This window comes from Apus apus, chromosome 5 (genome assembly GCF_020740795.1).
Source record: "Apus apus isolate bApuApu2 chromosome 5, bApuApu2.pri.cur, whole genome shotgun sequence".
Lineage (NCBI taxonomy): Eukaryota > Metazoa > Chordata > Aves > Apodiformes > Apodidae > Apus > Apus apus.
This window is the reverse complement of record NC_067286.1, coordinates 22,897,722-23,186,079: the sequence shown is the minus strand read 5'-3', so window position 1 is coordinate 23,186,079 and position 288,358 is coordinate 22,897,722. Positions and strand designations below refer to the sequence as shown.

General features: G+C 44.2%; 3 protein-coding genes across 6 annotated transcripts in view; 1 reads left to right on the top strand and 2 right to left on the bottom strand.

The window, feature by feature from the left end:
* Nucleotides 1-141,005: 141,005 nt before the first annotated feature.
* On the top strand, nt 141,006-181,190 carry ALX4 (ALX homeobox 4). 2 transcript variants are annotated; one of them, XM_051621248.1, is made up of 4 exons: nt 141,006-141,405; nt 168,276-168,586; nt 175,903-176,031; nt 178,183-181,190. In XM_051621248.1, the coding sequence occupies exons 1-4, from the start codon at nt 141,006-141,008 to the stop codon at nt 178,504-178,506; spliced, it is 1,164 nt and encodes a 387-aa protein (XP_051477208.1). In that variant the 3' UTR covers nt 178,507-181,190. The 2 variants fall into 2 exon arrangements, with proteins under 2 accessions (XP_051477208.1, XP_051477209.1); XM_051621249.1 differs by lacking the exon at nt 141,006-141,405 and adding an exon at nt 146,364-146,422.
* Nucleotides 181,191-188,470: 7,280 nt separating this feature from the next.
* On the bottom strand, nt 188,471-267,817 carry EXT2 (exostosin glycosyltransferase 2). Its single transcript, XM_051621067.1, has 14 exons — nt 267,710-267,817; nt 265,247-265,806; nt 265,004-265,093; nt 259,991-260,107; nt 256,634-256,829; nt 253,148-253,287; nt 251,536-251,629; nt 230,882-231,013; nt 219,354-219,543; nt 206,400-206,566; nt 199,243-199,386; nt 198,592-198,720; nt 197,313-197,395; nt 188,471-191,255 (listed from the first exon to the last, which is right to left on the bottom strand). Exons 2-14 carry the CDS (start codon nt 265,780-265,782, stop codon nt 191,117-191,119), a joined length of 2,157 nt encoding a protein of 718 aa, XP_051477027.1. The 5' UTR covers nt 265,783-265,806; nt 267,710-267,817; the 3' UTR covers nt 188,471-191,116.
* Nucleotides 267,818-276,172: 8,355 nt separating this feature from the next.
* ACCS (1-aminocyclopropane-1-carboxylate synthase homolog (inactive)) overlaps nt 276,173-288,358 on the bottom strand; it is a 17,340-nt gene continuing 5,154 nt past the window's right edge. Inside the window, exons 4-15 of one of the 3 annotated variants that reach the window (XM_051621660.1) lie at nt 286,715-286,785; nt 286,099-286,168; nt 284,239-284,305; nt 283,695-283,792; nt 283,027-283,104; nt 281,940-282,040; nt 281,147-281,236; nt 279,452-279,497; nt 279,155-279,296; nt 278,425-278,567; nt 277,889-278,227; nt 276,173-276,757 (exon numbers count right to left, since the gene is read on the bottom strand). In XM_051621660.1, the coding sequence (XP_051477620.1) occupies nt 276,641-276,757; nt 277,889-278,227; nt 278,425-278,567; nt 279,155-279,296; nt 279,452-279,497; nt 281,147-281,236; nt 281,940-282,040; nt 283,027-283,104; nt 283,695-283,792; nt 284,239-284,305; nt 286,099-286,168; nt 286,715-286,785 (1,362 nt within the window). In that variant the 3' untranslated portion in view covers nt 276,173-276,640. The remainder of the gene's footprint in view (nt 276,758-277,888; nt 278,228-278,424; nt 278,568-279,154; nt 279,297-279,451; nt 279,498-281,146; nt 281,237-281,939; nt 282,041-283,026; nt 283,105-283,694; nt 283,793-284,238; nt 284,306-286,098; nt 286,169-286,714; nt 286,786-288,358) is intronic. The other 2 variants (XM_051621661.1, XM_051621662.1) reach the window with 2 other exon arrangements.

Here is a 288,358-nt window from a genome sequence, read left to right as displayed (position 1 = left end):
AGATTTAATTGCACTAAGTCTTCTTTCATTGGATTCCTTGTGTTTGTAAGATCAAAGCCCCTCAGGATGTAACAGGAATCTCTACAACAGCCTGTGGATACTCATTTTTAATAAAGAGTTGCTTTTGAAGTAAAAAACCAAAACAAACAAAAACAAACAAACAAAAAACCCCAAACAAAACCCCCACAAAAACCCAAAACAAACAAGAAAACAAACAAACAAAACCAAAATCCAGGTCCTAGTGGGATACCACGTTTATTCTCTCTCAATTATTTTCAGCCCTGCCAGACAAGTCTCAGAAATACCTTTTGCACATCAAGTTTATCTCATATAAGGCTGTATTTCCCAGCTACTCAAGTAGAGGTGGCATGGAGCAAATGAGGGCTTGCTCCATGAACTTTGAAAGAGACTAGATGGAAGCAGAATTATGCCACCAGCCCAGTAAGTTCAAGAAGTGCTACGTCACTCTGGGAGGGAGACTCTGCAAGGCAGTGCTTGCAGCCCCAGTGGCATCAAAAGTTTCCCTCAAAACCTGCAAGGAAAATTGGTGTCAGGCAGTCATCTGGTGGCCCAGAGCTACTTTCTCAAATAGTTCAAAGCCATACACTCCTGTATGCCCTTAGTTCTTGTTTCTGCCACTCGGTCCTTCCTGAGATGCTGATGGAGGTGCCCCTCGCATGCTGTCAGCACTTCTGCTGCCCTAACACAGTGCTGCAGCCCAGTGAGTGTGGTAAGAGCAGCTCTGCTTGCTTTGACCATCAGCTTCCCACCTGCCAGAGTTTGCTGGGGGAACTAGAGGAGTTCAAGAAACACGTCGTGTTTGGCAAAGTGGCATCATCCGCATCCCCAGCTTGACATTCACCTTCTTGTCTCAGTGCGGAGCTTGGGGTGTCATAGAGAGATGTTGCAGTAGAAAAAGTTGTTGATAAATGGTCTCTCTCTGAAGTCCTAAGCAGGAAGAGTGTGCTTAAGTGAAAACCATAAAGAAAGCCCTTCTTCTACTGCTAAACTGACAGCAAAGCATGCTGAGGGTCAGGCCTTTGGTAGGTGATTCATGGCTCTGGGGTCACACAGGTTAAAGATTCTCATCTGAAGGGGATTAGGTGTTCCCAAGGAAGCACAGTCCTTCAGAGCCTCCAGCATTTCCTTGAAGCTTTTGGAGTCCCAGACCTGCTTAAAACCTACCTCATTATTCCGTCTCATCACATGAAAAGTCCATCACAGCTTTGGCAGAAGGTATGGAGGGTGTGTGGTGTGGGTGACATGAAAGGAAATCCTTTGAAAGGCACCAGTTCCTCCTACCAAATACATCTAGGTGCATGGGAAGCCAGGCCAGCTCCTGGGAGTCTCCTTAGTGACCAGGTAATATGTTCATCTATCTGATAGCCCATCAACAGATCATGTTCCCTGTTTGGTGCCTCCTGTATACCTTGTACTTTGCTGTGCAACTGCATCTTTTACCCTGCTCACTGCAAACCAGTGCAAATGTCTGTTAGGGTGGGGAGAGCTGACTATGAGGCACATTCCATGCAGTGACAGCTCCTCTGGAGAAGACAAACATCTCCTGCCAACACTGCACACAGAACTGGCTGCTTCACTGATGAGACCTGGCTCTCATGAGACTGCCTGGGGACAGGGCTGGAACGGGCTCCCTTGGCTCTTTTTTGACTCCTTCTGAACTCTCTCTTTCTCTCTTCCTCTCTCCTTTTTCACATCAAACACTTCTCCCCCAGCAAGGTGTTTTCTGATGCTTTGCATTAGGTTCACAGTGTAAAACTGGAGTGTATTGGGCCACTACAAGATGCTGAGGTTGTTAAAGCTCTGTGTGTTTGTGCCTGTGTGCATGCACGTGTGTGTGTGTATGTGTGTGTTTAACGCAGGGCTTTACCAAACTATCAAGCACTCTTTAAAGTGCCATAAAATTTAATGCTCAATAGGGAAGCCTAAACAAATGAAGCTGCACTATAAAATGTTTAGTGTTTCTATCGCTTTCACTTTGAATATGAAGACATACTGCAACTCACAAGAGGGATTTCTCTGTCCTTTTCTCTTCCCTATCCTTTTTTCCCCCTGCCTTTTTTATTCTGTATTCCCTATTGCCAGAGAATTTACCATGGATTTTGTACAGCAATATCTCCAAATCCCTGTGGCTGTCTGCCACTGAAGGGAGCTGCCTGTTCTCTGCTCCTTGGCAAACATGTAGTTGAGATTAAAAAAAAAAGAGCACTGCTCTTCCATCTACCCCCAAAAATGCTATATTTTATTATTTCACTGGGTAACGTGGTTGCCAGAAGTGTCTGGTGAAACTCTTATCCTTGGTCTGCTGTGATTTTGTCTGCTTTTGTTGTGAGGTCAAGCAGGGATCTCGAAGTGCGCCTGAAGGTCTCCTGAGGCCCAAGCAACAGGGATGTTTTGTAACTGCCCAGTGAGGAGAGCCAAGCTGCACACTCTTCTTACTGTCAATGAGCTCAACTGTTGTGTCACTTTCACCTTACCTACACATCTCTCAACAGGAAGGCAGGACATGAGCAGGTGAGGTACCCTTCTTGCTGCTGTGAGAGGGCCTCTCAGCTCACCCTCATGGAAAAACATAGTCAAGCACTGGTGACTAAAGTTAGACATTTCCTACTTTCAAATGCAATGGGGATTAGATACCACCTCCAGCACCCCAGCGGAACAGTACCATTCTCAGCCTCATGATCCCCATCTGTACTCATTAAAGTTTGTGACAGATGCAGGCTGAGATTGGCAGGGAAGAGCAGGATTCACTTCTAGCTGGCATAGCTGAGTTTCCACCAACAGGCAGCAGGGGATGAGTAAGAGGCAGTAAAGACTGTAAGCTGTCATCTCCATCTCTTCTGGACTCTGTCGCAACATTGTGTAAATATATCGTTTTATTTCTGACCATACAATGATACCTCTGGAGAAAAAATGTAGCCAGATGCCTTTGTCCAAATAATTTTTCCAAGTGAAAGGCTTCAGATTATCCAGGAAATTGAATGGCTTCTCTTTTTCTAGACAGAAAAATCAAAGCTCAAGGCCTTTCCTATCATTTCAGTTATGCACTTCATCCTCATCAAGGGAACACTGCAAGGTCACAGCCTTTCCTCCTAAATGGAATACAGGGAAGTGGGGGTTAAGTCTTGTGCACAGTCTTATTCTAACACTCCTGTATTTGGACACAAGTGGAAGGAACTTGTCTGTTTTCTACTTTGCCTTCCATCTGCCCCAGGGCCTGAACTCGGCTGCAGGTTTCAGCATGAGAAGAAGCATGAAGTTCCAGTGTTCACATCTGGAATTAAGAGCCAAAAATTGGGCTCGGTGCTGATAACGCTTTATTGACAGGAGATGAAAGTCTTGATTCCAATAACTTTCTGAGCTCCAGTTCCCACTGCTTTACGAGGTGTTACACACTTTGGTACCTTTGAGAGAGAGTTTGCTTCCCCTCCTTCTCTCCCACATCTTTATTGCTTCTGTTCCACAGACTTGAGTCATTAAAGTCTGAAATGCTCCAGCCCAGGAGGGTATGGAAACCTCTTTTTCCTGAGCCCCAGTGAGAAAATGTCAGCAACCAGGTTATCTAAGAGGGATGGGCATGACAGCCCCCGAGGCCAGAGTTCTCCCAGGCTCCCGGCATCAGCAGAGCTCGGTGCTAATGGCTCAGGTCAAACTCTGCTTTGCAAAGAAGGCAGCCACCAACCATCCGTATTCAGTTCATCTTTCTTCCTCTGCCCCCTGCATGGCACCAGCACGGAAGCTCCTGTGCTGCCCAAAGAGGGCTCACAGTGTGGCAGGGTGGGGGTCACAGGGACTTGGACACAAAGCAAAAGTAGAGGAGAGAAAGGTAAATCAAGGAGCACAGGAGGATGGTGCCACTGACATTCCATACTGCCTTGTGTGCCTGCACTGGCAGCACAGCAGGTGAGGCTCAAGTGCTTGTGACCTTAACCTGCATTAAGGATCAAATTGATCTCAGAGGGCTCCAAAGTCAGGGAGACCCCAGCTGCTTCCAGCAATTCTGTCCTATAAAGGTTATCTGCATCCATTGGACTTTGGAAAACCAAGACACAGTTTGTGTTCTTGTTTCTCTCTGAGCTGACCTGAGTTACCATTCTCCTCTCTGCTCTAATCACAGGTTGAGGGGCTTCCTCCTGCTTGTCTTGGGCTACCTGGCCATTCACCTCGCTCTTCTGCTGCCACAGACAAGACCTAATAAGATTCAGCTGCTGCAAGGGACCCCAGTCCCTAAGTCAGTTCTGCATTAACAGCATAGGTTCCATGAAGGGAATGTCAAAGGCTGCAGACCATTGTAATTACAACTGTCAAAATATAACATCGCTCGAATTGGGAAATATTTTATAAAGTCTTTTTTTTTTTTTTTTTTTTTTTTTTGTGCAAAAAATGTGTGCTTGCCTGCAGATGGGCTTCTGTGTTTGTAGGTATTCCTTTCTTCCTTATATTATTTTATTTCCTAACAGATACTAGGTGTCCTTAAAAATCTTGCCTGTGCTTTTCTGGACACTTTCAATTTTCCCTTAAAAAGGAAAATGCCTGAAAAAAAGGAACTCTGGGTCTTTCAGCCAAAAAGAAGGTATTTTGTTTCTGAAAAAAAAAAAATTGCAATAGGAACTTTAGCCAACTACCATAAGTCACTCTTCACTTTTAAGATCCAGTGTCCTCGGTTACTCATCATCACATATTGCTATATAGGTATCATGGGATCCACAGTCATATCCCAGTGTCTCATCTGTAGAGTTGAGTGTGGGCAATGAAAAACTCTCACTGCAGCTCCCATTGTGTAACACAATGACATACACATACAACACAAGAAGTTAAATTTTTTCAATGATAAAGCCAGTTCTCATCAAATTTGTGCATTTTCATGTTCAAAAAGCCCCACATTTTCAAAACAGTGGTCACTGTAGCTCAGTGACAGCACTGCTGAGGCTCCTGCTATGACTGCCGAAAATCCGTTCCCCCTGCAGGAAGCTGCTTCAGTATTTATTACAACACTGGGGTTATCACCAGTGTTAACTAACAGATGTCCCTAAAGGGTTGTAAATCGTGATCCAGTAACCGTATCTCATTCATGTGCTGTCTCTTGCCCACCTATTTTTTCTGACTTTGACTCTGAATTGAGCCAAACTGTCTAGGAAGAAATTGCAATGGTAGCCACAAGGCTCCTCTGGGCTTTCCCCTCCCTGCTGAGCATCTTGTCCTGTGGTGATACCCATCTGTAGCACTTCAGAGTCCAGAACTTCTGAAGCCCAGGAGATAATCAAAGGTGGCAAGAAATTACTAACTTCCTGGCTGGCCACCTGTCCCCAAAAATTTGAGTCCAACAGTGCAAGACTGTCACAAAACCAGACTCTTAGAGGAGGTTTCCCCTTCTTAGAAGACACAAGGTTGCTCTCCAGTAGACACAGTCCTGATTTATTTGGGAAATAGATGCCAGCTCTTTGGATTGCTTTTCCAAATGCTTTCTGAAAGAGTTGGGTGGCTTTAGTTTTACACCAGATATCAAAGAACAGCTCAAAATCTGGAAAGGTCTTGAGTGCTCACTTGAAAAGGTCCCCAGAGAGCCTGACAGTGGAATCCTTTCCCTTCCTTCACAGTTTTTATTTTAAGCTTTATAGAGAGCTTTATCCTCTTTTCTGGACCTGAATTGTCTTCAGTCTGTCAGCCACATGGTGCAGATGTCTGCATCCCCTTCCCTGTCAACATTCTCCCAGTCATTATTCCCCAAACCTGATCTCCTTATCTGAGCCCCCATGTGTTAGAGATCCCTTTGGGACAATGTGATTATTTCCTTCTGCCTGCTGTGTATCCCCTCACAGCTTGTTTGAAAAAAGCCAAGCTTTGACCACAGGCAAATACCAGGCTTAGAAATGGCTTGTCTTGAGAAGTAGCATTACATGGAGTTGCAGTCTTTTTACCAAACAGATCATGTCATGAGCCCCCAAAAGAGAAAAAAGAGATGGTAACTTTTTAAATTCTTCACATCATAGATAGCACATTCATTTATTTACTGTTCAAAATTACTTTTAGTTCAGAATGAGAAAACCAACAGTGAGGAAAACAAAATGAGAATCTGTGTAGGCCAGTAAGGTGTGTGTATGTACCAAGTTAGCATTCCATAGCTTTCCAACAGGTGAGCCAGCTACAGACCCAGCTATGAAAAGTTTTATCTTCCATTGCCTGTAAAGAGAAGCCTGAGGAAACATAGGACAAGGGCCTACACAATCATAGTTGGTCTGAGTTAGTCACCAAACCTTCTATTCCTAGAATGGAAGAGGCTTAGACAAAACCAGCTAGTGACAGATTCAAAATACCAAGAGATACTTCTTCATCCAACCTAGAGTTAAGTCATGGAATTCCTTGTCACAAGATGCTTGGATGTAAATAATAAACTTACTAAAAGGGTAAACTGAGGGGGGGGGGGGGGAAATCCTCTACAGGTGTTAACACAAGGATATGAAATTGCTCTAAGTCTGTAAATATGTGCTTTAAATCTTTCTTGTTAATCCTTTCCTGGGCATCTGGTATGCAGGTATCAGAGGGTAGCAGAGAACCCTGTGTGTCAAAGGACCACACAGTCCTTTGGATATTTTTATGTTGCATTACAGCATATATTGCTCTTTCAGAGGTCCTCCTGCTTTTTCTCCTTTCTAACAGGCAAGCACAACTCAAGATGGACACAAGTTGCAGTTTGTGTACTGGGGAGATTCTTGGGATTATGTGATGCCAAAACTTCTTCCTACTGAAGGCAGGAGGATCATCTCCGCCAAGGCTTGGGCCTCTGCTGTAACCAGAAAGCAATATTCCATCTCATGCTGCTTCTATCTTCCTTTCCATTGTGCCCTCAGTTGTATAATCCTTAAATCTGGACAGGAGTTAGGGAAACTGCACTCACACTTCAGAAAGTAAAATCAACTAGTCAGCCCCAGAACTCCTTTTGGCCTGTCCTGCAGAAGGGCTGGGTTATCCCAGCTGTGTTGACTGGTTGTACCAGAGCTGGTCAGTAACCCATTGCTCAGAGGCACTTGGCATTTCTTCAGGATTTTCCCAGTATTAGTCTCTGTATGCAGTAGTCTGGGTGAAGATATTTTATTAAACATAGAATTTTGGTATCAGCTTGCAAAAAAATAACTCCCTCAAAATACTGACATGAATTTGCTGTTTCTGCCAATAAATGTCTCAGTAAAGGAGATAAAATTAGGCCTAGAACTGGTGAATCTTGGATAATTTTGTGTGGCATACCTTGGTTCTCCAAGATGTCATGAATGTGTCTGAGCCCTTGTGTGAAACATTCCCTTTACCTCTTCTGGCTCCAAGACCCATATACAGGGAACCTATTACACCACTTCTAATGGGCCTGTTGCCTTCCCTTGTCAGTCTGGACTTTCCACTTCCTCATGAGGGAGCAACAGGTACCCCTGTGTCCGCCCTGACAGCCAACAAAAGTTTTTAACCCATTTCTGCCAGGGTTCTTCGAGGTGAAAGCAAGGAACATGAGGCCAAGAGTGCTGCACCTCTACTGCAGCTGGCTGTGATCTCCTGCTCCCCCTTGACAGATGGGAAACACCTTGTTTATTTTGGGACACCAAATTACTGTCAAACATGAAGGGAGGCAATTATTTCCATTGTGGAAAATGTGGCATTAGCAAAGGAGCAGTTCCCTCTGCCTCGGCTTTGTGTTTTGCTTTTCACTAAGGAAGGCTTTTGTTTCCTTTCCCTTTCCCTTTCCCTTTCTCTTTCCCTTTCCCTTTCCCTTTCCCTTTCCCTTTCCCTTTCCCTTTCCCTTTCCCTTTCTCTTTTTCTTTTTCTTTTTTTTTTCTTTTTCTTTTTCTTTTTCTTTTTTCTTTTTCTTTTTCATCTTCTTTTTCATCTTCTTCATCTTCTTCTTCTTTGTCTTCTTTTTCTTCATCTTTTTCTTCTTCACCTTACTTTCTTCTTTTTTATTTTTTCTTCTTTTCTTTTTCTTTTCCTTTTCCTTTTTCTTTTCCTTTTTCCTTTTCCTTCTTTATTTTTTTTTTAATTTTTCTTCTTCTTTTTCCTCTCCAGCCCAGGCTGTAGGCTGGAGGAGGCAAGGCACTTCTTGGTCACAAATACCAAACTGTTAGGCCTGAAGGCAATGAGGACCGTGGTAAAGGTGATACTAGTAAGAGAGCCCAAAGGTGCAGAAGATGTTATGGAGGTGCAGAAGAAGACATCATTGGTGTTTAATGGATGTGTCAGGGGACAAATAGAGCCTGGCAGCCTGGTGGTGGTGTGGGAATGTGAGGGGCAGTATGGATGAGCAACTTCAGAGACAGCATCAGCATCTAGCAGCTCATGACATCATGAGAGCAGGACAGAAGTTTTCTTGCGTAATCTTTTTTTTCCAGGAAAAAATGTTTACCATGTCCCAGACCTTCTGAAGGATTTAATAAAAGCTTAATTAGGAAGAGTTTCTCATGCCTCAGAGGGTCAAAATCAGGTTGGGTGCCCCTTCTTGAGGACAGCCAGCAACAAGACCTTCTCTGAGGCTGTAGGTAATCCAGACTCAAAACCCTTGCTTAGAGTAGGTCTAAGTAGTTCCCATCTTACTTTCAATCTTATTAGAATCACAGAATCATAGAATGGTTTGGGTTGGAAAGAGACCTTAAACACCATCTAGTTCCACCCCCCAGTAGACCAGGTTGCCCAACCTGGCCTTGAAGACTTCCAGGGATGGGTTATCCACAACTTCCCTGGGCAACCTGTTCCAGTGTTTCCATGGCTATTGAAAGGGTGGATGCATTTACATTGTTTTTCACTAAAAAGACTTGAAGAAGCCCTAATCCATGCTGAAGAGAAACAGGAGAAAAATCTTAGAAGAATAGGATGGCAAACAGACTTCTTGCCCATCAGTTTGAGTTATTATCCCAGACTCGTACTTGCTGCCACAATCTCTGCCCAGTGTTGCTTACCTCCTGTGGCTGACCCTCACAGGGCTGGGCTCCAACCAGCCCTGAGGCCCCACGGGGTTCTCCAGGGCAGCACCACACCTCTGGCTTCTGCAGAGCTGCATATGCCAAGTGCCAGCAGAGTGCCAGGTTCTGCTCTGCTAGCTGTTCTTTTTAATTCTTCATAATGCCCTGAGGCTTTTGTTACTTTGCATTATTTGTTTCTGGGGGGAACTGTACTGCACTGCCAAGGTCTGTTCACTTGTTCTGGCTTTTTCTGCAGAGGCCTGAAATGCCTTTTTTCTATTTGTTCTCTGAAATAAAGCTCCTCTGCAAATGGCACGTATCAGCTTTCCACCCTCCCTGTGCCTTAACCACAAATGTCTGCATCCTGACAACTTCTCTCCTGCGAACTTGTTTTTTCTGCTGCAGCTCCAGTGGCTACTTGCACTCCCTGGGTCTGGCTGAACAGCTATGGCAGGGCATGATGGGGAGGAAGGAAAACTCCCAGTACAGAATATCTTCATGGAGCTGCCTTTCAGTTCACCAGGATGGGTATCCCCAGCCACATTGGGACTGGTCCTGGACACTCTGCCCCAATCCCCATGAAATATATCCCACATTAAATTGCCTGTCACATTACTGAAGGGGACACTGATGTATTTGATTAGTAAGGAAGCTCTGAAGGAGCCCATCTGTCTTAGTGTTTGGATGAATATTTATCTTTCATGGGTTTCTTTTGTCCAAAGGAATCATTTACTCTGATGTGAAATAATGCAAGATCTGGTCTCTGGAGATTTCAGCAGGAAACTATCCTCCCTGAGCCTAATTTTAATCTCCTATTGTCATAAATCAGCAATAACCGCATGAAAGTCAGTAAAATTCAACTTGTGAAAACTGATGTGCAAGACTCGGGGCCCCTGATCTCCACCAGCAATGCAGATGGACTCACTCCCTGGATCTGTTCTCCTTCTTTATGCAAATGCTGCTGGTCTTTTAAGGTTTTGGAAAGCTGTTCCTCACATGATTTTACTGACCTGGTAGGAGAAGGAACTATTAGGACACATGGGGAAAAATTATCTTTTTGAGGGAGGCTCAATAGAAATAAGAAATCCTAGTTGAGCAGAAAAGCCTTCTCCCATGCCAATCAAGCTGCTGCACCACATCTCCTACTTGCATCAACTGAAATTATGTGTATGGATCAGGTGCAAAAAGGAAATCTAAAGGCTATTTCTGTGGTGTCACAGCACCCTGTCTCTACAATTTTTGTGCCTGTACGATCTCTAGGAAGCAAGGTTTTGTCTTTTGTTCTGCCTACCCACCAGATATGGTCAGGAAAAATGTTATCATGTTTTCTTCTCTTTCAAAATTGCTAAAATCAGAATTTTCTTTGCTGTTTCAGACAAATGAATTCTGATTAAGAGCGATGTTTAATTGGAACTGCCGAGATAAGAAAATATTTTAAGATTCGGTTAGGTTGAAAATATAAATTTTAGAACAGATAGAATTTCAACAATCTGACTTGCAATATGCCATTTTTTATTCATTCCTCTTCAATAATTTATTTGTCTCAGAAAGTAAGAATAGTTTGCTCAGTTTCATGGTTTGGGGAGATGCTGAGATTTCAGACCACGCAGGAAATGCCTAGTAATGCCATTCTTTCTTGCCATTCTCATGCTTTCACATCCAGGTTTGGCATGAGATCAGGTTTAAAGAGTGAAACATTGCCTGTCTGTCAAAATTTTACACTTCTTCCAGTCATGTCTAGGCACCTTATTGTTTTTGTTAAAGCTTGAGAGATACAGACAGACACAAGTGACCTTTCTGCTTTCATAACTTGTATAAATAAAGGGGCTTGCAAACTGCTTCTGGCAGCCCTGGATTATGGACAGCTAAAATTCCACTTTGTGAGAAATTTTCACTTTTAAAACTGAGATGTTATTCAGAGTGGAAATCTCCATGAATTTCCCTTTGGAATAAAATGCTGAAACATTTTAATTTGTAGCTGTCAATGCAGCATCTTCTGCTGGTGTGGAACTGCTCTGTTTTTATAGCATCCAAACATGAAGCTGCATGTTAAATGTGACACCTGGTACATCCAGGAATATTTCATCTACTCTGTAAGTGACAATGAAATTAGCCAAAGCACTGAACGTAATTTTGAGAACAAAGCAACAGGCAGGGAGCCATGGGAATGGGAATCACTGTGCTGGGGCTCAGCACAGCTGCTCTAAACTGGGCTGGCACCAGAGCAGCAAACTGACAGCAGGAGGGACAAGGATCCCTCAGCCCTGTCCTGATTCCTGCTTCAAGCACCAGCCGTTCATGGTCAAGTCTTGCTCACTGCAGGAGATCTTGTTGCTCACTGAACACTACCATGAGGGTACCAGCCCAGCCTTGCTCTAGTCTGCAAAATTTGAACACAGACTCTCTGCAGCCTTTCTGAATATCAATTCCCTTTGTGTATTTGCTCCTCTGCACAAAAGTGGCAGTCTCAACTACGTTGTCTCAGGATGCTCCAAGGTTTAATGAATCCCATAATACTATCTGAATAAGGGCAAATCCTAATAAGTAGCATAGCTATATTTGTTTTAAAACACTCCTAGATTAAGAAAGTTGCTGTTGATGTGAACATCTGATGAGAACACCTACCGACATCCATTTTAGGGGCTTATAAACTACCTGGTTTAAAACCTTCCCTTTACGTTCACTTCAAATGTCCTGGCAAGCGCAAGAGGAGCAGCTGTATCTCCCAGCATGTCTCATGCTTCCCCCCTGTGTCACTCAGGGGTGTGAAGTGTAAGCCACCCACATCCCCAGTGAGCCCTCAGCCTGTGGCCCTTCTCTGAGGGGACAGCTCTGCAGCTCTCTGCTGGGTGCTGACAGGGCCTCTGTCTCTTCTGCGATGGCTGTCATCAATTTGTTCCTCTCTAATTTCTTTTCCCTCCCCCCTCCCCGATCACAGCACAGACATCAAGAGGCTACGATAGGCATGTTTGAAGAAGACAAATGAACAAAGACATTCCCCTTGCATTTCCCACTGGATAAATTACAGATGAGCCTGAAACAACCCCCCTTTAGATCCAGTGTGTTGTTATGTATCTGCCACTATTGCTTTCCAAGAGGAAGGATGAATATAGCTTTAAATTATTAGCTGCCTTATGTACTACCATGTCTCAAAGCAACAGGGGGTAACAAGGGCAAATAACTACACAGGCAAGGAAGTACATGAGAGCTGAGCATTCAGGACTCTCTAACAACTGTGGTTTCTTTATAAAGAGCAATAAAGATGGTTTTAATGTACAGTATATGATGCAACAGATGCAGGATGCCTCTGGCAAAACTCCTCTGGTCCAAAGCTGACTGAAGACAGTTTGATGATTTGCAGGGAGCTGCAGAACCCAGAAGGGGGATTGTGCATACCTGTCAGCTGGTAATCAAAGCTCAAACTGGCCTTGAAATAGCTTAATTAGTACTGACACCAACATAATTCTGTAAGCTTGGGAACAGTCAGCGATGGTGGAATTTGGTGCCTCTGTCCCATTCTCCCCTACTCCAGTCTCAGCCCTGCTGAATTTCAGGGGCAAGCTCATTCTGGTGTGTGCCTGTGCCTCTGACACCACATGTTGCAGCAGCTGTGTCTCCAGGCTTAGCAGGAGCAAACAGCAGTTCTGGCTCCTGTCTATACCTGTTGCCAAAGATGACCACAGCAGCTTCAGTGTTTCAATGACATTGATAAATGCAAGGCAAGAGCTCACTCAAGGGATAGCAAAACTCATTCTAGGAAGCCCCTAAGATGCACAGGAAAGTAAAGCAAGAGGCTGCAGCCTGTCATCTTGCAGAAATGCAAGGGTGCTTCAACCTCAGAAGGTTCATATCCATTAGGAATAGGTTTAGACTGAGCCTTCAAATCCAAATCGTGACATGGAGCTACTGCCCCTTTCCTTTCTTTAATGAGAATTGCCAACACCTCTTTCCTTTACAAGGACTTCAGAATTCAAACCTGATTTTTTTTTTCGTGTAATGATGACTGTGATGTTTGCCTTCACTCGTTTGATTTAACATCCCACTTGAAGTCCCCTCTGTAGGTTTTCTTGGCATTTTTTTTGCCCTGCCATCTGTGCCAATTTCTCCATATTATTTGGCTACAAAAGCCTTCTCAATCTCCTGTAACTAACTCACTAGAGACAAATTTTGCATGGAAGTCCAGGGACAGGCGAGGCACTGCAGAGGGAAAGCAGGAGTTCCACTGCATGTGGCTCTCAGGGAACCACCAACTGTGGAAGCACCTATCTGGGAATGAAATGAGGCCTTGTCTTGTACACTCTGGCCCAGAACTGGATCCAAAGCTGGATTTCCCCTCAGATTTGCAGCTGTGTCAGTGTGATGCTCAACACTTTAGAGAAAACAGGAATGTTCAGATGTGGGCCCAGCTCCAAAGTCTCTCAAAATTCTGGAAGAAGATGAAACTATCACAACCTCCAGTTTTCAGTACCCAGCATGTCCTTCATACACCTTTTAAGAAAGTTTGATGGCAGCAGAAACTTAGCCCTGAAACCCCTACCAGCATCAGCAAGAAGGGAAAGGGAATATTTTCCGCTTGCTTTGTTAGAACTAGAGAATATCAAGAGTTATGCCTGTGGATAGTTTGGCAGAAGATAGAGGGCCTGTCAATACCATCAGGTGCTGATCACCACACACATTTCAAGCTGACTCAGTGTGACAGAGTGCTGGTCCTGAAAATGGCTGGACATATCTAAGCACGGCTGTGTCAGCACTGGTGGGTCTTTCAAGTGCACTTAGAAGGAGCCTGGTGTGGCTTCAGGACTGGGCTGGGTGAGATTGAGCAGAACCAGTAGCTGAATTTCTGGACTTGATTTCTAGGTACAGTCAACAGGATCCTCATGGGATGAAGTGAAGAAGGGAATTGTGCTCTTTGCAACAGGAGGTCTTCCAAACCCCCTATGATGTGAAGACTGAATTCTAATATATTTTTAGAAATTCCCAAAAAAACCCCCAACAATTCAAAACCAAATGGAAAGCTGCACGTCTTGAACAAAGTCACAACCAGAATTTCTTTTCTTTCTAGAAAGGGAGGAAAATAAGTGGGGTAATCTCAATGTTCATCTGGCCAGGAGCGACCAAACTTCTACAAGCCCCATATGAAAATGGCCATTTGTCAGGAAACACCAAGAGCCCTGGTAGTGCCAAGGGGGAAGTTGTCCAGGAGCAGCTTCCAGACAGGAGATGAAATTGTCCCTAGGGCTCCCATTGTTCCATGAGATGGCAGCTGGCCTGGGCTGGGAGCAACACGGAATCCAGGACAATGCAGTGGGGTTGGTCCTAGCATCCCATGCTGGTTTGCTTCCCCCTGCTTCTGCAATTCGGACTCCCCAGCAGCCCTTCTGTCAGCACAGCACCACTGCCAGTTGCAGGACATAGCCCCACACGTTAATGGCTCCTAGTGTGTGCTGCCTTACATCCACAGTAGCCTGGAAATCTGTACCACACAGGTCTTTCTGCTTGAAACAAAGAATATCCAATCAGTCTGGAAACTACCACCGTCAGATGTCACCCCTGAAACTGCCAAAGGTATGTACAGTCTTGGAGCACCTCACTTCTCTCTTCTAAAACAAATGAAAAAGCATCGTTTACCTAATGCTCCTAAATTCAGCAATGGCCAGGACCAGGTTCTGGACTGATGGTATCAGCCATTCATGATGCATTTACTGGTGCTTTCTGGAGAGTATATTGGTCCACCCCTTGGCCAGATCTCTTCATTCTTTCTACATCCCACCTTGCATGAAAAATAAGTATAAAGACAGCAAACATTTTCCTCACATTGGCTTGCCAGGTCAATGACTTCAGGATGGCTGGAGGAGAGCAAGAGAGAAGGAAGATAGTCTATGCACTGAAGCAGTGCAGTCAGGAATGGAAAGAAGCATGAGGTGTTATATTGAGATCTGATGCAAACAAAGGAACTGCTTGTAAACTCCTGAATTAGACCAATCACACTATATTTATGGCAATGCAAATAAAGAGTTCTATCCATTGCCATCTCTTGCCAGCTGTAAGCTTGCCAGTGCAATTTTTAGACTAGAGGGAGGAAGTTACATATATGCTCACTTCTTTCTCTTCCCTTTCACCTGGTGTCAGGTTTCAGGCAAAAATGCCTTTTGGTAGTGGAGGTTCATTTTCTACATTTATGGGGTGCATGCAAACCAGCTCAACAAACACATTCAAGCTTGATCCAGAAGGACTTGATCACAGGCAGTCCTTAATCCAAAACCCTCTTACATGGACATGGTCCTATTGTCTATGCTTGTCCAGCTTTTGATGGACCATGAAGGGAGCAGTGGTGAGCCAGGCATGTGAACCACTCCTCTCCAGTCCAGAAGGGCAACCTATGCCTCTCCTGACATGACTGAAGCTGATCACACCTTGTAATGCCGTGCTTTGGGCTGCCTGGACAAGCCCAGGCACACTGGACTGTGTGCACCCTGCTGCCTCCAAAGCCAGGCACTTTCAGGTTCCCTTCCTTACTGTTGAGGCATCCCTCACAGGACAGCCTCACTATAACCATGGACTTCAGAAAGAGTATGTCTTTAGAGTTCAGGATGCTGGAGTGCCTCCAGACCAGGGCTAAAATTCCATCAGAACTGAATGAAATTACTAACCTGCACATGCATGATATCAGCTCGTTCCTGAAATGAGAATTCTCCATTTTCTCAAAGATCCTCAACTTCCCAAAACTCCTGGTCTTCCCTCACAAGAGAAACCCTGCCAGGCTCCCACTGTAACTTGGTACTGTTGGCATCTGGTGCCTACCTGCAGGAACATGCTCGGTGTGGTGTCAGGACTGCCCACAACAGGGGCACAGTAGCTGCCCTGTGCAGAATGAGGGCTCCAGTGGGTGTCTGGGGTAACACTGGGGAGTTTTTACTCACTCTGCAGGCATTCCTCAAAGAGGTAAAAATCTAGCTGCTAAATTAAATCAGTTTAATTACTCAAATATTGCCCAATAATCCATATGTGAATGAACCCAAATTTCACAAAGGCAATAAAAGTTTCTGTCTTGTACCTGATTTCTAGCATCCAAATGCTTTCATAATAACACTGATATCCACAGGTGAAGAAATGGGAATTACAGGATATCTGGAAACAAGCAATTTAAGGAGGCAAAATTACAGCAACTGAATTCAGGGTATCTATGTCAACTGTCCCTGCTCTAAAACATCTGTGGCAGAAAACTGCCCTACTTGCCACAGAAATGTCCAGGAATGTCACTTACTACACACCTGAGTGGAACTGAGGAAAGACAAGCCTTTAGGGACAAGAGATGCTGGAGGGATGTCTGGCAGCTGAGGGAGATGTCATTTTCATGCTCTGGTGAAAAGTGGCACAGCCCAGCAGCCGCTGAAGTCAGCCACCAAGGACTTGCAGACTGTTGCATACTTCTATACAATGGCATGCCCAAGGTCTGGCTGGGAATAGCAAGCAGAAGAAAATGGTTCCTCTGCTCAGAGGCACAAATTTTACTGCCTGCATCAATCTGAAGAGGAATCTCCTTTCTAGACAGCTATTGAAACCTACAATGTTATTTAGCCTCCACTGTAGCAAACCAGAGCATTATCTCTTGCTCTTTGGAACCAACAAAAGAAATATTAAACCAGCAGAGTTTCTTATGGCTATTCCATTATTTTTTCCCTCCTTTTTAACCCAGCTTCTTACCTATGAGTAATGCACAAGAGATCTCTTGCTAGAGCTCTGTTTTTGAGGCAGCTGTGAATGAACAGCTCATGGAGGAGACCAGGGCATAGCCCAACCAAGTCCAGGAGATAAAATACCAAGGGTGGATTCCCCTGTCGGGCTTTAGACACTTGCAATGCTGATGTTTAAGCTGGTGCTAGCTGGCTGTCCTCCCTAAGGTGTCCATAACTGGAGAGAAAAGAGATGTTTCTAGGGTTTTATTCTTCTTATCCAGAGACTAAAATCAGTCAAATAGATTGTGCTCAGGAAGTGCTTCTTTTCACCCACTGATTTCAAAGAGTCTCAGATGCCCCCAGTGTGGTTGTCTAAAGTTAGGGCAGAAAATCCAGTTACTACTGGTTCTTCCCTCATCTGTTAGTTGCCATTCTCTCACTCAGAATAAAATATATAGCCTCAAATTATGAAGTGCTTCTCATAGTGGATGTTGGATTGGAGACAAAGTGTACCACAGCAGCAGTTTGCTACCTCTTGGCCAAACATCTCTTATTCTAGTAATATTCAGAGTCACCAGGCTCAGCCCAGAGTTTTATGCAGTGGAGGAGGGTAGAACCTACTCTTCTCCTGGGTAAAACTACCTTCAAACAAAATCCATGTGATACAAGCAGAGGTGCTGTTCCTTTGGTAGCTGACATTGAGACTGGACTGACACCTCCTGGGCGATTTGAAACACCGTTCCACAGGTGCCATGTCAACCATGCATGGCTGTAAAGGGTCACCATGAGATACGAGACAACCCAGCTCACACAACTCAAATCTATTTCCCTAGACTTCCCATGCAGTTTCAGCTCAGCACAAGAAATTGTGGTCCTTCTTTCACAAAGAGCTATTTACAGTGCACAGGAGCACAGCAGGCAAAAGTTTATACTGTGACCTTCTATGAGCATGGTACGATCAGGAACTGGGAACCCTGCCACCTCCCCCTACTGGGCCAAACTTCTCCACTGCACTTCTTTCCCTGCTCCCCCCACCTGACACCCCAGCAAGCAGTGTGGCTGCCAAGGGCTGCAGGTGCCGGGATAGCCCTGTGATGCCCGAGACTGGCCCTTGTAGTCCAGAAAGCCATCTGGTTGGAACTGCACCAGAGGCACTATTAAAACCAGTGAAAAGGGATGGTAGCATGTCCCAGCACTTCCAGTGTACAAGATTTGTCCCCTCTCCTGAAGCATTGCAGTTGGTCCTGCAAACCAACAGATTTTTGTTGTCCAGGATCAATCTTGCCCAGTACCTGAGCCTGAAGCAATTCAAGTGGAAGCAGGTGCCTAATGTTTCCCTTCCACCTTCAGGTAGCCATAGGTCAGAACAGGACAGTCAGACAAAGACAGCAAAAGTCTCAATTTTCATCCAAAGCCAAGTCTGGAGCTGTTCAGGAACATCTTTAGCTTCCAGCAAGAGCCTTTATTACTTTATCTAGACAATTCCTCACCCAAACACACCCACCCAGATACATCCCTTAAGAGGCTGTCTCTAGCCTCCTGAGCATGTGACATCAAATCCAATTCAAGATTGAAGTGTGATGTGCTCAGCTCTCTGCACCTTTTTGGACATGAATATAACAAGATAGGTACTTCTGAGGAGCTCATTTGCTCCAGCTCCCAATTACTCATGCTTATGTCCCCAACTCCTACTTTGCATATTGGCCTCTGCAGCCCTTACAAGATCCCCCTGGTGTGGGAGGCTGTCAATGATTTCTCCAGGTCCCAAACCAGTAAAAACCCTCAAAGCATTGTCATGAGTTTCCTTCTTGCTTGTTTCTAACCTGCAAGCTCAACCCCCCAACTGCTTCTGTAGCCCGAGTATTGAGCAGAGGGGTATTAATGGGTGATTACTATGCAAATACAGTAATAATGGATTTTTTTAATCCTCCAAGGTTGTAGGCTACTTTCTATTTCCCTGATTACTGCACTGTCCCAAAAGGAACAGCTGAGTGTACAAGTCTCACCTGCGGTGAGACTTCTTCCTGCCACCCATGGGTTCTAAGACCAGGTTGCAGCGGAAGTCATCTGCACCTAATAAATACCTAGACCATCTCAGGAATAAAGTAAGGGATTGCATTTTGGGATCATTCCCTCCATAAGGTGTTCCTGCCTTGACTTACCTCCACACAAACCGCGACCCTATACGGGACAGGAGTAGGGCATATCCCTCCTTCCTCTTCCTCTCTTGGATAATAGGAGTTAATCTTGGTGTGTAAATAATAAGGTGTATTCATATATTAGTACATGTATAAGTATTTGGTGTTTCAAAGACCTTATCTCTCCTGAACCCTTCCTCCCCTAAATTGTGTTAAATTCCCTAATAAACCATTTTAATTCGTCAAACTATAAATTTGAGGTCAGTCTAAATTTGTGGGCATGGTAGGAGGTGTGATTCAGTATTCCACCTTACAAGTCAGCTTGTGGAAGCTGCTCCTCGGAGAGAGGCCAGAACCATGTGCAGACCCCTTGGTTCCACTAACAGTTTTTCCAATAAGGAAGGCGAACCGTGTTTTAACATCCTGACAAATCGTGCCAGTTCGTGACAACTGGTTTTTCATTAGAAAATAATTACTTGTGTGCCATAGTCTGCCTTTCACATAGATTTGGTGTGGGATGCATTTGGCATGACCCTTTTTGACTTGGGATGCAGCACTCCTCCGTGGCTGCCCCCGGGAGCAGTGACTGCTCTCTTGTCCCGCACTGGCGTTCAAGGAGCTTCTGTTTCCCCACTTGCTAAGCACCATTCTCTGATGCCAGTGTTTCTACCTCAGTGATTTCTTGTGCTCATTGATCCAGAATTCACTTTCTGTCAATGTGATGAGTGGATTTATGCAGTGACTAAGGGGGCTGGTATCCTGCCCTGCCCTCTGCTCCACATACACCACCCAAATGTTTTGAGGCACATGACACGTGGCTACCCAGCTTCTTCTCTCCTGGCTCGGCACCTCCCCAGTTCATAACACAGCTGGGTCCGGCCCTGGATATTCTCTGAATACTGCTGATCCTGCCAACATTCCTGCTAGTAAATGCATTTGCTAGAATACTTGTGAAAAGCCAGCATGAAAGGATGCAGACAAAGCCAAAGAGAAACCGTTTGTCTTTTCAGAAAGAGGTTGTGTTTTTCCCAGCCCCCGTGTCCATCCTTGCCCACGGGGCTCCTGCTGACCCGAGCAGGCAGGAGCTGCCTGTAGCGGGCACAGCCTGCGAGCAGCGGCCGATGGGGCAGCCCCGAAGGGGAGGGAGGCTGCGCGGGACGGTGCTTGGGCTGCTCGCTCAACCTGGCCCCTGGCAGAGGCTGCCAGCGCCGACCCCAGCCCGAAGGGCAGCGCAGAGCGGGGCGATGCTCCGCTGGCAGCCCGGGGCGGGCGCTCCCCGCCCGGCAGGCACCGGCAGAGGGAGCCGGGGCTCCCGCACGGCACCGCCGCTCCGCCGCCGCGCCCCGCCCCGGGAAGGGCGGGAGGAAACCCTGACCTGTCCGGCGACAGCTTTTTGCACTGACGGTTCTTAGTGTTCCGCGACAGCTGATCAGCCCGACGGAGGAAGGGTGCTGCACCGGCCGTCAGCTGCCTGCTCCTGGTTTTGCTGAATTTTTCACCAAATCATCAGTATTTCCCGTCATTTTTTATTGTGGTCATTACTCCAAATACCACTAACAACAACAAATAAATCATTATTATTATTATTATTAATATTATTATATTATTAATTATATTTATTATATTAATAATAATAATAATAATAATAATAATAATAATAATAATAATAATAATAATAATAATAATAATAATATAAAAACCTGCTCGCTGGTGCTCAATTTTCCCTTCTGGGAGACTCAGACTTTGATAAATGAGAAATGCTGCAGCGATAACACACTGGCAAAACCGACAGCGTGACCAAAACATTGTAATTCAGGTATGCAGACTTGGAAAGGAGAAACCCTTCCTCTCTTTTGAAATCTGTGGAGTGGGAGGAGCCTCGAGACAGCTTTACCTGCGGATGACCCCTTTTGCAACACTGCAGCCGCGCCCGGTGTAACCTGAAGGAGGCAGTGGCCTTTTCACTCTTACTGTGACTTAGCTGTGCTTTGCCAGGGGGACAGTCTCCCCTGGAAACCCATTAGTATAGACGAGCCTTCTGAGGTCAGTGCAGGTATTTCTCTGTCTCATCTGTTTAGCTCCTGTTTCTGTCCTGTGGGTGCCTCCTGGGGCGTTTATCCCACAACACACCTGTTAAGGGAGGGGATTCTATTGAACCCCTTCTTAAAATGGGGACCTGTGACAGGAGACAACAGATGGCTTGAGCAAGATCCACCAGGAAATGTGTAGCAGGGCAAGGAAATAAAACCAGAACAGCAACCTGACCCGCAAGCCATCTTGCCTCTGCAATGTGGGGTAAATCATAGAAAGTTACAGCACAGTTCAGGTTCAAAGAAGGACAGGGTTCATCTAGAAACAAAACCAAGCCATCTCTGAGGGTCAGTGACCATGGGCAATTCTTTCTTTTCTCTGCCCTCCTGCATTATTTGTGCTTTTGTTTTTCTTCTTCTGTTTTATGTTTCTTACCTCAGGAATAGTTGGATCCAGCCGGGTTAGGAAGCAGCATTGCCAGAATATCCTGAGAAAAGAAGTTCATGAGTTATTTCTGGCCCAAGCAAGGGCTGGAAGTAGCTGACATCTCCCAGTGCCCGGAAAGCTTGTTCTCATGAGAACAGAGCTTCACACACCATGCTGAGGAGGGCCAGAGCTCAGGGATTTGAAGAAGCCCCCGGTGGCCAAACAACGGGAACTATGATGTGGTAGCACTGAGATCACCCTATCCGGGGTCACCCTGGAGAAGTTCTCAGCTAACCACGACTCCTGGGCTAGCACAGGTCCTGGACACTGCCACAGCTTTGCAGTTCTTGGGTGCCCACTCCTTCTGCGAGCCTCCCCCTCTCCTCCCGCTCCCCCATTCAGGCATTGATCTTGAGATATTTTTTCCCCCTCTGACAAAGCACATACAGATGGTGTGTTGTCTGCCACAATCAGGGGGGTCAGGTGGGTAATGGAGAATGGCAGAACTTGGCATGTACTTGTTTGGCTTAGTGCAATTTTCCCATAATTGCACTTCCTAGCTTTTCAACATCTGCGAAAGATCAGCTTGTGACACAGCAAAATCAGCCTCTTACTCCTCTGGAGTTTGCATCAGGTTAGGAATCAGGCATCTTTCTTTTGGCTTAAATAATTTTGGAAGGGTGGGGAGAGAACCACCCCATTTTTGTGCATAGTTAGTACTAGCTGGACTTAAAAGCCCAGCAGGAAAAGCACAGGCTGTCAAACATATTTAGCTCAACCCTCTGGTATTGCTTTTTTGGTTCTGATTTTAGAAAGGTACTGATGAATCTGGCACAAGTTTTTTTAACTGGTGCAGGTGTTGAGGTGAAGTCACTGAAGACTGAACAAGGGGATTATCCTGGAACAGAACTAAACCAAAACTTAGGACTCAAAATAGTTCGGAGATTCAAAGAACAGGCAGAGGTTGTGCAGATGGACAGCTTCACTGTGACAGGCAGTTCTTTCTTACCTCTCTTTTAACCTCCATGACTCTCCTTTAGACATACGCAGATGCCAAAAATGCAATAGAGAAACAGTGAGGTATAGAAATAGTTTAGGACTGAAATGACTGACCTCTCTCATCAGCTGGGAGAGGGCAGAACTAGACTGTGGCACATTGAGGCACGAAGGATGACAAAGAGCAGTCCCAGCCTCAAGGAGCCTGCAGTCCCAGTGATTGGAAACAGAAAACAAACCTTGGAGGTTTGTGGGGAAATACCTTCTGCTCAGACAATCTAGGAGACAGCTTGGGATCATGCTCTGCTATTTATCAAGAGTTGCAGGTTTTTTTGTACTAGAACAAGCATCTATTCTTGTATCTTCCCCAGTATATTTTGGATTTCTTCAAGCTGCAGCATTAAATTGAGTTGCTGGAACACATACTACCCTGAAATTAAACTTAGTTCTAAACAAATGGGAGAGCAATTTTTACTTTTCTGGAAAATCTCAACTTTAGTGATCCTCTTGCGTGTTTGCAGCAATAGCTGCTACGCAGCCCAGCAACATTGTATTTTTCCAAGTTTCTGCAGCATTTTGTTCCTTAGTGGACTCTCACTGGCCCCTGAGTACTCTCAGGAGTTCGTTTAAGTTCCCTCTTGTTTTGAAATAGCTAAATCCCCTATTTTGTCAGTGAGGCTTTTCAGGTCAGACAAGTCACCCATTCCCCTCCACTGCTTTAATGAAAAGAATATTGTCCATCTGTAATCAAATTTTAAAGAACATCATCAGCTTAGGCTCAGAATAGTTTTATCATAAAAGGGAGAATAGAAGCCCTAAACAAAGCTATTTTTTCCACTTTTTATTTTGCTGATGTTGGTTTTGCTCTCAACATAGCTGAAACCAGGCTGGCTCCAAATGAGCTTAGTAGTGTTGGGGATCCAAACAAACCAATACCTGTCTGTGGCATAAGAACTGCATTAAATTGCCAGAAGAGGAGCCAGCCAAAGCAAAAGGAATAAAATAAGCTTACAGACAAACTTTGAAAAGAATGAAGGTTTGTGTGTTGTTTGTTTTTTTTTTTTATAATTAGCTTCAGCTCAGAATGAGCTTTATTTATTTCCACATTGGTCTTTTTATTTTTCCATCCATTAGAGGCTGTAGCTAAATACACACCTTTAAGTCATGTCTCACTGCCTGGTCTGATGCTCAGGATGCTCAGATTGAGGTTTTGGGCTCACAGACACACAAACACTCACGAAAACACACAAAAGTGTAGCCTGCTGTGGCTTTTGCCAGTAAAGTAAAAGCTAACTAAAACCTAACTACTATCTCAGCAACAGAGGGTTCTTCTGAATTACATCAAGTAATCGAAGTTAAATCTCTTTCCACTTGAGTTATACTCCAGACCTGCAAAGTGATACTCAAACCACCACTTCATCCAAATATTATTCCCATCCCATGACTAGTGGGAAACCATCTTCACAGAGCTGCCTACATTAATGCTGAGCATCTGGGTATGCCTCGGGAATGATGCTGCAATCCCTCCTAAATCCTCCTCTTGCAGGAGAGTCAGGGAGGGAGTTAACTCTTTGTCTGCAAGGGAGACAAAGTACAGTACAAAACCTGGCACAACACTTTCAGCCTCAGCTGTGCAGGCAGGCACAGTTCAGAGGCAAGTAGCAAAAGGTGAAAGTAGATAGTGCTGAATTCTTCTCCTGTGCCTATTCAGCAGCAATTATTGATTCAACAGCCAGGAACAATCAGTGCTTTTAGGCCCTCTATATAGTGCAATTTACTGAATCCAGGTGGCAGGGGCCTTTAACAGCTTGAACAGCTGAAGTACTAAGTATTGGACAGTGCAGTGAAGTGCTGCTGCAACAGGAGGAGCCAAAAGCACCAGCAAGAAACAAAAAAGGATAGTTAAGTAATTGAGTATTGCAGAGATTAGAAATAAAAGGGTCACTTGACACTTGGTGTGGCACAAACTGTAAAATGATATAATACCAGGAAACAACCAGAACAGTGAAAGAAGAGGGGGTTTATTTAGCAAGATCACTGTGGGACAGGAGGTATCTGCAAGGGACAACATCGTCCTCCCCATGGAGCAGGAGACACTCTCAAAGGCACTGATGTTCAGGGCTATGTGCTGAATCTCAGCCTAAGGAAAGTTAGTGAAAATACTCCTACTGATTTCCAAGAGAAAAAGATCTTAACTCTGAAGTTTAGGAACACAGTGAAAGGACCTTTTCTCAGGATGGGTTCATTTTTTCAAGAGGTGCCAAATAATGAACAAGGGGAACAAGTCATGATGACATGATAGCACTGTAGCCCAGAGACTGATGCAGGAGCAGCTGCTGAGCTGGCCTCAGCATCCTCTGTTGGGATAAAAAAAAAGCTATTTCATCCTCTTTTCCTGTCCTTTGGGTCTTCCTGCCTCAAAAACCAGAAGGCTTCCATACCCACAGGGTCTGATGAAACAGGTAGAAGATGCATCATCTTGTCACTGACAGTAATTAGCATGTTCCTTATAATCCAGAAAGCTCTAAGTACCTGGACTGTTGCATCCTGCCCTCTGGGCTCTCACATGCCCCATAGTGTAGGTTAATATGTTCTGCTGTCTGCTTTTGTGTTACCAAACTAAAATACAGCCCCAGGTTTCAGATAAAAGCAGCAAACAACCAGAATTACTAGAATTAGCTGAGTATTTTTAGACATTTTTTTCCATTAAAAAAGGGTCTCTCTTTCATCTTGAGGATTTTTTGTTTCTTTGTATGTTGTGGATTTTTTTCTTTTTGGTGAAAATGGTGTTGCTTAGGACCTTCTTTTCCTGGAAAGCTAAGGATTGCTTCTAGCAATAACAGACTATTTTTTTGTTGTTTTAATTTGAACACAACTGAGAAATCATGAGGTATGGGCTTGAGGAATATTGTACTTTTTCCTTTTAGGCTGTCAATTATGCACTTTTTGGGCTTTGAAAACTACCTCATCCTTCTGCCTTTCCATAAATAGAAAGAATAGATTTGAGGGAGGTGAAGAAAGGAGGGAAAGAAAAGATGGAATAGAAAATAAGACTACAAAAAAGTGTAAATAAAAGAATGAAAAAAAACCCAAAACTTTTCAAACTTGCTGAACAAGAATGACCTCCACAGTGCTTCTCTTCCTCAGAGTGCTTTTTTTGATGAGTAATGATGTTACTTGCTGCTGGGCCTTCATCAGAGCTCAGTTGTCTCAGAGGGAGGAACCTTGTGAGCCCTTGCTCCTCTGCAGCACCCAACCTTCAATGCATTGAACTGTGTGTCATGGTAATGGAGCAACATCTGGGTGACTTCCCTTCTAGCCCCCGTGCCTTGCTAACATCATCCCTGAGTATGTACACTGGATCCCAACCATTTCAGCCCAACCACTGGTGCCATGCTGGGCTGGGTCCTCCAGAAGAAGCTCCTGCATTTCACAGTGTGGTTATCAGAGAAGCCCCGTTAGCACTGGTGGCTTGGCAAGACATCACAGAGATGGCAGTTGTATTCTGCAGCCTTGCAGCAAAGGAGGAGGGTTGCAATACGGTCTGCTGCTCCAGCTGGGTTTTTGATTTGGGCATAAGTATGTGTGTGTGTCTGCTGAACTTGTTTAGCAGAATGGGTGGGAAAGAGAAGGCATCTTACCCTGGGTCTGAATGTCAGAAAAGTCTTTTGAAGGGCCTGGCTGAAAATCCCAGTTCAAAATAGCCTTTCATTTTGGAGAGAACCCAGTTGAGATCTGTCTCAGTTTAGATCATGTCCATCTCCAGCTAAAACTGAATTCTTGCCCAACAGCCTCACATTCACATGGAAATTAAAAACACTTTGTTTACTTTCACATGCAGCTTGTAAAAATGTTGTCCTCTTGCAGTCAGCTATGAGCTTGGAGGAGGCGAAGAGTATTATGTGGCTGCCACATCCTGCATGCTTTCCTACCTAGCTATTGTAAATTATGTGTGCAGTGGGCCCCGTTACTGTGCAATAACCAGGATTAAATACTTGCTACATACATCTTCATGCATCATCTTCTGCAGCCAAGTTCCACAGGCAGATACGCTTTGCTGTCAACAGCCCTTCTCCACATCCTTGCATAATATATTTTTTATAAGTGGGGAGGGAATCACTTCAAATCATGCAGGAGAGTCTCATCAAGCTGCTCCATCAGAGTGCCAGCACTTGCCCAGGGCAAGGGGAAAGAGGGCTCTTGCTTTTGCCTGGTTGCCCCAAGCCCCCTTCACAGACTGACTTGCTGCTTGTCAGGCGAACCCTTGCGCCAGCCACAAGTCACCTGGAAACAATCTCTCATAAAACCAGCTCTGTAAAAGCTATAGCTACTTACTTTGATAGTTTCCAAATTACTTTTGTCTCTCTGTTTTATTTTATATAGGACCAGCAAATGGTCTCCAGTAATCTACTAGAAGGAGCCAAGAGGCACTTAGGAATATTGTCCTATTCCAGAAGCTCAGCTATCTTCTGCAGTTACCACCCCCCTGTAACTCAACAAGATGAGCAAGAATTTTTTTCTCTCACATTTCTTGAGAGATGGTAAAACTTCCAGCCTTCTCTGATCACTGCTGGGTACCCATGACTTCAGCCTTGAGAAGAGCAAAACCACCAAGGCACTCGTTCTCCTGGGGACAGGCACCTTCCAAAGCAAGTTGACGTTGATGGCACCAGGCAGCCACCCTCTCCCTTATGTCTCCTTTGGGGAGCAAGAGAAATGAGATCTCTTCTACTCACATGTGGTTTTGTACTTCTTTCTTGCTCAGGATTAGTGCCAGGCAAACACAAGGGTCTGCACAAGAGAAGCAAGACCCTAGAAAGGGTTGTGATCCTGTAAGTAGGTGGGCAGCCCGAGAAACCTAAGCTAGCCAGGGCACCCAGAGCTCAGGCTTTAGCTGCTTTCTGCAAAACATAGAAAACATAGAAACCAAAGCAGAAGTCCTGCGTAAGTAGGTTGGGAGAACATTCATGAACAGAGACTATATCTATTGGGAGATGAGACCTGTCAGTCCTTGGAAGAAGAAGACACAGAAGGTGTGCCTGAAATGAGAACAGAACAAAGGGCCATGAAGTAAGCCAGGGACAGCAGCAAAAGCAGGAGTCTGGGTTTGTGCATACACAGACCTGACAGAGGCACATGTATTTCTCAAGACCTCTCTCTTGGCCAGGAATACCCAGAAAACTGGCTATCCTGGCCTTTTTCCATTCATTCCCAGTCTGGGTTTTTGTGATCTATTTCCTTGGCCACTGGAAATTTACTATAAATACCAGGTACTGAGGAGCCGTTGTATATGAATATCTCCTAACCACCCTTTCTAGCTGCCCAAGGCTGCAAATGATGTGAAAATTGCACATCCCAGTCCCAGGCCTTAATAGGGTTTTGGCCACATGTCATTTGTTATTCTTGACTTATGCATACATCCTTGTTACTTATTTTTTTGTAAACATTTGTGTATAATTATTCATTCCAGAGTTTCCAGTGATTTTTCCCTGGCTCACAGATGTGGCAAAGCTTGTTCTCTGCATTCAGGAAAAGAGGGGTTTTTCAACTAGTTCAAAATGGGATCCTCACAGATTTCAATCTGCTGCTTCCATGTCCATTCTTGTGATACTTAGCTACCCATGGAAAGAGACAATTAGCTTTTCAAATATAAACCAGAAATGGTCCCAAGCCACAGATTTCACATCCAGATCCAAATTTGGGGCAGTTCAGATCTGGCCTGACATTTTGGGTTTGGGCCCAGTCTTGACTCTCCTTAGGAAGCAGTTTGACATTTCCAGTTCTGGGAAGCTCTGCTCCTCTCCCTGGGTGTAGAGCCACCCCCAGGGTCCAGCCCTTTGCTGCCGAAAGCTCTCCTGCTGCTCCAGGTTTTTCTGAAGTCCCCGCCTGTCATTACTGCAGCTAATTCAACTGCTACAGTGACTGGCACACGCCTTCCATGATGCTGCTGTAGCTTTTTGGTTCCTGTGAGTGCTAAAACCTACCCTCTGTGCTCCCTGCAGCTGTGTGTTGCCCATGGGGAAACACAGGTGATCAAATGTTAAGAGGTTCTGGGCTGTTCAGGTTAAATACTCATCCGTCTGTCTTCAGCTCAGAACTCTACAACCATCCTTACATGCAGTGATCGCATTATATCCACAGTACAGGACACAGAAGCAGGATCTGAGGGTTCAAAGCTCCTGCCTTTACTAAAATTAAATATATGGCCTTAAGCACATAACCCAACAGTCATGCATCTCCAAGGTGGGAACACTACACCATATACTACTTATTGGCCACCTCTCCAGGGCAGGCAATGTCTCCTGCTCTGTTAGTGCAAATACAGCACTGATTGTCACAGCTACAACAAACTCCTAAGTTCAGTGTAACTAACTTTCAATAGCTGCTGAAAATAACGACCTGCCCTGTAGTTCATATTCTAATTAACTGAAGTGTGTTTCCCTGCATATTGTGCTTCTGACCCACCTTCCCCCTAGGTGCAAGCTGTTACTCAATGCCTGATTTTTGCTTTGTGGAGAGCACTTTGGATGTGAATTTTCTGTCCAGATTTTTATTCTATTCTCCTTTTTTCCTCAAACAGCTTAAAGTCTCTTCTTCAGTCATTTTGTAAGGCAGGTCATCAACAGAGCTGCTTACCTTCTTTCATCAAGAATAAAGTGCTATAAGGAGCTCACATAAGCAGAGCTCACCGTGCTCAAAATCAAGCAATCAAAGCATGAAGTTATGTGCTTCTTTTCATGACTGTTACCCAAGAAACACTTAACAATTACAATATTCTCATCTCCATAACCTCACTGAGAGGTGATTACTGCAACTTCTGAAAGGGGAAAACTGAAGCACAGAGAGCTGAAGTGATCTACTGAAAATTACACCAGACTTTTTCTGACAAAGCTCAGAAAACAGTTGAGAGCTTCTCAGTCCTTTTGGTCTTTATCCATGAGATCGTCCTTCCTATGTATTTAGCCTACTTTTAGCTCTGACATCAACTTTTAGAACATCCTTCTAAGAGAAAAAGCCTGGCAGCAGTGACACTGCAGTGAGCCTGATGGAATGGTGCTGGTTTTGCAACGGGCTCCGAATGGGCTCCTAATGTCTGAAAACATTCATTAAACAAGGCTTACAGATAAAACGCACATATAACACAGTCCTTTATAAAGAGAGGCTTTTATAGGCCAAAAGGCTCATGGGATTACTAAATAATCCAAAAGGAAGTGCTTGCAAGCCTGTTTCTTGGGATACAGAGAACCAGTCTGGAAAAAAAGCCATGGAGACAAAACTCTGGGGATGGATCAACCCTCCCTCAGGTTCTGGTTGTGGATCAAGCTGGTTTTTCCATCCACAGAGTAACATTTTCTTGCGTGAAATATAGCCCCTCTGGATCCAGTGCAGGGAGAGGGGAGGTGCCACCTGTACTCAATTCCAGTTGTTTCATTAGTTCCTCACAGCCCACTTGCAAGCCAAGGTGACACAAATTAGTTAATTTCCATGGTATACTGAGGCTAATTGGAAACAGCTCTCTGGCCCTGTAAAGCATTAAGCTAGACTGCAAGTGATAATTGCTCACCTGCTGCATGGGCCTGTAAGAGGCAGTGCATTAACTAGCACATGGGGTTTTATCACTTCCCTAGGACAGCAGGGGCTGGACTCTTTCCAGCACCCATAGCCCTGAATTCAAGATGCTGGATTAGGCCTATGTTTTATGGGCACTCAGGTAAGGAGAACTGGTGATACGGGGCTAGATTCCAGCTTTCATCATATGCTGTCTTGGGTCAGGGAAGCTTTTTTTTTTTTTCCTCTAGCACTGTTGTCATATCAAGTTTGCATAAGCGGTTTTCTTCTTTCTTGAAGCCTAGAAGAGAAGTTTAGAACTGTGTTGCAGGGTAAAGTTAAAGTTATTTGAAAGTATGAGGAGCCTAACTACTTCTTAAGGGTCTGGACCTCTCTATTGCAAGAGTTTGTGTTGCAGAAGTGTCGAAAAAAATCTCAGTCTGTTTATCATTCCAGAAGTTCTTATTTTGTAGCTGTTTGTATTTCTTCTTTATCTCCTCTTTTTCTCCAGTTTCTCTCCTTACTGGAAAAGCCAGATGCTTCTCAGAGGATATAAGCACTATGTTGTCTGAGTTTAGAAGATGAGATTGTTGAGTTTTGTTTTGGATCTTTGGTAAATTAGAAGTGAGATTTCATTAAGGAAAGTAGTTTTTGAAGTGCTGGCCAATCTCCTTCTGAAGATTGAATGGGAACAGAACTGCTGATTTCCAGAACCTGAAATAATAGTATTTCTGAGGTGAGAAAGATTAGAAATATCTGAGAATTGTGGCAGGACTGAAAATGACAGAATGGAAGAAAATTTTCTGAGATGTCCATCAAGGGAATCCTGGTGCCATTATTATTTGTGTGCAGATGCAAATCACATGAGAAGCAATGGCTATGCTGTATGACCTGTGTACCCTGAAGTTTGACATGAGGCTTAATGTTTTACAGAACCTATTATGAGACTCTGGGAGTTTCTGTCATGTACTGGGACCTGAGACCAAGTCTCCCAGCCATGTTTGTAGATGACCATAGTATGTTAACACTCATTTTGGCTTTACTGAATGGGTGAATGGATGGCTCAGACATTGAATGGAGTTATCATGGTTTAATGGTATCAGCTGAATTGTGGTATCTGAGCTTCCTGAAGAAGTCATCTTAATGCTCTCAGAAATAGAGGCAAGTGGTGTGGCTTTTCAGAATGATCAAGAATCTATACCTTTGCATCAATGAAAATGATGCCAGGGAAAGAACTTAAACATTTACAGGTAATTATGTATGGCAAAAAACATTAGGAAGCCAGGCTTTTTCAATGAGGTTCTTGCCACTTTTCTGATGCCTATCTTGAAACATAAAGACAGAAACAGGCTAACTTCCAGCCTTTTCCACTGGTGCCTTGACACTCTGAGGCTGAGCCAAGATCCTGAAAATGTAGCTATGAGTATGTGGCAGAGGCTTGAGACTGTATTAGACTAGTGTGGGCATAAGGAAAGGGGGGAAAAGTTCTGAGCTGTCCTATAAAAGTGAAATGGAGCATCCTTTTCTCTAGATCTGTCACATTCTGGCAGTCTTACTAATGCTGTGTTCCCATCAGGGGGTCACTGCAGGAATGTGGCCCATGGAGAAACCTGGATACCAGTTTCTAGCAGGTGGGAGCTGAGAAGGTGCTCTTACCTGGGTAGACTGGTACAAAGTGGAAACTGTTTCCTTCTAATGAAGATGTTTAAGCAGTTCCTAATGAAAGCATTGCTGTAAGAAGACAAAAGAATGTATTGTGATCATTCACAAGTAAGAAACATTTTATAACCTATGAACTTCTTGGGAATTACATGTTTTTCAGGTGGTCTGACTGTCAGATGCCTGATTTTTGAAGGATGAAGCTAAGCATGCTCATAATCATCATTTTGGTTTCAGAACCAGCCAGGAAGATAAGTTAAGATTTTCCAAATGTTTCTCCAACAATAAAAGGAAATGTAAAGTTAATCAAATTGTCATGAGAGATCAGAGCCCAACAAGGAGGGACTAAGACTGACATTTGAAGTAGAAGCACTAATAAAACAGACGGCTGCTTGCTGATCCTGTCCGTGCTTGTGTTTAATTTAAACAAGTTAAGGATGAATGGGGTTTGCAGAGGAGGGGCAGGGCTGCTGTCGAAATCGATGTATGTCCCAGCTATTTAAAGAAAGCAGAGAAGTGGTAAATCTCTAGCTGCATGCAAATATCATGCCTTAGCAGAGAGGCTGTGCAAACTTCTCTGTTGGCATGTTTGGAGCAAGAGGCCATCTTGCCTGTTCTACCCTAACCTATGGATGCTTGCTGCCCAGACAGAAGCTGGATAGAGTTAAGTCCTGGTGCCTTTAGATTGATTTACGGCATTGTGCTCAGCCACATTAATTCTAGCACCTAAACACCATCAAGATAATTTCAAAGCAGCAGCAAGGTGAGCTCACCTTATTTCCTAGCTTTCCAGTTACCGGGCTCTGTTCTTACATGCATGTGTGGCTTGAGCAGCCATTTCTATCTGAAGATCTCGTCCATTGTAGGCTTGCTGGACACAAGGATCCTGGGATACTCTTTGGAGGAGGTAGCTGCTACCTGTTGAACAGTTAAGTTGAATATTGTGGCCTGCCTGCTCTGAGTGGTAGAGTCACAACACCTTGTCAGGTGTCTTTCACATTGAGCTGGATTATTATGTGCCAATGTGCTTTTTCTATCCAGTGGTGTTGGAAGGGAGTAGCTCTGTGCATGGCAAAGCTGTGAACTGTGGTTTTGCTCTCTTTGTGGTACTCATCACCACACATTGCTCCTATTCTCTGCTCCCTTACCCTGGGAGACATTTTGTCCATAGAGGGACCATTTTATCCTGAAATTCAAGCATGCATTTCCTACCAGAATGCTTCAACCACCATCAGGTGGCAATGAATTTCAATCAGCACTGCCCTCCAGGCACCAGTTAGACTAGGGTCCTGGAGATGAGAAGCTCCTCTGTTATCCATTACTCATCCCCCAAGCCATCCTACATCATGTTCTGTTCTGGATAAATATGATCAGGAGGCAAAAGCACTCCTCCTGATGCCTTTCATTAGATCCCACCTTGCAAGTGTTGGTTCTGCTGCAGGGCAGTGAGGAGGTCAGGACGGGCAGCCAGGGTGGCCGGCGGTTCAGCCCCAGCCCACAGGCCAAACAGATGAAGTGACTCAACCTGCTGCTTCCCTCCATGCCCTGCAGCACCACAGCTCCCTGGCCACAAAGCCCTCTCTCTGTGGCCTGTCGGGTGACCCTTGCTTGCCTGCCTTTTTGCTCTTATTCTTCCTTCCTTTATCAGATTAACTTTAATTAGTAAAATCAGAATCACATGGACTGAGGAGGAAATGCTCCAAATGCAGCAGATTTCTTTTCAGCTGAGGAAAGAGGGAGGTGTACGTAGGTTCTCAGATGAGGTTTTGTCTAGAAAACTGTGTGGGTGCAACAGACAGGGAGCTGGGAAGAGTGTGGCAAGATAAGAGAAAGCCAATGTGTCCTTTGGAAGGTTTGTGAGCGAAGGAGTTGCACCCACACATGAAGCATGCACAGCTACAAGCACACGCTAACACGTACATGAGGGAGGCTGGAAATGTCCATGCAAGTCCTTGCAGGCAGCATGAGCAAAAGGCTAGAGCAGCTCACAAAACCCCTAGAGTTAGTCTGTGAAAGGATTGCAAAACACCCATGTGCACAGATGCATGGAGCATGAGGAAAAAATGAAAGCAATAAACCATTAGTATTTGTTAGGGTGACAATGTGGCACAGAGTCATCTGTACAGGGAGATGTTTCAGAAAATCGGAACAAGTTTGACAAAGAGCAGGCCAGAGCAGAGGACTCGGATGAAGATGACCTGAGGTCTGCTCCTGGTTTTGCTCTTATCCTGTCTCCCTTGGAGCATTTACCTGAGGGCCAGGGGACAGCAGCATTGTTGTTAGTGCCTCTTTGCACTGTGCCTCTGCCTCATTAATGTGGCCCAGGGGCTGCCATGTAGCATCACGATCTGTCCTCATTCTGTCTGCTCCAGTACCAAATCTGAGGCTTTTTTGTGTCTCTCTCATCTTTCGGCCAGGAACCTTGTTCGCTGTGGGTACTTTCAGTCTGGCATAGCATGAATAGATCTGTGGACTCTGGTTGGTGCAATGATGGATGTGTTTCAATGTGCAATTTTGGGAACCTCTCTGACTAAAGGAATTCTTCACTGCTGTTGGCCAATTGCTGCTTCTGACTGAAACATCTTTATCAATGACCTTGCTGATGGGGCGGACTGTCTTCTCAGCAAGTTTGCTTGATGACACAAAACTGGGAGGATTGGCTGGTTCACCTGAAAGCTGTGCAGCCATTCAATGAGATTTGGACAGGCTGGAGAGCTGGGCAAAGAGGAACATTGAGATTCAACAAGAGCAGAGTCCTGCACCTGGGAAGGAACAACAAAACACACCAGTACAGGTTAGGAGGTGATCTGCTAGAGAGCAGCTCCGTAGACAAGGACCTTGAAGTCCTGGTAGACAAAAAGTTCTCCATGGGACAACAATGTGCCCTTGTGGCCAAGAACGCCAGTGGTAACCTGGGGTGCCTGGAGAGGAGTGTGTCCAGCAGGTTGAGGGAGGTTGTCCTCCCCCTTGGCCCTGGTGAGACCTCACTTGGAGTATTGTGTCCAGTTCTGGGCTTCCCAGTTCAAGAGGGACAGGGATCTGCTTGAGAGAGTCCAATGGAGGGCTACAAGGGTGATGAAGGGACTGGAACACCTGCCTTATGAGGAAAGGCTGAGAGACCTGGGGCTGTTCTGTCTACAGAGGAGAAGACTGAGGGGGGACCTAATTAATATCTATAAATATATGAGGGGTGGGCATCAAGAAGGCAGGGACAACCTGTTTTCATTTGTGCCCTATGATAGGACAAGGGGCAATGGATTCAAACTCGAGCACAGGAAGATCCACCTCAACATGAGGAAGAACTTCTTTACTGTGAGGGTCACAGAGCACTGGAACAGGCTGCCCGGAGAGGTTGTGGAGTCTCCTTCTCTGGAGACTTTCAAGACCTATCTGGATGCCTTTCTGAGTGATCTGCCCTAGTTTGTTTTATTTTGGTGGGGTTTTTTTGTTGTTTGTGTTTGATTGGTTTGGTTTTTTTGGTGCTGCTCAGGCAGGGGGGTTGAACTCAATGATCTTTGAAGGTCCCTACCAACCCCTAGTATTCCATGATATGACACCTTCATAACACCTCCATGTAAGACCAGGTGGCCAGTCCTGGTTTCTGAGCCCACCTTTCCCTGTGTATTTCCTGGCCTAAGTGGCTGCCCTGTAATGAACTATAAAGGGCCTCTGGTTACAAGACACAGCACCATGTCTTTGCTGTCACTGAAGACAGGTGCATCTTCCAGGAAATCTGCATTCCTGAGTGCTGACCATCTGCTCTTGGGCACTGGAGCAACCACCCAGCTGCACCCACACTGGCTTCCAGCAAGTGCAGTGGGGTGGTCAGTGAGTGAGATCTCATTCAAAGAACTTTCTGGAGAGTTGCTGGGACTGGACCTCCTGGCTGCACTTCTCTCTTCCCCAGCTAGGAGTCCTGAATAGGACCCAGTCAGTGAGAGCACATTAGGGTAAGGGAAGGCCTAAGGAGACGAGTACCATTTTACAGCTACGGCCAGAAGACATGTGAAAGTGAAGTGCCCCTGTATCTGTTCAAGATATGTAGAATTTTCTGAGAAGAATCAAAACGGAACAAAGTATCCTCAAGTGATGATACATAATGGCAATCAAAGCTAGTGAGAAAATTAGTCTCCCTGCATCTTTTTCAGTTCATCTTTATGTTTCTGCATAGACACCTGGTATTTCATCTGCCTGCTGTTCACTTGCTGGTAACACTGACCAGCTAATGCACTGGGGAGAAAAAAGAAAAAAAAAAAAAGTGACTTAATCTCCACCTCCTTCTCATTCCTTTCTTAATCTATTTTGCTAATTGCTCGTTGCCCTTTGTTCAGCAGCACAAGCTCTGGGGCACACACTGCTCCCCTCTCACCTGCTCCAAGCTCCTGTCCAGAGTAATTTCTCCTCAGCTGGTCAGCATCCTTCTCATCTCAGGCACTCGTCTGCTAGGCTGCTGCCATGCACAGGGCAGGAAGGAAAATACTAAATGAAACATTTAAAATACTAAATGAACATTTAAAATACTAAATGAAACAAGCTTGGAAGGAAGACAGCTTTGGTGGCATGGACAAGAACAGATGGTAAAAGGTGTGAAGCAAAGTGGAGCCTGATTCAAAATCCAGTAAATGAGAGAGACTGTGAATATATGTTGGCAGCACCTGTTCTTCGCAAGGTTTACATTAATTTGTGAGACCTCTAGTGGCTCTGGCTGGCATCCCCAGTTCAGCACTTGCTTGGTCTCATAGAGAATGAACATGAAGCATCCAAACTCCCCCTGCCTGCAGGGTCTCTTTTGTGTCTTGTATAAGGTCCAGAAGGAGACAGTGACCCATAACACTAAACTAACTTTGCTGCTGATGAATAGTCGTATCTTCTCTCGGCCACATAGCACCCTCAAAAACCTCTTGGCCTCAGGACCACAATCAAGCAACTCACTGTGCACCAGACGAGCTGTCTGGCTGTCCTTAAACTGTAGCACACCTGGGAAGGTCCCCAGGGCTAGAGCTAGAGGCAGGGAGCATAAGCAAGCACACACCACTTCATTTGAGTGGTGTCTGAGGGTACATGCCAGACCAGGAGGGCTCAGCTGATGCATGGTAATGCTAGCATGCATCCCAGCCCTCCACATGGATTCCCCACTACATAAGCCCAGGACCCTTTTTATGCCTTGCTTCTATTAAGGTGGCTTGTGGGCCTCTCACAGGTGCATCTCATACAGGAGTGCAGCAAACAGCCTCTGGCTTCTCCTTGAAATCAGTTCCAGGTATACTGGAGTAGAGCTTCCCTTCAGAGAAAATACATGTTTTCAGGTAGGGTCCAGTCTATGAAAACTCAGAATACTTCCTGCACTGGTGAACAAAAACCTCTACTGCAACTATTCTGCTTTTTGACCTTTCTGTTTCCCTCCAATCTTTGTGCAACATGCTAATATGAATAATCTTGGTTTCTTCTTGTCGTCCCTGTTCACATAAGGTTCAACATTTCTTTTGTGGCTGAGAAATGTCTCAGTGTCTCTCTGTCCATGTTCTTTGAGACCTTTTTTCTTTCCATCTCTGCTGAGACACCCCCCCTTCACACCCTTCTGCCTTCATATTTAAGCTTAGCTTGGCTGTCCAGTGGCTGCACAGGAGATATGCACAGACATCTCAGTGGGAGATGAGAGCTGAGGGGTGCAGCTTGCCCTGTTCATCCCAGCGACAAAGGGGCACTCACACTTTTCTCTGTAGGCTTCCATTGTTAATTGACACTATTACATCATTTTACTAGAAAAAAAAACAAGCACTCCTTTTATCAGTGCCCCACACTACCTTCCACATGTCACCAAATATCAAATGCGCTGGTTTCTTGTAGCCAGATGCCTTAACTTTTCCATTTTTCACCACTGCAATGTTAATGCAAGAATCTGTAAGTGTAAGGGCTAAGTAAAAGGAATGCAGCTTAATATCCAAGCAATTAACACAAGGGTTATTGTGCTGAAGGCATTATTCATTTTTAATTATCTGAAGCTGCTGAAAAATTCCTAGGACTGCCTCCAATACAGTGCGTGAATCAAAGCCCACACACAGGATGGTAGCATGTTGCAAAGGCAAGAAGGAAAGCAGTTGGAGCACTTTCACACACAAGTTTCTCAGTCTTGGCCTGGGACTTCTTGCAGCAGTTGAAAGCCAGCTGCCTGCAGCTGAGACCTGTTTATTGCTGGTGGGTATGCCCCTGAGTGCAGAAAAGATAGTGAGGAGGAAGGAAACAGGAAACATATCTGCGTGTTCAGTCGCATTGATTAATTTGGGCCATGTTTCCTCTGATTAAAAAAAAAAAAGATAATAAGAATAACTTCTGGGTCATGTCTGGGGAGAAAGGAAGAGTAGTAATGGGGTTGGATTTTTCAAATAGAAGTGCCACTCCCAAGTTAAATATACTTAATAGGCATATTTTCAGGGTGTTTCTGTGAACGTGTATATTGATTCACCACACTTGAAAGAACAGTATACATCAGGCATGACAGCTTCCTGCAGAGAACACAATAAATTCTATATATAATTCAATAAACTGTAATTACAAGATTAATTACAAATCTACTTTCTTCTGTCAAGGGCACAGCAAAGATGACAATGTGCAGAAACAAGGAAATAATGTTTGGGCTTTACTTTTCTAAGTTTATTGAATTTTAGTTTTCTGTTTCCTCAGGATTGCTCTCTTCTAGCTGAAGAGAAGAAGACTCCATCTCCTTTGCAGCTGCTTCTTTTAGGTTCTGCCTTTGCACAACAGGTGGGCAGGATTGTGGGCTTGATGTTCAAGGCCAGATTGAGCATCATACCCCCAATATTTGTATGCACTCCCTTGAACTGGAACTAATGAAAGGTCTGCTTGACACTGAGGATATGCTTAAGAAAATCAGCTTCTCTAGCCCTAAACTTTTCTCCTCAGCGCAAGATTCACTGGAGTTTGATCAGGGTCTGATTCCAAGCTGTCTCTTGCACCACAGAATTTTCTATGCAGGAGAACTGTCTTTGCTAACTGAGATATTAACGTATTTTCTGCTTGGAAGATGGGCTCTTTCACATTACAGGGCTGACTTGTCCTAGGAAGGTCTCTGAAACTGGATACCACTAACAGTCCCCTTCCTGTCCCATGATGTGGCAAAGCTGGACTTTGTTCTGATGCTGAGCATCATTTGGGAACTTTTACCCACTGTGTTTTCCAGAGAGAAATACATAAATAAATGCAATGCATTTTGTTTCTTTTAGAAATGAAAGACTTTTCCTCTAGTCCATCTGCAACAAATGCCCATGCTCCTTTGTTCCTTGGAATTAAAACTGCCACATATAATTAACCAGCTCTCTCCAGTGCTCCAAGTTCACAGTCTTGCCATGTTCCCTAACCAGTGCATTCCTTCCTTTTTGCATGCCATTGCTGTCCCTTCTGCCTCCAAGACCATGTCAAGATACCAGAAACTGTGTATAAAAGCCAAACAATTTTCAGTTTGGTAACCTGTCCAAGTCTTGTTGCTAGATTGTGTGGTAAGGTTAAGACACAATTTTTCAATGTGAACAGAAAAGGATGCTGGTTTTGAAGCTACCTGGGAGTGTCAGGGGCTCTGACATTTGTCATGCACATCTTTGCCAGAAAAGAGACAATTTTAAGGTATGTGATTAAAGGAGATTATAGAAAGTGTAACTCTCAACCTCCTTTAAAGCAGTGTTATTTAGGTTTATTGACTTCAGTTATTTTTGAGTCAGTTAGGATTCTGAAGAAGCTAACCAAAAATATACATGCGTTGAGTTTTTCTCTGGGTTAGCCATAATGTCACCGTGTGTATGAGTAAAAAGGATGCACAGAACCCCACTACACAATTGATGAATGTTGTGCATACCATGTGCCAGAGTGTTGGCACCATTTTCTGACACACTGCCAGGGCCTGCTTGCACCCAGCAAGCACAGAACTGGGGTGACTCTGTGCAGGAAACAGCAGGACTGGAGGCTGCTCCAGCAGCCCCAATCCCACGTGTGTCATACTTTCAGAATTTCTTGTGAAATAGAAATAGCACTGGGTTTGGGAAATAGGTGGCACCTTTTACTCCATTTAACACTGGAAATTGACTGGTTAGACTTTATTTCTAAGCAGAAGTTTGAACAGAGTGCTGTTGTTCCAAATGTTCTGCTTATACAACTCCCTTATCCTCAGTTTACATGACAAAGTGTGTCCTAGCAGTGAATTTTTTTAAATGTTATACTTTGAAATGGAACAATTTTTGGACTTCTTTTTCAGCAAAAAGAAGTTATTATGGGAAAAAAAAATGTTGGTATTGGGAGGAAGAGGGAGGAAGGCATTATTTCCTTAAGCATTTTCATAACAGTTAACTAGCCAAAAAAATAAAGGCACTTTTTGTAGGAAAGAAAAAAACCTCTTGACCACTGCAGAGGAAACTGGTAGTGACAATGAGCCACAGTATGTGAACTTAAAACTCCTTGCATTTGAAATGTGGTGGGGTTTTTTTGTTGTTTTGTTTTTGTTTTACTTCCGGCTCTGGTCACCCAAAGGGAAAGGAAAAATGGAGAAGAGCATACAGCTTACAGATGAAACTTCTTGCAACAAAAGGACCCTTTATTAGCTGTACTGATTACTGATATATCTTTTATGATAGTTTCCAAGATATGTCCAGCACTGTGGCTTGGAGGTAAGAAGATCAGATGAACACTGCCAATTCTGGGAGCAAATCTTCAACATCATTGACTGGAACCAAAGAAGCAAAATTGAAAAATACCAAATCTAAAAGGCTAAGCTTTTTTTTTTTCTTCTAACATTGAAACAGAAAATACAGACTATTAAAGATTTTAGCACAGAAAAACATTGCATTCTGGTGTCATCATACTAATAAACTTGAATTCCTCAATCACACTCTATTGCAATACATCTGCGTGTTCTGCATGGAAGAAATACCTCATTGACTTGAGAAAAATGTAGACTAGAAGTCTAGTAGGATCACTATAAAAATAGCATTATCTGTGCATTCCTAGATGGAAATAAAGAGGCCTTGATTTGTTAATATCACTTAAAATTTTAATGAAAGCAACACAAAAACCTGCATCAATGTTTAAGCAGGCACCTGTCCTAAGTAACAGTTCCTCTTTTGAGAGAGTGGTTCCTATCCAAGGCTTTGTAAATCACTATCCACTTTGGATAGTTTGAGGTTTCTGATTTGTGCCCATCCAACACGTGGTTGACTTCTCTCAGCTAAAGTAGCCTAGGCTTTTAAAAAACAGGCCAAGTAATAAAGCATGGATGATTAGAATCTTGTAATCTTCTACAAATTCCTCAGTTACGTCTTCATCAAAGGCACTTTTTCAGTCAAAACTTCAGCTGTAACTCTTTCTCCTGTTTCCTTGTATCAGTTCTGCATTTTTTACTATATAAAAAAATTATTCTCAAGCTTGTGTTGATGACTGTGGATATTCCTGCTCTGCAAGGGAATGAACTGCAGAGGTGCCTGAGCTGCTGTTGGCACATCTTTACATCCATGCAGCGCTGAAGAGATGTTTCCAGAACAAACCTTGAAAGCAGGCCAGCCTTCTTTAGGAGGGCATGTACTTGCTTTTATAATCCCTCTTCTCTCAGGCAGACCACAGCAGCAGCTGTCTGAAACCACTTCTCTTCCTGGGTGAACCTCAGTGTGGGACCACTGGTGTGCTCCGCTGAGTGGTGAGGACAAGCTACCTCAACCCACTTAAGCAGCACGTGAGCAGCTCTTAACTCAAGCCTGCACCTCTGGGGCCAGCAGGCAGTTTTAGCTCCAGTACAACCTACCCACTCCACAGAGCACCAGCTTCCCAGTGACTGAGCAAGAAGATGTATTTCCACCTGGAGAGCTGAATTTCACCTACATTCTTACTTTGCCAGCTGCAAACCAACCCATCATAACTTGCAGTGACCACATGCAAATTGCTGCCACCAAGGGCTGACTTCTTAGCTTATGTTTTTTTCCCCTTCTCTCAACAAAGTCACTCCAGCTGGGACTGTGTCAAAATCACTAGGCTCTTACATCTCTTCAAAGGAGTCCTGAAGACCTTTCATGCTTTCAGAAAGAGAGAGGCTTGAAGGCATAGTATTGCCATGGTTTTTTGAGCAAGGTGGCTTGACCAAAGGTGTCAGTTCTGCAGTGCCTCTGCCTTGCACTGCCGTAAGAGTGAGGTTACAGCCTGCACAGGAGAAACTTCCACTTGTGGTGGCAAGATATCCTTGTAGCTGCCTAGCAGAAGCTCCCCAGACCAGTGACTCCTGGTGCTGCTTCTACACGTACAGGCTGAAAAACCTCTAAACAAGGCTCTAAAGGAACAAGAGATCCCACCACAAATGAGAAAATCTAAGACTAGATTGAAAAACGTCCAAGCTTTTTTTTTTAGTGACGTCTTTCATGGCTTTCCATGTGTAACTGAGAAGTAACTGTTCTTTGAAAGTAAACTCCCGTGGTAAATGACTGGTAGGAACTGTTGTCCTCTGCAACTGAAAAACTAAATAGTGAGGGAATTTTTGGGCCTGGCTTGTATCACCATAAAAAACAGAGCTGGGACCAGTGGTAGATCCACTCCTCTGGCATGGGTAAAAGGAGTCTAATTTGATATGTGAGATTGAGGGATATTTCCTCAAAGGTTCGAAACCAGAGAAGTTCTTGTTAAGCCCTTGGAGATGATCAGCTGCAGAGCAGTGGGAAATTCTGCCTCAGAACCTGCTAAATCTGAGGTTGAAAGTTTCATCTTTTGTTTGTGTTTAATAAAATGAGCAATACTGTTTTCTAGGCTTTGCCAAGCAAATTCTCTTTGCTTTGTTGTATATCCCAGGAAAGCCAAAAAGAGTGAGGGTGAACTTAGGAATACTCCTCTCAGATAACGAGGATACTGTTTGGATGCATGAGTGGCACTGCTGGTATTAGAACAAGAAAAACTAAAGTGAAATCTCATTTTTTCCAGAGTGAACAATTAATGTTAGTCTAATTTAATTATTGCACTAAAGGATAATTTGAATTGCAGCCTAAGTACTGATCACTCTGTTTTTTTCCTCCATGCATAGCATTGCTGTTGTTAAATATTATGTCCCATTTGCACTGTTACATGTAGTAGGTCTCTGCTATTTAATATTGTTATTCTCCTCCATCTCTGCCAGAAGTTTTGTGTTTCAGATACAGCGGAGCCCATCTGAACAAAAGCATTTGTGGTTCCCCATTGCTGCTCTGTTGCCCTGACTTCATTGCCTGTCCCTGCCTAGGACTCCCAGCCTGAAGAGTTGGTAAGCTGAGAAATCAGGCTAAGGACAACTTGAAACTGCAGCCGTGCAAATAGTTGTGGGCATTGTGAATTTAAAGTGGGAGAAATGAAGGGGAAAAAAATGCTAGGAGCAAGGAATATCTGAGTTACAACATCAGTGTCACCCAAGAAAGAGATCATGGGACAAGGAGACATTGTCCCTCAGTCTCATCACCCATGGGACATGAGTCAAGACCAAAGGTTCAGTGGCCCTCTTAATCATTACTCATATCCAAGTATGTTCTACTGAGAATTGAATCAGGAAAGTCCTATGGCCACTGTTAGGCAGGTCATGCAAGGCAAGTGTAGCTCCTTCTGGACCAACTTAAGGACTCTCTTTACCCCAGCCTTAGTAAGTAACAACTGAGCTAGTAATACCTATCCACCTCAATTACATATTTTTAGTCCAAGTTCTCAGTATTGGTAAGGATTGAGACTCAGATTAAATATGTGGAAATGACCCCTCACACTCAAAAATAAGTATTAGTTAATGCTCAGTAGAAACCTGCTCAATGGCATGGCTTTTTCAGCTCCGTTATGGACAGATGACCCCATATTGAAAATTGAATTCACCTAGCTTCAACGAGCATTAAAACAGTCTTTCCTGGTCTAGCCAATATCTGATACCTGAGAATGCCCCAAACTGCAGGTAGAACAAGGGCAAACTTGCAGCAGTACTCTCTGAGGACACTCTTGGGCAAGGACTGCCCAAAGCAGAGGGACTGTCTTTTTCATTTGCTCAGGGACTATTTTATTTTATTTTATTTTATTTTATTTTATTTTATTTTATTTTAAACTTACTGGAGACTGAGCTGCTAAAGTACTGTGAGGCACCTGGACATTGCAATAACCAAGGTGTGATCACAGGAGAGCATCCATGGGCATCAGATTCCTGTGACTGGCTACACCCCCTCTCTTGTCCATCTGCCGTTCCCACCCTGAGTGCATGAGTGTATCATCTTTCCAAATCTCTGCTGAAAGTTTAATGTCAGGAAACACACCTATCTCACCTGAATGTTTGGTGTGCTGTATTTTACAAGGCATTAATCCTTATCACCAATGGCAAAATGAGCTTGGGATTCATAGTATCTGGCAGCCACTTCATCTTGCTGTACTATTTTCTGTGAGCAGGGTCTTGGGCACCTGCTTGTGAGCTGCAAGGCTATGGCTTCTCTCACTGCCACAGGTGCACCTGGGTCCAGCTTCCCCAGTCTGTCGTTCACCACCTCTTACATCTCGTATTGCTCCTTGGCCAGTGGTTCTCCAGCACATGGAAGAGGCCCTTTGGTCCACAAGACATCTGGTTTAAACAGGCTGATTGTAGGCAAGTTTGTGAACATGCATTTAGATGGATGCACAGCCCTAATAACCACTGCAGGGAACGTGTGGTTGGACACGTGGCGGATGCTTTGCCCACCCAGGCGTTCACCACCCTGTGACGGCCACATGCAGCACAGTGCTGCTATTCCTCCTTTTTCCCATCCACCGGGACCTCTGCCAGGTTTTCCACCCTGCCCACAGCCCCTGTGCAGCAGAGGGCATGCAGCAGCCAGACCTAACACAAGGTGACAGTGCAGAGGGGCAGACTCTGCACCGTTCACCCTGCCTAGCCCACACTTGCCTGCCCAACCAAGAGTTACTCATTCTCTGCAGCCTGAAATGGCTTGGGGACTGGCACTGCCTTCTGCCCCAGACGCCCCAGGAACCCCTCACATCCAACAATCCCACTTGCCCCAGGGCATGCACACTGATGCCAGGCAGCATTCTTCCAGCCCCATCCAGGGCACAGGTTGAGAAAAGCCCTCCCCTCTGCTGCCCACCCAGTCCTGGGGACAGGGAACTCCAGGGCTCCACAAGTGTTCGGCACCTGCTGCCTGCCCGGGCTCCCAGCTGCTGCCTGGCCAGGCCTGTTCTCCCCACGGGCTGTGGGAAGCAGCCGCTGAAAGGCGATCTGCCTGACCTGATGTGAAAGGGAATTCACTGGTGTTAGGACACTTGATGACAGGGGGGAGGGAGGATTGAAATGAACTCCTTCCATCTTCCTGATGCAAAATGAGTGAAGACACATTGCTTTAATATCTTCTTTGTAATTCATTTCCTCCAGTAAAGACTGAAGACTTGATGCTTTACATGTCTCTGGGATTATGCCAGCAAACTACTTGCAAACTCACCCTGGACTCACTTATCTGGACTAGACAGGTGTCATTAGTAGTTCTGACCCAGCTCTTTGTATCCTCTCCAAGATGGGCATTAGCCCTGCATGAGTACTGAGAGCTGACCTACTTGTTTAAGAGGTGATTTAGCTGATTAATACAATAGCCTTTGCCTTTTTCATCTTGTCTTTATTTGTATGTGTCCTGATGTCTTGTCTGCCACCAATAAGGAGCCATGGTTGAGTCAGGGGATAAGAAGGGTTCCTGCATAATCGCACAGTAACAAGTCTCAACCGTTCCTCACCTTGGGCAGCACCAAAGCCCAGTTAAAGTTAAAGGTTCACTGCAGATCTCTGCAAGGAGGAAAGAAACTGATTGGGCTGGAGGGGAGTCAGTTCTGTTTGACACATGCCAGCCAGCTCTCACCTCCAGAGGGAAACCCAAAGACCAAGGCTCAGGAATTGCCAAGTCTCCTTTGCACAGCCTCCTTCCCAGACATTTTATGGGGCTGGGATCACAAAGAAGCATGAAAAAACTTGGGGCCAGTGCATATCTTAGAGGAGATGTGTAACATGCCAAGATCTTCTCTTTGCCCACATAGCAAAGAGCCTGCATGCACCATGCCCCTTGCTTCCCAACCCTGTCCGTGCCAGAATAATTCCTACCACAAGCAGAGGGCACAGAAGTCAAGGCTGCTGCGTCTTCCTCACTCTTCATATTGCCACTAAGCTTTGCACATGGATGATCCTAGAATGCCAAGTTTTCTTCCAGACTTTGTTCCTGCTATGTAATTCAGTTGGGCATATTGCCTGTTTAACGTAAATGATGTTTGGAGTTTATTTGTGTTCAGGAGTTTGGAGACCCTTAGGCAAGAGGCTCCTGTAGATGAAAGTCTATTATTAGTGTTTGCAATATTGAATAACACCTGTAAGCATTATGTAGTGTCAGCACATTCATCCCTGCAGGGAAAGAAGACTTGGTTGTTGTATCCCAGAGCCAGTGCCATCTGGTTTGGTACTTACTCAGCACAGAAAGTACAAAGCCTGTAAGTTTTCCATTAGAGGGCTTACTGTTACTAGACTCCATTTAGGAGACAGTCTTAGTAAATTGAATTTATTTGGAAACATACACGGCCTCTGAATCAGCTTGAAGTGTCTTTTAACTGCATATGTCTGTGCTATGTATGTTGATGGAAACATTTAACCCATTTAGCTTGGAGTGTTTTCTCCAAAGCCTGCTGAAATTGCAGATACAAATGCCTCTTCATCAGTGAGGACAGACGGTGCCCAGGGCTGACAGCCAGCCCTTCCCTAAAGAATCTGCTTCTGAAATAAAACTTGAGTTGAGAAAGAAAAGCTTTCTGACATCAAAAAATGAATTGGACCAAATAAGGTCTCCAACTGTCAAGGAACTGAAACCTTTGCAAGGTAGCATTGCCAAATATCACAAATTTTGCATATCCTGAGCAGAAGTAATTACCAGGGAATCCCAACCGGTTCTTACAGGAGTATCATTTTTCTTCTTTTTTATTCTAAGGGTGAGTAGGGTGGGTTATCTTGACTTTAAGACATTATTTTTAAGCCAGTCTTATGAAGACTCTGCACACGGCTCCTTAATGTCACTGCTATGAATGCTAGGATTCAGCTCCATCCCCTACCAGGCAGATGAACATCATTACCTCTGTCTTACCAGTACCTATCAGATCGTCCCAAGGCCTGATGGTATATGGCAAAGCCCAGACCAGAACAGTAATATTCTCATTTTCAGACCTATTTGTCACCTACTAGACTAAGAAATAGCCTTATAGTTAATGTACCAACCATGCTCTTTAATTACAGCCTAGAAATTGCTCCTAAGTAATACAGTTGGGTGGATTTTTCTGTTTTGTTCTTGACAATACTAACAGTTATTTAAGATTGCACTGCAGTGAGAAATGGTTCTGGTTTTAGTTACCTGTCAAGCTCTAACTCAGGCTTTGGAGTTCCTAATTTTTCTCTAGGATCCACTGGTGGATTCATTAGCTGCTCCAGTAGACTTGAATGCTGCCTTCTAGTGTCATCCTTATGCAAGGCTGCTGCAAAAGAAATGGAGGCTGTCAGTTTGGGCAGATCTAAAAACAAAACTGGAAAATGTTCTTGTCAATAACTTTCATTCATAGCCTACTGCAGCCCTTCCCCAAATTCAGCCACAGTATAAGACTGCTAAAATAAATTCATGTTAATGAATTTACACCTATTTGCAAAATCAGTGACATGATTTATCTTTATCTACTTTTGTCTACACTGTGAAAAAGTCTGACTATAAATGGAAATTTTTGTAAGATGATTTGGGATGAGAAATTTTGTTCAGCAGTGGAAAGTAAAAAAATGCTGAGTGTAAGAGAAACTTTCTTAAAGATACTGTATATGAATACTTGTTTGACCATTTATTTGAATTGGCTCAAAGAACCAAGTTTCATTTTTGATAAAAAATAGTTTTCTCTTAATACACAACAACAGCAAAACACACACAAAAAGAGTTGTAATATCATCAGAGTATAATTGGTCTGGACCATAGTTGCAGTAGAAGCCTGTGCACCACTGCACATGATTGACCGAAGAAGCTGGTGCCCTGGCCAGCTGCAAGCTGCACGCAGCATTGTGTGGCAGCAGGAGCTGTGTGCCTGCAGCTGATGGGCAGGCTGAATGCCTGTGTCTAGCACATGGTTTTTTGGCCCACAAAGAAACCATGATGCTGCTGTGCTGGGAGTGCTTGATAGCACCCTGGAAAGGGGAATTGAAGGTGGGTCAGGGCAGGTGTGAGTTGAAACTTCCCTACTTGCCTTCCCCATCTCCCTTCCACTCCGCAGTAAATTTGCCCCTATCCAAGCAAAAAGCAGTTGAAAAACACCATCAGGATGATTTTGCATTGAACAACTTGTTCAGTCCTACCTCAGATGTGCTGTAGCTCATCCCTATTCTCTTCACTGTATCCTGGGTGGTCATATTTACTAAGAGAGGAATTAGGAGATACCAGTAACTGGCACAGGGCAAGTGCCAGACAGGTGAGGTGAGCATCAGGGTCAGTCCATGTTCAAGGAAGGCAAAAGCTCTTTTTCCCACTGCCTCCCATTCATCAGAGAGGATAGAGCTGTTGTGGAAAAAAGACAAGATATCTAATGCATTTACAAAGTGTGATCAGAATGGCAGGGTTTTAGACCCTGCTCTACAATGTCAAGCTGACTTCAAACAACCTTGAAGTTTATGTGTACCTAAGTTGTCAGACAGAGTTAATATTAGATATGTAGAAGCCCAAAGGGTTGTAGAGAGTCTGCACATGTGTGTGTGCATTTACTTGTTTTAAAATGGGACAGAGATAAATTTTACAAGTTTCAAATCTGGAGAAAGCATGGGGTCAACGTTGGGATTCCCTCTGAGCCAGCAGCGCTCCGTACAGCATGACACATTCTGTGAGAGGCACATCCAAAAGCACTGGCCCCATGGGTTCCTCTCACCAGCTGCAGGAGCCACAGGCCAAGAATAGGGATACAACCAAACAGTACCTGCTGAGAACAATACAATCTCACTCTAACTTGCAAAAAACTAAATTCTGCAAAATTAAGGTATATTCAGTTGTTGAGAGAAGCTACTTTATTCCCTCAAGAGATCCTAGAGGGTACCCAAAACTATAGGTAGATCTGCATGGCCTTGGGCATAATTGCAAGGTGATAGCAACACCACTAAAATGTTCCTCAGCAGTTGGTTTCCTTCTCATCTTGATTATGCCAGGGCTAGAGACCCCAGTCAATAGTGTAGCTGTGAAGAAGGCCCTCTCCCTGCACTGCACAATTTTTTTGAATAAGCCTGAAAAGAAGCTCTGTGGGAAGAGGGAAAGAGAACACTATGTATCCTATTCCATCTGAGTATAGCCAGGAGACAGCAGAGGGAAAGAAGAACTTAGGAAGTCATCTAGTCTGTGCTCCTGCCCAAAGGCAATGGGTACCATCTCTTAATTTGATACTCAATGAACGGAAGTGAAATTAACTGAAAGATTTTTTTTCCCCCCGCCAGGACTTGGCAAAAAAAGGTTAAGTTTTACTTCATGTGGTTTAAAACTGACTTAGGCTTCTGCATTGCAAATGATTAATCAAAATTAAAATCGCCAGTCATTTTAATTTTAAAATAATTACATATCAAAAAACAATTTTTCATCCTCAGAAGTCAAATTTAAAAGATCAATCTTTATTAAATTTCATTAAAAGTTTTTTACCAATAAAGTGAAAAGGGTTATTCTGCCTTTTTCTGTATGTTAGATCAAAGCTCAGTCCTTCCCTGTGTCTGTTTACAATTGCCCCTCACTGGGTTTTTGGAAAGATTTTTCTTTTTCTATTATAAACTAGTATCTTGCTTCCCTTGTACAGTGGTGGTTTTCTGTATGGTTAATTTATGCCTTTTATTTATGTTAATTTAATTTCATTTTCGTGTTGTGTGTTTTTTTCTATTTGTATTTAAACTAGTTTAAGGTTTCTGTCCTCTTGAATTCCTTAACTTGTGCCATTTTATTGCCATGATTAAGTAGCTGTCCCTAGGCAGCAGCAATGAAAATGTAAGCTTTCCCATCACATGCACTTATCTACTTCTTGCTGGAATTAAGATCAATTATAGTTGTCAGCACATAACTAAAATCACGAATGTCAATTTCCCCTTTTCACGTTTTTTGCTGTCAGAATAAATTGCATAATCATCACTTAATACCAAGCTCTTGTTTCCCTAATAATACGCTGAAGCCAAAGGTTTACCAAAGGGAGCCCAAGGAGAACACAGGAAACCCGAGAGGGTAAACATGACATGGGAGAGCATGGCCACGATACAGCTGGTCCCACAGCCTGAGTGAGACCATCGCAGGGACCCCAGAGCTCAGCCTGCACCAGCAGCGCCTCCGTGGGCTGCACTGGTGGGCTTTGCTCTGAGGGGAGTGATTGCTTGGAGGATGAACATGCTGAGACCTGGTCTTGAGACTCCTCTCCCCAGAAAAACAGCCACAAGGCAGGGCCAGAACTTTCCCCAGAAGTTCAGAATTAATCAGGTCTTTTCCAGAGAGTGGTCCTGCAGGTACAGGACGAGAGCCAGGAGGGAAATGACTGATGGCAGCTCAGACACATCCAACATCTGTGACTTGAGCGGTTTGTGGGAGACCCTCTTTGAATGCTGCTGCTCACTGCCTTCCCAAACTCTTGGTCTGCCTGCCATCAGATTTGGTCTCCTGCAGGGTTGTGTCATTTTGGATTTGATCAACTTAAAACGTATCTATAAAGGATTGCCCTGTTAGCCCATCCCCTTCATCTGGATCATTTTCTCCCTGCCTAAATTCACTTCTTTAAGCATGTAGCTAGCTCATGCCCAAGGAGGTAAAAGGACAAGCTTACTTCCAAGCTAGGATCTTAGAAATTACATCAATGCACAATGTACTTTATTGCCCTAAGCCCCTTCCCAGTCCCATCTGACATCTAGATGTCAGCCTCCAAGTTACGTACTAGTTGTCTCCACAATCTATCTTTGTGCTGTTATTTAGAAGATTCAGCTTCTCCATGTTTTCTGTTTCAGCAACATTAGATAAAATCTGTAACAAATCTGTGCACTCATGACCTTTAATAGAGGGCAGCTGGTGAAGTGGCTGCACCCTGTACTGTTGCTGTGCCTCCTGCTCAGGTACTAACTTCCCCTCAGAGGAGTTTCTCTCTTTCCTCTGATCCCTCTGGGGGGACCCTCAGAAAAGTCATCTCCAGGTGCTGGGGCCTGTAGTTGGGTGATCTCTGTCTCTGCTCCAGACAAACTGAAATGCAGTCTTCTCTTCTTATCTCCCCTCTTTTAGTTAAACTTCCAAGATTTGCCTCTAAAAAAAATTGAAAAAAAAATTTCAACGAGAAAAGTCAGAATTTCTTTTATGAAAAATCAGTATTTTAGCTTCCAGCTCTTAAGTTGGAGTGTATACTCTAAACTTGACTCATATTTGTCCATTCTTTCTTTCTTTCTTCTAAATCTGTCTGAGCAAATTTTCTGTTTGAAAAACAAAACAAAACAAAACAAAAAACCCATTAAAAAAGCTCAGTTATGTCAATATCAAATTCATTCAGAGTTCAGCACTACAAAGTAAGAGAAATTTCTGACTTCTGACCTGATATATCAATAGTAGGCTTGTGTGCAAACCAGAATAAAAATACCACTGTAGTCAAGACACTTTGGTAAAGTTACTGTTCCCTTTCTATTCCACTCGTTTGAAGGATTATTTTTTTTTAATCAATTTCCCTTTCTCTCTATTAGGTTGTTTTTTTATTGTTCTCAAGCCACTGGCTCAAGAAGCTCTTTGCTCAAGGTGCCTAATTTTAGGAACTATATGCAGGGATTTGTATGCTTGCTCAGAGATACCAGTTGTTTGAAAAACTGGCTCTATAAAGGGACTCTGCTCAACTTCTGAAATCTGGGAAGCTCTTTGAGATCCAGAGTATGGGATCAGGTAGTTGTAGAGCGCAATGAGGTCTCTCTTCAGCCTCTTGTTCTCCAGGCTGAATAGTCCCAGCTCCCTCAGTCTCTCCTCAGAAGACCTGTTCTCCAGACCCCTGATCAGACTAGTTGCCCTTCTCTGCACCCTCTCCAGCACCTCAATGTCCTTCTTACACTGTGGTGCCCAACACTGCACACAGTGCTCGAGGTGCAGCCTCACCAAGGCTGAGTACAGGGGCAGGATCACCTCCCTGGTCCTGCTGGTGACCCTATTTCACACTATACAGACCAGGATGGTGTTGGCCGCCTTGGCCACCTGGGCACACTGCTGGCTCATATTCAGCTGGCTGTTGACTAACACCCCCAGGTCCTTTTCCTCTGGGCAGCTCTCCAGCCACTCCTCCCCAAGCCTGTAGTGCTGCCGTGGGTTGTTGTGGCCCAAGTTATTATATTTATAGAAGTTTTTGTTGTTGTCCTTTACCATGGAGGCCGGATTAATTTCTAGCTGGGCTTGGGACCTTCTAATTCCCTCCCAGCAGAGCCTCACCATGTTTTTGTAGTCATTGAGAGTTGCCTGCCCCTTCCGCCAAAGGCCATAGATTCTCTTTTTCTCCCTGAGCACCAGCCAAAGCTCCCTGTTCAGCTAGGTTGGCCTTCTCTGCCGCTGGCTCATCCTACAGCACATGGGGATGGGCTGTTCCTGCGCCTTCAAGACTTCCTCCTGGAAAAGCATCCACCTGTGCTGGACTCTATACCCTTCAGAACAGATTCCCAAGGGATTCTGGCAGTCAGGCTACTGAACAAGTTAAATTTTGCCCTTTGGAAGTCTAAGGTGGCAGTTTTGCTGTCGCCCCTCCTGGCATCTCTAAGAATAGGGGACTTCAGCAATTTGTGGTTGCTGTGCCCTAGGTGGCCTCCAGCCATCACACCTCCTACCAGCCCTTCCCTGTTCACACAGAGCAGGTCTAGCAGGGCACCTTGCCTGGTTGGTTCACTCACCAGCTATGTCAGGAAGTTATCTTTGACACCTTCCAGGAACCTCTGGGACTGTTCCCTCTCTGCTGTGTTGTAGTTCCAGCAGACATCAGGGAAGTTGAAGTCCCCCACAAGAACAAGGGCAAACAACCACAAGATTTCACCCAAGTGTTTATGGAACAGATCACCCACCTCACTGCCCTCTATAGCAGACTCCCACAGCAATATCAGCCTTGTTGGCCTTGCCCCTAATCCTGATCCAGACACACTCTGCCTTGTCATCATTATAGTCTAGCTCTAGACATTCATAACAATTCCTAAAATACAGGGCCACCCCACTGCCACTCCTTCCTCGTCTGTCTCTCCTGAAGAACTGATAGCCATCAACTGTGGCACTCCAGTCGTGTGAGGTATCCCACCATGTTTCTGTGATAGCCACTAGGTCATAATTTTCCTGCTGCATCGTGGCTTCCAGCTCCCCTTGTTTGTTGCCCATGCTGCCTGTGCTAGTATAGATGCATTTCAGATGGGTTAATGATCTTGACACCTTTTTGTAGGCATGAGCCCTAATTCCCACCTGACCTTTCTCAGGTATTTCCATGGCTTCTAAACCAACAATAACCCTCACCTTTTTGCTTCCCATTGTATCTCTATCCCTTATCTCAACTGAGATGGCAGAGCAAGTGTCTTCTCTATCACACCATCCTACCAACCCCAGCATGCATCCCCTGGGCTTATTTACAGCAAGTCCAGCTTTATCCCCTTCCCAACTTGAATCTAGTTTAAAGCCCTGTCACTAAGTCCCGCTGACTCCTGCCCCAGGATCCTTTTCCCCCTCTGGGACAGGTGCATCCCGTTTGTTGCCAGGCCTGGTGTCTTATATAGTAACCCATGATCAAAGAACCCAAAGCCTTGCCAATGACACCAGTCCTGGAGCCCTGAACTAATCTGTTGGCTCTTCCTGTTAATTCCCTCATCCATCACTGCCATTAGAGGGAAGGAGGAGAACACAACTTGTGCTCCTAATCCCTTAACCAGTTTCCCCAGAGCCCTGAAAATCTCTCTTGATTGCTTTCGATGTTCTTGTCTCCACTTCATCACTACCCACCTGAAAGACCAAAAGTGGGTAGTAGTCTGAAGGCCTCACCAAGGTGGGAAGTTTACTTACAACATCCTTTATCTGAGCCCAAGGGAGGCAGCAGACTTCCCTATGAAGCAGGCCCAGTCTGCATATTGGGCCCTCTGCACCCCTCAGGAGGGAGTCACCCACAACAATGACCTGTCTATTTTTCTTTCTGGACTGAGTTATGATAGTTGGTCTAGGGTGAGTTGGCCTTGATGGCACTTCTGGCCTACATGAGGTATCCTCACTGCTATCAGCTGTTTCCTCCTGCAGGGTCCCATACCTGTTCTGCAAAGGCACTGAAGACAGTGAGGTTCTTAAGGGAACACGCCTGCCCCATCTGTGTCATCAGGCAGAGACCTGTTCCCATTGTTCCTGCTCCTGTAAGTTAGCTTGGGAAGACTGGGAAACTTGCTGAGACAATAAGGAATCTTTTTGTCCACTAATGAGGTTTGCCTCCCAAGCTGTTTTTATGGAGAGCAGGCTTTGAAAACATTAATCTAATTCGCTCTGACTCTCCCTGATACTCCTCAATCTGCTCTACAAGTCCTAAGGGGATGCATCTACAGGTGCTGAGGGAGCTGGTGGAAGTCATTGCTAGGCTACTCTCCATTATCTTTGGTAAATTGTGGGGAACAGGACAATGGGAATGCATGGGTCTGGCTTCTGCCTCCTGCCTGGCAGTAGCAAGGCATCCTGCAGGACCTCAGGAAGTTGTTATGGAAGCTGGTATGTGGAAGGAGGGAAGGAGAAGAGCTAGGATGACATTTTGCAGTGTATGTCCTAGCTTTGGCTGCCAGTTCTCTGCTTTCCCACAGACAGTGCTCTCCCCAAACCATTCTTCTCAATCTCCTAATCCTTCAGCTCAGTCTGAGGGCTGTGGTGTAGCAGTGGCATCAGCAGCAGTCAGACTGAGGAGCCAAAAGTTTCCATCATGCTCTCCAGCAACCTGAGCTGCCACCCTCTCAGCCCCCCATCTGCTCCACAGCCCACCAGACATCCTTGTGATTAATGCGAACAGTCAGAGATAAATGACTTACCGACTCCAGTGTTGGAAGAGCAGATCATTGAACTGTATGAACAGAGGCAGCAAATCAAACAGTGTAACTTTATTTGGCTTGACATATTTCCTATGTCTTCACTTAAATACAGAGCTGCATCCATGTTTTGGGCACGTGCCTACTGGCTGCAGTGCCAAGATAGAGAGGGAACCCAGAAAGGATATGCTCTCTCTCCTGCATTTTCTCAGATGAGAAGCTGCTGAGATGAATAGGGGCCATGTCAGAGCTACATCCCACTGCTCCTCTCTGGGATTTGGCTGGGGGTCAGGAGCAGCAAAAGCCCAGTGTTACTTCTCCCCTTTATAAAAGCAAAGTGGATTTGGGACGAGAGAGGTACAGTGAAGAGTGCAAACAGTAGAAAATGGGTTATTTTTACTCTCCTAATGAACTACTTCCCCAGGCAAGCTTATCTAAGGGTATCATGGGTTACTAAAGACAAACCTCCCTCCCATAATTCTTTTACTTGTGTCACCTACTTGAATAATATAAGTCTTGTTTTTATTTATTTTCTTTTTTAAAAAGAGCTTTTCTTTTTTAATCCAGTCAATTTACAGCCCTGACAAAGCTTACCATAACAATGAGTTTGTCAATAGCCTCCAGATCTTCTCACACTTCCCACCAGAAGCTCTTTAAACATTTGAAGTATATGAAACTGCAATAATTAGCATTTTGCCCCTTCTTTGGTGACACCATGTTCACTGATGCAGTAAGAGCTGTTCAGCAGAGTATCTCTCCAAATAGTGAGGAATAGTTTTCCATCTAAAGGAAGCATAATGTGTGCTATCATCTTCTGCACTGAGAGAGAGATCAAGGCCAGGGGCAGAGCTGTTGTTCTCTGGCTGGAGAGCTTCCCTTTTTAGCAAGAGGGAATCATTAGCCAAAAAATGAAACGACTTCTGGTACTAATTTTTCGTTGTTCCATGTATGCTGTTAAAATCTGTGAAATGCTGGAGAGTTGCTTGTTTCTTTGTCTATCTTATCCTAATCTGAGCTTTCCCAACCAGGGAGCAATATGACATGAATCATAACAGAGAAAATCAGCGCTTTAATTTGCAAAATTACTTGCAAACCAGTTTTAGTATTTGTGACCGACTCTGTTAATTAAAGAAACAACCCAACGTGTATGTTGATCCTGTTTCTGCTCAATACAAAAGAGAAGTGGTTTGTTTTTTCATACAGCCCATTGATTGCACTACAGAGCAGCTCTGTCTCCTGGATCTCAGCTTTAGCCACTGGATAGACAGCCTCTGTGAGGCTGAGGGCAGCCCACAAGCAGTGAATAGCAAGGGTTACAGACACGCCGCCTGGTAGCCACAAGAGCCAAGCTAGCAGGATGGAAGGCCTCCACTGCTGCCAGCTTGTGTGGACAGTTTTATGTGCCGTTTCTCTGCCTCCTGCTTCATAGATGGGACAAACGATGTGTGAGAGGAGCCAAGAACACATTTTATATGAACATCATGTACTGTAGGAGACATGTCTCTGCCATCTTCCAGCCCTGGTTTCTTTTATAAGAAATTAGCCACTCAAGAAAATTCCATCTTCTCTCTTGTCTGTATTTCCTAATTGTGTCAAGATTCGTATGAAGAGCTCATTAACAGATTAAAGAAGCACAACTTCTGCAGCATATATTCAAGGGGGGAGGCAGATGGCTTCAGAGACACATGAGCTGACAGAAGCCCAGTGGAGCTGTGGGGACCCTCCCCATCTGGGACATGGGGCTGGCATGCCTCATTGTGCCCTGGGCCCAGCTGGTGGGTTCCTGTGGCTCTTCACTCCTTTTCCAAACAGGTAGCTTTCTCTTCCTCCTCTGCAGCTGAGACAGGTTATGTCTGGCTCTTTACTTCCTAGGGCATGTGGCCACCCCCAACCTCTCTGGGCTATGCATTTTGGTGGCTGAAAATGCATTCACATAGTCCTCAGCCTTTGCTTCCCTGGGCTACCCCTTGCTCCTGTGCCTTCTCCTTCTATTAGTAAACTTAATGGAAAAAACTTACGGAAAAGGGTTGAGCAGTAGGCTGAGCACATTTTTTTTTCTGAAAGCCACAGCCTTTTCATTCATGAATGGGCTAAACACAAGGGAAAATATGCATTTTTTGTAATTTTAGAGTCACAGTTTTCTGTTTAGGAATGAGTGCTTTTACCAGTGTATACTGGTGTATATGGCTTCATTCAGTATGGACACTAAAAAAACCTGTCCTGTTTTGTCTGAGGAGATACCAGATATTAAATCTTAGCTATTTTTGCCTGAAGTTAAATCAGTTCCAGACTGTATTAATTTGAGCAAGTGCCCTTGGTCCCATTGCCTGGCCATCCAGAGCTATTGTATAACAACTAATTAGTCTGTATGTCCCCTTCAATAAGGGAAGGCTGCTGCAAATGCAGAGCTTGTGGAGGCTGGGTGAGTTGCCTGACTCGGGGGAGCTGCGACACGAGGGGGCATTAAACACAGCCCAGCCTTGTTGTGTTAACCTCTGTGGGGCGGAGGCCTGAGGGAAGCCCCTCCTGGGGTCCGTGCGGCTCCTCAGGAAGGGGAGCGGGGGAAGCGGGAGGGTGAATAGTTCAGAGAGATTATGAACTAAAAGATAAATAAACACTACCCCCCCACACCCCAAGCTTTGAGGACAGTGAAGATTTAGCTGTGCAGGTTTACATGGCAGAAGAGGGAAAGTGGGGCTGGAGTTCCCAAGTGAGGGTGGTCAGGGTTGGCAGCCACCTCGTAGCTCACTGCAAGTGAGGAAGCCAGGAGTTGGAAAGACTGCTGAGCTGCAGGAGGGGAGGAGAGGAACATGTGGCTGGCCAAACCCAACCCAAGGGGTTTTGCTGTCCGTGCCACAGAGGGAACAGCTGCAGCTCTGAGGGTGAACGATCAGGGCCTCGCCTCACACAGGGATAATGCCAAAAACATCATTGCCACCTCAGTGGGAGGAAGCATCCCCTCAAAAGGCAGTGGTGGGGAGGCAGCAGCAAGAAGTCTGCCGCTGGCCCCAGTGGCACAGGATGTGTCCCTCAGAGCCATACATTCAGGCTGATCCCTGTGCCTGGGCTGAGGTACATGTGTAAAAGCATTAGGCTGGAGTGGCAGCACAGAGGGATCCCATGGACAAACCTGCTGATTCAGCTCATAACCCTTGCGGAAGATCTTGTGGCAGTCCTGGCTCCACAGAGGAGAGCCCTTCTCCTCCAACAGGACCATGCCCCATGAGACCTTCAGACTGCCCCTAAAGGCACACCAATGAGAGAAACAGGGCATGCATTATGCCTGTAGGAGGGTTTCCTGGTGTGATGCTAGGCCCAGATTTTGGCTCTGGGAGCAGCATGGCTCAGGAGATGAACAGTAAATTGGCACCCGGAGTTAGTTTGGCTTCCTCAGGGCTGCATTCCCCCATGAGCCTCTCTCCCCACCCTTCAGCACCCTGAGGACTTGGGCCGAAACTGAGGGCCCAGCCCTAGAAATGGCCTCAGGGGCACAGAGTGCTGTATGGAGCTTGCCAGTGGACTATACGACTGCGTGGTGTTGATATGATGTCCCCATGTCTAGTGTGGCAACATGATGAGAAGAAACTGAACTCACCCTCAGTGCCACCATTTATTTTTCCCAGACAAGAAACAAAAAGAAGAGTTCTGACACTGCTGGCACACAGGCTGGCTGATGCTTTGTCCATCATAATGCTTGAAAGGGGGCACCACTTTCTCCAACATATGAGCCTGCTCCACCATGGATGCCCTCCATCAGATGTGATAAATCTGAAATTAAGAAACATCAGGCTGAGGAATTAAGACATTATTTATTGGCAAAAAATTAAGCTCTCATCCCCATCAAGAGCATGGGGTAGAAGGAAGGCGGAGGCTGAGGGAAGAGAAGGGAGGAAGCAAGTACACTGAAAGTGTAGAAAAAGGGAGAGAAGGAAAGGAGGGAGAGAGGGGACAGGTGGCAGGAAAGGGAGAAGGAAGAGGCAGGAAAGGGAGAAGGAAGAGGCAGGAAGAGGCAGGAAGAGGCAGCGGGAGAGGGGGAGACACAGGCGCAAAGGGGCAGATACAGAGGAGGACAAGGAGAGGGATGGAGTGGAAAGAGGAAACAGTATGAATGTGTTTGTCTTCAGAAGAATACATGTTAATTCTTGGAATATGCCAGTCCCTTAAACCACGGCAGCAGGAGGGGAGACATCCAAGGCTGAAAAGCCCCACACACCCCGGGTGACAGAACCGTGGTCGTTCCTCAGCAAGAGACTGAGCAGAGACGGGAAATCTTGCTTTGCTGCGCCTCCTCGGAGGGCTAACATTTCTCTCCCTCTTTCTTCTCTTTCTTGTTTTAAACTTGAGAAAATAAAATAAAAAAAAAAGCAAGTAAAACAAAAGCCCCTTCGCCTTAATTAAATTACTTCGCCGCCCTCTGGGGTTGACACTGGGGATACATGAGGCTTTTGTGTAATATCTGGAGGAATTCTCCCCTGCCCCCCCTCCTCCCTCCCCCTGCCCCATCCCAGGGACAGGCGGGAGGATTTCAAAGGGGAAGGGAAAGGAAGGGGGAGGGGGGTAAGCTAATAGGGATGGGAATTGCTCTGTGATGGCTGGAGGGATAAGAGAAAAAAGGGAAGGAAAGTCGCTGCTGAAATTGAAAGCCGATTCCCCGCTCTGGCTCGAGGCAGTGCTCTGACCCGGGGTAGCTGCCCTTTTGCCAGAGACACAAGCAAAGTTCAGGGCACGGGGAAAGCTGCATAAATATGAAGCCTTTCTAGGGGGGGGCGATCCCGCTGCCGCAGGACGTGCCTGCCCGCTCTGGGCACAGCAGAGCACGCCGAGGCAAGGCGAGCTCCCGGGGGAGGCGGCCGCGGGCCTGCCCTCCCTCCGCAGCCGGCAGCCGTGCGGGGCAGCCCCGGCGCTGCGGGCAGCCGAGCCCGCCGACCTGCGGGCTGCCAGCGGCCCCACAGCCAGCTCCCCCGGGCCGGCCAGAGTAACACCTGCAGGGGAGCCAGCTTCCACAAGCAGGGGGCTTCATCAGAGACGGCGCAGACATTTAAAGCGGAATGGCGCGCAACCCAGTGGAGAGCAGATACAGGAGATGCTGTGGCGATGGCACGGGTGGTTGTTGCTGTCCTGCCAGCAGGATTTCTTTTCACATTGGTGCTGTGAGTGGACTTGTTTGATGCTTGAGAGCTGTGGGTTTCCTCCCCAAAAATTCTCGTTGGCAAGATCCTACATTTTTCCCTCTGAAAAGTGGGTGAAGTGAGCTTTATTTTGCACCCTCAGTTCGGCCCTGGGTCAAGAGAAAGGAAGACACTCTTCACATTGGGCATAGTCTGCTAAAGTAGCTAAGCCCGTGTGATACTCACTTGATGCTTTCTGCCATCTCCCCCGTACATCCCAGCATTACACTGCTGAGGGCCCAGGGTCTTGGCATCAAGCTTGATCAGTGGCTTTCAGAGAGTTGACTGTGCTCTATGGGGTAGGGGCGCGTAACCCGTAAACAAGCGATGCAAACAGGAGTGGAAACTGCATACCAGCACCAGCTCCCTTTTACTTCCTGTTAGGAAGGAATATTTCTGGGAACAAAAAACATCTGGGCTGTCGGCTGAACTGGGCTTCATCTGATGAAGCTTGTAATACTGTCCCATCTGGAGAGCAGCTACAGTGAGCTCTGTGGGGAGATAAGAGACAGAGTCAACCATAAATCCACTCCTTTAAGCATGACAAGTGTGTGCCTCATATTCCAAAGAGAGGAGGGGGAGAAGTAAGTGGAAACATTTTTCTCTGTGCTGAACACACGCAGAGCTAAAAAAAGGCCTGGCCTGCCATAGTGCGATGGGAGGCTGGTAAGCATGGAGAACCCCCAGGGTGCCAACAAGAACAGTCGAAGGCTTTCCCTGCAGTGACAGCTTCATTCCCCAGTGACAGCCAGGCCTGGCAGGAAAGCACAGGACCTAGAGGATGCTGCCACATGTGCAAAGCCCCTGCACAGCTGGAACTGCAGGCAACTGCCATCAGGACAGGAGAAGGACCCAAAACTTCAGGACTTCCACCTAGATGGAGAAATTGACCTCCCACTTCTCAGATTTTCTCTGCTGTTTGTTACTAACCATGATTTATGGCATTAATAACAACAGCCTTGCAGATGTGGGAGGGCCAGGTGAAGAATCAGACTGTGGGCTTGGGGAAATAGTATCACTGTTAGGTTAAAAAAAAAATAAATTAAAATGTTTAATTATTTCCCCAAGTGAGCTATCGAGGTTCAAATGAGCTCTTTCAGTTTGCACCCAATGGACTGGCAGTCCTATTAAAAGGTGCACCTTGCAGGCACACTGTCCTGGCCATGCTCCCGCAGCAGTCTGCCTCCTGCACAGCAGTTCAGCCCCACTCTCAGGCCACCCAGGCAACCCATGTCTGCTGAGAACCTGTGTCAGCCAGCTTGGAGGAAGGTATAAATACACCCTCATGTTTATCTAGGATTTCCCACTTACAGCTTTCAGCTTTCAAAGAACCACCCACTCCAGCAGGCCAAGTAGGCACCATCCTTGCTTCTGTCCTCCTGTTCCTTTTTCCCCTCTTACATCCTATGGTTTTCCAGGCTGTGTTGACTGATTTCAGTATTTGGACACATGGGTATCTTTACAAATTCTTTTGCTGTGTTTAAAGAACCAGGTGGGTTTTTTTTATCCACATCCAGATCTCTTATGGACCAACTGTGGCTGTTCATAAAGAGTAATAATTTGCAGAGCTGCAAAACAGCACATGGCATGGCACAGTGCCTAGCACGGAGCTCCACTGCCCTGCTCCCTGCTCCAAGGAGTTTCCCAACAGAAAACACCAGAGACAGGACTAACTGGGATGATGGAAGCTAAAACATAGGAGAGAAAGGAAGCAGGAGGAGGAATGCTTGGGGCTGGGGCAGGCACTGATGTGCTGCTCCTTCTACAGCCTGTGTCAAGAAAGGGCAGTCCCTGCTTGTCCATGTCTGCTTGGGGCACACTGGGAGCAAGATGGGCTGTCAGCATTTGAAAAAGAAATATCAGAAGGCTTCAAGGGTGTGTTGGGTCAGTGTTTGTTCTCAAATTCTTCAGTTACTCTCAAATCTCAAAAGGATTATTCTCAAAAAGTTAGTCATAGCTGCGGCAGAGATGCAAAAGGTGTTGCAGGGAACTGTATCAGGATGATGCCTTTTGTGCCTTTGTGCACATCATCTCTGTGCCATTTATTAAAGGAAAGACATCTAAGTACGCCTGAGCCTGACAGAATGGAAACCTTTCAGCTTGTACATCTTTCTGAAGAGAAATCCCTGTTTTATTTATGTCACAGTGTACTCTGTCTGGATCTTGCACCTCAAGTTGACAATAACTCAGGCACCACTTATCTTGGGTTTTAGTTGCTAAAATGTAAGTAGGGATTAGCAGAGAATTATATTTGTGCTGGCCCATGGCAATGGTGTGATTTTCATTCAATATTCCCTAAGCTATATATTTTCCTATAGAAAAAAAATAAAGACAGGGAAGGGGAAAATGAGGAAACATACTTTTTCCATCTCAAACGTTGTCTGATCCATACCCCACCTCAGCCCTTCCCTCCTACATATCTCCCCCAGCCTGTGGCAAAAACATCAAAGGTATTTGCTGGAGCTCGTGTATGTGCATGTGTGTGTGTGTAAAAGGGAGAGAGGGAGACATTTTTAGATATAGGTTATTTATTAGAAGTTTAATATTGCTTCATATAGAAATTAAATGGAACAACATTCAGACGTGCCATTAAAATTTACTACTTTTTGCTATTTTAAAACCCACATAATCATTTCAAGTAACACTGATTAAGGTCTAGCAAGAAATTATTTAAAAATAAAACAAAAAACCCCCATGTCAACTCAGGCATCACCACAGTGTCTCCACCTAATAGCTGCTTTATTAACACGAGTCTGGAAGAAGGAATGCCTTATGTTAAATTTATTTGTTTTCCACTTACACACAACTTTTCTGTTGGGTTTCTTTTCTAAAACACTGAATGACCACTCACTTCTTGATGGACTGCATGACTGTATGGCATTTAATGTTTCACTCATATAAGTACATTCATTTCTCCAAAGGTGAGATTTTTATATATATATATTATTTTTTCCCTTTATAAACTTGGCCTCTCTATTTTCTTACTAACTTGCTCTCTCTGGAGTCAATATGCATGAATGCACGTGTTCAAATACATGCACATGAAACACACATTCTGTCTCCCTCTTCCCTTCCTCTTGCTTGTATTTACATGTATGTAACTCTTCCCAGCACTCCTTTATTTTACATGCACACCTATATGTGTTCATATATACAAGTACACATGATGAACTTGTAGCTTCTAAATCTTTTCATTGACTTTAAACCCAGAAAACCAGGATCATTTTGAGAAACTTCTTCAGGTTAGGATTTTTTTGAGGGTTTTTTTTTTGTGGGTTTGGAAATGAATGGATAAGAGGGTGGGAAATCTTTGGGCTACATGGTAAATGTATATTTGCTACAATGATTCATCATGTTATTCGAAATATAACAGATTGCTTGGGAGCAACACTCAGTCTCCTGAAAACATAATATGCTGGGCTGAAGTCCTTTGGTAGGGCCAAGTGAGAAGACCTTGTTTATGTGATTAGTCCTCAAATTCAGGAAAAGGCAAAGAATGTGATGGCTTTGAAAAACACTCTGAAGGCCAACTTTGTCATGTGCATGATTAATATAGAATCATAGAATCATAGGATAATTTAGGTTGATAAAGATCTTAGGATCATCAAGTCCAACAGTCAATGTAACACTGCCAAGTATGTCATGTATGGGTCTTTATGAAGAGCTAATGGTGACCTGAAGATTTTGGGTTTGATAAGGTGGAGACATAACGGCTGCATCTTACAATATATGTGCCATTCAGGAAAATGTTGTCATGTGCTCCTGTCAGATAAACACTGGGGTATTTTCACATGCATTCTGTCAGTCCTAAGGCAAAATGCTCCTGGATTCACTGCCATCATAGTGAGAGAAGAGGAGACTTCCTGGAGGTGTAAGCCATAAAAATGTAGCCTGGAGGAGCCTTTGAAGGATTATCCAGCCCAACTGCCTGTGCCAGAAGACAGCAGGCTATTTCTGTGACATTCCTGACAGACAGTTGTCCAATGTTTTCCATAAAAACTGCAGCAGTCAGCAGGAGTTCTGCAGCCTCCCCAGGCACCCTGTGTCTTTACTTTCCTGATGGAAAGGTTTAATCCCGGTGTCTGACTCAAAACAATCACTGCAGTCCTGCTCTGTGATAGTCATGTTCCTGTGAAACAGAAATTTGGAAGAGTGTTTGAAGACAGGAGGGGACTGAGAAATGAGAGAGTTCATCTTGACTGAAGACAAGGGAGGAGGTAACCCTAATGAGGTCTGTTTTAAAAGTCACCACTGAAAGGAAGACAGCATTTAGGATGGAATAGTGGTCTGCTATCTTGCATGCATAAATTAAACTTCCAGGAGATTAGATTCAGACAGGTAACAAATAAGTCTTTTCCAGATTATTCCTGTGCTTCTACAGCTGGCATACCCTGCTTGAGAGCTAGAAAAAAGGAATGGGCAGAGAGCACATTACTAGTCAGCATTTCATTGCTTCACTTGCTTTTGTTTTCCTTTTTTGTTACTTTGTTTCCAAGTTTACAAGCAAGAAGTTAAATTCTCACGTTATCAGAAGACAATTGCCTTTTCATGTAAGGTTTGCATGGTATTTAACTGAACTGAAGGGTGCACAGTGAGAACGGCTCCTGCTTCTTCAGAGATGGGCAGACAGGCAGTACTGGCTGTTAGAAGCAGCCGTAGCTGCCTGCAGCATCAAGAGGTTTAGGAGTCTTAAGACATTGGGAAGCATTTCCTCACAGGATGCACGAAGCATTCTGATGTCTGGTTCATCCCCTAAGGTATGAACCAACCTGGGTCCCTTTCAACAGGAGTAAGCTGTAAGACAGCCCATGGGCTGATGAACAGGGTAGGTCATCCAGGGCTGCCCTTTAAATGAATAAAGCAAATGTGAAGAAGCTCAGCCAAGCTCACTTACCATCTTGTCCTCCCCTGAGGTCCTCTCTGCCCCACTCTTTGCATTTCCTCAAATACAAATTGTATGGACTCACTCCTGACCTAAGCAGAAATATGTGCTTTATGTAGAATATTGATCCAGTCTGGAGAAAACACATTATTTTGGAAAACTCTGTAAGCCCACAAATGCTGGTGTCTTCTGCAGTTCCCCACTGGACTTCCTTGCCTTGATTTCTACTAGTGACTAACAAAACAGGGGGTGCGGGCTGAGGACAAGGCAGCTGTTCAGGACTGACTCGAATGCTAGTCCAAAGTAGGACTCATCTCAGTCTCCCTTCATTTCTCTGCACCCAGTAGGGCAAAATAACACCATGACAGCTTGTGTGTCATGCTGGATCTTTACAACATGATGCCTCAGCACTACAACTGGAATTCCAGGTAGTCTGGGGGTTAGTTTGTCCTGCTACATGGCATTGTCATGTAACTTACAAGAATGTACAGCTCAAAAATGAGACAATTATTTGTCATTCTGAGTTATTTCCAAACCAAAATGTCTAGAGCACAAGTCTTATGAGGAGTGGCTGAGAAAACTCGGATTGTTTAGCCTGGAGAAAAGGAGGCTGATGGGAGACCTTACCACTCTCCACAACTACCTGAAAGGAGGTTGTAGTGAGGCAGATGTTGGCCTCTTCTCCCAAGTAACAAGTGATAGGACAAGAGGAAATGGCCTCAAGCTGTGCCAGGGAAGGTTTAGATTGGATATTAGGAAAAATTTCTTCACTTAAAGGGTTGTCATGCACTGGAACAGGCTGCCCAGCGAGGTGGTAGAGTCAGCATCCTTGGAGTTATTTAAAAAACTTGTAGATGTGGTGCTGAGGGGCATGGTTTAGTGGTGGGCTTGGCAGTGCGGGGTTAATGGTTGGGCTCAATTATCTTAATGGTCTTTTCCAACCTAAGCAATTCTATTATTCTGATTATGACTCTGCCCAGTTTTTGCATACAACCTCCTCTACAGCCTTGGTTTCTGAGATACAGGTCAGGTGAAGCTCCATGGATGCTGGGATGGGTGACAGCTCTGATGTAGGATTATCTGCTGGGTCAACAGTGTGCCAATACTATTATAAGGCTCTCCTTATGGAGAAGATCACCACATTGCTATAGTAGCAGATCCTCAGATACTTTGGTAGCGCCTTCACCTGTCAGTAAAGAACTGCCTTTCCTCTCACAAACTCTTCCTAGACGTAATTTTTTTAAAATGAAATATAATTTAAAAACGTATATATTTGAAAATGCATATTCAATAAATTTCACATCTTTTTTCTCTTGACACATGGGAATGGTGCATTGATCCATGGATTAAACTTAGTTACCTTGGCAAACAATTGTGCCTGGAGTGCCAAGATAACCACGTCAAAGTGAGAAGAGCATGAATATTAAAAAAAAACAATGTTTGACTGACAAAAGCAATTTTGAAGAGATGTGCAGGGTAAGGGGAAGTAAGGAAGAGAGCCCTGGTTTACACTGAAAGGTCTGTTAGACAACTTAAACATTATAAATGTTGCTTTTGCTTCACCACCCACTGTTTTGCCCAGATGGAATAGCCTGGAGAGGGTATCTAATACATCTAGTGACTGGAGAGCTCTGGGCTGAGTATCTGATGGGAGCAGGTCTGCTGCTGAGAGTCCCCATCACCACCCGGCAGACAAGCCACAGGAGCTGGTGCCATGAGAGGACTGTTTTGCCCCATGAGCCAAATGAAGGGCAGCAGCAGCTCTTTCTTCCTCCTTTATCTTCCTCAGTCTTCCTATCCCCTCCTGCCTTGCTTGTCTCCAGGGCCATGACAGAGACAATGAAGCCAAAGGCAACTAAGTTTGAGATACATTGTGGTCTGAGTGACAACTAGGTTCAACTTGAGGGCAAGGGGATGCATTTGTGAGGACAAGCAAGGACCATTTTGGGGCACAGTCCCCTTTGGGCTGCTTTAGTTAACAGCTGCCTTCCTGGGGAAGAGTTCAGGGAGCATTTTCTGAAGAAACTCATACACACACTCCCTTTAGAAAGCTCCAGTTTTGTCAGAACATTTCAGTCACGGGAAGGGCTCATTTCAATGATTCTCCTGCTCTGAAGACCAGAACTTTCAGGAGAAACGGTGGTCCTTCTATCCTCTTTTGGCATCCCCAGTAGAAAAAGGTAGGGATTCTCCCACAGTTAATGGATATAAAACCAAACTGAAGATCCAAGTGAAACATTTTGACTGACCACATTCATTTTTTGTTTTCGTGTGGATCATGGACATGTAGAGACGTTAGAGAGCTTCCTCAACTCAGGACAGAAGGGCAGACCCTGTCCATGGCCAGTGCCCATCTACCCCTCCCCAGAGGCTCAGGAAACCTTGGCAAAAGAAATCCTTATCTCTGGAGCATTCCCAGTGCCACCTTTTCAGGAGCTTCTACAAAATCATTGTTTCCCTGACACCAACATATGATCCCAAAGCTATTACCAGGCTGGAGGGCCTTATATTATTTTACCTTCAAGAACACTTTGGCCTTGTTGTGAGCTCTTCATGAGTTTTCCCTTGACTTGCTGCATGTATGTACAAGGATTCACCACAGAATCACAGGTCAGGGAAGGAAGAGTGATACTGCCTTCAAGCAGTAGAAGGCCAGTCCCATTGCTCTGTTCAGAGAGTTGAAACTGAAGTTAAATGATGCTTTTGTTTTCCTTAATTTTTACTTTACAGACAGGGTTTTCATGACTGGAATACGGCATAAGTACTTGGCTATTTGTGGGTGTGTATATATACTCTTCCTGGGAGGCTTCTCAGTCAGGGGCAGGGAGTGAATGAGAGCTGGATTAACTGTTTTCCCTCTCTAAGTTGCCACAGCCCCACTGGCCTGAATAAAGCATCCTGCAGCAGTGGATAAAGAGCACCTCTCACACAGCTGTTTCCAAGCACTTGAGATTAATACAACACAAGTGAAAGCCCAGCCCAAAGGTCTGCCAGTCCAGCAGGCATTGACAGGATGTCAATGTATAGACAGCAATATAAGAATGAGGAAACCTGCAGAAATAGTTATAAGTACTAACAGGTATGGTGGAGGACTGATATTCTGTAAGCACCCGAAGAAATTTCTGTATCTCAGTCCCACTGATCTGGTCAACTAACTCAGCATCCTTTGGGATTCCTAATTATCTCCTGCAAGGGAGGCAAGAATTACCCTCCTGGCTAATTTATTAGTGTAGTGCAAAGGCACAACATCATTTAGGCAAAATATTTGACAGAAGGCTACAGACCAAGACACATGTTTCTGTGAGCACAAGTAATTATGGCAGTACATTTTAAGAAGCTAAGAAGGTTTGCATAATAAAGGTGTTGCTGGACTTGGTGCAGTGAGTTCAAGAAAAATACTGATTTCACTTCCTTGTTTTCCACATTTACACATTTCTCAGCATGCCTTTTCATTGTCTAAAATGATGGGCTTATTTTTTTCTCTCCACAGCATAGTGGGTCTTCTCAAGTAATGTTGGAGTAGCATCAAGCCATTTGCAGCTCCACCAATATGAAATCTTGACATCTGCCTTTTGCAAGTGCCTCAGCCAGCAACAAGGAACTTTAAAAAGTTGTCATACCATAACACAAACAAGTTTGTAACAAAGTAGTAACTGTGTGCTCTGATAACCCCTTGATCATACAGAAAGACCTCCTTTCAGGACTGCAATCTTTTGTACACTAAAAGGAGGATTACCGTGGAGCTTGATAATAAACTTGGCTGAATAATCCAGACCTCATTTCAACCCAGAGTTCTTGGATCTCCAAATGACAGCTTGCCAGATTTACATCTGTTTCCTCTATAGGGAATGTGGAGTCCTTTTCTAACCCTTTGGGCTTAGTTTTCCTTCTCTTCTTGGCTTTGTTGCCAGATGATAAAGATTTAATTCATTTATTACCATTACAACCATCTGGTATTGAGCACAGAAGCAAACTGAGCTTTCAGAGTAGCTTCTGTTCCGAGGAGAAAATTAGCATCTTCACCTATCCTATTCTTCTCTCTTGGGCATACAATTACAATAAACAGTGGGGATTATACTTGTCCTCCTCATGCCTTCCATCTAACCTGTACTGTCACATGGACTTGCCAATGCAGAAAGGTAGCTCTTCTTCCCTCCATTCTTCAGTCCAGGGAACTGTGACATGGAAAGTTTCCATTTTAACTTCAGTCTTGACTGTTTGCTTCGTTTGTTTTAAAGTGATATGGGGATAGAGAGCAGTCCTGAGAACCAAAGTTCAGTTGTTGTAAAGCAAGCACAGTGCTGCCATTCCCTTTGGTAGCCCCAACTTCTTCCTCACCTCCTCTACATACAGTCTAGTGCCAATATATTGACTCACAGATGACTCCTGTGCTCATAACAGATATCATGGGCTTTTTTTAATGGGAACAAGAGTATTAACACTGCTAAATAACAACAGCCAGATCTCGTCTGAACTAATGCATACTGCTGCTGTAAAAATTTCTTCTGAAGTGCAGGAAAAGCATAGGTTCTTCTTTACTCCTCCTGGGTGCTGTTAGAAAAAAACAGTGCATCCCAAAATTGGCTGCTTTCCACTGATGTCAGAAATACCCAAAACATTTTCCTTGCCCTCCATTTCAGTGATGTCTGGATGAAAGCTCCTAGATATATGTCATTAAGTTATGCTTATCAAACCACATTCTTCAGTCCAACAGATCTCACTCAACAGTTGTGGAACCTCTCTGTGGAACATTAAACTTTCTCCACTTTCTAGTACAGCTCTCTGGAATAAGAGCATGCAGTATTTTAAGGATTTACTTCTGATTTTCCCTTGTATTTGCTATGCTTAGTATTAGAAGTCTCTTGTAACCAAAGGCAGGACTATCAGAGACCCCAGTGAGATTCCATATTGATCAGTCATAACATATTCCAGGAATTGTGATACCAGTATTTAGCAAAGTGTATAGAAAAAAAAATCTGATGTTGATGTTGATATCTGATGAGTTATCAACACTTCACAAATACAGTGAAGCAGTGTGTGTTTTAAACTTTCAGTTTATGTGCCCATTTCAACCATAGCTGTTGAACTTTTTGTAAGCAGAGTTGATACTGAAGGTTAAAGGTCACAACTAACAATCCAGGCACTTCTCTGACGGGGCTGCAAAAGCAATAAATAGAGTCAAAACATGAGAAAAACCTTTTCAGCTCATAGCTTACCTGCTCCAGGGGTTTGCTAGAGTTGGATTGAGGGGATAAAAGAAAGTGGGAGAGACCCAGGACTGGGGCTTGGAGCTGGAAAAAGAAACAACAGTGAAAAGGTCAACGTTCAGATGATGGTATCACATCCTTCTTTCATCCCTGCAGTTCACACGAAGGCCGGGATCCTTGCTTTGCTTTACTTTGGGGAAAACTCTTGCTTTATTTGTTCATGTTGAACTGCTATCGGAGCTCAATGTCTCAGTGTTGTGTTTTAATAACATCAGTTTCCCTGGACCAGATACATATGAAGTCAGTTAGACTATTCTATAAACAATGGATCCAAGTCACGCAATGCAACATTTCTGATTGCGAGATAACCTTTCCAAGGGCGAAGTTAGTGAGGTGAGGGGTTGGATTCCTCAGCCAAGCACGAAGGGAAACCTTCAGGATTCAGAGCTGCTCCAGTGGGACGAGGTTTGTCTCCTCTTGTTTTGGGGGAATTGCTCCCTGGTTTGTTTTTCTACTCCACAGTCAGCACACTGAGTGACTTCTCCAAGTTCTCGCCGCTTGGAGCATACTTTGTTGATAGTTCATTTAAGGAGATCTGTGCAGGATATTTTCCTTTTAAATCATCAGTTGAGAAGAGAAGTTACACGGAAGTTTTAGTGAGTGCTATATCTCTTCATTTTTATTTTTGAGTTTTAAAAAAGCAACACATGTTGGAAGATGTTTCCAAACCAAAAAAAAAAAGAAGGTTCATTTAGTGTAGTATGAGAAAGGTCAGAAAGGAAGAGTGAAGAGTGCAATCAGCCAGATGGAGATTTTGGAAAAGGCTTCTCTTAATTTCTTGCATTTATAGTTATTTTTAAATGAAGATATTAGTCTCTAATATCTATTTTAAGTCAAGCAAATATTCCAAGATCCAATATGAATTTTTTTGTGAAGCTTGAAAATGTTTTTCTCCCTTCTCTAGTAGCTAACGCAACTCATCAATCATCTGCAGCATTACCTTCACACAGCTGATGAACATGGTTACTTCCACATGCAAAGGGGCCTTCACACTTCTAAACAACACCAGTTTGGCACCTACAAGTACTCTAATTTTATGTCCCAGTACAAAGATCATTTCCATATTTTGCTTGGGAAACATGCTCTGGAGATTTTTTGTGTGCTTGTTACTGTGTGGCCACAATTGAGCTAAGTACAGAGCTGTGCAGGCTTTTCATAGCTGTAGCAAAGTTTATGTACAATGCTACTTAGGTCATCAGGTGCTGATGTGGTTTTGTGTGATTCAAGTCCTGGCATGATGTTGGTGTGAACTTTTTTGAATGTAAATCACAGTGAAAACAAGCCTTCAGTGCAGCCAAGTTAGCAGTTCCCAAAGTGAAAATGGACTTTCTTCTTTAGGTACCAGGAGCAGTCTTGCCATCATGGCATTGGGCATCACGCTTCTTGTGGGCTGATTTACTCTCTCTGAATCAGTTCAGAGGAAACTGGATAAAGGAATTTGCTCCAGCCCATAAAATTTGTGAAAATTTGGGTCTTCAGCTCAGTCCTAAAGCAGAGTGTAGATGCTCAGACCAGAGATTACAGTTGTCATCCATTTTTTTAATCAGGTATAACTTATAAATAATTTAAGTATATATTTAACTCAACCTACATTTCCATAACTCTCATTATTAGTAACAAGTGGTATCCAAGTTCTGTTCAGGGAGAGCATCTAAAGGAGTGGGACACCAAGTGAAGGCCAGACAGCAAACTCAAGGTCTTAGTCTCTCCCATCACCCTCTAAAACAGATCCCTTTTCACTCCTACAGCAAGAAGACTCTGGAATAGATCCCTGCAATAGGTTCAAGATATGGTCTGGAGCAGGATTACAACCATGGAGGTTTCCAGATTCTGTCTAGCCGCCGGCTTCACAAATGACTGGCAGCTCTGGCCTCAGAGCAACCACCTGATTTTGCCAAGTGTGAGGACAGTTGCTAAATTCCTGTAGGAGCACATAAAGGCTACACTGGTTGCAAGTGGTTGCCTGCTATATTTTATCAGCTTCTACATTATGTCATAGAGAAACAAGTTCATAGAGCTCCCCTGGCTGCATTAGATTATCCAGCTGTTCCACACATAGAGGGTCAGAACTAAATGCAGTTCTAGCTGTGCAGGCTGCCCTTGCTAACTGGGCTGCTGTATTTCAGATCAGTGATTATGCTACTAAAGCTAATTACCAGCCCATCCCTCTGTGCATATAGCTGTCTGTCAACTTTTCAATACAAAAAGGGAGCTAACATCCCACATATGTTTGTGAAAGATTTCTTTAATTAAGCACAAATTAATTGACATAATGAGAGTTCATTTAGAGTTTCCAGTGGCTTACACACATACATATAAAGCTGGGGTTTGGAAAAGGCTTGAGCTGAGTAGCCCAGGGATCTGGATTCAATTCTCAGCTTTGCCATAGGCTTCCTGTTTAACCCCAGGCAAACCATGCAAGGCCAGATCTATAAGGTACCAAGGTATTTGATTCCTAAATGTTTATTGATTTCTTCTGTAATCAGGGCCACGATGCCTTTCTGCCTCACTTTATCCACCTGTAAAAAGGTGATAACTGAGCATCTCTTCATTCTCTGTGGCTGGAGCATTTGTTTCAAACAAAGGTTACTCCTGACTGTGCATCTGTACAGCAGTGAGAGAAATTGATCTCATTTTATTTCCTGAGTACTAGAGGGCCAGGAATAAAAATACCACTTAGTGCAGAGACAGTGATGTGCACACCGACACTTAACACACACTCTATTTATTTGCTTATTACTTAATTTTGGGAGTGGATTATTTTTTTTCTGTGCATGCTTGCTGTATGTTCCCCCTAGCTATGATACTGTGCTCCAACTGCCATGTTTAAGAATGGGAAGATCCTTGACCTTCTGTCCTGACCTAATATTAACTGAGCAGATTGCTTTACTTTAACAAGAGGAAAAGTGATTTTTCCCACTTCCCTCTCAGTTTGAGCCTTGTGTAAGAGTCACTGGCTCTCTGTTGAATGCTTCCTCTTTCTGTCTCTCCCTTTTTTTCTCGTCCCTCTTTTTGCTGAGCCAAATAGTTTTTTCCACGTGACCTTATGCTCCATTGTTTTATTGTTCAAAACCAGTATCCAGCATTCCCAGTAAGCATTAATTATTGCCTCAATTATGACACACAATGGTTTTTTGGGTGAAATGAAAGCCACCATCGTCAAGAATTCATGACCAGCCCTCTCAGCAAAGAACAGTAATCTATGGGGTAGACATTTTGGAATGATAGTTCACTCCATAAGTCATTGTATTGATTAAAAGCAAAAGAGGGTTAGCTGTGTTAAAGGCAAAAAATTCTGTAGCCTTTCCAAGTTAATTATTCAGCCACAGAGAAATTTTACCACCCAGGAACTGCGCTCACTTTCTTCTCGAATTCTAAAGGAAGCAGCTTTTCAGTCCCTTTGGTTGGCTGTCTCCTGGGCTGGAGCAGCCAAGATGAACTACAAAAGCTCAACACAAAATGGGTTGCCCAGATGCAACCCAGGAGGACCTTCATTGCTACCTGTTGTTTCCCACTTCTTTGCAAAGGCATTCACCACTTTGCAGTGCTCAGCACCTCCATCTTTGTGTGGGGTTTCCTGGATTGCTTCCCTGTATTGGGAAACACCTCTGTATCCTATTTATATTAATGTGCTGAAGGCCCTGACCAGGCTGACATGCTCACCCCTGTATCATCCCTGACCTTCTCAAGCCTCTAGGCAGAAGAAAAAAGCAGGTGCCACAGCAGGTTCAAACTTTTCTTACATTTTTTATCCCCAAAGGGTTTTAAAGAAGTGGCTGAGCTGTTCAGCAGCAGGGACTTGGTCTGCTGTTCAGTCCTGCTGGATTTCAAGCTTTTCTTGCCAGCGTGCCCTGATGCTGGTTCAAACACATGTCATCACATGCAATATGGACACAATACCCTCATTCCTATGGGCTCCAGGACCCAGCAGAAGAAAGCGCAGGCAGAAGATCAAACATGGAAGGAACAGAAGACAGAGGAGCTGCTGTTGCTGTCTGTGTCTGGACCAGAAAAATGAACACAAGGGAAAGAGACAGGGCAAGGGAATAATTACTTTCATCCCAGTTTTATTCCCACAATTCCCAACCACTTTTTGAAGCCAATTTTCCTTTAATAAAATATACTATTAATGACTCAAGTAGAAGCCTTTTGTGCAAGACAATACCTAACTCTCCAGATGGAATTATTTTGTGTTCTGCACAATATACATATATGTATATTTATATACATGAATTGAGCTGTGAGCATGGCCTTTATTACCCTGTTTTGCAAATTGAGTAAGTTATTTCAAAATATGTTTAACATACTTTATTTCTTTGAAACTGATTCTTTCATAGCTCTCTTCCCCCCCTTCCAGCTCTCCCTACCCCCTAAAGAGAAACACAAGCCAAACAGCAACAAGAACTATTTCCCATCATTTCTGGAAGCCATTCATTTGCTATTTCTGTTCATCAGAGCTTCAGAGTGAAGGAATTTAAAGAGCTACTGATGCCTTTTGCTACTTGGCATATACATCCAATATTGTCTTTCAAGCAGTTTAGACACATCCTTCTTCTCTTTCTTCTTTAACAGCCTGTCAGAGAAATAGGCCTAATTAGTTTATTGTGGGTTTGTGTGTGAAGAAGTTCTTGAGGGAGTGCCAAGTCAAAAAAGTCAAACACAAACTGATTAATTTTCACAATGCACCCCTCTGAGGTGGGGAAGTTCTGACAAATCCACTGGGTGTTCACAGTTATCCTGTGCTCTGTGCACAGAGCCTGGGAGCCATATGGAGAGCAAAGTGCTGGCACTGCAATCCCTTCTTCCCAAAGCTTTCAAGCTGGGTGCTGGGGCTGACACCAAATCCTGGTACCAGCCAGGACCTCAGCCCATCAGACCTGTCTCACCCAAGTGGCTTCCTCTTCTCCACCTATCAAATGGAGACAACTAATGACAGGCCCTCCTTGGGGGCAGCTTTGAGGTACAGCAGAATATGCACAGCTTAGGAGCGTGACACAATAATTTATTATCTCACAGAGAAAATAGCTGGGATTTCATAAGCCATTAGGTTCAGCATCAGTGTTCCCACCACCCTGATAGGGCACCCAGAGTGCTGGCTGACCAGGTAGGCACCAGCCAGGAGGGGCTGGGTTGGCCTCTGGAGTTCCTGGGAGCTACCTCCTCTGCATTGCTCAGTTGCCATCTTCCACAGGCTCTGTTGGCACTGACAATGCTGCCTTCTCCACACAGGGACCCTACAATCCCTCACAAGCCTCACTGGGGTTTATTTGTTTGCTGTTTGGTTTGCTTTGGGGTTTATATATTTCACTGTAGTGCTTTCCCTATTGAATCCTTCAGCTATGTATGATCCCATCTCAACAGTGCTACCTCTGCCAGTAATTTTACCTTTATTATCTCTCTACAGACTTTCTCATAGCTCTTCCTCAGCAATGTGAGTCAAGGTTATGCAGCTGTGTCACATCATGCCCCATGGTGCACAGGCACCATGAATGATGGTGATGAATCCAGAGGGGGTTTGCAGAAGGCAGCTACAGCAGTTACTAGGGAATGTCAAAAGGAAATGACTGGGCAAGCTGGGGTTACAGTCTGGTAGGAGATTGAGCTACATTGGTGGCTTTTAGCTCAACAAAACTTCCAGAGAAAAGTTCATGAGCCACAGTGGTTCCCATTTCCAACCAAAGAGAAATTAGGCTGACCTTTAAGAGTTTGCTTAGCAAGTTGTAATGCTGCCCATTGCATTTGCTTGTTTCTCAGATGCCAGAGAATATCAAGAGGGAGGAAGGTTTATTTCCCCCAATGGTTTTGTGAAATGCCTTGTATTGCCTTTCAGATTAGCAGTTGTTCCCTGAGCCTGAGCTGAGGAACACTATCCTAAATGATCTCCAAAGCCCCATCCAGCACTATTTTGTTTAACTCTAGAAACTCAGAACCTCATCATTTCTATAGCTATTCCACTGCCACCAGACTCTCAGGACTATCTTTTGTCCCCTGTTATGCTCGCCAGATAATTGCAGTAAAACAAAATATTTGTCCAGAAGGGAATTACTGTTCTGGCCACAAGAGGTTATTTGAAGCCACAGCTGTCACGTGAATGAGTGTGATGGCACCACAGTCTTCAAAGACACTTGGATTTTTCTCATTCAAAGCTGTTTCCAGGTTACAAGTTCCAGGAATTTGTGCAGGGTGCAAGACCAGATCTCACTCCATTAAAAAAAAACACCACAAAACCAAAATAAAAAACAAACAACCCACCTCATACTCTGTTCTTATGAACTTGTGTTTCAGTAAAGCTCTTCACCCCTCTGACTTTATCTCTGCTTTAACAATTTTCTCCAACACATCGTTTTGACAGTTTTGTGCTTCAAATAGTGTTGAAACAGACAGTGAAGCAGTATTAAGAAGCCATCACAGCACACCCATTTCAACTAACAGCTTCACTGAGCCAAAGCCTCACGTCTCTTTGGTATGTAATATTTAAATATGTACCAGAAGAAGTGATGAGGAGGTGCGAGGAGGAGCTATTTCTGTCTTTGAGGAACTGACAACTGTAGCCTAGAGGTCACCTATCTGAAGCTGTGGACCCCAGTTTCCATAGGGGTCCCATCAACATACTGGTCCAGCAGTGACCACAGTGATCATGCAGGCCACCACACTAGTTTAGCTCTAAACCTCTATGAACTGGGTCAGGTTTGCAAGAGATGGGTTTTGTGGTAGGGCACTGAGCAGTGGCCATCAACCTTATTTGGATTCAAACAACATTATGAGACTCGAGGGGTTTATCTGAAATACGAAAACAACATAAATATTCATTTGAAGAAAATCCTGCTCAGACAGGGAGCATAGAGCAGACTGATTTGTATCCTGCTAATACCACCCGGCTGCGAATGGGCAGGGGAACTCCAGTGCTGCATGTTCTTCAAACCCATATCAGATCCATGTGGCTAGCTTGACGTCCTTCTGCTGTCAGCAATCTTGCAGCTCCCCAGGGAGCTGTGGGCTTGCACTGAGCAGCAAAGTGGTGACTTACCATTCAGCTTCCAGCAAGAAAACACAGTTCCCATGCAATTCATGTATGCTGACCAAAATGTGTTGCACATGGATGTGAGACAGGCAGGACAGAGATATATAACATTGGACTGATGGAGTGGAAATGAAAATAACTAGACACATGTTAAGCACATTCAAAGTACTGATGCATAATGTGCCCCTGCTTATTGTTACTGGGTAGCTAATTTATTCTTTTTTTTTTAGGAAGATCAATTTGTAGCAGATTCTTCTTCCATGCCCAAACGTAGCTTCATGGGGGAGAAGGGCAGATGTTAAGAAAAACAATACAAATCTACTCCATGGCCAAGACGAAGACCCTAATGATGAGAAGCCAGGTTCTGCATCAGAGGAGAACTTCTGCTGGAGCTTCCATCAAGTGCAGTGCTGGGTCCAATCCCCCTTGTCTGTGCCCCAGCATAAGCAACCCACAGTCCCTTGCCAGTCCCAGCCATCTTCAGAGGAAAAGGACAGGCAGCAGCCACCTTAATTCAATTTCATCTAAGTATGTAATTAGGGCTGTACATCTGGGATCACTTTTTCTCCCCTTCAAAAGTTAAAAAGCTTTATGAACTAGAGGCAGGAAGGAGGGTTTGATCCAGCTTTGGGTGTTGAAAAATTCCTCTCATCTCAGCTCAGCCATACAAGGCTCCAGAGGTTTGCATTCACCATTTGATGGCCCCGGGGGAAGCCAAAAACTTGTGCAGTCATCCCAGGGCAGTCTCATTCAAACCATTCTTCTTTTCCCTGTGCACAGGATCTCTGTTTTACCCCAGTGGGCTCTCCTGGCTTTCTTTTGCCAGGGTGGGACACCACAGCAGTGAGCAGCCTCTCACCTGAGCATTCCACTAGGCTCTGGGGTTTTGCCTTTCCCAAGCATTGGTATTTTGAGACATGTGCTTTATGGGAGACATTCCCTTGCTATGTCTTATACAAAAAGGGACATCTTTTCAATTAATGTGCATCCCTGTTGGCTGTCCATGTATGGCAAGATTCAAAAGAGGGTGGGTATTTTCAGAGATAGAAAGTTAGTCAAAATATAAGTAAATGCATTACAGGAAGGTTGTCCAGCTCCCTGCTTTAGGAGAGGGCTATTTTAGTGTGGCATTCACAGCCAGCTTGTGATTTGGGGAAAACCATTTAGCATTTCTACCTCTTTCTTAAAGTTCACCCAGATAAGTAGTTATCTGGTGCTAGTGAAGTGATTAAAATTTTGGGACAGAGGGAAGAGGAAAAGAGGAAGAACTGGGGAATGCTATGCTGTGGACATACTGCTGATGAAGAAATTCTCCAGGCAATCCAAGACATTTACCACTTTTCTCCTAGACTTTTGTAAAAGTATCTTCTGCCCTTTCCAGTGGGACAACACTGAATCTATTGTTTGTGTGGCCGGGCATCAGCTGAGAGGCTGGAAACTCCTCAGGCAAAACACACATGGTGAAGACACCTGACTATACATTCCAATCTGTGGAAGCAGCAGACACAACTGGTTTCCACTCATCAATATACTTCAGGGCTTAAACATACCATTTACTACCAATAAGTAGGAGAAGGGAAGCCAGAGGTTGTCCTTCGCCTCCTTAGCAGCACAGGGGCTAGTCAGGGTATACCAAGGCTGTGTGTGAGAGCCAGGATGGTGCTTGCTCTTGTGCTGAGACCTAGCCCATTTGCCAGACTCTCACATGGAGGTTGGTGTCACCGCTGTCTCACCACCTCCACCACTGTTGGCTCATCATTGATTCACCATTGGCTCCAGATAAGCTGGAAAACTCAGAACACAATTTTAAAATATTACCAAAAAAAAAGAAATAAAAATCTTTCTAAGCTCTCTTAGGGCCTTGCTTCACTAGATTGGCTGGACCAGTCTCAACCTTTATGGAGGAAAAAAGACTACTTTAACTACAGTTACTGAGCCAAACCTTGAGCTGGTGTGGCATTGTGTTTTCAATGGAGCTGTGCTAATTTGCTGTAGTCTTTTGCCTGACCTTCTTCTGGAGAGCAATTCAATGTGAAAAGAATGAGGATCATAGGGATGTAACCTCAACCTTTCTTTTTATATAAATCATAGAAGAGTGAAGTTGGCAACTGACAATGTTCAGAGAAAGCTGATGGAATTGCACTCAGTGAGAATTATGCCCTTCCATCAAGATAAAGCCAATGCTGCTGTTGTTATATGAAGAAGAAACCTGGGGGAAGGGAAGGAATTTCAACAATGCCAGTAAAAAAACACAAGATGTTTTAATATTTTGGAACAGAAAAAATTGCCACTTTCTTCTTTGAAACAAAGTTTGCTGATCTTTTTTCTAATTCATGATATAGTTTGTATTAGAAAATAGTTTGTTTTGTTTTGTTTTAAATAGAAATCAAAACTCAATAGTAAATATTTCAATTAAACCCAAATGTATTTTTCTGCAAAATTTTCTTTCCTAGAGAGCTTAACCTGGGAAGGGTTACTCAGGTCTGGAGCAGAAACAGATCCTCAGATTTGAACTCTTTCATGAGGCATTTCATCCCCTCCACTGACCTATTAGTCAGAAAGGTTGGATTTCTTGTAGGAAAAGGTGAATGCTGCCTGAAACTTGCTCACTGCTTTCCCAAGCACATAGCCTTCCCAGACACTAAAGATGTCTGCTTTAGTTCTAGTTTGAAACTTGACGACCTCAGTCCCAGAGGAGTTACAAAGAAACTTGTCTGAGCAACTAACACTTACCCACTTAATAAATAAATAAATAAATTCTAATGCACTAAGCAAAGGATTACAAAATCAGATTTAGAGATAGACCCAGAAGAAACTTATTTGCAGATGGGCTTAAACCATGGATAATAATACTGACTCACCACTATGAAGTGCTTTGAGGTCTAGGGATAAAAGGGCTTGTGTTAGTACTAGGTATTATTACATTTTATTGTTAATTTCAAAAGCTGGAAAACTAACAACAAGCAGCAAAAAAAATCTTTCAGTAAAATTCAGGACTTAACCTGATAAAAAATCCCAAATATCATCACTCTGGCACTATGATGGCCTCTCCAGTCCTTCTTACCTTGCTGGCCCTTTTTAAACATCTTCTATGTGGAATGTGTCCAAAAGCTGCAGGCATTTGGACTTGTAAATTCATAGGGATTTTTATAACCTGTTTCCTCTGCTGTAGGTTTTGTCATGTATGACTTGGTTGCTTGTGATGCTGTCAGTGTGACAGCCCCTACACACACTCTCATGCACGCTTGTCCTCCCATACACACTCTTTTCTTAACAGGTAGCACGTACAGCACAAATGGGGGAGAAAAAAGAAGGTCCTGGGAAATCAACATCTGGTTCAAATAATTCCTCCTCTTTAAATTTTACTTAGAGAACTCCCATTGGTACTGAATAGTTGAACTCAGTTATTCACAGCTCAAAAACTTGGTAGCACCATTCCTCTCTCTGGTTTCATGTGGTGGATCATCACACCTGGGCCCCTAAAGCCTGACAGAGGATTTAGGTGGTGGGTACTGCACAGTGAAAGGCAGCTCCCTGTTCTTCTCTGCCTTCTCCTCCCCCAGGCAGGCACAGAATGATGCTGCCCCTCACCTTCTCTCCCTCCTCTCCTTTATTAGGAGACGTTGAACTTACAACAAATACACTTCACAAAAAAGCAGTGTAATTAGCCTTGCTTTTTTTGGCCTGCATGTGTGTGGTAAAATGTCTAGTAATAGTTGGCAAGGCTTCTGCAGGGAATGAGATTCCCATGGTTAGATCTAAAGCCCAAATACTTGGAACAAATTAACACCAGCCAAGAAAGTGAGGTTAATTACTGGAACACTTGGAAGAGGAGGTCTCCCTAGTCTGGAAAAATGCAATACACTATCTGCATGTACGGTATGTGGCCAAGCAGGATCTCTCCCTCTCTCTGCCTCAGTTGCTCTCTTTCCTTCTTTCCTTTTGTCTCCTGACTACAGGCAAACATCGGAGTCACTGGAAGCAGACTTCATCTTCTTCTGACCTGTTCTTCCATCAGTCCAGTGCCACCAATGGCCCTGGAAGCTACTCAAAGCTGAGAAACACAGCCACTGGGGGCTGGCTCTCCTTCTGTCTATGTTTTCTCATTAGTGGTTTTGCGTTGTTGAAAGGCATCTTCATTGGAGGCCCAGTATTCCAGCAACATGCTGCTTTAATCTGGGGTGGGCACTGAGGCTTTCAAAAACACAGCATAGGACCCAACAGTAGAACAGTCATCTTCCCTAATATGCTCTTTGGAAAGAAAATCTGTAAATCCTGTAGGCCCCTAAACATCTGCCTTTGGTAATGTTTTAATGGGGAAAATTTGCCTAGTATCCACATTGCTGTTGACCTTTGATGCGTGAGGAATGTATACATGTGCATGTCTGGGGGGAGGGGGTTGTGTGTGTGCAAAAACCTGTGAAATCACAGTTACAAAACCACGGAGGTGAAGTTACATGTTCCAGTTACCTGTGCACCTTTAGGAGGGCTCCCTCATGTGTTTGCATTATTCATGACACAGCCCTCCATGGCATCAGGACATGTTTGTTTTGTTTTTTTTTTCCACGGGCTGGCTGCCTCACTCTGTGCTCAGGATGGATACTGTTCACTACAGGAACAGCTATTCAAGTTTTTGGGTTTTCTTCATTGTTCAGTTTGTGACCTCAAGCCTTCCTGACTGCTCACTATTCAAACCCTGCTCTGAAAAAAACATCATTTGGTTTTCTCATGGGCTTTTCTATAGCACTCATGACAATAGTATCAAAGTGCCTCATAAAGATTAATTGATCTATTTTTGCTACAGCCCCAGGAGGCAAGTTGGTATTTTCCTCATTCTCCAAACGTTGAACTGAAAGCATCAGCCCTGCCTATAGGGTCGTGTGCGCAGCTTACAGAGCAGCTGAAGCCCCGGTGTCCTCTGCGGCCCCACGGCTGCTTCAAGCAATGTCTGCATGGTCCATCAGGCTACATCTGGCTTCAGCGTGTGCACTGCTTGACCCCTTGGCCATGCTTGCAAGCTTACAAAATTGAATCTAGTCTTGAAGGCGGCCTCAGGGCCTTTGACAGTATAGATACAGCCATATGGTCAACAGTGTGTCTAAGATCCATGATAGGCATTAATTTTGAGTCCTGTCATTGAGATGCCTGGGTCTTGATTTTTCCTCTTGCTTGTCATTAGCCAGCTCTGCAGATGTTCAGAGCAGAGCTCCTGCCAACCTCAGTGCCAGCTGAAACCCCAGGGCCCCAGGCTGGGTCTCCAGAAAGTGAGAAGCTACAATTAGGATCCCTCTGTGAAAAGTTTGCTGTAGGTAGTAGCATAACACTGCATTTGTGAGGGCAAAAGCTCCACTCCTCACTGCACTGCTCAGCTTGGTCAAGTACAGCCCCAGCCCGCCCCCCCCCCCCCACTATTCCTTCAGCTTCACCCACTTCCCACTTGCTGTCACCTGCAACAAATGCAGCAGGAGTCCAGGGGCTGGTAGGCTCCCCCATTTGCTGGAGCACAGCAGGAAACCTGTGGGAAAGAGGACTTGAGCATGTTCTGCACAAAAGGATGGAATTAATACTGCCCAGGAAGACCTAATCCAATTATTCCTGAGTTCTGAGTAATCAACTTGAAAACCTGGGTAATGCTCACTTAACACAGAGGATGCCTGATTTCCTATATTAAAGTAAATTCAGTGGTAGCATAGGCATGCCAGGGTTGTCATACCCTTAACATCTACAGAGTTTGCCATCAAGATGGCAACTTTCTTCTGCATTCCACTCTGCCAGGAGTTGAGCCAACAGAAGTAACAGATCCTTTTCACATGTTTTTTTTCTATGTCTAGTAACTTGGCCAAATGTGGGTAGTTTTTCACAGGGACAGACAAGGCCCATCCCCAACACAAAAGCCACCTCTTCTGCCAAGTGTCCGATTGCACTTCCAAAGCACAGGGGTTCTTAAAAAAAAAAAAAAAAAAAAAAAAGACAACGAGGCAAACAATGTATTTTTCCAGGCTTCTTCTCAGAAACACTATGTCATTTTGGCTGAAATTTATGTTAAAAAAATTCTATTTGAGGCAAACACACTGTAGGTAATATTTAAGCCCAAGTAGTTGAAGCTGTCAAAGTTATAAACAAATAAAAGGAGGACTCTGTAACAGAAAATGTTAGTCAAACTTACTAATAAACAGTTTCCCAGCTCTCTGTGTTGCTGGATGTGTGCATTTGCAACTATTCAATATGGGCTGATACATCAGGCTGACCTTGAAAGCCGCTCTGGGAGACCTGCCCTGAGGAATGGACCCACATTGGCTGCTTACTGTGCCACTTAGAAAAGAATACTGGAAAAGGGACAGGGAGAGGAGGCAAGATACACTGTAGTGAAAACAATCACTCAGTCTATATAGACTGAGTCAGTCTATATAGACTGGAGGGGCTCTCTCCTTCTGCCAAGCCAGCCTCTGGGGCTCTCCAGCTCCTTAGGCTCAGAGGTCAGGCAGAACAAGGAAATGCAGGGGTGAAAGCAAGGAATTCCTCTAGACCAACTCTCACATCTAAACCAGGTTTAACCAACCTATTCCTGATCAATAGCCATCTAGCTTTTTCTTACAATGCTCCAAGAAGGGGATCCCCAGTCCCCCCAGCCTCTCCCAGTGCTTAGCTGGAAGTGCTTAGATAGCTTAACTCAGTTTTGAACAGCTTATTCACTGTCAACTGGACACATTATTTCTATCTCTGCCCAGAGTATCAGGGAGTACAGAAGATCATTGTCCATTTCAGAAGAAGCTTTATATGTCAGAGGACTTTCACATTACCCTCACTTTTCTCTCTCTTCTGGAAGACATACATGGAATTCCTTTACTCTTTTCCAGTGGTTATATTTTCTAATTCTCATTATCCTGGGCCCTCTTCAGTATATATTTTGTGAAATGAAATACCTAAAACTTGAGCCTTCCAAATGGCTGTAAATCAGAAGCCATATCTAAGCAGCCCGTCTGCTTAACAACATATCAGTGTCTCTCAGGTAACGGTGTGTGAAGAAACTGCACTGCTCGGATCCAGGAACGCCCATTCAAACAGAGCCAGAAGCCTAATTTATAGCTCAGTTAATATATCCCAGCATTTAGGAAGATCCAGAGTAAGGTGAGACTTCGTGTCCATAAGCCTTAGGAAGTCTTCCCTGGTACTCTGGCCGCCAAACCCAAGTAAAACAGGATAGTTACCTTGTATAAAACATTCATTTTGCTACATTGCAAAATCTGTTTGGTGGAGGTTTTTCTTTGTTATGCAATGGCATCATGTTTTTGACTCGTGACCCTGGGGGTTTTTAACCAGTTGTGTGCTATACAATCACAGAAACATAGAATTATTTAGGTTGGAAAAGACCTTTAGGATCACTGAGTCCAACCTTTAACTTGACACTGACAAGTCCAGCACTAAACCATGTCCCTGAGCACCACATCTAAGTGTCTGTTCCCTGGGCAGCCTGTTCCAATGCTTGACAACTTTCTCAGTGAAGAAGTTTTTTCTAGCATCCAATCTAAACCTCCCCTGGTGCAACTTGAGACCATTTCCTCTTGTCTTATTTCTCATTACCATGAAGAAGAGGCCAACACCCACCTTGCTACAACCTTCTTTCAGGTAGTTGTAGGGAGCCATAAGGTCTCCCCTCAGCCTCCTTTGTTCCAGACTGAACAAACCGATTTTCCTTAGACTCTTCTTGTACGATTTTTTCTCCAGACCTGTTGACCAACAAGCCCAGGTCCTTTTGCTCTGGGCAGTTTTCCAGCCACTCTTCCCCAGGCCTCTAGCTTAGCATGTGGTTGTTGTGACCCAAGTGCAGGACCTGGCACTTGGCCTTGTTGAAGCTCATAAAATTGGCCTCAGCCCATTGATCCAGTCTGTCCAGGTCCCTGGGAGAGCCTTCCTACCCTCAGGCAGTTCAACACTCCCTCTCAACTTGGTGTCATCTACAAACTTACCAAAGGTTCACTCCATCCCCTCATCTAGATTTTTGAAAAAGGTATTAAAGAGAACTGGCCCCAGCTGAGCCCTGGGGAACACCACTTGTGACTGGCCATCAGCTGGATTTAACTCACAGCTCTTTGAGCCCAGCCTGCCAGTGTTTCACCCAGTAAAGAGTACACTGGTTTAAGCCATAAGGAGCCAGTTTCTTCAAGAGAATGCTGTGGAAAACTATGACAAAGGCTTTAATAAAGTTTAGGTTGACAACATCCACAGCCTTTCCCTCATCCACTCAGTGGGTCAGCTTGCCACAGATGGACATCAGGTTCGTTAGGCAGGACCTGCATTTCATAAACCCGCGCTGACTATGTCTGACTGCTTTGTTGTCCTGTATGGTGGCGCTCAAGATGACCTGCTCCATAACCTTCCCCAGCACTGTGGTCAGACTGACAGGCCCGTAGTTCCCTGGATCCGCCTTCCAGACCTTCTTGCAGATGGGCATCACATTTGGTAACCTCCAGTCAACTGGGACCTCCCTGGTTAGCCTGGAATGCTGACAGACGATGGGAAGTGGCTTGGTGAGCACTTCTGCCAGCTCCCTCTGCTCTTGGGTATATCCAACCCAATAAACTTGTGTGTGCCTAAGTGGTGCAGCAGGTCACTAACCATTTCCCCTTGGATTATTTGGGCTTTATTCTGCTCCCTGACCCTGTCTTCCAGCTCAGGCAAGCCAACCTTGTCATACTTTTTTTGGTTCATGTGGAAGGTTATCTGAAAGCTTTCTTGAAGCAAACGTATACCATAGACACAGATTTTATCTGTACCCACCAGACCAGTTATTGTATTCTATTTTAGGTTTTGTCATGGTTTAATGCTGGGCAGCAATAAAACAAATTAAACAGTAGAAAGAAAATTTACTTAATCCTGGTCCAAATCAGGACAGGTTTTTATCTGAAACCTCCTGTACAAAATTAGGATTCAATATGTTTCTCAAGCATTGGAGTATGAGCCCCTAATTATCAGAAATTTGTGCATACGGAGATCTGGGTACCTGACTTTCCTGTTCTGTGGAAGAGATGTTAAGCAAACTGCCACAGGTCACAAAGTACACACCAGTGTCAGGAAACAGCCAACTAATAAGGAGATGTACTACTTTATATTCCAGTTTAGCCAGCCTCTTAGGTGAAGGAGCAGCTACTTTTGCTCAGCAGAGGACATATACCTTCTTAAATCCAAGCTCACTGGGCTAGAACCTTAAATAATTTCCCTGCCAAGATCTGTCTGTGTGTACTCTCTGTGCTTCTGACTATACTTAAAATACAAATCTATCTTTTTAACATTTGCAAAGAACTTAAGTGCAATCATATATCCAGGGGATGCTCTGTGCCCTCTGTGATATCCAAAATCTCCTGTCTGTACAGACATGCACATACACAGACAACCCTGTTAAAGAAAATAATGCTCCTGAGCCCTGTTGGGTTGACTGCATGCAGGTTTGCAAGCTTCCTCATCAGCAAAGCTCATCTGTGTGTGTGTATATGGAGCAAAGGGAAAGGGAGACAGGTACAACACTGATGTAAATGTGGCTATTGACCAGCTTGTTTTCTACCTTTTTCATACCCCTCTAATGAGCTGCTGAGGAAGGTGTTTGTCACATGACAGAAACCAGCATCAGCATGTGCTCTTCACATTATCATCTCTCTTGTGTTAAGGCTGTGCACCTCTGGAAAGAGAACAGTGGCAGAAATGTGCCCAGATTTGCAATTGCTACCCCTGGAGGCAGCAGCCTGAGGGTCTGGGTACACTTTGGGACTGAAAAAATATTTCCCTCATAGCCTCTGAATGGTAAACTAACAGTCATCAAAGGTGATTTTCAGGGCTTATGTGTGCTCCTGGATTGACCTGCCTCAGGGAAGGTTGAGAAACTCCCTGGCCAAGCCATGAGTGTGATCTTCCATCAGCAAAGCAAGGGCAGGAGTAGGGAATGTAGGGCTACAGAGGGGAGCTTCCCCAGGCATGCAGAAGTCCTTCAGGGGAATGTGCTGTAGGAGTGTAAAGCGCTCTGAAATTCGTATTACTCCATAGCACTCAGTAGAAGGTGGTGTATAAAATAAATACATATTGCAAAATCAGTTTTATTTCCTTAAAAAATCATTTCACTCCATTCTCCAAGGTGTTGCTCAAAGCAAATATAGTTTTATTGCTGACTCTTTAGAGGCGCTGAGGCTATTCTTGCAGGCTGGTGTGAGGCAGCTGTACTTGGCTCCTTTCATCACTTGCATATGGAGGAAATTTTGTTATTAGACTCTCTCAAAGTCCATCTCAATTTCACTGAATCCCAGCTCCCAGCTTTGAGAAACAGACACTTCCAGCACTGGTGACATGAGAGGACTAGGACATGTATCTTTATTTCAGACATATGAAGATCTTGACATCTGTTCTTGAATTGCATATGTGTCTTTCTGCTTAAAAGCACAAAAGCTGTTTATTGATTGAGCTCCTTTGTGTATGATAGGAAATGCCCACTGCATTCCCAGAGACACTGCACTGAATTATTTGGCTTGGGCTCTGGCTCTGTTTGGAATCCGCTGCCCAGATATTCCTCCCTTCATAAGATCTGGCAAACAAAATAAAAAAAACTTAACTCAGCCTTTGGTACACTTGTGAGGGCCTCTTCTTGAGGTAATTTCCCTAAATTGTGACTTCCACAACCCTTCTGTGAACCTGCAAAAACCTTTTCTTCATAATTGCAGAGCAATATGCATAAGTACCAATTTGCTCTTCATCCAAGTCATCAGACATAGCTTTTTAAAGACAGTTAAGTCCCATAATTTCTCTGGTAGGCCAGTTGGCACTGTAATCCTCTGAAGATGAGGGACTCAAGGTGCAGAAAGATGAAGTCACTTGCCCACAGCCACACAATGCATCAGTCACAGAGCTGCAGACAGAGTCCAAGAAGCCCATGTTCCCAGTCTTAAGTATTAACCATTAGACTGATCTGTACAATATCAGAAAGAGCAGGAAGGACCAAGAGACAACTACATAACACAAGCAATTAATTCTGTTGGAGGGACATGGGGTATGCAGAGGCAGAGGAGAAAAGTCCTAGTCAGCACAGGCTCTGCAATGATTGCAGCCTCACTGTTCATCGGCCGCAGAGTGCATCTCCTGTTCCTGCATCTGCCCTGGATCTCAGTGAGCTTTTCCCTCTTCTCCAGTTCTCCTGTCTCCACTTGTCTTTCCACAACCTCCTTCTTTGTCTTTTCGCAGCTTTAATAAGGGAAATTGTCTTTACCCAGTTACTTCTTTCTGTCACTCAGAATTTTGGGGAAGAGCCCTAAAATGCCTGTGGGTGCTTAGGGCAACACAGCTCATCTGGAAACATCACAGTCCCTGGGAAGCCAAGCTCTTACCAACTGTGGATTTAAATCACAACATGAATCCCCATTGAATTTATCTTGTAGTACAGTAAAAGAAAATTGTACAGTGTCTTTGTCAGCTGCTTTGTACAGAGAGCTTGCATCAGAAATTCACTTCTCTTTAGATTTCTAGTCTAAACAAATCTAGCTAGTGTCATCAGTTTTTCCGCTCTGCAGATAACTCAGGAGGATTTTCAGAAGCTACATATCATTATGTATTTACAAGCTTCTGGAAATTCATGGGCACCCACATGGCAAAGGGAGAAAGCTGTGCTATTTGTCACCAGGAGGACACATTTTACAGGGTTTTGAAGAGAAGTCTCCTAGATCCATTTCCAAGACTCGAAGCCAGACTGCCACTAAGCAAGCAAAAGCTGAGTGCTGGAGACATGGCCAGGAAAAGTGAAAAATTTGCTGCAAATTATAAATCTGAATGACCAGACCTCTACAACCATGAATGAACTCTGAAATTAATCATCAAAATCCTTTCCAGAACAAGTAAGCAGAAGCCTCAAAATGGGTCTGTATTCCATATTTGGAGGGAAAACCAGTATGCTGAATTTACCATCCTTTTTTTCAGAGTTCTGGTATAGAGTATCAAGAAAGTCTGCACAAATGGGACTTTTCACAGTTGTAGGAAAAAAAGCCTCTCTTTACAAGAAACAAACAGATTTTGTCAGAAAAAAAACCAGAACCATTGAATCTAAGTACAAGTAATACTAATTATAGTTATGCCATAGGAGTTAGCAGTGCATAGAACCTATAAACAACACTCATCCTGTAAAACAGGACTATCAATAGCATCCAGAATGGTTAAAGAGTTCGACAAAGAACTGTACTAATATATTTATTTGCCTTATTTGTCCTACTGAGGTGAGTTTTGCAGGCACTGGTGATCCCGTGGAGTCTGCATTCCTCATTCATTGCTTCCAGGGGGGACCACCAGGGCAAAGCAACAAAGTGGGCCAACAATGACAGAGTTAACAGACAGTGGTGTCTCTGGTGGCTCAAGAATGCTTAAGCGAATGAATTCCAAGACTGAATAGTTTTGATAGTGCTGTTTCTAACTGAGATACTGCAAGGACACCATTTATCAATGGCTTTTATTTCCGGGGGGGAGGGGGATATATAAATTGCAACTGGCTATGAACTGTCCATACAGTTTCAGGTGGTCAGAGATCCCACTGCCTGCTGAGTTAAATGGAGTCTTCGATAATAGGAGAGTGAAGTTTGGCCACCTGGCATTCATCAGTCCTCTTGCCATTTCATGAATGGCCATTAGAAAACTCTGTGCATGATCCCTGCATTTTGATTGTTAGAAAAACTAGCTGTTAACCATCAGGAAATTACCTGTTTCCCCAGCACAATTGCTCAGACCCATTACAGGCCCTGTTCTAAGTCCTCTTCTTATTGAACACAGTTTACAAGACATTCACTATAATCCTTTTAAAATTAGATATTTTTTTCTTTTTTTTTTAAGCCATTCAGATTGTTACTCAAAATATTTTTATCTAGTTACAGAGAGAATGAGAAGCCACTATGGTTGGCAATGTTGTATCATACATGGCCACAAGGCTGGCAATTTTGGGTGTAAAATAGGTTTTCATCAGAAGTAGCCAATTTACAAAGAGCATTTCTCACCCGTGGGATGGCTTTTCTGGTGGCAGTTGGGAAGAGACAGAGAAAAGTTCAAGGGAGGATGACCCCATAGCCCTAGCCACAGTAAATCTTCAGTTCCTCTTTGGCCTTCTTTGGACAGAGTGGGATGTGGCCCCTCTTCATATACCTAACACATATGGCTACTGCCCCTGCTTCCAGCCTGCTGGCAGTGTGTCCTGCCCAAGGTGTTAGATGTCAAAGAAATGTTCTTTGGAAAAGTGAAGGGGATGGAACCACAGCCCCACGGTTAAGCAAGGATGTAAATCCACAGTGGGTGGGCACTTTGCCACCAAATTTACTGAAAATGTTTGGCTGTTTTTCTGTTTCTAAGGGAGAGAGCAAAAGGGAGAAGGTAGACAAGGGTTTTGGAAAAAATATTTGTGTGGCCTACTTTCAACTTGGCTGTGCAACAAAAAAGCACATTTTTAAAGCCTTGAAACATTTTTGGTTTAAGGAAATGCTCTCAGTTTCAATTTTTTTTTTCTGCCTAGTTCTCACCATCAGCACCTTAGGATGATTGTGCCAGGCAAGTATTCAGTCCCTGGGTATCCCTGTGCAGAATGACACATACCAGCCACTTCAGGGAAGCTGGAGACTACAGCTGTGTGGTTCCATTATGGAACATACACCACAAACTTCTGTCTTCTGTCTTAAAAAAACATTCATTGATTGGTCTTAGACCCCTTCTCAAACCGTGTCAGGAAAGCAGATTCAGAGATTTCAGGAAGCTGAGACTGAGATATGTGTGGAGGCCAGGATTATGTCTGGGCAATGGGTGTATGGGGAGAGCAATAGAGCAGCCAGAAAACATGGACCCTTCAGGGGTGTCAGAAAGATATGGTTGTAGTCAAAGACATGTAAACACAGAACTTCAGTCCTCATATTTGTTCATAACACAGGAGAAGAGCACGATGCCCATGAGACTCTGGAGCAGAGACACTGATTCACATTTTGAAGGGAACACAGAAAAATCCAGAACTGAAAAGCATCTGTTCAGAGCAGAAGCTGTGTCTGCCACCTTCTTCTATCTAGTCATTGCCTTTCTGAAACTCATTTGCTGTGAATTACTCCAGGAAAAAAATGTTCCAGCAGAAGCCAGGGTGGAAAAAAAATAGCTGAATTTCAAATTATAATTAGAGGATGCTGAAAGCAGCACTTCAACAATCAGATGTATCAAGCACTGGAAAGTCTTTCAGGAGAAGCAGTGGAAAGAATATTGCTTCAATCATAGCGACAAAGCACTAAGAAGTGCACACTAGGCAGAAATTTTGCCTTAGCTGGTGCTGGTTATCAAAAGGCAGGAAACTGGTTCTCAAGCCAGAGAATGCAGGCAGACTGTGGCAGGGAGAACATCATCTCCCAGAGAAAGCCAGGTCTCCTTTTAGACTCAGATACCTCTAGAGGAAGTAAGGACTCATCCCAGTATTCAGGGAGAGCTATGGGTGACGGCAACTTGGCTGTCCCGGTACTTGGCACCCACCAGCTGCTCAGCCCATCCTCTCCCCAGACTGCCTTAAGAACTCTGGCTTCCCACCTTCAGCTGTCCTCTCCTCTCCCCTCCCCTCCTCTCTCCTCTTTTCCCTTTCCCTTCCTTTCCCTTCCTTTCCTTTCCCTTCCCTTCCCTTCCCTCCCCTTCCCTTTCTTTTCATTCCTTGTAAATTTAATCAGGAATTTGTTCTCATCCCTAACTCATTTCATATCAACTTCATTTCCAGCTCTGACAGTTATTTTCAAAAGGAATAATAATAATAATAATAATAATAATAATAATAATAATAATAATAATAATAATAATAATAATAATAATGCACTGGGGTTTGAGGACGAAGGAAGGAGAAAGGAAAATTCTATTAACTTTCCTTGCAGTGTTTCCATATTTCTTAGGTATATGAGCAAGGCCATTTCAGGCACTAGAGAAATTGTTTAGATTTGGACTGTACCTTGCCTGTCAGGTCATGTAACCAGAGTTTTGGATTTTTTGACCTTACCCAGTTGGAAGGATGGTTCCTATGTTCCACTGGCCCTGAGCAATGCTCACAGGAGCCCCCAGCCACAGGGACAATTTCATAGCATTGCTGGGGGTAAACTGCATGGGAAGGTGTTATAGCCTGAGGTTGTCCATAGGTATTTAGGAAAACACAGAAACAAGCAGATATGGACTCAAAAAAAAATATGGAAAATGAATAGATCTTATGGAAAATAAGCTCTTCTGCCTTAGTCTCTAGGGCAAAATTGCAGTCCAAGAGTTTTAGGGTAGGACTTTGGGGTTTTAATATGAAAAAGTGTAGCTATTCTTGCTGTCCCTGTTCAAGGGAAAGAAAGAGGAAGAGACAGTAAGAACAAAAGAACTCTTTAAAATAAAAATACATAGTTCAATTTTTTTTTCATTTGGAAGATCTAGTTTTAAAAAAAATAGAGCCAAAACAAATACAGTAATTTGGAAACAAAGCTATTTTATTCTGATTTGAATCAAAGTTCCAGTTGCAATTCATAACAAAATAAAAAGTATTATTCTTTTAGTCTTTTTATTTTCTGTTTTTTTAATAACAAAAAAAGTGAACTGAAAAAGTGAACTAAAAGTTTTTGATAAATGTTCTTGAAGAAGAATAATAATTTGCATTATCTAGTTGACCAAAGGCATAAACACCTAGTGAATATTTTATGTGATCATCAGTTTAATCATCTCTTCCTTGGCAGAGATGGACTTCCCTGAGTCTGGCCAGGAGGCAGGAGTCAAAGAATAAACTATTTTAATTGCATTTACTTAATTAATCCTGAGCAGTTTTCTGACATGTTTTCTGTTTGTCAACATTTCCAAATTGTTTGCTAACAGAAAATCAAAAATGAAAATGTGATGAAAACGATATAAATCACTCTAATGCAACACACCTCAATGTTTTGGTGACCACTCCCAGAAATTCTGTGCAACTCCTCATTACTACATACTTTGGACAAGCAAGCCTGTTATCACATAATCACAGAACCATTAGAGTCCCTCTAGAGATCATCTAGTCCAACTCCCCTGCTAAAGCAGGATTGTTAGAGCACGTTACTCAGGGCTACATCCAGGTGGGTCTTGATTATCTCCAGAAAGGGGATTCCACAACCTCCCTGGGCAGCCTGTTCCAGGGCTCTGTCACTCTCGTAGTAAATAAGTTTTTCCTCATATTCAGATGGAACTTTCTGTGTTCCTGTTTGTGCCCATTACCCATTGTCCTATTGCTGGGCACTACTGAAAACACTTTGGCTCCAACATCCTTACACCCACCCTTTAGATATTTACAGGCATTAATAAGGTCTCCTCGGAGTCTTCTCCTCTCCAGCCTAAGCAGTTCCATCTCTCTCAGCCTTTCCTTGTCAAAGAGATGCTCGTTCCCTAGTCATCTTTGTTGCTCTCCCCTGGACTCTCTTCAGCAGTTCCCTGTCTCTCTTGAACTGAGGAACCCAGAATAGAACAGAGCAATTTGTGCTTTTTGTATATTTTTTTCTACCTTCCTATCTTTCAGAAAGAAGGCACAGTTGTTCAACCACCGACAATTTCAAAACCATTGGTCTTTCCAGCATCACTCCCTAGGGGAGAAGCGACCAGGAGCACTTCCCTGAGACCTTTCTGTCAGCAGGCAGCAAAATGAGATTCTTCTCAAACAAAATTTTCTTACTTGGTTTTCCAGAGCTACGAGTTATCAATTCAGTAAAACTGATAACGATTCACAAAAAAACATTTGGAGTATCTCACTCATGCAGAAGACACTTATTTTGTGTATTTCTACTTCTGGACTTTAAATCTGTGGATTCTTTTCTCCTGTTCTTTGCTTTTTCTTTTTGTGTTGTAAATGCTCTTGGGGAAACAAGAGATTGCTTTTCTCTCCATGTCTGGGGCTGACTGGAGCTCTGTCTCTGAGCTGAGCTGGATTTAGATGTAATTTGCAAGTTGCTGCAAACATTTCTACCCTCCAGTAGCAGAAGGCTATAAGCAAGCACAGATTTGGGGGGAGCCTATAGACAGTGCATTCCTCAGGAGTGCTACTTGTCATAGCACAAAACATCCTGACAGTGTGACAAGACAGCAAGTGGCACAGCAAGGCAATCTTCCCAACCCTCTCTACATTAGAGGAGTTCTTTTCAGCCCTTTCTGTAGCTTCCTTTCCCCTCTTTCCCTAGTAGTGCCTCTGCTGAATCTTTCCCTGGAACTATGTTGACTCTTCCATTCCTTAAGGCATGTCACAGCATAATTATCCTAGTTACTGGTAGTGTGAAAATTTTCTCATTAAGTCATCACCATCAATCAGCATTTTTTACCCTTCTATCTCTCACTAACTTGCCCCTCTGCTTGGGAGCAACACTATTCTCAGTGTCACTCCCTATCACAGGCCACCAGCACCTTCCTGCTGTGATTTGCAGCTGGGAAAGAAATCTGGCTTCTAGAAGAAGTCCCCTATATTTTGACATGAGAGTTTTTCCGGCAAATCCTGAGCAGACGCCTTTGCTCCTGCTGGTGAATCCTCCAAGCCTAAATAGAGACCAACATATCCAAACGAAGTACTTTCCTTATAAGAATTATTGTGGCAATGTGTAATTTCCAGTGTGTTTGTTTTGTGTGTTTTTTTCTGCTTAAAAATCTGATCCCCCAGCTAGAACTGCCTGAACAGTTGTTTCCCTTCACTTATCCTCCCATGGTAGAAAGCTTCAGAGGCTTTGCCACTACTTTAATGTAGTGTTGGCAATGTGAGGACATGAAAGGAAGAGTAGAGCAAATGCAGAGGCTGGTCCTGCAGGGTGGGAGATGACTTAGCAGTGTAACCCCAGCACCATTTTCAGTATCATTTCTCCCCTTGGACACCTCTGCAGGGCTTTGTCCTTGATGATGCAAAGCACTTTACAAATAATGGTGAATTAACCTTCATAGCCTTGGTCCAAGCTGGACAAGATTTGTCCCCACAGTACATTCGGAAAAACTGAGACATCCAGCAACAAAGTAACCTTGCCAAGCAATCCTGTGGTAAATTAAAGGGGAAAAAAAAAATAGCAAAACCTTTGCTCTCAACCTCATGATCCAGCCACGAGTTATTATCTCCCATTGCTCAAGGAAAACAAAGGCGTTATCCTGGATGACATCTCTGTTCCTCTCCAATGTGTGTTTTACTGTCCTCTTTACCTCCTAAACCTCACTAAAGCCAAAGATTCCCAATGGGTATTTCAAGAAAGCACAGGGCGGGAGGGGAATGAAGCAGGGTGGCATCAAGCTTTATCACCCCCTAACTAGTAATACTTTCCTTTGCATGTTCTGTTTCTCATTCACAATGCTATAAAATTTGCCACGTCCGGGCAAGAACATCCCTCCAGTCAACCAGGCAGTGTTTACGAACTGGAAAAGGCATTCCCGTGCTCCTCACCATAGGGGTGAGGCAGAAACGTTAACAAGTCGCTTGTGGTTTTCTCTTTCCAGGTTGAGTGATCAGACCTCTCTTAACACCGCAGGGGGGAACGTAGCAATTTTGGGACATTTTATACCTCTGAAGATTAGCAATCAGCAAATTGCCTGGAACGTGTTTGATTTCCTCACTCGCCTCCCCTCCGTGATGTCCCACCATGGAGCCTCCTGCTAGGGACATCTTGATGTTTGTGGTCTCACAGATTCCTTGCTCAAGCCAAATGCATTTTCTTGTAGTGCTATTTCTCAGCCTAGTTTGCTTTACATCATAAATATAAAAATGTTTCTTTTACAAAAAAAAATTTAAAAAAGAAGAAAAAAAGAATAAATACACAACCAGCCTATAAACAGAACATAAAAGCTGTTTAATGGAGTTCATAATGAAGCACAGAGGAAACAGACTTGCATTGATTTTGCCTGACATTTCACCTATTAAATTATAAGCTGCTTAAGGAAGAGCCTGATACATTTTTATTTTTTTCCAGCTAAATGAAGTCCTTTAACAAATAACAAAACCACTATTGTCCCTGGCGAGCTGAGGTTGTATGATAGGCAAGTATCAAAAAGAAACAAGACTTGAGTATGAAGACCCCAGGAAAAAGTCCTTCCCTGCTTTAGACACCCCTCGGGCCAGTCTGGAGGCACTTCAGAGGAGATGCTGATGGAAAACCAGGTCAGAGAAAACAATCTTTCAGACCAAATGAGAAAGTGAGACCTCAGGCTGGGTAACTGAGCTTTGTGACTCCTTCCACAGGTCTGGACAAGCTGCTCTGACTCCTGACTAGTTGCTCTTTCCCTCCGCACAACAGGAGCAGCCCTGTTTACCCACCTACTGAGGTTACTGGAAAGATTAATTAATCTCACAGGCACTTTTGAAAGCAGTGTTCTCTCTGAGAATTCATCTGGAACTCCTCATGCAGTAGTTGAGAAAAACTATAAAGCACACCACATAGCTGGAAACTGGGGAGCAAAGGGCTGCCCACGCTGCGGCAGGGAGACGCTTTAACAAGGGACAAGATGAAAAAAATAGCAGCACAGCAGGAAAGTGAAAAAACAATGTGGGATTCATTCCTTTGGGCACAAATGACTTATTTTTTTTTAAACCTAAGCTCAGCCTCAGAAGCCAGCGCTTGCTGCGGCAGAGCCGCTCTCACGCAGGAGGGAGCGGAGTCCCAGGGGAGGCCCAGCCCCGTGCGGGATGCTCTGGGAGGTGGGGAAGGGCTGGAGCCCCGCACAGCCCTGGTACCAGCGCCAGCCCCGAACGTCCTGCCAAGAGAGGGCAAGGGACTGCTGCTGCCTGCAAAGCCACAGCCACAACTGGCAGCCTGGCCATGCAGCACATTCCTTGTCTGAATGTGGGCCCACCGAGCGGCCGTATTAGGAGACGCTTTTTTAAAAGCCAGCTTGGCACTCCGAAGTAAGGGGAAATTTTGGATAGGCCCTCAGTTTCCAGGCAGACACTGAAGACAGACGTTCCCAGGGCAGGCCAGCATGCAGGAGGCTGCCTCCTGACCCATCCCACACCACAGCTCTGGAGTCACTAGGCACAGTTTTTCCCTGTTTTTCTCTTGGATGGCTGTTCACTAAAACTGAAGCTTTGACTTAGCAGCAAGTCAGAGCAGCCAGGGCGAAGCCTTGAACATCAGCAATATTGTCTCAGAGAAAGACAGTTTCTTAAAAATGTGTGCATTTTTCCCAAGTGCGTGTTTTAAAAAAAACCCAAACAAAGACTCTTCAATCATAATTCTGCTAAAAAGAACAACATTCCCACTGCTTTCAGCAGTGCTGTGTCCTCAGTGTGTTAACTTGACTTTGGAGCCACATCTGTAACCCTGAATAGATCTTCAAGTTCAAGGCAATGATTCTGTTCCCCCTGCCTCCTAAAGTGTGTTGCTCATGTGGGTAACACAACAAAGTGCAACTAACTCATCTTGTGAGATTTGTGATGTCTGGGCACTGGAAGCACCACACAAAGCCTGCTTGAAAGGGGTTTCTTCCCAGAGATAGAGGTTTTCCTCCAAACCACACAGAGGAAATCAAGGCATATAATACAGGTGGCAACACCAGTTGAAGTAACTGTAACTTACCTGTGTTGTGATAATTTACACAATTGTAGGAGAGTATCTCCATGATCCAGAAACTGGCTGATGAAGTAATACTACTCTTCATGTTTGCCATGTGCGTGTCCTTATGACTAAATAACCTCAGAGCACTGTAAAGTAGGCAAACTGTATGGAAAAAGAAAGAAAATAATTGTTCCAGAAAGCTTGTTATGTCTCCAGACAACACCAGCCTTCCTTAAGGACGTCTAGAGACCCCAGTGGCCCAGGACTGCAGAGCTTGAGGACTGTGCCCCTGCTCCTTTGCACCTCATGTGCCATGCTGCAGATGGGCAGTGATGTTGGCCCCAGCCTGGGTCCTGCCAGAGGCACTGAGAGGGGATGATGCAGAGCTTGAGGTCCCCAGGGTTTCTTGCAGCAAGCCCACCAGGCAGCGTCCCTGCCAGTGGGAGCGTGGGCTTCACCACCAGGCCCCACATGTGCTGCCACAGCTGCCATGTCCCACAAGCTGGCAAGGGCTCACCAGCCTCAGCAGCCCAGCATGGCATGGCATGGCATGGCATGGCACAGTATGGTGAGGAGCTGAAGCACTCAGCTATGTGACCAGGCCATTGCTTTGTTTGTTTTCACATAACTTCTTGAACTTATTAGGAGGCTGGGGAAAGGAGCCATTGTTTTGCTATGGCTGTGAGGTCCTGGATGCTTTGCTTCCAGGCCTCCTTCCCAGTGATCCCAGCTATGAGGACAGATCAAGGGAAGATTAAGTCAGTGCCTTAGGAAATTTACAGCTGGGGCCTGGAAGAGAAGACTGTCTTCTCAGGAGAAAAAAGAAAAGTGGTAGTACTGCAAATCAGAAAATATATGCATCTGTGTGTGTATATATGTACGCTGGTTTTTGCATTTCTGTGTAGTTTTGTCTGCATCCATTTATTCCTGTATTTTTCTATTTTAAGGTTCAGATAAACAGATGCAATTGCAGAGTTTTCCTCCCACGCACACCCCACTATGTATAAGGAAGGAACAGCACCACCATAATTAAAGATCAAGATTCACCATTTTACAGCCAATTTTAATAAGCGCTTCAAAAATCCACGTACTTATTCAGACTTTCTTTAAAACTGCTTGCCTCAGTGGCTTCTGGGGACGAGCTGCAGTGCAGCCTCCCCTGACTTTGAATAAGCAGACACCCCTCCAGATGAGGTAGCAACAGTGCTGCACCCTTCTCATAGAGGTTTCTGCACAGCTGCAGCTCATACATCCTCTTAGGTCTTGTCCAGGATCTCATTTAGGACTCAGGTGATGCCTGATCCTTTCCAATAGATTGGGGTTTTGGGGGTTTGTTGTTGCTGTTGTTTTAAAAAAAAAGCTGTATTTTAAGAGCTTGTCAAGGTATAAATTGAACCACCAGACCACAAGTGGCCTGTAAGTCCAAGCAAAGGGGGACGTTGCCTTTCACAGCTGGGTCAGGCTAGTACAGATGCTGGGTGGGCACTGGCTTATGCAGAGTGGCAGCTGCTTCCCAGGAACCTGTAGAAATCATCATTGCAGGCTCTCCATGATGATCTGTCTCCCTTTTTCCCTTGCCTGTGGCAGGAAAGACTCAGCTCGTGACTCCTCAGCAGCAAAGTTCAGGTTTGCCCATGCTGAGGTGAGTCTGGGGGCCCCACACCTAACCAGTAAGCCCATGCAGGTCTACAATGCATCTGCCAGACCCTGGGACCTCCCTGTTCCTCAGCACATTTGCAGAGTCCCAGGTAGCAGAGTAAGTCTGTTCTGAAGCACTGTGCCTTGGGGAACAAATTCAGGCATCTCTCCACCCATCAATTTTGAGACTTTTTCTTTGTAGGCCCTTTGAGAGATTAGGGGATCTGTCTGCATAACCAAGGGACCCCTATAGGGGCATCACTTTAAAAGCAACATTTCTGACTCTGTAGCTAAAATTTCAAAATCCTCTAACACATACATGCAGACCAATATTTTATATGACTAGTATTCAGCAGAAAATCATTAAGCAGAGAGTTGTTATTTTAGAGCAATGTAACAGTGCCGCATGCCCTTTATCCATTCCTGGACAGGAAGAATGAGTGTCATATTAAAAAAAAATTGCAAGAATTCAGACAGGTAATGTGAAGCAAAGGTTCACAGAAGGCAGGTCAACCACAAAATACGGTAGTTTGGGGTAACAGGCAAAATCAGACATCAAGCCAAACCATCACATGACCTTTCTTAGAGTGACTGTAATAAACTTCAAATAATATTTTAGGGCGTACAGAAAAAATGAGTGGAATGCAGACAAGAATAAACATCAGAAAGGTGTTTAACCTGAAGCACAGAGGTCTGGCAGGCCCTTCTCATTTTCAGTAAATGAAAATCCCCAAACAAACACAGTGATGGTGCCATCACATAGCTCCCTTTTTATTCCTATGCCCCACAAGAACCCAGGGCTTGCTTTGTGATCACAATGGTTTTACCTTCCCTCTTTGTCTTGTGTCTTATTGGGAATTGTGTTGAAATGAATTTAGCTTTACAGCAGGCATGCAGTACACATCTTGTACCACTTACTGTGACCAATGTACTAAAAACAGAGGCCTTACTCTGTTTTGCTTTGGGGGGAAAGTAAAATCAGTTCTTTTATTCAACTAAAATTATAGTGAATTAATGAATTAAAATCAAATTGATAAGGTAGGACTTAATCTACCAGGTGATAAAAATGGAAATATTAGAGTGGAAGGAAGGGAAAATCCTCATTTTTATGCTATTACATGTTTATTTCACAAGAAGATCAATTCCTGGGCTTTCATTAATATTGGTATTCTTCTTTCCTTAGTGGCCTAAACAACTTCTGTGTCTCCAGAGACATAGCTGCATTTTCCATCCCAGCCATAGCTCCATTCCAGAGGTGCAGGAGAGGCTAGCAATATGTTGTTAGCAATGTGTTAAGTGCATGTGGAAGTTTATAGGTAAACAGGTACTGCTTCTAAAGCATGGTGCTAGACTGTGCCAAGAGACAGGCTTAGAACTTCTATTATTTGCTATTATCTGCTTCCTTGCAATGCAGTATACATATAAATATACTGCAGCATTTCCAAATGCCTTTTGGGGAGCTGGATTGTATTCATGGCTGCTCAGGAGGTGAAGACTGCTTGGATGGTTAAGGTGAGAGACAGTTCAGGATGCTGCCATTCTCTTTAAAGCAGCTGGGCTGAATGCTGGGGCACTGGAAGCACCCAGAGTTGGAGGTATCCCAAAATAGTATCAGACTGCAAAATCCATTTGGAAATAATAGGTGTCTTCTCAAGAATGCCTCTGACCTGACACAGAGCTGAACCCTTAACCACTAAATTGGGTGAGTTAGTCCAGGGCTAAAGGTGAAGCTGAGGCACTTGAGACCCACATGGTTTGGGAAATTATCTAATTAGGACTTTTCAGCAGTGACGTCAAAAGGAGTTCCTGATTCCACAGCTGGTTTGTAACTGACAAGATTTTTGTGAAGGCTCAAGAGGTCTGAAAGGTCAGCTGGTCCCTGAAAGCTCGTCTGTTCTCTTGCCTATTGTGTCCTGTGCCCCCTGCTTCAGGACCCCTAAGATGCCAGCAGCAACTAAAACAAATCACAAAAATAGTTTATTTGTCTTTTTTTTGCCTAGTGCATTGCTAGGAAGAAACATTTCCAGACTATGGCAATTGTCAGTTGTAGGAGAGGAAGTTCAAACATAATCAAAACCACTGGTGCATCCTGAACTCCTCAGGCCGCAGCTGTTGGCTCAATGCAGTTGCTCCTGGCCTCACAGGCACGAACCTGGCTGGTGTCACAGCACTGGCCAGAATCGCCTTTGTGGTGGCCCGGAGATGCCTGCAGCTGGTGGAGAGGCGATTAACCCTGCTGTGGTTTACAGGAACGAGCATGGACAAGTGAATAATGAACGCCCTGTGTTCCGTTTAAGCCGTAGCTTTCATGCCAGGTAGCAGCTGCCTTGGCACTGTCACATTCCATCCTCCTTTGCTGGCCAGACCCAGGCCCCTTGTGTTAACTGGCTTTTCAAAGACTCTCTCCTGCATCTCTCTCACCTAGACCCACACAACCACACAGGAGGGCACAGGTCTCTGTGTCACAGAATGTCATTGTCAGCATGGACTCCACCAATCTCTACTAAACAAAAGACTCCTTTGTAGGTTGCTGTGTCTTGCCCTCTATCTCACATTCCCAAATCCTCATTCCTGAGGTGCTTATTGTTCACTCAACCTGCAAAGACTCCATCAGGAGACTACAAAAAAAGGTGTGTGACAACTCGGCACAGGACTTTAATTTCACAAGCTGTCATTGGAAAGACTTTCTGAGTTGCTATTCGGAGAGCTGAGGGACCATGACCACCTCAGAAGAGGAGAACACCATGTCAGAAAGACCTTAAGCCTAAAATCTTTGGACAGAAGATAAAGATTGGTTTGAGGAATCTCTTTTTCTCTTCCTTGTCTTCTCATTTGGCCTGTTCCCTGTCCTCCCTTTGACTCTCTTTTTTAGTGCCTTTGTTGCATTACAGGCAAATGTTGAGTAAATGTTTCTTTGCACACTCTGAAGAGAAGGACTACTTTGTTCTTTCTCTGTCTTAACAGGCCCTGGGATCTCTGGGTAGCATGCTGTCTGCTGCCCATGACTAACAGAGTTTGGAAGGAACACACCATCTCAAATTACTTTTTCCACAGTGGAAATGACTGGATTGGTAACCCTGCAACATGGAAACAGGCAGCTTGAGTATCCTTCTAAGGCCAGACCCAGTATTCAGTGAAGAGAGTGTTTGTTTTAAGGGTGCAAATTTCTCTCTGAAATTCAGCCAGTTGAGAGAAGAGACATCCAAGGCTGTGGCTTTTGTGTGCAAGGAAATGTGACAGAAAGACTGCAACCTGCCCCAGTCCCTGGCGATGTGCACACAGGCACAGCACAGCATGGATCTGGGACAAAGCATAGCTTCTGAAGGAGCAGAGCTGTGTCTCTGCAGTGTTGTCCCCAGGCCAACATGGCCACGCTACTTCCACTTTCGACACTCATTTGTGCAGAGCCAGCTTCTGCCTCTCCATGTGCAAACACGTGCTCCTGGTACTGTCACCCAAACACCATTCGTGAAGGTGATAATGTCATGGTGGTGACCATCAGCTTGGGGAATAAAAACAAGCCCTGCATTTCTCTAACCCATGCCCAGCACACCTGCCAAGCTGGAGACTGATCTTCCTTGGTCACATGTCTGAAAACTTGGGCCCATCAAAACTTCTCACTGACTTCAGTGGAGGCAAGAGCTGCCTCTAAGATGTCACCTCTTCCTGAGAGTGCCTTCCTGAAAGTCTTTCTAGTTTCTCCTGCTTATGAAGGAGCACTGGTCCTTGTAATGAGGGTGAGATGTATTGAAACTAGATCCCAAAACACAAATGGAAATAGCAAGGCATTGTCTTCTGATGGTAGGTCTGTCTTAGTATCTGGGGACTGGGTCTTGGTTTCACAGAGACTGTCATCATAAACATCAATCTCAAGCCATCAGCTCTGAAGAGGTCTTGAGGAATGGACCCAGATATGAAGGTGCACTGTAAAGATGAGTGTGATCTTACCGTGTTGATTTTCACTTTGGCTGGGAAATTGGCTTCTGGGGACATCAGAGTGGCACCTTTGGCTGACAATTCATTAAGAATAAGCAAATTACCTATCTGCTCAAATGATGCAAGATTAAAATTTCAGGTTTTTAAAGACAAAAGCAGGCAAAAACCAGGAAGGTAGGTAAAGAAAACATTTTCCAAAAGAAGGTACTTGTACTGCAGCCGTGGTAAGTGGCACTAAGCTTCTTATTGGCAGATCTTTCTTGGCTTTTGTACTCCTGGGTCTACTCTGGCTGCTCTGCCTTATGTGATGGTGTTGGGAAGACCCATAAGACCAAGTTATGTAAGATGGCCATGGGCAGAACTGCTTATATTTACCCAGATGAGGAATTTTCTTACATGTTGACTTCCAAGATATTCTGAAAATGTAGTGAATGGGGAGAGGCAGGAAGCTTCTTCTATGATTCTGAGCCCCAAACATTAGTCTTGTTTTTCTCCACCCTTGAGCAGAGTTTCCCAGCTGCCACCAAGTCAAAGTTACAAGTTTATATGTATGGAGGGAGGCTGAAGACAAAGTAGAATCTTGCACCACAGGTGGATTGAACTCAGCTCAGGCCCGGTTTTGAGATGAACATCTTTCATTTCCAGCTGACAGCATTGACCAGACAGCTGTATGGGGCCCATAATGCACCAGATGATGTTACTCCATGTCTGGTACTGGTGGTTGAGCACTGGCTAATAAGTGTGCAGTACAAATCAAGGATATGGGAAAACCTGCAAAAAAGACAACAGGAGTGAACATGGGAAGTAACAGATTGATTGTGTCTTCATGCACAGGAATCTTTCTGTAACTGCTATTAGGGAGGCTGCTGAATCTCCTGCTGGATATTTTTTGTAAAAAGATACTCTTCAGAAGCAAATTCTCAGCAGCAGCTTTTGCAGTCAAGACAAGGGTGGGTTTCTGAGTGTTCTATAGGTTACAAAATCAAGCAAGAAAATAAATTTTACTGAAGAGTATCAGCAGAATGGCTCACTAGTTTTTGGAAAGGAACTCTGCAGATTCCTAGGGTGAAAAGGAGAAACAGTCTTGCAGCCCATCCACCCCCACTCACATGCCTGGTGCACTGTATGCTCCATGTTTCAGATGTTTCCAGCCCCTTGGATAGGGACCCTATTTCCCCAGCCAGAGTGGGGATATGCCTGCCACTGGGGAACTTAGAAGCACGGGAGAAAAGGATGCCCAAGAACAAGCTCCTTCTTTTTTTTGTTTTGTTTTGTTTTGTTTTGTTTTCTTCCAAAAGGAAACAGGTCTGTGACAGTTCAGGCAACAGTTGAAGAGAATTTGCATGGACATGCAATTGTGTGTGTGTACATATATGCCCACATAATCACCCTCACTGCACCAGTCACACTCATCACACACTAGGTACACAGCTCCCAGCCAGATGGAGGAACAGAATTCTACTAAGGTTAGATGATTTGGTGAAAGGTTTTGCTCAGGGAAATCTTACTCCAGCAAGATTCCTACTGTCAGATGATGTCCTTGCTGCATGCCCTATGCTGCATAACCACATTTCTTTTCCTGCATGCTGTATCCCTCTTACCTGGAGAGACCTAATCCAGAAGTCCTCCTCAAAGATCAACAAAGTGATGATTTACTCTTTGTAGCACTAAATCCTAATCATCCTGAGTCAGAGAGCAAATGAAGACTGGAGAAAACTCCCTTATATCTCTCTTTCATTCCCTTTCCTTTCTCTCTTTTTTTGCTTCCTCCAGAATATTACTCCCCCACTTTCAAACCCAAAACCAACCAAGCTGAAGCAAGATGTGTAGAGGCTGCAGAGGCTGATCTGAGTCCACCCTTTTTATATCAATTTCAGTTTCTGCTGAGCGTTCTTCTGACATTTCAAAAGATTCTGATCCTAATGAAAACCACACAAGCTCTTGAAATTAGGTTAACTCCTTTTGTAAAAATCCTGGGGTGGGTGCAGAAATTGGGCATGAGGGGTAGAAAGAAAGGAAAAGAAAAAGAGAAAAGGAAAGTGAAGGAAAAATCCCTTACAAGTGGTGTTGATGCATGTAAGAACCATATTGTCTATCAAGCCACATTCTACCCTGTAAGCAAACACAGCGTAGTTATTGCAAGGCAGAAAGTTACAAAGTCTTACAGGCTGTATTTTTTGTGCTTAAACAACTTGGGTTTGTTGTTTGATTTTGGGGTGGGTTTTTTTCATATCTCTCCTTGTATTCCTTTGTCCATCCATAGATCAGAAGATTGAAAAATCTCTTTTCCTAATGAGAAGGGTTTCTTAGCACAAATTCAGCACTTCTTTTGAATGTTACCCACTTATACCACTAGTTCTTTATGTCTTCTAGCCAGGTGTCTACACAGAGCTCAGCACAAAAGTCTGTAGATTCCCTAGCCAGCTCCTGCTGGAAAGAGGACATGCTGTTCTGCTTAAAACCAAGGAGAGAGGCTGTTTGTCTGGTGTGTCTTGAAGATTAAGGAATACATCCACCAAAACAACAGGTACACACTAAGCCATTGTAATATTTCCTGGTTTATTTATAAATTAAATTTTATCCAATTATCTTCTCTGGTCATAGACCATGTGTAAAATGAATATCCAACACAACAAAGTTGGGGTTGACAATCACTCAGTCACTTGGACCAGCAGCTTCCTTAATGCAAGCAGTGTATTCATCCACCCTATATCCCCAGGAGTTTTAAAATTTCACCCCTGAGTCTTGTCACTCGGTGTCCTGATGGAGTGGTGGGGACATATTCTGGGAACTGGAAGTTTGGTCCTCAAGACTTTTCAGGCTGCCAAGGAACAACTAGATCCAAGCTTCTGTGTTGTTGATCCTAACCAGAGGAGGGATACCAGAATCAAAATCATAAGCCAATCCTTGGCTTTCACTGCCTGTCTATTATGTATGACCACTCCCAAAGAAACATTTTGCTTTTTACATAATCTGTTAAGGATTACATTTTGAGCCCTCATCTGATTTTCCATCCTCTGACTCTCCTTCAAGTTCCCACCTCTCAGGACCCTGTTGGAAAAACTCAAGCTTTGTTGAAGCACAGGTCAGTCTGAAAGCCCCTCCCCCAAAGAAACCTTGGATACATATTACGATTTCAGGCATGGAATGTGCCCAGTAAACCCACTAGTGTCAGTGGATTTGCTTAGAGTACAGGGCCATGGCCTGGCCCTGTTTGAGTCACCTTGTGGTGAAGATAAACATTGACAAAAGAACTGGAAAAGCCTCATCATATTCTTGTTTTCCAACCAACTAGGAGACAACAAAAGATGCTACCAACACAATGATTAGAAACCTGTAGCAGGATTTTGCTTGTATTTCTCAAAATTTCTAGTGAATACCACAGGAAACAACCTCTCATTCCCTGTTATGATGTGCTCCATAGATTGTGAAATCCTCTAGAGTTTCAACATGAGAATGTGGCAATTGCTAGCAGTACAGAGCCCAGACCCTTGGGCCTGAACCATAATGTCAAGAAGGCTGAAACTTGGAGCTGTCCCTAATTGTACGGGAATCATTATATCCATTTTCTTATAGTCAGTGTTATCTGCTCCAATGCCAAGACAAACAGGGAAAGCAAAGTCATAAAGAAGATTCAAAGGTAAATAAAGTTTCCCCAGAAGCAACTTTAGACTCTGGATCTCACCCAGAACCTGAGATGCAGAGACCATGGATGGATGTGTTCTCAAGAGGTTTTTTAGAGCAAAGAAGTTGAAACAAAACATGTCACCTTAAGGATGGAAACTTCAAACCAGGCATTTTCTCTCTTTCCATCTCTCCCTCCTTCTGTCTTCACCAATATCCTGAGGCAGCTGGAAGAACCACCAGGGTGATCTCAGTGGCAAACAACGTCCAACATGTTTTTCCCCGCTTTTGATAATGAGTTGATTTCATCAAAGCTTGGCCCATTTGGAGAGGCTCATGGGGAGTTCAGACCCACAAGGCTTCCTCCTTTGCAATGTGCTTTCAAAAGTTTCCAGGACAATGACATCATGAGAAAAATGCCTGTCTTGTGTTGCCTAGACAAGTTTTGGGAGAGGTGTGCCTCTTCCCACTGCTCTGCTTCACTTCAGGTAGGTGAGTTGGACACAGCAGGCTCAGTTTTTCAGAAAACAACAACAGCAGCAGCTCAGCTGTCCAGACATATAGCTAAAGCCCTTCAAGAAGTGACCTGATTTCCAGACACCTCAGACAGCTCACAGCGTTCTCCCAGGATGCACTTATTTTTACAAACCTGATGATGTAAATGGGAGGTCTTGTATGCTGAGCACTTTTGTTAAGGTGACCTGTAGTTATGTGAGCTCCTCTTTCTCTAGGCAGGGACCTAGAAACAGGAGGTATTGCCACTGCCTGGAGTGGCTCGTGAGCTCCTGGCTCACCTTCCAGTGGTCCCTCCATCTGAATAAGCGGTTACCTCTTTTTTTCCCATATAGGCTGCACAGCTGCTGAGACTACAGCTGACATATAAATATCCAATGTGGAGTTCAACTACTTAGCTTACATACTGGATTTGTGTAGCTGCAACAGTCTGGAGCTTGTCTGGGATGTGAAGGAAGCCTGGGAAGGAGAGTGAGTGGTGGTGGGTAGCCCACACTGAGGTCCACGATGCTGAAGGTTGTCCAATTAGCAATGGTGTTCCTCCGGACTGTAACAGAGGAGCTCAAGGCTTCATTGTGGAATAGACCAAAGTGCACATTCCTCCCCCATGGATCTGTGGCTGAAGCTAGACTTAGCTTTTCTCCTGGTGGAAAGAGTGGAGCTGAGGTGGCTATGCCTTGAAGGGCAGGACTGGCTTCCTATGATGCCAAAGGAAAGGGAGAACTGAGGGGTTAGGCACAAAAAGCTGGTGACAGGATCAATATCACTCTTTCAGTATGTGAAAGCAATGGTTTCTTTGGCTCTCCAAAGCTGTGGCACAGACAAAGGAGGTGGCAGCCAGAGTATGTTGCTGCAGGCAGCTACCAGTCTTGTCTAAAACCAGAGTCCTCCCTGTGCACAAGTCCCCCACAGATTACTAGGATAAGGCATAGTCAGAGGAAAGTAAATTATGACACTTCTAGCTTGATAAAAGCAGATGTCCTGGCAATGGAAATCAGTGCTGTTTATTTATATATATTAAAAGGGATGACTTCTCCTCTCTCGTGTCTGCAGCCACACAGCCTGGACACAGCTCTCAGGACTTGTGCACACAGAGGAGAAAACATGTATGTAGCTCCAGGTTTCTCTGAACTACAAAGCAGTTTGCAGGACTGGAAACCACTGCTGATACCAAGGCTTCTTCCCAGCTGGCATCTCACAGGTGTGCTAATTCTCCTGCCAAGCAATTCCCACAGTCTCTGGCCATGAAGAGGAAGAACTGAAGAGCAAGGCTCTGTACTTTCCCAGTACTCTGTACTGGAAAACACAGACTGCATCCCCTCCTCTCTCCAAGGTCTTGGTCAAGTCGCTTCATATTCCTCAGTTCTCCTACTATAAAGCAAGGATAGTGCTTACTCCATAAAGGGAGAAAGGTGGTCAGCAACAACTACTTCTACAACCCTACTGTGTGTGCTCAGCTGAATCAGATCCAGCAGTAGCTGGGAGCCCAAAATCCAGTAAATAAGACTGTTTCCCTCTGAAAAGGCAGTATTTGCCTCTTTTGCACAACATCTCTTCTCACTCCATCCTCCCTCTCCAGCAAAACCATCCATTTCCCTCAAAACAGTAAGCTGCAGATCTCCTATAGGGTGATCCATACACAAGTCACCTTTTTACCTGACTGCCACTGTTATTTTCAGGAAGCTCTCATATCTAACTGCCTGGTAGGCTCATAAGCCTGCCGTCAGGTCTGTCTGGTCAGGACTGGCTTTCTCCGTGTATATTACTTTTGCAACATTTAATTTCCTATTTTACACGTAGTCATTTGTAGGTATGTTGCAACCCTTTCCTTTTAGTTTTTGGGTTGACTACCTGGATCAGTACTGTATCATCTGCATTTTACCACCTCATGCCTTTTTCTGAAGGATCCCATGGTCCCAAGAGTATTCTGCAGGTAACCTCCTCCTATTGTGAGAGATGACTACTTGAGCCTATTCTTTTTCCCTGTTTCTTTTAACTTGCTACTCATCTATGAGAGGAGCTTCCCCATTACCCCAAGAGTTTATTTTCATTAGTTAGCTTTTGTAAATGTTCTTTTGGAAAATTCAAGTGGTTTAGGTCTGGTAGATGACCTTCCACCATGTGCTTTCTGATTCTTTAAAGAATTTCATTGGGTTCATAAGACTTGCTTTCCCACTTAAAAAGCCATGTAGCTCATAATATTATTCTTATGCATATTAATTACTGTTTATTTTAATGGAACTTCATGAAACCTTTTTGGAACCTTTCCTAAAAGCTTGTGTCATGATTGCCACATTCAGGGACTTATCTAAGTGTTAGGGGTACCCCTCAGATCAGCACCCCGAGTTGAGTTTGTCTTGGACAGCAGGGTGAACACCAGCTCCCCTGCATCATCCTCCTCACTTCTGGCTCCTCTTCTCCTGACATTCCCACTTGAGTGAGTGTCTCCATTTTATGTAGCATAAGAGCTGGGTCTGGTGTGAGAACTGCCCACCACTAAACTTGTGGGTCCTTCTTCGCTGAGAAATGGTAATTTATGGGGTCTGACATCGTAATGTCCACACAACACACTGTTAAAGCATTTGTCCTGTCAACATGGGGATGTACAAAATTCCCTCTCATCATTGTGCTTTCTTCCTTTGCAGCTTCTTTAATTCTCATTAGCATTTCTACAGACACCACCAGAATTTGACAGGCTGATCAATACTGTGTAATACCCCCACTAGTATTAATTCTCCCTAATAGGCCTCTCACCTCACTAGAACTGCAGTAAATAGAGACTCTGTGGTAGGTGTTGATGTGATTACTTTGTTTCCATTATTTGACACTCTGCTTTCTGTAACATATAGGGCCACCCCCCAAAAGCACTATCAGATCTGTCTTCCCAACACCTGGGTGGTAAATTAATGTTGTCATTCATATTTATCCATGAGTAAGTACTCTGAAATGCAGACAACTGAGAGGCCCCAAATGTCAGCCTAGACCATGAGCTCCCTCAGGCATAGATGGCATCTTTACTGTGTATGTAACCAAGATGTGCAACTTTCCAAGCTTCACCATAACACTTGGTGAAGGTATCTGACTGAACCACGATGTTCAAAGATTAAGTCTTGTAGTTTTTTCCGATTCTCCATGTTTCACTCAGCCAGCTTCAACAAAAAGGCTCAAGAACCTCTGGGAGCCTTTTGATGAGCTTCTGCTGCATTTGGGGATAATCACTAAAACATAACCCCAGGTATATTTAACATAGCTTCTGGATTTGAAGATAAAGTTTAAATGTCAGTTCTTTCATCAGAGGCACTCTTAAATCAAATGGAGGTCTCTTAAAGCACAGTGTCTCAGTGATGATCCACAGGTGAATTCTGCCATTCAGGTCAACACTCTGTCAAGAGCAGATACTGACACATGTGGTTCTTCATCTGCCTCCCGCAACGCAGTGCTACACTCTGCTAACTTTCTCCAGACCTGGAAAGACTCTCCTTTGCTTGGAGACAGCCACAGCACAGCATGGCCAGATCGCTTCCAAGTGACTCCTTTATCTTTCACAATTGTTTTTTCCTAACATCTCTTTTCCTCTGGATGAATCTGCTTATACAAAGTCAAAGCTTTGAACATGTTGGATTAGTTAACAGAGAAATTCAACATAGTTAAACTATGCTGTAAGCTGCTTTTCTGCCCTTCTTCTCCATTGTGGAGGGAGAACAAAGGTTCTGCCCCGGAAGGCAGGAGGTGGAGGAGGGGGGACCTGGTGTGGCTGTCTGTGAAGCTGCAGTCCTGCTCTTCCTGCTGGCGCACCAGAAGGGAAAGGAGGAAGGAAGGCAAGAAGGGATGAAGGCAGGCAGACAGGCAGGAGGAAGGAGAGGGAACAAGGAAAATTAGCAATGTCACTGGCTGTAAGGGTGGGTTAGGAGGAATGAATTTGCCTGCAAAATTTCTTCATGAAACCTCAGATTGACTGGAATAAAAAGACAAAATGCAATAACTACTTAGATACTAAGTGAGCACTGCCATTTAACAAACTATTTCCTCTGTTGACCAACACCCCCAGGTCCCTTTCCTCTGGGCAGCTCTTCAGCCACTCTTCCCCAAGCCTGTAGCATTGCCTGGGGTTGTTGTGACCCAAGTGCAGGACTCAACACTTGGCCTCATTGAACCGCATACAATTGACATCAGCCCATCAATCCAGGCTGTCCAGGTCCCAGCAGGAGATGTACAAACAACACCCCAGTATCTGTCTCATCTTCTGGTTCTTTCCTTACTACTCTGCCTTTCCCCCTGCCATCTCAAGAGTCAGAACTCATCTGAAAGGTGAGTCACAAAACTGTCCTGTTCATCTGCATATGAACATCTTAAGCAACATGGCCAACAACATATGAAACACGCACAAGACCAGTGCAGTACTTAAGTCTCATCTCGTCCCTGAGGAAAACACAGGTGCAATTCAAAATGTGCAACCCTTCCACCTTCCAGGACAGAAATTGATCAGTGAGGACTGTTGGAACTGAAAATGATGCTGCTGTCCCCCACCTCCAGACATGGAACAGTAATGTTTCTTCTTAAACCAAAATGGTTACTGAGAACCTCTATACATACAAAAGCTCTTACAAGACCAAGAAAGTGCACAGTCTACAAGCTGGAGTTGCACAGCTTCCAGATGTTTTCCTTCATCTGGCTGCTGCCTCCCCATTGTACACCTGCCTTTCCCCCTACCCTGTAAACAAATTATCTTCCACAAGCCAGGGCATATTTTTCCTCCTGGTTTAACCCATGACCTAAAAGCTTGTGATGGAGCTGTAAAAACTTTTTAATGAAATGATCAGAGGTAAAATGACACAGTAATATTATACCCATCCTACACTATGTGTCTTATCTTAAAAAACAATCACCCACATCATAAGGAAGTTCAAACAGCTGAAAATCCAGCAGATGATAGAAGGTTTGCCCAAAGATGCTGAGCTAAGTCCTGAAGAGACGTCGGCGTGGGTGTGAGGCCTAAGTGCAGCAAAAAGCATGACTCTCAAATGCCAGCAGCTCCTGCCTTTTTCCCTGACATCTTCTCCAAAGACCTACAGAGAAGGAAGGTCACCCCATGTCAGCAGCATGTTGGTTAGGTGCTGGTGCAAAGAGCTGCCCTTTGCCAAATTAGGGAGTTTCAGCACTACTTTACTCATTCTCATCTAGCTTGTGTTCTGCTGCTGCATCTCTGCACATGTTTATCCATACACTGCATGCCTCCCTGTAGTAGCAGATCTGTTCATTTCCTACGTACACCCAGGAAAATAGCTGCTTTAGAATAAGAGCTGCAGAGGTGGACTGGTGACTGCAGGCGATGGTAGGGGTACAGAGACCATGACTGAAACAAGGAGTTTTGCTGCAGGTCAGAAATGTCCATGCTCAGAGTGGAGAGGAATGGACCAGGTTACCAACTTTCAAGTGCTGGCTCTGCCCCTGTGTGGGACTGTGTCACAGGCACCTCTGCAGGGCAGAGAACATGACCCTGGAAACCCATGCAGTGTTTTGAGAACAAAATGTTCCAGTGTGTTTGGCTTGCGGTCCCCTGTGCCACAATCTGACTTTGGGGCTTTCTTTAGTCAGTCGAGGCTGTAAAAAGTACATCTCTGTTCTCCCACTAGAGGGTAAAGAGGTGGCTTCTCCAGATCAAAGGGAGGGAATTTAAGAAATACCAACATTAAGCAATGCCCCCCATTTGAAACCATGCAAGGCTTGAACTCCAAGTGCCCTGTAGATATAATCATCAGCACTTACTTTAAATTATTATTGCTCCTTTTTTTTACTTTTTATTAGGTCTTCTCTACAGGTAAATTTGATTTGGTGAACACTTTGGTGAGATCTTTCCCTGCCATTCGACTGCCTGGTATTATCTACCCCTTTTTAAAAGGGAAATTTAACATTAATAATAAGAATATCCAGATGGCACTAAGGTAATTAACAATAAGGGACAGTGTGCTTCAAGACAGGCCAAATTCCAGCCACTTGAGGTCTGGAGAAAAAAATTAGCCCAGAAATTGTCCATAAATTAATTTTTTCTTGCATTCTTATGAAGCAGTGGGCATTGGCCACCACCCAGTTCATTCATCCAGCTAGTTCATCAGATCTAACCCAAGAATTCCTACAGTCGGAAACCAGGCAAGCAAGTAGGAGCACCTCAGGACCCAGGAAAAAGGCTGAAACCCCAGTTCACTCTGATGCTTATCATTGCCTCCGGGAGGTACTGAGTGTCAGCTTGAGGACTTTCACTGCAGGAGGAATTCAAGATCAGATCTTTGGAATGGTGCAAGAAGGGTAATTAATGTCCTGTGGATTTATTAAGAAACGTTCATAAGGACAAAAGGCACAGAAATCAAAACTGCACCTGAACTGTTTAACCTTCCCCCTTCTACTCTGAGCCTCATAACTCAGCCTTCCTTCCTGCTCTCATTCATCCTCTTTATTACATTTATTGGCTTTGCTTTCCACCCTGTGTATCCTCTCTGGGGAAGATCTGCTGGTCCCTCTTCCCACTCCCTCAGTCCCATGCTCCTCCCAGTCACCTTCCCCGTGCCTCTACTCTCACAGATTGTGCTGAGCACAGACACCCACATGTCTGCCAGCAATAGTATTGCCCTGGATCTGCACCATACGTAGGAAATGCTGATGGAGCTTTTGAAGCCCAGCAGCACGTTGCAGCCCTCTCCACTGCCAGCCATGGAGAAGCAGAGGTGACCCCATGCCACATCCTGACCACTGGTTGCTCCCTGTGATGCCTTTAAATCCTTCTGCAGTGGAGGGGATTTGAATAGAAAGTGATTGATATTTGATCCGTCGAGCTTTGCAGTAATACACTGCATCTTTGTCCTCTAACTTGCTTTGATAGTCATCTTCCTGATCCTGTAATTTCAAAAATAGATAATTAATAATTATTTTGCCAAATGTCCTAGAAGCACATAGCTCAAGCTGGTCAGAATAAGTCTATGAGGGAAGGTGGCTGCTGCAAGAAATGTTGCAATGTTACATTTTGAAGTGGCAGGTACTTCAGAAGAAAGTGCAGGAAGTGACATCAGATCTAATCCTCAGGTCTTCAGATGAAGAAATTGTCCCAGGTCCCAAAGCATAGAGTCTAGTGTCTTGGACACAAAAACATCATTATTAACTATCATGATAATGCACTTCCTTGGTGTGTCTTTAATGCATGACAGGAGAGGAATCACCTAAAACATCAATTACTCTGTTGAAACATTAGGAGTTAAAGCAAGACCCTGGCAATGGTTATTTTTCCTTTAGCTTTGGGTTTTAATCTCAGCTGGCTACTTCAGATTCTTTATCAGATTCTTTTCAAAATTCTGATTTTAGAAGTAAGGAAAAAAAAAAGTAATCTAATTAGAAATTTTCCAAATAAAATTATTAAATGGTTATAACATACTTGGCTGTCTTGAATCAATCTAATGCTGCCATATGTGATGTGTCTCTGCCAGTGACAGTCTTCCTTTTTCCCCAGGGAATGTGGCGTGGAAGGCAGGTGCTCTCTGCAGAGAAATGGCAGTGCCTGTTTTGGCAAGGCAGCACTTCTCCTCTCCAGAAGTACCAAGCATGGCTCCCAGTGGCCCGCTTCAGAGATGGCCCACTTTGGGGTTGTCCTGCTTCAGGGATGGCCTGCCTTGGGGGTGATCCACTCTGGGGATGGCCCACCTTGGCCTCTCCCCGCTGCCTCTGCCAAGGCAGGCTGCAAATCACAGAGAGGTGCATTGCATGCTCCTTCTGATCACTCACTGAGAGAAGAAGGACCTATGTGCTACAGCAAGCTCAAGAATTTCATGGCCTACTTGGGCAATGGCTATCAGTTTCAGGGGCCTTCTCAAGAGGAAAATGCACCAGTTTCATGAAGATTCTGGTGAGAAGACAAATTTCGCAACTCTTCTTTCCAAGAGGCATGAGACCCGTCAGACATGAAAAGCGGAGTCCTATCACTGCTACACTGGAGACACCCTTTGAAGCCACAGTCTGTTCAGGTTGGCAACAACACATAAACTTATGGGACAAAAACTATAGCCTCTATGAGTTGTAGTACCAGACAGACATTAATTTAGCTTCTGCAGAGCAATCCTTTTAAATTCAAGATTTCACCCTCATCTTATTTTCTCAGATGTGTCTTTATTCCCTGTCCCTTAAGTCACATCAAGAGGGAGTCACCTCACCCAACATAAGGGGTCAAAAGCTTGGGACGCCCCTGCACAGTCCCTCTCTAGTTAATGGAGAGAAGCTGTCACCTCTGCAGGAAGAATGGTCACCCCTTCCCTGCATCCCCCTGTCCCCATGGGACACGTTCCTCAGGAGGGGGTAGGTTACTGCTGGGGGTGCTGGTCTCTGCACTGACTGCTCACACCTAACACTGGGCAGGCTCCTGGCTCTGCAGCAAGTATCATCGTAGATAGGTGAGATGGAGATGGAGGATGCAGCTAAGCAAAGACTTTGAGCCCTGAAGTCTGAGAATTATAAACTGGTAGTAGCCCCCACCATTTTTTGTTCCACTTCTCATCCCCAGAAAAAAAAACCCAAACTGATTTTGCCCTTTGCTGCTCCTAATTTTGCTGTATAGACAACAGCCAGAGCTGTCAGCAAGGCAGTGGAAGACTGTCACATTGTGTTGAAGACTCCATCCTGTCTACTTAACCCAGGTCCCTAGGAAGGCCACATGGACATGTGCAAGACCAGGGAAATAACATGGCTTTCACAGATGAAAGTTTGCCTTTTCTGTTGGAAAATACGGGTCCTTTCTGTCATGCTAGGGCACTCAGTTACACCCCCATGGAGGTGTAACTCCATGAAGGACCTTCAGCCCTACCCCACTGTGACCAATGTACAAAAGAAGATGTATTTTCTGCTGTGACAGATAGCAAAAGCAGGACTATTGTTCACCAGCATGAGGAATAAGTCCAATACAGTAAAACATCAGGAAGAGTCTTGTTTAGAGAGGTGAGTCCTAGGTCTGAATAGGTCTGGGCAGACCAGTTAGCTCAGTACTAGCACTCCACAAATGAGAGTATTTTTTTTCATTCAGATGACAAAATTAAATTTAGGAAAAGTGAAAATTGATGACTTGGCATCAAGCTAAAAATTTTTAAGTTTTGAGGGAACAACAGAAAAGCTGCTGTCTTTTGTTTTGTTCCAACTCTAAATGCTTCCTCCAACTCAAAGTGATTGGGAGCTATTTAATTTCTTTTTCTCCCACTTGCACCTTTTAACTTGTGTTTTTTGTTAAATTGCATGACCGTTTTACATTTCTAAAATTATTCATGTGATTGCAAAAGAAAAAAAAAGGTCCTATTTTGATGCTCTGGGATTTTTTCCATCCAGCTGTTTCAGTGGAAACAATTTTGGTCCTTATAGAACTTCCTTTTCTCTGTAATTTACCGTTTGAGGAGATAGTCCAGGTTCACTCCACTAGAAACAATGTATGCCATTTTGTCTGAGACAACAGACAATCTCTGTCTGTCAGACAGTTTCTGTCTGAAATCAGAGACTTTCAGAGGCTGGGTTAGAAAAGCAATGTGCTCTTCTGTCTGACCTGATAGGTCCATGAGATCATTGTGCCAGGAGAGCATCAAAGCAATCAGCAATCCCATCAGAAGTAAGCAGGAGATGCAAAGAAGCCAGCCTGTTGCATCGGTTAAAATAATTGCTGCCTGCAAGGATGGGCACAAGGAAGCTGGGAAGAGAGGGGACAAGACAAAGATCATCTTTAAACAACTACCCAGATCTGTTGGAAATAATTAGGTGGGGGATTTTTTGTTCTCCAGTGGAATAAACCTGCTATGTGTCTCTGCCCCAGCCTTTTCCTGAGCTGAAGCTGAGGGATTTTTCCATGTCTCAGAGGAGTGTGTTAGAAAAGCACTGTTTATGTTAAGGGACTTCCTTAACATTACGAGTCAGGCTGTAGTACCCAGAGACTAGCACAGGCTGAGCAGGATGGTGCAGACGAGCCCTCGTTCCTTTGCGTCATTGGCCCAAGCAGCCACCAGGCTGAAACCTAACCCTGGCTCCTTGCCTTCAGGGGAAAAAATAAGAAGGGTAAAGTAAACAAGGCCCCTGTTTAGCTTTCCTGAGCCTAGATGGGAATTGCATGCAATTATACATCAAAACTTGGAGCTGACTCTGAGCAGGCTCAGCTCTGCTCCGCTGCAGCTGTGACCATGTGGAGAAAACCCATGCCCACAGCTTGCAAGCACTCTGGTTGGCCGCCTCCATCCTGGGCTATGAAGCCAGGAAATTCTTAAGTACAGGCTTAAATCTGCCATTCCTCAGGACAGCACTGATTTGACACCAGCGAGGCTTAAAAGCAAGAATGAGGTTACAGGCTTTCCTGAACACGCTTGCTTTACCAAGCCTGGGTCTCAGCCGTTCATTATTTTATCCTGATGACAGCTGAGGTTTGGGGTTTTTCGCCTCCAGAGCTCCCTCCTGCCTTGCATTCCCAATGCCCCCACTCCTCTCTCTGTCATGGCAGGCTCGGCCGTGCTGTGCACCCTGCACACCTGCCCCTGTGGATTCATCCTGCTCAGTGAGCTCTGGCACATCTCCCACTCCCACAAGCACACTGACTCTGGCTGCTCAGCCACCTCTGCTCCAGCGGGGATGCCTGGGGGTGGCAGACAGTCAGTCACCTGCAGCTGAAGTGCCCCAAGCCCCTGGCTGGGGCTGCATCCTCTCCTCTGCATCTCCCAGCCGCAGGCAGCATCAGGGCAAGGAGGAACAGACAGGAGCACGGGCTCTGCACATTTGGCTATAATTTGAGGAATGGTGAATGTGTACAGAGCTACATGCAGAATTGTTTAGACAGGGTGAAATGCTCAAGGGCTCTTCTATCCTGTGCCTGGATGCTTACTGGAGTGCTAAGAGTCCCACAGCTGCCTGCTGTCCCATGCTTCCTGCACAAGCCCATCCTGCCAGGCGCCCTGCCTGTTTCTGAGCAGCTCACTTCATCCGTGCCACTTACCCAGCCACCAGCCTCTGCCCATCTCAGTAGTGCATACTCCAGCACCACCAGTCCCACATGAAGGAGAAGGCACAGACTGCTGGGGGAGAGAGGCAGCAAAAGGTATGGCAGGGTGCAGGGGCGCTGTCCCCTCCTGTCCCACTGGCACAGAACCAGTGCTTCTGCTGCCTTCTCAGCCCTCCCCACTTGCCAAGCACAGGGCCCTGTGTGCACCCACCTAGGACCCTAAAGCCCTTGCTACCCTAAAGCAGCCTATTTCTAGCTTGTCCTTCATTCTTTGGAAAAAACGACTGATCTCCCACCACCCTGTGAGTTTTAAAATTTCCCCAGCTCTCAACAAATCAACTGCATGCAACCCAGGGCAGTGTGCCAACCAAAAGCACTCCTGTCCTTGTCTTCTATCTCTGACATTATTTTAAGTGAGAATAAAGAAGTTCTTCAAACACAGACATACAGAATCTAGAGACGTCTGTGCTGGATGGATTTTATTTAGATGACAGTAAAAGTTAAGCTTTGGATTTGAAGAAACTGCTGAAGCAATACAGTTTTATTTCACCATACTTTCGCCTCCTTTCCAGTACTGTGTAAGCCAACTAGAAAAAAAACTTCTGACCAGACAGGGTTCCACAAATATCCTTCTCTTCTCTTCTCTTCTCTTCTCTTCTCTTCTCTTCTCTTCTCTTCTCTTCTCTTCTCTTCTCTTCTCTTCTCTTCTCTTCTCTTCTCTTCTCTTCTCTTCTCTTCTCTTCTCTTCTCTTCTCTTCTCTTCTCTTCTCTTCTTCTCTTTTCTCTCTCCTCTCTTCTTTCTCCTCTCTTTTTACAATTCATAATTATGCACTTAATTAATAGTAAATGTGCATAGAAGTTTTCTGGGCAGCCATATGACAGCCACATTAACACCAGATGAGCCCAAAATTGTTTATTGTTATTACAGTGAATAACAAAGTGAATTAAGAATGATGGATTGGACACTTATTGTGACTTGACCAAATATATACATATTTAATAATAAGATGTTTCAAAAGAAAAAAGAGACATGCTGGCAGAAGAGGAATTTAAATATTTTTTGTTGTTTAAAAAAAGAACTAATTAGCTGAACTATGTGGCCAGAATTTGAAAGAAACAAAAGTATTTTCTGTGTTGAATACCACTGCACTAACCCAAGGTGACACCTACAGAAATAACTTGGAAGTGTCACTTGACAATCAATCAATTCCTTATGGTCACAAACCCATTTGCAAAACCCTGGCACCGAAGGTATTAATAAAACTAATAAGGCATTTAAAATCCTGCTGAAAAGCAGGAGCAGAAGCGCCCTGCCCGGTGTCCCCGCGCTGTCTGCAGCAAAGCGTGCCGAGCCCCGGCGGGGGATGCCCCGCACTGAGCTCGCCGGGGTAAAAATAAAGCAGGAACCCTTATTGAAAAGATTATCTTTCCCATCAATAATCCCTCTCTAAGAGTTCTTTATTAGTAAACCCCATGGCAAAACCTGACATATTTACAGCTTGCAGTAAACTTTACGTATCTGCAACAATATTAATAATCAAGAGCCGGTGACCACAGCAAATCATTCCAGCCTTCAAAATGATCAAGTGAAAGCTTAATTGTACTGAAAAGAGAGAGCCATGACAAGTTGGAAATCCTTCCCACACACCCTTTCCAAAAAAAAGAGAACTTTACCAAGATGAAAAAAGTGTGTCGCGGGATTGGAAACATAAGAATACATATTTAAAAAAAAAAAAAAAGCAAGCCCAAGTCTGATATCACAGGCTGAGCTGAGACAGAAACCTGATCTTTTACATGGAATGGGCAACATTTGGGTCTGTTTTATGTGAATTGCTCCAAGCTGTTTTGGTTAGAAATGTATAGATTTGAAGGTAAGGCACACGGTACAGGCAGTGCAGGTCATTCCCACTTTCGGAAGACGTTCCCCACTACTTTTCAGCTGACAAAGGTAGGGTCCAAACTTTTCTCTCCTGAGTGACTTATTTGCTTTAATTCTGAGCTGGATTTGGCAAGTGAGACACTTGCATTTTGCTGCCTGCTTGTGCTTTTCAGCACACACTCGTTCCCTCTCTTCCTCCCTCTTAAGAATTATCTCATTTTAGTCACCAACCTGCAGAAATTTTTATTGTCCTTGTTTCTTCTGCTGTTACCAAAAAAAAAAAAACAAAAAAAAAACAAAAAAAAAAAAAAAACAAACAAACAAAAAAAAAACCCCTCAATAATTCTGCAAACTTGTCTCTGCTGGGGAAAATGTGAAAAATTGTCCTGTTTAGAATGATATTCTGGAGAGAATAAATCTGAAAAGCCTCGACTGGTTTTATTTGCCTTTCATTTTAAACAGAACAAGAGTCAAGTAGGCTTTGTTTCTTATTAGACAACATTCACATTTATGCATTCTTGTTATGATTTCCTCATTTTAAAAAATGGAACAATACCTTCCCATTTTGCCAGTCAAAAATATTACATTGTCTTTATTTTACTTGACATAATAGTTTTTTAATATCTTCATACTGACTGAAAAAAAAAGAAATATTCATGGTTGGGAAAAAGCAACTGGAAATGCCAAGCACAACATCAAATTTTTAATAAGAATTGTAACATCTTCCAGGATGTTTTCTAAAGAGTCTGTTTCTGTTACAAAAAAACATCAAACTTAGCTCCACTTTTATTGTTTTAATTATTTAAAACTATATTTTGACAGCATCATATTTCTGTGTACACATGCATGCTAAAACAAGGGGGAGAAATATTGCAGTTTATTTCTAAATGGCTGAGACGTCCCATTTGTTGATTTAAAAATTACCCCAGAAAAAAATAACAAGAAAGCTATAAAACTCTTTTTAATAAGTTACGTATTTATGCTGTGCTTCCTTGTCACATTTTGCCTAATAATTATATAGCCTTTTAAAATCAAAACAAAATGTCTTGACCATGATGTTGTAATTACGCGCAGCACGTTCGTTCCCGTTCCAGAATGACTCCCTGCTTTATTTTGCTCTGATAATCACACAGCATTGGCTTTGGCTGCACGGGCATTTCTTTTCTTTCTGCAGAGTCTTTATCCTCTACGAGGAGTTTGCATTTGTACAGGAGCATGCAAAAAGCTACAAATCCGTGTCGTCCCATCCCCATGTGCATGGCTACATGGGCAGATCGATAGGCAGCAGGTAGAGCTAAATTTTATTGCAACAAGAAGAAAATACTTCAAGAACCAACTCCATTAATTCCCTGCTTTCTGTACTGTTTTACCACTGAGGCTTGTGTGTTTGGCACACAAACTTCCTCTGATTTTGTCCCTTCAGATTTTTATCTGGTTTAAATGTGTTTGTTTTTTTGCCTCTGAGCATGGGGTCAGATCTTATTTGTTTGTTTGTTTTGCATCATTATTTGCCATAAGCCCCATTTTCACTAAACCCATTTTGCTGCTCTATCATATAGTTTTAAATGTGTGTATGTGTGTTTTGGGGACAGGGGGTGGCTGCTGGTTGACTTGGTTTTGCCCTCCGCTATCTTCATAAAAATAGACAGGAATTTCATAAAAAGAAGGAGGGAACCATTTTGTTTGAAACAAAAATAATGCAAGCTGCAGAGATCTGCTGCCTACTGCCCTCAACAAATTACTGTAAGAGTAAGACTTGAGAAAAAGCATCAGCTATTTTTGCCTTACGATTCTCTTTAATTTATTTTTATTGCCTACTGTTGTGTAGAGATACATCTGTCCACAAACAGATTGCATTACTTGCTTTCCTAATATAGCTCTGCTAATTAAATCAACCTCAAAAAAATAAATATTTTCTTGTCACATCTTCAGCTTAATCACCTCAAACTTGGAATTAAAAAATGTTTTAATTTCAGCACAATGGGAAAACTCATATTTAAAAAAATAAAGTAGCATTCTCTAAACTTACCATGGTTTTCCTGTAGCCTATTAAGCTTTCAAATAATCTTGAATTGCCTATTTGGCAGTTTTTAAAGACAACATCACTACAAATACAGCTCTTTCTGTATACACATGCACATACATATACATTTTCTAAAGGCCAGTTATAAACTGCACCAAGTTGGCAGCTGTCGGGAAGGTTATTTGTGGAGCGAGTGCTTTAGCCTAGGGACGTAGTGAGCTCTTAATAATAAGAGAGGGGGGCAAAAAATCATGTTTTCTTTAAATTGAGACTCAAACAGAATTTTTTTAATGAATATCTAGAGCTAGCAGAGAAACTCTCAGGCTTCGGTTTGCTCCTACTCTAACAAAATTTCCTTTGTGGTTTTCACTGCAAGATCAAAAGAAGCCAATTAACTTTTCTATAAGGTAAACAAATGAGGAACCAGAAATATCCCTGTGAATGATCTGGCTGGCAGGGTCCAGCCTTTTGTTGTTTTCCCTTTTTTTTATGGTGCCACATCCCCCTTGCCGGGAAGGGAGGTGCGGGTGCACCCACGCTGGGGTCCACAGGGAGCAAAGGGAGGCTGGGGGCTGGGGGCCTGGGGAGGGCAGCCCAGCTCCACCCCACCAGCAGCAGCCCAGTGGGGTGGTTGTGCCCCCACTTCACCATCATGCCCTGGGGACAAGCAGCCAAGGCTGGCTGACAGTGCCAGCATGGAGCAGCCCAGAGCAGGGTAACCTGCAGATCATCCTCGCCCACCCCAGCTTTTAGCTGCAAGACAATTCCTCATGCTCCAAGGGGAACAACATAAACTGAGACCACCATATAATGGGGCAATGGGAGTATTTCTTTGCCCTCACAAGCTGCTGTCTCTCCTTTATCTGCTGACTTTGACAGGAGCTGCTGAAGCCTGGGGAGCCCCGTGCATACATAGGAGCCCAGGCAGGCTGAGGGCTGGGGCAAAGTTTGGCCATGCTGCACTTTCTGGTGTGAGACAAGAGGGCACATGCTGGGGGTGCTCCGGGGAAATCTGGGGTAGGTGAGAAGCAGCAAGTTCTCAGGCAAACCCAGGAATGAAGAGGCAAGGGCGAGGGAAGGAGAAACAGAAAGCACAAGAAAACTTTCAGCCAAACCCTCTTCCATTTTGTTTGCAAGTTATTTAAAAAGAAAAAACACAACAACAAAGCAACAAACACAAAAATAGGCAGATCTGTGCCCATACCTTGCAGGTAGCCAGAAAACCTGCTCTTTTTAAACTTTCTTGCAGGATATTTACTTTGCTTCCTCGTGCTGCCTCACTTGCTCAGTTAGCCAAGGAACAGATGCACTGCTTTCCCCAGGCAAGGGAAAAAGGCCCTCGGGAGCACATCTCTTGTAGGGAGCATCACGCCAATCCCCCAAACCATGCCCAGCTCTGGGGAGCAGCCATTGCTCCCCACCATCTCACAGGCAGGAGAGTCCAGCAGCTCCCTGAACCTCAGCAAAGTCACTCTGGTTTTAGGGAACACCAGCTGTACTAACAAATGCAAATAGAGGAATAAAATCACCTCCTTCAGGAAAAAAAGAAGGCTTTCTGGAGGCTAGCAGTCGTGTTTAACTGAAGTGGCCATTGTATCTTTGAAAAAAAACCCCACTGAAACAGTGTCCCACGGGTAGGACAGAAGGCTGCTCCTTTTAGACATGACCACAGAAAAGTGGGTACTTCAGGAAGGCAGTGACGTATTCTGATACCAACGCTTTGCTCCTGAGGTAGCTATGTCAGGGTTAGCTGAAGTACCTGATCCTCACCACCCTGTGATGTGGAACCCAGACATGCTGATTTGGAAAAAATGAGGTTATGCCTCCAGCTCTCCCAACCCCAACAATATTCCTGCATGGGAGAGCAGCTCCCACATCAGGCATCAAAATATTGTGGTGCAGAAGCCCCCAGAATTTTCAGAGGGCACAATTTGTTGCCCTGAGCCATGGGTTCAGAGAGCCTGGTTTTGCGAGGGCAAGCAGGTCTTGGGCATCCCTGAAGTGTGATACTCATCAGCATTTACTGCCTTCAGTGCCAGAGCCAGAGGTAGGAGCAAACTCAGTGGTAGTGACACCAAAGCCCTTAGCTCTTGAGTCAGGTGCTACAGTGGATAGTCCTATGGAAACACCACAGATAGACAGGCTGAGAGATGCCAGGATGCAGATGCAAGTCACCTATTTTATCAATGTGTAAATATCTCAAAATACTTCCAAATCTCTGAATGCCACAGAAATGCAGCCAGCTCTGGGATAGAGAGCAGCAGACAGCAAACCAGAGCATTACGGAGTAACAGCAGAAAGGAAGGCTTTGGCAGCTCCCACTCCGCAGGAAGGCATCTGTGGTGCTTGGTGTCCCTGCAAAACCATCTCATGTCTCCCAGCATCACCAGGAAACTGCAGCATGATCCCCAACTGTGTGCCTCCCTTCAGTGGTGTGAGCCCCTGGTCCTCTTCCGAGCTTCATCCTGGGAGCAGTGAGGAGCAAGGACCTTCATGGCTTGCATTTCAGTGGCACAGCCTCGCTGAACACATGCAGAGGGGAAGGTGGTTTTGGAAGGGGCCTCCTCTTGCTGCCATGGGCTTGCTCCTGCACACAGAGCTCAGGAGCACAGAGAGGGCTAGGCCCAGCAAAGTATTTCTGCCTCTGGAGAACATGTACGGGTGACCAGAGGAGAGGGGTCCACAGGGAAAAGCAACCCATCATCCTTTTGCACCGAGTGCTTTGGAAAGAGGGGGAAGTGGAGTGATGACTGAATAGAGCGAATAGATTGCTATTTTTACCCTCAAACAGGTTTCATTATTAGCTTCTTTTCTTTTTTTTTCCCCTCCTGTTCCAAGGGGCAGCTAATGGTTTCTTGGCTTTTTTAGAACAGGCTTTCTTGATTGTGTCACCAGTAAGTGAAATTAAGAGTCTCTCTCCCCACACTCCCAACCCCCACATCTTCCTGCCAGATCCCTTTGGTAGGGAAGGAGAGTTAGCGATATTCACAGATCCCAGTCATTAGGCCTTTCCTGCATAATTTCTAAAATGCACTAAGAGAAAGGGGGAGGGGGTAAAGAAAAACCCCTTTATTGTGCTGAACTCATAAATTCACAGTGGGATGATTTACAGCAGCAGAGCGTAGCACCTAAGTCAAGTCAATGCAAGAGGTTAATATGAAAGGTTAAGGAACTCAGTTCTGGCTGATTTATGGTTGGTCTGTCGGCTTTTATCCTGACCACAGCTCTGCAACTGTAGCTTGGGACTCTACAAAGCATTAGAGGGGGTGGCAGTGTTAAAAAAATAATGTGTATTTAGACATTATCCCTGCCTATAAAATAAAGACTCCAAAATGCTTATAGGAGCAAGGAGCTTTCATATCACCACGTGCCACTGTGAAAGCAAAGTGCCTCCACTGTTTTATTTGCAGGCTCTCAGACCAGAGGGGACTGCTGTGATCATCTTGTTTGCTTCCTGTATTACACAGGCAATAGCTTTTCCCCAGAAGCTGGGTTAAAGCAGCTGCCCAAGGTTTTCTTGAAATCTCTGTGAGACTGGAAGCCCCTCTGCCCCTTGGACAGGCAGAGATGCCTTTGGTGGCAATGAAACATAACCTCGGTCCGAGGATTAATTTGTTTGATTCCAGCTTCCAGCTAGTGCATCTCACAATGCAATTTTCACTTGCAGGATGGAAAAGCCCTGTGTATGCAACGTTTTTGTTTGCAAGTGTGCACAGCCAGTGATCTCCCAAGATTTTCTCTCTTAGAAGATGACTGAATCATGCTCTACACAGTTTCCCACTATGAGACTTCTTTGCTTGCCTTTCCAAAAATCCTTTTGACTTCCTCCTGTACTTGCACAGCTGGAGAAGAGCAAAACTGGGTGCAACATTTGAGTAGCAGCCTTACCAGATATCTGCTCTTAGAAATATGCAGTGTTACTACTGGTATCATACTGGTGGTATTTCCATTAAAATCCATTTAAAAAATTGCTTTTACTTAAAAAGTTCTATCTTAATTCCACAAGCTGCATGTTTTTAATCTGGCAGTATTCAGACAGGCATCATCAAGAAACACAAGTAGAAAAATGTAATGTACGTTGACATTACCAAGCAGGCTGTATTCCTGTTTTAAAAAGAGAAGCAGTTTTTCTTATAGGACCCATTCACATGAAGCCATATATTGGCAAAAGACTTTTGTCCATGCTGTTTACCATAACCGTTGCACTACTTAATCCATGACCAATATCAGACTACTCTGTCTATAGCTCCCTGAATCTTCTCTTTCAGTCTCAGACTTCATATTGTTTGTTCTTAGAGTCTTGTGGATTTGCCCTAGATTTACCTCTGTGTAACTGAGAGCCCAGTCTGGGCAACTGGGAACAGTTTTGTCTAACAGTACGTGCTGGAGAAGGGACATAGCAAGGATACTTTCACAGTAATATTTTGCAGCAATGCTTCAAACCCACAAGAAATTCCTGTGCCTGTAAGTCTATTACTCTGTTAGAGAAAATTTGGTTTGTTCTTTGATTTTTTTTTTATAAGAGCATCTGTCTGTCAAAGGTCTGGGGAGCTGGGCTGTGTTAAGGCTGCAGCCCAGTACCAGCCACAAAGTTTTCCCACTCTGGAGGGAAGAAGGACTGGGACCCAGAGGCAAACCTCAGGTACTTGGTCTTCCTTTCTCTTCCATGCAGGGTGGGGGGCCAACTCAGCTGTCCCCACAAGGGCATAATGTCCTCACAGTGCCTGCCAGAGCCCCTGTCTATCCTGGTCTTCGCCTGTGCCATGCAGAAACCCTTCTGCCATGATTGCCATTTCCAAGATGCTTTTCCAGCCTCTGCCCAGCATGGTACAGAAAGGATGGTCATGTACCAGTTGGGCAGCAGCACAGAGAGGACACTGTTTGCAAACTCTCCCTGTGACAAGGATACCCTCCAGCTCTGAAGTAGCCTTTGGGTTTACATGCTTTGGCTAAACAAATCATAAAGCTTTTAACCCCACTTGAAACCCAAATCTCCTGAGGATTTCTAATCAGAGAGGAAGGTACTCTTATGTGTTCAGGAAAAACATTGTTTCTTAGCTGTGTTACTAAGCTTCTTGTGCTTTCGCTTCATTTTCTTTTTGGTCAATTATGGTTGAATGAGCTCAAATTTGAATATCTGTGTGTTTACACTTCTAGCCACCACTCCTGCTGCTTCTGGAGAATAGAGGATATTGGTTTATGGCCCATATGAGGCAAACAGAGAGAGGAGGAAAGAGGAAAGAAAGTTAACTTTAACTTTAAGCTATTCTTTACCCAATTTTTGAAGAAAATCTCATGGGCATATTCTTGCTCTTGGCTCTTAAATGATTTGCATAATACTTGAAGGACTTAAGATGTGCAAATACCTTTAGGAGCTGTTGTGCAAAAGTGAAGTACAGAGTCACTTTGCCAAATTAGTCTAATCTGGGAAGGTAGGTATTTGCATAAAAACTGCAAGTTTTGCACATGACTGGTAAGATGCCTAAATGTTCTATCCATAGTATTCAATTAAAAAATGTCAACTCTCACTCTCCTTTTGCCTTCCCTATCATCTGTTGACATCAACGGTTAAAGGTGCTGGCAGAATAACTAAATCAGAGATTAAAAAGTAACACAAACAGAAAGCCTAGTCCTGCTGCCAAGGAGCTAAACAGCAAAACTTTCATTGACTTTTAGCTCAGGCCAGATAGGGCCCATTTAAGATAAGTCACTATCAAGGTTGTATGAGCCAATACAATGCAGTCTCAGGAGGCTAGGGAGAACATTTCCCTTTAGAAACATGTCCACCCAAATGTTTAAAATGCTGGAGTTTTGTATGACTAAGCAAAATACACATTTCCCAAAACTGAACTTCCCTAGCAGACCTGGACGTATGTTTCCTGGACAGCTCCAAAAATATAACATATTTGTCTCTTTAGCAGGTAGAAAAACAGACACTAAAGTCCATGTGCCTGTACCGGTTGCAGATACATGCATGTGTACTTTTACTGGAAAGATGGGCTGGAGAAATTAGTTTTCTGAACACTCGTCAGACACGTTGCATGTTCTTGCAACCTTCGGTTCAGATGTCTCTTTAGAGGTCACTGGTTTAGTACCACAAGCAACCATGCTGTAGGGAGGCCATACTGCTGAATGTAGTCCTTTGTACTCCTACCAGAGGAGTCTCTCAAGTGTTTAAAAAGTCAGTATCAAGACTTTGTATTAGCCCCTGATTCTGTAAGGAGACAACATAAGAGGTGTATCCTCAGCAGATCTGAATAGGAGTATCTCTACATGCAGCTTTACTGGAGGTTGTGGGTTTTTTTCTGCAGTGTATTCATTCCATTCCCAGATAAGTCCAGTTTGCTGTGTCCATATTTGCAACTCAAAGAGCAGGGACACCATCTTGCAGCCCCAGTCAAAACCACACCATTTTTCTTTTGCTGCTGTAGCTATTTAGGGATTTCAAAGGAGGACAGTCTAAAAGGATCAGCTTAGCAAACTCAGGCCAGCTTCTGTTAACAAATCAAGAGAGTGCCTGGCAGCCTGGCATGTGCAGGTATGAAATGGAGATAGGGGCCAAGAGTCCAAGAGTACACAATCAAATCCTCCTCATTGCTCTGGCAGTAGGTTTCCTTGGCAGTTTCCAAAGCCAGGGCACCAGCTCAGCCTGCTGGGCTTGCACCCAGGGTAACACAGGAATGGTGTACCTGGGGAGGGGTATCTGGACATGAGGCAATATCTTGAGTTTCGTTTCATCCTCAACCATGGAACTAACAATGCTCTTGTTTTCATGGTATCTGGGAGGTCTCTGTTCATCCATGCAGTTCAGTGATCTCATCTTCACCACTTGTCCCAAGGTAAAATAAATTTATGGTTTTAAGGCAACCGAGGGTTTTTAAAACAAATCTCTTTTTGTCCCTCAAGAAACCTAAAAAAATCATATTTCAGGTTTCTGTTTTGTTTAAATGGCTTCACACAACTCAACTGGCCTCCCAGAAATATTACCCATGAGCTGCTTCAAGTACAAGCTGGAAGAGTGCTAGTGCAGTTGAAGTAAATCACAGCAGACATCCAGAGTGAACTTTTATTTCTATTCTCCATCTAAAAAGAATATCAACCTAGTAAAATTTAAAAATTAAATTAAAAAAAAAAAAAAACAAGCACAACCAACCACACCAGAATAAACTAGCTATCAGTCCACTGGATCGATTTAAGTTTTTCAGTGAATGTATTTCCTTTATGCTGCTTGAGACCTTGAAGAGAAACTACTTGCAACATTTTACAGTGCCACGTGCACTTAAAAAAAGGAGTCAGATGGGCACATCCCTGGACTCTCTCCTCTTCTTGAGCTTAGCTGGGAATATTGCTGATTCTGACTATTGGAAAGTAATCAACCCAAACCCAGGCAGCTCTCCTAAACAGCTTTATCCATCTTAAACATGATTTGATTTCTCCTTTTCTGAATTGAGATAAATACTGAGAAGTCAAAGGCCTTGCATAAATCACCATGATGTCATTGGGGCCATTCCAATTTCTACAAGGTAAAAAATCACCCTGGGTACTCAGTGCATAAGCCTGCCATAGAGAATTCTGCTGGGAAGAAAGATGGGAAAATACAGAACAGGTAAAAAGACCTATCTTAAACCATCTGGAAACAACAGGTTCATGTTTCAGACCCAGGAGGTCCCACACAGGTGTGTCTCTTAAAATGGGTCCAAAAGTCCCAAATACTATTCAGACAGCAGCTGCTCTCCAGTCAATAGCAAAGACATGTTTGATTAATACTGTTTTTCCAGTATATTTAAAAGCCTCATCCTATGGGGTTGTAGGTTGCCCAGCTAAATTTCTATTGAAGAGTGAAATGAAAGCAAAGGACCAGCTTCTAGGTATAAAACTAGTGTTAGCCTCATTGCAAACATTCATCAGCACTGAGGTAAATAGAGCAAACAGCTCTATTACTTCTTGAAGTAAGAAAAAGCCTGACTTTCTAGCCCTCTTCTGGCTGCAAATACATTTTCGATAGTAATTGGCATGGAGCTAAGAGCTGTTGCCATTCTTGGGAGCAGAAAGCTCTCTGGTGTGCAACTTACCATCACCATGAGCCTATTGCTTCCAGTAAAGTAGCGATGAGTTCACATGCACCTTATGCACACCTCCTGTGACACCCGTGTGATTAGGATTAATTCAAATGGAAATAATTACATTAGCACAAAAAGGAAGATGAGAAACCATGGCTGACCCTTATGGGCAGTGACACCTTCACTCTTATCAGTGTGCTCAAGACCAATCTTGATGCTTGTTTCACACCACTGAAAAAAGCTGAGGCCCAGGAGAAGGCACCAAGGGAATGAGCAACATATTTTGGCCGGCTGTGTTTGATTTTTTTTCCTTTGGTTGCTTGGCAAGTCATGATGCAATGGAAATTCTACTCAGATGGCATGGAAATTTTGCAGAATCATGCACAGCGCAAAGCCCCTCTTAGGAAAAACAAGCCTTGTCCCTAGCAAGGTGCTGTGAACACATTCAAAAATTCACCATTTATGTCAAAATTTAAGAATTAATATGAGCAGATAGATCCCTCCAGTACTGAAAATAATTGACCATAATACCTAGTTTATTAGATATGACTTTTCCAATGAACCTAATGTCATAAGCCAAGAATCACAGGAGGGGTTAATTTTGTCCATAGATACGTTAGTATGTATGTGTACTCAAGCAAGGCTGGCTTGACCACAGGAAGGGACTGAAATCACCTCTGTACCACCATAGCAGAACTGGTTGGTGATAATTCACTGCCCTTCCACCCAGGGCAGTGAATCTTTCTGACCTTCCTGAAGAGTGGGGTGAAGTGAATACTATACATAGGTACTCAGAGACCAGAGAAACCACATGGAGAGAAACCACATGGAAAGAAACCACATGGTAAGCCTTGAAGAACCAGTGGAGAATGGACTGAGTGTGTGCAGACACTGGTGGTTCAGGGAAACATCAGCAGAGCTACAAAAGTTAGTCTTTGAATCTGCTAGAGTGATCTGGGAAGAGGAGAAAATCTGGAAAATCCGTATGTAGTCACAACTGGATTAATACACACAGAGACAGAGACATAACCATACCAGCATGTGCCCAAGCTACTGGACAGGGAATGCAAGGCAAAGTGTGCCTTGCAGAAAGGGCAACCCAAAAGCCTCTGCAACATTAAATCTGGTTACTCCTTAAGCCCACTGGCTTCTTTTGATCTGATGCACAAATATGAGTTTCACATGTTCTTCAGGCTTAGCCCATGCAAGCTTCACACACACACTCACTGTGAGCCTGGGACACATCTCTCAGTAGTTAGCAGCCTGGTTACATAGTGCTGCAGTTCTCAGCACATTTTTGTTAACCACATCTGAATCACGTTGAATTCAAAGATCACTGCTCCTGGGTAAGCAATCAAAAATGTAAATTGCATCTGGGTAAATATTCACCATTGTATGAGGGTTTCAGTAATTCTCATCAAAGTCAAGAGTCATGTCTCAGAGCATGGACACCCGTTAGGAAATGCCCGTGGCTTGCCTGAGTGTACCAACACTTGTCCTCAAGGTTTCATCCTTTTTTGGTGGCAAGTGTGGGCTTACTGCTGGTGCAAGTGAAGGACTGGTAGGTTCACAGAGAAGCAGTTGCTCTGAATGTTTTAAATAGCTCTAATGTGGACTTAAGACCTTATTGGCAGCACCCTTAGTACTCTACCCTGCATTATTTGGCCAAGAAACCTCAGTCTTTAACTTCCAGCCTCATTATTTCAACCTTGAGCCTCCGTCTGTCTCAATCCTTTGGAGCATCCCACACTGAGCCTTGACACAGGTACAGCTCCCTGTGGTGCTGTTCAAACATGCCAAGGAAGGAGGACATAATGAGAACCCACAGAAGGACATCTGTAATTTAAGCCAGGATTTGAACCCAGGCTTTGGCAGATGTCTAGGAGAATTTTGCCCAAGTGTGCTTGTTTTCCTCCTTTCTTTTTCCAAGTGTTTGTTTCCCAGTTTGCACTAAATTTTATTGAAAACATCAGGCTAATAGCAATGGGGAGAGTGGTTGAGTAGCTTTTGCCTCTTTTTCCCTTTTCTTTCTGGAATGCAGCCATCAAAATAAACATTAAATACAAAATGCTGGGGCTTGAGTTATTACTTGTGAGGGTGCTGGGAGGGAAATTTATAGCAACATTACTGTGTTTTGCTAGAAATCTCTTAATGCACCAAAGTGGAGAGGTGTGTGTTTTTTATTAAAATGTTACACTCTATAAATCTGAGCAGCAGGGAGGACACAGGTGGCCCTGGGGCTCAGCTGACCGGACTGTCATTTCTAACTTGGGGAAGGTCTGTCTGACTGTCCTCCTGCCCCATCCCACAGGTTGTCTCCATCCCAGCCTGCTATGGCTGATAAGGCTCTGCATTCGTTTGATCGCTGTTGTTGTTGCTGTTTGGTTTAGTTTACTCTCTCTTCTTTTGTCCCCCCAATCTTTAAGCCACCAAAGATAACAAGTCACACCAAGTCATTGCTTCTGCCTCGATAGTGAGTTTCCTAATGATGTAATTTGGACACTTCTCCTTTTCAAACTTTCCCAGTGATTTTCTCTTGTGTCCTGGCTGCTGTTGTGTCCTGGTGAGATGGTTTCATGGGTGGGTGACCCCTAAAAACTGAGGATGGCTGCTGGGCAAGAATATTGACAATGCAATTTGGAGATTGGATGCACACCGCCAGGGTTTCTGACTCAGTGGCCTGATTTCTGACTGAACTGCTGCAGATTTCACTGGCTCCAGAGAAAGCTGAAGAAGCTCAGGACCTGGCGAAATCCGAGCCACTTGTGTCCCTGTGTACGGCAGTACCCGGGGGGGGTTGGCTAGTGCTCCTGAGCTGCTCACTGGAGAGAGGGACAGACACCCGCAGGACTTCTGGGGTCTTTCCAGCTCCCAGGAGGCAGCAGATTTTGTGGCTTAGTGTGAACTGGGCAATCACTTTTTAGACTGCTTCTCCGCCCTAAAACAAGGGTGCTTCCCTTGGTGTGAGACTTCACAGGAGAATAAGTGGCATCCTCATGCCATGTACATCCAGGCTCAGCGGACTCCATTGCTTGCGAAATTTGTTGCATGCTTTCTGTAAGAAAGAGCAACCCTGGGGCATCCCGTGGAGGGAATCTGTGAACCTTGTGAACTGATTTCCTTCTAATTAGGAACGGCTATGACACAGTCACCCAGGATCGGATTTTTTGTGGGAGCACATTAAACAAATAAATAAATAAATAAGGGCAAGTAAACAAGCAAGGGAGTAACAGAAAAAAATACAGCGCTACAGCCCTGGTGCAGGAGACTGGAAGAGCGGCGTTATGCCCCTGCTAGGAATCACATCTTCTCGGAGATGTCACCACAGCGGCTGCGGGACCCGGCAGTGCCGGAGAGCTGAGCCCGGCTGGGGGATCCGGCGGGGCCGGTGGGTGTCCCCGGCGGGGAGGCAAACAAGCTGCGGAGTGTCCCGAAAGAAGAAGCCGTGAGAAAAAGCCGAGCACGTTATTTGTAAATCTTCCCCTTTCGGTACATTTCTGAAATGAACTTTTCCTCGGCTTGCCTGAACTCTCTCCCCCCGCAAAAAATAAATAACAAAAATCCATGTTCCCCTTCCTGTGCCCCTCCCCGAACGAACCTGCTGAAAAAAAGGAGGTTTACTCCGATGCCTCTGCCCTGGGAATCGGCTCTCCGAGCCGCGGGGTGGGCCCACAGCTCCTGCAGTGGACCTGGGACACGCGTGGGAGCGCGGACCCGGAACTCCTAGGAGCGCTGCGGTCATTGCCGGGAGAGCCTTGGCCGTGGTGGGACAGCAGATACTGCCTCAAAGCACACAGAAAATAAATTTGTGTGTGGTGCACTGACCGCCTAATATGTTACTGTGATTTCTGGATCTAGGACGAGATTAAAATTGGGGGGGGGGGGAAATCATAACGGTCTTAGCAGTGGTTCAGGAGTTGCTTTATTTGAGGAGATCTGTTCTTGTTTGTTTTAGGGATATTTTTGGGGAGCTGCTTGGACATTACACCGGGAAAGGTACATTTTTTTGCAAAAGACCAAGGTTGAAAATACCTGACAGAATGTAAAGCAAAGAGAGGAACAAACAAAATTCAACGCCGGGCGGTACCGGGGACGGGACTGAGCCGGTCTCTCCATCGCGGCTGCCAGAGGGCTCGTCTTGCCTTTCATATTTGTAATTAAAAATATCCACGCTTCCCTGGGAGCGCGTTTCATCCGCTATCGGCAGCAGGCACCAGCTGCTCCTCATCTAGGGATGCTAGAGGTGTGTCGCCGGGCGGGGGCACAGGGGTCCCTGAGGCCCGGGCGGCGGGACCGGCACCCGGCACCAGGCGTGCCTGGCCCGGGGGCGAGCTCCCTTACAGCCCCCTTCGCTCGGCCTCCCCGCCGGCCCCAGCCTGTGCCCCAGCCCCTCGGCACCCCCGCCGCCGCGGGCTGTCCCGTCTCTGCCCTGCTGGTAAAGGTCAGGGGGAGCCGCTCTCGTCGCGCTGACAGGTGCACCAAATGCCACTGGATGCCTTCGGCTCGTAGTCCCCTCCACCCCGGCCTCTTTGTTTCGTGCTCAGGGCAAAGAGGACATTCCCAGGCCGCCGCACTCCACGGGGAAATGCCTCCCCGGCAGCATATCGCGGCCCTGGCCCCCAAAGGTCACCGGCGACGGAGGCTGCCCTTGTCCTGTCCCCGGGAGTAGGGCGCTGGGGCGGTGGGTCCTCCCAGTCCCGAAGGACAGCCCCCGGGACAGCCGGGCTGGTACCCAGAGCGCGGAGCCGCATCCCTCGGGCTCCGGGGCTGCCGGGCCGCCCGCCCCGCCGTCTCCCTCAGCTCCCCGGGCTCTGTTGTGGGCTCTCCCGGGGAGCCCCGGCCAGGAGCCGCGGGGCCAGCCCGCTGTGCCGCCCGGGGAGCCTGAGAGCAGCGCTGCCTTTTCCCTGTGCCGGGGCTTCTAATTTAATCAAAAAATAGCCCCTGACTTCAGAGAGAGGTCTGACAAGGTCACACGCAAACGGAAAGTGTAGAGGAAATTAGTAGCAAGTGGATTTTTCCCCGCAGGAAGGAATTTACAGATAGCCACTGAAAATTTCAGTCCTGGGATGGCATATTAAAGACAGACATCCCCCTAAGATCGTGTTCTGGGCACTTGAAAACGGGACTAAATGCGCGACGGGGCTTTCACCCAGCCCGGTGCCACCGCCTAAGCCCAGGCCAGGGGCAGGGGGAGGTCGCCGGCCTGAGCTTCCCCCTCGACGGCTCGGCCCGGGCCGGGGCACCCGCGCCCGGCAAGACCCGATGCGGACCGCGGAGCGGGGCGCGGGGCGAGGCGCGGGGTGCCGGGGCCGCCCCTGCTCCGCCTGCCCATTGGCTCCCACACACTGGCGTCATCGGGGGCCCCGCAGTGATCTTCGGTTCCATGTTTTTTTCTGAGGAGGCTGGGGAGAGGACGGGATCGAGGGGTTCGGGCCGCTCCGGGGATCCCGGGCTCCGCAGCCCTTCTGCGGCCGCGGCGGCTGCGTGCAGAAGCGGGTGAACAAAAGCCCTCCGTCGCTTCCAGCTTGAAGCTGTAAAGCATAACAAAAAGAAAAAAAGGTGGGGGGGGAAGAAAAAAAAGAATGAAAAAAAAAAAAAAAGAGGGTGTAGGGGAGAAGAGCTTTGCTAGAAAGGCCGAACCGAATCCCTGCGGCCCGGGGCCGTCCGCCGAGGTCGAACGGCTTTGGGTCGCGGGGACTCCCCTTGGGCCGTATGAGCGGAACGGGCTATGGCAGCCCTGGCCCCCTTCTGCTGCCACCTTCTGTACCCCGTAGAAGCTGGCCGAGGGGCCCCTGCCTCGCCCCCTCCTCTCCGAGAGGTCACCGGGGGCCCTCGCTCGTCCCAGAGCCCGGAGCCCGCTGCCTCCGCAGTGCAGCCCGGGCACCGGGCGCCGAGGGCAGCGCGGACCCGGCTTCCCCGGCGCCCCAGGGACCAAGCAGGTGCCCGGTTTTGGTGTAAATATACCAGATAGACACACATGGCTGTGAGTCCTCGCGAAAGAAACCGTCCCCAGAGCAGTAGGTCTGGCTGGGCTGAGGAGCTGGGCTGGAGGAGACGAGGCAGCGGGGCTGGGGGCAGCGGGGCTGGGGGCAGCGGGGCCGGGGGCAGCAGGGGAGAGACAGCGGGGCTGAGGGAGCCTGCGGGAAGCGAAGCCCGGGAGCAGACTTCGATGTCTTGCTGAAGTGGCGGTAAGAGAGAGGGGAGACCTCGGAGGACCCGGGAAGAAGAGCTTTGGCTGCACAAGCACAGAGTAGCAGAGGCCTGCCGGGCCCGACACAGAGCCTCCTCCTTCCTCTGGAAGTAGAGGAGCGGGTCAACTCCGTCTGTCTGCAAGCTCCCTCGTGACACGCATAACGTGTTTTAATAACAATCGACATCGCTTATAAATATATACGTTTATCTCCGAGGAAAGGCGCCAAGCGCAGGAGAACGAAGCCCCCGCCCCGGGCAGCTCAGCCCGGGTGCCCGGCGGGCGGCAGGAGCCAGCACGGGTGCCAGCGGGACTGCTGCTGTGCGAGGTCCGGCCCGAAATAAAGATGCAACACCCGTCCCTCTGGAGGGGAAAAAAAAAAGTAAATTTGGAAGATTAGCACAAATATTTTCCCCTCTCTTCCCCCTAGCAGTGTTGTTATAAATAGGTCACCTTCAGATCTCGGTCCAGTAGAAAAGGAGACCGCAGCTCTGAAGTGACCACACAAACCAACCCGATGGGGAAACAAACTGGAGGCACTTTCCTGCTCGGTGGGGGGAACGGTGTGAAAGAGCCCTTCTCTCTTCAGCTCCTTCCCCCGTGAAATGGCCCACTCCCTGAACCGAGGTATTTACTCTCGCCGGGCACTCCGGAACCGCGCCGTGCCTCGCCCCAGCCTCCCCCGCCGCGACGGCTGCGGCCATCGGCACCAGCCCCAGGCCTGCCACGGGCGGCCGGAGCCCCGGGAGGACGGTGGAGGCTTCAGAGGGCCACGGCGGGTTTCTCCCGACGGTGTGCGGGAAAGCGGAGAAGCCCATTTCTGCCTCCTCTTCCTGGCCCTCTGCTCAGCCCCGCCGCCCTCCCGGCTGCCCGCTCCCCGCAGCCGCGCAACTTGGGCAGGGACCAGCGGCACCTTTGTCTTTTCCCGGGCCATGAAACAAGCAGGAATGTCTAAATCGCATGGATTTTTTTTTTTTTTTTTTTTTCTTGCAGAGATAGAGATGTAGGGTCATCCCGCTAGAGCCTGTCCTTCTCGTAGGGTCCTCGCCTGCTCCTGCCCCGGTGGAAAGGAAACGGCTCCTCGAAAATAAGCCAGGCAGGGCTACCCTGCGCTGCTCTCTTCTCTGGGAGTATCTCCGGGAGACGACACCGGGATGTCCCGGAGCTGGAGACCCGCGCGTCTCGCCCAGCAATGACTTGCTCAGTGGGAGCCGCCGCCCCTAAACTCGGGACCAGTCGGTTCTCACCTGGGCTTCCGCAGCCCTGTAGGGGAAGAGACCCTAGGGACTGAGCCCTTCTAAAACCAACAGCGACTGTACCTGAAAACGGTCGCGATATAGAGCACATATACAAGCGGAATTGTCATTCAGTTACTACCAAGCACAGACCTTTCGGCTGCTTTTTGGCCCGTCCCTTTCGGACGCATTTGGTGCAGAGACAGGGCGGGTTTGGGGTCACTCGTTGGAAAAATGGCGAGATCGTGTTTCAAGTGGTGCGTGTCCCGTTGTGCCTGAGAGCTGCCGATCCCGCAGGCGGGGGTGCTCCCCTCGCCCCGGGGCCGGCAGCCCTCCCTGCGGAGGTGCGGCGGGAGCGGGAGGGCAGAGCCCCACCGCCGCACCCTCCGGGCGGACACCGCAGCCTCGGCAGCGCCGCGGCGTGCAGCCCCATCGCCTCGTTTACCGGGGAGGGTGGCTGCAGGCTCCCTTGTGCTCTTGTGTTCACAAGGCGCCGCTTCCAGATAGCCGGGGCTGGGGAAATCCCCCGTCAAAGCCAACCCAGGCAAACGAAAATCGTCAAGAAAAACGAAAGGTTTTTGCCCTAGACCCCCCGCCAGCTAGACAGGTATTTGTGGACACACTTTCCCTCGGTAACGATTCCCGATTTAACCTCCCGCTTCCAGAGACACAAATTAGCCATTAGCGAGAGAGTTTTATTGCGGTCCTTTCAGCGGGGCTGCGGATTAGCCGTGATTGGGAACTAATGGACTTTTCGTTACAGTTTAATGTAAGGAGGGGTTGGCGGAGCTCTCCGGCCGAGGCAGACCGTGGGCAGCCCTCCTTCCGCTCAGCCAAGCTGCTGTGTCTCTGCGAGCCCCCGCACCGCAGCGCTTCTGGAAAAAAACAAAACACAAAACAAACAAAAAACCCTAAAACAAAGACAACAAACAAACAAAACACCAGCCAAATAATAATTTAATTTTTTTAAGTATATAAAAAAATCTCCTGCCCTTAATTTTTCCCTTTAGTTTTTGTCGTTGTTGTTGCTGTTGTTTGACTGCCGAGCAGAAATACCGAGGCCGAGTAGAACGCCGCAGCATCGAGCACTGCCGTCACATCATGTCTTTCAGCCTGCTTCTTCGTTAGCCAAAATGATTGCTCGGGATGTAACTGGCTGGAAAGCCCGTATTTAACGCTCTCACACACGCAAATACCCTTCTCCGGTAGCGCAGCTGCGGATCCCGGGGATGCGGGAGCAGAGGCCCCCTCAGGCTCCGGGTACCGGCAGCGCCCCGGCACCCCTAGCCGCCCAGAAGTGTTTTTTAGAAAGGCTCTCATGCTGGAGCTGGTTTGCTTTTTATTAAGTCTTGGAGAAGGGAGAGAGAGGGGGCTGTGGTGGTGGTAAGGGAGTTTGGGAGGGGAGAGAGAAACGACTAGGAAAGAATTAAGCAAGGTAATAAAGAGAGTAAGGAAGGCAAATCCGCTGAAAGCTTTCTTGGACCAGAAAGCTGAGCGAGCCCAGCGCTGCTCTGAGGGAGACTCGCAAAACGGTTTGAAATCTAATAAATGAATCCGTCTCTGGCTGTTTTAACGACGGCCTCGCTAGAAATCCCTTCTGCATCTGGGGGGAGAGGGACGGGCGGCGGGGGGTCTGTTCTTGTCAGATCCTAGCTAATGGATACGGAGGTGCTGGTTTTGCTCCTGGAGCAAAGCCGTCGGGGGCAGCCACGGCCACCAGCCGCCCCCCTCCCCGAGCCGTGGCCCCTGGGGGTGCACACCCTCCCCGGCGCCCCGCTCCCCCCGCGCACCCAGATACACACACACAGATGAAAGCCAAGAGTCTCGCTCCTCTGTGGACGCGAGGAAGCCGGGGGGAGAAGGGAGGATACATGGGCCAAGCCCCGGTGGGGGAGAGCCCGCTGGGAGCCCAAAGCTGCCGCCAGTGCCCCCGCTCCTCGCCGGCTTCACCGCGGCCCGAGCTCCTGAAGGGGTTAAGTGCCTTCTTTTCTTCCCTTTTTCTCCTTCCCCCCCTGTGTCTATAGCTCGCTCTTTCTTTCTTTCTTTCTTTCTTTCTTTCTTTCTTTCTTTCTTTCTTTCTTTCTTTCTTTCTTTCTTTCTTTCTTTCTTTCTTTCTTTCTTTCTTTCTTTCTTTCTTTCTTTCTTTCTTTCTTTCTTTCTTTCTTTCTTTCTTTCTTTCTTTCTTTCTTTCTTTCTTTCTTTCTTTCTTTCTTTCTTTCTTTCTTTCTTTTTCTTTCCTTTTGACTGAAGAACTGTGGATCTAGTTTGCGTAATATCTTTATTACCGAAAACTTCAAGGTAAGAGAGCAATAGAAACCAGATGTGGGGATGGGAGGAAGGCAGGGTAAGAGTAAGTGTAAGGGGTAGCAGGAGTTAACCAGGGGAGGAGGGGAATCAGGTTGAATGACGGGAACGGGGGGGTGGGGGGGAAGGAAGGTGAGTATTGATTTATTTTAAGCCCTTTTTGGGTTGCAATTGACCCCTCAAACCAAAAAGGGCTCCTGACAGCCTCTGTCCCTTTGCAAGTTCACCTCTGGCAGTCCCAGAAACATCAGCCAATTTTGTGTGCTGGGCGACGCTGTTAAAATCCCTCCCTGCTGCCCTCTCGCTTTTGATCCAGTTGTTTTACACCTGGAGAGAGCACGGTTTTAGAGGTAAATAAATAATGACCATCATGAACGTGCGGCGAGACGCCGCGGAGGGCCTGCCCGGCGGTGTGCTGGTCTAAGGCGGCACCACCCGTGCCGGGGGTCGCAAAAAGCTCAAGACAGCACTGAAAGAGCTGTCGGCCCCGAAAGGGTTAAAATAGGGGGGGAGGCTTAAAGGCATATAGCTGCTGGGAAAATCCCCATTGCTTTTAAAGTGGGGGTGGGGGGTCCGCGGAGGTGGGGGTCCCCGCAGCTGGGGCCAGTGAGACATGGATAAGGCCGGAGGGAACTGAGCATGTCATGGCCATTAAATCGTCCCCGGTGCTTCCGCCTGTGCGGATCCCATACCCATCCCTTCGTGGCGTTCCTGTCATCTGTTTGAATTCCTGTATTTTAATCATTTAAAGTTTTTGTTTGTTTGTTTTTTAACGAAAAATATGACCTCCACCCCCCTCTGCTTCCACACACCCCCATACACATACACACACCCCCCTTCCTGGGCCCCCTCCCCTCCACTGTCATCATCTACATATTAATTGGGGGAGAGGTCTCTCTTTTTCTTTTTCTTTTTTTTTTTTTTCCCCTGTGTGTGGGGGGGAAAGTCCGGAAAAGAGCCTCTTTAGAGTGTAGATAGTTTGGAGGGAGAGACGGAGGGCAAGTGTGTGTGTGTGTGTGTGTGTGTGTGAGAGAGAGAGAGAGAGAGAGAGGGAGGGAGGGAAAGAAAAAGACCCCTTTTACTGTGCGAAATCTTAAGGGGGTTTGGAGATCTGGTCAGCTTTCAGGAACATCTGAATCCCCTTAGAGCTCCCTGGCCCAGCTGTGAGTGTGTGTGTGCATGCGAGAGGGAGAGAGAAAGAGGTTCCTGGTGCCCCTCCAAGCGCATTAAGGACACTCGGGCCTTTTAATTTTAGGAATGAATGCTGATACTTGTGTTTCTTATTGTGATCCGGCTGCCATGGATTCCTACTACAACGCAGCCTCCCAGGGCACAGAAGGCTCCTCGCCTTTTAGGGCATTTCAAGCAAGTGACAAGTTCAGCCCCACTTTCCTGGCCAGCAAAGGACAAGGCTTTGGTGACAGCAGCACTAAGTGCCGGAGTCGCTACAGCCAGCAGGAATGTCAGTCCCTGGATGGCAGCGTGCAGCCTCCCGGCTCTGCTGGGGCTCCAGCCTCCTTTAACAAATACCCTCCGCAGCAGCAGCAGCCGCCGCACCTCTATATGCAGCGAGGCCCCTGCAAAACCCCCCCGGAGAGCAACCTCAAACTGCAAGAGAACAGCAGCCACAACGGAGCTTTGCAGGTCTCCTGTTACGGTGAGTCCTTGGCGAGCGGCGGGAGAAATGCGGGGGGGAAACAGGAGAGAGACGCCCGGGGCTGAAAAGGGCCTGTCGGGACAGCGAGGGGACGGCTGCCAGGCGGGACAAGTCTTCCCAGGGTCAAGGAGACCTTGCCGGCTTCTGCGCGCCGAGCAGCCCCGTCGGCCGCGGTGGCGGAGCGCAGCGCGCCCGCGGACAGCCTCATCCCGCCGCAGAGCGGGGCTGCGGGCCGCTGTGGGCCCCGAATATCTTTCTTCCCAGCCGGGTCTGGAGCCTGTGTTGTCTGCGGGAAGCCGTGCTCCCGCCCTGTCCCGCTTTGCGGGGATTGTAATCGTAATTTTTGAGCGGGACCGATGCGCTCCCGAAGAGCTTTAGCTGCGGAGCAGTGCAGGGAAAACGGCAGTAAACGGGGACAGAAACAGAAAGAAAGAGTGGGCTGCACAAAATATTCTGTACCGAGACTATCTTCCAGAAGGAGAATTTCTAGGAAATTTCACTGAAATGTCCACTTTCCTCTGTAGCAGTCTCACTTTCCTGTCTCTCCCTTTCTCCCCTAATAGCCACTCCCCTAATTGATTTCTGCTCGGCTGCAGATAACCCACTTGAATCCTATCCGGGGGTCATTAGCGACAATTAAGACACTCCCTTGCCCTGGCGCTCGGCAGGACAGCCTGGAACGGGGTCGGTTCTCACTCCGTTTCTGAGCGTGCGTTTGAAAGGCTTCTTCGGGGAGGTTTCCTCTGCATTTGGGCGATTAGGGAAAAGAATAATAATAATAATAATAAAAACTAGCAAACAGACAAAAAACACAAACCAAACCCCCGAAACTAAAACCAAACCACAAACAAACAACATAAGAAAACCCCATCCCACTCCTCAAAAAAAAAAAAAAATCGCTCCAAAGCAACAACAACAACAAAAAAACAACAACCAAAGAAATAACCCCCTTTTTTTTCGGAGGGAAAGTGGAAATTAAATCTCTCCTTCTCGATTATGTCTGTGGGGCAAAGAGGGGCTGCCCCGGCCTGGGTTCAGCGCGTCGCCACGGACGGGGGGCGGCCGTATCCCCATCCTCGATGCGCCGGTCCACCGTGACCCCGCCGGGCAGGAACAGCGACGGGGCCGTACCGGGGTCTCCAGGCTGCCTCTAAGACGGGCAGCTACTGCGGGACGGGGGCGTGGAGAAGCCGGGAGAGGTTTGGGTCAGGCCGGCAATTCCACCTCTAGGCTCTCACCATCGTTTTGGGTACTCTTTGCCCTCTTTAATTTCCCTTTCCTCCATCTCTAGACTTCAAAAGAGGCAGAGAAGCTTTCCTCCTGCCCACCTCCCAAACCCCGCCGTGCCGAGCCGCGTTCAGGTGCTGTTCCCCACCCCCTGCGTGCAGCCAAGGCGTCCCGAACCTTTCCAGGACCGGGTGTCCCTCTCCGGGAAAGGGCCTTAGCTCCTCGCCAGGCAACCATCCCCAGGAGCCGCAGGCAGAGACCGGCGGCCCTGTGCTCGCCCGCCTGCCCGCCACCGGCTGGACCAAGCAGGGCTCGGTCCCGTACTCCACCTCGGACCGCACTCTGTTCTTGGCCCGGCCCGCACGGCTACGCAGGCCCGTACCCGGGCGGCACAACCTGTCTCCAGCGGGGATGTCCCCGCCGGGCTGCGGAGAGGCAGGAGGGCTCTGGCTGGGGGGCTGCTTTCGCGGTTGTTCTCCCCGAGGCTTAAGCTGTGGTTTTCTCCCTCTCTCCTGCTCCCTCTCTTCCCCTGCCCCTTCCCCGTGGGCGGACAACCCCACGCAGGCGCCAAGGCCCGCTCCGCACCCGCGGAAGCCTGCTGGGGCCAGGCCGGGACCCACGGAAAGGGCACGGTAGCCTTGTCGCCGGAAGAAACTCACTCTTGCCAGGCGAAGTGGGAGCTCTGGAGAGTCCCCGGTGCCTTCCCGGCCGCCCCGCCCTGCCATCCTCTCCCTGCTAACCGGCTCTCTTGTTTTTTTGTAGGTTGCAAAGCCAAAGCAGCCGGCTTAGCCTGTGATGACATATTACAACCCCTGGTAGAGCCACACGAGTCCATCACTCTCATTAACGTTGCTGGAGTCCCCCCTAACCTATTTTCAAGCGTGGCTTCGGGCTTAACTTCAGTGGGAGCCTCTCGCCGAAGAGCGGCTGGGCTGGCCTGGCCTGGCCTGGCCTGGCTCGGCTCGGCTCAGGCCCGCGCTCCTTGCGTGCCCCTTGTGATGTGGCGAGGGGTGATAGGCAGTAATAAGAGACACATGGATCCGCGAAGATAATTAATAGCAATAATAATAACGGCTAATGATTGAGGAGAGAGACTCGCTAATAACAGCCAGATAGGGGTTTCGCAGAGCTACAGCAGCACCCGTAAGCGCCTCTCCGTCTTCTCCCAAATGGCTAAACCCACGCTCTGGGAATGCCCACGCCCGGCTAAAGGTCCGGGAAATTACTGAGCCGCGGTAAATCCCCTCGGCGTGGGTGAGAGCTGGGGAAGAGAGAGCCCTTCTCTTTCTCCGCAGCGGATGCAAACTCCGCCGGCTAACGCGCAGGCGGGATGCAAGACGGGTGGCGAAAACTGCAGGAGGGGGTTGTTTGCTCAGGAAGCCGGGGATCGGGCGGCTGCTCTGCTGCTTCTCGCCGAGACTCCGCTGCCGCTCTGGTGCTGGTTCTGCCTGGCTCCGGTTCTGCCTGGACCATTGTGCAGGCGGGGAGGGAGCGCGGCGACGGCGGGGACTGCTGCCTTCCCCGCGTTCCCGGTTGCCCGGGCCTTAGAAGGATGCTAGGGTGGCGGAATGCCGTGCCTGTAAGTCCCTAATTTACAAAAACACCACCTCCCCCAGAAAAAGAGGAAAAAAAGCCGCCAAGAAGCCTCGATGCGGACAAACCGGCATGCTCGGGCGCAGGCAGCGCTCGGGCGGCTGGCTGCACCCCCCGCGCCCGAAGCTGCTCTGGGGGCCGGCGGGACCGGCTGCCGTGTCCCACCTCCCCCCCCCCCCCCCTCCTCCCTTCCAAACCTTTATTTTTTATTTTATTTATTTTAATCCTTTACTAAACAAATCGCTTCGAGTTATAAAAAGACCGTGCCTGCCATGTATCGCTCTCGGCTTCTATTTCCAGATCTAAGCCCTTCCAACTGCATTGTACGGATAAATATAGGACAGGGAAAGTTGCGGCCGTAAATACACGGAGGACACGAGCAGCAGACACCGAAGCGCTTCCAGCCCTGCTGCTGGCACGGCCGGTGGCACCGGGCGGCCCTGGCTCCGAGCCGGGCTCCCCGCAGAACGGAGGCTGCCAGCCGGTCCTGGGGGAGTCCCGGCAGGACTCCGCGCCGCTCGCCCCCTGCCTGCGCGCTGCCGACGGGCCGGTGTGCGGGCACGGTTTCCCCAACTCTCCTCGCCGTAAATAGGGGTATGGGTTATCCCGCAAACCGACACTGGCAATTAGACCTGAAATCTTAATAAAAGGCCTCAGAACGGGTTATATATCTTGGCTTAGGAGGGGGGAAAGCTTTCGAATTATTTATGTGCTGTAGTCATCTGACTTGCTATGTCTACTGCGTGGAGTTGAGGTAAGTTACATGTCTTGAAACATAGGTACGCATATAGCTTTATACACAAAAAAACACCTATATTGATGTCTAGAAATACGGGGTGGAAAAAAAGTACTTTCGGGAGTGAAGGCGAATGTGATGGAGATGTTTGCTCAGAGGAAACAGAAGAAAGGAAACGCGCCTTCTCTGACAGGAATTTCTAAGAGGAAATTCTTAAAGTGCAGGGTTATGCAAATAATGACCATTTATTTTATTTAGCGAGCAAATAAAAAACGCAGCCTAAAGTAGTGCGTTATTACCAGAAGTGCAGAAAGCAACAGCCGTAGAAACCAGAGGCTCGCTGCGTGCTTTTTTAAATTGACACTTTCAATGCATTTCTCCTCCTCCCTCTAATGTAATGTGCACTGCAGGCAGGGCAGGAACGAGCTCGCTGGCGGTCCTCCCTCCGCCTCCCGTGAGAGATCGCTCGCTGCCAGACGCTCGGGAATTCCCGCGGCGCCCCGCCGAGCCCCCGCCGGTGTTCCAGGCTTTGGGAGTTCGCGGGAAGGACCGGCGGCATCGCCCCCTTTCCCACAGCTCCAGCCGCAGCCCGGGGCGGGGGGGAAGGGGCACCCGGGCGCGTCTGCTCTCCCCGGGACTCTTGCAAGGCTCCTCCACAGCGGGCGATGCCGTGCCTCCCCCCGGGGTCTGGGGCTGATAGGCCCCCCAGGGCCTCCGCCCGTCCCGGTGCGCATCTCCGCGGGAACCGCTCCGCACGGCTCGCGGAAGAGGAGCGGGTGGGGGGCGGTGGCCGCTGCCCCTCGCCCGCCCGCGGGGTGCAGGGGGCTGTGGAGACAGGGGAATCCCGGGCTAAGGTGGTCCTGTCCCCGCTTCCCTTCCCTCTCAGCTTTGCTCTGGGCCCTCGGCTCCTGCCCCAGCTCCTTCCCTCGGATAAAAGCGCCGGCGGGGACGCAGGCGGGATGTGCTCGGCTCCTTCCGCACCCCGGCAGGGAGAGGTGCGGGAGCCGGAGGCTAGGAGAAGCTGCTGCCCTGGTTCCCGGGGAGCAACAGGAGACTATAAACCGGAGAAGTGTGCGGGAGGGAGGCGCGAGCGGGAAGCGGGGGAAGGGAGGCCGGGCCCCGGCGGGCAGCAGCGAGCGGAGGCAGCGAGGGCGGGGAGGTGAGGTGAGGTGGAGGGGAGCCCAGCCGAGCGGCAGGGCCGGCCCCTTCCCGGGGGCTGCAGGGCTGGCTGCCCAGAGAGGCTCGGCCGCCGGCCCCCGGCGTGCTGCTGACGCCGCCCTGGCAATCGCCCTCTCTTTTCCACAATAGGGCCCGCAGATCTGCCATTCAAGGGCTCCGGCACCCTCCCAGGGAGGGGAGGGAGCTCTTGCCAGGAGTTTAGCTAAGCCTGTGTTTGAACAGACACTCGGAGGTGCGGGATCTCCTCCGCGGGAAGCTGCGGGATTTCCTCAGGACGCGAAGGTAGGGCTCACGCTCCTTACCCCGGCTGCGCAGGAAGATTCGTTCGCGGCTCTTTCCAAAGATGTTTTGTGTGTTTCTCAGGACTTGGACTGTAGATCTGGCTGGGAGGCTTTTATAGGATTCCTGAGCCTCGCTCCCCCTGTATTCCTGCCGCTCCCTCCTTGCAGGAAGATTTCTTTTCTCACTAGAGCTGTTTATTTTCGATTTGTCCGCTGCTGATCGGGATTAACTCCGCTTTAGCCCTCCACTCGTGCAGCGCACGCTTGTAACCCCACAGGACATTCCTAGCAACAAGGGTGCGGAGACAGAGAAAGTCTTAAAACTTTTACTGCTCTTAATTGTTTTGAAAGCGACAGAGTGCGAAGCAGACGAGAGAAATACTGATGGGGAGCGAGATTTGGAGATGCTTACGGAGTGCGTCTTTTCCTAAGGGTTTGGTGTAGGAGTGCTATTAACAATATATGCTGATGCCAGATAGCGCAAATGAGCTGTGTGTGTGCGTTATCTGGAGCTGCAGGCTGTTTATTTTGTGCTGCCTTTGGAGTGTACATTCGGTGTGGTTGCATGACTAACTGGCTGGAGTGATTCACTGGCTGCTTTATGGGTGACTGCTCAAAACAAGTTGTGAATCAAAAGAGATTTCTTTGGCTGTGGTTTCAAACCTCCCAAGTTAAATGCACTCAGGGTTTAAGGGGAGCTAATGTGCAGACTTGAGTCCCTCAGATCTTGAAGATTTATTCCTTTTCCAAGCCCTTCGTTCAAACCCAGAATGAATTTCTCTTGTAAGAGGGAGGTGGTGTCTGGGAGGCTCGGAGCTAAGGTCTGTTGCTAAAGGACATCTCCAGCCACAGCCCTGTCCGTTTGGTCGCCCTGGTTCCTGGCTTTTTAGCCAATTTCACTCCTTGGAGTTCTTAAGTCTTGCTCCGGGTGTTTGGTAGCTCTATGTCTCGGGTAGAAAGTGTGATGCATTCTGTGGCAGTAAGAGATTTGCTTCCCATTTTGCTGTGGGAAAAACTGAGGCTCGGAACCTGCGAGTGGCTTGTGCAAGGTCAAGCTGTCGCCACTCAGTGGCATCAGTCAGATCACCTCAGGGCCGTGGCTCTGGCAGAAGGAGGCTCTCAGCAGGCTGAAGAAGGAGCCCACTGCCAGAGATGGAAAACTCATGGTGTAGAAGTCCAGTGTTTGTTGTTGGAGGGGACTGAACTCAGGTTTCCTGAAGGCCAGGTCCTTAGTCGGTGCAAGAATCTGTAGCAACCAGTGTGTTCTCATGTGTTCAGGTCTCTCAGTACATAAAAAGACTCAACCTGTCAACACAAATGAATGGTCTCATCTTTAAAAAGCAACTGATCAGTGTGATCAGTGCAACCAATGTTGGTCAAAACAAGATACGGGTTGGTCACTGCTTTTTGGAAAATACCAAGAGTAATTTGCTTCTGAGGTATTACTCTTTACACATTTGGGAAAAAAAAAAAAAAAAAGTAATCCCATCTGAACTGTTAATCAGCTTGGCAAGTGTACGTTTAGTATCTTCATGTAGATGGATTTTCAAAAGGAAGAGTTCTGGATTAGGAGAAGCCTGAGCAGTAACACAGCTAACATAGGACCCTTGTGACTTGAGAATCATTTACAGAGAGATGGGTGGGAACATTTCATATGAATAAAGCATTAGAGTAATTTACCATAGTTACATGTCTCTCAGCTGCCTCAACTTGTACATGAAAGCTCATAAGTAAAGGAGGAAAGCTGCTTACATATATTAAATAAATTACCTCCACTTTATTTTCTCTGTAAGTTCAGATGAATCAATGCTATGACACATCCTGGTGATTCTGCATGGTCATGTTTTCATTCATACTTGCACATCATCTTCATATTTTGACTGTCACAGAAGTAAGTAGGCATGATGTGAAGAGCAATTGTGATCACCACAGTAATTCTAAGACTATTTTTTAATCAAATAGAGAGGAGTCAATGAAGAATAGGGGAGGGAGATGGAGGGAGCAAGGAACAGTAGAAAGAGAAGACACAGGGGAAGAAGAAGAGATATCTTGGAGGGATGATGAGCTGTGGCAGACTCACTACTATTATGGAAGGTGATTTTATGGACTGTACAAGTATGAATCCACCAGCATTAAATTCTTTATCTCTCCATTGAGAAGAGCTCTGATTCAACATTTAGTAGCTTCTGGTCCCAGCAGGATTTAGCCATAACAAGCCAGTATGTCTGTCCTTATCTGTACTGATTGAAGACCATTGTGTTGCGTTACTCAGCACTTAAATGACAATTTAAATCTGATTTTTTATTATTTTTTTTTGGGGGGGGGCAGGGGGGTGGGGTGTGAAGATGTGGTTTAAGGGTTTATCCTGATGCAGTTAGTCTGCTTGCTGGAAACAGATGGTTGAATGAGTATTATTTCTAAATATATTCTTTATTAGCAAGCACTGCACTCATTAGCTGCTCTGCTAGTGGGCTTTTAGCCAGTGATTTCTCAATATGACTCCTATCTGACTGCTACCATGTTTAGGGAGATGGGCCTTTGTGTGCAAATATTGCTGGATAAAATAAATACCTTGGGTCTCATCAGTTCCTCCCTGTAGTGGAAACTGCCTCCTTAGGACTTCGGATATTGGCTGCCTGCTTCATCCAGGAGTGGTAAAAACCAAAAAAAGCCAAAGCAGGAAACAAGGAACTGTATTAATTCTTTTGATGTAAGAAGGATTAGATAACAAAGATGTTTGCAGACATGTAACCTATTCAGGAGGGGTGGAAAGTGAAAGGAATTTACACCAGCGTCAAATCAAAAGGAAACAAAGTTGTGAACGTTGCAATATCGAGAATTTTCCCAGAAAAGGTGGAAAACAGAGGATGACTCTGTGCTGGGACAGTACACAGAGAAATGAAAAGGTGCAGCTGCAAGACCCTGACTCTGTGAGGTGCTGAGGAATGTATGTGACATCTCCCAGAAGATGTTTCACAAAACAAGGGAAATGTGAAGATGTTTTTCAGCCTGAAACTGAATAGGAGGCCTGAGCCACGGCAAGGTTACTGAAAGAACAGTAAACCATCTCAAAAAGGAAAACAAAGGAAAACCAGGATACCAGCCCACTGGGTATGGAATTGATGTCAGGCTGTTGGGTCTGCCAGGTAGGGGGCTTGGGTCACCTGTAGGACCGAGCATTTTCAGTGTGTGTGCTCTGTAACACAAGCACAGGGAAGCCCACAGCATTAGGTTTTTCCAGCCCCAGCAATGCCACTCAAGAAAGGTCCCCATGGAAGCTTGATGCATGTCTCTTCCCACCACATGGCTGGCTGGAAAGAGGAGCTAGACAGAGCTTTTTCTCTGCTGCACTTGTTCACAGCAAAGAGCCTGAGGTCAAACATGCAGGCAGGGGTACACTCCATAGCCTGGACTGCGGAGCTGGTCTCCAGTTTGGGATGCTGTGAGACCTTTTAGAGCACTGTGTCATTCTTTTCCAGCCTTTCCTGGGATGGTGCATGCCCAGACCTCAACCTGGAGCTAAGTCAGGAGCACAGCTGTGGCAAGGACCCATACCTAAGAGCTGAAAAGCACCGTGTTATAGACATAACTTGGCTTATCAAGATTTGGTCTGAACCTCCATAAGCAGATTGGAGCCAGATATCAGTCTGAGCTAGACAGGAAGCAGCCAAAGGCTAGAAGGCAAGAAGAAGAAGAGACCCACCTAAATTGGCAGAGGACCTGCAGACTTTTTGTGTTTCTCACATCTCCAGTTGCCAGTGAGAACTTCCAAGATAAATAGCCGATGGACCAATTGCTAGACTCTTAGGCAGATTGTGCAGGAGGCCAGAAACACTCCATGAAGCTGTGAGATTTATGGTGGAGCTTAAATATTGCATTTCGGCCCTTGAAGTGAAGTTGGAAAGCTGCTACTGGAAAAGAGGGAAGCTGGCTGCTTTGTATAGGTATAAGGTCCTGTGTTGGAGAGAAGAGTATTTCCCTCCAGTTAATACCACTTCAAGCTACTAGAAAAAGGGTTTATGTAGGATAGAAAGCAATGGGGGATTGGCTGCAACATCAAACATGAGTGCAGCAGCTCAGTTAAGTGTGGCTCTGATGGGGAGGAGAAATATCCACACAGAGAGTTATTGTAAATACATGGCTAGTCAGGACAGAGCCTCATCAAAATCTACTGAAAGGCCCAAACTCAGTTCAGGAAACAGAGGAACCTGAAGCTGCACATGTGAAGCTGGGTGATACAGGTTTTAAGTTAGAGTTGTGGCTGTAGCCAGGCTCTGTGGTGCCCAGGGCTGGATATTAAGTTGGTGTTCAGAGAACCCTGCTTTTCTCTTGTAGCCTTCAATTAGTTTGCTTTTAGGAAGGGTACTTTTGTGGCCAGTTTCACTGGAAATCACCTTGTCCTTGGACTTGGTGGCAAAAAAATGTTCTTGGTTGAGTAACCTATTTGCCTCCATTTGGCACAGGTCCACTTCAGAGGGAGGGCTGCAGGGGAAACTGAGCAGCAAGAGGGGGGTTATCACATGTAAGTTATAGGCATCGCAGATGCTCCTTCAGGTACTGCAGTTGCTAATTGAAACTATACAGAGAAGGAGACGCTGGGACAGTCCAAAATGTAGTCAACCCATAGGTAACAAGGGAAGGCAGGGACTGGGTAAAGTGTCCTTGCTGGGGAGAAATACTTCTGAGAGACTGAACCACGGGGATGCAGGAAAATGCTCAGCATAGACAAGGTAGGAGATGAACTAACACTCGGCATCTACATCACTCTGGTTGGTATTTGGCCAGTAAGCAGAAGGGCTCTCAGCCTGCAGTGTTTTCCTTTAAAAACATGGCTCATGTGAGAGAAGGATATTTGGGCAGTTGGTTTGTGGTGCCTGTCTCTGTGGGCAGGCCCCCAAGCTGTGTCTTTGAGTTTGCAGCCAGCCCCTGGACCTCATCTGTTGTCCTGGTTAGAAAAAAAGGCCAGCAAGAGCTTTGCTGTGTACTATGCTAATCAAACGATGTATGTACCTCACCATTAATAGATAATATCTGGGATGAGCCTTACTAGGTTCATTTTGATTTCTACTGTGGATATCTGGTGGTGGAAATGGCTTTTGTGTTAGGACAAGTCCACAGCAAACCCCGGTGTGGGTCTCCTGCCGCTCGTGTGAGGCAGCCCTCACTCAAGAGACCATCAGAGCAGGTGCTGTGTGGCCAGCCAGCCAACCCCTCCACTAGAGCTGAGGATAAACTGGCGTATGGCAAACTCTTTAACAGGAACTGGTAATGTTTCACAGGCAAGCTGTCATGAACTCAAGGCCACCAATCTGCAACTGATTGCAGGGTGAGGTGACCTGTTGAGAAGAGGCATAATGCAGCCTGGGCAAATGCTCAGCCAGCGCCAAGGGGCAGTGCTTCCTCCAGGAGATGGAAGGGAGGAGGGCACTGCCAGCCTGCCTGCCCTTGCGGGGCACTGATCCTGCTGCTGGAGGCTCAGTAGACCAAGGCTGTGGACTTGCCAGGATTACAAAAGCTCCACATGCTTCCTGTGAGCAGGGAAAGCTTTCTTCAGTGGGTGGAGGAGGGCAGCCGGGCATTTTCAGAGCTGAGACGGTTTCTGCTGCACACAGCTGGAGGTGGCTGTGGGGTGAGAACAACACTGAGATGAGACCAAAGTCACCAAAGGCTAGTTCTGTCAACACCTTGTTCAAAAACCTTTTTTGGGGCAGACACCTCCCTCAGCAGGACTGCATCCTTTTTATTTTTTCCTCTCCTTTCTTTCACAGTTTGCAGGAATGAAAACATTCCTGCTTCATCTAGTAGATGCCGGCTTGCAAGAGCTGAGTTCAAGGAGCTAAAAGCATCCCTGAAAAAGGCTCCAGCATCAAAATGAAGTGTGATTGAAAAAAAAAAAAATTCCGTTTAGCAACTGTGTCTGTTTTGGAGTATAGACTCGATGCAGAGCAGCAAGGCAAAAGGTCTCTGATCATAGTGAGAAGGCTTGGAACTTAGAGATGAAATGTTGTATAGGAGATGAGGAAATAAAACAATGGGTGATGAGTATTCATGAGAGCTCATTACACCCAAAACATTCAAAAAGGAGGTTCTGAGGTTTCATTATCATGTCTAAACCATTGGACATCTTGAGGTCGAAAAATTCTTTGTCAAGCCAACAGACAATTGGTTTTCAGGAAAATGCAAACAGATGATGGAAAATAAATACAGGAAATGTGATGATCTTGTATGGGTTGTATTTCAAAAGCGGGTCCCCAAAGATGAGGAGAAGCCCTACTGAGCAGTGTGTCCTGGGGACTTTACAGCAATTCATTGCTGTTGATGTTGTTGGGCTTTTGCCTGAGATGGAATCTGCCAGACAATATTTATTGGTAGCTATGGATTTCTTTAGAAAATGACCTGAAGCTTACCCAAAAAGGAACCAAGAGGCTGTCATTGCAACCAAGTTTCTACAGGACGAATTTTTCACCATATTTGGGGACCTAGACATGAAGAACTTGCAAGAAGGCAGAGGCTTTGAGGCTAAAATTATTTCAGCAGGTTGGTTAGATGCTAGTAAATGCAATAGGAGGTACCCAGCATCCTATGGAGGCTGGATAGGGGAAGCTTGACTGGTGCTGCAAGGAGGCATTGAGTCAACTGCATGATGCTTGCTCCCATTCACACTGCTTGGTCTCCTAGTGCTGCTCCTCAAAGCTTTGGTATCTGGCTGTCCCATGTCAGTATCTGAGAGAGCTTATTGTGTCTTGCATGGCACCAGCAACCTATGAGGGGGCAAACAAATCACTCCCCCAGGTACTTCACTAACAACAGGACTAGGACTCATCCAGCCCTTTGTTTATTCTGTTGATTTTAATGACTTTCAGGGAAGCCATTAAAGGGAAAGTGCAGCCTGATCCCAGTTCTCCTTTTCAGACATTAGTCAGGAAACATAGCACAATCTTTGCGAGAAGTGAGTAAATTGGGGCCATGTGGTATGCACCGGTCTGGCCTACCTGCAAAATCCAAGTAGGACAGTTCGAGTTTGTCTAGAGAAATACAAATGTGAGTATCACCTCAGGCAACAAGCATGTTCTCTGATGTAGGCTTATGTGTAGACACCTGGCTGATCCCACATCCTATGGAGTTGGAGAGTCAGGATCTCAAAGCAGATGAACCATGGTTTGTAGCAGTGACCACGTACAGGCACTAAAACATGAGAGGCCAGTGGGTCCTGGCCCAGGAGAAGATATGAAGGGAACTGAGAAGGTCCTAAAGGCCAAGAATACTGCTGTGGATGTTGATTCTGACAGAAGTTAGTTCTCCACCTGGGGAAAAAAGGGGAATGGCCTTTTTTAACCCACAGGCTTCATTAAAACTTTGCCGAGAACTTCTCAGGGGGTCAAAAGGGAAGGGAGCAGCAGCTGAAAGCCTGCAGTGGCATCCCAGTGACAGCAGAGTCAGCTTGAGCTGGCTCTATGAAAACGGCCTCACAGAAAAAAGCAATACAAGTATGTACATAGCTGAATTGGTTCCTCCCTGTATGTCTGAGATGAAGCAGGTCCATAGGTCTGGATTCTGCTGGCAGGAGGCAGAGTTTTGCAGGGGTGCCTGGTGGTGGCGCATGAAGCTGTTCCCTCTTGCTCAGTCCTGTGCCAGAAGTACTGACAGCAATGTGAGCACGGGCAAGCAGATGAAACCTGCTAGCAGATGAAGGAACTGAAGACCGCTCGAAGCACAACCCAGAGCAGGCTGGGTATGCCTGGAGCGCTGGTCAGGGATAAGCAGGGGACCCAGCAGCATGGTGGTGGTAGCAGCACAGCACCATGGCTGAGCCCAGCAGGACTGTCCCTGCCTGCTCCTTGCCTCCTTGTGTCCTGCACAAAGGGATGTTGAGCCAGGCCACCCCTTCCCCAGGTTCTGCTCCACAGCTCCCAGCTCTCTTGGCAGAGCTTTCTCCAAGGGCCATGACCCATTAAATAAAGAGATGACACACTGGTTTCCAGACTGTCCTGGGCTGGTAATAATCTACAGAGATTCTTACTGTAGTATCTGAGCATCACAGTCCACCTACTGACAGGAGATGGAGCACCAAAGGTTTTTTTTCTGTTTATGTCACATCGTGTTCTTGACAAAGTTACACACACACACATCCCCCATCCCTCTCAGCTGGAAGATATTTTACAAAAGGGTTCTTTATTTTTTGGTAATTTAGGTTCTTTATGCCAGTATGTACCACAGTTTGAAGCAAACTGGACTGTACAGCAGTCATACTATCCCTGTCTATAAGCCTCAGCCTTGTCAGCTGTAGGAGGTGTCAGTGGGGAAGAATAGTATGATTTTAGCTAGTTTAGGAAGCTGCATCTTTGCTTTGGAAAACAGAGGACATGAGCTGTGGATACTCAGAGAGTCCCTCACTCTGGGCAAGCTTTGGTACTCGCAGGCACAGCACAGGGGCTCTTTGACCCCTTCCTTGAGATGGAGAGCTTTCACAGTTTCACCAAAACTTTGGCTCTAAAATCCTGGCTTGTTGAAAGCTACAGCTTCGTAACTGTGTTCCCTGAAGGAATTTTGTAGTTTGGAGCCCCATAACTTATGTCTGACTGTATTTCTTCTCCTCAGAACCTTCTGAACAAAATTAATTGCAGCAGAAATCACACGTTCCCATACAGGCATGTTTGCCTCTCATGTAGTCTGCAAAATCATGACTCAAATCTATGGTGAGATAGTAAATCCAAGAAGACAGCATGCAGGAAGTCTAGTGTGAGAGGAAAAGGAAGGCAAAAGCAACCTGGTTTGCTAGAAAAGGTAAACTTTCCACACCAAAGCTCTGGTTCTGGCACTGGAGTGGGGGTAGTGTCTTTTTTAGGCAGAGCCCTTCTGAGCTAGGGGCTGTGTCAGCACATGGATGCCCACGGGTAGATCAGAAATCTCCCAAAACAAGGACTCACCCAAGGGAGTGTTTTGGGAGACAAGGCAGGAGGAATGAATGCCCTTTGTGTTGTGTTTGCAAATTGTCTGGGAGCAAGGTATGATTTTTTTGAGGTCTGTCTGGGCCCCAGGATTGTTGCTGGGATGATATTTGTGAGTAATCCCTGGTCGGTAGATTGTGCGTGTGTGTCAACCGGTGCAAGAAGTAGGCAGCAGAAAGGTGATCTGTGCTGGTAAGTGGCAGGTAGGTACATGGTGGACACACAGAATCATCCTGGTTGGAAGGGACCTTGAAGGTCATCATATCCAATCATAACCTAAATCCCCCTACCATAACCTGATTTTACCCATTCAGTGCTTAAATCATGTCACTAAGCACTACATCTACATGTCTTTTAAACACTTTCAAGGATGGTGACTCCACCACCTCCCTGGGCAGCCTGTTCCACTGTCTAACCACTAACCACATGAGATGAGAGTCATCTCTGTTCCCTGGCTGGACGAGCATCACTGGTAAAAGTAGATTTCTGCGGCAAATACTCATTTTCATGAGTTTGTAAAGATGATTTCTGTAAATATTTGCTAATGTTTACTTGACATTTGAAGTCACTCATGTCAATATGATCCCATCCTGCAATGTTAACTGGAAAGAAACACAAAAGTAGGCATGAGCTTAGCTGATGTGGATGCAGTTTTTAATCCAAGCTGATTTTCATAATCGTCATCATCCATGTAATCGTCCTGTTCTGCTGAGAATAAGTGGTGCTCCAGAAGCTTCACTGTTTCCAAGGTTCATTATTTTTTTGTTCTCTGTTAGGAAGTGTTTTACCAGAGTCACTGTTATTTGTGTCTAGTGTTGGACAATTCCTACCAAAATCATGACTCCAGTTGCTTTTAACTTAATCAAAACTTAATGATTTGTCCTAAAAGCTCCCACAGCAGTTGTTTGCTTCTGGCTGTTTTTATAATGCTATTTTTTTTAAGTTCATCTGAATGAGTTAAGCTGTTTCCAAGAATGCAGCTAAAACTAAGTTTTGTTTTCTTCATGTCAGAAAAAAAATGATAATGTAATTTTTCTGAAGTTCTGCTGTATTGTGCTGTGGACCAAGATGTCAGACTTGTAGCAGAGTTGGGCTTTGGGTAGGAAATGTGCTTCATGCCTTTCTTCTGAAAAATTGTCCAAGAACAAGCCATAAGGAGCTGTGATTCTCAGCCATGGTTCTCACTCAGTAGCAACAGCTTTCACTTTCACACCTAAGTAAACTGCAGATTTCCCATGTTCTGGGCACATATCCAGCCAGGTCTGAACTTTCTCTTCTTGCAGTGGCCATTTACCCTAGTAGATGGTCCAGCCTTCCTTGGACCCAGGCAGAGTAGGGGAACACACTGTTCAATGTAACTATAGACACAAGAAAAGCTGTATCTGGGGAGGCAGCAGAAGGCTGGGATAAGAAGCCTGGATGTGGAAGAATGGTCTGAAGGCTGGGGAGTGTGTTGTGTGTCAGACTGAATAGGGGCTTAGGACTGGATGGCAAAGAGACCAAGGTATTGCATTGTTTAGGGCATGTGAGAAGCATAGTGAGGCCAAAAGGATCTTTATCTCCAAGGTGCAAAAATATTAGACAATACTAAGTACATTTTAAAACTCAGGCTTAGGTATCTCAGAGCAGTTGTTCTGTACTTGGTGGGTGTCTGCCTCAGTTTGCCATCTGTACAACATGAGCAATATCAGTGTTCATCCCACCAGGCCCTTGTGGCTCAGGCATTCATGTGTGACCCCTCTGATGTGGCTTGCTGAGTGCTGCAGGAAACCCAGAGGCCACTGGGTGACACCTGAACAGGGTGTTGGAGCCATGCAGTCAGTCCCAGAAACGCTTGGTCCCAGAGTGGCTTTATACAGGGATTCAGTGCTGCAGGTGATGGTGAGAGATCCACATCTTGGACTGATTCAGTGACCACCAAAGACAGTGTTCAGACCTCGATGACTCCAGTGGTCAGGGTGGAGTGGCTGGAGGGCACAGGCAGCGGGGGCAGATGCTGTGGGAGTGTGGCTCAGTGGGCACAGGCAGCCTGGGAGGAGAAGGGAACTACAGAGGTGGAGAAAAAAGTAAAGGTCAAATTCACTCCGCTCGTGGAAACCTACTTATTTCTTTTTCACCCCTGGTGACAATTACACATGTCAGGGTGAAGTACTCCTCAAGTGACATGAAATCCCCCTTCTCAGGCCTTGGAGTGCCTAGCGCTCTGAATTACTTGACAAGAGCAGTTTACCCTTTGAGCAATTCACTACTCCCCCTTTGCAAATAAGAGAACATTTCTGTGGATGTTTTTCTTGTTCAGTACCATCTAATGGATATTTTTTTTTCCTTAATAACTGTCATTTGCACCACATCTTGGTATTCTCAACTCAAAATGAAAAACGTAAGTTGCTAGCTGTGAATACTATTTATTATTCATTTACGAGAGGAATCTTAGGCACTTTCATCCCATTTCCTCTTAGTGGCTCATTATCAATAAACCTTTGCCTTACTGCTTCTGTAAATAATTTTCATCCCTTTGTATGGGCTTGGGCCCATATGCTTGGGCTCTTGCACAAATATCTCATGAGAGTAACTGGCCAAGTCATGTAGTACTGTTTTTACTCCTTGATAAGCCAGCAAAACATCATCAAGAGGAGATTATTGAACTGCACTATTTATCTTTTTTTAATAAAGAAAGCATTGCATTTAAACTGTGAAGCAAGCAAGGTTTCCCAGAATTTCCCCAAGCACAACAGCACCTGTCACTTCTGGTGGGTTCCCACCAGAGCCTGGAGCGGTGCTGATGGTTCCCTGCCTTGGTGGCTGCTTTTCAGTGCAGATGGGAGCAGTAGACCTGGAGCCAGGCGAGGGCAAGGGAGGACCAGCTCCTGCAGAGGCTGGAGGGATCCTACAGAGGCCAAGAGTTCATTTAACTTCAGTTTAACTAGAGCTGAAATATGTTCCTCTAAATTCAGTGCAGCAGAGGTTGACGGAGTCCTTTTTGTAGACATTTTATGACACTCTTTGGGGGTACATACATGAAGACTGGGGCGTTCTGAGCAATTTAAAGAAATACTTGTTTAGATTGTGTAAGGGGCAATTGGAGGTTCCAGGCAGGTCAGTCTTAAATGGATTTTTCTTTCCTTGCCCTTTCTCCCTAGCTATAGCATAGACATGCTGTGGTTCATGGCCAGGCCACGCAGCACAGCAATGCTCCCCAGTACCTCAGAATAGCTCTCCTGGTCAGTGAGACCTTGAGGGGACCATGCACTCCCTGTACTGCATGAGTGGCTCATGGGGACCAAAGACAACAGCCCCTGACTAGCAGGCATGGCCAGTGCCCTCAGACTGTCTGTCAGAACTCCAGGCTTCCCCCTCTCCCTGGGCACCAGTGTCTCCTCACCAGGAAAACCCCATGGGACTGCAGCACTGTCCCCATCTCCTCACCCCACAGCAGGGAGATTTTTTGCAGTGGGTGACCTGAGCAATGGAGCAAAGAGGGGTGTAGAGTTTGGGGGAAATAGCCTGTCCCTGTCAGGTTTGCTGTTAGCGATTTTGTCTTTGTTCCTGGTTGGCAAGTTCCCAGTTTGGTTGTGCTGCTTCTTGCTTCAGTTTGTGACTTTGCTGCCCTCTCTCTCTGCCAGGAAAAGCTGATGCCAGCCTGTCACCCAGCCCCAGTGACTGTGAATTGGTGGTTTTGGTAGCCAGAAACCTAATTTTTTTTTTCTGGAGTACTTCTAAAAGCCTAGCAATTTTAGGAACATTAGCAATTCCCAGACCTGACTGGCCTTGAGTTTTGCAATGTGCAGTCAGAATGGAAATAAGTTTTAGCTGTGCTCCCAAGAACGGGCATGTTTGGGGAAAGCTGAATATTTTTCTTCCATCATCTGGGCCTTTCTTTGCTAATCAGCTTTATAAAACTGAAAAACAGCAGAACTATTTTTCTAAAGAACTTGGCCCAAACTTTGGCCCAGTGTTTAAACTCAACCCTTTCTGTGGCTCAGTGAGGTTCAGCCAACTTTGGGTGTTTCTGGTTTTGCTTCAGCTTTTCCATCACTACTTTCCAAGTGAAAATGGTAGCACCCAGATCCCCCTGAGACACACTGTACTTGAGTACCAATGGGGCTGCTGCAGCATCTCATCCAGACTCTGAGTCCCCAGCTCTTCACAGGGGCACCTGGGGGCCCAAATTGGGAAGCAGGAGAAGCAGCACAGGAGCAGTGCTGGGTGCATTTGTTGGGGCTTGTCTCACTGGCTGTCTGAAGTAAATAATGCTTCACTTGAAGCATAAGGGTAGCACAGGGACACGTGCTGCTGAGCTTTGCTGGCTGAGGGCTGCAGGCTGGCTGCTTCAGCCAGGCAGAGCCTGCTCAGATGCCTCTCCGGACAGTGCCTGCAAGTCTTTTGAAGTTTGTCTGTCACTAATTTGAAACAGAACTCCATAATGCAGAGGCAGCTGAGCTCTTGCTCAGCTTATGACAAAATGGCTCTAATCAGCCTGCTCCTGTCCCTCCGCTCTGCCCGTTATTTCAGTCTGCAGCTCCAGTCCTGATACCAGCAGCACAGAACAGGCAAGTGGAAGTCACCTCTGGGAGGCAGCTGAACTTCAGCAATGCATTGCTGCCTCTGCTGTGAAGAGGCTCCTTTTGCAAAGTAGACAGACAGAAGAATGCAGAGTGAGACAGGCTGATGGACAGACGGACCGACAGGCCGCACAAATGCTGTCCATGCAGGCACAGACACATAGGATGGGGTGAATCACTCTCCATGCTGGCAGCAGGGAACTCAGCTGTGCCACAGCCAGACAGTAGAGCAAGGCTCAACCCCCGTCAGGCAGTTTTGCCTCACCAACCCTGCCCACCAGCAGCAAGGAGGGTCCCCTGCTCTCCTCTGTCTTACTGGCCGTTGTATATCTGTTGTCACATGCAATAGCTGGTGGTGCTCTGCTTGGAGTGCAGTTAACGTGGAAGGCAACACACCTTGAGATTGTGGATGGTTGCATGGGTGCCTTGTGCCTCTCTCTTGCCCTGATGGAGGGGATGCCCTGCCCATCCAGCACCCAGCCCTGGATAGGAATTGCAGGGGAATTGTCTGGAGTGTGTTGTGGGGAAGAGGGAGGTGGTGACTGGTTGCAGGGGAAAGCTCTGGAGAACATGACAATTTGCAGTGAAGACCTCCCTTTTGTCTTGCAGTGCTCAGGCAAGGGGTCTTTTCAGATCCTTACAGTGACCAAAGCCATGGATGAGGTTAAGATGAATACATAAATCTGCATCTCAAAAGGTGGTTTATGCTCTAGACCTAAGCACTGCACCACCCTTACCTATCACTCACATCTGAACCACCCGCAGTGTTTCCACTGGCACTGCCTGCCATCAGCCCCAGAGTTCCCCAGCACTTACCTTTCCCTACTGGAGGTATAGGGACTGACTTTATAGGGCCTCAGAGCAGGGATGGAGTAGAGTCCTGGCTACCTTAAACCCTATCCTCATGTAATGCTGCTGGCCATCATTTCCAAACAAGGGAGGAAATCCTTGTTATAGCTGGATTTTCTCAAGGAAACCCAATCTTTAGAGAGCTGGATGATCCTAAAGTAAGGCAGACAGGCAGATGGGGCAGATGTTGTCCCAGGTGCTGACAGCCAGTTAGTGCCACTCAGCTCAGACAGGAGTGCAACAGAAGCTGCATGATGGGTCAGTACATCAGGGCATGCAAAACCCCAAGCTGCCTATAGTGGTTGTCTGTGGAGAATGGAAGTCTTCAGTAAACAACTGCCTATTCTGCCTTTCATTTACTCAAGGGTCATCATGGAATCATAAAACCTAGAAAGGTTTGGGCTGGAAGGGACCTCAAAGATCATCTAGTCCAACCCCTCTGCAATGCAATACCTCTCACTAGCCTAGGTTGCTCAAAGCCTCATCCAAACTGGCCTTGAACACTTCCAGGGAGGGGGCACCCACCAAGGGTCTGTGGACCCTTTTGAAATTAACTCCCAATAAATCACTGTTGGCCTGTTTATATGAGTCTGTGACCAAGATGATCCCATTCAATACTTTGTCCTATGTTAGTGATAGAGATTTTAGTTTTTAAAAATTATTTATGAGCTCTCATAATTTGTCTTATTCAGCATTGAGCCAGGTCTTCAGAGCATTTAGGTGTTCATATCTGGCTCTGAGGGACTTGAGAAAAGCCAAGACCCTCAGCTGACCACAGCCATGGCAAGACAATGCTGTTTGCTTTGGAAGGAGCAGACTGTTTATCCAAAAGGTATCAAATTCAGGGCTAAAGGAGAACTGGAAGCCCTTTCAAGCCCGGATCTGATCCTTGCATACCTCAGCCATCTTCCTTGGCAGACAAGCACTGGTAATATATCCGTTCAGAGGTAATAGGTGGCTATTAGAATGCAGTAGCTGACCCATCTTGACTGTCACACTTTCAAGCAGGACCTTGCACGTAGCCTGGCATACTGAAAACCTGTAGCAGACTAACCTACGCCTGGGGCTCCCTGTGTGGCATCTTCTGCCACTGAGCTGCACAGAGCTGACTGTCACCTCCCTCCGCTGTCACTTGGAAAGCCATCTTGTGGCAGATCCTGGCAGAGCACATCTCCAAGGCACTGAAGACCTTCAGGTGTTAAGAGAGACACAGATCGCTAAGAAATTCATGGGTTCCTCAGGGAGAGCCACGATCCCTTGCCTCAGAATAATTCGGTAAACATTGATCTCCTTTCACATTTAGTAGTGAAGAAGCCATTACAGCAGTTTCTTTTGCTCCCCATGGAGGCAAAGGCAGTACATTTTCTTGCTCTTTCTCTTTTCCTGTATCACATTATGGGAGCTGCAATTACAGCAGGTTGCTAGAAGCATTTTTGAGCCTTCAGAATTTGCTAGTTGGCTATTTCCTACTGTCAAAAGAACATGCCACATGAAAAAGGACTTGGGGCATCAATTGTGCCTTTTTGCTCTAGCCACGGCTTCTATGTGGAATTTTCAGAACTGATTTGTTTATATAAAAGCCAGGTTTTTTGGTGTCCTTTAAATAACATGAAAGAGGAGCAAGGAGCGCATGTTGCATTTATACAGATGGTGCTGAGCTCTACCCAAGTAGCCACAGGGTGTGTGAATTCAGCTAATCAGGCAATAAAGCAACACGTGCCCTTGAAAACAGATGTTTGTATGGAGGAAAAAAGCTAGTGCAGAAAAAAACCCAAGAGGAACAGCAACTTTCACAAACAAATAGCACACATGTGGAAACACACACACATACGTTCCCCAGGCTTCTGTGACCTTAGCTTCTCAGCAGTACTGGAGTTAAATGTTTATCAAGCTGTCTGTCCCAGTGATTTACTCAAGGGGAACATAACCAGCCAGGCACAAGAGGGTCTAAGTGCAGCCAGACCTGAGGTGGTTTTGACTCCCAAAGAAGCATCTCTGAGGCACAGAGTGGAGACAGAGCCATAAACTTACATTATACACTGGCTGCAAGACCACCAAAGGCCTGTGGACCCACCAGTGCTGTGTGGCACCTTTGCCTTTGTCCCCAGACTGCCCTTCAGGAACAGAAGTTTTTGAGATTTTTCTTCTCCTGGCTTTGGTGTTGCTCGGGCTGTCTGTTCTGCTCAGAAAAACAAGCCTCTTCTTGAAGAGAGGGGCCCTAGGTGTGGTCAGGAGAAGCACAGTAGAAAGAAACACTCCTCTCACCCTTTCATCCTTCTATGAATAGGCTTTTTTATAGGAATTTGCCCTGTCTGTAATTAGTAATGATTGAGTATCTGATCATTGCTAATAAAATCAGTGATGCCAGATTCAGTCACAAAATTCTGGGTCGTCTCTCCATCTTCAAACTCTTCTCTACACCTGCAGGCTGCAAGAGAGCTCACTCCCTGAACAGAAATAAACCTAAAGATTTGGGCTTTTGTATGTCTAAAATCCAGCCCTTCTGTTTCACCCTACATAACCCAAAATGTGGATATTTTTTAAATGATAGCCCCGTGCTGACCTCTAGGCTGCAATGACAGGCAAGGAGGCAGAAGGCTGCAACAGACAACTCAGGAACGAGTATAATGGCTTCAGCATGTGTTAAGACACGACCATAAGGAGCAGATAAGGTTACTGCTGCTGGCCAAGTCCTGGAGGTGTGCTGGTTGGGCTGCAGTGCAAATCTTCCTTGGTAAGAAGTGCAGAATACACTGCCCAAACTCCATCTAGGCAAAATTTTAGCACTGGTATTTAAGCAAGTATTGAGAGAATGACATTACAAGCCAGAACTGGATATTAAAAGCCTTCTTAAGATTCTGCACAAAAGGTTTTGGTGTTGGTTTTGTCTTGGTTTGTTTGTTTTTTAAAAAAGCATCATTTTTATGAAAAGTAAGAGTCAGACCACAGCTGTGCTGGCAGGGAGGTACACGATGAAATGGGCAGTGTAGAAGACCATAGGGATCTGGGGATGGGCAGGGGAGAAAATTCCTTTGCCCACACCTGGGTGGGAAGGCAGAAGGCCCCTATGCCACTTTGTGTGGGAGCAGAGAGGCCATCTGGCACAGCCACTTGCCACCCACGCCACTGGCAGGCAGCATCTGAGTGTGAGCTGCTGTGTAGGTGTTCCAGGCATCCCAGGCTACCCCCAGAGTGGGGCTGGGGTAGCACAGGGCTCCTCACTGAGACCACAGTGGCTCAAATGAGACACTGCCAGAGAGGTGGACTAGCAACACCAAGGCTGCTTTGCCCGGAGCCTGGGGGAACCAGCCCTGTGCTGCCTGAGACCCTGGGTTTTGTCAGCTGTGTAGCCATCTTCCAACCCCTTTAGCTGTGGGGCCATGATCACAGGATCTATGTGAAGGAGTCTTAAAGGAATCTAACAGTGAAGACTCATCGTTTGTCATGTATGTATGTGCTATCATTTCAAGCTGAGCCCAAAGTTGTGTATTTGACACATCCCACACTTCCTTGCCATGTGGATACACCAGGCTGAGGTTGCACTAAATTACATTTCATAGTTAAGCTTGTACATAGAGGTTTTACTTCATCACCCTCCCAGAATCGCACACTTCAGGGGGGAAAAAAAAATAAAAATGCAAGTTGTGAATCCACGTGTTGTGATGGTGTGTTTAAAATGCCTGTTCCCTCTAGCAAGGGTGTCAGCAGAGTGGTGTGCTGCCTGGACATCTCAGGGACTCACTGCATGGCCATGCATACAGCATGGTCTGTATTTCCTACACCACATTGCACCTCCATGGGGTTCCCAGTACAGGCACAGGGAGACTGGAAAGGTATTTCCCTTCCAGGAGAGCTGGGATGCAGACAGCTCTCCTGCCTGAAGAGGCACAGCTTGATGATGGGGGCCCATGTGCCCAGCCGTCCTGGGCTGTCCCTGCTCATTGGCAACTGATACAGGGTGACTCAGGGAAGGTCTTGGAAGTGCTGATGGTCTAGCTGGCAGCCAAGGGAGAGCAGGGTATCAGTGTGGGAAGCTAGAAAATAGCCTCATTCTACTGCTATGAGGGCAAGGATGGAGTAATAAGTAGTGAAGGAGGCACCAAGCAGTCCTGTCAGGCTTGTAAGGGTGCGGTGATACTCACATTACCTCCTTGTCATGGAGAGCTTCACAATATGTAACTCAAGGTCTATCTAGGTTTGATTAGAAACAGACACCCTAAACTTTGGACTGAAACTTTGAGGCCAGCTCCAGTTACAGGAAGTCTGGGCATATCCATATGCAGATGTATGCAATTCGTTTCCCTTCAGCAGTTAGTATGACTGTTTTGTGGTCAGGGAGCCTGTTCCTAGGGAATGAGAGTCACTCCTCTGGATGCTCAGCTGAGGGTGGATGCACATCATCCCCTTCCTACGTGCCATGCGTGTCCATGCTCCCTGCCTCCTGCCCTTCATCCCACTCTCTCTGCCCCTCTCACAGAGACAGCTCATCCCTACCAGGGCCTGCAGGGGCTGGAGGTGAAGGAGCCCGTGGCTGCTGCAGAACAGGAAGGTGAGAGCAGCGTGGCTGAGCTGGCAAGGAGGGCCCTGGGCTGGTGGCAGGTAGGCTTGGGGCACCTGCCGTGTGTGCTGTGGGGATGGCCACATGCTCCTTCTGGGTGATGGCTTGTGTCAGAGGCAACTACCACTGCTGAAAGCCCTGGGCCCAGCTCCTGGCCACAGTTTGAGCTGTGCAGTCAATGAAATTATGTCAGACCTAGAGCCTTCCTGCATGCATGTGTGTTTGTATAGACCCTTCCCCAGCCAGCTGAGCCTCCTCCACATTAAGAAATGACAGACGAGCTCCCAAGGAAAGGCCTCAGGTCTTGCATCTACTGCTCTGGAGTTGCAGGGAGACCTGGGAGTAAGGGAAGCAGCCAGCACAAAGACAGGAGAAAATGTACTGAGCTTCCTGACATAATAAAAAAAGGAAGAAAGGAGGAAAAACTTCCTGGAATACTTCCATTTATTTATTTCTCCATCTCTACTGACTCTCATGGGTGACAGTCAGTTGCTGCAAACTTTCTGGAATGGTTTTATTATCATTACTTTTCAAAATGATAAATATCGTGGCCATAGCACACAACTTACCCAGGCTGTGGGGCAGGCCACTGCCCAAGCACATTTCAGATGGGCCTGTCCACCTGCATCCCCAAGGAGTGGCCAAGCAGCTCAGTCCTTGGACAGTGCAGGTGCAGAGTCAGGCAGGGTGGCAGCCACTGGCCTGGACACCAGCCTCAGCACCCAGGGAGTATACACCTTGACAAAATGTTCCAAAGGATCAAAGCAAAGAGAGCTAAGATTATCAACGTTAGGCTTTGCTGAGCTTTACGTGGAGCTCCACCAAAACCTGCAGGAACAGTATCAGAGAAAGCAAGAAATCTGAAAATGCAGTCAGGTGGTAGTGGCAGGTAGCTCCTGTGTCTCTGGTGCCTTCCCTCAGTCCTGCCCTTGATTCCTCTCTACTAACTGGGCAATTTTTTTCTCAAATCCTTTTGTAGCTCATCCTTCCAAGCTTAAACCTGGGCCTTCCCTGCCCTTGTGCCCAAGGGTGACAGCTACATTTTATCCTCCTGTTCTCATCCAGCTAAATCCAGTGTTTCAGCTGTGAGAGTGAGAAAAGGGTGAGGATATGTATATCTTCTCACAACCTTGTTCACAGGCTTTTGGCTGTGAAGCCGTGACAAAGCTTTTCACAAAGGGCTAAACTGTAAATATACAGTGAATTAAGTAGCAGAATGTTGTAATGAGGGAGTAATGCTGGAAAAAGTGGGGATTTTCAAACACATGAGCTAAGATGCCTGAGCTGCCATTAATGACCACGGATATGACACTACTAAAGGAAATCTCCTGGTGGGGACATAACTAGATGGTGGAGCTCTTTCCCAGAAAGACTGATCCGGGACTGAGAACATTTAAAAATAGGCTAACGTGAAATTTAAAAAAAGGGATCAGCCAGATGGCATGATCTTGACTTGGTAAGGACAGCTCAGATTGGAAGTGTCACTGCACCCTTTCCTTTCTGGACCTTTAGGAGCTGAGTGTAGCAGCTCAAGGTTAAAACCTGCAATAGGGCTACCATGTTTTGTGTCCAAAGATCCCAGCTAGAAATGTGGGCACATGTGACCCTTGGCTGCATGGCACATGCTGGGTGGGCCAATTGCTCACACAAATCCCTCTTTTTCTGATCTGGGGACAGTCCACAGAGCAGTGGCAGCAGGCAAGGAAGAGCCATGGCCACTTATCAGAGGCTCCACATGCCACTGGATCCCCACTAGGATCCTGCTGGCTTGGCAATGGTCTTGCTAATTATAGGGACAGCACTGTTGCTGGAGGCAGGAGGTGGGCAGGACACCCCATCACAGCACCCTTTGCCTGTACCTGAGGGCAAGTACACGTGGTTTCACTTGTAGGTGCTTACCCTCAGAGAGGAATCAGCTCACTGCAGTGGTTGAAACATTCACCTCCTGCTTCACCATCCTGCTGGAGATGTCATGGGCTATTAATTATTAATTGCTCAGGGCAGTCAGGCAGGAGCAGCCTCCCAGGCTGCTGTCAGACTCCTCTCATTCCTCTCTGCCCTGTGCACAGGCTGAGGCTTCCATAGATGTCTTACATCAGCCTTCTCCTTGGCACTAAGCACTGCTCATAGCTTCTTTGCTGAAAGCAGTGCAAGTCCTTGCAGAAAGCTCTGTGGGTGTCAGTCAGGAGCACCCCTGCTGACACACCACTGTTGTCTGGAGACGCATGAGCAGAAAACAGGTCCCACTGAGCACCACATATGGCTGCTGTGTGCCCCTGGTTTTCTACTCCAGTATTCAGCAGGGGAGCATGGATGTGCTGGTGACTGTGGACCATCCTCTGAAGCCTGGGTTTCTGTCCCTCTATCCTTGGAGACCTCTCCTGTGGCAAGGACCAAGGAATTTATGCTCTATGGGGTTCAGTCCCACTGTGGGTGGTGGAAGGGTGAAGGAGGGTCTCACTGGGGTGCATGCATGTGAGCGTGCTGTGTTTGTGGACAGGGAGGAGCTGGCAGAGCTTGCCCCAACCTCCCCTTCCCCAGCTGTGCTGGCATCTGTGGGCTGTGATCAGCCCCCCATGGCATAACAGCTGCCACCTTCCTTGAATACAGCCAGGCCAGACACCTGTGCCACCCCTGAGCTGAGCTCCAGCAGCCCCTAAGGCCAAGGCCAGCAGCTTTCCTGTGCCCACTCAGGGCAGCAGCTTTCCTGTGCCCACTCAGGGCAGCTCCCTGCTTTGCCTCCCTCCTCTGCCCCTGCCCAGGGTGGTGTCAGCTTCTCCACCTGCATTTGGGGACTGCCACCCAACTGCCATGGCTAGAGTGGTGAACCAATTAATGGGTGGAAAGATTTACATCTGTTTCCTTCTCTCTCTCTCCTCCTCCCCAACCTGCTCAAACCTGCCCTCTTCTCCCCTTCCCACCCTCCCACCCAAATAGGTAAGGAGAGCAATTTGGGAGAGGCTGACTTGCAGCCGAGCTCCGACCCTTCGGGAATGGACAGCAGCTACCTCAGCGTGAAGGAGCCTGGGGTGAAAGTTCCCCAGGACAGGGCCAGCACAGACCTCCCCAGCCCCATGGACAAGGCTGACTCAGAGAGCAACAAGGGCAAAAAGCGGAGGAACCGCACCACCTTCACTAGTTACCAGCTGGAGGAGCTGGAGAAGGTCTTCCAGAAGACCCACTACCCAGACGTCTATGCCAGGGAGCAGCTAGCCATGAGGACAGACCTCACCGAGGCTCGTGTACAGGTAATGGGGGATGCCCTGGGGCTGGGCAAGGGGTGGCCAAGCTGCAAACAAGCCCCTGCTCTCTGGGGCATGAAAATGAGCCCTGCAAATTTGTTGTCCCTTGCTGTGCCTGAGGTCACCTGCAGCCCCACCACAGCCTGAAGGCAGCCGAGCCCTGCCCAGTGCCTGTGCTGCAGGCTAGCACAGCTCTCCTGTAGCTCAGGCACAAGGACAGGACAGAGAGGTACACCCAAGTGTGACACTAGCGTCAGCTCCTTTATTTGGGCTGGTGTCCTGAGCTGCAGGGCTCACAGAGAGGCCTCTTGTCCTTCAGCTAGCGGGGCAGCAGGCCAGTAAGCCTCACTGTCACCATAAGCAAAACTATTTCCTTCAGGACGCTTGTCAGGGGACACAGGTTCATTAGGCTGAGTGAGAGCAAGCTTTTACCCACAGCTCTTTCTGTCAAGGTGGGATGTGGAAGCGACCAGGACTTTTAGTACCAGACAGTATGAGGTGATACAGGAGAAGCAGCTGTTGCTGCCTGCTTGGTTAAGCAGGCACTAAGACTGCATGAAGCCTGGTCATCTGGAGCAAAAAAAAAAAAAGGTGCTCCCACCATCTTGAGAGAAGCAGAAGATTCAAACAGCCACACTGCAGTCTCACCACCTCCACCCATACGAGAGCCAGCTCCCCTGAACTAACCCAGGGCTCCAGCAGAGCTGGACGCTCTGAATGGACACTCACCACTCCACACTGAAGGAGTGAATGATTCTCTGAATGCTGCTTTCCCCCCTGAGTCCAGGTTAAACTGCAGACCTGCCAGAGGTCAGAAGCATTTGCAAAAAGAAGCACCATCACTTGGAGTGGACATCCACAGCTCACACCTCGATGGCCAACAGAGGTCACGCTGAAACTCAGGCTCCCCTTCTCCAGTCTAGCTAATCCTGTGACTTTGTTCTGCGGGCATTTATCAGCTCACCACCCCCAGACCTACATTAGCATTGAGAATAGCTGGTGTGTGGAGGCTTCTGATGATCCTCTTATACCAGGAAGACTTCCAGGTCCCAGGCAGCCTGGCTTGCCCTCTGCTCTGACCTCCACAAGCAGTTGTTGCAAACAGTTGAAGCAGTGAGGCCAGCATCCTTGCATAAGTCCGTTTTTCTCTCTGCGTTTCCTTCCAGTTTCAGCCAGCTGCAGGGTTTTTCTTGTCTATTTGCTTAAACTGGTGCACAGGGCTGGTGTGCTCTTCTTCCCCACAGCTGTTTCTCTTCAGGTCAGACATGGCACATTTCAGTAGAAAGCAGCATGATTCCCGTTGGTCCCACACACGGCATGCTGAGCACCAGGGGGTGGACAGAGGACAGCAGCACTACAAACACTAGCTCTGCTCTTCTGCCACTGGACACATCCCTTGACTTCCCAGGGATACACCACAAGTGCTGACACTTGTGTGAGGTCTTCCGGGAGCCCAGGCACAGCTTCAGGTTACCTACTGCACATGAAATTTCTTGTGCTCAGGAATGAGAATGAGGTGCTGCTGGAAGGTGGAGAGCTCCTCCTGCTCACCTCTGAGCCAGGGGGTGCAGCTAGTATATCCCAGCCAGCATGTAGGGGCTGTCTAGCAGAGCCAGGGCAGGCATGGCAGATGAAATCCACAAGTTCATTACATGTGACCCATGATCTCGGGGCTTTTTTCCCTACTTTACCACTGGATAACACCAAGGCCAGATGCACCTCCTCAGGCAGCCAGGAGGAAATCTGGCAGAGGCAGAGTGCAGCCTGTGGGTTTCACCCTGCCCTGGGATGAGTGCCCCAGCAGCCACTGCCATGGGCATCTCAGAACAGCCTCTCTCCTCTTGTGACCACCAGCTTGCACCTCTCCCTTGGGATGGCAATGATAGGGCTCGTGCAGCAGAGTGGCTGAGAGTCTCCTCTAAGTAGCCTGGCTGCTCAAGCACTTACCCTGGGCTGAAAGGGGTGAGCACTTGGCATTTCACTCATTCCCCCAGCCCTGATGGGAAGGTCCCCATCCCTTGGGCTGTGAGCTGGCACCCAGCCACTGCCTGGTGATGAAGGGCTGCTATGCCATCAGTAGAAATGCAGACTCCCTTTCACTGGAGAGTAAGAACCAGCCATCCCATGCAGAACACTGCATGTGTTGGCTGGGCAGACTCAGAGGCACCCGAGGTGCTGGGTGCTTCATGTGGGTTTCCAAGGGGCTGGGGCTGCCAGCTTGTGAGCTGTTCAGCCTTGGCACAGTGGTGGCAACACCACAGCTCAACAGTCCCTCTCCCAAGGAAGGTACAGTCTTCTAAGGGATAGCAAGTGTCCTGGGATAATTTACTGGAGGTCAGCTTCAGCTGCCTGCAAGGCTGAACTAAGCAAAGCAGAGCGGCAGGAAGGCGAGGCACGCAGTGGGTTTGGGGTGTGATGCTCCCTCCCATGGCTGAGCCAGCTTTTGGCTGGAGGTCATCCCCTCTGGCCAGGCTTGGCTCCCTGGGGAGCGCAACCAGCCACCACATTGCAGGCAGGAGCAGATGTGGAGCCCAGACAAGCAAGTGGCAGCTCTGTTTTTTTCCATCCCTTTCCCAAGCTCACGCTTCATTAGTAAAATAGCTGCCAGAGATCTGAGTGCCTGGAGAAGAGCTCGTGCCAGCAGCGGGCATTGGGAGGTCCATGCTGTCTGTAGAGCAGTGGCATCCTGCAGCCTGGCCCCTCTCCTTTCTCTGACTGCCTGGGTTTCCAGCTATCAGTACTGGTGCCCACCAACATCAAAACTAATTCCCCCAGTGACGCAATGCAATGTTTTCCCTGCCTATTCCCTGCGGCCTGGTCCCTTGTTGCCAAGTGCTATTCAGCTACTGCACATCCCTGTTTTCCAGAGCTAGAGCCATGCCTAAGTCCTGCACCGAGGCAGAGGCACCCATCCAGGAAGAGGCTGTTAGAGCTCAAAAACAAACCTGCAGGAGTGGACAGTGGGCAATGTGTTCATGTAGATTCTAAGCATGCACAGCCCATTCCTTCCCCCTTCTCTTCCATGGATGGGGTTGAGGAGCCCCAGAAAGAGCTCCTGCTCTGTACCAGCAACTGCCTGTGCTTCTTGCAGCCCATCCAGGGCTGCAGCAGATGTCTGAGGTGGTGGCAGAAACATGGTAGACACATGACACACTGCTCTTTCTCCTTGCATGCAGACACACACATACACATCCCCAAGCCCATCTCCGGCTGCTCACCTCTCTTGGGCTGTGAGTACCTTTGCCTCCTGGTCTGCCCTGTGGCAGAGGAAAAAGAGATGGGACTAGAAGGAGGGATTGCCACCAGGGAATAGAAGCCCTCTGCCAGTCCCCCTCAGAGCCAGCCTTATGACTGCTGGAACTCCTAATGAAATGTTTTTGGCAGTGACCCTGTGATGCGTCGGGGGGCATGAAAGTGAGAGGGAAATGTCAAACTGCTGTAGCAAAATCACTGCCTTGGAAAAAAAAAAAAAGAGAAAAGCAAAGCAAGAAGTAATATATCTTGATCCCTTTTCCCCCATAAAACCCTGGGAGGCTGGTGGAAGGAGCGGAAAGACTGAGCTAAGCCTGCAGGAAATTAAACATGAAATGAAAACAAGCTCAAGTTATTCAATTCTCTCATCCCAGGCTCCAATTTCCCATTCCAGGCCACTGATAAAATGGTGTCCAGTTTCAGTGCTCAAGGATGAATTCTGGCTCTGTTCTTGCAGGCTGGAAAGCAAAGGGCTGGTGGCCATCTCCAGGAAGAGGGGAGACAGACTGGCCTGTGGCAGAGGGATGGAGTCCTGGAGAGAGACAGGCAGACATACACACAGATGGAGACTGAGCAGAGGGAGGAGAGCACAGAGGCCAGAGGGACAGAGACGGGCAGAACAGATGCTGTGAGGCTGCCAGGAGACTGCATGAGCAGGAGCAGCACATGAGGCTTGAATGTGGTGGGCAGCTCTTGCCCACTGCCAGGCAGTGATGCAGTGAGGGGGCCATGAGCACAGGGCGTGGGGTGGCTGCATCTGGCCCTGTGGCTGCCACCAGCCCAGCACCACAGGTGCAGAGGCCAGCCTCACCCTCCATCGCTGGGCATGGCTGGTAGGAGGGAGGGGAAATCATCTTTTTTGTAAACTTGGAGGAAGGATGAATGCAGCAATGCAGTCCTCAATATCCCTCCATGGCCAGGGGGCCTGGGTGAGGTCCCAGCTCAGCCCATCCACCCGTGTCGTGTGGGGGAGACCTGGGGCTTGGTGGCAGGGGCAGACCAGCAGCACTGGCTGGGCGCCAGAGGAGCAGAAGCGAGACAGCAAGCAGGAGCCTCCTGCTTTCTTTGTCTCAGGCTGTTCCAGGCCTCTCCACCCCACACCCCCCAGCCCCCCCAGCACATCAGCTGTGCATGCATATGGATTTAGGTACCAGCACATGGCTGAATGTTTATGGAGACATGAAACATCTTCTGTTTCTTAGATTTTTATAGGACTGATTTGGTACATCAGGGCCTATCAAAGCATTGTCTGCAGGAGTCAGATACATGACATTCCCCTACACTCCCACTCTAATTCTAACACTGAGATGCAGCCCACAGTGACTGCTAATGCCTGCACCAAGGACTGCTCACTGACCCCAGAGGGCACCCTGCACCGACTGCTGCAGCCTCCAGTCACACCCCAGTCCCCTCACCGCTTCTCTTGACTAAAGGTGGACTGTGGAAAATGGACTTGTTTTTTAGATTTGTTGTTTATAAGCAAGTGCCTTCTAACACTGGGGAAAGCCAGGAAATCCTTAGGATTAGTTGTTTTTTTGCTGACATCTTTGCATTATGCATTGCCCTGCCTGCTCTGTCCTCCCTGGAGCACTGCAGGGGCCTGCAGAAACCTGACTGCAAGTATCAAACAGCCTAAAGGGATTTGAATAAGAAGAGAAAGAAGAACTTTAAAAACTGGTCCACACCTTGTTGCAAGTGTTTTGGAGCAGCGGCTCACTGCCGGCACTTGGAGCATCTCCAGTGGCCCTGGCACCAGCCCTTGGACTGAGGACACTTATCCTTTCAGCCCAGTTGCAATGGTTTGCCACAGCTTCCCAGCCCACCAGCCACACGGGGATTGCAAATTGAGAACTGCCAGTTGGAACAGTTTTGCTCTGCCAATACCAGTCCAAGCAAACGTGCAAATGAGGAGCAGCAAGGAAAAAGCCTGTGCTGGACCCCCGGCTTCACCTCAGCCGGCCCTGGGAAACCTCCCCGTGGCTCCAGCAGGCTGGGGGAAGCTGCCTGTGCCCACCCTGCACTGACGGCTTCCAAGGTTGCGGTGCAGAGCCAGGCGCTGCTGCGGGGCTCGGGAGGTGGCAGCGCCGGTGCGGGCTGGGATGGCGGGCGGGCCGGGATGGCAGGCAGGCCGGCCACTGCTTTCGCCAGCCCGGGGAATGGCCGCATATGCCAGGCATATGTTTGCCCCAGCCGTGCACACAGCCCGTGCTCTGCTCCCTACCTGCTCTCCACCCCCTGTGCACAGCAGGGCCTCCTCCGCCTGAGGAGGAACCAGGTCACCACCGCTAGCTTTGAATCTGCAGATCAAAGCGGCATGATCTGGGCCAGCCCTGGGACTGGCCTGCAGCTGGGCTGGAGCGGCTGTGCCAAGAAGAGGTAGAAGAAAAGCAGACAGATGCCTCGGGCATCAAACCTGCTCCAGTAGGACGCTTCTCGTGTGCAGCATGTGCTCAGCTGGGATAATGCTAGGACCTTTCTGCTGGTGCTTTTTGCACCCTCTGAAAATCCTCATAGGGTTTTTGAACCGGGTGGGGTGTTACTAGCAGGTTGCTGCTTTGGCTGTGGTTAGTCTGGCTGGCTCGTGGATGGCCCATACCAGGGGCACTGCCGTGACAGCGGTGCGGGCGACTGTGTCTCAGACCACCAGCAGCCCCCGTGGGGAGGAGATGCCCAGGTGCTGCACCTTCTGCTCCCCGCACCATGCAGACCACAGCTCCTGGCCAGGCCCTCGCGCCACAGGGCTGGCCACCAACAGAGCTGCGAGAGGCTACGTTGGGCTGCTTGCTTGGTGGGGAGGGGGAAACTGAAGCAGGAGAGCCTGAAATGACGCTTCCAGCATAAGTAAGGTTGTCTCAGACCAAAAACTACAGACCCTCGGGCCTGTCTCTCCCTGTAGCAGCTTCTAGCTGTGCTGATGCAGGCTGCAAATGCCTCCCAAAAGCCGGCCTGCCGCCCTCTCCTGTGCTGACTGCCCGGCTCACCCCACTGTTGTCCTTCAAAGGGTGCCAGGGTCTGGTTTTTCCAAGTGCCTGCAGAGCTGCCCCATGGCTGGGCACAGGCACAGCCAAGCTGCTCGTTAGAGGTGCCCCCCCCTCCATGACACTCCACGTAAAACTCGAAGCAGAACCCAGCAGCTCTTGGACTGCTCCTTTCATGCACTGGCGTGACCTGCACAACTCAGCCCCTGGTGATCGCCTGCATCTCTCAGTGCCTTCAAAGCAGCTCTTGATTGATGTCTTTCCCTGACTCACAAGTTTCAAGAGGCTTTGAAGACACTAGGCCAGGCTCTGATCTCTCTCATGCTGATGCAAATCAGGAGCAATGGTGCTGACAACAGTGCAATAATCCACACTGATGTCAAGCCAGTAAAAATAAGAGCAGAAACAGTGTTTTGGTCTTTCCTCTGCCTTCAAGGGATCTGAGCAGTACAATGAAGAAGAGCTGCAACCATGCAAAGAAAACTCCATGTAAAGCAAAGAACATGTAACTGTAGAGGGCACTTGTCCTTTCCTGCAGCTAAGAAGGGAAGGGATATTCCACATGTTCTTTTTTAACAGTTAAGAAAAATAAGAGTTCAATGAGACATGCAAGCTTTCAGCCAAGGGCACTATCACAGCAGGATTAGGCCTGGGGAAAGCCCTAGCCCAGCAGGTTTCAGCCTGGTAGCAGCACTCTGGGGCTTACTGGCACTTCTCGTCTGAGACTGGCTGATGGCACGAGAGCTGCAGGCAGTGCCTGCGTAGTGCTGATTAGAGCCACAAGGAACAGGGGTTATCCCAGGCCAAACCAGGCCACAGGAGGCAAGAGCTGTGAATGTCTGCAGAGAGGTGGGACATCAAAAGTTCAGCATCACCTTCTGTCTGGGATACTCCTAGTCTGGGAGTGCAGGCTGGTCCCAGTCCCCCTGGGGATGCTAGGCAGGACTGCTGTTCCCAAAGGAACTTGTGAGCAGAGAAGAACCCTATCCTCATGCCACACTCATCCACCCCCCCAGCAAGCTCTGTGTGCCAGTGGGCACTCAGCCACTGCCAGCCCCCTCTGTTCACAGCCCCCTGTCACCCCCTCCCCAGGTGTGGTTTCAGAACCGACGAGCAAAGTGGCGCAAGCGAGAGCGGTTTGGCCAGATGCAGCAGGTCCGGACCCACTTCTCCACTGCCTACGAGCTGCCCCTGCTCACCCGTGCTGAGAACTACGCCCAGGTGAGCACATCCCCTCTGCCCCCCTGGTCTGTCTGTCCCGATGCCTGTTGGACATACCACCTCTGCTCACAGTCCCCTCCAGGAGACACTTTGCTCCTCCAGTTCATCCACTGGCCCTCAGGCAAGGCTGCAGGAGCACTAGGGTTGGAGTTCTATTAGCAGACACTGAAGGGCCAGGAATTATTTAGCTGGGTGTCCTGCCCAGCTCCCTCATTCCCTGGCCCAGTGCAGCCATCTCTAAAGCAGGCACAAATGTGTGACATAGTGCAGCCACCCTTCTGGGCAAGGGTCACCCTGCTCCAGCACATCCTAGTACACTGTCCTTCTCCGTCACATCTGCTGCTCCCCACTGCCTTCCCACTGATTTAGAAAAGGTCCTGAAGGCTATTTAAGGCTTTAAACAAGCAGTTCCTTGGAAAGCTTCCTGTTGCCCTGCCTGGGTTTCCATGCCCCTACTTCAGCAAGCTGGAAAAAAAGTATTTTTCCCTTGGCAAATTCCCACAGCCGTCTCCCAGCAATGGCCACAGTGCACTCGGTGATGCCTGGGGATGCTTCCCAGGGATCTCGTAGGTTTGTGCTCCAAAGAAAGGGTGGGAATAGCCTTGTTGGGGTATTTGGGGTTGCTCCCAGGGACTGTCAAGACCGTTCCTGTCCTGGCCCAGAAGGCAGGTGATACATCTGCCTTTCTCAACCTCTTGTCCTGGGAAACCTGTCACCACAGTAGCTTCCTAAGCAGTGGGCCAGTCCCCATTTCACAATGCTGTCTTCAGAGCTGCCAGGGTGGCTGGGCATTCATTAGCTTGAGGGCTAGGCTGTGCCCTGGCGAAGCACCCCATCCTGCCGGCTCCTCTTCCTGCCACCCGGAATTTGCTGGAGGGTGCAGGAACCCGACTTGTCCTCACAGATCTGCTGGGAGTCCTCACCCCCTGACACCCCTGCTGTCAGCTACCTCCCCAGCCAGCACTGCACCAAAGCTTCCCTGCAGCCAAGCCAAGAGTGCTTGACCTCTGTCCTGCTTGGCGTCTCCCCTGAACTGAACAAGAAGCCCTTATGAAACAGCTGAGAGATGCCAAAGCAGCTTTTCAAGCAGAGGCCACTCTCAGTAGCCTTCTCAGCACTCCCTTCACTTGCTTTTGTAACTTAGACTGCTCCCTCCCTCTGTACTGCCCTCATCTCCCAGCCCGAGAAATCAAAAATACAAAAAGCAATTTGCAGGAGGTATGGGATCAGAGAGGGCCCAAAGGTGAGCGGTGCAGTGGGGTGGCGAGTGCTCTCACACTCCAGCCAGCTGCTCACCTACTCCTGGCTTTCATCCTGCATGCCTGTCCTCCCCACCACATCACACCTTCTCCCCTGGCAAATACTGAGCTCCCTCTCTTCTTCTGCAATATTATTTAAGGAGTGATGCTGCAGGAGCCCAGACAACCACATGAGGTGGCTCTGGCTCTGCAGCAGGGCAGGTGATGCTTCCTGGATGGGCAACAAGCACTGCTGGGGAGAGGGGCAAGGAAACTGCCTGTGCTGGGGGCAGCAAGCTCAGCTCCGCTCTGAGTGGCACGTTTGTCTGGTGCAAAAAGGCTCTTGCCTAGGCAAAGTCGCTCTGAGCTGAGGCAGAACAGATTGGTGGTCTTGCAGCCCCCCTTTCTGCCTGTTGCCTCTATAGTGGGTAGGCCTACAGAAACCGTGGATAACACCAGGTTTCCTGTGCTAAAAGCTCCAGAAAGTCCTCACAGTGAAAACAAAACAAAACAACAACCACCAAAATAACTGGGAGCAGAAGGGAATGGACAAAGTAAGAGGCAAGTGCACAGTCCTGCTCCCCTGCGAGTCTCCTGCACTTGCAGCCCCTGCCAGGCATTTTGGAGGGGACCTGCTGGCTGTGGGGAGGCTGTGGGGAGCTGCTGCTGCTGGCAGGGGCCAGCGCCCCACATCCCGCCACCCTCTGCCCCTGCATGCGGAGCTGACCCGCAGGCCAGGGGCTGGGGCTGGACATGCCAGGGCTGGGCTGGACATGCCAGGGGCTGGGGCTGGACATGCCAGGGCTGGGGCTGGACATGCCAGGGCTGGGCTGGACACGCCGTCTCCCCCTCAGGCCTGCCGCCAGCAGCAACCCGCAGCGGGCAGCCCTATCGCTTCTCTTCCCATCCGCAGATCCAGAACCCTTCCTGGATCGGCAACAACGGTGCCGCCTCCCCCGTGCCCGCCTGCGTCGTCCCCTGCGAGACCGTGCCCTCCTGCATGTCCCCCCACGCGCACCCCCACGCGGCCGGCGGCGTCTCCGAGTTCCTCGGCGTCTCCAGCCCCGGCAGCCACGTGGGGCAGACTCACATGGGCGGCCTCTTCGGCGCCGCCGGCATGAGCCCCGGCCTGAACGGCTACGAGCTGAACAGCGAGCCGGACCGCAAGACCTCCAGCATCGCTGCCCTGCGGATGAAAGCGAAGGAGCACAGCGCCGCGATCTCCTGGGCGACATGACCCGGCTGCAGCCCAGCGCCCGCCAGCGCCGAGAAAGCACACGGGGACAGCCCATAAACCCACCCGCTAGGACTCCCGACAGCAGTTGCCTCCTCGGGGATCTGAACGCAGCACTTTTAGCTACCCTAGGTATATAAAGTACGTATGTCAAAGTAAGTGGAGTGTTTCCAACGTATGTGCGGCAGCTCCTGGCTTCCTGGGATCGGATGAGGAGAGGGAGGCTGTGGAGCAGCACCTCTTCCAGTGAGATCCGGGTTGGGATGCGTCCTCCCTCACCACCACCTCCCCAAGAACCTGGGCATTTTTTCTCCTTGCTCCTTTTTCTGACACCAGATCAGCCTTTCCAAAGAGCAAGAGCCCACTGGCATTTCAGCAGCTTCCCCGGTACCATCACCTCCCACAAACAACTTCCCCTCCTAGTTTGCCAACAGTGTTGCTCAGATCTGTTCTGCCCTGGGCAGGGGACTGAATGGGGACTCTGGCACCAGCAAAGAGACAGCTCTCAGGCTGCTCCCATCCTCTTAGCAGGAGCAACAAGTTCCCACAAATGTACAGGGAACAGGGCTGGGAAGATACGTATGGATAGAAAGACAAAATTATCCCATCTCCTACCATGCTTCCTCTCTATCTTGCAGTCTGAGGTGAAGCACAGAGCCACAGAAGCCTGTAAAGGGAATGCCTCCCTTCCCAACACAGCAAGGTGCCACCGTGCTGGGAGTCTGCCAGCTCATCTGGCTGGAGGTGCATTCAGGCAGATCATAGCTTCCCAGCACAGCTGGCTGCCCCAGGGAATGCCTGAAGTTTGCTTGCCGTGGTCGTGGTCAATGTTGAGCCTCATAGGCACGGTGGGGCAGCAAAATGTGTCCTCCAACTTCCACTGGGTAGGGAATTACTATCCTCAATTTAAAGACAGCTGGTCTCGGGAGGGGGGGAGCACAGTTGCTGCGTAAATCCACAGGTCCCCAGAGAGACTGCTCTAAGGAACTGCTCAAGTGCTAGCACACAGCCATGGTTGTGTGAGGCCCCTGAATGCCACATATCCCTTGTCCTGCAGTGGCAGCCTTTCCCTGCAGCCCTTGACCAGGGCCCTGCTGCAGGCAGCCACTGCAGGTCCCTCTGCGTGGGGAATGGTGCAAGGGAGCAGGCTGGGGAGAGACCCAAGGCTGGACATCACTGTTAAGTAAGATCTCCTTCACAAGACTAAATATTTTCCAAGTTTTTTAATGACCTTGCAGTGCTAAGAATAATTTTGGAACTTCCTTTTCCCCTACTGAATTATCACCAGGGCGGAGAAGCTGAAGGTCAGCTGAGTGCTCAGCCACTATGGCTGTGTGTGGCTATGCAGGCTCAACTTGAGCTGGGGCAGCAGCCTGTGAGAGTTACAAGGGAACTGCAGGATTTTACTCTAATAAAAGTGTGTGTGTGTGTGTGTCACCCTGCCCTCCCTCCTTATGCTCATTGTTAGGGGATCTTGTAGTTCAAGGTTCAGGAATATTTAGTGGTCTTGGAAAAGGCTCCAAATAAGCTACAACCAAATGTCAGGTTTCAGGTTAACAAGGTATGCAAGTATTTCTGTAGTGCCTAGACTGCCATACACTACAAAAATGAAACACCATTGCTAGATCATATGTAAGATATGTTTATTGGAATAAGAGAAGACCACTAGTACTGTCTCTTTCCTCAGAATGCTAAGAGATGCCTGCCTTGGTACTCACAGGGAACCATCATGCATTTAAACACACCATGCGGGACCAGGACCCCTCTCATCACAAGCAGCCAGGACTTAGGTCCCAGCCTAAACATCCAGCTGAGCCATCAGGCATGATGGCTTAGGTGCTAAAGGTGATGCTGATCACTGAACTGGACAGGATCGCATTGACCATTTGGAGGTGTATGACACCCCCATCAGGTGCCCAAGAAGCCAGTGGGGGTCCCAGGCCACCCACACACCAGTGGCATGTGGTGGTTTCTCCAGAAGATTTTGTGCAGGCAGCCGATTGTACTGAGAGCATTTTCCCAGGTAATCTTGTGAAGAGCTGCTGCCTGAACAGCCAAGGAACACTATTGACAAGGCAAATTAGCACCAGGCAGAGCTGAGAAGTGGGTGGTAAGGCGGATGGACACAGGTACTATGTGGCCTGCAGGTACTGAAGGCAGGAGGACTGTAGCCATTCAGGACCTTACCTGCATTCCCTACTGAAGCTAAAGGGTAGCTTTTCCTCATGGACTTCCATGGGGCCAGGATTTCACCTGAGCTGTTTAATAGCCCAGAGGATTAAATGCTGTATCCCTTGTCTTGTTAGAAAGAAAGGAGAGTCTCCTGGCAGCAGTCTTGGCATTTAGAAAGGCTTGGCTCCTGCTTTCTCTCACCTTAAAATCCACGTGCAAAGCACACATTGGACTCATTCAATCTGTTTTAAATGCCACCATGCATACCCAGCCCTGAGCCTGCCTGAAAGCACCATGAGGCCAGGGGGGACGTTGCTCTGCCTTGCAGCTCTGGGTGCTGCAGCCACACCAGCACGGCCCCTCCTGCCCACACCCGCAGGTCACACTGAAGGCTCTCCCCTCTACAGCCTCCGAACGCAGCTATTCAGGCAGTTCTTAAGTTACTTGCATCTGTCCTCACATTTTTAAATTAATTTAAAAGTTTCTTTAAACTAGCTGTTAAATTAACAAGAAAAGCTGATAAATATATATATATACTTTATATATATATATATATATGTGTATCTTAATCTAGCCAACCTGCAGCTACTGCGTCTCTTAAGGGTCACAGGGTCAGTACTGTTCTGGCAATCTCATGTTACCACAATGATGCCTTTTGTTATTATTATTATTATTATTTTAATACCTTTCAGCTCTATTTATGGCTTTCCTTTCTATTTATTTCTTATTTAGTACTTTACTCCTGTCCATACATTGAGATGTGATTCCATGGCTTGGCTTTGCCTGTCAAGCTGCAAGCTTCATCCCCAGTTGCCACTAAAATGTCTCACAAGTGTTGGCTGCCCCAGCACCTGCCATGCTGGTGCCTGTGGTGGCATCCTCTGTGAGTGCAGCACCTGCAGCACGTGGGTCACTGGGCTCTCTCACCCTCTGTCTCTGGCCTCATGGAGCTAGCAAAATGTTCTTCATTCTTCATTCACAGCCCTGGCTGTGGCTGTGCAGCAGGTACCCTTGCAAGGGGGCTGCCTACATCGCCCATAGTTAGAAACACTAAAGAGCTGTTCCACAACTTTGAGACTAGGAGGAGGCAAACAGTGAGAGCAGCATGGGTTCCTGCACTGGCTTACAGGTGGTCAGGTGCCACTTGCTGTTGTGTACATGGAGATACTTCTTGCCTATGAGCAGTAGCTAGTGCTTTGGTAGCAACTGCAAACCAGTGGTGAACCAGACTTGGGGGTTACTGGGCCCAGTGGTGTCCAGACTCTAAAGGCTGTGGTGCCTGAACAAGCTCATGAGGAGAGAAGTAAGGCAGGGGCCAGGTCAGCCCCCAGGTACATCACCCACTACCAGCACTGCCACCTGCCCACACTCCTAGCAGGCTCTCCAGCCAGCAGCCAGACTCCAGCTGCCTCTTCTTGAACATGCTCAGGTCTCACTACCCTAGCACCTCCCTGGGTAGAGCCCATGGGACCAAGAGAGCAAGGTGAATGAGGACCAGGTTCCCTCTCATCTAGAGCTCACAGCAGTGTGTAAGCAAGCACCCCTGCCGGGGCATGTGTCCCTGCCAGAGCACACATCCCTGCCTGAGCATGCCTGGCCCAAGTCATGAGGGTGAGCAGGGTGTATGGAGGCCACGTGCAGGGACAGCATGTCACACGAGGTGGCAGAGCTGCAGCACACGTGGCTTTACCTGCCCCATCAGCTGCAGGGATGCAGCACCAGCTTGGGCCAGGTGTACCCAATGTGTGGCCCAAGAAGGCTGCTGGTGGAGCTTCTCTTGCAGTGGAGGTGTTTTGGGGCAGGGAGGTGTATTTCCGTGTTTCCCGGAGTACACACAGACCAGGCAGCATGTTGTAAAAAACTCTCCAAAGGCAAAAATGTAGTTTCCAGGAAAAGCTTTGAAAACTCATCCAGCAGAGGCAGAACATCACGTTTATGTCGCTGCTCTGACTGACACAGGACTGAGGAAGAAAATAAACCCAAATGGGAGGAGGGAAATCAGATAGAAAGTCATTCAGCCCTTTGCAGCTTCCCAAAAGGAGCTGGGAGGAGGCAATGCACCCCCTTAACTCTTTGCTGGTAACATGGTTCCCCACCCTTCCCCACATAGCTAGGTAGGTAGGTAGAGCTAGGACTTTTATACTACTGATTTTGAAGGACAGTTTTCAATGTATAATAATATATCAGTTTAAGTGTGCAGTGTTTGAAAGAGAGACTGGGAGAAAGAAAGAAAACAAACCTCAATCAATATTATTGGGTTTTTTGTTGTAAAATATTGTAACCTTGTATAAACGCAAACATTTTTTTTTCCTTTAGCTTAACAGCCTGGGGTAGAACACACATAAAAAAAAAAAAAAGTTTTGTAAAAGTTCAGGAAAAAAAAGAATAAAAAAAAAGCATTAAAAATATTGCCATGTGAGGTTTGTGCCATGCAATGTTATTGCCTATGCAGCCATGTATTACCAGTTAATTACAGTGGAATATTAAAAAAGAACAAACAGTCTTGCAGCTTGGTTCTTTTAATTTTTATTTTATTTTTTTTTTTAAGTTATTGCACTTGCAGTTGTTTTTTTTTTTTGGGGGGGGGCAGAGGTAGTAGGGACTGGCATTTCTGGGCACCAGTTTTGATTTTTCCAGCTTTTGAAAGGAGTGGCATTGCTGGGAAGTACCCCGCTTCCCTGCCACCTGGCCGAGGAGGCACAAACGCTGTTGTTGTTTTGGTTTGCAATAAACTCCTTCTTTTCTTTCCTCTCAACTGCAATCTGGCTGGTTTGTTCCTGACTCATGACAGATGAAATGTGATAAGAGGGGCCTCCAAAATCTCACGTTAATTGAAGTTGGCAAAAAATACTAACAGTGCCCTTTTGAACTGCTGACACAGTGCAGAATGGATTAGCTGGGGGTAGATTAACAACAGGTGGCAGCTCACGGGCCCACTGCCTCTCTCCGTACAAAGAGATGGTTACCAGTCAGCAGCCAGGCGCAGGAACACCCTGCCAGCCAGCTCAGAGCTATGAGGCCTCTCTGCCTCTGGGAGCACCACCACTAGCCAGGACAGAGGGCACCATGGCCATACAGAAAAGAGAAGGATGGCCTCCCTTGCTTACGCCCAGGAGATGCTGCTTCTGGGAGAGCTTAAGGCTTGCAGGGCTCCTGCAGGTCTCCCAGCCCTTTCCAAGCAGCCTGTAGCAAGGCAGCAGTGTGAAGGGACTTGGCAACAAGATGCTGAGGGTCCTCATGCTATGGCAGCTCTGCTTTTACACAGCACAGCCATGGTCATGGCAGCATGCCATGAGGTCTCCACACTCTTTGGTTGCCCAGCCCTGCTCTGGCAGAGGCCTCCAAGCCTCACAACCCTATCCTCTGCCACAGCTCTGCCGGGTTCCCCAGAGGCACCTGCTGGCAGCCAGATGCTGCTCACTGGGCTGTGGGGCACACCAAGCCCTCTAGGCTTTGCTTCCCCCCAAATCAAGGGGAGGGCTTGTTTCAGCCCCACAAGTTTCTCGGGCATGTCTTTTGCCACATCCCAATGAGGGGAAAATTGAGTTCTGGGAAGGCCTTTTCATGGAGATCTTGCTCCATTAACAAACTCAGTAGAGTGCCTTTCCTTCAGACTCCACAGGACCACTGACACCAGTAAGAGCCCAAGGCCTTGCACCCACACACTAGGTGAACCAGGAAGTGCCCTTTGCTTCAGGCAGAGCTGAGAAGATGCCCAGTAGCTGTCAACAGCCCACTGAGAACCACAGAGCCCCTCTAGCCTTTCCATCAGTTGGCTGGAAGCATCAGCTCAGTTCAGATGGAGCATGGCTGTTTTCCATCTTGCAAAGAAACAGATAACACAGGTGCTGTTGTAGGCTTATCCATTCCTCTCACTTGCAGGAGAAAAATTCCTTCCCTCCCCAAGCACTCAAAAGCCAGATTCTCCAGATGTTGGCAAAGCTGAGGCTGTTGATTGCCTACAGCCAGTTTCAGCAACATCCTAGTTGTATGGGTTTACATCAGAAATTGCTCCTTGCCTGAATGTTGCCAAAGAGCTAAAAAATCTCTCTATAAACTCTAGATAGTGGCAGGACCCAGATTAGAAATGCACATTCTTTTCCTGAAGCTGCAGTTTCCTATTGGCAGTACCAGAGTTGTTTAAAACACATGGGAAAGTGGCTCTCTAGGAGATGAGGCTACAGCACCCAGGTTAACACGTTCCTTCTCTGCTGGAGAATATGACTTTGATGCAGGGCAAAGTTCAAACAGTTATAATGAAAAACAATTTTTTCTTCCTGTAAACTAAATAGATTTGCCTTTTTTTCTTCCTCTTTTTAAAAGCAGGTTATTAACCTTTCAGCAGATGGATGTACAATAATCTTCTTGTTGGCAAGGCAGGTAACAGCCATGCAAGGTGCATCTACTTACGGCCAGCTGGAGCCCACATGTAAAGGTGTTGCATTTAATCTGAGACAAACAAGTGTTTATTATTTGTGAAAGGATCTTCCACTTTCTCTTGCTTTTCAGTTTGCAACTTACTCAGAGGGCAAAGACAGATGCTCTGAGTTAGCAATCTGCTCCTTCCCTGCAGTCTTGCTGGATTCCTGGATTTCATTTTACGGTCCTTTCTGCTTCGAACCTTTCCCCCTGACTGTTTGTATGAAGTGTGGCAAAGGGGCTGTTGTTCCTGCCAGACTTGGGCTGAAGGCACCCAGCACTAACTGTGCCTCGCACACAGCTGAGGCCTGCCCCTCTCTTCAAAAGAAAGGTTTCACAACACAAGGACCTGTAAGTTTTCAAACGGCCAGACCAGCAGGTGAGAAACATTTTTCTTGAGTGTATGGCTATATGGACATGCAAAAGGGAACACAGTCTTTGGCCTGAAAACCTCAGGTATCTTTCCAAGTTCCTTATGTACTGGAGGAACATAAGATGTTCACAGTGAGCAGGAGGATATTCGTTAGTGGTGCTTGTCAGTCAGCCCCAAGCTTCAGCTTTAGTTTTACAGGTTTTATTGCTGCACAGAATGGCAACCATATCTCATAATCACACATAGAAAACATGTAGGTCTGTATCCCAAGTTCTTCATACCTTTGTTAGTCAAATGGTTGAACTTTCATCTTTTTGCAGTCCCCACCAGCCAAAATTTAAGTTAAAAATCCAATAGATGTGGCTTAGTAATTAAACAGATATTTCTTATTCTTATTACTCTGTAGAAACAGTCACAACATGGATTATGCCTCTTTACAGAGACTTGGTTCTTCCCTTGTCCATCTTCTCTGTTGTCTTCCCCTGCCTACAATTTGGTACTGAGCACTAATTCAAGTTCATAGATCTAATGAAACCATGAGCAAGTTGCACTGATCTCAGTCCACAGTTACTGCAGACTTGTCATGCTTCTCTGGAGCGGGAGCACTTCCTATTTATGCAAGTAAACAGGCATTTAAAATGTCTAAAGGAAATGTGAACAAGAATTACTGGATCCTTTTCCAGACAAATGAAGACAGTAAGCAGGCAACCTTGCAGGGAGAACATTTGAACTGCACTGTTTTCAGTCGGAAAACTCCCTGCGTGCTGCTAGCTCCATGCCACTCCACTTAATTGCCTCAATTGTTGCCGATATCCTTTAATGGGAAACATAACTCGCTTTCAAAGGAACCAGAAGAAGCTGCAGACAGGGGAATCCTGAAGATCAGCAGAGGTGGGACTGCCCTACAGCCATTTCCATCAGGCTGAAATTACACAGAGTGCCCCAGGAATGTCTCTAAATGGCTTCAAGCCAGGGCAAAGCTGAAGCATGCTGACACTGAAAGTCAAGGCTAACAGGCCTCTGCTTTGGTACTGAGCTACCCAAAACTCCAAACAACCAACAGTTCAGACAAACTGTGGCTATTCTGCTAAAACACAGGCTTGGGACACCAGTGTTCAATCCAAGTTTTACCCACACAACTCCTAAGGCCTTGGGTATATCACAGCTTCTTTCCGTTTGCTTATTTGCAGTGACAGGCAAGAGGCTGATTTTACTGAAGCAGGAGGACTGTGAAGCTCAATTTGTTGTGCTCGGATACAGCAAAGACAAACATCAGATAAAGAACTTATGGAGCCCTAGATGCACTCCCAGCAGCATGAGATACAACTGAAGGGCATTTTAGCCTATTTCTGTGTTAAGCAAATACCATTTCTCTCTACATATCAATGTTAGCAAGAAGTCTGAAGTGATCACCTGCTTATGGGATAACTCTCAGATCCTACTGAAAGATGCAAAGAATACTGTGTTAGTTTTCTGCCCTTTTTTGTCAGAAATTACCTTTCAGCCTAAAAAATAAAAAGAAAATACAGTTGGACCATTTGCCAAGTACTTGCTCTGCTCTTCCTGACTCTTCAGAATCAGACTGAAGTTAGGAATTGCTAGCTCATTTTCTAGCATATATTTCATCTAACACAATTTTGCAGAATGCTTTTTTCTTAAGTACATGGAGGAGATTATTCATGACTGCAATAACTACCTGTAGTTTACATTTTAATTTACAAGAGAACAAGCTTAGTAGCAATCCTAGGAAAATTTAAACAAGCAAATCTAAGAATGCCAAAAAAATGCACTCCCTCTTTCTGATCTGTGGTTAGGGCATTTAAAATCCATTTTCTCATCAGCACCATCAGTTTCAGTTTTTCTTTCCCGTGTAGTGCTGCAGTTCTGTTACAACAGCAGTTTTCATGTGAAAGGGATGGACAGAAGACTTATGTAGTACTAATTAAGCACTTTGAGATCTTTCCTGATTAAAAGGTGCTCTACCTGTGAGAAGTACCCAGGGTACCAGACACTTATTAAGGAGAGCAAGCATGCCAAATCTTGAAGGTATTTCTAACACACAAATGCCCACCTAAACCCATTTACATAACTCTCAGTATAGTGATACCAATATCACCTAAATGAGTCAGAAGTGCTGAACATCTCTTAAACCATACCTCACAGTTATTTTGATATCTGTATCTTCAAGGCCTTAGAGTTTAAAAAGCCTGTGAATTGATAACTGACAGGGATAAACTAGTTGCTGCAGTATATTTGAACCAGACCAGCAGGAGAACAATGGGCTACAGGAGGTTCAAGAGCAAGAGCTGGAGATGACAGGAGAGACTAAGTCAGAACATCAGGGCTCGAACTGGCATGTCATGCAATGAGATAGTGGAGCTGTGAGGAAGGAAAGAGTCAACACATTGTAAGGAGAGTTGGTGATGCTAAAAATGTATCCTTAAGAGTCACCATGACTGGCAGGGCCAGCACTGCAGCACATCATACCCTTGCTATGCAGAAGCAGCAAGGTGTGCCCTGCACACACACTGCCCCTTTGCAGCGTGCTCCTAAGGGACCCTGCTGCAGCACTTCTGGAGTCCAAGAGCTGCCAACACACTGAATTCCACCATCTCAATTACTCATCCTAAGCTCTTCTCTCAAATGCACAGTTCTTCAACATTTGCTGTCTCTCTTCTCAAAAAGAGAAAGGATCTGTTCCTTATTTCACCCAGATAAATGCAACTGTCAAATCTTGGCAGAAAATTAGAATAACAACTACTCTCTCCAAAAGGTGACTGGGATGAATGTGTGCACAGCAAACTTCTACTTCAAAGACAACCATCCAACTCCAGTTACAGGAAAGACAAAATACTGACAGATCTTTCTGAAGTACATTGTAGATATTCAAGTTCAACACACATTTATGTAGCAAAACAGACTGTCACTGCAATTCTCCCTTCTAAATGCAGCCATGTTTTCTTGTCCTGCTCCAGAAATTAAATACAACAAACATTCCTTGGATTTGCTTTTTAATATATCTTTCTTTAATAACATATACATACAATGAAAAGTTCACAATTATGTTAAAGATTGGCAACAAAGCCATCCCAAATCAGACATACACTTACATCTTACCTTTACAGATTTAGCATAAAGAACATCACAATTACATAAGTAGAGGGGAAGGGGCCATTTTACACTTATTTTATTTTATTTTATTTTTACAGTCAATTGCCCAATTTTCTTCATGGCACAAAACAGAGTACAACCTAGGTGAGATGGCTCTATAAAAGCTACTGTAAAATGTAAAAGGACAAAACATGACTGATACAGGTCACTGGGCACTGTGTGGAAGGAGAAATCCACTCAGATACTTTGGAATACAGGCACAAGGACCTGTTGCCTTCTACTGACCTGAGACTATAGATCAGTTTATGATCAGTTTAGGCTGGTTAGGCTGCTTTCACCTAAAAATTTTCCACCAGCTATCTGAAGTCCTCTATGTCTTTTAAGACTGTGCAAAAATCCTGGCTTACTAAGAAAAAAACAAGAAGTCACAGCAGCTTCACAACTCTACAAGGAATATGTTGCAAACTCAATTATATTGCTAAGGCTTGCCAAGCTGAGATCAGCTCCCAGAGAACTACCAGAACTGAAGTGACTACTACATTGTCATTACTACCCTTTTAAAAACAACTTTTCAAGGGAAATATGCTGGTATTTCCTGATGCTCAAGCACCAGGATATAAATCAACAGGAAGATTCAGAAAGAGAGTTCATGTGAATGAACCTGAAAGGCCACAAAGGAGAAGTAACGAGCGACAAACTCTCCTCTATCTTGTCACATTCACTGTGCAGGCACTGTTGTCACTGCAACAGCCATCCTTCTAGCTCCCCAGTGCTCCCCTCCTACAGCAACTGAGGAATTAAACAAAGACTGCAGCACAAAACATTTACTAGTAATTAAACTTTCCCAGAGAATTGGATGATATAGTTTACAGGCACATCCCAGGGGAGTTATGAAGTGAGGCATCCCCTCAGAGCTATTGTTCCAATATGATTTTCATTCACAGCACATCCACTGCACTGGGCAATAAGATAAGTCTTAGTGGGGGTGAGACAAATAGGAGCAGATGTTTCCTGTTTCCAGCCTGACTTTCATTTGGTTTCTGTCATTGCTGCCTATCCAGCTTAGGAGAGGGGGTGAACCGTGATGCCTAACACTTGTCCTATTGTTTGGGGTTTGGCAAAATATGAGAGGAAGGTTGCTCACAAAGTAGCAGAAAAACATGCCATTGAGTAGGATGTCTCTGTAATTGGTAGTAATGCAGGTTTCAAAAGACAGTCAAATCACCCACAGTGGTATCAGTCAATTACCAAATCTGGTAACAAACATTTTATCAGTGGAGCTGGAACAAAGACTCAACTTTAGTATCAAAAGGCAAGAACTAACAGTCCAGGCAATTTTATTTCTAATTTTGCTGCATTTAATTTTCCAATTCAGGTTGATTTCAGTACTGGGAAACAATTTTAATGCTTGTGAGAGATGTAAAGCTTCTCCAAAAGCCTCCATAAGCCATATGTTTCAGTGGCAGCCTGTGTCAATGGGTTCCTTAGTTGAATTACAAGCAAAGACTCAGCAGTTTTTTCAACAATGGTAATTTATAGGAGTTTGTAAGTGTGCCTTAGTAATGTCTTGCACAAACACATATCCCTGCACATTGAGGCCATAAGTGGGAATTTCTATAAATGGAAGAATTTTACAACATACTTCTTGCTGAAGAGGATTCAGATGTGAAAACCTTACTTCAAAGCTGTTGTTCCAATATACGGCTGCAATGCAAAACTGTAACTTCACGGCTCTGCTTTGATAATGAAAAGCAAAAATAAAGTAAGACTGAAAGGTACATCTTTTTTTTTTGTACAATACAACTAATTTTGACACAGTCTGAGTCTCTTGCACGGACACAGCAGAAAACCTGAGATTTATGCAGGAAGAAGTGCAGCAGTTGGATTTCTGTCCTGCAGACCTCTGCTTTGAAGGAGACCATCCTTCCACCTGCTGTGTGTCTCAATTCACGTGAAACTGATTTCTGTAAAACATAATGCTTTGCCCTTTAAACCATGTGACAACACAGATTTGTCTCACTAGACAGAAAAAATGAGTGTTTGTTGCATTGTTAGATTGGCAAACAATTATGCCCAAAAGACAGAGGCCCACCAACCACACAGGCAATAAGCTCCTCCCAAAAGAGAGCAGCTATACATTACAGACAGTTGCTTTCAGTGGAGGGATGCTTACAAACCAGAGAACTGCAGCACACTTGACAGGTCAGTCATGCCAGTCAGAACACAGAGAGCTGAATTCTGTTTTATTCTTCCAGTTCCATAGCCTCCTTTGGAGAAAAGTGTGTGTTTGACATTTCTGGGAGCACCCATAGATAGATTCAATCCTCTGTGAGCAACAGAGGGGCAGTCGTTCAGCTTTCCATTGCATCCTCACACAATGTAACGGGAGGACAACATACAAGAACACAACATTAGTTCTCACCTCCCTCAGGTATAACCCACTCTCCAGCAATATTCTTTTTCTTCAGGGCCTTATATTCCCCACAGAACCTTTTTCAGACGTTGTTTTCATTGCTCAGGTTTGTCCCACAGCTGCCTTTACAAGCTGCCAATATTGGGAAAGCTCTTCAGTTTCTCAGGAAAGTCATCTTTGTACAGGACGGGGTCAGCCCGGTGCTCCACCACTTTCAGAGGCATGGTCCCAAAGACAGAGGCAAACTTGTTGATGCATTCAGATCTGGTAAGAGGGAAAGCAGTGTAATTAAGAATGGGAACAACTGGGCTGGCTACCAGCTCCCACACCAACACAACTGGTAGAAACCTTCTCTCCTGCACTTAGAAGTACTTCAGTCACACTGGCTACTAGTAAATAAAAAGACAGGCTCACTGCAGAGAGAACGGAAAAGAAGCTGGTGTTCTTTGATTTACCCAGTTAATCACAGACGAGCAAGGGGATGCTGGAAGCAGCACATATGCACATGGAGGTCAGAGCTTCCCTTCTCCCTCCCCCTAGAATTCCAGTCATTCTTACAGCTATGTACATGCTGTAAACCAGAACAGATTAACTGCCAACATGTCTCTTAAAGGGCCACTGTTGGGTCAACTTGGCTCATAACAAAGGTTTTGCAAAAACAAAGCCTTTGTGAAAATGGACTTCTGGAAAACAAAACAAAACAGCAAAACCACAAACAAAAGAAGAAAAAAAAATATGAATTTTTCAGGCTTCTTCAGAAGATCTACATTTTACCACCAAAATAAACATGCCTCAGTGTATAGGCAGCACTAATTGTAGTACTGTAACTACAAAGTGAAACTGAAAAGAAATTAAAAATTAACCCAACTAGTTTATTTTCCTTGTCTAAATAAAGAGATATTGAGCAGTAAGGCATCACATTAGCACAAAAAAGATCAGACCACTGACGACTCTTTCAGTTTTAATAATTTCAGGTGTCAGTAATGCTGTGGAAGGGAACAGCCATGTGCTTCAGAAAACAAGCAAACAGATGTTGAAGTTTACATTACTCCTTTAACTCTTTCACTTAAAGGCACAGTACCTGTGGAAGCATGGCAGGGAAAACCTGGCTCATCTCACCTCAGCCAGCACTCAGCTAACATTAACTGCATATTTTATAAAATAACTTTTATTTTTTAAGAACTTCAGGCACCAAGAATTGTGACAACAGTCTCCAACAGAGACAGCTACAAGAAAACAGGTCAAGTTTCTTTTGCCTATCAAAAGGGGAAAACAAAAAAGAAATGAGTGCTTTGACTCAGCTACAGAGGCTGATGTGCTGCAGGCAGTCCCAGAGCAGGTCTCTCAACTCTCCAACCACTGCACTCTCTCCCGACCCCTTCGAAGCATCAGGGGGTCACTGCGGCTCCAGGATAATTTTCTTCAACAGACCCGGTCAATCACACCAACTAAGTGTGACAGTTTTGTGATGGGGACTGCTCAACACTGCCCCAAACACTCTTTTGAAGTAGACGGGACAGCAAGACTGGTTTTCAAAATTAATTCCTCAGCTTCTGAGCCATCCCATGGCTCCTTCCTTAACTAGAGTAAATAACTGGAACACAAAGCCCAGGTTGTTAAAGTGCTACATCTCTACATAGCTGCTTCAAGCTAAAACAGTCATATTTCAGGCTATTTTCCAGCCTGAGAAAAGTGTCATAAAACTACTTCATATAGGTGATACCTGAATAAAATATTCATACAGGTAAATACAGATATTTTGCTTTCTGCTGCTTTCTCATTCCTCATACTTCTTCCTACCTCCAGATTCAAATCTTTGGACTAGGAAACAAATAAAAAGGAATTCAGAGTCTAAAAGGAAACCATGTGCAGTGGGAAACAACCTCTAGACCTGGCACAAGCACCATTTGTCCAGGGTGGTGCAGATCTGAAACTGCCATTGGTCAGGATTGATGGAAAGAGACCCAAGTAGCCATTTAATGTTTGCACTAACAAGGTGGACCATTGGGAGGGGGAGCTTTGGACCCTGAACACAGAGAAGTTACAGTAACACTGAGAACAAGAACAGAGTTTTTTTTCCAGGAACACTAAGCAGTTTCTGTTGCCTCCACAAGAAGCCCAACATAAGACACTCTAAAGACATCTGATTTTTCAGATAAGGTCAGACTTTCAAATAATCTTTTATGTCTGAGAAATGTGGCTAACTGTAATCCAAGTTGTGTGTATTGAAGAAGTCTCGTGGCAAGAAAAGCACAAACTTCACAGGCGAGGAGGTAGAGGCACTGGGAGATGTTCATGTGAGAAGTTTGCACAGCTGCTGGCCCTCACTGATTTCTGGAATACAAGAATACTTTTAGTCTACTGGTTCAAAACCTGCCTCTGCCAGTAATGACTGAGAGACATTGTAATGTAACAGCTGCTTGGTGGCTGGTGTGAAATGAATTAGTTATCTCAGCCTGCTGCCTGGTAGGCAGGCGTCCACACCAGATCACCCACTGTCACAACCGGAACTAAGCAGCAGCCTCAGAGCAAGAGGCAAAACTAAATAGATAGTGGAGACAAAATTGACCTCTTCCCTCCAGAGGCTATACTACCAGATCAAAGATGAGGTTTTATAAGAAAATATAAAGAAGGACTCCCTCTACAGCCAAATTTATTCTGGTGGCAAGACCAAGCATGCCAGTACAATTTCTCTAACCACCAAGAAACCACTTCATTGTTACACAAGTGAAAAAAATGAAGAATGGAAAAATCCGTATGTTCTAATCACTCAGGCTGGATCAGAAAAGTTACGTCTTCAGGAACTATAAAATTCAAAGATCAGAAACAGGTTTTTTTAGATTAAAGAAATATCATACACAAGTTACAAAATGTGTTTGAAGGAAAGTCGCTTCTTTCAAAAAATTTCATCTCCTGCACTGAACTAAATCACTTGAATGCCAAAGCTGTTGCCACTTTTGGGCTATATAAAGCAAAAAGGATATCAAGAACATTAAACATTCAAAGCTAGGTAGCCAAAAGAATGTAATTTTAATATGGAGGGAAGGTGTTTTTCTTGGCTGTGTCAATAGTTTTACGAATTTGTACTGAAAGAGGCACGATTGCTCCCAAGAATTTATTCTCTCTCTTTCCTTGTTCTGCCAACAACATGTAGTAGTGCTTAAGAAGGAATTAAAATTGAGTGAGGTCAGAAATTGAAAGCCCTGTTGCCCCAGGCAGACTGGGTGAACCTTGTGCCTGTTCAGGTCTCTCTTAATCAGTTTCCTCTCCCTTATAACCCAAATATTTTTGGCAGGGTAATTCTGCACCTGCAGCCCTTAGCCAATTGTCACCTAGTCAGTTTGCTTCTTAAGGGAATGGCTTCCTATTTTGACTCTAATATTTTTATGTCCTAAATAAGATGCTGCTGTTCCTGTTGCTGCAGAAGCAATACAGCCCTTTGTTCCATTTACTGTACAGGCAGTTGCTGTCTAGGCTGCATTTTATACAGTTTTCCATTTTTGAGAGAAAGATGCAAAGATGCTAAAGGCAGAAAATCTGTTACTACTTAAATACCACCTGTAAATACATGGATTATGAAAACTTGCTATAGCTTCCTTTGTGACCTGATGTAACATCTAACCTAGAGCAAGGAGTTTCTTGGTTCAAAGCTTTTTTTAGTTAATATATTTTAATGATGGAGCTTGATAACCCTGGAGACTGAAGTCTTTTATTTATCTCAGAGAAATTACACAGCAGAAAGAATAGGAGTTTGCTTTCCCATGATTCACTGTAAATATCCTTCAGTATTGGTAAAAAAAAAAAAAGTCTTAATTAAGAGATAGAGTTCAACTATACCATCTTTAATTTGTCTATGCTTAGAGTGTAAAAAAAACCAACAGAACGGGTTAGTTACATGACTCTCCTGGACAGATCTCCACAACTGACTTGTCAAACATTTTACACTCACAGAACAATAATCAGGCAGTTGCTGGGCATCTCTGTGGTATTTCTGAGCCAGAGACCTATTACTAAATGTTTTTCATGCCCATGACAACCCTGATGAACTGTTTGTTTCACAAACAGCAGGTTGATCCCTGGATGTCCAGGAAGTAAGTTCAGACTACCTGCTCCCTATTTCTGAATGCTAAAAAACAAAGACTCAGGCACTTTGAGAAGTTGCAAGTGAAGCTGATAATAGCTCTTTGATTGATAGCCCAGGTATTGTTCTTGGAACCAACACTGTAAAGTTATCTGTACAAAGTATTTCTTTTATAATATGACACAGATTCCCTGATGCGTGAACTTGTTCCATTCAGCTTCTCTCCTGGCCCTGAAAATAGCTAGTGTATGTATGTATGTGTATGTGTGTGTATGTATATCTAATATATCTATATAAATCTATATAAATACATCTATCTACATCTATCTGATGTACTCCTTTGGCTGAGCAAACAGCAGTATGTCAATTTGCAGTCAATCTAACATCTCCCACAACCCAGTTAGCTCCACTGTTGGAAACTACAGAGAAGTAAAGCAACAGTTTAAACATGTTCTCAATACACTGAAAATGCTATTTTACTCTGAGGATACTAGAATTGACATGGACATGGAAACATGATCTTTACCCTGCATCATAATGCACTTTGGAACAAAAAGCACCTTTTCCTCTTCTGTTTTTACAGTGTTCACCTTAATGAGAACCTAGTTCACAACCAAAATTCCTGTGTGCTGTTGTAATGCTACTAGTACAATCACAGGTAAGCTCAATTGGCTTCAGGTAGTCCACCCTATAAGCCAGAGCACAACTGCTAGACACAGGACAACCTCTTGTACTTCCCCCTTCAGTAACATTTAGGATCTACAAAAAATTTCCAGCCTCTTCCTTAAGAAGGTTTATTCAGAGCAATTTTTACCATCTTCTCAGGGTACATTTTACTTCTAACTCACGTACTCCTTTTTTTAATCCAGACTTGCTATACATCCAGTCTAAATACTTTGCCACTAACCTTGGCAGTTACACTCTTCAATGCCTGGCATGATGCTTGACTAATAAGCTAAACTATAGATATGTTTGTGTGTGCTGTGTAATGTGTGTTTACACAGAGGCATGTATGCAGTCTTCTCATAAATAAGCCTCCAACCTACTAACCAGTTTTGCATTAGTTCACTGTATACATTACAATACATAAGTATTGTTTACTTTGCTAATGGCCAGGAAATTGATATAACACTTTAAATTTGCCAAGAAGGGTATGAGAAAGCTCACTGTTAAGCTGATAATCATGGTAATTGGTAAGATAACCATGTCATGTCTCTCAGTCCAAATCTGAAATTACCTATTTTACATACAGATCAGATTTTTTTTTTACCTTGTCACCTCTTCTGGCTGTGTCTTTCAGCACTATGGCTACCCTTGCTTATCTATCCCATCAATTTTATGGCTGTAAATTGTTTTTCCCAAAATTTACATCAGAGATGTAACAGCCCAATAAGCCTAAGGTGAAATACTTTGTCAGTCCTAGATCTCAGGTTAATTCCACCTAATAACTAGTATGCACATAACCCTTTGCAAATATGGGTGTTGAAAAGTTGTGCAGAAGTGAAGAAACTTTCCCGTATTTTACACTTTCAGAAGTTAATGCAAGAAGGAAGTTTACTGTCATGGTCAAGGTTGGGAAGCCATTTTACTGTAAAGCATGGAATGCAACTCTTATACTTAGCAACTTTTAGTAGTTCGCTCTAGACATTCATTACCTTTCCAAATACATACTTCTTTTCAAAATTAAATGATCACAAAAATATAAAAATGCTGCCCTCCTTAAAAAATGGGACATGCAATTGTTCAGGCAAGTGCCCTTCATTAGCAGATGCAGTGGGCTACACAATCTTTGGAGGAAAGACAATGAACAAACATGAGTGCAAGTAATATTATTACTAATTTATAACCTTGCTTCTTTTTGGTAAGCTAGCAACTGTATGGTTTCAAAAAATAAAACTCATATTCATTACAGTTGATGTTCCACAGTAAAACAGAATTATAGTTTTACTGAAAGTACTGCCAACAACCAGAATTCCATGCATGTGTCCTATGCGCTTTATGGCAAAGCTGCTAAAATTATGCCCCTCTAAAGTCCTTTCTTGCAGTAGTTCACTTTTCAGTGTCACATCACCTGTTGTAGGAATAATTCATGCTGATCAAATGCATGCAACATTCTTTCAAAATTACTAATTTACAGCAAGACAATCAGTGAGCGCTTTTGATCCAAATTTGATGAGACACAGGATAAAATTCTAGGGATCAGAATAAGGTAATAAGAGGACTAAAGGGTGGTCACTCACCTTTCCACCATGTGTGTCTGGTCCAGTGATAACCCATCAATTGCTGTGCATTCTGGACATTTGAACTTCTTTCGTGGGGTCACCTGCAGAAGGGCAAGCCAGATATCATCAAGTATCAACAGAAGGGACATCAATCTCCTTGCACAGAGAGCAGTGCAATACCTCTGAACACGCCTGCAGTGTAAGCTGAGCTGTCTCAAAGCTGGGGGGGGGGGTTGGTTACAAAAAAAAAGAAAAAAAGAGCCACTCCATTCCTCCATTCAGCTCCATCTGGCCTGGCTGACTGCAAAATTCACAGGGGCCCAATAAAAACGGCTTGGAGGGGTTTTTCCTTCTGTAACTGAAAAGAAGTGGCGATGACAAGCTCCTTAATTCCTGTTTAATGACTGTTTTCTCACTGCCAAGGTCCCTGTATAAACACCATTTGTTCTTGCAGCCATAACAGCGATGAAATATAGCTTCCCATACTTCACCCTAACGTTAATCCAACGCTCCTTTGCTCACTCCAGCTCAGACTGACTGGCAAACCTTGTGAGACTCTCCAAATCGCACAGAGGTGCCAAATTACTCTGCTATGCCCTCATGGAGCTCAAAAACATTTTCAGCAAAAACAGACACTTTATCTTCTAAAGACTTTTCTAGGAAATGCAGCCACCAGTCCCAGTAAATGATGATGGACAGATGGGGAAAATGAACCCTGCTAATTGAAATAATGCCTGGTGGCCTCTAAATCTCATTCCAAGTTCACACACTTTGAAATGAATGTACAGAGTGAATGTCCAGAGCTGAAAACGTGTCGAAACATGTTAGGAAATGAATTCAGGGATAAAAAGTTCGTTTAAAGCTGATCTTACAATTAACATTCTTGCAATTAACATTCCCATAAATCAGCTGTTACTAGGCCATGACAGAATGAACTGTGGACAGTTGGCAATTTCTCTCCTCTAGTGAACTCAAACAGGAAAAATATATGTATGTGGGTGTGCATACACACCCACATACATACACAGCTCCCATGTAAATTACCTTTTCATACCTCATGTAGGTGGCTAAAATAACTAGCAGAAACAACTGGTAAAAAACAATTCTCTGTTCTCAGTTAGCATAAAAGTTTTACTAAAAGGGCTTCCCTACCATGGAAGGAGAACAAGATACCATACCAGGGGTAAATGAGAGAAAAAGGAACAATAAGTAATATACTGAAGCCTAATAAATAAATTTATGAGTATGCACATCATGATTTTTAACATTGTGAAGCTAAACTGCAGAAAAGTCCAACCTTAATGACTGATTTGCCAGTGACATTTGCCACGAGAAAATTCATTGCAATATCTTCACAATTCATATGAGCATCCACCCAATTCTTGATGTCTCCGGGCATTTTGTAGGTGTAAAGATAGTTGAAATACTGCAGGATAGAGGGAGAGAGAAAGATAATTTTAAATATGCATGCAGAAATGATAAGACTAAATATTTCAGTCACTGAACAGCAGGCAGCTAAGGATGGATTATGGGCAAACTACGATACTGCCTTCAGCCAAGGACTACATTAGCGGACAGATATTACTTTTTTTGTGCTTTAATTGCATAACTATTCCTTGCCTGACCAGCACATACATTTCTTTATATTCAGTTTTCTTTTATTAAACTGCTAGCAACAAAGCTACCTTCACTGCAAAATTTTTTGGGTAGGTTATGCAAACTGGCAAGAGTTCATCTGCAAGTTCATGAGGGTAATAGTTCTATTTTACAAGCAAATCAGTTGTTTTCACAGCAACTGAAAGTGGCTTAGCTAAAGTTTGCAATTCTTTCTTCAATTGTTGTAGAGACCAATCATGGCACCACAAAACACAGAACAATTACAGACACACATACAGCTCTTTAAAATAAGTTCACGTTGTACGTTAGTATACTACAAGTTGTGTATTACCTTGTGGTAAAATGCTGCCCCAGTGAGCACCATGGAGACTTCATTGGTCCATTCTGATTCATATTTCCATTTGTTCATTTCATGGTCCCAAAGATGCAGGCGGCCTGGATATCCAACCAACCTGTCCGGGAACTCCCGCCAAACCTGAAGAGAAAACAAGGTGACACCCTGCTAACCAGGCCTGCACAGCAAGCAGAGGCAAAGGAGTGGGTGCAACACACATGCTTAGGCAGGGTAGAGTTACAGCAGTGCAAAGACCACTTCAGTTCTCTCAAGCGCCAATTCTTGGAATAGCAAGCTGCCTGGAAGGAGTTGGAAAAAGCCCCAGCATGCTTTGGAAGGCCCCTACAACTCAGGGAAGCCATGCCCTCAGAGCAAAAGCCACCAAAGCAATACTGACTTCACTGTTGTACAGAAATACAACCCACTATTCAAAAAAGACTAACGTTAACTGAAACCTAGCATGATTAAAATGGAACTTTTCATGTTCACGTCAGAAGATATGGCAACAACCTAAGTACTTTCACAGCTGGCTTTGGATCTCACCAACCTGCTTCCTTTGACAGGAACAGCCTTAAAACAGGCTTACATTTTAATATTCCTGGTATTCTTTAGTGGGTGCTTGGATGGATCTACTGCTGCATGGAAGGCCTCTTTGCCCTTGACTTGTTCCAGACAGCTGGATACAATCAAGATACCATCCGTGTCACTCCATACATTATTTTGTAGCTGACTACAGGATCAAACACAGTAGACAAGAACAAGAAGGGCATCATTAACACAACCCCAGTTCTCCACACTGCTGGCCACATTAAATAATGGACATTTTTTGCATGAGGAAAAAGAGAGAAAAGATTATAATTATTTAGAAGGGCCTGAAGGCTATTTGTTAGCTAAATACACAGTTTGTCTTTCTGCGGGTCAATAATGAAGTTAGTATTTATCTGCATTATTTACAGACAAATTTATCAGTTTGCGCTTTAATCCAAATAACTATTAGGTTTGCTGGAAGAATACAAGTCTTGACTCTCTGACACACAGTGTTAGGACACAAGAGTTTGTTTCAGGTCAGTAGTGATAAATAAACAAAATACATACCCAAAATATCTTGTATGCAAGATCAACAACAACAACAAAATATCTCAAATTCCCAACTAGCAAACCTCTTTTCTTTGTACAAAAGGCAAGGGAACCCTACAGTTGAATTTGCAGTAAAGAAGTGTTATCTGGAATTCCATCATCCTGCAAAACCTCAACTCATCAGCTTTGGGCACTTTTTCTGTGCCAGTATGTTTCAGTTGGGAGGCCCAGGCAAAGACTCTACGCAAGTATTTTGTCAAAGTAAACATGATAAAACCCTCAACCTTAAGCTGCTGCTTCTCTATCTACATTTTTGTGATTTTGCATTACTATATATACACCTTTTAATCTATACATCTCAACACATCTTATTGCCATCAGTTAACGTAGCTTCAGAATCCCATGATGAGAGGAGTTTTTATTTTAAACATACAGATGAGGGAGGAAACCTGCCAAAAATCATACAGGAAACAAGAATGGGAACCAGATCTTCTGACTCCCCGACTTGTATTTTATCCAGAAATCAATCTTGCTAGACAGCTTTAGGGCACAACTATGGGGATAGTATTTAGACCAGACAACACTCTAACAGAAGGCTCTTGAAAGCAGAAATTATTTGGAACTGAACAAAGAGAATTTGTAGGATGCTGTTATAAGTTGATGCTATCAAGTAATTAAAAAAATACAGATTTTTGGCAGGCAAGCCAGTGAGGGTTTGAGATACCCCTTTTGACATTATGCCAAAAAACTTCAGTAAAAAAAAAACAAAAAACAAAAGGCACCCTCTTCCAAAATGTTATTCCTTGCTTTCCAGGACTCAAAAAAATTATTATTTAATTTCAGTATTTTTTTAAACCTGACTATTGAAATGCCCATCTCTCAGCTGTTGAGGCTCAACAAAGGATTTGACAGGCTGCTACAGCTCTGCACTGGGCTAAGAATTCTTGTAGAGGGAACAGCATGAAAGGCAGCTGAAAGGAAGATTAAGCTCAGCTCCTGCTTCCCAAGGGACTTCAGTGCCTTCAAAACACAGAATCATAGATTCTTCTGGTTTTGGCCTCAGTGTCATCTTCGATAGTCCAATTGACATAAAAGCCAACTATAATGCATGCTACCCATACAGGTTTCTTTGCATCACTGTAAAGCTCAACCCTACCCTGAGACTCTGGCCCCTGAAAATTGTCAGTTTGATGCATCTGAAAACTAACTTAGTTGCTTTAAACAAAGATTCCTTTTAAAAGTAATGCTATCGAACTCAGTGGAAAAGCTTGGCTTTTCAATAATGTTAATCTCAAGCTCATTCAGTAGTAATTTCTGGAAAGGCTCCACATAACTGCATCCAGCTCATTGCACAAATCCATACATATGCTTTGTGCCAAAATTAATATATACAGCTACTGGTTATAAGGAAGTTTTCAGAATAAAAACAGTGGTAATGATTCTTATTTTACTCTTATTTTGTACTACCATCTACTTTCTTGTTTGATGTTTGTCTATAATTTATTAGTCTGTTAGGAATACATTCCATTTCAGCCAGTGATCTTATTAGCTTTTTCAGACTAAAGAAGGATAGCCTGATTTAATACTGGTAAGGGACACATCTAAGGAAAAACATATTGCCAAGTGAAGAGGCGGTACACTCCTTTGTGGACAACACTGTTCCAAAGACTTTGCTAGACAGCCCTGAAGATAAATATTTTTGGACAAAGCATTTCCCAGATGAAAAGTTCTGACTTGGTAGTTATACTAAAAATCTTGTAAAAGACACCAAGAGAAGATGACAGGAATTTTGTTTCCAAGCTGAGCTCCCCAAGTGACATAAACAGTCTTGCTGAAACACCCTCCAGTTTCAGCTCTCCACAATTCTGTCTTCTATCCTCAACTGTTCTGTGCTGTTCCTGTGTATCATCACAACAGCTGCCACAGCTAATTCTCCATGTGGCCAGAAGACAGAGAAGCACTTCCTTTTCCAGAATATACTCCAACTTTTACGCATTTATATATTAAGTCACATGCAACTTCAGGAACTGGCTCATTAGAACGAGAAGATTTTTAAATTTAATCAACAGAAAAATAATCAGCATTTCAAAAGCTACCATGGCAATATTGTAAGAATGAAATGCTGACTATCCTCTACTAACAAAAGAAAACCCTATCAATCAGTATTCCTTCTCTCCTCTCAGAGCTCCATCCACACTTAATTCTCTCCTGGTCCTCAAAGAGATGGCTTGTGCTATTACTAAAAATCAAAGCAAAATGTAAACATGAAGTCTGATACAAGTGGAGCTTCACATGCACACAATTTGTAAAATAACTTCAATTTGAAGAAGAGCTTTGAATGTGGCCAGCAGTTACCCACGGAGAAGTCTTTTGGTAAGCAGAATTTTATTATTATTCATTCGGTAATTGAACGCTGAAAATTACATATTTAACAGACAAAATGGATACAGAATTCTTCTACAGAAGGCATTCAAACTTTTGATTATTTTAGCCTAGTGAAACATGCAATTCAGAGCTGATTTTTTAAAAGAATGGCAGAGCCATGAAGCACTGAAAAGACCTCCAAGACAGAATAAGACCATCTACAAGCAGTAGGCAAAAAAAGCCTCCAACAGAAAAAACACAAACTTAGCAATACACCATCCAATATTTTCTATGAACAAAACAGAGCAATAACACGAATTTAATTATTTCTATAATTGCCATAATACAAACACATTGTCTTTGTAAGGATGAAGAGTTGCGTAAATACCTAATAAAAAAAATCTTAATGAACTTAATACTTGGAAACTGTTATCCCTGCTTTTCAGTCTGACAGAAATGCTTAGCCATCTGGCCCAAGGCCAGCTGAGATGCAGAGGTGGAAACACTGCAATATGTGCTTTCAGTCCTGCATTCAAACACCAAACTTCACGAGCAGCCAGTGGTTCTGCTTTAATTTTTTTAAGGTTATGTATGACCACGTAAATAGCTGCTCCTCGTCTTGGGTCTCTCCCATGCTCCCTCTACAAACAACAAAGATCAGTAAGCAGGGAAAAAAGTTGTCTGGCTCTAACAATTTTTTTTCCAGTGCCCCAAGCCACACCTGTGATTTCATCATATAACTTAACAGAAATACTTTTTTCAAAGTCAGAATGTCATGAGTATTCTTCTACTACCTTAGTACAGCAGCACATAGGGACTATTTTTCTGCTTGCTCCAATAGATTTATGCAACGTCATAAATCACTGTACCATAATAGTTCACTTTTAACAAGTAAAAAATGTCGGACACTTTGAGTGTGACTATAATTTTTTATGGCTGAAAGTGTACAGAGATCAAAGTTTTCTGTTTTTTTTAGGCTTGCTCTATACATTCAGACAAGTCTGTGACAGAGGGGGTTTTGCCACATGTTTAAATGTAAAGTCTCAAGGATGTCAGGAGGAGAAAAGAAAATTACTGAATGTCACGTTTCCAGCCTTTCTTATGACCAAAGTAGAAGCAGACATACTTTTAAAATAAAACTTTCTAGTAACATTATATGTTGCTACTGGTCCCCCTGGATTCCCCTGCAAAGGAGTCAAGAGCTTGAGAGATACTTTTCTGGTAACACACATAAACAGATAAATAAATTATCACAGGCTGAGGACAATTTAAACATCTGGGAGTCAGTTCAGGTCTGTCAAGTAAGTCACAGACACTCAGGGATAGGAAAGATCAATCTTCAGCCCCTGATTTCTGTGCCAGAGAATAAGAACTGTATCACCCACTCTCCTTCTGTATACGAGGAAAATTGTGTATTTAGAAAGCAATCCGCTGTGCTTCTGTATTCAAAGGCATTTCTGTACATTTATTTGACAGGGGGAAAAGAGCAATCTCAAAAAACAAGGATTCAAACTACCCACGGGTTTGTCTCAAGTATCTGTTCAATAAGGCTTTTTCATTTTGCATCAATGTGGCTGTCCAGTAAGCCAAATGGAATAGGATTTATAACAAAATGCAAAAAACTGCAAAAGCAATAGTTTTCAGTCTGCCAGACTAAACAATTTTGTGTCCAAACAGTTACGTTCACACACTGAATACAAGGACTGCTGCTCAAGTAGTCCCTGCAAGCAGTGCATGCAGTCCACAGAAGGCCAATAAAGTTTTGCTAGTACAGTCCAACAGCTTGATTGAGGGATGGAGTTTTAAGGCTCAACTGCCACCTAATCACATTGACTACAGGAGAATTCACACAAACTCTCTTTTGCCTCTTTTTTTCTTTTTTTTTTTTTTCATAAGGATAACCCTTTTCTGCCTAAGTGCCCAGACTCAATATACATGAAGTGACAGATATTCTCAATTGAGGATGTTTAAATTAACACTTGAGACATGAGTGCCACAGTTTTACTTCTCACAACTTGTGGCTCACGTAGCTGAAACTCAGCTGCTGTTTTAATCTCTGCTTCAAAGTCCTCCAAGCCTGTTCTGCCAGTAGCAGAGATCAATTTGGAACTACTTATGTGGTCACTTAGGTTTTATAAAACTTACTTTAATTTACTTTGAGACAGCTTGACAAAAATGAAAAAACAAATTGCAAACGGAGCCAGGATTTACACAGCACGCATGTTAATGAATTTGCTATTTCTTAGCCCATCAGTTCACCCTCAAAACTAGTAGCTATTGCACCAACACAGACAAAAGTAAGTCAGTGTGCACAACTGCCAACATTTGATTGTTCTGCTGTTGCAGGGCAGTGCTTAAAATATTCAGTGTAGACAGTGGAGCATCGAGAAGGCACATGTAGCCAAGACCCCCCCGCCCCTTCCTTCAGTCATCTTCTCTTTGTTCCATCTTTCATTCTTCATGTACTAACCTGTTACTCCTAACCTCGCAAGGGAAGAAGTATTTCCTTTCTGGAGACACACATGATAGATTAAACCTCTGTCTCCACTATTTAACATCTTTGTTATTACATCAGCACTCCCACATTACCACAAGCTATTTCTTGAGTCCAAAAGCTCATTACTTGCTAACAAGTCACTTTCACTTGAGAGGGAGAAAGAGCCATATTTGATCACATATATTCTCACATTACAGAAATACTTATTTTAAAACAGCTCTTAAAAAATATCTTCTTGTGTTAACAACTACACTTCATATTTTTAAAAATTATATAATTATCTTATTTAGTTTGCTTCCTGCCCTTTAGAAAAGTGGGTTTCATTATTTCCACACAATTAAGGTACTAGTTTCGAGTTCTAGCTCTCATGTATGAAGCCTGGTATTGTCTTGCTCTCGATATTGCAGGTACAGGAGTGACTAAAGGATTCAAACCTTTCTTAAAATGAGGTATTACATTTCCTAATGTTTCTGATTGAATTAAAAATACAGCATGTTTGTCTTAAATGCACATATACAACAGTAATGCCAGATTATGGACTGTGTCTTAAATACAAATGGAAGACAAAAATTAACTCATTCAAACCAAAATTTTGGAAGGAAGGCAACAGTGTTTCTTTAAGTGCACTACTCAAATGCCTATGAAGACTTTTACCTCTTTGTACCGCCATGGGTAACTGATTTGGATGAATTTTATTTTTGTGGATACCCTCATTACCACAACAGTGCTGAAGCTTTGCCATTTCAAGGGCAATACATGCAGCCCCTCCTTGACGTTTTTCAGTTCCTCTTTTCATTGCACCCCGCTTTTCTTCAGCATGCCCTCAAAAGGCCTCCTCTGCTCCCAAAATACTTGATCTATGAAACTTGCCTTGTCCATCAAGACACATTAACTTGGGACAGCACTTCTGATTTGTCTAAAAACTGTTAAGAAACACGCAATTCACAGACTTGCTTCCATTACACCAACTACACAACATTTTCTGGAGTCTCTTGGCATTACAATGCCAGTTTCAAAAAATTTTCTGTTAGCTGGCAGTTTTTTCCAAAAAGTAATAACTAACTGTAAAAATACTTCAGTCAGCATTGAACTGTTACAGTAAAGAGAGATACACCAATCTGAATCAGCAGACTGTGCAGAGCTTCCTCCACTTTATGTACACATGCAATGTTGAAATAGACAGCCTAACAGATGGGAAAAAACACAATTCTCTTACCTCGTAGCCAAACTGGAGTTCATCTGAGGTCAGCATAATGATATCATCATCAATAGCCAGCACTGCTTCTGTTTCAATCTCATCATAGGGGAAGAAGCGGTTACTAAGTTTGTTTTCTGCAGTCCTAACAACTTTCAGGGGAACACGGATCTTTGGCCAGAGGGAATCTAGAGAGAAAAATTGAAAGAAATAGAATTCAATATTAGACTTTACTTCTGAACAAACCTGCATATCTGTCTTAGCTTGACTTTTTTTTTCTCCGTATCTTAAACAAAAACTTCTTAATGGCCAAGTTACACCTGACTTTGGCAAACATGTAAGCATATGAAGGCAAGAGACAGATGTTCAGCTGCTTTTCCCTCTTTTGTTCTCTACACAGAGCTTCACAGCTCTCCCACACATACAGACCATAGCTTCCCCAAAACTGCACTCTGCAATAACCACATAACAAGAGTCAGTGACACTGTGTGTCAGTTTAGGAAACACAGCAAGAGAAGACATTCTATTCAACTACAACTATTTAAAAGAAATCGAAGCACTGACTGCAAACCTAGAGACAAAGAATTTGGAAAAGGATGGTAGTTTTATCGAATACTGCAGAAATATTTTATAGTATCATTAAAAATCTAGATACAACTAAAATGTTAATCACTATTGACAGTTAAGGAGTAGATTCTATGTATGAGGAATTCCTTTCATCTTCAAAGTCCTAAGTGACAGTGATAAATTAAGCTAGATAAATGCAAAAGGATTCTACTTGTGCCCCACAGCATCCTCACAAGTCGAATAGAGAACTGAGGAGTCAAATGATGCTTTAAGCAGCAACAAGAAAACCTGTAGATATACAACTGGATCCAATTTACAATGAGATTAGATTCCGTTTCTTGCTATGCGTTTATAATGTAGCACCTTAAGTGTCACATGAACAGTTTCTGCTACATGTATTTCTTTTGCATATAGTTTCTTTTACACATATTAAATTTTGTTCAACATTCTCTCCTATTCCTACAAAAGTATAACTACAAGCACAAGTACAAAGCACCAAGCTGAAAGAAACACAGCCAAGGAGAAAATATCAAACATTCATTCTAAATGCACATATTTAACCACTTACATTTTCTAGTAGAAAGCTTAACAGAAGTCATTATTACAGGACAATGCATCCCAAAAGCACCAATTGATCAAAAAGTAATTAATAGCAAAATAAGTACCAATGTGATTTGTTGGTTGCTTATGGCTTTCACAATAAACTTATTTTAATGAAAACCTAAGGCAAAAGAGAGCATTGTAAGATGAATCTAAGTACCTTGCGAACAGTGAATAGACGAACACTTCAGTTTCTTAGACTGGTGAAATGGACAGGATGACAACAGTCCGTGATAAGAAAAATAAGTAAAAATACTTTTAAACAACTACACAGTAACTGATCAGATAATTTGTAAGTTGTTCTCTGTGTCAAATGAAAATGTGTATGAGGATACACCTCAAAGGGTGTATATCCCTTCTACTCAGCACTCGTGAAGCCACACCTGGAGTACTGTGTCCAGTTCTGGGCTCCTCATTACAAGAGACATGGACATACAGGAGACAGCGCAGCACATAGCCATGAAGATGATGAAGGGACTGGAGCATCTCTCCTACAAGGAAAGGCAGAGAGAGCTGGGACTGTTTAGCCCAGAGATGAGAAGGCTCAGGAAGGGCCTCATCAATATGTACAAAACCTGAAGATAAGGTGTAAAGAAGAGAGAGCCAGGCTCTTCTCAGTGTTGCCCAGCAAGAGGACTGGAGACAATGGGTGCAAGCTGAAAGGTTCATGCTGAATGTTAGGAAACAATTTTTCACTGTGAGGATGACTGAGCACTGGCACAGGTTGCCCAGGGAGGTGCTGGGGTCTCCATCCTTGGAGATACTCAAAAGCCATCTGGAGATGGTCCTGTACAACCTGCTCTAAGTGGCCCTGCTTAAACACAGAAGTTGAACAGGATGACCTCCAGAGATCCCTTCCAAGCTCAGCCATTCTGTAATTCTGTGGTCTGTAAGAACTGATACTGGGCCCAAATCCACTGGAATTTTCATCAGTGGTCTGAAATCCATATAAATTGTCAATGCAATTAGCAAGTGATGCAAAGCCTGGAGACACGAAAAACGGTGAGGACAATAAGGTCATACAGAGCACTCTGGACTGCTTAGTCAACTAGGTGCATTTGAACAAAAAACCAGCCTGACACAACTCAACACACAGTTAAATACTAGGATGATGAAGGCAACTTTTTCTCCAAGAGCAGCTGCTGAAAAGGATTAAGGGGTCAGAGCAGACCTCGGTGCTGCTGGGGCAAAATGAATTAATGTAATTATTGTGACGTAGATTTATAAGTAGTAAGAAATGGAGCAAGAGGAGTGGAGGGCAATTTTCCCTGTGGGCAGACACAGTCAGAGAACATGCTATTTGTTTCTCGTTTATTTTTCAAAGCAAAACCGGAAAGAACATAAGTTAAATGAGGGCAGGAGAAAATGTCTTATGGTGGAACTTGGAGATCAATCTGTTTAGCCTGATAAAGGGACAACAAAAAGTGGGTTTGATTAATATGTACAAGTATCTATACAGGAAGAAAAATGCCACGTATCTTCAACCAACTGGAAAAAGACAAAAAACAATGACTGAATCTGAAGCCAGGCAAATTCAAATATAAGTAAGGCAGACATTTTTAATAGCATCTGGAGGAAGTTACCAAGGACAGCAGCTGATGCTGTACATCTTGCCTTTGAACAAGGCTGGGTATTATTGCAGAAGAGGTGCCCAAGTTAGATAGCAGTCACTGGATTGCAAAGGAAGGTGATGTGGTGACTCCCGACTGACAGGTCAACCCACATGGTACTACCATCCCCTCTGCCTCAAACTTTACAAGCCTATGAACACCTACACATAAAACTTTCACCGAGGAATGAGCGTCCTCATCCTCATTGCCACTGGGCCCCTCAGATTTAACAGTTCACACAACACTCTTAAATAAAACACAGAGCTACACACTGCTTAAAAAAAGCAGAGCCCAAGCACTACTTCATTGAGAAAACAAAGCTGTCTTTCTAAACTACAGCAAGTCTTCAAAAGTCAGTTTTTCTTGAAGATGTATTTTAAAAAGAAGGATTGGCATGCTTGGGTGGCCAAAAAGAAAAAGAAATACAGAGTGATATTTACCAGCAAAATTTTTACTCAGTTTCCCACCCCAAGGTTTTTCCTGTGAGAGTGAAAAAGTGACTGTAAAATCTACTTTTATCTGGCTGGTCTTGTAGACCATGGCCTGTATTTGACACGTATAGAGGTTCATGTTCCATTTTACCTCTTTTCCTTCTAGTATAAGGCAAGAGGCACCACCTCAAACACCAATGCATGCGTCAGTGACTTATAATATTGGTTAGTAGCTGACTGGAAGGATTCAGCCACTCTACTATGATGGGCTCCAATGGAAGTTACACTCAGCCAGCAGCTGGGGAGACACAGCAAGTGCCTTGGGGATCCAACAAAAATGGCCAAGAGCCATGCATTCCAATTACAGTGCACTGAGCTAATTTATTCTTAGTATTGTAAGGTCTTTGAAATCCTCTGCTTGAACCATAATTTGAAACAATTATTCCAGTAAGACACTGCTGAAATTCCAAATTTTTCATCTTACTCATCACCCTCATCTCAGGAGGCAGTAACACTGAACGACTGGAACCATTTACTGGAAATTAGTACTCTCAGGTCAACTCACTGCTTTCTTACTGGTTTTATCATATAACATGCAAGTATCCATATTTATAAGGTAGTTACAGGTACCTCACAAGGACACACATCATGGCCTTATAAACACTGTAAACTGTTTAACATTTTCATGCATCTTTAAGCTCTTAGGTTAATTGCCTTTAATTATCCAATTATCATCCCAAAACTGGTATCAAATAATTGTATGCAGGCTGATAGATTCTGAAGAGACTCCAACTGACCAGTGTTTCAGTAGCAATCTGAATTGTCATAGGTTTGTATACATTTGTAAATTTGTATTTGTAAGTATCAACAAAGTACTCCCTTTTCCAGGCTTTTCTTCCTTTCAAATCTACTACACGTAGAAAAAAAGAGACTACAGATTGCAACAAAGATCTTATTTCAGTCCAGGAATATACTGAAACAAAAAAACAAAACCAAAAAGTCAGTCGGATTGAAAAATAATAATTCAGAAAAGCAAGCATATGTGGATACCTTAAACTTCTAGCTCTTTGGAAAAATCAGTTGTTTGATAGCTTAATAACAGGCATATCGATAGCATAAAAATACAGTAACAGAAGAAAAACTAATGAGAAGTGTATGAAAAATGAAGGTGTAATCTAATTATAAACAGTATGCATCTCAGATGTCAGGAAATCCTGGTAAACCCACATGATGTACCAAGGTCTTGCAAAGTTTCTCTAAATGACCAATTTTCAAAAGGAGGTATGTTACTGTAAAATATTTGTCCTTTGAGAAAATAAGTTTTGGAATTTGGACTTAAATCAATGAATGGAAAAATAGCACAATTTGGGAGAAACTCTGAATAAGACATTAGGGTGCCAGTTACTCTGCAGTATGCAAAAACAAAAGACAGAGTAAGACTACTTGTTGCCTGGAGGCTGATCAGATACTGAAAGTTGCTGTACCTAGAGAGATGGAAGCACATGGGAGATGTCATGGCATGATGACACCTGGGTAGCCACTTTGGCAGCCTGGGCAAAAATGAGTATCATAAAGAACAGCAGGTTCCACTCAGAGAATCAAGTATTCAAAATGAGCCCTGCTGCAGGAACCAAAAAAGAAGCAAATAGTCAATAAAAAAAAAGACAACAACTACTTCAGAAGTCAAACTTTAATAACCCATCAGGAAGTTTAAGCTGTCTGTATTTATTTTAAAAGACCACAGAAAGTAAGTCTTTGTACTCTGCTTTTTTACACATAGGAGAAATGTGGCTTAAAGAGAAATCACAAACAGGGTCTGCCACTTCTGTAACACCACGCTCCAAGTTTTCAGATACCACTTGGAAAGTCATGAGAAACCTCAGCAGTAACAAAACTTATATGGGGAAAATCCTCAGTTTAATAGACTTTATTATAATCAAGGCAGAAGCAAATGCTTTAATCTTACAGTAAGAAGGCACTACCTAATTTAATATAGTATGAGAAAGATAAAAGAAGCCCAAGACTAGAATGCAGATGAAGGATGACAAGATGGCATGAGAATCTTCAAGCATACGAAAGTAAAAATGGATGTTTGGACTAGGAAATGTTCTCACTTTTTTTAAAAAACCACTGAGGACTTTCTGTGATGTAGCAGAGGACAGAGATAAAATATGAAAATAAAGCTCTATTGAGTTTATAAAAGTCAATTCATATACAAAGAAGAGAATGGCAGGCACCTCCTACTGCACGTCAGCCTGAAATAATGATGAGAAGAGTGTTTGAACAACACACTTGGTCTTTGGCAACAAGACTCAGGGCATTCTTGGCACTTTGTGCTATTTAGGACTACTGATGCACTGACTGCAGGAGCTGCCCAGAGAAAACACCATGTGGTATTCTAAACACAAAATCAGCAGTTTCCTAACTTCCAAATGCAGCTTCCTCTTCTAATGGGCTTGCAATCCTTAACAACCACATCCACGGCTGTATTTCTGGCAAGCCCATAATCCCACCATTAATGCTGCAAGTCTGCATCTCACAGAAAATTTTTCAGTTTTCAATATGATTTCCAAAGACTGCAGGATCAAGAGAAGTGCCATCATTACATTCCATTTAAAACACTCATACTGAAGAGGAAGAAAACCCTTCATTCTCTAAATACCCATTTCTCAGCTACAACTCCCAGTGAATTTACACAAAAGACACAAGGAAGAGAAGGGGGAACAATCACAAGAGAGGCAACAACCTGAAGGAATACCACACCAAAAAAACCCTTTCACTTTTCACACCTCCCTAAGCTTGCCATCATACGTTTCTAACAAAAAACTAAGTAACAAAAGCTTACAAAATGCTTAGATATAAAAATGAATTCTTAGTCTGAAAGCCAGCCCTGTTTCTCAGCTCTAAAATGAATTGTGACATCATACATAATAGAGGGTTCATTAAAAAGAACAGAAAGCAGTACTTCTATGCAGTGCATTACCTCTTCTCAAAGAGAAATGGTACCATCATGTTGTTAAATACCATCATTCTCTGAATTCTTACTTCTGAGACACCAGGAAGTTAATAGCACCCGAGGGGCCCATTAGCAGCAGATGCATTATCTATCCAATGAGCAGACCAAAGTGTATTTATTTAGGAAATTACTTGCTCTAATTATTAATAAACCATTTCCAATTTCAACCTTCAACCTAGGGAAACTGAGAATCAATACAGCTGCTGTGCAGAGCTAACCAATATTCTCGAGACACCCATTCTAAGCAGCATCAAGCTCAAAAATAGCAAGTGATACTTAAACGCAGATGGTTTGTTGCATTTGCAATTGGAAGCAGCAGGAAAGGATAATGAAGAGCTGGAAGTGCAGTGTGTACTCTTGTTGGCAAAAACTGGATGCTTGCCAGTATTAAGAGGAATATCACAAATTAAAATTTTAAAAAGATCCACTTATTGGCTAAAACAATAGCATTTTGATGACTCCTGTAGACGCTCATCCAAACATGCATTTCCCCTGTTTTACTACCACAGAAACAACAGCTAGGAATATCCCATGCCTGATGATAACCTGGCACCAGAGTATTAATCCATATATAGCTCAAACTTCCCACAGCTTCTATGGAGCCCATTTGGAACTGTAAAAAGAAAAATCCTTTCCAGATGTTGTCCAAGGTAGAATAACATCAATAAAACACTGGGAGAAATCATCTGTAAGCATGCTCCTCTGTATGTACCTGAATTTGCACAGAATCCCACACACCACGCTCAACTCTCATACCTGATCTTTTATAAAATCCTTCATTTGAAGCTTATTCTAATTGGTCAACAATAGTCTGTATGAGTTAAACTAATCAAAATCAACGATGGAAGCCTTAAAAGTACATTTAGTCTCCAAGACTGCACGGCAGAACTTAGCTGGAATCTGAAGTTTCAAAAAACTGTCAGAAACAACACCAAGCATATTACATCTATTTATTGCCAGAATTCCTTCAATAATGGCTGACTGAAAAAGTTTATTCAGGCACTTCAACTGCTTCAACTTTGAACTACCTGTTCAAAACAGATGCTTTCTACTTACATTACAATATTTATATTTGTCTACAGTAATTCACATATTTTCTCTTCCATACAACAAAATAGAACACTGGTTTCTAGGCCATTATTTAGAGCCTAGTTTTGTTAGGCTGAGTTTGCTAGGCTAAATTTCTAGACTTCCTCAAAAAAACATTCCTAACAGTGCTGACTATGGTATAGTATGCAAAAAAAAACCCCTGCCACCTAATATTTTATTATTATTTTTTTTAAGTTAACACTTTCTTAAGATACAGTATCTTAAGTTTTACATCAATATTGTCCATTAACAGTACCAAACTGAAATACAAATATTATTATTGCAGTAATACCCATAAATCTTACAGTTTCTATCTTATTCCAAGCGTATCAGCAACTTAGCTCCAGGAACCATTACCAATACAACTGCACAGAAAGTACACATTCTTTAAAATGCATTTTTCATTTCTATAAAACTGCACCTAAAAAGGAATCAAGCTAACACACTTGATTTGTAGCTTGTACGTCTACTAACAGTAATGCATCTATACATTTTCATACTATTTATGGGGTTAACAAAATGATTTCTACAATTGTCTGAAATGAACACAATGAAACATCCATGGAAATTTCTATCACAGACTATTTTCTTGAATTGCAGAACCACCAATTTAGACAAACACAAATGAAAAGGCAAAAGTATTTGGCTGAGGAAGGAAATGAAAAAACATCCTGTCTACGCAAATATTCCCAGCAGCAGACACTTGGACCACAATGTTTATTTTAATGGATACAGAGTGAGTGAGAAAATAAAATAACTTTTCTTATAATATTTCAAAGCTGCTAATCTTTTTATTAACATTATACACACAATCACGGGCCTGCTGGCATTATTGCTGGGTTGACAGGCTTCCTGCATACCCTATATGGCTGAGAATATATGCAAAACTCAGCCAAAGACAGAGACCACATCCCCTAAATCCAGAGAGCACGTAAGACCCACAAGGTGATTCCATAAAGCTTTAAGGTTTCAGATTAAACTCCTTATCATATGTGATATTTTCTCTCTGCGACTTCAAATAGAAGATCCAATGTTTTACCATGACAAGCACTCTGAAAACTTAAAAATCTGTGTTGCTCAAAGATTTACCTGTTGTATTTGAATTATTTTTTTTCTAAGACACTGCTCATATTTTAAACTCAAAAGATTAGACCCTTGGTTTCCAGTCTTACCCAAAGCACAGTATTCTGACTTTGGCACACAGATCTAGTGAAGACCTCAAAAGACACAGTAAAGCTTCCACCCCTTTACACACACCTTTGCCTATGATATCTCTCAAATACAAAGCATGGGGAGACAGTGTGTTGAATGAAGGCCAAAATACAGGACCTTCTTGACCAATTCCTTGATCTAAAGCTGAATTACTGAGTGATGGTGAAGACTTCACCTCTGTGTACCCCAGTTTCTAAAGCTGTAAAATGGGAATAGAAAGTTAAGCTACTGGTTACACAGCCAGGATACATACATATCTGTAAATGTTTTGAAGGTACTCAGATTAAACCTCTAAAAGGCAATTTCCTTTATTATTTATATTTTAATATATTGATATTTTATTTTTATTTCAAAGCAGACATTAATTTTCTAATTAAAAATCTCAGATTCTACCTAATAATAATACCATGAATGATGCTACTTACATAGCAGTTTTATACTCTAGGTCTTCTCAAGAGCCTGTGATATAGTCTGTGTGTCCTTCACTGTGTTCAGGTACCAGCATGGAAAAACCAGCAGCAACTCAGAGCAGACTGGTAGGTGACTTCAGGTCAGTCATTTAAGCTTGCAGAAGCCACCTTGTGTTTCCTTCATACTCAGGGAAGGAAAAAAGGCTACTTCTGCAGGGATTATTTAGTTCATCTTAAAAAAATACCTAATGCAGACTAGATGGAGGTGCTCATTTCCCTTCAGTGATTCCAAAGGAAACAGAGTGATGGCCTCAGAATCACACACGCAGCTCTCAAACATTTTAAGTTACAAGAGTGGTCCTTCCAAACTCATAGATCAGAGGGAAAAATAGTCTTTAAATTGCTACTGATTTCTAGCCCATATACATGTAGCTACTTTCCTCCAACTTTATACTTTTGAGTGTTATCTGGGTGAAAACTTTCCAGTCTGTTGTTCACCTAATCAGTTGCCCTTTTAGCAGTTTACTTTATATACTATTACCCAATGTGACACAAAAATTGTCAGTCATATATATGAGAGCGGAATCTACCTTGGCAGGCCTAGATTTGCAAGGAGTTTGTACTCTATACACCTTGCAGATTCCTCACACTTGCTCTCATTTGAAAGCACATCAGCTGAGATCAGCTGCTGCCTCCTCCCTGCACTGAGGGATGCTCAGCAGTACTGATGGCCAAGTGACCACAATTCAGCCTTGTCAATAGACACCACCAGCTCATTTTCAGGTCATGCTGCCAAATACACCTTTCCACTCAAACTTACTAAATGCTGAGGACAAGCAAAAAGTTTTTTTATCTTATGGAATGCTGCATTTGTTGAGGGGTGCAGTAACTTTAATTTTGTACACTATTTAGAATTCAGTATTTCATTTTTATTCTGTTTTTCTTTGAAGTCCAGAGTTTGCTGGGTTTCATTACATTAAAGCCTCACTACAAGCATGTAAGCATTCATTAAAAAAAAACCCACACCAAACAACCAACAACATCCAACATTAATTTTACAACTTGCATGTACTTAAAAACTTTCCACTGCTAGGGACAGATTCCCTCTATTTCCAACACATATTGCTTTGATAATAATGCCATTTTCAATTACAGTATTTTTCTGATGTTGACAGAGGAAAGAAAGAAGCACATTTGTGTGGCACTATACTAGCTACATCTCAGGAGATCTAAATCCAGTTCTCAGTTTACCACACACAATCACAATCACTAAGGATGGCAACTCGGATGTCCTTCAGCCAGGCCTCTCACACATGCAAAACAAACACACAAAGGGCTGCAATGACAAAAGTCCAAATTTGCTCCTGTACCAAAGGCTGTCCCTTCCATGGGAAGGACCAGGAAGTACTGCACTTGATGCTCTAGGGGGTTAAGTACCTCAGCTTTACTATAACCAATTAAAAGCAAATAGCCATAAAAGTGCAGATACTACTGTAGGGTAATAAACCAGACTTTATCAGTGACAGTGGTGCACATTACAAACTTCAAACTCATTCCTTGCTCTAATCCATCAGAAACTTCCTGGCTTTAACAGGCTATAAACAGCAGAAGCTTTGAAGTCCAAGGATTAGGATCACTAATAGACAGACTGAACTAGAGACTGGCTGAAGAGCCAAGTGGAATGCTCAGCATGGATCTGGAATAAAAGAAGTTAATTTAATCAAACTGACCTCTCTCTAGCCATAGGCCAAGAGATTACAATAGTTACGACAGCAATAAAGGGACATGGGATGCTAGAAACAAATATTTATTTGCATCAATGCAATGCTTAGGCTAACGTAAGGGCAAAACTGCCTGTGCTTTCAACTGTGCTCTCAAAATCCACAATGTTAAGCCCTATAGGCAAAGGTGTTTGATTTTTTTAAACTAGTTTATGACTTAGTGACAATTGAGGCAGAAAAAAGTTAAACACTTTAATTTTCAATAAATTCTAAATGCAAGATTGACCAAACATTTTAACAAAAACAATCATTCTAATAATTTATTTGCTTCAATTCTCCTGTATCTCAGAATCACTCTAGGGAAATGTGGAAATAATCAATTTGGGTTAAATCCACCTGCATTCAGTGATCACATAACTGAATATAACACTAAGCATTTTTGCTTTCAGAAAAAAAACTTACTGCAAAAATTGCACTTATCATCAATTTATATGCAACACTTCTCATTCTAAGAGACTGCAAAACATTTAATAAGTCACTAAACTTGAGGTCTTTAGCACAGCAGTATTACAGAACACTTTTTAAAGCAAACAATAAACCTACTCTGCTTTAAACTGGAGCAAGTTGCCAAAATGGCAAATGAGTCAAGTGAATGCTAGCAACAGCTTGGCTCTGAGAAGCTGTTAGAAGATGGTAAATTGAGACAAGGAGTCAGGGATTAATTTTTACATTGCATCTTGCCACTACACACAACAGCTAACTTGGAATAGTGGAAAACAGCAGCAGCTGAAACCTCTGAAAAGATATTTACAAAGCAAGGAATCCTAACGACACACTTCATTCACTACAGAAGAATCCACAAGGCTCTGTACCACCAAATATAGTATGTTTTTGAACACTTATTCCTAGAAGGCAACATTTCTTCTCCCACACAAAATCACTACGCTTTCAGATGAGAATGAGATTTCTATGTACAGCGTATGGGAAACAAACTAATCTATCTACAGTATTTCATCAAGAATCAGGAGGCTTTAATTGCCCAGAAAAATGCTCAGGATTTTAGTATTTGTGTTCTGAACTTGGAAGAAGCTCATCCAAGGAAGCAATAAGCATGGAAATTAAACAAGCCACATTGGAGTGGCTGCCTGGCACTGGAGGTATTACCACAGGCCAAGCCCAGCTACTTTGATTTCATAAAGGAATTCACCAATGTCAGAACCTCTGCTTCCAGCTGAGAACCTGGGAGAAGAGTAAAAGCAGACAGCCCAAGGCTGAGAAAAGAGGGAGCTGGTGGGAGACAGAGCAGCAACTACACATGTAGTGTTATATGGAAGGAGACAGAGAAACATGGGACTAGGATCTTGGGTTTGAAAACACAGGCAGCAAGCTATGAGGACTGGGCAGCCTGAGACTGAGGGCCTGGCATGAGAGGATACAGTATGGCAGAACGCCAGGCCAGCAGATATCCATGCCAGCAAAGCACACCTCAGCTACTGAAAATTAAACGAATTAATTCAGAGATTTACGGCACTGAGTTCACAGTAGAGTCATTAAAAGACTTTTGACACCAAATCTTAAAAGCTACACATTTAAATCACTTGGGAAAAGGTCTGTGAATGTGCCCTCATCTTACAATAAATATGAATTAAAAAAATTAAAAATATTGTGTAGACTTCACCTGATTCACTCCTAAGGACTATAAAGAGCAATATAGTATCATATGTGTTGAAACCAGAATCTTCTAGAAAAAGGCACATGTCTTGTCTTACTGAGCTAGCTGTAGCATTTTCACACAACATTCTGGTGGCATGGGAACTACTCAGCTACCCAAAATGTCCCAAGATTTCATTTCATCAGTCAAAATATTAATTTATTTTATAACTCCAAGTATTCAAACTACTTTGCTGCTTTGAAAAACACTTACCCTAGGAAAAAGCCTAGCAGTAGTATCACTGTGATGAGTGTCTACAGAGAAATAAAATCCAGCATTGATAAATCACAGATGGGTCTCTCCTTACTGCTTCCCAAAATAAAGCCAGAAATGTTTCTGTAACTGTTGCATCTGTTACCTTTGATTCAGAAGTCAGCTGCACAACCACTGGTATGCTTTTTTTCTTTTAATCTACTTTGGCTTGTCTCATTTCACTTTCAAAAACATTGCCACCCAAAAAAATCCAATTTTATTATTTTGAAAGTAACCATGAAATACTTTTCAAAGACATATTAACAAAGTAGAAGAGATCATTCTGTAACAGGTGCAAGCAGGCATTCTACCCTCAGTTTCACTCTCCTCCACCACACCTACCACGGGGGTCTTACCTTCTGGTGGATTCTTATTCTGGTTGTTCCAGACAACTAACAATTTGGATAGACTAGGCACTTTAGACACCTCCGTGATGACTCGGAAAAGGCTCTCCACCCGGTCATAGGTCAGAACTATGGCTGTGAAACCCTGGGACTGTGGTGGGATCAGTGGAAGGAAGAGTGGGTTGCTCACACTGCTCCATTTCTGTGAAGAAAAAAAGAAAAAAGGAAAACAATTTGATTCAAGTGATTTAATCACAGTAGGGAGTAATTATTACAGCAGGGTGTACTTTGTGTAGCCAGCACCTAACTGACAGATTTTTAATTGGCTCAGATCAGGCACATTGATTCTCCAATTATGGCAACAGGTGACTTCAGCAATTTCTCAAAACCTTTCTTAATTCAACTTTCATTTTTGTCTTGCTGTAATGTTGCAAACGAGAGGGTTTAGGTAAAAAATAAAGTGGAAGAAACTAATATTACCAAAGAAAAACCAAGCTGAATCTTGAACCTAGCTAGCATGACTCAATTCTCATTTACTAATCCCTATTTCAAGACATTTGTATTTATAGTAAGGACTCTATAAACAACAAGAAACTTAACTCAGCAATACAGTTTCAGAAGCTAAAAAGAGTTAACAACAACAAAACCAAAGCAAAACATAAACCTGACATAAAGTGGGTACCCAAGTAAAAAAGGCAAAAGCAGGCACTAAGAGGAATAAGGTACTAACTTCCACAAAACTGTGTTAAAGGGTGAAAAAAACACCTATTGTGTGGTTTTTCTTAAAAAAAAGGGCATAAGATGCAAAGATGAATTTCTGATCATTACCTTGTGAATTTTAACCAGGGCATTCTTTTTTAAAGGCCTTACTGCAACACAGTGCCAGCATAAGGAAGACAGCTCAGCTGGCAAAAGACAAGACAGACAACTAAATTCTTGCTGAATGTGCCAACCTCCTTTGGAGTCAACAACATGGGGGAGGAAGCAGTGAAGGGACCATTTGACAGGAATGAAAGTGCCAGCATTTCAGTCTCAACTTTTCCATTCCAGCTGATGTTCCAAGCAGGGGTCGGACAGAGAAGCAAAGGGAAAAACAAGACCTTTTGGGACGAGGTGAAAAGGGGAGTTAGGAAAGCATAAACTGAGTGATGCTGTTTTGCAGGAAAGTCTTGAATCCTAGCCTGTAAAAACCATGAACACTCACAAGAGGTTAGTAACAGCCAGCAGTTTACAGAAACACTGTGAGAACCTCCACCTAATCTCATACTATAAGCCTGCTTGTATCAAGAGGAAAGCAAGTTTCACAAGCTCAAAGTTATCAGCTCATATTTGCAGGAAGTAAACTTTGCCATTTTCCATTTCTTTACTTAGTCTTTCAGTTACTTCACACACCCAACAATCATCCTTCTCATGTTTAGTGGTTAGACACCTCTAATTATAATAATTTCAAGAATTAGTAGAATAGAGCGCCTATTTACTAAAAGAGATCATAACATTTTAACCATTTTGGCAAAGGAAAATAAATAAAAAGAAAAGGGTATGAATATAATTTACTTCTACAAACAAATCAACACTGAAGTGGGGGATATATATGAGGTGAAAACGAGACACAGCATTGACACACTGCTTTATCCAGGATGGTCTAAAGGTATGTGACAGGCAGGGATCTATCAGTAGGAGTAAAAACCTTTAGCAATCTTCCTAAAAGAGTTGGAAAGATGAACTGGTCTTCAGCTACACATATTTTATCAAGTCTGGTACAAGAAGCATTCAACAGAAACTGTGCATGAGGTTCCTAATGGAAAGCATGAAGCTCTTGTTTTTACCCAACAGGAGCAATATGATAACGCAGAAATAGTAACAGCATAATCTGGAACTTCCATTCGTGAAACGGATGTGGCTAGCTGTGATAGCAGAGGACTACAGTAATTCCGAAAATATATATCCATTACTTTAGCAACTGGTATGTGCAGAGACAAATCTGCATTCAGATTATGACATTTTCTAAAATTCAAGCTTTAATACACAATTTTGCTCATTTTACCAGAAGACTAGTGGCAGAGGCAGACAGCCTTCTGATTTTGATCCAGCTTCAATAATTCCTACAGCAAATCACAATCCATCTCATTAAAGCTTTACAGACTTGTTTCCACACAACCCCCACCCCAAGACTGCTATTACCCAAATGACCCTTGTAATGCCAAGCAGCTTCTTAAAATGACTTTCAGATACCTCTTTTCATTAATACTTGAAGCAGAGGTTTCACACCCTACTCAGTAGAGTGCCAAGAAAATCTTACATTTCTGCCCTACCAGAAGAAATAAATGGTAGAGTCATTGATGGATAATGCTGTTATTTCCTACTTATGGAAGAGCATTGACATCTAAATTAATAGCTCCCTCAAAGTTTTTCTAGCAACTTTTTCTCTCTGGCCACAGCATTTCCTAACAAATTACTTGCTATAATATCCTTGGAAAAGGATTATTACTTTTCTATCACCTAAGACTATTTTAAGTACTTACAGTAAAACATACAGATAGATGTTCACACGTGAACACATGCATATGTGCCTAAATATTATCATGCTTTCTCTTAAAAACCTCAGTTTTATGTGTATTACTTAATTTTCCAACTTCTACTACTTCCAGAAAGGCATAAAAATTCTCCCCTGCTGGCTACAACTTTAAAGAAAAATAATAAATAAGGCAACTTTTGAGGTGTTTTTGTTCATGCATCTACTAAAGGATGATGGAGGGAGGGAAAAGCCTGTAGACACTCTCTAATGGATGGAAGAACCAAGCCTCTTATTTGAGAAAAACATTTCAAAAAGGCAATTAAGCATCTCTCAAGTGCCATTAAAAGCCAACCCCCTGCTGCCTGCCTGAAGAGTGTGTCTACTGTCTAGAGACCTATTGACCCCACTTTCTGCAGGAAATCAGGCAAATTCAAGCCTCCATAATTTGCTAAAGTCTTCCAGATTTCTGCTTGGGAAAAGCAAACCATATAGGCAATTAATTCAACAGCAACCTAATTGAATCTCCATTATGGCAGCAAAGCATGAAATGGATAATGACCTAAGGATGGGTTCTCCCAGTCAATGCTCAAGAAACCAAGTGGTGAAGGAACATTTGCTCCCATCCTGTATTTATTAACATTCTTGACAGAAATTCACAGTAACTTTCACTCCCAGAGAGAAGAGCAAACAGCAACAGAGGACTGATAATCCATCACCTTTCTTTGACAAAGCGCTGACACTCAGCTAGGGGTAAGACAACCCTTCATTCTTGCCCTCCCAGGTAAAATCATTAGAGAAGCCAGCATAATTAATCCAGGATTAATAGGTTGTTTGTCATGGATCATTTTTATGGGCAAAAAGGATCAAGTTCAAATGCCACTATCCTAAGAGCAAGCTCATTTCACTTATGTCTCACAGTCTCAGTTATCTGACAGCTCTTTGCAGTTCACATGCAAAGCCAAAGTAGTGAGACCTGAATGACAGTGAGAACTTAGTGATAGCCTGAAGCTAGGGAAGGAGGAGAATTCAGGAATGGACATGTATATACGCAAGGATTCAGAACGCTGCAGCTGTCCCATGCATGCTTTCCACTAAAGTGTGTATGTGTAATAATGCCTTAGAAATAAAGTGTCTTCCTTTACTATAGATCCATTGTCCTCCCTCTTGGTTATTAAAAACAACTTGACTCTATTTTAGGAACAGTTAACACATTAAGGAGAAGGTATCAAGGGAGTTGAGTTCTCATGTGAGATGCTTAAGGTTGGTCTTGATGTGGAGACTTTAGGTTCAAGTTAGCAGAGAAGTTTTAAACAGACCATTCTTAGCAGGATACAGAAGTGAGACCAAAACTGGTCTGAGAACTGGCCAATCATTATAAATGCTACAGAGTCTCAAAGGTATTGGCAAAATAACAGATATAAGTAAGACAGGGTCCTACCCCAAAACTTCTTCTTTGGGTGTACACTAAGTACCATTGAAAAATACTTGTGGAAAGACAAAGCAGACACTTTACAAATTGCATCACAGAATGGTCTCTAGGAAAACAAGGCTATGTAAGATGTCCCAAACAATAGAAGAGAGCCAAGAACTTAGTGGGAAAACTCAGCAACAGCATTTGAGAACAATAAAATTGAACTGCTTCCATGAGATAGATAGTAAGGCTTTCCTCCATATGTATTTTATTTTCAACAACTAGACTTGACACTTGTTGTAACCAACATACTGGTGAAACCACAGGGTATGAACAACTCACTGACTTTTAAAAGCACAGAGATAACACTGTATTGAATATAAACAGTAGCTAAGCAGTTCTACACATCTAAGCAAAGCAGGGATATATATTCCCTGCCTCTGTGGGTAAGGCTTTTTCAGCTGGGTTGTTTTGAGTATGATTCTAACCTCAATGTGGTTTCAATTATGCATTACCAGACCAAAAAAAGCCTTGATTTATTCTATTTTGCTCCAATTATTTATGATAAGTTTCTATTGAATACTTTGAGAAAGTGTTTCATCATGTTTCCCATCCTCAAGTGGTCACAGGGCAAAACCAAAGGAATTCACTCTCTCTACTTCTCCAGAACCAACCCCAGTGCTTACACTCTGCAGAATCACAAGCCAAGTAGCAGTGGCCATCATTTCACATTTTGATGAAAATTATACCTCCCCAAAAATATTTTAGCCACAAGACCCACAGAATTTTCTACCTGTTCCTTTTTCGGTGATGGAATCTGATACTGTCATGAATCTTGAATTCTGAGTTTCCAAATACATCACGTAACCGAAACACATCAGCATCTTTTTTTTGTTAAGTCTCTTAAATCTCATCAGTTGTCTGAGTCCTTCTGTCAGAAACTATTGGCTGAACACTTTCTTTGATATAAAGACTCAGCTTCAGGCTCGTCTCTTCAACTCCTTAATTTCAATAACGTGTCAAAGGAATACATTTGCAGCAGGAAGAGGAGAATTATCAAGAACTGAGTTCATATTTACAGTTGTAATAATAATTTGCTTTTTGGAATACATCAATTTTATTGCCATTCTTTTTTAAGAATAAGAATACGAAAAATATTACAACATTATAACTTGGATAAGGATATTCAAACAATTGGAAAGAGAACCAAGAAAAAGATTAATGTTTTTCTGTGGTTTTGTTTTTTTTCCCCCCTGTTCTAAGTCGACATAGCAACTTGTAATCCAAAAAAAAACAAGGGTATGACAGAATCTGAATTGGGAAAACAGAGCTTAACAGACCTTTCATGTTCCATAAGCCAGAAAAGACAGGTACTGCTGAAAAGATGACTTGAGGAATCCAAAGCCGCAAAGTCACATTATTTGAAAATACTTTTTATAATTCATTACTCCCACTACCTAAAATAAAGCTGCACAGTTACGAAGCCACAGGAGGCAACAGGCAGTGCAACAAAAAAGGTAAGAACCAGACTCTCACCTTATGGCAGCAAAATTGTACTGTTTCTTTGGGTGCATCTCAAAACCAGCTTTGCTGAGATTAAAAACCTATCTTTCACTTGTATATATAGATGACTACTCAGCTAAAGACACAGAAAAAGTTAATGGAGGAAATAAAAACCAACAGTATTAAGTAGTCAGGTACAGTCTTAAGAACTAAAACGTAATTAAAGTGAAATAGACAAAATCTAGTTTCAGATTTTGTAAACTAAATTAAAAAAAAAATCATCTGTGCCTCAAAGAATATAAATTTACAATGGAAATAAGCCTACACACTAAGTACTAGCCACACAACATAAGTTAATTGTGAGGTTACCTATCACTGTGCAAGAGAAAAATCCTAACCTCTGGGCAGGTAAGTTAGATAACCAACAGGTTTCATACACACACAAAAACATCAGTACTTAAAGCTGATTAAATGTGGTATCCTCGACTTGTCCGTAACATCAACAGTGCAAAAACATACCAATAAACTGAAATTTATTTAGTATAAGAAAGAATATCTATCTTCTAGCAAGGCAAACAAAGCAGAATTTCACCCAGCTGATTCAAACAATTGCACAAGGTAGCTGAAAATACAGCAGTAAAAGGAACTAATATTGTTCAATGAAAAAAATACCAGATGTGTATTGCCCAGAAAAGTGCTAGCTTGTTCTCATTTGCAAGTAAAAATAATAAATTTATGTTAATATTTCCTTAATGCTTTAAAGATGAGAAATGGTAGTAGGGCTGTAAAATACTACTCAAAGATCTAATAAACTGTTTGATTGTTTAACAAATGTCAGCTGCCTGGTAATTGGCAGAGGTGCACAAAGTTTTTGTAAATTAACATCCTACTGAGGCTTTGCTGAATGAATGGCACTTTTTGCACTAAGTGAAGTTGGTATTTTAGTTTAAAACAAAGGATGGTGCTGTTTTCTGCCTCACTGGGAGAAATGAAATTTGGTATGTTTATTGTTCAGCATAGTGATATTCTCAAGTGATTACTAAACTATGGTCTGTATCATCCAAGGTCAAAGCTCAAAAGCAGCCCCTGACAAAAAAAAAATTCTAATGTTTTACAGCTAAGTTATAAACAGGCTTGAAAGAATTTCAACAAATGCATATAAGGAAATCTGGGAAAACCCTGTCTTATTAATTTTTCAGAAACCCATATATCTTAGCAAGTTATGAGACAAAGTAAGAGGAAAATTTAAATACTCTACATAAAGAAGCAGAGTGAGAAAGTAATTCACCTCTATTAGAGCATAATACTTAACTGAAGATAATAGATCACATCTCATACCTCAGGTCATTAGTTCTAATCCAGCCCAAACCTAATCATTAGAATGCACAATGTCAAAGCAGTCAGTTTCTGGCTTACCTGAATGTAACGGCACATGCATTTACCTTCTTTGTACCTTATCCTCTCCCCTGCTGGAAAAACACCCTCCTGCACTGCTGCTGCATCCATGCTGTGGTGAAGATACTCAGGCAACAGTCTCACTAATATTTTGAGCCAATATAAGCCAAAATAATGCCAAAACAAGCAGTTTTCCAACCACCTGGGCCCTCCCCTTTTTTTTTTTTTTTTTTGCTGGGTAAGTTTTACATGATGAAAAATACTTGAGTTAATTCACCATAAGTCAATTAAAAAATTCAAAGGTAGCACACAGAGAGAGAAATAGTCATCCAACTGTAGAAGAGAACATGACTGCTGATTTTGACAACAGTACTTGCTTATAGTGGTTTAAAATTCTTGGGAAACTACAGACTCAATATAAGGTGTTTCTTTGTGTTGAGACTTCAGGAATATCTGGGGAAGAGGAATAAAGCTTATCTATATGCAGATCTAGCCATGAACATGCCTCACCAATTTTAAATGCATGAATATCACTTTTATGCTGACTGTCCAAGATAATAGCCCTTTCCTCGGATACAAACTTTGATGAGGGGATTGACTGCTTCCTAAGTTTGCAGATGACACTAAGCTGGGAGGAAGTGTCAATTTGTTTGAGGGTAGGAAGGCTTGGCAGAGAGACCTGGATAGGCTGGATCAATGGGCCAAGGCCAATGTATGAGATTTAACAAGGCCAAGTGTTGGTCCCTGCACTTCAGTCACAACAACCCCATGCAAAGCTACAGACTGGGGGATGAGTGGCTGGAAAGCTCCATGGTGAAGCATCTGGCAGTACTGGTTGACAGCCAACTTAACGTGAGCCAGCAGTGTGCCCAGGTGGCCAAGAAGGCCACAGCATCCTGGCCTGCATCAGGAATAGTCTGGCCAGCAGGAGTAGAGAAGTGATCGTGTCCCTGAACTGAACGTGTTCAGTTCTTGGGCCCCTCACTTCAGGAAGGATGTAGAGCTGATGGAGCGTGTCCAGAGAAGAGCTACCAAGCTGGTGAAAGGTCTGGAGAACAAGTCCTATGAGGAGAGGCTGAGGGAACTGGGATTGTTTAGTCTGAAGAAGAGGAGGCTGAGGGGAGACCTCATTGCTCTCTACAGCTACCTGAAAGGAGGTTGTAGGGAGGTGGGTGTTGGCCTCTTCTCCCAAGTAAGTAATGATAGGACCAGAGGAAACAGCCTGAAGCTGCGCCAGGGGAGGTTTAGACTGGATATTAGAAATAATTTCTTTACCAGAAGAGTGGCTGGACAGTGAAACAGGCTGCCCAGGGAGGTGGTGGAGTCACCATCCCTGGAAATGTTTAAAAGAAATATAGATGTGGTGCTTAGGGACGTGATTTAATCACTGAACAGGTAGATTAGGTTATAGTAGGTGGATTTAGGTTATGGCTGGACTTGATGATCCTCAAGGTCCCTTCCAATCAGGATGATTTTGTGATTCTGTTTTCGTATTTTCAGACAATAGCCATTAAGTCCCTACCAGTCCTACTTTGCAAGTGATAACAAATTTTGGGCAGCCTTTTGTGAAAGATGCAGCTTTCTCTTCATAGGTATTGTTGCTACAAACTTAATTGAGTATTTGAGGGTCCTAAAAAACGCTTTTTTTTTTTAGCATACTTACAGGCTATAATCTGTTAAGTGTTTGATAACTCAAAATAGATTCAATTCTACTGCACTACAATCAAATTAATAAAAAGCAGTACTCTATGAAATCATAGGAAATAGACTGAAATTAGATGATTAATCATAAAACTGAAAGCAAACTCCTGAGGGTGCCAATAGCTCAACAAAATGCAGAGCAAAATGTGCACCTCAGAGAGTTATGAGATACACCAACTGTCAAAGTAGGAAGAAAGCTTTTAATGCTGTATATCACACCTGAAGCAGTAGTAACAATTGAGTAGCAAAACAATTAACAAGCAAGACATTTTACTGAGCTCTATTTTTCTGTTACTTCTCAGAATCCTAGTGATATCCTAAGCAAATTCACCCCTATAAGCACACAAAGATAAAGAAACCTTAAACCAAGGAGGCAGACAAGTAAGCAACCATGGTCAAGGATTCTCCCTAGCCAAGGATTCTCCTCTGCATGACAGTAGATGAGAAGCTTGACATGAGCAGCCAGTGTGCGCTGGAGCCCAGAGCTGGGCTGCATGAAAAGAAGTGTGGCCAGCAGGATGAGGGAGCGGATTCTGCCCCTCTGCTCTGCTCTGGTGAGACCCCACCTGGAATACTGTGTACAGGTCTGGTGCTGTCACACAGGAAAGACATGGAGCTGTTGGAGAGGGTTCAGAGAAGGGCCATGAAGGTGATCAGAGGGCTGAAGAACCTCTGCTATGAAGACAGGCTGAGGGAGTTGGAGCTGTTCAGCCTGGAGAAGGCTGCAGGGAGACCTGCCAGTACCTGAAGGGGCTACAGGAAAGCTGGGGAGGGAATTTCACCAGAGAGTGCAGTGATAGGACAAGGAGTAATAGTTTTAAACTGGAAGAAGGGAGATTCAGGTTAGACATGAGGAAGAAATTATTCACCAAGAGGGTAGTAAGGTACTGGAATAGGTTGCCTAGGGAGGTTGTTGATGCCCCATCCCTGGAGGTGTTTAAGACCAGGCTGGATGAGGCTTTGTGCAGCCTGGTCTAGTGTGAGGCATCCCTGCTCATGAAGGGAGGTTGGAGCCTGATGATATTTAAGGTCCCTTCCAACCTTAACCATTCTATGATTCTGTGATCATCACCTTCTAAATTGTCTGAAGTAAGCAATTAGCTGAGTCCTGAAAAATATGCTCCCCTATAGACCAGAACTATAATATGCTCTCACCTCAAAGAGATAAAATACATTCACAGAAAAAAATCTCAAAGATAAACCAGAGAAGGCTCCAGTTACTTGCTTCAAATGAAAGAATGAGGGTAAAAATCAAACAGTATTAGCTGTCTTAAAAAAAAAAAGGCCTCAAAGAAAGATCTTTTCGTACATACTCAGAGTTACTATCAAAATCCCCAGCTAAAGATATCACAGGATTGTGTTCTGCTGCTCTACAAGTTTAACTGCTCTTGAAGAATTCCCAATCTGAATTCTGTTTTCTTTAATTGACCCTCTGAGATAGGGTCACAAACACTCTGTGTTGCTGGCTAACATGGAGCTTACACAACCCATAAAAGAACTTTTAATGATATTTCTGTTTCACATTGAAGTAAGAAATGAATTCATGCACATATTAAGCAATTTTCATAGACTAAGATAAACATAAAATTCTTTCAACTGAGACATAAAACCACCAAGGAATTGACCATTCATGGCATGAGGCATGATACGAGGTGTTAACTCCAACATTCTGGACCAATTCCAGCCTAATTGCAGTCAGTCTTCTAACTTTTCCTTGGAATTGCACATCAATACAATATTCCTGCCTACAGCTTGCACTGCCTTGGCATGCTATTGCTCTTACCTGTCCCTCCACAGTTTCAGAGTTGTATATGTTGCCATGTCTGTGGTAATAACCCCTATACTGAAAAACCTCTAGGACTAATTTTTTTTTCCAAGTATATATCAAAAAGAAAAAAAAGGAGATGTTTTTGTGTCCCCTTTAAACCCTGAGTAATCCCAAAGCCATTTTCTTTATTTTACTAAGTATTTGGTTTGCTAGCATCATCAAAGGTGCTAAGAGGTTCTGATCCCCTTCTTGTGAAGTATGTACTTAACTTCTTGTGCAGCTTAATTTCTTCCTTATATATTGACAAGTGCCACATTTGCTCTCTTTGCAATGACAACAGAAGATTACTAATGCCTTTGGCTAGGCAATGGAAAAACATCTTCTGGAACCCAGCAATGAGCTTCTAACTCTGTCAGCAACAGTTCACACTCTTATCAGCCTGAAGAGTAAACTCCCTCCTGAGCACTCCTACTGAGCTTTCAGAGACACTGTCTCTAAACTACCATAAAGTGAGACAGTTAACAAGTTTGGTTTTATTAGTAAAACAAAACTAAGTTTTATATTTTGACACAGAGAAAATTAACTGATTATGAGTGAAAATCATCTGCAGGCTTTTATATAGTAAAAAATCAGAACCAGCTGCTTGGTGCAGAAGGTTAATTAATACTCCAGTGTTTCTTCTTAACAGAGGTGGGTTCAATCAGTTAAACTTTTTTTTTTTTTTAAGAAAGAAAAAACACAGTAAAACTTTGGTCATCTGTTTCTGTATAACACAAATTCCATAGAAATACAATCAGAAAAAGAACAGGAATAGCTATTTCACCAGAATTACATGAAAGAGCCTTGCAGATTTTTTAAGACCTTCAGCATTTTCACCACCACCACCGTCACTAATTTTAAGGACCAGTAAACTCACACTAAGTTCAACAGAAATAGAGAAGTGTATGTGCGTGTGTGTGTGCATGCACACATGGAAAATAAATAAATATATAAACAAGCTAGCAATTTAGTGTGTGCAACAGCAAAAGTTAAAAGTTCACATTTCACTGCCACGACATAAAATGAACTGCTAGCTATTCTGCCAGTTGTCATAAAATATATTAGCTTCATCTGCGCAGGTTACCAACACAACACACACACACTTGAACACATGTACACAGAATTATTCCCAAGTTTCATTGCATATACCTTTTAAATGAGAAAAAACAAATGCACAATTTGTTTTATGATCAAACGAATTTACTTACCACAGCTGGGGGATCATTCCATTCTTCATAAGAAATGGCAGCATATGGGTAAATTCTGTCATTGATAATCTGAAGAGTGGCAAGAGCAATTGCTTTCATCGATCGAAAATATGCTTCCCAAAACCACCTTGCCTGTAAAGGGAAAGAAGCTCACTTTCACAATGCACTGATCCAGTACTTAAGAAACAATTTTGGCTTGCCATATACAATCTGTTCCATGCAGTCTACAAGTCAGGTGAAAATTAAATTAGGAGGCATCCTTACTGTAGCTAGAATATTTCCATAGAGCCTGAAGGCTTCAAACTCCGCCCCACCTCCCAGAAAAACAGAATTTACAACCAATAAAAAGAAGCAGCAGCATTACTTTGCAAGTGATTAAACATAATGTGAATACTGGAAGGAAGAGGTTACTTTCATACTTTTCCCTTGTTTTCCTCTTGAAGAACGTCAAAACCAGCTTGACCACAGAGAAGAGGAAATTGCTGTTATACTCAGTTTTTCCAAGGCAGAGAGAAATCCACAGTGCAGCTACATAGCCAAAGAAAAGCAGTCAGCCTAAAAGGTGGAACTAAAAATTCACCTTTTAATATCAACATTAGGGACAGCTGCTCAGCTAGTGAATTTCAGTACCCATTAACCCCACAAAACTAATACCTTCCCAAGCCTTCCAAAACCCAAATATATTATTTATACAAATAACTATTAATGTTTTTACACGAAAGTACATGCATATGCCAATTTGTTACAATCATTAATCCAGGCTAATTTACAACACCAGCAATATAAAACTGCTGAGAGGAAGCATTTGATTTTCTTATACACAGATACGCTGAATTTCACAGATGAGTTGTTTTAAAGCTAAGGTCCTGTATGGCAAATTTTAATCTTGTCCCAGTTGCTCTCTGTAAGACAAATGCTGGAAGAAAATCGAGGTTTTGGAAATGAAAATGTTGACTTATTTTTTCTCTGTTACAGACATACACATACTTCCCAAAAGCCAAGAACCATCAGATGATCCTGTAGGACCCCATGCAACCAGGAGGAAAATATGCTTTGCCAATACATGTAGTTCAAGTGTTTTGGCCCAAGAAACGTGAATCTTTTCAACTGAATTTTTCTTCTCCAGCACCTTGAAGTGTCCAGAAGGTAACTTAATTTGCAGGCTTCCTATAGTTCAGTATCAATATAAGAGTATGTGTTTACATCTAGGTCGCAGAACAACTGAACAAAACACATTTTTTCAATAACTGGAATGTTAATAAGCTTTCAGAACCAGAACACAACTGAAGAAAACATACAGATTTGGGTGCTATTCTACTCTTGCTATGGATTCCTTTAACAGCAAAAAGGCTCTACAGACAGGATGGTCAGCTATAAGAATATTAAATAATATTATGTAGAATATTAAGCTACTGAAGGAATATCAAGCTTTTGGTGGGACAGACTTTAAGATGAATCAAAAACACCTCTCACTTAGCTGTTGTTAACAAGTTGGCAGTGTGTCACACTCTGCAGCTCATTACATTTTAATAGAAGAGTGATCCCTACCTGTACAGTTCATGCTGCAGCATTCCTAGGCTAATTACAAGTGTACAGGAAAGATTACAAGTAGAGAAAACGGAAATTCACATCCAAACTTGCACATATTTATGTGTATGCTACCCTGTACTTTACTCTGAATGTCAGCTATGGGATTAAGAACTCAAGACCTGTTGCTGAAACACTGGTCCTAAAACTCAGCTCAGTGGGTAGTTTGTATAATAGTTTCTTCAGAACAGTTCAGTTAAATACTTATGATGAAAAACCAACTAAAAAGGCAAACTAGGAGAGAGACAAGCGCTCTCTGGAGAGCTACTTTTATTGTGAGAAAACATTAACAGCCATAAGCCTTACTACTTTAGAGTACCTCAACATTTTATTAAGGAGACTGATGAGTATTTAGAAAAATTACACTTCTCTGAAGCTTGTCATCCAGAAAGAGTGCAAAGCTATTTCACTCCAGAATGGAATTGTTTCCTTGTCCTTTCCTTGTTTGTCTCCCTGGTAGGATTTAGCTGGATAACATGCCAATTACCAAGAACACAGGAAAAATAATTCTGTAAACAGGTAAGAATAAATAATGTCTGCCTTCTTGAAATACCAAAAAGACACCAAACAAAGCAAACACCACATGAGAAGCAAAGACTTAAATATTCATTTTTCCATGCCTCCTTTCTTAAAAATATATTATCCAGAGGTCAGTAGCAACTGTTTTAAAAAGGAAACCAGAAGCAGACTAAGAATTAAAATTGACCAGAACACTGAACTTCCCTATTAAACTATCCTGACTAAACAGGAGTAAGAACACATATTTAAAATTTTATTTCCACATTAGATAATAGTTTAGAAGCACTGCTAGAAGCATCACTAAGTAGAAGAAACTATTTTATGCAGCCTTTTAACATATAACTTTATAAGGTAATTAAGTAGCTATTAATTCTGTGAAATACAGACAGGACTGTGTATTATATTGTCATTAAATGAACACATTCCTGTACAGTTCTAATTCTAGAATTATTTATTAATGCTGTAATACCTGCAAATATCTAGTTTCATAATAATCAAAACTGGTCTCTTCTTCTTCAGAAAAACTAGGGTGGACCTGATGTATTCTCTACTTGCTGTAAGAATATTTGATATGTCAGGCAAGATTACACCTCTATACCAGAAGCAAAACTGGCAAAGAGGGCAGAAGGAATTTACTTCTTACAGACTAATATTTATGTAATTATTCTTTTGTAAAGAGCTAGAAAATGTTCCCACAGTTGCTTGTAATTTTTTGGAGTTGTGTTTCTTTAAGGCAGAACTCAAAACCTTCCAAGGGGATTTGAAGGCTCCAAACAGATGTTTCAGGGTCTCATTACTTCCTCTCCACCTTGTTTGCTTTTATAAAGCAGAACTGATTAACATGGCTTGCTAGTGTCTGCTGCTCAGCATGTGAAGTTACTAAACATTCTGGAAAGTTTTCTACTGGGGAGATGTATGTCAATTCCATTTGAAATATATTTTCTACTTGGCGTGGTTGAAAAGCTTATGTTGGAATACAACTAACACCTAAGAAGGATAAAAATACGCTATGTACACATTTGGGATACAGGAGAGAAAACAGGAACAACAAGAAAAAGGAGAAAGCCAGATCTGTTACTGACTCCTATGCCAGCTTTCTTATTATTCTTTCATAGTTTTTATGAGCTGTCCATTTATCTTTTCTGTATCTACAAATTCTGAAGATTAATGGTTATATACTCAAGAGCAGATTTAATACACTGGTTAGAGTTTGTAAGGTATTGCAATTGTATCATACTACTTAGAGCTACCCGAAAGCCTTTAAGGATCTTGAAATAAATGATCCATAATTACAGATCTTGTCTTCCACATTGATTATACACAGTCTACAACTATTATATGGTCAAGCTACCATTCCTTTCAACTTGAACTGAAATTAACTTCTAGTACTTCAATAGTCTGCTTGATGAGGTTTCAGAAGTTTCTCAGGAAACACACTATGTAGATTACACATTTGTAGAGAATGCTAACCTTGTATACACCTAAATCACGCTTAGGTTGCAACCAATCTAAGTTGTATAGAGGGATCAAATGTTCTTTGTACAACTGTGAAAATAACAAATGAACACATGTTAACCTATGGGATCTTCTTCTGGAATTGCAAACAAGTATTTAACAAACACAGCTTCCCTTTTAAATTTCTAGATAAATAGAAAATCTAGGACAGATCCAAGCATTACTTTCTGTAACACTTTTACCAACATGTGGAAGAGTCAAATACAGATAACCGAATTATCTGAGTATGAAACACATCATATTACTGGGTTGCTCAATGGGTTGGAATTGTCTGGAATCTCTTGTAATACAATAAATTCCCCACAAAATTAATTTGCCTGAATTCAGTTTCTGCAAATTTCACAAAGCCAGGACAACTCACCATGGAAGCCGAAGATGGAAGGAATCTGAGATCAGACTCTCCCCTCTTTCCAAGGGGTGAGGTCTGCAGAACAAGGTCACAAACATGGTCATGCCAATCAGTAGCTCTAAGTTATTTCTCTTCCTTCCTCCACATCCCTGTTTCAACTGCTGCATCCTCACTAGATTGGCCACGAAAACCCACCATTTTTGTAATGGCTAAAATTGCTTAATATAATGTAGAAATATTATTTTATCTCTACAAATATATATGCACATTTTGAGGATCATTATCAATATCTGTAAGACAGAAGAAAAGGTTTAGAAACTCTGTGTCATTTTCTTCCTTGAAGCTATGGGAAATTTTGCTTTTCTTCAAACAAGTAAGCAAACATTCAAATTCAAATTTTAATTTCACTAGTTTTTAGCTCCAGATGGATGACAAAAAACCTAAGCTGACAATATTAATCACATACTGATCCAGGCAAGAGCTCTGGATGGAAGCATTTGCAGGTATTTTCACAGAAGACAATAGGCAGCAGCACACAGTTATAGGGTAACCTGCTCACACAAAGTAACATTTATTTAGGTAAGGTGTTATTTTCCTTAGAAACAAACACACTTGGGGCCTAGTATCTCTTTATAAGCTCTTTACAAGCCAGCATAGCATCAGGTTACAAAGTCCATTCATATAATGTTTATAAGTTCTAGTGTTAATGCCACTAATGGTGCTCCGGTGTAGACTGCAGGAGAGATCTATGTAAATCTTTTGAACACTTTGTGAAAATAAAAATGCTAAGCATGAGGCAAGAGAAAGAATACAGTCTGTAACACTTAGATCAGGAAGAGTCTATGAAAGGAACCTTCTGGCCTCTTATCACAGCCCATGATTTGGTGGGAGTTGGTAAAGGTAGCAAAAGAGGAAAAAACAAGATTCGCAAGAGAGTAGTAAAAGTTAACTGCCCATAAACCACGACTTCTCCCAGCTTTTAGGTCAGGCGCCATGATGTTGTAAGATTTTGCTCCACTGCAGGAGTTCAACATTTCCAAAATGCCTTGAAAAGGTTTATGAGGTTTTGAAATACAACCATTTTCACACTGACTGAGGTGACTCTACTTAAATGCTTTCCGTTCTCGATGGCTCTTCGTGTTCTGGTTTTTATTCCCTGACCAGATGGGTTAGGGAAGTCTGGCTGAAGAAAAGCATGAGGCCTTGCTGCTTCAGCAGCACTAGCCTGGAAGCTTGGGAATCTTACTTCTAATCTTGGTTCTGCTACTTATTTACAGATGAATGCTTGACACTCATTTGATTGCTTGTTTCTACTTAAGCCTTTCAGTAGTATGTGTAAGATTCACCTCACAGAGTTTTTCTGAGACTCAACTGTTCTAGACCTTTCAAATTCTAGGCTGGACAGAAGAACAGAAAAATACAACTTCATCCTCTCATTATTTGTAAAAAGAAATCGAATATTTAGCTAAACAATGCTTCTGAAGTCACTGTAGCAACCCCTTTGCTAAGATGTGTACCTTCAGTAGAGATATAAAAGTTATTAGAAGAAACACCTACAGCTCTGGGCATGGAAGTTCTTCCACTAAGACCTTCAGGCTTTAAGTTACATTTGATACCATAATATAATTACATTTTTTTAAGTTACTGAAGACCTAACAAGTTATTGCTTATCAAGACAGCTACTACAATTGGCCACAGGCAACACTCCTCATAACCTCTTTCCATTGTGTAGTAGAATTAGATAAGTCTACTGACGTTCAAGATAAACTGAATTATTATTATTATATCTCTGCCCCATACGAAAGATGCATATGAGGATAGCTGATAATACATAATAATCAGATAGCAAGCTTGAGGTCTCAAGCCCTCTACTCCCCTGCTTCAAGCTAAAATGGAACAGAAGACAGCCTAAGTTCCTCTTCTGGAGTAATAAGCATTTTATAAAAAGTCTCCCAAGATTCATTTTGGGTTCAGACCAAGAACCCTATAACCTCCAACTCCCACATTTTTCTGCCTAGAAATTGTAATCTGCCCCCTTTTTCTGGACGACCATACTGTTTTCATAGCTGGTTCCATGTTCCAAAAACTTCCTTGCCAATCACATATACTACTTTTAGTATGCAGTTCTGCAGCAAAGATGATACCAGCTGGGTCAGCTAAAACCAGTGCCATCTTTGTTTCTTTACACAAGCTTATGAGAAACCCACAGGAGACTTAATATTATTAAGAATTAGATAGGAACTTGTTTCCAGAAAGTAAGAATAATCTGGGTTTACAAAAAAAGGTTTTAGGATCCTTAACAATATCACACAATGAAAACACATAAAGCTGGCTGACTCAATCTTCCCTCTGTAATCAGTGAGAAAATATACGGTAATTTAGAAAGAAATCTTAGAGCTCTGGTACCTTAAAATACCCTCTGAAAAATACATTCTCCTCTTATTAAGGGAGCATGAGAAGACAGAGCAAGTGACCAACTGTGGGCCATGATCTTTCTTTCCTTTAAAACCACATCTTCAAAAATAATTTCAGGGCCCTTTCATTTACCCAGAGAGGCATGAAGATTTGAAATGAGAACAATCAAGAATGTAGGATACATTTTTCAAAAATAATTCATATGGAAAAATGTAAGATCCATGCTTGAAAATCTAGCTCACTTTTGGGATTCCATTGCAATTACTCAAAACAGGAGGTAGCCTCTTTAGAAATGGCAATCAAATAAAAATTAGATTCTTGTCCCCCTATACAGACTACTATGTAGGAATTTAAAGAGTTAAATCAATGCAGTACTGGTAACATTTTACTAACTTGCTTAAAGTTTAAGAGCTTTCTATAAAAAATGAAAATAATTCAGAAGATTACAATCACCTTTCAAAATTGACCTAAACTATGGTTTGCTTCCAATGGCACATGAGAATTTTAATATTGCTCCTTCAACTCTTGTTTCTGAGCTATGCATGATTCCTAACAAAAGCTCTGAAAAAAATTCACCAGTTTAACTTACACAACTTACAGGAGTGGCCGGTAGAGGCATATCCCTTAATTTCAAGACACTTCTGCAGGATGACCAATCAAAACAAGAATTTGTATCATTACAGTCCTACATTTTAAGAAAGAAATTCTAGATATTCTAGACATTTTGTGGTGCTGTTTTTTATTGTAATTCATTCTCCAAAAATATCTCCTCAAAAGTAATGTCGTAGGTAGATTTAGTCACCCGGCTCAATATTCTCCACTGTAGTAATTTCAGCCATGAAACAAGCAACTTTGTCTACTTCAGATGCAAGAGTGTGAAAACTAAATTTTGCCGCTATCCAAATTTCTTTTTTTTTTCTTTCTGAAGCTGCTGATTCATAGGGGACAGAGGTCAGAGTTCAAAATGCTAGTCTTACTCTTCACATACCAGCCACTTGGGAGTAACTCGCTTCTACTGGCTCGCAGTTTTATTGCTGTAAATTACTTCACAAATGCTGACTCATGAGAGCTAAGGGTAAAGGAAATGTTAGTGCAAGCTCAGATATTAATCTTAAGTTTCTTGCTCTGCAGCCTGCTTTAGATTCTCCTCTTTGGCACTTTGAAAAGAATCACTTGTGTAAATGATAGTAAACCATATATACAACAGCATGTACTATGTAGAAACAAGAACGGTTCTTTGAAACATATCTGCTAAAGTTAACATTTTTAGTCCGGTTTCCACACTTTCAGATAATCTGTGGGGTTTTTCGGGTTTTTTTGGGTTTGTTTTTGTTATTGTTTGCCTTTTTAATGTTTTCATCTGTTACAAGCATGAGCCTTTCTGCTTAAAATCTGTCCCAAATACATGAAACAGAAGCAGCTAATTTTAACAGAATTTTAACAGAATAGTTCTCATTCTTTCACACTAGGTGGTAACATTTTATATGGTTTTGAAATCTTGCATTATTTTGACCCCTAAAATACAGACTTACACTATTTCATATTCCAGTCACAGTACCTTAGTTTTAAAAATAACAAAAACATAAGATTTGAATAGATTAAAATACCATTTAGCACTGGCATTCTCCCCTCCCTCCATATATTTCTGCACCTCAAACTTGTGTCTTTGATTAATGAGCATGACAACTTCACAGCTCTGTTGCAGTAGGCAACACTATGCCAGCCAGTAAACGTGACTTACTGCCCTGGCACACTTCAAATCCACTGGCAAAATACATTTCAGTTATGGAGACAACAAATATGTATTAGCAGTACAAGCAACCAGGAACCACCCTTAGGAATACTGTTGCAAAGCTCAGGGACAAAACCAGCAAGTAAAGGAGCAGGATGAGAAAAAAATTAAAGTTTCAGAAAGCACTAAGAGCTTTAAAAACACATCATGTAAAAATGGCTACCATTTACTGAATTCCCATTGCTTCCAAAAGGGCTTTCAGTTCTGTCTTCCTATTTACAGCCAAATTACATGTATTGACACCACAGAAATAATATAGCTGTAAGAGAGTAATATGGACCATACTCTGGCTTCCAGATAGTCGTATCTATATAATCATCGTTGGAAATGATGTAGAAATACAAAAAAATAGCCCCCACACTTTCCCTCCATTTTCCAGGAATTTGTAGGGCTCTCTAATTACTCCAGTGTCACCGGGCTGTTACTGTGAAGAGGCAGGTACACCCAACCTGAGGAGAAGTCAAAATTACTGGGATTTGTACCATCCTTTTAATGTTAAGTTTGTCCTCTACACACTCCCTGTTAACCACATGAAACCAGACTGACAGTGAGCTACTTAATTTATCACTGACTCAACAGCAGTCCAGAAAATAACTGAAAACAAGTATGTGCATGTAATTGCAGAGAACATTCAACTGCTATATGACCACAAGTCAGGGGGTGGGGGGACATTTTAGCCACATTTCTTGACAAATGATGGACAGCCCCTGAAACTGAAAGCAATAGGTTTCTAGTCCCAGGGGTACTACCTTCAAATATGTCTATGTTCTCAGGGTAGATCGGTTTTCCCTGCTGCAGGCATCCTGCTGAGAGGTGAGGTCCCAAGCAAAACACAGGAATCTGACTGCAAGCCTTTGAGGTGGCAGGATCCAAGGGGGGTTCAAAGACAAGGCTGGCTGGTGGGCAGCACCTCTGAGTATTGCAGAGGTTAAAGGTTAGTAAAGCAGGAGCCACTGGCCAATAAAACAGTGTTTGGAGAGCCCACTCTACAGATAAATTGGGGATCTGTTTACACCTTTCCCAGCTTTCTGAGTTACACACACTGATGCTTCCTACTGTGATCTTGTCCTATGTCCACCAGCATCTCCCCTCCTCAGCAGCTGCCCTGCTCTGTGCTGGTTGGCTTTAAAACATGGCTAAAGGATGCTTGGAAACTTTTAATCAGCATCCAGCATCAAAAATAAATAAATAAAAGCACAACTGCTTTTATTTGTGTCAACTGCTGCAACAAGATCTCTCTTGTTTTTGAGATTTCCCATGACTGCTACACTAATGCTAGGAGAACAGAAGCTTAAATTCCCTTGATTAGAGAAGCCAAACACTAAGCAAGCCCAGTGTCAATCATACACATGAAAGGACAGCTTTTTGAAGCAAGAAAAAAAAAAATCTAGGTAGGGTTACCGCCATATTATAGCAGTCAAAAATCAGCCTATACCTCAATTTCAGAGCTTAAGTTCTGCACCAGGAAGAACTTGCCCTTTTGATGAAGAAACAGTTTGCTCAATTTCCTGTAAGCTGTATAGTTCCATTTTGTATAAGCATAAACATTCCTATACACACAGTTCTCAACATTGACAACTTTAACCACAGACATTACTGCCAGCATTGCTCAAATACAGATATATTTTACTGACTTCTACAAGGATAAAAGCTGAATGACTTACAGCCATTGGGGTTTTTTCTGTATCTATGGGAAAAAACATAAGTCTGGGACATGGTGCTGCTTTTTTCCTCCACATCTTAAAAATAATTTATTTTAGCACAGACTATGTAAAAATACCTCATCCTTCATGACCCAAACTGTGCATGGCTGTATGGCTGATGAAATAGATAAGGTGATTAATAATTGCTGATTGGGACAATACTATGTGGTGGTCACACTGCGATGGAACAGGACTGAAAATAATTATATATTGACAAAATAATTGGTAGACATCAGCAAGAGTTATTTATTCTTGGCAAACATCTGAAATAGCATGCTAAAGAGGAATATTCTTTACTGCATGAAGCCAAATTTTGTAAAAAAAAAAAATAAATTAATATCAAAGATAAACATCAAAGCAGAAGTCCTTGCTACCCCAAAAAAAGTTGACATAAGAAGTAGTTTTCTCTCTCTTTCAACACATACATAGCATGGACTTTGCAATAGATGGAACTCAGGTGTCAGGAGATACCCTGAACCATTGGCTGCTAAACACAGGAGATTCCCTGAAGCTCTGGCTACCAAAGCACAGATAGTAACAGATCAGAAACAAAGTAAGTGGTGAGAGGAAGAGCGCAGAGCCTGAGCTTGGTGCTGCTAGCTTACTGAAGCATTTCAGACAGTTAGTTCATGGGTGCTGCACACATGCTCTGGCTTTACACCAGATTCAGGATCAGGAAAGTTCTTCCCAGTGCCTCAACATGTGATATTGTTTTGTTTGCTACAGTGTTGGGAAGTATTTTCTGGTACACTGTGCTGTGTGGGGGAACCAAGATTAAGTATTTTGCGTACCCCTGGGACCAGAAGTCCATTACCAGCTGAGTATGGTTGCAGGAAACTACTTCTTAAGCTTCACTGTAATCTAACAACTTCTATCCATGATTCCCTACTCTATTATTTGGATCCTGGAATATGCACACCTCTATGATCCTCCTCTCCAGAGCATCTGTACAGATTTAAGCCACCAGGATAGATTATATATTCAAAGACAACTAGAGCTAGGTGCCATTTTAATTTCTAAAGAGCAGAGGGGAAAGGACCCCTAGATATAATTTACACTATCTACAAGCCCAAGGACATTACAGTACATTCCTAGCAGAGCTCACTTTTGCATTTGTAACAAAGATACATAATTTTCCTAAATACAGGCATCTAAGAAACTGTTAGATATATCTGCACAATTTACAAAGAAAGATTAAAGAAAAAGTCATCTAAAGATGGCAGACTGCAGACTGTTTTTATAGAACATGTAAAATCTTTGTCATTTAAAGGCCAAATTTTCCTACTGTGTTGTAAGATAACTTATTTAGTCATTAAAAAAGGATCCAGGATTTCTAAATTCCATTACTAATATTATGATTTGGCCTTGTACAAGTTATTTGTGCTTCTATCCAGTCATCAGTAAAATGGATACAAGACCAAGGTGTATTTACTAGTATTTAATACAATTATATGTGAATTATTACAGCAATGCAGTGTATTTGTACTATACAGGCAACTGCTAAAGTTGTAACACCTTCAGTAATGAAGGGCAAGTGGAGCAAGTGAATTTGATGAAGAAATGTGGTGTGGTACAGACTAAGCAGCAGCAGGAGTAGTGCAGAGTAACAAAGAATGAGTGAAACACTGGGAGAGCTAACTGCTTCATCTGCATGAGAGAGTATTTTCAAATATTCTTTCTAAAAGAAGTACATGCTCTTACAATTTTTTTATCATCTGGGTATATCTGTAGTCTCTCCAAGCTGTGTATAGCAATCTGCAAAGGGTAAGCACCAAAAGTCCACTTTGCAACAACATATAGACTCTTAAAACGTAATCTTAAAAGTAATACTGTCTTAAAACAGTGTAATTTCCCTCTTACAGTTGGAGTTTTAACTTTTTGCTGCTTAGAGACTGCAAACCTAGACACAATGACAGTACAACTGCATCCTATAAAATCTATTCATTGAGGTGCTGATTTCTCTCAAATTTTTCAGCTCTTTTCTCAGGGATACCACAAAGACCAAGTACAACAAGCATGAAAACAGTTTTCTTCATTCTGGAAAGCAACAGGGCAGGACAGACAACAGGAAAAAAAATATTCTAGGATAAGGACTCCACAACAAACGAAGAGGGGGATGGGGGAGCAATGAAAGTCTCATATATAAATGCCAAGGATTCTACAACTCCCCTGGTGATCCTGGCAGTAAGCCAGGAAAAAGTTTTGTCTTTACATTGCTGTTTGCAGCAACAAATCTTTCCTCTGGGGGAGGAGTAAGAGGGCTGGAACTAACTTCACTGCATCTGATAAAATGGCAAATTGTCCAGGCCTGACATTTATGGAGGACCCAGAGCTCCACTGAAGCACTCTGGGAGGATTAAAGCAGGGTTAGCCTCTCTAGTCACACTCCTTAAAATGCTACAAATGGTACAGATGAAAGTTCATTTAAATTTGATAATGATGAATCTAAAGAACCCCAAGACAGAAGCTGTCCCCTGTCAGGGAAAGAACTGCAGCTGGAAGTGGAATATTCTCATTAAAAGGACTTGTAAAAATCTAACTATGCTCAAAGAGCTTTCAGAGTCCAGATATTGAAATGAAGTTCCGTTTAACTGGTTAACAAGAACTAAATCCCATATTTTTTTTAGTTATTTTTTTTGTGAGCTGCACCACCCACAGGAAAACTCCACCACCCATTAGCTTTAACTCTATCCAGGACACTTCACTGTAAGAATGGGATGTTTCACACGCTGGCAGTGATTGCCTGGAGCCAGCAGAAAGGCTCATATAGCTGTCAGCAAGCTGATAAGAGTTGAAATTACTCTACAGAGCCCTCTTTAAAGAAGAGCCAAAGAAGTACATTAAATGAAAGGGAGGAGGGGTCAGAAAAGCCAGCCACTCATGTTGTTTTAACGTGGCACTAAAACAAGTCATTGATTTATGCATGTGTCTTCAGATCTCTTTGACCTGGAGTCTGAACTTTTCTTCAGGTCAGGGCTGAGGCATATAGGACATGCATTAGAAAAATGAGGATAGTTTGTTGAGCTATTCTGGCTGTGGGAACAAACATTGCAAACTACATTTTCTACCCATATTCTTTACACTGAATTTACATCCCTTTGTAACTTTTAATTGTCCACACAGGCTGAAAAGACAAGCGGTTGTGATTATCTAAAACTTTAATTAATAAAAAACAGTAATTCTGCATGGCCACTATTTGAGATAGCATCTTGCAGAGCTTCAGGAAAGTGAATTATCTGTTCATACACAGGAAGAAACTGTACATCACATTCAATATTCTCTCACTGAAGTGTTCAGCAGCCAGTGAAATTAAGATACACATAAAAAACCCACTAATAATCTGACAATGTTATTCTATGAGGCATTATAATACCAAGGTTTCCAGGAAACCCCAGTCCTGACATTGCATTACTGCAACCACACCAGCTCTGACCAAATGCCCTTCTGCACCTGTATTGTCTGATGCTGGTCCACAGCAGGTCACTTAGGTACCCCCACACACAGACACAGCAAGCACAAGCCACCACTTCCCAAAGTACTCTCCAGCTTCCAGAAGTTTGCAATTCAGGACATTCTAAGCCAGAGGGTATATATTTGTATTACTCTCTGACCTATTTCTCTTCTCTGGATTTCTTCATTCACCCTTTATGCCAATAAAACCCCTCCACTCACATTCAAAAAATGCTGAAGCAGCAAGTCTCACAGACGAGCTCTAAGTTCTGGGAAAATATAATCACCTTTTTTTTCTTTTTAGACCAGATTACCAATAATATAAGACCTAAGAAACATCAAGTGAAACTGTATCAAACAACGTACAGTCGTATCCTTTAACTTTCTTTGTCACCTTATTTTATAGTTGTGTATTATATTTTCCCCCTCATCCTAATGAACTAATTTTCAAGATGAAGAGTGTTAGGCTCTTTAATCACTCTTCTTATTAAACCTTTGATCACTCTTCCTCTATTTATTGTCTTTCAGATGAGAGAATTGTAACTATGGACTGTATTCAGAGTGCAGACATATAAGAGATTTATGCAGTGGCATAGTATTTTCCATTTTGTTAACTACCTCTTTTCTAAAAATTCTTCATATTACTTTTCTCAACCATAATTGGCGATGGAATTTGTATTTTCACATTTATTATGGCTCTAGAAACTTTTTTCCAAGTGACTGCAGGTAGCTGAGAGGCCTTCACTGCCTAGGACAAGGCTGTTTTAAATTCTCTATCTACCCCTTCCTCTGCATACTGAATTTCATTTCTCACTTTACCACTTGGTCATGCTATACCTGAATTTCTTTGGCCTAAGATGTGCCAGTCTCAAATAAAAACTTTCTCAAAGCAGAGTCATTCATTCACAAGGGGTAACTGCAAGCAGTTATTCTACTACTGTTAGCTTCAGCTGCAAATTTGCCCTTCAAAATACATGCTGTTCTGGGGGTGCTTACCTTCTACACAGCTACCTACTTTTATGGAATTTTTTTATCTCCAACACTGCCACCTCTCTGAAGTTTGACTGAAACCGGGCAGTAACAGAAATCAGAAGAGAAATCAGCATTCAGATTGGATATTTGGAAAAACATATTCACAGAAAGAGTGGTGAGGCATTGGAACAGGCTGCCCAGGATAACAGAGGAGGCACCATCCCTGGAGGTGTTAAAAAACTGGGTAGATGAAGCATTTCAGGAGATGGTTTAGTGGTTAGGGGATGTAGGGCAGATGGTTGGACTTGATGATCATGAAGGTCTTTTCCAACCTTGATGACTCTATGATTCTATGCACATTGTATGCAATTATACCCTTGCTTCCCTAGGAAACCATGATGAAAAGAATTTCTGCACTCCAGAACATTAGCTCTTCGTTCTTGTACTATTAGAGTGCACCAAGTCATCCATTATTCCAGGTATTAATTCAAAGGTTTTATTTTTGGGAAGTGGGGAATGTCATAAAGTCAAAAAGGAACTGGCACACAATGCCTTCTTTTGAAAATTAAGTCCTTACCTAAAATTTGTTCAATGAGAAAGAAAGCTTAAATAAACAGAGAGATAACTCTTCTATTCCCATTGCATAGTACTTTGATAATCCTATGCCTTAATGAGTCTATTTGTGCTAAAAGACTTCCAAGTATGTTGATGTTTAGTGAGGAAAATATTTACAAAATGTCTGTATATTGAGATAGACATCTCACAAAAAGAAGGGAAAAAAGGCACAGAGGTGCAGAAGTTGAAGAAAACTTTCATACAAATTAAGGACATTTATGTACCAACTACAGTGGAGAAATACATTTCTAGAGATTAACAGGCTTTCAAAGCAAAAAAATTAGAAATAAATGTTGAGAGGGAAACTATACAAGGCATGGGATAAGCAGACACCAGCAAAGTTTTGGTTTGCTTTTTTTCCTTTACTTCTTTAATTGTTCTTCAGAAGCAAGACAAAATTTCAAATTTCACTCTCTTATCACATAGGTCTATGACATTTACTTCTATTTCTTGCCCCTCCAATTCTAGAACTTTGCTATTACCTGGGTGCTGGTTTGTGATGCAGAGAAAATGAAAGCATAAGGATGCAGCATCAAGTCTGCTGGATCAGTAGCTGTGCAGCTGAGCTGCTTATTGACTTGCCTCTGGGCACTTCTGCCAGTGTTTCAGACTCCATATGGAACCATTTGAGAGGGGGATGGTTCAAGGAAGCTTCAAAGAAAATGAGAATGACAACATTACAGTAGAAACAGACAAGACAGCAATACCCGAGATGCATAAGTTTCATCCAGACTGCTATTAATTTTAGCAGCTCCACTAGCAGAGGCTCTTTTTGCTGCTCAAGATGTTTGAGTTTATACGTGCTATCTATGCTAGTGTCCAGTTCTCATGGACTTGAACTGTGCATGTAGTATTCAAAATATATAACAATTTCGCTTAACATTGTAGACTAGGCTATGAGTACAGGAACTGTTCCCTTTTGTGATTAAAGACAGGTAGCTGAACCGGAAACTGTTGAGGGCAAAATGTTCTGTAAGTTTCAATGATAAAAGCGTAAGTTAATATGGCTGATCTCCAGAGATCTTAGCACAATCAAGTATAATTCAGGAGAGTAGAAATTATTTCTGATTTCCAACACTCCAGCTCTGCTCAAACCAATAAACCTCATTCCTGGTTAATATCCTGTACGGTCTGACAAAACAAGCGAGCAAAATGAAGTTGTGTTGTAGGAAATCACAGCCCAGGTCATACCAGCCATAGATCCTAGCAAATGATGACTCCAAAGCACATGTACTTCATCCTCTTCCTGACAGTCATGATCAGTGTACAAACTATAAGAAAATATTTTCAAACAGAGGTTTTTATGTTTTTTAAAAGTAATGATTTCTCTTCAAGAGCCTCTCTTCTCCAGCAGTTGTATGACTGACTAGAAGTACTTTCAGAAACAAAACAGAAATAAGGCATAGAGAAAATTTTACTCATTAATAACAGAGAATCTATCTCAAGTTAAAAAAAATGCTTGTATAAAAATACATATATATATATTTTTTTTAACCTTGATGCACAATATCCAGAGAACCAACTGCAATATAATACTGCAAAATGAGTACCTAATCAACAAAGAAAACTGGCAAGCTAACATTCACAATCAAATTTGTTTTAAATATGAGGTTTTCCAACTAAGGATAATAATCACATCACAATCAAGACAACTACTGAAATCAAAGTAGCCAGACAGCAAGGCTCTAATGCCACAAAGGTTGTCAGATCCAGAAAGTCTGATAGGTATAATGAATACATGCTTCATCCTACTAAAAACCAGAAGAAATTTAGAGCAAGAATTTGTTCTGTTTGACTAAAAAGAGGATGATCTCAACCAATGTCATAACATGTCAACAGGTTTCTTAATTTACTGAAAAAGTACATTAATTCAACTGCTATAGATCACATCTATAATGCATAAATATGTCTTATGCATAAACATGCATAAATAACTCTAGTTCACTGCAGATTCATTTCATAAATGTGTATTACCCAAGTTTCATTTTAGTAATTCCTTGTCTGAGAAACAAAAGAGAGCACTTGTGACAAATTGACATTGCTTCTGAACTATCCTTAGCTTCCTCAAAAGTTTCATTCCAATGTCAAATTCTCTCTTCTATCATTGCTTTCCCCTTATTTTTTAATCTTTAATCATTAATTCCTACATATTGTTGCTGAAGTGAAAATACTGAAAAAAATCTGGGAAGCCTTTTTGTCTAACCAAAAAAAAGTCTTAAGATACTTTCCCAAACCATTTAAATTGAAAAGACAGCAAGTAAAGTGTGCAACTGCTCCCTGCTGTGAGACTGATGAGGAGGAAGGAAACACAAATCTGTAACACAGGTGGAATATTAGTGCATATTGTTCAGTGAGGAAAAGCAATCAGGTTACTGGTAGTCCCCAGAATATCAGTCACTAAGTACCTCTTCACCATATCAGATGGCTAGATCATAGAACCACGTATCAGCAAGGGAATTTCACAGATGCTTAACACTGGGACTTGACCTTGTAAATAAGGCTGACAGGACATGAAATGTATAGATAACATTTTAAGTATCCTCAAAATACAGACAAAAATACATTCCTAAAAACAAAAGAACAACAGATGACCTTGTGATTTTAACCTGATACTCTTACTACCAAAACACACAACTATTTCCTCCACAAAAGCATCAAGATGTTGAGAGGAAGCTTTAGAAAAACAAACTTCCCACCTTCAGCCAATAGAATCACAGTTTTCAGTATGTTCAGTTATGCTTTGGACCCAATGACAACAACTACTACAAATAATCTATAATCCATTACCAAAATTAACTCCAGACACAGACTCGACCTGCATTCTGGAGATTAAAATATCTCCTATTTTAACTTAATTTTACAGAGTTACAGATAATACAGATAACTTACACATAATCTGATTAAAGAGGATTTTTTTTTGGCCTGTTCAGTTGTAAATGTTTAGGGATTTTTTGTCTGTTTTGGTTTGGTTTTTTGCTTTTGTTTTATGTGTTCACAAATTACAGTTGTTTCCTGATTTCATACTTCACAACTACTGTTTAAGCTTTCTATAATTTCAAGTGTGTTCTCTGTGGAAGGACACTAACATGAAATACTTATTTTAGGGTATTAGTAAAATGGACAATAAGAAAATTAAGGCACACTTTACTAGTAAGAGACAATTCAGCTTTAAAGCTTTATTAGGCAAAACCCCCTAGTCAGAGAAAAAAAAGAAACTAAAGCAAAATCATGTTTCTAGGAGTGGTAACAGGAAAGCTACTTTTCCACTTCCCACCCCTGGTGGGAATTCGTGCTGTCAGTGAGCACCACCAAAATGGCTCATTTGTGTGAAGGGAATAAAGAGAAAGGAGACCCCTGATGGCTGCTCCGGTATTTGCAGACTCTGGACAGAGAATGAAGCGAAGCTGGCAGCAGAACTCAGGTGTGAGAAGATATTTACCTCTAAATTTAAGTTTATTTTTTCCACCCATATCCATTATTAATATACACTACACAGCTTTTAGCACTGTCTAGGTAGAAATAACCAGAGCGTTGTAGGCTACACCCTGAAAAACCATGCATTGGGTCACTTCTTAAGGACCACACAAAAGATGACTGTCACTAAGGTTGGGTAAGGGAATTAAAAAAATGTGCCTTCACAATTCTTGCAGAAATTCGACTACAGAAAGCCCGTGTGTCTTTAAAAGTCACTTGAGATCAGATAGCTTACTTTTTTCCTACATACCTAGCTCTTACTTTCTCTATGCCTCAGTTCCTCACTAGGAAAATCCGTATCATAGAATCATAGGGGTTGGAAGGGACCTCGAAAGATCATCTAGTCCAATCCCCCCTGCCAGAGCAGGGTCACCTACAGTACATCACACAGGAATGCGTCCAGACGGGTCTTGAATGTCTCCAGTGAAGAAGAATCCACAACCTCTCTGGGCAGCCTGTTCCAGTGCTCTGTCACTCTCACAGTAAAAAAATTTTTTCTGATATTGACCTTAAACCTCCTATGCTCCAATTTGTATCCATTACTCCTTGTCCTATCACTGGTCATCACTGAAAAAAGCTTAGCTCCATCTTCTTGACACTCACCCCTTACATATTTGTAAACATTGATGAGGTCACCCCTCAGTGTCCTTTTCTCCAAACTAAAGAGACCCAGCTCTCTCAGCCTTTCCTCATAAGGGAGATGTTCTACTCCCTTAATCATCTTTGTGGCTCTGCGTTGGAATCTTTCCAGCAGTTCCCTGTCCTTCTTGAACTGAGGGGCCCAGAACTGGACACAATACTCCAGATGCGGCCTCACCAATGCAGAATAGAGGGGGAGGAGAACCTCTCTTGACCTACTAACCACACCCTTTCTAATGCACCCCAGGATGCCATTGGCCTTCTTAGTCACAAGGGCACACTGCTGGCTCATGGTCGTCCTCCTGTCTACTAGAACCCCCAGGTCCATGATAACTTTAGGACCTCTCTACCTTATAATAATATATGCTCAGGTACAATAAGGTGACAGAGATGAAAGATCCTAAATACAAGTTGACAATATATGTTAACATCATCTTCACTGGCACAAAAAAATAATCTCTATGTATTCCAACGACCAAAAGAACAACATGGTTGAATCCTAACCCCTCGTCTGACAAGAAAACTCTACCCTTTGTGAAAATTCTCTCACAGCTAACAGTCCTCAGCTGCTGAGCTTGCACTTTATGTGTGAGCTCTAGAATTAATGCAATGGATTATCAGAGTGCCCATAACAGCAAAGCTAACAGAAATTCGCATCAACTGGAGTAAACTAGAAGACCATATGTCCTGTAGACAGAGACTTCGTTCACAAGTTTGGGCAGTTCATGATCTCAACTCTTCCAGTCACCAAACAAGTAACATTTGCTTCCCTATAGAATTGTTAATTTAGTTAAAATATTTACAAAATTTTGGACTTAATGCTTCCCTCACATTTTGAGCAATTAAAATTTATCTACAAACCAAAGCTTCTCTTGAGAGGAAGACAGACTCTTGAACTTCTTTAATACAACTTAAATATCATGTAGGAAAAAGAAACAAAACATATATGGTGATTTCATGAAAAATATGTTAATGTATGAGAGCAGGCAGCACATTTGCATTCTGGGAGAGCTTCCATCCCAGGATACAATAAGAAAGAAAAGGGGACAACAGAAACGGCAAAATAAAAGAAAGAGAAATTTGACTACATTGGAAGAAACCAGCAGTGTCCACTCATGGCAAATACCACATGACCTTTACATGAAAAAGCAGATAATCAGAACCTCAATTTCATGCTTCAGGAGATTCTGCAACCCATGATGGGGAGGCATTGATGACTGTAGATGCTAAGGGTGCTCTAACACCTTTCACAACAGCTTGTACATTAACATAGTAGGTTGGAGAAAATCTGCTTGCAGCAACTGGTCTGCCTACTGAAGTGCTCTGCAAGCTCAGTCACACACATTATACCCTTAACCTCCTGACCTGATGGGTAACATAGTACTAACCAACAGCTGCTGTTCAACACACATAGGTGCATCAGTTGTGAGCAGAGGCACAACATTAAAAGCTATGGTGAATGCCTGCATTCAGCAGAAAGAAGAGGGTCATTCATCAAAATATTAGCACGAGAGCACAATGGACCCATTTCCATTCCAACCGATTTCATAGTAAGATATATGTATGAACCTACACTTCAACCACAAATGAGGGAAACTAACTTAAATACAGATGAGTATTTTACCTGTCTTTGCATCTCTTCAATCTGTCGCTGGGGGACACTTTGGAGAATACTGTACATTTCAGGCATCTTTTCTTCAGGGATGACAACAGAGGCCCTACAAGCAAAAACCAGAAAACAAATGGTAAGACAAGAAGAAAGAAGTTCCACATTAAAAGATGTCAGCAGCTTTTCCAACCCAGAATCTTGTCCTACTCAGAAAATATCAGCAGAAAGAAGCAGTCTTCTCTCAGTGTAATGAATTATTCTAGCAGTTCCTTCACAACACCAGTGGGTCTGCTCATACATAGTGCCATAAAAGTCTGTGGACTGACCTGTAGAGACAATCTAACAAATATGGAAGGGACAGAGAAGAGAAATCCTGAATTCTCATATCTGGACTGTCACTGACTTGCTGTTAGCTGAGATTTTTGGAGTGACAAAACAGCAATAGCATACACAGTGCTATGTATATGAACTAGTAATTTTTGTACTGGGCATCATGCACGCATGGGAGAATAACCTAAGCTCTTGACACAGTGTATTCAGCTATAAAATAATTTTTACCTTCGGTCTGTTCTGGTTTGAGCCAGGGCAGAACCAATTTTCCTGTTAGTAGTTTTACTTTTCAGTTAAGTCTCTTTTAAGCAACTGCACTTGCTGAAATTAACAGCATGTTTTTCAGTGTCTGCTTCTAGGACTGATAATGACCAAATCTTAGTTACTGCTGGAGAACGGTATGGAGAACCAAGGCTACTGCTTGGTTCTGAGAAACATCTTACACTCCAGAAACACAAGGGAGGAATAGGGGTCACACCTGCGACCACCCTGGGGGGAGGAGTGGACTGGAGAGGTGGCAAGTTGACCAAATGAAGATTCCATCCTAGATGCATCATACTCAGTATGAATCAGAAGGATCATGAGGGTTAAGCTCTTTTCTATGGCCAGTGTCCTGGGAGGACTCTGTCCATTAGTATGCCTTTCATCCTGAACAGTGCATCCAGTTCCCATCTGCCATACTCCAGAAGCACAGTCCAGGACTTTCTGAGGGCCTGCCCTGCAGCCTCAGTGGTGACCCAAGCGTTGCTGGCATGGGAGCACAATGTTGGGTCTATTTATATTTACTTTTTTCTCTTTTTAATCATTATTGTTTTCAATAAAGACATGTAGTTTAGTTTCCAACCTCTAAATCTCTCTCCCTTATTCTCCTCCCTTTCCCTTTCTGGGAAAGAACAGGGGTTAATAGAGAGCATCTGTCATTTGTTTAATTACAGGCCCAGCATTAATCCGTCACACAGTCTCAGATGAACTTAGGAATCATGATACAATATAGAGAATTTAGCATTTAGATGATGCGAATTTTAGCATATACGTCCCTTAGAAGAGCCTGAATGCAGAACAGTCCTCACTGAATTCAAGCAAATTATTTTTTTTTTAATTAGGAAAAACATGACTGGCTACAGGATAACAAAAGGCTGTCACTCCTTTCAAGGGCAAAGGCTCATGTACCTTACTCGGTATTCTATTCCCTGTAATGCCCAGTACACTTTACTTATCACACAGTTCTTATTTAAATCACTGAATGCAATGAAGTCTCTTATGCAGTGGTTCAGCGTGCAATAGTGAGGGTACAGACCTCTTCCAGTCCAGAACCTCAGAGAAAGGTAAAATGTAGGAGTCAGCAATGATGACTGGGACACAGCCAGCTTGAAGAACATCACTTAGCACAGCCTGTCCCAGGCGGGCTCCACGTAGAACGACACAGAAGGTAGACTCCTGTCAACAAATGGTATCCAACATGCAGATGAGGCAAAAAAAGGGAATGTCAGTTTTGTATTACCTACATGTGTATGCATGTATATATGCATTACGCTTTCCTGTCCTCCCCCTCATAAAAAAAAAAAGGAAAACAGGCTTGATTTGTCCAACCAATGTATTCTGAATTATCAGCTAATTCAAAATAACTACACAACTTTATCTTCCAGAGGTTAAAAAATATTGTAAGTAGAGAGATGAAAAATCAGCTAACAGGACTTTTCTATGCTTTATTGTAATGGCCAAACTTCAAAACTCTAACGGAGAAAATCCAAGGGAAAAAAGTTGAAAGCTTGGTGTAACAAGATGAGCATCAACATGAACTTCTTGAGTACAAACTGTACAGAGCCAATCTGATTTTCTTCCATTATAGGGCAATCCAGTTCTATGGACAGCAGAGAAGTAATAGATTTCATATTTCAACTCCAAAAAGGCATTTATTATCTGTGATAGCATTTTCAGAGGCAAATTAAGAAATCTTCTGCTATATAAAGCCCTCATAGGCTTTACAGTTACATAAATTATAGTTACAGAACCTGTATCAAGCATTCAGCAGTGGCTCACAGGTAAAACAGTGAGGGACCAAATCATCTTTCTTAGGTGCAACAGTATTCAATGTGTCTCTTTATTAATTGACTAGCAGGATTAAAACCACACTTATTAGATCTGACAATACCTACAATTTTTTAGGATTAACAATCATAATAGATAACAGGATTAGAAATTTACATTGTATAGATAAATTGACTAAAAATACCAATACATATAGAGTTTAACACTTAGATAAAAACAACCAACTGCACAAACATAAAGCATGAAGTAACTGGCTAGGTTTTGCACTTTGCAGAAGAGGGTATTTCCTCCAAAAAGATAGGAAAAGAGAGGCCATTCACATGTCAGCAATGTTGTGTGGTTGAAGAAAACAAATGACTCCACCAACAGTTTGTGTTAGAATGCAAACAGAAGTAAAATGTAAGAGAACTGAAAGAATCACTCACTCTTTTCAGTAATAAAAGGCCTCAGAAAAAACAGTGTGTTCAGTCTTGGGTAATGCACCCAAGGGTAAAAAAAGGATGCTTCTTACCTTGAAAGTATGATCTACAAGGAAAGATTGACTGTATCAATACTACTTATTCTGAAGGGGTGAGAGCAGGAGGAAGAGAGCTAAAGGGATCTTCAAAGATACAAAAAGTTGTTACAAAAAGGAAGAATATAATCCACTTACTCATATCCACAACACACAAGACAGAAAGCCATAAGTTTAAAATGCAGTAAAGAAGACTTCTTGACTATGCTGCACTCATCCTGTAAATAGCAACTTTAGTTCTCACTGCCACTGAGGAATCCTGCTACAGACTCAAGATCACAAAATAAATGCTTGTAGAGTTCAGCTACACAAAGAAGGAAAAAGCCCAAGTCAGTAGAATCCCAAAGTCTAAGAAAGAATTACGAAGTTGATACAGGGGCTCCCACAGATAGGAAAACATCTTTCCAGCTTGCATTCTGTGGCCTGAGGAAAAGCAGACAGGAGACTCAGCAGGGCAGCAAAACATCAAAATGGAACTAGGAAATACAAGGGGGTTTGCTAGCTCTTCACTTGTTTCCTACTGCAATCATAAGACCTGTACTCATACACATATGCCTTGAAAACTTCCTCTAAGGGAAAACTGCAAACAGGAAGCATTAGCAACCCAGAAGTTCAAGAGCTTGTCCAGTAGGAAGTCAGCACAGGCAGTGCTGGAAAGGATGAACTGTGATCACAGTCCTCCTTCCCCCACTCTCAGACAGGAAAAGAAGAAAAGGGTGCAGGAATGAAAAGAGCTGAGAAAACGAACACACATCTTAACCACTGACTCACTAGATCCCACAGCAGCAGGTGAAAGAGACTCTAGTAAGGTCTGAGAGTGAAAAAAAATAATCCCAGATGTGGACACACATGTTCATCTGCCCAGATAACCATTTTTCCTGTCTAGACAAAGGTTACTATAAATACGTCTCCTCACATCACCACTGTTATCAGCCAGACATTCCAAAGGGACATGCAGGGCTCTGGAAAGGAAAGTACTTTAACAATCTTGGCATGTGCCAGTTCTCTTCTGAATTATAAAATCATATATAGCAAGATCTAGATTCCCTGACTTGCTATCCTTGAGCAATCCAGTCAGTATTTAAAGAAATAAAGCAAACAAACTTTTTCATTTTTCTTTTGGCTGAAAGTTTAGGACTCAGGGTGACCCTTTCCTCCTTCTTCCCACCCCCCCCAACAAGGAATTTTAAACATATTTCCTATGAAACATACCAGGAGGAGTGGAAACTTTGCCTTTCCTTCGCTTGTTTGTTATTTTATCATTTGCTGAAGTTCAAAGACAGATTATGTGCTGGTGACCACAGAGAGAGCACAGTGGCCTATGGCATAGCTCACTTCATAACCACACTGCATGCCAAAGCATCTCTCTGTTAGTGAACTGCCAAGAGACACAGGGGGCTGAGAACGCTATCTAGTTTTATCTTCACTGACACATCAAAAGGCCTCTGGAAGTTGGGCCCAGGCCATGAAACACATTTCACCTAGATGTTTTCATAGCTGCATGCTGACAAGTGTTCTAGCTCAGTCTGTCATATCTACACAGATAATTTTGTAGGGTTTAACTACCAACCTGCATACAAAAAAATATAATCTGAACAACTGTCCTAAACTGTAGCATTCTTTTTTGTCCCCAAATAAATTCACATGTAAGCTCTTAAAAGTTCACTTTGATCTTCCCTCCAACTGACAAAGCCATCCTCTTTTCCAAACTTCATCTAGCAAGGCTTGAACTACCCTATGCTAGAAATCAATTTCAGATTCATGCCTGCTGAAAGACATTTTGTAGTTATTCTAGAGGGTATAGGTTCCAATGTTTTTTCTCTATTTTGAAGTAAGAAATTTTGTCTGGCCTCCAGAAGTTTCTCTTCCCATTGCTGCTGGATTTGGCTGCATCTTGGTGTCATTTCTGTTATGTTTACATGACATTGTAAAGTGTTACTACAAGATCACCACAACCACTCTTGCAAAGTTGTTATACATAAGCAGTATTTTCAAATTGCACTGTAGTCTGCCTGTCAGTTTGAGCACACAGTTCTTTGCCCTCTTATAAATAAGAATGAAGTTAGGATATAATGTCCAAGCTAACAACAAATTATGCAGTTTCAAAATATAGCCATCAAGTTATCTAAATACAAGGAAGCACCCTACCTGTGCTAAACAGGAACAGCTCCACAGCTAAGACAGCCACAAAAGAAAAGTTTGCAGGAGAGACAGCCTTACCTGGAGCACCTGAGGATAATCAAAGACTTGATTCCTGTGACAGCGTTTGCGAACAGCAGGGACCCCATCTGACAGATTTGTACATTTGTCTAGGATCAGCACTGATTCCCCATTCTCAGCTTGAAGAGCTTCCAACTCAGACTGGTATTCTGGGTGCAGACCCATTTGAGACGAGAGAATGAAATACCTGCGAGGACTGAAAAGCCACAGCACAGTTACCTAACAGCACTGTGAGTTTACTTCCAAGATGCTCTGAACACATTTTCTTCCATCTTAGAAAAGCAGAGCAAGATTAACTAAATGTGGACACACTACCAAAACCATATTTTCAGACAAGGGTGCAAATGGTATTGATGCAACATAATTAAATCTCAGTAAGTGGATCAGCATAATTTACAAATTTGAACAAATCTGTACTTGGAAAGAGTGCTTATTACATTAGAATATGCACTTGCATTATAAACTCTATTACAAACTGAAATAAGCATTATTTAGCTACTTATTAAAACAGCTTGCTACTGATGTCAGGATTGTTTGTTCCTTTGTTTGGAGTTTGTGTTCTATAACCAAGTAGATAGGACACTGAATGCTGCTGCTAGTTTCTCCTCCCATATATTTTCTTATCAATTTTAATTTTAAAAAGATGCTGAACTGACAACTCAGCTACCCTGTGCTTATTTAGTGGTGACAGCAGCAACAGGACAAGCTCATCTTATTAGCTGTGATCCAGTTCTGTCCCTTTTGGGCAACATAAAGGCAACATTTCCAGGACAAAGCTGGAGGCTCATTATCCCATTCACTCTCAACTCCTACCATGTTCCAAACCCATGAATATTTAAAATGTGTCTTAATACTGAAGTGTTTCAGACACTAACTAACATTAGTGGTAAAACACACTGAATACAGTCTCAAATTAGTTGCTCAGTGTTTTAAAAAGTTATGTTCATTTTGGAAAAATATTGTGTTCATATAATTGTTATTCTCATCCTCTTCTATTTCAATTTTAAACGGGTCAGCTAAGTCAGACTACTTCACTGCTCCCCACTGAAAGGAACACACAGCAAGTGCCTGTCCTCATGCTGCCAAAAAAACACAGGAAACACGAGGCCTGCACTTAGGATTCCAGTTTGACCCCACATGATGCTATCTTTAATTTACAACTCCAAAAACACATACAAACACATCCTTTATAAAGTCCGAGCTCTCCTGCTGCTCTTCTCACATCTTCTACTCATTTTCACGCTCGTCACTTCAGTTGCTCCAATTAACAGACAAGACTCACAGAGAGGGTTTTTTAAACATTCTTTTACCCAAGCTTCCAGCTGCTACCAACTTACAACCAGCAGCTCTACAGAATATGTATGTCTAACAGAGACTAATTTAATATATTTTAAACAATCCAACTAAACAGGAGAGTAAATCGTAACCCCTCAGTTCAGCTCTGTAAGAAGAGTAAAAAAGGATTTGCCTTAAAAAAAATACTGCTGCAGGTGAGTAATAATAAATCCCTATAATCTTATAAATTTATGCAGGTTTGTGTATATGTTTAAAATCAAATGTTGCCTTGACACTATCATCACCCTATGACACTCAAAATCTAGCTATCAAATCGTGCTACAAAAGAAAGTACATTCCAGCTCCCAAGAAATAACATGCTAGTGTAATGGAATGTAGTAATTTACCCCAAGCAGGCCTGAGTTCTGAGCATCATTCCCTTGTCCCACACATAAGACAACTGAACCTGTGAATGCCTTTCAGCAGTAATGCTAACTGGCCACTAGGTGGTACTCCGAAGACTACAGTCTGTTCCTCAGGTTAAAAACGAGCTTTTGGGAACATGCAAGCTCCAACACCTTCACTGAAAAAGGCTCATCATGAATTGCATTAGCATCAATATGACAGTTTCTCTTACCCGACCTAAAACCAGACATAGCATCTAGCTGACATGAACAATATGACTGCATCTTTGTTTACAACTGGTCTTACACATGCTGAAGCCCATCTTCACATTCATGCTTTCCAGACAGAAATACGAGGTGTGCCTTTGCTCTGTGTCAGACTTTTAACAGTACTTGAGATCTGTCACAAAAACAGACTGAAAGTTTCCGTGTTTCTAAACTAGATCTTCATAACCAGTGGACAAGTCATTTACACCCATTGACTCACTCTGCTGTTCTTGTAAACCGTAACAGAGGTTAGATCTTGCGATGGTGAAACATTTTCAGCTGTGTAATTAAGAGGCTTCTGAAATACTAAGAGAGCAGTCTTCCATAATCAGTTAAAAGATGGCTTCCAGACTTCTACCTACTCTTGTTCTGAAGACATGAACAGATTAGAGAAACCACCACTTTCCAGGGTAGCTCATTTTATTGGCAAATTACATTCCCTGTTAAAAGTAGTGCTTTATTTCCCACTTGCCTTGCTTTACTTCCAACTACAAGGTTAGGGAGGGTGCTTCTGTTTATGTCGTATCCCATTACTTAAAAAATAATAATAAAAAACCCAACAGTATTCTAGGCTCTGGATATAACTATTCCCATAATCAAACAAGCCCTCACTCTTTTTCATGAGCTAACCATACTAACCTCCTTCAGATTGATTCTGCAAGAATTTCTTCACTTCAGAACTGTATTTATAGGCTTCTCCTGTTCCAGACACTATGTTATTTTGAAAGGACTGCAAAAACATCTAAGTTGATTTATGAATCATGTATCTGTAAGACATACAGAGGTCCTCACTCCTATTCTCCTGTTACTCATTCAAAGCTTGCACTGGCTGATAGTACTTGAGGCACTCATGTTGGCCCTCATGATCCCTTATACCTCTTTAAAGCCACAATGGGTATATACCACACTTCTTTTATCATTGCAACAGCAATCTTTGCCATTATTTTGCTTTTAAGTATCCTAAAATAAATTGTCTGAAGTGATCACTTACTAGGGAATCTTTAATGCCTTGAATTATTGCCTTGGTTTACTTACACTTCAAAGAAACCAAACATATTAACAACTACCTTAATTTATGTCCAAAATAACTTGTCAGCTTTCTGGAATTACTGAATCTAATTCTACAAGAAATACTGTCATGCTGTCATATTTCACAATTGAGTTTCTGGAGTGGGAAAAACAGAATCACTCCAAAAACATCCTGTTCATAGATTAACCACACGATGGCAGATGAGTCAAGGCCATCAGTATTGGAACCATCATATCTTTTAATAGCAAGAGGTATTAAAAGCAACTCTTACAAAACTGTCCAACTCCACCAACAAGTTAGTAGCTATATTTATATTTTATCAACATTAAGATTAAAAATTATATTTAATATACTTTGTACAATTCATGGGAATGTATTTACCCTGGTCCTCTTTCTGGCAGATCCACTTCCACTGACAATGGGCTGTAAACAGGAATACTGACATCATAGCCTTGCCGGTAAGTCCATGTGGAGAAGCCTCCACCAGCCAGCAGAGCTCTGAAAAATACAAGAAAGCAACAGAGTGTGTATATCAAGGTAATGATCATTGTCACCAGAACATCAAGATGCATGCTCTAAGGCAAGTTTTTCCCTCAGCTTTTGTCAGTAGTACTTTTAATGCAGTTTTTCAGTTCACCTTAGTTTTCATGTACTGAGCTTACTGCCAGACCAGATCTAGTCATCACCAGAACGCTTACAACTGCGCATGATCACTGAGGAATGGACCACTTTTGCATTAAGACGGGGAAATTTAATCTATTGCAGTCATGATAAATTTGCATTTTTGCAAGCTTACATGTCCCTAAGTCAATTTTAATTTATAGAAATACATCCTTAATTATTTATACTAGTCAATATATTCCTTGATGCCTGCACTGTAATACAGAACAGCACAGCTCTCTAAGTGTTAGAGACAAACTGTATTTCTGACACACGTCCAGGTGCAATAACACAGTATTTTAGCAGCTTACAATGACTCTGGACTTCTCAGTTTGGAAAATAAAATTGAGTTATCTGCAACTGTATTTTCAAAGTGATCATACAAAACAGTAATATTACACAAAAAAATGCTATAAAAAGAAAATGTAACAAGGACCCTGTACATTCTGAAACTTACAACAGTAGAGGCAGCTTGGGACTGTTCCAGAGAGCATGGGAATCATCAAAGACTGACAAATTAAGATGTAATTCACCCTCCCAGAAGGATGAGCCTGATTGTCTTTGGCTTTTCCTAGATGGGACAAGCTTTTGCTACACAGAAGAGCTTTAAGAAATAGAAGAAAAACTGTGTACAGAAGAAAGTAATGCATCATTCACAATGCCAGACAAAACAGGCTTGTTACTATCTCCTATCCCAAATCAGATTTCTTTGAAATATGCTACAAGAAAGCATCAGCTTTTCAGTTGCTATTTCATCTCCAGTGACCAACTGGCACCACAAACACATCACCCTGTTTTCACAAGCAGCTCAGATTCAGCTTATTTAGTGAGACTTTCCAAATAGCTGATCCAACTTTCAGCCCTCTGTCACAAAAAAGCAGTGCGTGCTACACTTTCAAGTGTCCCAGGGATACTGAGTCTGCTTAAGATACCATACAAAGTAGTTTGCAGAAATACATGTCTCCAGTTCCTCTTCTTCTCTGTGGAAAGAAGCAGAACACAAAAATACACCACTACACATGGCACTAGAGAAAGGATCTTGAGGAGCTGTAGGCATTCCAGCAGCTATGATTAGAGCCAAAAGCCTTATTATCACAAGCTTGCATACTGTTACAGTTCAGATTGGAGCAGGTACCTGTCTCAGTAATCAGAACAGACACATCAGAACAAAAAGTCAAGGCAAGACTGGAAGAGGCACTGACAATCCATTAGCTGACAGGCTTTTTTCAGATATCACTGAATTATATCCTTACCAGTGTTTGGAGAAGTAGTTTTCCCACAGCCGATATAAAACAGACTAGGGATATACCTGATTATCATCCAAGACCTACAATTTTTACCATCAGAACATGACACCCTGGATAAACACCAGTATGTTCTGGCTGTTCTAACCTGCATCACATGTCCCACGGGACGCTTCACTTCCTGCTCTGACCTGCAGCAGTTGCTCAGTGTTCAGACACCACAACCACACTCACACATGCAACTTCACCTAAGTAGTCAAGCAAGCAATTCTAAGTGTCATTTAAGAAGGTTTTTGAAAATCCCAGGCTCTGGCTTAGATATGCATTTCAGGTTGATGATAATTACCAAATCAAAACAACATGCCCATTATTACAAAAACTACAATAGGAGCAGAAATCAACTCAAGAATAGACTGATAAACCAAGCATGTGCTGAGTGAGAATTTATGTTCTGAATCAAGTGATTTTTTTTTTTTTTTAATTTCTTTCCAACACCCCCCACTTTGGCAACACATATAACGCTGCTATGACTAGGTCTCACACTTGAACCTGCACATTCCATGTCTTATCCATATTAACTCAGTTACAAGTGGGCAGAAAAAATTGGCTTGCGTGTTGCGGTTCTAGCACTTCATATCCGCCTCCCCCTGTAATGGGGAAACTACAACCAGATTGTTTTAATTGGATCCGGTGACAACATGACAGCACCTCATCAGCCTTGAGAAAGCAGGTGTGTGTCATGCAGACTTTTATCTAAATAAACCCACAGGGAACCAACACCAGTTAAATAACTCCACTCTGATTTTCATCGTATGGTGCAGTAAGGGAGTAGAGATATTAACTCTTAATGTACTCAAATAATCTTTAAATTGCACTGATCAGTGAGCAACTTTTCACCACTTTTCAGATATTGATCCTTCTTTCTTGCCAGGAAGTGTCCCAACTGGTCTGTACTCTAAAATAGTTTCTGCCATCATCAGGTTTCTGCCAAACTTCACAGGTCACTGAAATCCAATTCATTAACTGAAGAGAACAAAGTATCCTAGTTCATATGTTCGAGTCTACAGCTACATAGCAGCTTTGCAAAATAAATCCTTTCATTCTCATTATTATACCAAATTCAACAGCACCTATTAGCAAAAAATAGAGATCTTATTTTTTAAGTTTTATGGCAGGAGATTACATTTGTTATGGCAGCTAATACGAGCAACATATCCTCCATGTCCACAAGGCAGACTTCCATCTTTGAAATTATGGAATAAAGCTGTCTTTGGAAATTGTATTTAGAGATTTAATAAACAAACAACCCTTTAGTGAGGTAACCCAGCTAAAGACTTATCATATAACTGAATTATCCTTTGTAAGTACAGTCTTATTTAATGATTAATATTCTGCAGCAAATCAACAGAACTCAGCTCTAGCAAACCTCATGATCCACTGCAGTTCAACTATGTATGATCTCTGATATGTGCTGAATAGAGAAGGCAGGCCACACTCCCTGTGCAAACTTCACAAATACCACCTGTGTATCTCTCTCCATGAAATCCCACAAATCCAGTCTTTCTACAGTAATACTGGTACAGCTCAGACCAGTCATTCAAAACCAACTGAACTCTGCCAATGTACTTTTATTTTGGCTCACAGGCTCTCATTGTGGACACTACAAACAACTGTCCTTCACTCTTTGTTACCTACCCCATCTGTAACACCTGTGGACATTTTCATATTAAGAAAACACACCCAGGTCACAGGTTCTGTTAAACGTGAACTAAGATCTGTAGAGGCCTCCAAAAGCATATTGTAACCTCACACTGCACAACTCAGACCGTTCCAGGACTGGATCCACACTACTGACTTTTTCACAGATCCCCTTGTCTCTGCTCCTGTGACCTGTAGTGCAGGTTCCATGCTACACTGAATACAGTGTGTCTACAACTGTTGGTTGCCTACAAAAAGGAGTTTCCACCTTTTTTCCATCCCAACCACTGTTATTGCCTCTCTTAAGTACTACAGCTAGCGATGGTACAGTTGCAGGGTGAGTCAGTTTGGCAAGGTACAACAACAGCTGTATGTCAAAAAGCATCTTATTTTTTTAATTCAAATCACTAGGCGTTGCAGGTTACCGTGTCAAACTCTTAGAACAAACATGTACCAAAATAATACATTTCCTGCATACTTAGCCAAGAGATGTAAGGCCAAACATAAATGGACGTTGGACACAAAAAAGTAAAAAAAAGTTGTGCAGTGTAAGAAATGTACAGCATTCAATTAATAAATGTACTTCTTCAATAGACACATGCACCCATAAACATGCAGTCCCAGAGCAGTCCATTCCATTAAACAGAACCTTATCAAGTGAGAATTCCCCTTAAGTATAAATCTTAAGATAACAAATACCAGTATTTACTAACAGATTAACAGGTTTTGTTATGTAACAACGATGCTTGACTGCCCTCTTCAGGCTAACCCACGTGCATATAACATATTTCATACAGAGTACAAAAAAACTAAAGCCCTACTTCACAGTGATGCAATTACATTGAGTAAACTTACTCTTTGAACATAACAAGTAAAAAACATGCTCTGTTATGGTATTGAAGGATGTTTTTAATCATCTTTGGTGCAAAGAAATGAAGATATACTCCATACACAATCACCTTAGCAAAGATCCCATGTCTCGGTCAAGATTTTGTTGACATTCAGCAGAAGTTAACCTTGACCTTCAAGAGAGGGACTGGTTACACAGGACCTAACTCAGCATAACTAGACACAGACGGGCTAATCTAGCAGAAACATATTCAGAAACAGCACCTAAACTAAGTTTGTCTTACCCTTATTCCAATTTCCTTTGCCCTACCAACTCCTTTCCTTTTCCAAAAGTAAACTATTCTGCAAGTGAAAATGGACCTCAGGATTCATGCCTTTTAAGCTTCTGGCAAATATCTTCAAAGTACACTTGCCAGAGAACAACTAACAGCATTTGTCCATTACTAATGCAGTGTAACCATTAAGATAACAGAAACTACTGAAATTGATCATAGTTTTGTTAAGCAGAGCTGCTTTAAAATGCCCTCGAAGCACCTGACTTCTAACAGAAAGTTGCAGCTACAATAATCTTCGAACGTCTAACTTGCATCAAATGCGACTTTCTGTAAAGTGCTCAGGTTCAGTAACACAGGATACAGGTCTAACCTCAAGATTCTCCATCCTTCCAGCAAATCCAACAGTTAAGAGGAGAGGCCATCAGCCACATCCTGTATAAAATTAAGGATGGGACGAAGCAGTCAGGTTTCAGGAGCAAACACCTGTTCTATACAAGACAGGAACTTCTCTATTTGCCTTTGTTGAGAGGAGAAGAGAGGAAGTCATACTCCAGCTTTGACAAGATTAAGCAGCATATCCTTTGCTATCAGCTGCACTTCTGAGTTTGTTGCTTCTTCAGTGGCATTTAAACCCAGATCCATGCATGCAAACACAGCAAAATGCATACCTATCTCTAGGAACATCTAGGGCGGTGTTATAATCTGGTGGCCCTCCAGGCAGCATATTGAAAAGCAAGTGATTTATGCCTCGGTCCCACCTACGGCAAAAGAAGCAGACAATTAGAAAGGTGTTCTCTACACACAGATGCCCACCTCTGGCATTGACTCACTGCATCCCCCCCTTCTGCATTAACCTTATTTTCTCCCACTTTGTGTTCTTTAAATTCACACACTGAAGTGTCAGTAAGTACCTGGATAACTGTGCCAGAGCCTGAGCTGTCTCCTTAATACGAAGCGTGTTCTGATTGAGGACATCTATGGACGGCACAAAAAGGCAGGCCCTGTTGACGTCATCTGTATAGAACTCGCTGTCAGAGATGGCCGTCAGCAGCTCATTGTATTCCCTGGAAATGGTGTTACTCACCGACGTCCCGTACTCATCTACATACTTTTTCAGTGAGTAGATGTATACCTTGATTTTGTTTTTGGGATTGAAGCCGCATCGATAGACATCGAAGCAGGTGTGCATCCTGCAGCTGAGGTCTCCCCGCTCAGGAATGGGGCTATCAGCAGGAAGCTTGACCACAGGCACATCATGGACACTGCGTTTTTCAACAGTCCACTCACTGGACGACTCAATGGAGTGAGGCCAGAACTGGAACATGCCCGTGACAATGACGCCAAGCAGAACTATGGAAAAGAGAGTGATGTAGTAGATGCGATGCTTGGTTTTCATCCTTGGGATGAGGGCTGGACCCCGGGTATTGTATTTGACTGACGCACACATAATGGAATCAATTATCTCTTGTCTCTACAAAATAGAAAGAGAGGGGTTTAAGGATGAACTTTGGAAGAGATACATACTTATCACAATGCAGAAAAAACATCCAGTTAACTCTTCCAAGACAGCCTCTTGGCCTTGGCAAATTACAGTAAAATTTATTCAGTTGCTCACATGTCGCACCAGAACAGGGACTGCCACTTGGCAAGGACAACAGGAGGCTGATCTGCTGGGCCTGGCTGTACTGGAATGATGTCAGCTAGTTAACAAGCACCAGGCAGAAAAGGACATGGCTTGAGCAGTGAGGGGAGGAAAAAATCTCAGACACTACAGCAGCAGAGAGTCTTCATAGATGCCACTCCCTCTACATTTAAGTGTGTTCATAGTGAATACTGATAAAAATTTAAAATGCTCATGTACAAGTGAGGAGAAACAATGTGGATAACCTGCAAAGGGCTTATAATGGGTCACCACACAGAACTTAAGATCACAATACTGCTTCTAATGTAAAGGTGTTTTCAAACTGAATTTTACAGGAGGTCCACCACATCCAAGTAGAATAATGGTAAATTACCTCTGGCAAGAAAAAAGAATTAATTTTTCGTCTTTGTCAATGTGCTTTTTGGGGCAAAAAAGGTGTTCTATGAGCTGCCACTGCAGGCACGTTAAGAAAAGCATTTAAATATTGGTTCACCATAGCCTGAACACTGCTTGCAGTGAAACCCATGATGTAACATCAGGTATGACAGAACTGCTGTAATCTCTGATGTTTCTTACAAGTTTTTACATGCAGAATTGTTGTTCCAGGAAGAGACAATATATATTAACTACAGATTGAAGAATCTGCTTCCTGTTGCATACAAAAACCTGTTTCAACTAAAGCTTCCGTAATAAATGCAAGCTGACCTCTCCACAGTGGGAGCTTTTTAAATGCAGTAAGAAGAATGTGGACAGCATCGTTATGTGTTTTCCTTTTGGATAAATGGGATGCTTTCCTGCTTTCTGAGAAAAAAATCTGACAGCCAACTGTACAACAAGGAACAAATATGACTAAAAGAAGTGTTAATAAGGCACTAAGTGGTCTTTATAACTAATTGCTCTATCTTTATTTGGCTGTTCTTAAGAAAAGACTGTTAGGATGGGACAGCTAATGCATAAAAGTGACTGCACTTAGGCAAAGCAGCACAAAAATAATCTCAGACACTAACAAATATTCCACTTTTAGCAGCTGTTCTCATCAATTTACATTCCCATTCTGAAGACAGCTTTTAGAGCCTACTGTACAAGACAATACATGCATGATGCTGTTAGCAAGACAGATGCTAGAATGCTACATTACTGTTGGTTTTACAACTAAAAGCTTTCCAAACGCTTCTGACTCAACCACGTTATTTCTCCTTCCTGATAACAGGCCAGAACCACCCGCAGTATGACAAAGACCACACATTTGCAGCGAGCATTTGAGTCACTCAGAGAAGACCTCTAGACCTAAGCCTGTGGGGAAAACACCTCGGTGCCCTGTAACTCCATCCACGGAACGGATTCATCACTTCCACAGCGCGCACGACCCGCCCGGGCAAGGCGGAGGCGCCAGACTAGCCCTGCTTGCACTCGGAGCACTGGAAGCAACAAGAATGCGGCAAAGCAGCCCAGGAGGCGGCACAAAAGCTGCGGGATGCAGCAGCTACGCTAACAACCGCTTCCCCAGGGAAGCCACCGCCTCGGGGGGCCCGGGCCAGCCCGGGGGCTGCGCTGCCCCGACGCAGCGGGCGGACCCAGCCCCTCTTGCTTCCCCTGCCGGCCCCGCCGCGGCAGGAGCCGCCGAGCAGGCAGAGCCCTGCCGGGCTTGCCGGCAACACCCGCGGCGGCCCGGCCGCCTGCCGCACACGGACCAGGGCGCGCCGCGCTCCCGCCGCCAACCACCCGGACTCACCTGCGCCCGCAGTCACTCGGGCCGCACCGCCCAGCGAGCTGGCGGCCCCAGGGAGCGGGGCAGCCCCGGCCCCGGCCCCGCCACCGGCCCCGGCCCCGGCCCCGCCGCCTCTCGCCGCCACCGGCCTGGCAGGGGCGGCGTGCGCACGCGCGCGGCCGCCGGCCCGTCCCCCGCAGCGGCGCAGGGCGGCGCGGGAGAAGGGCGCCCCCCTGCGGCGGGAGGGCCGGGCGGCAGGCGGCGGAGCTGGGCCCCGGGATGCGCGTGCGGCGACGCGCGTGCCGCGCCGAGGCTGGTGCGGACGCTGCCCCCGCCTCCCGCCGCCTCCCGCTCCTGCCTCCGCAGCCCCGGCCACCGCAGCCCCGGCCACCGCAGCCCCCTGCCATCCTGCCGTGCCGTGCAGGGACCTCGGCCCGCCTCCCCTCCCAAGCCTGCGTGACGTTTGCGTGAGGTTTCCTGGCTGTCGGTGACCTTCGTTCCCGCAGCGCCCGGGCGTAGCCTGGCGCTGGTGGCTGAAGCCCACCGGCACGGCTTAGGAACGCCTCTCTCCACTGAAGAAACACTCCTCCAGTCGGGAAGCGTACTGGGACAGCGTTCATGTTTATCCTGGTGTACAGAATTTGTATCGATGAGCCACCACCACCCCCCTGGTTTTCCATACATTTGCATTCCTGGCTCACTTTCTTACAGTTCTGTGCACCTCTCCAAAACTATTTTGGGCTTTCTCATTGACTGAGGACTTTTGGGCCATGTCTCACTTTCCAGCCTGCTAAAACACACTAAGTGGAGAAAAACCCCAAACCCACACCTTTTCTAAACCATTCTTAAGAGTAACTTCAACCAGCCTCTCTTCTGACAGGACAAATGTGTTGCACAAAACTCCAGCTGCATGGGAATCACAGGCGCTGGTTTCATTCCCAAAATGGGGGTTTACTTGGTGTGTAGGAAAACTGACCCTTTGCAAAAATAAATAAAGTAGGTAAGATGCTGCAGTTGAGCCACAAACACTGCAATGGTACAGTGGAGATGTTTCAGCAGCAGCACTGTAGTGTTCCTGATTGTAGCACCCATATTCTTTACCTTTCCCTGCTCTCTGTGGTGATAGGACTATGTTCTATGCCACTGAAGTAGAAACAAGGATGACTTTACATCTCCCACCTGTAAACAGTCCTCTCCTGCCACACTGAGGACAAATATGGGCTGCTTGAGGAGCAAGTCCTGTGTTTCATAGGGCCACGGGTCTCTAGGAAACATTGCAACAGCCACAGAGCTATCAGACCTCAGCAGCATCCTGCCATGTTGACTTCTGCTGCAGCCCCTTCAGTTGCCTTATTTCTGGGCCAGAAGGATATCCAGTCTGCTGCCTGATCTCTGCTACCTGGGATAGAAGACAGGCCAGGTCTGGTCCTATCCTGTAATCCTTGGTTGGTTAAAAGACTCTAACCAGGTGTATCCCACAGTGTCAACTTTTGCTGGCCTGAAATGACAGTCTGGTGAAGTTCCCACTAGTTATGGCAGTCTGGTGAAGTTTCCCCTGACTGGAAAAGGGGAAAGATAACCCCCATTTTCAACAAGGGAAGGAAAGATGACCCAGGGAACTACAGGCCAGTCAGTCTCACCTCTGTGCCTGGCAAGATCACGGAGCAGATCCTCCTGAAGGCTCTGCTAAGGCACATGGAAAACGTGGAGGTGGTTGGTGACAACCAACATGGCTTCACCAAGGGCAATTCATGCCGGACAAATTTGGTGGCCTTTTATGATGGGTCACAGCATCAGTGGACAAGGGAAGAGCAACTGACATCATCTACCTGGACTTGTGCAAAGCGTTGGAAACTGTCCCACATGACATCCTGGCCTCAAAACTGGAAGGATATGGATTTGATGGATGGGCCACTTGCTGTATAAGGAGTTGGCTGGATGATCACACTCAGAGAGTATGATCAATGCTTGATGTCCAGATGGACACCAGTGACGAGTGGCATTCCTCAGGGGTTGGTACTGGGACCAGTGCTGTTTAACATCTTTGTCGGTGACATGGACAGTGTGATCAAGTCTACCCTCAGCAAGTTTGCTGACAACACCAAGCGGCGTGGCGTGTTTGACACCCAAGAGGGAAGAGATGCCATCCAGAGGGACCTTGACAGGCTTATACCAACCTCATGAATTTCAACAAGGCCAAGTGCAAGGTCCTGCACCTGGGTTGGGTCAACCCCAAGCACTAATACAGGTTGAGTGGAGAATGGATCAAGAACAGCCTTGAGGAGAAGGACCTGGGGGTGTTGGTCAATGAAAAGCTCAATGTGAGTCAGCAATATGCACTCAGCCCAGAAATCCAACCACATCCTGGGCTGCATCAGAAGAAGTGTGGCCAGCAGGTTGAGGGAGGTGATTCTGCCCTGTACTCCGCGCTCCTGAGACCCCACCTGGAATACTGTGTCCAATTCTGGAGCCCTCAACACAGCAAGGATGTGGAGCTCTTGGAGTGCGTCCAGAGGAGAGCCACAAAGATGCTCAGAGGGCTGGAGCACCTCCCCTATGAAGACAGGCTGAGAGAGTTGGGGCTGTTCAACCTGGAGAAGAGAAAGCTCCGAGACGACCTTATAGCGGCCTTCCAGTACCTGAAGGGGCTCCAGGAAAGCTGGGGAGGGGCTTTTTACCAAGGTGTGTAGTGACAGGATGAGGGCTAGTGGTTTTAAACTGGAAGACGGAAGATTTAGGTTAGACGTTAGGAAGTAATTCTTTACTGTGAGGGTGGTGAGACACTGAAACAGGTTGCTCAGGGAGGTTGTGGAAGCCCCCTCCCTGGAGGTGTTCAAGGCCAGGTTGGATGGGTCTCTGAGCAACCTGGTGTAATGGAAGGTGTTCCTGCCCATGCAGGGGGATGGATCATCTGGATGATCATCTGGGTCCCTTCCAACCCAAACCATTCTATGATTCTATGAAATATATTATTTCCCTCTTCAATTTTTCTTGTATCCATTTTTATGTGTTTCAACCATATGTGCAATGGTGAGGTGATGATGCACTATTGTATAATGTGATTGTGAAAGGATAGTGAGTTTGACCTTGTCCCTGCTCTAAACCTGTACATTGAGTCTCTCTCACAGAGTACCGTGTCTGAATGTGTTAGTTGTCTTTCACTTCACCTGCCCTTGGGAAAACCACTTTCTGCAAGCCATCCACATGCACACAGAGACAGGTTGGTACTCCCAGAGGAGAGACGCTGTCACTGCAGTGCTTTCTGTTCTGTTTCTCAGCCTCTTCTCACACACGTTGCACAGCAGGTGATGTAGCATCCTCCGCAGACTCGCTGCTGCCTGACATTCAAAGCTAACAACAAAAAGGACTCAGAGATCTTAAAGCATCCTTTCTGAGTGCTTGTCCTGGCTTTTTGCTCCTCCCTATAGCACAAGTTACTATGGTTTGTTAAAGCATATAATATGTCTGGTTTTAGCCCATCAGCTTGAAATTGCTGCGAGCTGCCCTGTCCATAAGTCAGAGGCAGGAACTGTGTGAATTGGAAGGGACACCATTCATGTGCTGTGGCTGTTGGGACGAGCGCTGGATCTCTGCAGCCATGGGGCTCATCCGCGTGAGCCCTGCCTGGCTGTGGCTGAGCTGGAGACCCTGCCGCATGACAGGGACACCGGCTGTTCCCCCCCGCGCAGCCCGCGGCAGCTCCTCCGGGCCCCGCGCTGCCCCTGCCTCCCTGCGCTGCCGAGGAGAAGGAGGTGCCTCCCACCAGTGTGGCTGAAATAGTCACCCAGGCTTGATGATCGTTTCATCCCTGTAGGAAAATTTGGAAAGCAGTGCAATTTTATTAAAGCTTGAATTAAAGAAATGCAAGCAGCATCAGCTATTTTATTTCAAAATAAGACGCACAAAAAAGGAGGACGTAGTCTGTTGTGATAGAGATTTCCCTGAAACCACATCAGGGAGCCTGTTTATATTCTAGTGATGTAGCTAAGCCAGACAAGTCTGCAGCACAGTGTCTATTTTTAGACTGCGGGTTGCCATTTATAGCTTGCAAAAATATTAATAGGCATCTGGATAACAGGCTATCAATTTTTATAAATACACAAAAGAAATCAGATAGTTTACCTCTTCTTTGCTTTGCCCTTTTATGTCTTGCCTTATATGACTCTTTGGGGGTCATCTTGGAATTTATTTTTAAGGGCTTTACCATCATGCCATACATATCGATGCTGCCGCATAGAGCATCACCTATTTTCTGCTGGGATGATCAGTATATAGAAGAGAAAGAAATGCTCAGAGAGCCTTCTCCTACTCTGTCTTCACACATGTAAAGCAGCTGCATGTGAGATTATGGTGCACCATGTGCAGGCAGTGCTGGAAGCAGCACATCCTGAAAACATCTTTATGATAAAAGGAGATTGTTTTACGAGGCAAATATGAAGGGGGAAACTAATGGATTGGGGACATCTTTTTCACCTTATTTTCAACTTATTGCATAGCATAACTAAAAAAATCATAGCTCATTTTTTTCTTCTGAAAAGTTTGTTACTTTGTTATCTAGAAGCCAATTACATTGTTTTATCTTTTGACCCAGTCCAGCATACACCTCCAGTGCTGCTAGTGTGTGACTGATGACACTGATCAGTGCAATGATCTCCTGATGTTTGTAACTCTATGTCCTCAACTGCCTTCCTGAATTAAAAGGAAAAAGAAATGTAAATGTACTTTGGAGATCTGCTGCTGTAGCTCCCACTGAAGGGTGTGTGAGACATGAGGACATTCAATTAGGCAAGTGTTCCCTTCAAATAAACTATAATGTGGCAGAAACATGCAGATAGAAATGCCCTGCCCATGTACAATCCCCCCCTCCCCAAAGCTTTCAGCTGTCACAGCTTGCAGATGTATTAATCTTTAATCAATTGAATGCTTGCTTCAGTGAGGCATTCAGGAAAAGAACAGGTCATGGCAAGCGTTCGCCTAGAGTAACTAAGTGCTCATGCATGAGCTGTGCCATCAGACCTTGCGGGATGGCAGCAGGGAATAGACACAGAGATAAAAATAGCCTTTCCTTGCAGTGTTTTTCCAGCCTATTTTTGATCCTTCATTTTGATAAGGTCAACTGGCTGTTTGCTAAAAAAAAAACCAATCCCGGCAAACTGAGGACAAAAAGTACAGTATTTATAACCATCTCAAATTCTTTAGTACATTTGTTGGCTGCAGATAATCTAGGATCTTGTCATTGGTCAGTTGCCAGTGTTTTATGTAAGTCAGTAATAAATGAAGCATGAATTGGAATGAAGGAGTGTATCTTGCCACTCTGATTTTCTCAGATGGAATGCATCTCTCTTGTATGTATATCCTTGTAGGTTACCTTGCCCAATTCTTCATGATGTGGTGTGAGTTGCTTCAGAAAGAACCAAAACAATCCTCTGTTTTGTCAGCCAGCCTTGCAAAAATAGCTGCATATACAATTAAAAGTGCAAAAGCAGCTTTACCCTTTTGCATGCCTGATATTTTAGCTGCAGAAATTTTCGAGGAGTGTGATTCATGTAGCTTCCTCCATGAGAAATGTCTTTATCCAGCCCTTATGTGCCACTGTCCCTCTGATGAGATGAAATCACAGCTCTGCCAGCAGCACGAAGAGTGACAGAGGGATTCTGTAACCAAGTAACTGGAGAAGGACTGTGGAGAAATTGTCGATATAAATTATAATTTGACCCCAAGGCAGGTTTTAAGAAACTGGATGGTTATAGGGACAAGGGGAGCATAGAGCAGTCAGCCCAACCGTGTGCTCTCTTGGATGCATTCTAACAGAGAAAAACAAGAATTACAGTATTAGCATTTGTTTGGGAAAAAAACAATCTATCATACATTACATGTGAGCAACTGCCATTCTTCAGTTAAGGTAGAGAACTACTAATTATCAATTAATATTTTCTCTTATAGATGCTTTGCTTGGGATCTATTCAGTTTCCATAAAGGAAAACTCATCTTCACAGATTTGGGTGCATGATCATTCATTAATATTTCTCTAGAATGGACCCCACCTATGCTGCTTGCTTAACTGCAGTGCAACACAGGTTAATAATTTGGAGATTCACAGATTCTCCCCTCCCACAAACATGAACATGTCAAGGTTAGGCCTGAAATGTGCATTAGGGAAGTTTCTATAACCAAAAAGCAGTGCTGTACGGAAAATTCCCACTTCTAACCTAAAAACACTCACCATTTTTCTGGAGTAGGGAGAGAAGTGGGATAAAAAGCAAGAGATACTGGAACATGGCAAAGACCATGAAACTGTCTAGGATCCTCTCTGTGCTCAAATGAATGATAACCTGAACACAAAACTGTATGTAAAGTGGATTTTACCATCTTGTTTAATTTCAATGGACACAAGCAATGAAAGCACAGTGTTATACCCATCTTGATGGCATTTTTATTTTAGATGTAATGCAGATCTGGATGGCTTCATTATTTCAGGTACTGCTCTGTTTGCCTATTGCTTAACAAACTGGTAAAAGAAAGGAATGTGAGGGGAGACAGTCCTTAATAATTTATCTTTCTTTTTTTTTTTCTGTAGAGATTTGCCACACAGGAATAAAAAAGGCCATTGATAATAATGATGTGAGATAGTGAGCAGAGAGAACATCTAACATGGAGGTAGCAGAAAGAACAAACCCTGTCAGGGTATTCTTACAGCAAATAAGAGTAAATTTAACTTCTATGTCCATATACACAGGACTTCTAAATGTTTACTAAGCCTTTACCAGTAAAAGGCATGTTCAGAATTTATGGGGTTTGTACAGTCAAAACGAATGTTGCTTATTCCAACAGCAGACTCTTAACATCACATTTCTGTCTAGACTCATTTCCAGTTTTATTTTGATTTTCTGTGACCAAGCTAATATTCCTCAGTGGAGAGCTCATCAGGCAGGTGTTAAACCTGAAAAAATAACGTGGAAAATATTCCATGCAACCATGTGTGTGTCAGCCCTGCTATTTTGAGTTACAGCAAGCTCAGACGGAAGCAACTCTGTGCCGTATTTATATTAGCTGTGAGGAATTTGAAAGTGTATGACACTGTTTTTCCTAGAGAGGTGTGCTTTCTTAGCTGCTTCCTCAGAGGCAGTACAATAAACCCGCTTCCTAAGCAGTAAACATCTATGGGTGTGTGTTGCTTTGGTTTGGTGGGATTTTTGGTAGCAGGGGAAGGGCCCCAGGAGTGGCTCCGGTAAGAAGCTGAGAAGCTCCCCCTGCTCCAAACCCAGCCAAGGAGCCATTAGAGAGACAGTAGATGTGCCTCTGTGATTAACATAGGAAAGAACTGAGATAACACCTGAGCAGAGCAAGCAGTTGGAAAAAAGCTGAGCTGGAGAGGTGAATGGCAGTGCTGGGGTGAAGATCCTGGTGGTTGGTGAGGAACAAGGGGAAGAAGGTGCCCTAGCAAAAGTTTCCCTGCAACCCATGGCGAGATGGCAGGTTTTCCCCTTCATTCATGGAGGAAGGTGGTGGAACATTCCCTGAAGGCGCCAGGAGGGGTGAACTTGGATTTGCTGCCAGTGGACTTGGATTACGCAGCTGTGGAAGACCCTGGCGCCAGGGGAGTTTGTTCCTGAAGCACCCGTGACTCTGTGGGAAGCCCAGGCTGGAGCAGCTCCAGACCTTGTGGGAAGGACTCATGAAGGAGAGGTTTGTGGAGGACTCTCTGCCATGGGAGGGACCACGTGGGGAAGCAGGGAAGGACTGTAAGGAATCCTTCTTCCTGAGGAGGAAGGAGCAGCATGAACCACCAGGCTGTGAACTGACTCTAAACCCCATCCCCTGTCCCCCTGTGCTGCTGGGGGGAAGGAGGGAGAGAAACCGGGAACAAAGTGATTTGGGCCCGGGAAGAAGGGAGGGGTGGGGTAACATCTGCAAGCCCTGCTCTGTGTGTTGTCTGTGTCCTGTGTGTGTTTGATTAGTGTGAAATTAAATTATTATTTTTCCCCAAGTTCTGTTTTGCCTGTGACATCAGTGAAGAACCCTCTTTGTCTCCTGTCTCGACCCACGAGCTTCTAGTTGGCCTTTGTCCTCCCCATCCCAGTGTGTGCTGGCGGGGGGGGAGTGGAAGTTGAGTGAGTGGCCATAGGGGCTGGTTCTTTGTTGTTGTGTTAGGCCCAAACAACGGAGTATTTTACCAACCAAGGGTGTTGGATACTGTCTGATCTGAAGTTAAACTGGAAACCAACTCAAAACAAAACTCAGACTACATGATAAGAGCCTCACCCTTGCAGATGAACCTGCACACATACTTATTTATCCATAGCTGAGGCTAAGTTAGGGCTGCCACTGAGTTCTGTCTCCCAAAAAAGCTTATTTGTGAAAGCAGTAATCTTCTGGCCCTGAAATAGTTAGATCAGATCAACATTCAGGAAAAGGGAAACTTTACACACTTGAATATCTCAAAGCATGAAATGAGCATAAAAAAGTGACACCAACAGGACCTTATAAGAGAGTTAAGAGCATATTAATTAGAAATGAAATACAAAATACAATGATGCCGCAGGAAACAGGGCAGCAGGCAGACAAGACCCCCACCATTCCTTACCCTCACCCCAATCCAAGGAATGCACTTACATAATACAAATTAGAGATCTTAAACAGGGTGAGAGGAGTGGTTTTACAAAGTTATTTTCTTGCTATACAGAAAATATATTATTTGCTGGAAATCACTGCTGAGCTTTCAGGGGCCCAGGGTCAGTCACTGCTCCGGAAACCCCATGAAGTCACACTGACCCTACTGCTTCCCCACCAGTTTGCTGAACACATCGTACATCTCTGGCTTTTCCTGTGCAAACTGCTCGGCTGTATTTTTCTGTAGCCAGTCAGATGAACGCATCTGTTGCTGCAGGAGGCCAATGAGGTCACCAAGGTTGGAGGTACTGGCACAGCTAGGCTCCTGGTGGCGGGACACAAAAATTACTTCATCTGTGCTATCTGCTTTGCCATCCTGATCTGACTGACAAGGCTGCTCCTTCTCCTCAGCCAGTATCTCCTGCTCCCGCTCTTCCAAAACCTTGCGGATCCGTTGCATACCTGCAGTGGTATAAAGAAGAGAAACACTAGTGGATTAGCTTAAACCATGAGTGTCCCCAAATCCATCAGATCTAGAAAAATTTGAAGGATGGAAGGAAAGGGAGGACAAATGGAAATTACAACAGGATAATAATAACGACAATAATAATAACAGTGACAACAATAATAATAAATGAACATATAAATATATACATTTTATATATATATATAAATTAAAAAAATACGGTAGGGAGGCTCTACAGAGAAACTTGGACAGACTAGATCAATGGGCCGAGGTCAATTGTATGAGGTTCAAAGGGACAAGTGCCAGGTCCTGCACTTGGGCCACAGCAACCCCATGCAATGCAACAGGCTTGGGGAAGAGTGGCTGGAAAGCTGCCCAGCAGAAAGGAACCTGGGGGTTCTGATTGACAGGTGGCTGAATATGAGCCAGCAGTGTGCCCAGGTGGCCCAGAAGGCCAATGGCATCCTGGTCTGTATTAGAAATAGTGTGGCAAGCAGGACCAGGGAGGTGATTGTCCCTCTGTACTTGGCATTGGTGAGGCCACACCTCAAATACTGTGTCCAGTTTTGGGCACCTCAGTACAAGAAATACATTGAGGTGCTGGAGTATGTCCAAAGAAGGGCAACAAAGCTGGTGAAAGGCCTTGAGAACAAGTCTTAAAGAGGAGCAGCTGAGGGAACTGGGGCTATTTAGTCTGAAGAAAAGGAGGCTGAGGGGAGACCTCATTGCCCTCTACAACTACCTGAAAGGAGGTTGTAAAGGGGTAGGTGCTGGTCTCTTTTCACAAGTAACTGGTGATAGAACAAGAGGGAATGGCCTCAAGCTGCACCAGGGGAGGTTTAGGCTAGACATTAGGAAGAACTTTTTCACTGAAAGGGTTGTCAGATATTGGGACATGCTGCCCAGGGAGGTGGTTAAGTCACCATCCCTGGATGTGTTTAAATGTCGTCTAGACATGGGGCTTGGGAATATGGCTTAGTGCTGGACTTGGCAGAGTAGGGTTAATGGTTGGACTTAGCAATCTTAAAGGTCTTTTCCAACTGAAGTGCTTCTGTGATTCTATAAGTTCAGCATTAAGGAGAGGAGGAAAGAGTGCTGCAGAAAAAAGAGAAGAAAATATTACTCACCCAACTGTAGCCGGTGGGTCTTGTCAGCAAAGATGATGCGGAACCACCCGGGTTCACTGCATTCAAAGGCTTTACCACAGGACAGGAGGACCTTGTTATCCAGAAAACGCCTCCATAGCAGCAGCTCCTCCTCAAATGTGGCTGTCCTAAGGTACTAGGAGAGGCAGCAGAAGAGCCAGAGATTAGCAACATATAGGCTAAATCACTGAGATCCTCATGAATTTGTGATTCCCATGAGGTCTGCAAAGGCGAGGGGAGACACCTTTTACCTCTGAAGTACAGCAGTTGTGATTTAAAGGAAGAAATGGGGAGTAAAGTGGCTTGAGAGCAGTAAGATTCCTGCAAGGAGGGAAACGCACAGACAGACGAAAGGAAAAGAACGGACAGAGATGCCAGGCAGCCCTTTTCCCTGCTCATCAGACAAAAGATTTGTTCAAACAAATTGCTTATCATAATATTAAATTTTGCTCTAGATGCAGCTGCACCACATGCCTGCCCTCATCCCAGCAGAAGCCCCCATTCCCAAGATCACCAACCTTTCGGAAATCAATCCAGACAAACAAGCCTGCATTGCGGTTGAGAAAAGGAACCCCAAGTGTCTTCAGCTCATCTGTCACGTAAGTATGGGCAGCTTTTAGGCGGGCATGGTTGGCCCTCAGGTACACCTGGTTGATCCAGTCTGTCCAGAAGGAGAAGATAAAGAAAAAAGTCACAGACTGAGAAGGAATTCAGATCAGTTCACTTTTCCAAAACATGGTGCATTTTTCCGTTTCACTCTTCACCTCCTTTTTTGTTTTCTGTTTCCTCAAATAACAGAAAGGGGGGCAAGAACTATTTAGCAATTTCATGGCTGTGCAGAAGAACATGTTACTGACCTTCTGGAGGAAGATTCCCTACATTCATAGTTGTTGTGGACTGTTAGCACTCCATCCAGGGCAGAGCTAGAAATGTAGTTTCATTCCCCTCATCCCACAAGCCTGTATTCTTTTTCTCTGCTCAGCTGGTTCTACACAACACTGGCTATTTCTATACAAATAGCTATCAAACTTTTTCAAAGCTGCTCCTCTAATTCTGCTCATCAGGAGCTCTGCAGAAGTGGTCCTTTTCTGTAGAACTGTGAGCCTCACAGTACATTGGCAGCTTCAAGGTAACAGAAGACTGTCAATTAAGCTGTACAAACAGAAGACCACTAATATAAGTGGAGGGTATCCCAGGTACCAAGACACATAGAATGACAGAGGATCATACATGGAGCTACTTACTCACCTCTGTCTCTCAGCAGCTGTGCAACCTTGTGCTGAACAGTTCCACAAACCCCGTGGAAGTAACACAAAGAAGCCACTGCATTAGCAACATCTTGGTTCTCTGTATATAAAGTACCAAAACGAATCCCAGAGACAGCAAAATCCTGCAGAAGACACAGAAAGATTACTTTCTTGCACAGGAAGACTGGGATCCTATTACTACTTTCCTCCTGCTGTTCTTTCCAGCAGGAGACACCCAAGGACACTTGGCCAACCCTACCAGCCAGGAAGCCATGGCACGAAGGCAACCAGAACTCACCTTGCTTATTCCCCACATCACATGAGTCCGCTGTGGATCAGGCAATCTGTATGTAGAAGGATGCAGATGGGCAGTTAGTGTCATAGGTGCTGAAGCTTTTGGATCACCAGTGCAGCATTGCAGAAATGGAGAGGCAGCATTACACAATGACAAACAGCGCAGCAAGGAACAACAGTCAAGTAGGAAAAATCCTAATCTGATCTAACTTCAGAAGCTAGGAACTCCCTGGAACTAGTTTTAGAAACAATTTTTAAACATTTCAGATACACAGATAATTGCAAGTGCTCTATTTCATATGAAGATTTCCTTCACATATGAAGCTTGTTTACATAAAGCTAGAAATCAGGTCTGTGTCAACGTATTTGCCAAGAATTGAAAGTAATTTTCTGTCCTGCTTTGAGATGCTAAGGTCACTTTGCTCTACTTGTTGAATCAGACCTCAGATGCTAAAGGAGCAGAAGAGTCGTATCTGCAGCCCTCCCACAGAGAGGAGTGGACTAGAGGGACAGCAGAATTGACCAAAGTATTCCATTCCATGTATCTACATAAGCTCTGTGTAAGGTCAGGTATCATGGAAGTCCAGCCTGCTTCTTCTCTTCCCTTCTCTTCTGTCCAAGGCCAGCATCCAGGGAGGACTCCATCTATCCATCACCATTGATCCGCAGGCTTATGCATTCCTGACTCTCACAACTCTCCCCTCAGCTCCTGTCTGCTCTGCCGCCCTCTCCGGCAGCTCCGGGACATTTCAGAACTGCTCCCAGCTCAGGAGGTGCCAGGGGAGATGCTGGGGGTGAGGGAGGCAATAGGGATTTGCACTGTCCTGAATACGTTTGTATATAATTCTACATATTTTCTGTTATCATTAGTATTTAATTAAAGATGTCTAGTTTACTTTTCAATCCAGAAGTCTCTCTCCTTTTTATCTCCTTCCCTACCTGGGTGGGAGGGGGAGGGGATCAAGAGCATTATCGTAGCTGGTTCAATTGCTGATCCTGAGTCAAACTGTGACATTTTCTTTCTTTCAAACCCCAGTTATTTTGCATAAGTAGATAAAGTGCTTCTTTTGCAATGTTGTACATCCAAGTACAGCAACACTGAGCTAACACTTAATAAATGTATTTCATTTCTTTGCAATTAAGCACAAAAAGAAAGATAGCTATAAATGAAAAAAAAAAAACAAACACTAAAACCAGACACAGAATAACCCACACCATATTTTTAAAGGTGAGATTTGAAAAGTTTTTCATCCCATTAAATTGATACCTAATAACGCCCATTATCCAGTCTGTAATAACACTGTGATCCATTATTACTGGATGAAGAAAATGACAGTAAACAGCAACAGAAAGTCTTTACAGGCATCAATAGAAATGCGGGAAAGGTGTAACAACGCTTAGGTAGGAAGAAGAGCCTCACTGTCAACATAAGAAACACCTGTTTTCAGTGTTGGGGACTGTCACAAGCACCCATTAAAAAGTGTACCTCACCAGAAAAATACTTACTGGTTTTTTACTTGCTAAATTGCACTTGACAAAACACATTTTTCATTCAGAAATCACAAAAATAAAATAAATCAGTGTGAGGCAGATTCAGAATTTGCTAGCTCATGACTTAACTTCCAGTCACAAGTTCTCAGCAAGGCATCATGTTGAACTGTCACTGGAAGATGGCCAGGGAAGTAGGAGCTGATTTTACCTGTCCATGCCTAGGACACTGTGAAACGTGGCTGATTCATCAAAAACTGACAGCATGTAGAGCTCATCTACTATCACATGCAATTCATGTCTGCAAAAGGACAAAACTGAGATTAAAAAAGAAGGCTGATTCTGGTTTAGCAGCAGAGATAAATTCAGGCCTGCAAAGACTTGCTTCATACATAGAAGAGAGACCCCAAATTTTGTAGAAGTAAAGCATTTGTTTCACAACTCGGATGGCCTATCGTGTACACATTGAAGTGATTTCAGATATATCCACCTAACTGACACTCACTGCAACCATGTAACAAGATAAAAAAATCAGTCATTTCCAATGCAGTAGTGAAAATTCCTGTATGTACTTCCTCTCCAGACTAAGTTGTTGCACCATCCACTCAGAATTCTGAATCTCAGAGACTACCCATGATATCCATGACGAGGCTGGGAAACCATAGTGATATATTACTTTGTCTTTTCACATGCAGAGAAACTGAGAGGAAATGAACTCAGCTTCCTACTAGAGAAGCACAGCACCATAGTGTTTGCTAGGGCTACCAACAAATAAAACTTGCATTCTTTGATGCAAGTTGCTTTGCCACTCCAGAAGACTGCATGGTCCATGTTCACTTGTCTACAGCACTCCCCTCTCCTCTTTTAAGCCCACCACTGTGTGTGAAGAATAGACTGCCTGACTTAAAAGATATTCACAGATTAATTCAGGGACAGTGAGCAGTCCACCAGATTCTTGAAGCCATATCTAATTCAGGATACCTCAGCCTTCCAAACTGACATACCTTTTAGCAAATTCCAGGTAATCCCATAGTTCTGACAAGGAGTAGATGTCCCCAAGGGGATTTTGGGGATTCAGAAGAATTAAGGCCCTTACAGTGACACCCTGCAGAACACAAATAATGCAGTACTAAGAGAGTGCCCATCAAGGGATAAATTTTCAGTCCCTCTGCTTGAGCAGTGAGATACAATATTCCCCTTAGATTCCACCATAACTTTTCAAGTGAAAGGTTAGATTTGTATGAGACAACTTTTAGCCACAAATTAAGATATTTTTTTTTTACAATTATATCACTTGCAAAGTGAACTGAGGAAAAGATTATAGAATAAATCTATGATTTTTGAAAGGGAGTCTGCCACAACCATGGCCATCTAGCCCATTAATTACTGAGAAAGATGCTCTCATGTGTTCTCAGCATGGAAGAGGACTTTCTCTGAACTGTATCAGTAACTGGGAAGTAACAAATCACTGAAGATTGCCCATGAATCAAGCAAGAAAGATAGGAATTTGAGCTATGTGTATGTAAACTCTTCTCATTTAGAGCACACTTGGCTGGAGATGCCAGAGCCAGTGATGATCTAAAGATCCAGCTAAACATATATGGGGTTTAGGACATGAAAATTTACAGATTAACTCTTCAGAAAGGTGATACTCATCTGGATTTATCCTCTAGATTTGCACCTCTCTCCCTCCTGCAAAAACTCTCAGTGGATTCATCTGCACTACTGTGTAGAGCAGTCAGTTTTGGGGTAACTCAGCTGACCTTCCTGAAGGAGAAAATGCATGCCCAAGTACTTTGGTTTTGTTTTTGGTTTTTTTGTATGAATGGATTCCAGTGCTTTGTGAATGGTCTGATACTCCTGGTTTATCCTTTCTGCTGTGACCAAAACTGGATAGACACGACCCTGAAGGATTGCCCCTAAAACTAGTCCTGACTTTGCAAGCAGCCTAATCTCAGGTGCTCTACAAGGACAACCAGAAAGTCAGGTGCAAGGTTTTAAAAATGTTTTGATCTTCAGACCATTTCTGCGATGTACCATCTCAAATACATTGTAGACTTAACTGGTAATGTGAAGCTCAGCTAAACTCACCTCTGCCCGGGCATCCTGCAAGGCTTTTTCCAGTTTTTCCACTGTAAGCTGAAAAGGCCGAGTGCTTGTTCCAGTAATCTGAAAGACATCACAAAGATAAAAAAGGCCAAGTTATTTCAATAGACTCTACCCTGAGCTGATCCCCCGAGAAATGTTCTGCAAAAGAAAATAAAAATGCAACAATAATAATTTTGTTATCCTTGTTTACCACAGAGAAAACTAAAATAAATAAATAAATTTAAAAATAAAATAAAAATTAAAACATATTCATTGTAGGCTGGCCACACACATATTTCTCTGGTTATCGCTGAGTAACTAAAACAATGCAAGATCTCCATCTGCTCTTCCACCCCCTGGGACCATCTTTAGTAGGACAGTGCACACTTCTGTCTCCAAGGCTCAAAATGGCCATTTTTTTTCCTCTCAAGAGCTGTGACTAGGAGTAAGATATAAGAAAAGGACAGAACTAGAATCCAGGCTTATGGTCTCAAAAATCTTCCTTGCCAATTATGTGCCCAGTTTCCCAGCAATTAATTGGAAAAACACCCATGGGCTGCAGCCTATCCTTGTTCTGAGGACTGCTTTCAGAGATCCCCAAAGCTCGGCACTTTCCAGTATCAATTATGTTTTAGCTACACAGGTTGGTATTGCCTTCCCTCAGATCTTACCTTACTGTCTAAATAGGCATACACCAGCTTGACATTACCATAGAGGAAGACACTCTGGGTAATACCACCATAAAAGGGAGTAGCAATCAGAACAGCTTCTGGAACCGAGAAAGTAAAACTGGTTATCAACAGGTCATGGTCCTTCTCTCTCTTTTAATGTACTTCAGCTAAACATAAAAGCTTTTTTACAGCTGTGCCTTCTGGAAACACTGTAATGCCTTTTCTTCCACTTAATTTTTACACTAATTCTTCTGCAAGAACCCAGGTAAACCTGAGTATAGCCCACATTTAGTCTAACAAACTAAAACAGGGCACCACAAAAACAATGAAGGCAGACAGAGCCAGGCACCAAGTGTGAATGCATGACATCTTCAGACCATGGAGATGATTAATTCCACAGTACAATCTTGCAGAGGCCAAGAACTCTGCAGTAGGCTCATACTAATCCCACTACTTCACTTTTGCCAAACAAAATTTAAACAGAGGAACACATTATTTCCCAGTAAAAATAAACATTAAAAACATCTCCAAAACAGCTACTTACCCCCTGGATCACAAAGGACTGTAGCTAATGCAGAAAATAAAGAGCCACAACCGTTTAAAACAATCACCTATAGAAGAAAGAGACAGGCTAGTGATAAATCTGTTCACAGAAAGACAAGACTACAAAATAATAATTTCTGACCATATCATAGAAATATATTTTCTCCCCAATTCTCTAGTATGGATGTTCCCAGAATTTTCCTGCTGAAATCCCACTTCCACCAGAAATAGCTTTAATTTTGTCTTTGCTTCAGAGACACTTTGTTCTGGTACCATTCTTGATTCTAATACACAATTTAGAAAAAGAGCAAGCTTTAATCAGGGGAAAAAAGTGGGAGCAGTTCTGAACTGCTAGAAAAGCAAACTACTTTTCATCAGCTAAAACATGTTATTGTCTCTTTGTGGTAACAGCAGCTCCAGCCTCCTGCCACATTTATGCAAAAGTCTCATACAGGAGCAAGTCTGACTCCTGCTTCTAAATGACACATGCTCACAGGTTCCATGAGTTTCACTCCAAGTATCAAGCAGAATCAAGCTTCTGCCTTGGAGAAGCAGTGATCAGCAAATTGATTGGTGGTAACTTCAGTTCACATTAAGTATGGGCTTTTGCTGAACTCCTGCAGCCAGAAAAGCAATGGCTGCACCAGCTCCTGCTGCCCTCAGCACTCAGCTGGCACATGAGCCCAGCCTGCATCTCTCCAAAGTCAGCAAGTCCTCCAGAGACTCAGGTTTTGATGCCTTCCTTACAACACTGCTGCAAAGTTTGAAAAGGTCTGTTTTTACAGGCTAAAACTACTTTTGCCTCAGTTATAGATTTTTTGTCCTGAAGCATAACAGCAGAATGGGGTGAAATTAAACTTGACTGAAACAACAGTCAAGCCTTTGTCAAGGTTGAGGGATACAGGCATAGTAGATCCCAAAGCTGAATAAAAGATGAAAACATAAAGCCCCATTAAGAGTACTGACATAAAGAGCTGGTACACAAAAGTAAAGCATGAAGCAAATATACATTAGACCTTGAAGTGTTTTGGCTGAAGTGTGCATCAAAAGCTACTAAAATGGCTGCAAATCAATCTCATTTACATGAATGAAGGCTGTCATCTCACCAAATAATTTGTTAAAAATAAAAAAAGATTATTAAATTCTTTGAGAACAAATGGCAATACATTAGAATAGACACCAATGGAGTCCTGATAGACAGTAATTATCTATGAGCCAGCAGTATGCCCTTGCTGCCAAGAAGGCCAATGGAATCCCTAGGTTGCATAAAGAAGAGTGTGGCCAGTAGGTTAAGAGAGGTCATTCTCCCCCTCTACTCTGCCCTGGTGAGGCCACAGCTGGAATACTGCACGCAGTTCTGGGCTCCCCAGTTCAAGAGCGACAGGAAGCTACTGGAAAGACTCCAGAGGAGGGCAATGAAGATGATTGGGGGACTGGAACATCTTTCTTATGAGGAAAGGCTGAGAGAGCTGGGACTGTTTAGCCTGGAGATGAGAAGGCTGAGGGGAGGCCTTATCAATGCATGTATCTAAAGGGTGGGTGCAAGGAAGATGGAGCCAGGCTCTTCTCAGTAGTTCCCAGTGTCAGAACGAGGGACAACGGGTACAAATTGGAGCACAGGAAGTTCCATTTGAATATGAGGAAAAGCTTCTTTATGGTGAGGGTGACAGAGCACTGGAACAGGCTGCCCAGGGAGGTTGTGGAGTCTCCTTCTCTGGAAATATTCAAAACCTGCCAGGATACAGTCCTCTGTAAAGTGCTCTAGGTTATCCTATTTCAGTGGGAGAGTTGGACTAGATGATCTCTAGAAGTCCCTTCCAACTCCAGCAATTCTGTGATTCTGTGAAAGTGGGTTACTCACATTTTCTGCCTTAAGAGGTGCTGGGGCCTTGCAGTAATAGGTCAAAAATCGAGCCACTTCCTCCCGTAAACTGAGAAAGACAAAAAAGCAAATATTGATTCAGCTTATTCTCTAAGAAGCTGGGCTTCCCCAGGTCCACATCAGGAAAATAAAGCCAGGGCACAGCAAAATCTGGTGAAATTAGCTAGAAAACAGGATAACTCAGGCCCATGTCACAAGCATGACTTTTAAACACAGCAAAGGTGTCAAGGATACTCTCTATAATGGTGCATACCTTTCTGATGAGCTTAATTGAGGCACAGATGAGAAGGATTAAAGTCCCCAAGTGTTCCCTGTGTTTCAAAGAACTGTTTGAAGTTACCCAATTTGTTAATATATACAGTGCTTTTAAAACTGTGTTTACTTTAGAAAATTTATATCTTCTCTTACATAAAAGGATTTTTAACTGGACAAACTGGTAAGGCAGCTAATTTGCAGTTTTGCAAAGAAAAATATCATTAAACGACCTAGAAAAGTTTTGATTAGTAAGTGTAGCAGAAGCAGTTGGTATTCCTCCATTCTGTTTATCATACAAGTAGTCACAAAAAAGAAACGTTACAGAAAACAGAAGACTTACAACATATGTCCCTTCCAATCAGGATACTGAAGCAGCGGAGGCTCCATCAGATTCATATCAGTCTGTGTCAGCTGGGAGTGATGAGAAGAACCATTAAAAGCACAATCACTGATATTGGAAACATGGAGATAGATGGGATCCATGTACAGGCCTGCATAGAAACACATCCACACCCACACACGAGCAACTTCAACAGCTGTAAAACTGGATTGAGAATGCCTCTGACCATCAAAAATTCATGCAGCTTGGAGAAGTAGGGACCAGGAAACTGATCAGTGATAACTTCAGGTTACGTGAAGTAAGGGCTTCTGCTAAGTTATTGCAGCCAAAACTTGGCTGCAGAGAAACCTACACAAAGGACACAGAACAGGCAATGTACAAAATGTCCAAGAACCAAGATTCCTGCAGAAGACTTTATCAGCAAATTAAGCAACCCAAAGAGTCCCAAAGGGTGTTTTGCCCAAGCTCTGAGGACAACAGCTTTCAGGTGGAAAGTAATTCCCAATTGTGAAAGCTCAGGTCTAGACTGTCAGAAAGAGATTGAAAGGATTTTGAATCAGTCAGATATGTATTTTCTTTAATAAACTTTCAATATATTCTCTTTTAAATTAATTCTAGCTTTCATTTATATCTCAGTTCCAGCCCATTCAGATCTCTAATTCTGATAAGTTTTGATAAGTGTTAAAGAGTAACAGGAGCTTTCAAAAGACAGAAGAAAAATTAAATTATCTTCCTGATAATTATTCCCCCGGGCAGGCACTCTGAGATCATTCTGATCTCAGAGAGAAATACACCTGAAGAGTGAAGCCCTTTCCAATGTTTATATTTAGAGTATGTACACTGCTTTTATTTTCAAGGTTTTATATATCAGGGTTTCACAGAATCCAGTTCTATGAAGTTGCAAGGCAAAGCACAGTGGTTATATGGACAGAAAGAAGACATTTTACATAAACAAAAGGGAAATAAATATTATGTGCAATGTACCTTCCCAATATTCAATGGCAATACATAAGTTAATATTAAAACAGGTCTGGAGCGGGACAACACAACAAGTAGGTGATAGTGCAAGGGAGGAGGAAAATTCAACATGCAGCATGAAAGTTTCTCACGTAATAACAAAGCCACAATATTCTGTATTGGTGTTTTAATAACTAGTCCCAAGCTCTGGACTTTAAATACAGTGTCCTTATCCCATGCAGAATTACAACCTGATATTATAGGATTAAAGTTCCTTTATTCAGTTGTAGATGTTCTTGAAGCCTATGTAGCACAGAACTGTGCCTCCTTAGATCTCTCTCCTAAACTTATCTAAAGAATGCAACATAAAATGTATCAGCAGGCTTGGCCAAAAATAACTATGCAATAATGAAGAGGAGAACCCTTAAAGGTAATGCATTATGGGCTAAGGAAACCAAATGATTGAAAGGAATACCATCTGAGATCTCATACCACAAAATATTCTCTAATTTAAGGGTCAAAAGTTGAAGACAGAAATCTGATACATTGCTTCATTCAGTGGAAAGAGTAAGTATTTATTGTCCCAAATAGCAAGAAATTATTTGCCCTCCCTCTCAGCTGGTGCTGCATTCAGCAAAGCCATCCTGTAGCTCCAGGCTGAACAATACCTTTGTTCAGCTTATTACC

What these genes read in the sequence shown, in the direction of transcription:
- ALX4 (XM_051621248.1), top strand. Translation starts at nt 141,006, where the DNA reads ATGAATGCTGATACTTGTGTTTCTTATTGTGATCCGGCTGCCATGGAT. An exon ending in TTTGCAGGTCTCCTGTTACG is followed by an intron (nt 141,406 to 168,275) that starts GTGAGTCCTTGG and finishes CCACCCAAATAG; the next exon opens with GTAAGGAGAGCAATTTGGGA. An exon ending in GTGCTGAGAACTACGCCCAG is followed by an intron (nt 176,032 to 178,182) that starts GTGAGCACATCC and finishes TCCCATCCGCAG; the next exon opens with ATCCAGAACCCTTCCTGGAT.
- EXT2 (XM_051621067.1), bottom strand. Translation starts at nt 265,782, where the DNA reads ATGTGTGCGTCAGTCAAATACAATACCCGGGGTCCAGCCCTCATCCCA. An exon ending in ATTATCCTCAGGTGCTCCAG is followed by an intron (nt 253,288 to 256,633) that starts GTAAGGCTGTCT and finishes ATTTGTTGACAG; the next exon opens with GAGTCTACCTTCTGTGTCGT. An exon ending in CAGACACACATGGTGGAAAG is followed by an intron (nt 191,256 to 197,312) that starts GTGAGTGACCAC and finishes CCCTCTTACCAG; the next exon opens with ATCTGAATGCATCAACAAGT.